Source organism: Nyctereutes procyonoides, unplaced genomic scaffold, assembly GCF_905146905.1.
Source record: "Nyctereutes procyonoides isolate TBG_1078 unplaced genomic scaffold, NYPRO_anot_genome, whole genome shotgun sequence".
In the NCBI taxonomy this organism is placed as follows: domain Eukaryota; kingdom Metazoa; phylum Chordata; class Mammalia; order Carnivora; family Canidae; genus Nyctereutes; species Nyctereutes procyonoides.
In genome coordinates this window covers 8972560-9260917 of record NW_026575151.1, presented here as the reverse complement: position 1 = coordinate 9260917, position 288358 = coordinate 8972560, and the positions used below count along the sequence as shown (strand labels likewise).

General features: G+C 36.8%; 1 protein-coding gene and 1 non-coding gene across 2 annotated transcripts; one reads left to right on the top strand and one right to left on the bottom strand.

The window, feature by feature from the left end:
* Positions 1-124799: 124799 nt before the first annotated feature.
* Positions 124800-281535, bottom strand: ANTXR2 (ANTXR cell adhesion molecule 2). The gene is made up of 17 exons (XM_055313078.1): positions 281064-281535; positions 280346-280417; positions 278134-278205; positions 264269-264350; positions 263633-263740; positions 263451-263519; positions 262592-262672; positions 237407-237467; positions 235423-235521; positions 233287-233356; positions 221696-221774; positions 210719-210814; positions 192605-192649; positions 191457-191549; positions 185616-185783; positions 185013-185093; positions 124800-129821 (listed from the first exon to the last, which is right to left on the bottom strand). Exons 1-17 carry the CDS (start codon positions 281255-281257, stop codon positions 129783-129785), a joined length of 1509 nt encoding a protein of 502 aa, XP_055169053.1. The 5' UTR covers positions 281258-281535; the 3' UTR covers positions 124800-129782.
* LOC129501901 (U6 spliceosomal RNA) lies at positions 260277-260384 on the top strand. The gene has a single exon (XR_008662842.1). It is a non-coding gene; the product is annotated as a U6 spliceosomal RNA (small nuclear RNA).
* Positions 281536-288358: the final 6823 nt, after the last annotated feature.

Here is a 288358-nt window from a genome sequence, read left to right as displayed (position 1 = left end):
AGGTGTGTGAACATTAATTTTGGTTTTTATATACTTGTTTCAGACATACTTAAACTGGAATAGTTTGATTACTACACAAAGTATAAGGTACTAAATCATAATGCTTCTCCATTTAGTAAAATTGGATTTTACTAATCTTTTGCTTTAAATTTTATTTGCTGGACTGTAATATCTTCAAATATTTCCATATATCATTAGATTCCTTCTCATGAGTCCTGAATCCCAGTGTAAGTTGTTGTGCGTGGGGAGATAGCCTAATATGATTAGGAAAATGATTACTTCAAACAGCTGGAAGAGAAGACCCAAAGAATGAGTTCCTGATGAAAAATAACTAGTTAGATTCTCTTCTGGTCTAAAACTGAGTCTAAATTTTCAGGAGATGCAGGTAGTTTCTTAGAATTGAAGCTTACAGTGACTCAGGGAATAATATTTTCTATAAATGTTCCTCTGGGAATTTAAGCATATTAATGCAAGAAGCTGTAGGGGCATCTAACTTCCCTGTTTACCTGTAATGTGCATACACACACACACACACACACACACACACACACACACTAAATGAATTGGGTGCTACTGAGATAGACATATGTTTGAAACCCACTACCCAACACAGGATATGTATTCTAGACCTAATAAGTATAAAGTTCTGCTGATTAAAAAGTGTTTCTAAGTGTATCCCTCCAGTGATACCTGTAAAATATTGTCTAAAAATCTCTACTTAGTTTAGGACCATGCTGGAACATTTATATCTTTACCAGGTAAGCTTTTCATTAATTCATTTGTTCACTCATTTAACGTATCATATATTGAACGCCTGTCATATATTATGTGCTCCACTGAGTACTGTAAAGAATTGAACTGTGCCAAAGATAAATGTCTTAGCACCTTGGAAACTTACATATGATGAGTATGATTCCAAACAATATGGGTTATATATGGCCAGGGAGCTTTCCATCTGTAAAAGTCAGGGAAGACTTCTTCAACCAAGTGACCCTTGAGATGAGACCGGATTTGTGTATCCAGGACGGGGTGAGGAAGGGCAGAGAGAATCCAAAAGATTGGATAGTGGGACGCCTGGGTGGCTCAGTGGTTGAGTGTCTCTGCCTTCAGCTTAGGGAGTGATCCCAGAGTCCTGGGATCGAGTCCTACATCAGGCTCCCTGCATGGAGCCTGCTTCTCCCTCTGCCTATGTCTCTGCCTCTCTCTGTGTGTCTCTCTCTCTTTAAAAAAAAATTGGATAGTAACTTCTTGAAAAAATTAGCTCTGTGTTTAGTTTTTATTTTTAACCTGTTCATATATCTGCATTCACAGTGGTTCAAAATAAACTAAGATATAAAACACAAAGCATGAGGGTAAGGTGCAATTTGGCATCCTCTATGGTCTTTTTGCTATTTGAAGGACCTTCATGTGGGTTTGACTTGAAAACAGATGGCGTGTAGTGCTGACAATGAGATAAATGTCCCTCCCCATTAGGATCTGTAGTTGGGTCTTTCTCTTAGTAAAGTATTTACTAAAGAATAAAGTGACCTGCTTATATATTAGTACTTATATATTAATCTGGTAATATTTTATATTCCTATAGCCAATGTTAGAATTTATGATCTGGGATATGGTAATGTTATCAATGCAGCCAGTACTTTTACTTCTCATGGTTTATCTTAAACAGAACTACTGTATAATTGCTTTTGTGCTTTCCCATTTGTTTTCTCTTGTAAAAGAAAAAAGACGAGAATATTAACAAGCCAGCTGTTAGTACTTCTTTGATATTTCCCTGTGGTCTGTTCCATTAGAGGGGGCAAAGTTCTTAATATCAGTTGGATTTGTTAATTATTGGTAAACAGGGTTCTATAAGTATTAGATAATGGATTCATTTTGTGCATTTATTTTTATCATGGTAATCCTACATGGGTGTTCTCTTGGCTTTAACTGCTTTGCTTAAAAAATACTTAAAAGTATAATCCAGAATTCCAAGTCTTCCACCAAATTAAAGAAAGCAATGCTTTCCTTTATTTATATGACCAAAGCAAATATAATTTCCAGCTTTTTTTTCAAGTATTTACTTCAGATGTTGAATCGAATTTTCTATGCCTAACATTGTGGGGAAAAGAATATATAAAGGCCACTGGATTCATGATTTGACTGAACATTTAATTCATTTACTCAGGGTCAACTTTATACCAGGTTTTGTGTAAGGCTTTGGAGATGAAAGCAATGATAATGATGGGGAAAATGTCACCCTAGAGACTCCAAAATAGTTGATCCTTTCAAATAAAGTTCAAGGGCATCTGGTATGTCATTTGCTGTTTTTTTTGTAGACAAAGACAAGCTCTAGTAAATTATGCCACAAGACAGCCAACAAATGCCTAATTCCAGTGTCCTTGGTGGTAGCTCAAGTCTTGGATTGATCAGTTCAAGTCTTTATAGCGCATCACAAGAGATATCCATGGGGAAACCAAGAGACATAGATCTAGATGTTTAGCCCTAAGGCAGAGAGATGATAGGAATAATTTATTTGACTAGGAGTATTTTAAAAAGAAAAAGGTACTCTGCTCAGTGAGTTCCTGTAGAGAACATCTCTAAGATGAACCACTACTATCAGATGTGGTGGCACCTGCTGCATAGTTCTAAAGTAAGACATCTAGGAGACCTTGCCCTCTCCCGTGAGGGTATCTTCAGAAAGTATGTGTCTGCTGGAAACACAGAGTAAAAAATATTGATGGAACTTAAGCCAGATGTGCTTTAAGAATCCTCGACACCAAGTTTCTAATTTTCCTAGGACAGGGTTGAATTTTATTTATACTTTTCACTGAGGCAGAAGCATAAATGATATGCAAACTGCTTCACAATTTGCTTAGCTGGTGATTGTTTCCCAGAACTGACTCCTAAAAGCCTACTCAGGCCCAAGAACATCCTAAAGAAGTTGACCACTTCCTTGATTGGAAGATTTACAAGGCAGTAGATTCCCCTCCACCTCCCTGTATGTATAGGTCCATGGAGAACAACAAACTGAAATGATCCTCCTTTCCTGGAACCAATACGGAGGCAAGTGAAGTGCAGGCAAATCCCCTGAGTCTTAAATGGCCTTTAACAGACATGTCCTAATGAAGCAAAGTTAAAAATTGGTAATAAATTAATGACAATGTGCCTCTTAGTGGCAATCATCCATCTATTCCTTCTTAGAGCACCTTTTAATTATTGTTACTAATGACAGAGTTTGGGGGTCACTGATTTCAGAAAAGAAGAAAACTTTTTTGCTTTCAAGGAAGTAATGTGCAGCCTCTGCATTCTGCATGTTTGGAATAACCAATGTTTATTACTTGTGGTTGTTACTTTGTTAAATGCTGGGCAATGCCATTGCTTAACTGGGCTGAAAAGACACTTTCTAAATTTGCCCTTTGTGCTACCAGTGTCCAAGGACATTGTCATTTGGGGCTGAACATTTATAAATAGTAACAATAAGAATAATATGCCCCATACCTTTTCTGTCTTCACAGGGTACCTCAATAATCCCTAAGAAGTCATGGAGCTAGAGAAAATAATCCCTGTTTTATCTACTTCCCACTTTTCCATTATCTGGGCTTATGCCCAATTTAAACAGAGAATTATTCATCTGCTCACTGATGATCTTCACAGAGGCTGGCTAATTCAGCCTCTTAAACATCTCTAAGAAGCTCCAAAATCTGCTTGGGAATTTGTCAGAATAACACACATTGGCAGCAATTTAACTTCACAAAGAAATCATGGAGTGAATGCACTGCCCACCATTTCTCTCCCCCTTTTCTTCCTTCCACCATACTACATGACACATTCCAAATGGATGACTTTCTGGGGTTACCTCTTATAGAATATAATTCACAAATTGGGGAAGTAGAAGAGCAATCAACATGAGTCAACATTTTGACATCCTGGTTTTATAGCAACTGGGCTATAATTTGGTAAGAGAGGGTAAGGGCATGACACTGGACACAACAGAGCATGAAAGAGAAGCCAGTGTTCCAGAGCTCCTGCTTGGCCATCCATGGTAAGCTTATGCCCGCTGCTGTCCTGTCTTTTTACTTCAGCCACCAAATGCATCTGATCTCTTCTCTGTCCTCAGACTTCCAGATTCAGAACTGGTGGTGAGCGCAGAAAAGCCATCAAGGAAAAATGAATGGGTGTATGTTCTAGCGTTACCTTGCTCCTTCCTGCTTAACAAAGTAAGAAGATATTATAGGTAGTGCTAGAAAACTCACGATTAAGAAAATAAAAAGGATAACTACAGATTTATATTTTCAAGGAATTTGTTGAGCTTATGTTTTCAAAGTTTCTCCCACAATAACACTTTTTTCCACCTCCAAGATTGCTAATACAGAAACTATCCTTCAAAAGAAAATAATGTCATGAGAGTTTTTAAAAGCAATCGTGAGTGGAGGGAGATTGTAGGATTAATATTTTTAAATGAATTACGGGCTCTGTATGCATCAGTCTTTTGTGTTCATTCCTGGAAGAACAAAACATTGATTCCTGTCCACTGTGAAAATGCCCCAACAGAATGAAAGTTAGAATTTAATATAAGTATCAAACTTGTGATTGATTATGCTGTTCACTGAGAGATTTACATCACTAAAAGATAGCAGTTGTCAGCAGATTTTGTGCACCTTCCGGTCCTCACAATACCAGCAAGGCTTAGCCCCATCTTATCATTTTCACTAATTCCCGTCTTTGGATGAAAATTGAACCCTGAAAAATCCAAGTTCCCCAGAGGCTTTTGCAAGAAATGAACCCTCCCAGAATTAGCATCACTGTACAATTTTTCTAACAGGCTAATAGAGCCCCCTTTGAGGGGCAAAAGAAAATGCAATAAAGCACATCCAATCTCAAAGGCATCACTGAGAGTGAAGTAAGTTCAGCAGAATTTCTTTCAACTGGTTAAACTCTGATATATCATCCACACAGACAGCAAACCCGAAGTTACTCTTCTGCCTTTGTAGGACCAGAACATCTTCTTTCCATCAGTGATGAGGCTATGAGCCCATGAGACTGGTGGAAGATGCCTTCATTTATTTACATATTTATATATTTTAAAGACTTTTCCCATTAAAAATTTATTATTCAGTTTTCCAGAAGTCCTAGAGATCTTCAGAAGAAAACCACAAATTTAAGTCATTGTTGTTTGAATGTTTAAATTAATAGCAACTATGAGAAAGGCTGCCTGAGTTAATTATATGAAGTTTACCTGCCCTGTAGATGTGTGAGTTAGATTTTGCAGCCATTTCATCATTATTTTCACAACTCAGAGAAACAAATCTTCCATTTTTATGGTCTGTTTTATTTTAATGCAACATTTATCTCTTTGCCAGTGGATAGAAAGTCATACTTTATTGGTGTGATCCAGAATTAAGAAGCAAAACCATGAAGAGGTATAGTTCATATATGAATTTTCTTATTCCAGTTTCTGTGATTAAAATAAGTTGAAGCCTCCTTGTCCTCAAAAGAGACTGGCATTTCTTCCCCTAATTCAAATCCCAATGATGTATTGCTCTTTAATATTAACAGTTATAGCTGGCCTGCCTCTTGCAGCACAAGCAACTTCAGCTCCAAATCTCAAGGTCTAGAGACCATCATCATTTATTTAATGAGCCCCAGGAGGACCCAGTATAGCTCAGCCCATTAAGCAAGCTGGATCTCAAGCAAGGGCTATTGAAAGTTGACCTGAAACTGCCACAATTCTCCTTTGTGGGGTTTTGTTATGAGTCATAAAATTCACTTCCTCCATGGCAAATCCAACAGTATTTGTTTTTTTTTTTTTTTTTTTTTTTTAAATTTTTTTTTTTTTTTTTTTTTTTTTTTTTTTTTTATTTATGATAGTCACACACAGAGAGAGAGAGAGAGGTAGAGACATAGGCAGAGGGAGAAGCAGGCTCCATGCACCGGGAGCCTGACGTGGGATTCGATCCCGGGTCTCCAGGATCGCGCCCTGGGCCAAAGGCAGGCGCCAAACCGCTGCGCCACCCAGGGATCCCCCAACAGTATTTGTTAATTGTGTCTCTGCTCGTGCCATAAGCTTTACCTCACCAGAGCATCTGCTTGGGCTTCATCCTATTGCTAATGATAATTTTCTACTTTCCAGTCACTAATTTTGAAGAAGCACCAGTGAGATATTGTGAAAATACACCCTTCAAGAGGGATCATGAGACTTAATTTCTATCCTCATTTCTGCCAATAGCTATCTAAAGTGACCTTGAGGGAGACTTGACCTCTCTGAACTTTGGTTTCCTCATCTGCAAAACTACGTGACATACAAGGTCCTCCTGGCTTTAAGGTCCTAGTTATATTCACATATAAAGAAAGGACTTTATTCTTACTAGTTTATTATAACTTTTGGCTAAAGTGGGCAATTTCGCATGATGTTTAAAAATTCACTAAATATTCAGTTACCAAATTCTGGGGACAACTCATTACACTTGGAGAAACTTACAACAATTTAAAAAAGAAAAAAAAAACACAACTCTGAGTTTCACAGCACACTAGCCCCATATGATTCTCTAAGGGTGCAAATGATAATTTAAATCTTTATTTTTCCCTTCTTAAAAATCTGGATTTGTTAGAAGTAATGCTTGGTGTTTATTACTGTGTGGTTTCATTTTGTTTTGCAAATCTTAACTATATTTTCTAAATACGGAAATTAAAACACAACAACTTTGGAATCTTTGGTCTTTTTTCATTCCTCATAACCATCAATCTCTTTGTAAAATTTGACAATTGTTCACTCCCTTAATATATTCCTCTCATTCAACTTCCATGACACTGGATTTCTGGATTTTCTTTCCCTCTTTGTCTGCTCCTTTTTTTCCCCCTCAAATTTTTATTTAAACTCTGGTTAGTAAACATACAGTGCAACATTGGTTTCCAGAGTAGAATTCAGGCAGGCATTAATCACTTACACAATGCCCAGTTTCATCACAAGTGCCCTCCTTAATACCCATCACCCATTTAGTCCTCCACCCACCTCCCTCTATCAATCCTCAGTTTGTTCTCTGGTTAAGGGTCTTTTATGGTTTGCTTCCCTTTCTCTTTTTTCCCTCCTCCCATATGTTCATTTGTTTTGTTTCTTAAAGTCTATGTATGAAATCATATGGCATTTATCTTTTCCTGACTGACTTATTTTGCTTAGCATAATACACTCTAGCTCCATCCATGTCATTGCAAATGGTAAGATTTCATTCTTTTTGATGGCTGGGTATTATTCCATTATATATATATATATATCATCTATTCTTTATTCATTCACCATTTTTTATTCATTCACCATGGACATTTGGGCTCTTTCCATAATTGGCTATGGAAATACTCCACTATTATTGATAGTGTGATCATGTATCCCTTCAAATCTGTATTTTTGTATCCTTTGGGTGGATACCTAGTAGTACAATTGCTGAATCATAAGGCATTTCTATTTTTAGCTTCCACCCTACTGTTTTCTAGAGTGGCTGCACTAGCTGTGCATTCCCACCAATAGTGCAAGAGTATACCCCCTTCTCCACATCCTTGCCAACATCTCGTTTCCTGTTTTGTTAAAGTTAGCCACTCTGACAGGTGTGAAGTGGTATCTTATGGTTTTGACTTGTATTTCCTTGATGATGAGTGATGTTGAGCAACTTTTCATGTTTCTTCTTGACTTCCACTGGATCCTCTTCTTCTACTTCCCTTACACATGAGTATTTTCCCAGGTTCCATTCTAAGTTTTCCCATTGCCTCCATACATGCCCCATTAGTAATTTATTTTATTATGTTGATAAGGGATTAATATTCAAAATATATAAAAGACTTAAACAACTCAACATCAAAAATCCCCACAAATAATCTGATTAAAAAATGAACAGAGGACCTGAATAGACATTTTTCCAAAGAACATATGCAAATGACCAACAAAAACAAGAAAAGATGCTATTATTATATTATTATCACTAATAATTAGGGAAATGCAAATCCAAACCACACTGAAATATTACTTTGCACCTGTCAGAATGGCTAGTATCAAAAAGACAAGAAATAACAAGTGTTGGTGAAGAAGTGGAGAAAAAGTAACCCTTGTGCACTGTTGGTAGGAATGTAAATTGATGCAATCACTGTGGAAAACAGTATGGAGTTTCCTCAAAAAGTTAAAAGTAGAAAAACCATACAATCTAGTAATTCTGATCCTGGGTATTTACCCAGAAACAATGAAAACACTAATTCAAAAAGATATGCACCCCTATGTTTATTGCTACATTATTTAGATATGGAAGTAACTCAAGTGTTCATTGACAGATGAATGGATAAAGATATATATCAGATATATATATATATATCTGTGTGATATCTATATAGATACATAGATATCTATATCACACAGAAGAGATGAATGGATAAAGATGTGTTACACACACACATACACACACAGTGGAATATTGGTCAGCCATAAAAATATTGCCATTTGCAGTAAGTGGATGGACCTTGAGAGTATTATGCTAGATGAAATAAGCCAGACACAGAAAAACCCATACCATGTGATTTCACTTTTGTGTAGAATCTAAACAAAACAAAATAAATGAACAAACAAACAGAAAAAGAATCATAAATAGAGAGAACAAACTGGTGGTTGCCAGAGTGGAGAGAGTTGAGAAGATGGGCAAAATAAATGAAAAGGATTAGGAGGTATAAAATTCCAGTTATAAAATAAACAAGCCACAGCGATGAAAAGTACAGCATAGGGAATATCATCAGTAATTGCATGTCAACTAACTTCAATAAACAAAACTTAGTTCAGTATTTTCCATATTAATTAATATTACTCCATCCGTCTAGTTACTCATTCCCAAATTAAGTCATTCTTAACTTCTTACCCTCTCATTCTCTTTGGTCAGTCCTTTAGCACATCCTCTCAATTCTTATCCCAAACCATAATTCATGTTCATTCCCCTTATTTCTTCTCCTTGGCTATCATTCTAAGGCAAATCACTTACATCTGTCACCTGAATTACTTGGGAGCCTGATATTTGATGTTCTTGCTTCCACTCTTTGCCTTTTATAATAAATTTTCTATATTCCAGAAATACATTTTTAAACTTTTTTTTTAATTTTTTTTATTTATTTATGATAGTCACAGAGAGAGAGAGAGGCAGAGACACAGGCAGAGGGAGAAGCAGGCTCCATGCACCGGGAGCCCGATGTGGGATTCGATCCGGGGTCTCCAGGATCGGGCCCTGGGCCAAAGGCAGGCGCCAAACCGCTGCGCCACCCAGGGATCCCCCAGAAATACATTTTTAAATGTAAATCTCAGTCTGTTGCTCACATCACTTCCCTGCTTAATGACTTTCAATGACTAGCCACTACATTTAGAATAAAACCCAGCTTTGACCATAACCTCCAAGACTCTATGTGGTCTCAATCTTGCTTATTTGTCTGATTTCATTGTCTTTCACTCTCCTCTCTACTAACTACATTCCAGCCATAAAATTTGGGTTTTAGCTTCTTAAACAAGTCAGGCATCCTTTACCTTAACCCCAAAAATATATTACTGAAGATTGGGACTTTAAAAAATATAGAGAAAGAGAGTTATTGGTGTACCAGGTATTTTCCCAATCACCCCTTAAGAAAGGGGTTCCTTCTCCATCATCCAAGCCAAATAGTTTCAGAAACCTACTCAGAGTGATCAACATGATTGCAGGAGAGGGTGAAGAACATAGGAGGTGCTCCATAACTTTCACCTGAAGGTGTCTGACAGATGCTGACCTGATAGTAGAGGAGTGGAGAACATTACAGAAGGAGAGACCAGGTTTCCAGTGATGGATGGATAATGTGATTTTTTTTTTCCAGGAGGATAAGTGATCCCTTGGAAAAGGGCAGAACTTGAAATTGATCCCTGTCTGGAGAGCTAGGTATCCTCAATAGACAGTCCCTGTTTATCTGATGGACTGCTGAAAGCCAGAGGCTGAAGGGCTGTCATGAACACTCAGCTAGAAAGAACATTTCTTAGACCAGGAAATCTTTAGTGAATGGTTAACAGCTGGAATGGTGCTATGGACTGGACTAAATCATGTTCTTCCAAAATTCATCTATTGAAGCTCTAACCCTAAATGTAACAGTATTTGGAGATGGAATCTTTGAGATATAATTAGGTTTAGGTGAGATGATAAAGGTAGTTCTAACGATGGGATTAATGGCCTTATAAAGAGAAACACCAGAAAACCACTTTCCCTCTCTCTTTGTTTTTAAATGAAAGAAATGACTTTGAAAATTATGTATATATCATTTATGAATATCTTCTCTCATTCAGGAGATTGCTTTTTGTTTTTGTTGATGTTTCCCTTCATGGTGCAGAAGTTTTCTATTTCAATGAACGCTCTAGTTTATTTTGCTTTTGTTTCCCTAAGAGAAGTTTTCTTTTTCTTTTTGTTTTGGGATCTGAGTTTGAGGGCAGAATAGATTACAGAGTTTTATCTCAGCTATATTAAATTTGAGATAGTAATTCAAGTGGAGATGATAAAAGGCAAATCAACAAATATTTAAATTTGGAACTCAGTGGCCATGGCTAAAGAAACTTAATTGTCATGTGCATATACATGGATTCAGCCCAATGACAGAATGGAAACATCAAGTGAGAGAATGTAAGGGAAAAGTGGCTCAAGGACCTAGCTCTGAGGCAACTGACATTGTGAGGAGAAGGAGCCAGCAAAGAGACCAAGAAGAATCAGAGTACATCTTATCCAATAATTTCTCAACATTTTAAATATAGAAGTAATGAAACAGAATCTTGTCCTTCAACCATTTCTCATTTCAGCACTAGTGAGAATCTAAAGCAGCAAGACCTAAGAAGATATTGTGTGAATTTATAATTCAATAGGAAATTATTTGAAAATATTTTTAAAATTCTGAGAAATTTCTAAATAATGATGATACTATAAAATTGGACTAGCGTGTATCACTTAACCACAATAGGCTTTATTATATGTAAACATTCATATGCAGAGGTTAGGAGCATAGTCTTTTAATCAAAGACCTTCACTTTCTAGATGTGGGACTTTGGGCAGTTTACTTAACCTCTCTGAATTCCAGTGTTTTCATCTGTGGAATGGAAGTGATAATGATAGGACATTCCTCATAGGACTAATAGAACAGTATTTAGTATTTACCCAGAACATAAAAGTACTAAAATAAATATCAGCTAAATACATCATATATAGTTATGTTCTGGGAGCTTGAGCCTGCTCAATCTGCAATATATCCAGATTGATATAAAAATAAGTGATAGTTTTTCAGATTCAAGCATGAATTAAAAGTTTAGTTCATTATATCCTGGAGATAACTGGCTATGAACCAGATAGAAAACAAGTGTGTCCTATAATTCTGGCACTTAACCAGAGTTACGGCTCTGAGAAAGTCATTTAAATCATAGAGCTCCATTTGTCCTATTTAAAGAGTGAAGAAGTGGAGAGATGAAAAGTTCATAATGGTTTTCTCTAAATTTTATGAATTTTAAGTTTTCCTTTATTCCTTATTTCACATGATTTTCTTTGTTTTAACTCTACCCATTGATGGAATCCACTGCAAAATGGATTAAGATCTTCACTTAAATGAAGTGTGTGCATAATTCTCCTCATACCCAGCTTTTAAGGATCTTGAAATCATAAGGAATAATAGTTACTTTTTTGTTATTTTTGTAGATAGATACCAAAGCTCCAATATAATTCTTACTGTAAATCTGTCTGAATAGCATGCTGGCAAGCTAGAGTGCAAGTTATTTAGGAAAATGTTTACTTCAGTTGAGTCTGAGATAACTTACTTTGTCGAACACACATTTGTAAGGTATCTTTAAGAAAATATACAGTTTCAATATATTTACTTTAAAATGGATCATTTTCAAACTATTTATTAGAAACTGCACATTCAGGAAATATTTCTTTGGATCTTAAGTTTGAACATGAATTTCAACTTGGCTGAAGACATATACAAAGTGTAATTTAATGTGACTATCATACGATCAGAATGCTGTAAAATATTACACATTTCTTTTCCCTTTTCAAACACGTCAAAGATAAATTTCACTTAGGAAAATAAACAACATCACTTGGTTATAAGACATTTTGGGAACTGAGATCCCAGTTTTCTGAAGACCTTACTTCTAACTAACTACAGGCGGCGAAACTGTTTCCCTCCTTCTGATTAGCAATGGGATCTTTTACCTAGAGATTTCAGAACAAAAGGTAAGACAGTTAATTATAGCCCAGGCCTCACATGCAGAGTTAATGAATTTTAATGCACATCAATTAATAACTAATTGGGTTTTTGCCTGACTCTAGATAGAGGTATTGGGTGATGGGAAGAAAAGAGGCCCCATTTTAATTGAAATACAACAGTCATTCTGCTATGGCTTTGTGTCCCTGGCTCTCCTTGTCTTTAAATCAAAATCAAAAACAACAACAAAAATATCTGAATATTCTAAGGAGGTGCACAGGACATTTCCCACAGCATAAATACAAAACACTTTATAACTCTATATAGAGCAATGATGTTTCAAAGCATTTTTACGTGATGTGTAGGCATGGCGGATATTATACTTTTAATTTTAAATAAGTAAAAGGTAAAAAAGAAAATAAATAAAAGATAGAAAAAGAGAAAGTAGAAGAGCTTAGAAGGTTTAAAAGTCTTGACTTCATTTCTTAGCTAGTGAAACTGAAACAGATGTAAGACTCTGAGTCTTATGAATTCAACTCTAGTACCTTCTCAGCACAATGTAAAGCACCATCCAACTTCAATACACCATTAAGGAAAAACAAAGACATACAATACAATCAAGCTATAGCAATCACGTTTGTTAATAGTGGCTTAAGGATGGACAAATGTATTAATGGAAAGAATAACAGAGTAGAGCAGTAGGAACACATACGTGTGGCCAACTGATTTTCAACAAGGGATCAACATAATTCAGTGGGGAAAGGAATAGACTTTTCAGCCAATGGTTCTAGAAATAACTACATAAATATTTAGGGGAAAAAGGTGAACCTTGACTCCTACATTGTACCACACACAAAAATTAATTTGAGTTGGATTACAGGCTTGAAAACATGAAATCTAAAATCGTAAAGCTTCTACAAAAAAAAAAAAGAGAGAATTTTTTGTTATTGGAGTAGGCAATGAGATCTTTTAAAGAAAGGGAAAACAGGAATCATACAAAATTTACAAATGGAATTTCACATAAATAAACTTTTATCAAAAGACAATTAAAAAATTAAAAGGCCACATCCAAGGAAAAAATATTTTCAGTGAATCTATATGACAAAAGGGCTTGTATCCAAAACATGTAACAAGCTCTTAAAAATCAATAATAAATAGTCCAATTAAGCAATATGTAAAAAAAAACTTGAACATAATTAGTCTTTAGACTACACTACAAGTATGCAAGTGGGTGATGACCACATAAAAAGATGTTCAATATCAACTTCATTCATGATCAGAAAAATGCACCTGAAAAAAAAGGAAAAATGCAACTGAAAAATGAGATACCACTACATCACCACTAGAATTGATAAATTTAAAACATTGATAAATTTCCTGTTTCATTCCAGTGATATAGAGAGCAGTAAAGATCATTAATCTCACCCTTATAATTAAAAAAAATACCAAATTGGAAATTAATGACTTTTTCCTGACTCTATCAGAAAACATTCACTTTGGGGCAGAAATTTTATGGATAAAAGAGAACCAAGCATTTTGATACCTGGGCCAAATGCCACCAGATACCACATAAGCCAGTAATAAGGCTCAGCTAAATTTTTTAATGAATTACACAGGGCCAAATATATATTGATGGAAGAGTACTGAGTCATTTGTGGCTGTATATATAGATGGTTATGCACCCTCTAATATATTTTTCCTCCATGAATCACACAGGTACTCACAGACAAGATTGTGCAGAATTCTGAGACAGTTTCCCTCATGAAACTTTTTGTGGGAGAGGAGAACAGCAGCCACGTCAAAACTCCACTCAAATCCATCTCCCCTAACTTCTCTATTAGGAGATAGTCTGCAGGGATAAGAGCCATGAAACTCTTCTTAGGGCACTGTCGGAAATCCATCCATATTATAGAAAAGAAATGGGGAAAATAAAGCTCTACCACTGGGGAAGGGGCAGGAATATGCACTTAGCAAAGCCCTTTAGCTGGAGCAAGGAAGGGCAGGAGTACCTGTGAAGGTCATACCACTCTGAGACCCAGGGTCACCCTGCCTAAGGATAAGACTTAATCAGAAAATCAGAAAACATTTCCTCCTCTCCACCTCCCACCACTGTGCCAATAGCATCTGGTAATTATGACAAATGGGATGCAGCTGGAGAGCTATATTCTCTCTGGGGAGAAAATGTTGAGAGAAAGAGCTCTGGGATATTCCACACCTTTTAAGTGGAGGAATTCGAAGCCTGTGCAACAAATCGCAAACCCAGCCTAACTCCTGAGCATATTACAATCCTCCACACTAAAAGTCTAGCATAAGGATAGGCATACTCATATCCATGTACAAAAAATTACTTACCTCAATATATGCTATTCTATACAATATGTCCGGTTTTTAACAAAAACAAACAAACAAAAAACAAAGAAGCAAATGATGATGTGAAAAAGAAAAATTTTGAAAAGACAATGCAATCATGAGAACCACACTCAGATATGACATGGATATTGGAAATACCAAAGAATTTAAACTAACTATAATTAATATGTTAAAGGCTCTCAGTGAAAAGGTAGACCACTTAAAGATTGGTAAGATAGTTTCATGAGAAAAATAAAAACTATAAAAATCAAATGGAAATGCTAGCAATATAACACATAAGAACAGAGGGGCACCTGGGTGACTCACTCGGTCCAGATCAGCTCATGATCTCAGATCTTGGGATCTAGTGAACATCAGGCTCTGCACTCAGAGGGGAGTCTGCTTGTCCCTCTGCCCCTTCCCCTGTTTGGCTCTCCCTCTAACTCTCTCAAATAAATAAATAAAATCGTTTAAAAAAACAAACATAAGAACAGAGATGAAAACTACCTTCAACAGATGCCACACACTTTACACAATCAAGAAAAGGACCTATGAACTCACAGATAAATCAATAAAAAGTACCCAACTTGAAACACAAAGAGAAAAAGTGAAAAAAAGAAGGAGCATCCATGAGCCGTGGGACAATATCAAACAATCTAACAGATGAATAATTAGAATCCTGGAAAGAGAAGAGAGCAAACAGGCTCAAGTATTACCTAAAAAAAACAATAACTGAGATTTTCCAAAATCAATGACAAGACACCAAACTACAAAGTTAAGAAGCATAGAGAAGGATAGAACTGAGGGGAGGGGGAGGGAACAACTATTTATAACATAATCAAACTGCTAAAATCCAAAGATGAAGACAATCTTGAGACCAGGGAAAAGAGACACACGGCTTACAGAAAAACAACAATAAGAATCACAGTAGATTTTTCATCAGATACCATGCAAGGTGTACAGTAGAATGATATCTATCAAGTACTGGAAGAAAAAAGAAAGATTGTCAGTCTAAAATTCTGGGTATAGAATACACTATACCCAGTAAAGTGTCATCCACAGATTAAGGAAAAATAAATATTTTCTCAAACAAACAACAAATGAGTAAATTTATTGCTAGTAGACTATCTGGAAAGGAAATGTTCAAGGAAGTTCTTCAGGCAGAAAGAATGAAAGAAATTTAGATTTACACAATATATGAAAAGCATTGGAAAAGGAATAAATTAAGGTAAGTTAAATTTATGTTTTTATTTATTTTATCTTTTTTAAAAGATTCTATTTATGTATTTGAGAGAGAGAGAGAGTGCCCACATGAGTGGGGACAGGAGGTGGGGGGTAGCGCAGAGGGAGAAGCTGACTCTGCTGACAGCCTGACAGCAGGCTGGATCCCAGAATCCTGGGATCATGACCTGAGCTAAAGGCAGACCCTTAACTGACTGAGCCATTCAGGTGCCCCTTTTTTCTTAATTTTAACTTTTTAATGATAACTGACCAGAGCAAAAGATGGTAACAGTGTATTGTGTGTTTACAGCATTTGTAAAAGTTAAAATACATAACACAATATGACAAAAGATGAGGGGAAGGAATCGGAAATACACTGGTATAAGATCCTAATTACACATGAGATGCTGTAGTATTATTTGAACATACCCTCCCCCCCCCCACACACGGACATAAACATACACATCTCTATAGAAGAAATCCTAAGACAACTACAAATTTTCATAAGTTTATAAGTAACGAGGTAGTAAATAAGATAAAGTGGAATCATAAAAAAACTCAACAGAGAAAAGCCAAAAAATTAAAGAGAATTTGAAATAAGGCATAAATGGAACTAATATAAAAAGAGCTATCTATAGAGTAAATTTTAATCAAACCATATCAATTATCACTTTGAATGTATAGGAAAGAAGGAAGATATACATAAATATATTCAGAATCTATTAAAAATTGAATGTTTTTGATGGTTGCCAACATTTATTGTTATAGCATATTTTGTTTCTTCATATGATTGGTTTTTAACAGGGTACTGTGTGATGAATCTTAATTGTGATTTTAGAATTTCTTTTTACTTTTGGCTGTTCATTTGATCACATGAAATTTCATAACTTTCTCTTTTTTAAATATTATATCTATTTATTCATTAGAGACAGAGAGAGAGAGAGAGAGAGGCAGAGACATAGGCAGAGGGAGAAGCAAGCTCTCCACAAGGAGCTGATGCGGGACTCGATTCCAGGACCCTGGGATCACAACTTGAGCCAAAGGCAAATGCTCAACCACTGAGCCACCTAGGCATCCCTGATAACTTTCTTTCTGTAGTACTGATAGGGCATTGCTTCATGTATTAAAAATGGATGACTTCCCCAAGTGCAGTATGTCTTATTTCTTGGCTAGCTTCCTATGTGGAAAAATAAGTGTTCATAATTATCTGAAGAAGAATGTTTGCATATTATTCCTTAAGCATATAATTATCTCTTATATTCTGGGAAGCATTTTATGTGTAGGCCTACAGCATACTGTATGTTTTCTTTAAAAGGCAAAGTAGCTAAAAATGAATGTGTGGAAAATGTGACAGTCATACCATGCTAGCTGTATTTGTTACTATGCCACTATATGATTTAAAAGCCACTAATGCAAAAGGAAAGTGCGTGGTACTTGCTGTGTGTTTCTAATTGGCACAATTTGCTAATACAGTCCTTGACGCCAGAATTCTGTTGTTCACATATTTGATTTAATATAATTAAATGACAGGCATTTTTTCCTTGCAATTTTGGAACATCGGAACAAACAGAAAGAAAGGCTATGCCCATGAATACTAATTAATAGCAGTTCTTGCTAAATATAAATTGCCTTCCTCAAAGGCAAATATGATAAAGATACTATTTAAAATGAATGTATGAAAAAATCCATTTCACAGAATTAGAATTGTATCAAGATTTTCTCTGGTTCTCTCCATCAGCCCTTGATTATGGCAGCTTGAGCTCAGGAAATGTGGTTAAACAAAACCTTTTCTCATCCTTCACCAAATTCTACTCCTAAGAATCCATCTCCATGATGACTTTTAATGCCTGGGAAGCTGCTCAAGGAAGCAGGTGAAATCTGAGTTCTGAGGTTGAGACACACCAGCCTCCTCTTCATAGAATTTAGTCTTTTCCTCCATCACTTCTCCTCACTCCTCTGCCTCACCCCAAACCCATTGGTAATAAGACTCCCAGCATAGCTCTAAATTCACTCATTCATCCTTTCACCTATCCTCCAGAGATTTATTAAACACCTACTTGGTGTCAAAGACCATATTAGATACTGTAATAAAATATTAACTACACTATCTCATGCCTTCAGGAAGTGTATGGTCTACTGGGGAGAAGTAAATCAACTATGACAACAGAGTGAAAAGTGCCATACTGGGGTGCTATGAACAAGCTTAGATGCTTAAGGAAAGCTTCCATTCAGAAATAAAATCTGGGAGTTCCTTAAATGTAGCAGAGAAGGAGAGCATTTGAGGCAGACACCTAGAAGTGTGTGAGATGTCACCCACACTACTGTTCGTGCTGTAATGTAATAAGCTTGTGAATGGATGTGAAAAGTCAGTAGTCACGGGAAACAATAATACTCCATCCTTCTCTCAAAAACGTCTAGGAAATATCTATATAATTGCACACATCCATCTATAACCTGTATCTTAAGGCTTCTTCAGAAAAAAAAAGAAGAAAGAAAGAAAGAAAGAAAGAAAGAAAGAAAGAAAGAAAGAAAGAAAGAAAGAAAGAAAGAAAGAAAGAAAGAAAGAAAGAAAGAAAGAAGAAAAAAGAAGAAAGAAAGAAAGGAAGAAAGAAAGAGAAAGAAAGAAAGAAAGAAAGAAAGAAAGAAAGAAAGAAAAGAAAAAAAAGAAAAATCAAAGAATTGACTTCTTTCTAGCAGAATTATTTACCATATTATTTGCATAGTGATACTCTACCTTTTCTTGTCGGATGATTTGGTATGTTTTCTTTTGTCATTTAAGGGAAAATATACTCTTATTTGACTTGGCAATCTGGAAGCCCAGAGCTGTATTTAAATCTAAAATTGTAGTGTCTTGTCATATGTTTCTGTTATAATTTTTTTCGTCAACCACATTTTGTTGAAGAATATGTTTTCTGACCTTTCTAACTTTATTTATAACCATCCTGCTACTCTGTGTGTCACCTTGGATCATTTTTTACAAGTATGTAAACATTGTGAACAGTTATTTCTGTGGCAAATTCTTATGAGATATTTTCACATGGGTTTTGATACAATATTAATGAGAATTTAAATTACTTAAATATACTTAAAATCAAATGCATATTCTCCTAATCACTCATTACTCATTTCTAAGACTCACAAAGATAGTTTGTGGACAGCAATGTAACATTCATAGAATAGATAAAGTCATTATTCTTTACTTATATATATAAAAAAACCCCTGATAGTCTTTTATTTAAAAATCTGCAGTACTGCATTCATAATGAATCTTGCATAAGGAAAGGTAAAAAAGAAAAGATACATAGAGATATAGATAGATAGGTGATAGATAGATAGATACATAAAGTACTCAGAATTATGTTTCTACAACTGAATTCGTCTCCGTTCACATATTTATATTATTAAAGCATGTCAGAATGAGTTGTCTGTCTCAAGCTACCTTCCATTATATATTCTCATATTCAATTAAAAATAGAAATATTCAATATGAATTTAAAAATGTATCTCAGTTTTGATCATTCCCCACTCTTTACTATTCAATAGACAAAATATTTTAAAATCTGGAGAAGTTAAAGGAACATCTTTAAAATGAAGAGTCAGCCTGTGTCACATCTTTTCGAGAATAAAATGTTCTAGGAGATCATAATGGAACAAAACGCTCACTAGAAAATAGCAATTATAGGACAAACAGTACACTCATCAGAGTGCTGCCACAAATAAATTGAAGGTACAAATGGCATACATAATCCAAAATTAGAGTAAAGCCTTTTCAAAATCATAGTCTAAGGGGAGGAAGGATAATACTTCTATTGAAAGGATAGATGTGATATTTTGTTGTAAACACTGAGAAAAAAATACAGCTAGAATTGTGCTAAAGCAGCAGCACAGGACTTCAAGCCCATTTGTATTTGATTCAGTTATCATCACACACTCACCAGTAATCATTCGCCTTCCTCCTTTTTTGTCCCTCCTCATCTTTTCCCAACCTTCCTCTTCTTTCTACCTGCCATCCCTCATTCCTGCCTTCCTGCCTTCGTTCCTATGTATACCGGACTCAAATATTCAACAGTCCTATTCCATTATAACTTCCCATTTTGTACCGACTCTCAGTGTGTCTGCTCTCTATTTTTTCCTCGTGAAATAAGAGTCAGATTCTTTTAGTTTTCCTAATTTTCTGAGTCTGTATCGAAGACTTCACCAGCACACACAAATCAATAAATACAGAGACTTAAGACTTTCAAAAAAGAAGTGAGAAAAAATGTACCTTCCCCTTATTGAATGTATTCTCATTAATTCTACAAAAAAATATTTGGGATGATTTTTTATTTTTTCAAACCCTCATAGAATGAAATATTTACCTTTATTCCATATGCATTTGTCTTAACATCTTTTCCTATTAATTTTCAAAGTTGCAGTTTGAAATAGGTTTATTTTGTTTTGTTGATGTGTAATTTTCTTTATCTTGATATCATAAAAAAAATAACACTGGAAAATATGTTCAGTTGAAATGGATGCCTATGGTCTTTCTGGTAATTGAAGAGAAAATTTATATGCAGACTTTTCTTCCCCATGCAATCTCTAAAAATATATTTATCAGCAATTTTGCTGATCAACAGCCAAAGGTTTGTAAACCCACATGCTATTAATTTTTAAGCACCGGAGGCTAGAACAGTGGTATTACAAAAAAGAAAGAACTTATTACTTTTTAATAGAGCATTGCCAGGCACTGATCTTGCCATCCAACTATTTATCCAGGGCTTCTCACCACGCTCTTCCAAACTGCTGTACAATAAATAATAAAAGATTAAAACCTTAAACCTGGAAAACTTAGAAAAAAATATTAGGACATTTTATTTGAGATTATAAAAATCCTCAAATGATTTACTTTAAGAGACACCTTCATTGCTTCCATGTGCAAGGACTAATGATGGCCCCGGGTTTAGGACTGGTGAGAGTGCTGCCTGGGAAACAGTCAGAGAGAGGTGATAAAGCAGACCTTCCACATGACTCTCTCACTGTCACCAGCATAGCTTTTTACCATTTGTTACAAGAAAATGATAGTCCATATACATATTTATATATCTGGCCTGTTATAACCCTGATTTTCTCTTTCTAGGACAAATCTTTTTGTTCTAAGCAACTCAGTTTCAAGGCAGGGTGACTTGCAGTGAGTGTGTCTGGAGCTTAGACAAAATAAAAGAATATTCTAATTAAAAGACAGGCTTTTGGGATATCAACGTTTGTAGAGACAAGATTTCACAATCACTTTTGCTCTGTCTATACGCTCTCTGGCATTCGACACAGGACTCCTTTAATTAGGATGTCATGTCTTTAGTAATTTGACACTCATTTCTTACCTCTCCTTCTAACGGCAATGTATTTTTGATAGTTGCTCAGATGACTATTGAAATGAGGTTGGATGTGTCTTTTCTGATGAACAAAACCTGAAGGTATACTTGCTATGATCTCAACCAGGAGACAAAGACAAGGCTGGAATTTAATTTACTCACTTATCCCTGGAATAGGAAAAAGTAAATAAACTAAAATAATTGTATTATAATCTGGAAAATCTATGAAACCAGCAGGCAGCACATATTCCTTATAAAGCTAAGTTGTTCACTAAATATTTCATATATTGTCATTAGATTTTAGAAACAAATATAAGGAAATGAGAGGAACAAGGCAGAGACATGGAAGAGTCTGTCTCCCAGAGCTTGACACGTGCTGTGAGACTACAGAATGTAATGTTATAGTTCTAAATGCCTTGAATTATTTGGAAACCACTAATGAATGTGGTGTTCCCCCAGGAACTGAAAGTATCCATCCTAGGACCTACAGAGCAGTGACAAGGTGATGTGCAAGTGCTACTATAGATTCAGGAGCCTCACCACTGCTTCTTACCAGCCCTGTCATCGTCATCTCTCTGTCAGTGTCCTCCTTTGAAAATGGGGGTAATGATAAGGCTTAGTCCATATACTTGTAATAAAAATAAAAAAAGAAAGCACTTAACATAATGCCTGGCACCCAGTAAGCACACAAGAACTATGAGTATCACAGGTTATTGATCTTATCAAATTTATTTTGCAGGTGCCAAAATATTCACTATATGTCTATTATGGCAAAGATACCAAAGAATTTAATGTTGGGGGGAAGAAAAAATAATATAAATATGTCCTTAGCATCTTCCAAAAGATAGCAATATTAGAAAACTAGGAAAAAGAAAAGAAACAACTGTTATTTGGAAAGAGAAATAGAGGGAAGGGTGACAAGAGGGAGCTGGGGAGGGAAGAAATCAATATTTGTCAACAGGAATTATTTTCGAAACAATGTTTTTCTGAAGCACAAAAAAATTGTACATATTTCAATTCAATATTTTGAGAGGGATGCATTGGGTTAGAAGACTGGTTTCATGTGAAAGTGCTGATTCTGTTTAATAACAATGTTATTGACAGATATTCAAAGTTTTAAAAACATATTTGGTTTATTGCCTGTGAGGAATTCACAAAACCTTTTTGACACAAATTGTGGAAGAAAGTTAAATCCTAATTTGTGGTGCCACTAAAATTGTCTGTGATGCCTTGTCTACCACTCATGCTTCTCAGTCCATAGATCTGGCTAATAATAGCAGCAATGTATGAGACACATTCAGTCACTTTCTTTGACAGCACCTGAAAACCTTCCCACTTCGCTATGATTTATATATTGTATTTCAGGGGGATCTGTGTCACAATCTTTTCTGCCTCCATCATTGGAGATCTACACAATGTACAACACGCTCTGGAGCATTTACCCATATAACTCTCAAGTCTGTGTTTCAGGCAATATGCTGCAGTGTTTGTTTGGTGTGTTTTGTTTTGCTTGTTTTACTTTGGTAGACATGGACTCTCTGCTTCTCAAGATGCAGTATTCTACATTTATCTGCATTGATTCCTGGCATTGGCCCTCTTTTAGCCCAGGTATGGAAGTGATTCAACTTCTGTATCCGGCTGCATAGTTGCACATTACTTACTGTTCTTCTGGCTTTATTATCATGTGCAATATCAGGTATCACTGCTATGGAGTTCTTCCTGTGGCTCACAGTTTAAAGTCAATCCAGTGTGTAACACAAATCTTTCTGGTAATTTTGTACATTTTTAAAAGATAAGCTCAAGTATCTTATGTTGATTATTTAAGTTATAGCTCTGAAAGTGAAGATTAACTTCTTTAGAAGATCGTTATCCGTGAATTTTAATTCTAATTTTAAATGTAGCTCTCTCCAGAATGTTGCATCATCAGTCATTAGAAGCTTTCTGCCTCCTCTGTCTATAAAACAGGATCAATAATATTTGCATCATTCACTTATGCAAATGCAGTCACCTTAGAATGTGTAAGACTTCTCTCACTTTTGTGTATGTTTTAAAAAATTAATTTCTAGCTGATAGTAGTGGTTGTAATCAACTTCCAATTATAATTGGAAGGTCTACAAATTTTGGATAAAGAAGAAATTTTAGGGAAGAGCATATTTTGTGGAGTACTGAATTCTCTAGTCATGAGTTAAGACAAGAAACTAAAAGAAATATGTGGGGTAGGGAAGTGGTTAGAATTTTGACTACTTAATTTTTGACACCTGTCCCGGTGGTATCTTAATGAAGGACAGACAGTAATGCTCAGGTAACATTTTGCATATAAAAGCATTTTGTGAGGTGCCTCTGTCAGTTGGGCCTCCAACTTTTGGTTTCTGTTCAGGTCATGATGTCAGGATCCTGAGATAGAACCCCGAATGGAGCCCCACACTCAGCAGGGAGTCTGCTTGAGATTCTCTAGCTCCCTTTCCCTCTGCCCTTCCCCCAACTCTCTCCCTCCAAAATAAAAGAATAAATCTTAAAATAAAAGCACTTTGTGTGTTAGGAATGACCCATTATCCAAGTGTTAGAAACATTTTTATTATTATTTTTTTATTATAGAGTTATTTTTTATTGGTGTTCAATTTGCCAACATACAGAATAACACCCAGTGCTCATCCCGTCAAGTGCCCCCCTCAGTGCCCGTCACCCAGTCACCCCCACCCCCTGCCCACCTCCCCTTCCACCACCCCTGTTTCGTTTCCCAGAGTTAGGAGTCTTTCATGTTCTGTCTCCCTTTCTGATATTTCCCAGACATTTTTTCTCCTTTCCCTTTTATTCCCTTTCACTATTTTTTATATTCCCCAAATGATAGAAACATTTTTAATCGTATTATTTGCCTTTCGATTCTGTAAGAGATGATTGATCAGTGGGGACGGAGAGAGTGTGTGTGTTCTGGTTTTAGCAGATGGAATGAAAGAGAGAAGAGTGGGGTAGGAGTAATAATAGAGTTAAGGACAGAGACAAAGATAGACATAGGTAGGGATATGTAATCCTGAGACAATTTTTGCATGTCATTTTAATAAGCAGTTTAACTATGGCTGGAACCATTTATTTACTTACCTACTCTAATGCCACTGTCATTCGTTCTGTCTCCAGCTTTATAACAAGTTTCATTAACTGATGACGAAGTCCTTCCCTAATATCTTTCTTTTTCAAAATGTCTTGGCAATTTTTCTTATGATCTATTTTCCCCCATATTATTTCTTTTGATCAGCTAAAACAAGATACCTTGGAGTTCCAATTGTAATTTTATTAGATGTTATATATTGGGATTGTTTTACAATCTTGTAGTGTTAAGTCTTTTCAGTCAGAAACATAGTATGTCTTCCTGGATTTTAAAAATTATTACTTTCAAATTCTACCTCTTACCTGTTACTTAATATTATCACTTTTGTCTTCTTAACATCAACATTCTCAACTCCATTTGGCCTAAAAATAGTCTCTTACAGAATTATTAAGGATTCTGAGAAGAAAACATGTGAAGTAGTTTTAGAAAGCAAACTTAATGCCAAAGCATAGCACTCAGCCCATACCTTCCTTTCAATCTTAGCCCTAGTTGTAGTGAAAGAACACAAGTGAGGAAATGCATATAGAAAGCATAATTTTCAACATATATGAGTCATTTTCTTCCTCATCAATACTCTATTAATACAATGTTCACAAATTGTATCACTTGGATCAACCTTTAAAATACATCACTGTATTTTTTTACTTTTTCTTACAAACAATCTCTAATCTCTGTAGAAGATAAAATAGTACTTGGAGTGATTGTGACCACTGAACACTGAAACATTTTCAGTTTGTCTGGCGGTGACTGAAATCTACATGCAACATAACCGGAAGGGATGGGGCTTTTGAGTTCTTTTTTTTTTTTTTTTTTTTTTTTGATCTTTATTTTTTCATGAGAGACACACACAGAGAGAGAGGCAGAGACATATGCAGGCTCTTTGCGGGAGCCTGATGCAGGACTCAATCCGAGGACCCCAGGATCACGCGCTGAGCCAAAGGCAGATGCTCAATCACTTAGCCACACAGGTGCCCCAGCTTCTGAGTTCTTAAAACAAAACAGATAATAGCAACAAAATCCTTTTCTTTGACCTTTAGCATAATAATAGGCTGAAGGATAAAGTCCAGTGTTTGGGTTTCCCCTGAACTCTTACTGAAAGTCATTTACTTACTCATTTTAATTCCCTCCTTACAAGATGAGTGCATGGCAGGTTTGTTGTCTTCACTCTCTCCCTTGGGTCTTGGCCAGAATAACACATATATCTCAAGCATCAGGGCTATGTCAATAATGAGAGCAAGACCCTCCTTTCAACCAGACCACTCCTGTCCTCTAGGGGCTATTCTAATCCTCATCCTGTAACCTCAGCTACTACAACAGAACTTCCCACCTCAGTCCTATCATCAAGAGAGATTATGCGTAAATGGAGCTTTGTTACTGGGGGAATTGTCACTATTATTAATTAATAAGTAGTATCAGCAAATGAGACTTAATTCATTCCTATGAAATGTTTAGGACTGTACCAAATACTATACATATTTTTAAAAATACTTTGTTAAAAGAAATTTATAATGAATTATTCTCATTGTTGAGGTAAAAAGATTTTAAACCCAGAAAGGTTAAATCTTGCCTAAATTCATAACATAAGTAAGTATTAAACTCAAGGCTTTTAGTTAAATTGTTGCTACATTTCAGTTAAATTATTAGAGATACGTTCATTGATTTAGGTAAAGATATTTCATGACACTAAACCTGAGAGAAGAGGATATAAGCAAATGTCCACTTCTTCATCTTTACTTTTACCTTGGCTGTTTCCTTATACCCTTCCTTATCAAGACATCACACATATCATACAAGAAATACACATAAGATCAAGGTCTCCATAATTTACAAATTAATTATGAGGCAGCTAAAGATTTGAAGTTACAAAGATGGATTCATTTATAATCTTTGAAGAGCCCCCATTTTCCTGAATAAAGTTACTTTATAAAACTTTCATTTGGGATACTTTATACATTGCTAGACTTCATCTTCATTTCCTACTCAAGGAACTCAGGATTTAGAAAAATATTTTCACTATTGTATTTTTGCTACATTTTTCATGTATTTAATCTCTAGCTGATACACATAGATCTGATTCTGCCTCTTTAAATATATGGCTCAGTTAACTTAGAAGTGTTTACCAGTTTATGGGGGTGTTTATCTCTCAGTCAGTCAGCTAGTGTTTATTGAGGGCCCACAGAGTATGTGCGTGTTTGTGAACATGAAGTTTGTAGATTATTTAATTTTGAGAAATCACTTGTAAATTCTGGCAGACTAATCTGTAATGAGAATACTGTTTTCCAAAATCTATTCTGTGTAAATACTATTGTAACCAAGGCTGTTGGCCTCCAATGCATTAATCACATGCACTTGGTATGACTCCCATGAGAGTGACCCAATACATGATTGAGTTTTTGTTGTTAATACTCCTAATGTTTGGGTCTGTAACAGGATCACTCCCCTGGCTAGATTTGTGTTGTGAGCTCATGAATTGCTTGCTGTAGACATACTCACACTCTGGATATTGGAATGAGAATGAGATCTAACTTAGAAACAGCTATCTGTGATTCTTTATAGCTGTAACATTGGAATAATCATTTAGCCCCACCAGACTTCAGAGTCTCCTTCTGACAGAAATATTAACAGTGATCTTTATATCATATTGATATTGACAATGACCATGGTTATTTGTTAAATATCTGGAACTATGTTACATTCTCTTTGCTAAGAGTATTAGGTAGATTATTTTAAAATAATTTTTACAATAAATCTCAATTACAACACCACCATTATCTCCATACTCTATCCCACCCACATTCCCAACTTAAAACATTCCAGTGCCTTTTCATTGCTTTAGGATAAAAACTAAAAGCCTTTACACAGCCTACGTGTTTCTCTATCTCTCACAGCTTTTTGCTTGCACGCCCTTTAATCTCTGTGCATCAGCCACAACAGGCTTGCTTTTCTTCAATTCCTTGAATATACCATGTTTCTTCTCTATTGATGATACATCTCCAATAGAGCATTTCCTTAAATCAGCTGGGAAAAGAATATTACCTAAGTAGAAAAAAATATAGGCAAACCACTATAATAGATAATCCATAAAATAGGAAACACAAATGGAAATAAATTTTAAAATATTCAATTTCACTAATTTTTAAGGCAATGCAAATTGAAACAATGAGGTGGGATATTTGCCTCTGGAAGCATCCTAGCTCCTGACAGAGACAGGCAGGGTAAGAATATTCTAGTATCTTTCTCATCCGCTTTTATACATGTATACTAATATACCAGCGATATGTCTTCTAGCATTGTTTATGCATTATAAGAAAGATCTACACCGTTCACTTAAGTATAATATATATGAACACAGGAAAGAATCTGTGAATAACAAAATATTGATATATTGTTTTAAGTTATACTTGACATCACAGGGAAAGTATAAAACAGGAAAACTCCAGTATTTCACACTTTTTAATTGTACTAGGAAATATATAAAACCATATTTGCAATAAAGGTGGAAACGAGCAAGTGTCATAATAGTGTTTCAACCAAAACACTTGAGAAATTCTGCCCTCTAAAGAAAAATATCAGATTGAATGCCATGTGTTCATCACTGAAAAACAAGAGAACACGATGCATTTGATGAGTTGATATGCCACCTGCAACTGTTTGTCAAAAGCCCAAGTATGTACAGCTTGTAAGTAGCACCATTCAAACTAGAACTGTAGAAAACATATAAATATAAGTGGTGAGGAAAATAACCCATAATTATTACGCGAGTCAAGATTAACTCTGCTCAGTCATTTTTGTATACTTTTACTTTGAAATGATTATAGATTCACAAAAAGTTGCAAAAATAGTGAAGTCCTATATATGTTCACCTAGTTCCTCCCAATGATTATTTGTGTAACATAGACAATATCAAGATCAGAAAATTGATACTGATACATGTGCCATTTTATTCCTGCCATTTACAACATGTGTGTCACATGTGTAGATTCTTACCACTACCACCACAATCAAGATACAGAACTAATCCATCACCACAATGGTATCCTTCTTGCTGCCTCTTGGAGTCACAGCCCTCACCCTCTCTTCTCTTATCTCTACCCCCTAGCAACCACTAATCTCTTCTCTATTGCTATAATTTGGTCAGTTCAATTTATTACATCACTTCTACCTTTAGTTTTATATGCATTTGTAATTGTGAATTTTTAAAGTAATAATACTTTTAAAAACATTTCAAAAGTAAGCTTGAGAGTTTTCAAACCTTGTAAGAGGTTTAGACAATGCTAAATAATGTTGTCTTAGCTAATTCTGATAATTCTAAACCAATGGGCTCATTCTGTATATGAGATGACGTTAACAAAGGCAACTGCAATACTAACTCGTATATATCCTCTTAGTCAGTGAACCTATTTTTGTCAACATGACACTAATAATCACTGCAATCTTTTATACCTCATCTACTAATCTGTTTCCTCCATTTATACCTACAAATAAATCATGTATTTAGCAATTACTATGCACGTAATATCGCATTAATATTGTATGAAGAGAGATGGCCTTGAAGAACCTAAAATACAGATGAGAACTTACATTATTTTAAAATTCTCTATTGTTACATTTTAGTTTTCTAGTCTCATTTATTGAGCACAAAGTGGTTGTGGTATAATTACTATTACATAACTATTCATTTTAAATATTGCTATAGCATGTTTTTTGAAGGACTGATACAGTCAAAGGATGCCATGAATGTAAGCAGAAATCTCCATTTGCTTCTGTTCATTAACTAAAGCTTAGAATATTTGTGTCCTGTTTTGGACTGGAGTTCTATTCCAATTATCATTGGATTTGTAGTTCAATTAAACCTTGATAGGCTCATCCAAGGATGCATTCAATCATCCAACGCAGAAAGCTAAACTCATTTTTGCACATTCAGTACCAGATAATCCAGATTTTCTCCATGTTAATAGATGTTTGGGCATGGAAAGAAAACTGCATCAGTCTGCATTGGCTATATTAGTGTAAAGTAACCAGTGCCAGCATTTCATTTACTGTGTAGATATGTTGTATAAAGAAATAAAACTCTATGAAACAGACCACTCAGAGTAGAGGCAAGATGTTGCCTTTGTAAGTGAAGAATTATTTATAATAGTGATGACGATGATGTGGTTTGAGGTAGTGGGATTCAGATATGATAGCCAAGAAAGAATTCCTGAGATGTCTTTGGTGTAAAATGGTGGTTTTATTAAAACACAGACACAGGACCCATGGGCAGAAAGGGCTGCACTGGGGTTGTGAGGACTGGCTGATTATTTACTTTCAAGATGGGAGGGGGGTTAGGGATAGCACAAGCCTTCAAGGTATTTTGGAAAAAAAAAGATGTCCAGGATCCTGAGAGGACTAGCTATTGTTAGGAAAAGGTCATTTATTACTGTTCAGTAAACCCTCAGTCATGAGACCCTTCAGATGTATATTGATGGGCTATATGCTTGGAGGATGATTGCTAACATGTATCTAGAGGGGTAGAGACAAAGGAAGTCTCCAAAGGAACTTCTTTATGTTAAAGAAGACTTGCAGAATCCTGGAGGTCTGGCTAATATTGCCTTTTGCCCTTTGCAAAGTGTCAACATCGAGGCAACTGAACTCCCAGAGGAAGGTCACTCTGTTTCAAGGACTTGTCAACGGGCTATAGACAGTAAGGAGTTTAATTTTTTTCTTTTGCCTTTGTTTCCGACATCAATGATATAGATGTGTTTCTTTTACAAGAAGGTTTTTTTTCTTTACAACCTTTACAAGAAGGTTTCTTTTACAAGAACCTTCGTAATATGAATTAACATATATTGCAATGGTGTTATTGGAAATAGAATAATCAGTAGAGAAAATAGTATTATAAAATATTAAGATGTATCTTGTAGTTTCTTTTGTATTAATTTCTTTGTTTAATTTTCTTTTATTCCAAAGATAATCTCTAACATACACAACATAGTGGTTGTGAATAATTTAGATAGGTAGACCTGTGTTTAATATCAAGATCTAATATTTATCATTTGGTTGGCTTTGAATAAGTATTTTCCTTTGTAAAACTAATACTGTTATCTCTGTTTTAGAGTGGTTCTACATGGTTTTCCATGTGGATTTTCAGCACAATCCCTGGCATAGACTAAGAGTTCAAAATAGATATTGGTGGCTCTTATTTTAACTATTATTATATTTAGCATGAACACATATTTTGAGAAAGCTCTTAACATTTATCAATATGTAATCTCCATTAATATCCACCGTCCTCTCTTTAGAACCTCCATAATATTCATAATAATGAATAACTTAATCTGTAATTAAAGATAATGGCCAAATAAAGGCACTTCACCCCACTCTTGTGGCCAATTAAAATAAATAAATAAATAAAAACAGAGGGGAAAACTCCATCTAACATAAAATCAGGAAAGCACAACAAAACCACAGACTAGGACTGAGAGCTGCTAAGTCCAATGGAATTTATACCAAGAGAAGAAAGTTTTCTGAGAGGACATCAGCATCTGCCAATCTTTTACATCATTCAGTCTTCCAATTATTGACCAGGCCTGAAGGGCTCCAGCAATGACTGTGCTTGCACTAAAAATGAGAGCATGGAAAATGTGGGCACCATCATAGCCCTTCTGTACAACAGAGGAGCAGCGGGAGAGGCAGAATGAGCAATCAGCGAAACAAGACAGCCTTAAGCAGAGCAGATCCCTGGTGAAATAGAGGCCATGAATGGCAGCCAACCCTTACTGCTAATCAAAGACAGGGAGATAAACAAATGCTGTTATGAGCTGGATTTCTATGTTGAAGTCCTAACCCCCAATTGGACTGTATTTGGAGATAGGACCTTTAAGGAGGTAATTAAGGTTGAATTACATCATAAGGGTGGGGCCCTATAACTGGTGTCCTTGTAAAAAGAGACACAACAGAACTGTGTTTATAGAGAAAAGGCCATGTGAGGACAGCCATCTGCAAACCAGAGAGAGGTCTTAGGGAGAAATCAAACCTACCTGCACTTTGTATTAGAATTCAGCCTCCAGAATTGTGAGAAATTGATTTCTGTTGTTTAAGCCACCCAGTCTGGGTATTTTGTTATATTTCCAATGGTCAAACTGGAACAATTTGAGCAAGAAAATAAATAAGGATAGTGATATAGGAAAGGTGTTAGGGTTCAAAGCCAACAGCCAAGAATTCTTGAGACATCTTTGGTGGTTTTATTAAAGCACAGGGATAGGATCCATGGGCAGAAGGAGCTGCCCCAAGGTCTTAAGGAGTGGCTTTAAGATTAAGGTCACTTTAAATTATATACTTTCAAGTTGGGAGGGGATTAGGGATGACATAAGTCACTAAGGAATTTTGAAAGCAAGGTTTCAAGGACTGTGAAGGGGCTAGCTATTTTTGGGAAAAGGTCATTCATTACTGTCTAATAAAACCTGAGTTGTGAGACCTTTCAGATGTATATAAGTAAGTCATATGCTTGGAGGATGATTGCTAGCATATGTCTTGGGGAGTAGAGATAAAAGAAATCTCCAAAGGAATTTTTATATGTTAAAGTAGACTTACAGGGTTCTTGGAGGCTGGGCTATGATTTCCTTTTGCCTTAGCAAAGTATCAACATCGAGGCAGTTGAGTCCTTAGAGGAAGGTCACTTTGCCTGTTTAAAGGGCTTGTCAATGGGCTGCAGGTATAAGGAAATTTAATAATTTTTCTTCTGCTTTTGTTTCCCACATCAGATAGTATTTAATTATAACTGTAGAATGAAATAAATACCCATGAGTCCATATTTATATAGACAGGTAATTGAGTAAATAAATAAGGGGAATAGCAGCTCCTTTTTATAAAAGAAATCCTACTAATAAATGTAGGACTGAGAGAAATATAAAACTATTATTAGGTAAACACCACTATCATAACTGCTGCAAGCAAGATCCATCGGATCGAGACCAGCTTTGGGCTCTGCACTAGACAAGGAGCCTGCTTAAGATTCTATCCCTCTCCCCCAACACCTTCTCTAAAAAAAAAAAAAATCCTATGCAAAGTCTCACACATGCATGTAAACATATCAGAATTTGTCCAATAGAATACTGGACAACTAATAAAAAGAAAGAGGTTGATCTGTACATTTTCACAGGGAATGAAGAATCAGTTGTAAAATAAAAAAAGTAAGCCAGAATAGTGTATATTTTATATGCCAACTAGTAACTAAAAATCTATATAATTTTTATCAGTAGGTATAAGTTTTTAGGTGAGAATTTTCTCAAAAATTCTGTAAGAAAATTTTGATAGTGGTGACTTCTGAAGAGTAGAGCTACCAGGATGGAATAAGGAACAGGCACTTTTAATTTTATATCCTTCTTTATTATTTGAATTGCTATTATAACACTTGTAGTTTTCACAATAGAAATATTAAAAAGGAAATTGTTTTGGTGATTGGAATAAAAATTTTCAGTATATTTCAGAATATAAATGAATCCAACCTCAGAAAAATATTTAATCACTCAACATCTTTTTTTGTTTACAATCAAAATTGTCCAAAGATAGAATTTACTAACTCAAAATATCATATCAGTTCAATTAATAGAGTTGTTAAGGCACAGACTCACAAGCAATAACATGGGAGAAATCTACACTGAAGAGTAGTTGGGCTAGATGATTTTGAGATCCCTTACATCCCTCAACTTTTAACAGTTAGTATGCATTCGTAAAGCACACAGAATGGATTCATGCTTCAATAATAAAGTACATTTACAAAGGGATGACACTTTCCTATCTTTTCAGAATGCTTGTAGATTCCTGAATAATAAAAAAACTATTAATATTACTTGAGTAGTTAAATGTTTAAATATTTTAAATTGCCCATGCTGAGACACCATAGTATTTTGTTTTGTCTCACACAGGAGGGAAATGATTAGAACAACTCAAATAAGAGTGAGTCATCTATTTGACCCAATGATGTCAATATTCTTTTCCTAGAAAATGAGTAAAATATAGATGAATCCCTCAAATTCAGATACAGAACTATATGGAAGAACAAATAGGAGATTCAGGCATTTGAAATAAAAGAAACCACTTTCTGTTTACCTGAAAAGCAGAGCACAGATGATCTAGAGATGAGCACCATGACTTAATGTAATGCTGGCTTAAATCCTAGCTTAAAACAAAAAATGTTGGAATCAATAAATTTGCTAAAGTTTACATCTTTCTTCTTACTCAGATGAGTTATATATATATATATATATATATATATATATATATATATATATATATATATATAATGATTGGACTTGGGGAAAATAGGACATAGGATCTGGGAGTCTTTGATGGAACTGGCAGATCTGTTAGTAAGATGAACTATAAGAGTAGAATAGGTTATGCTTTGATTATAGTTCTCTTCTTGAAAGGGTGTTTGTTATAAACTGGAGTATATAAGAAATTTATGTGTCAATAAGGCTCTAGATACATCCTTCTAAAAGCTGAATATTTGAAAAATATCCTAGGAGAAGTAACAATGTGAGTGTAGCATTTGCCAACTTAAATCTTACCATTGGACAAACAGATGGAGAGAAAAACTATTGAACAGTATAAATGTCACCTTCACTTTTTCAATACAAGCAAAGAATTGTGTCCTACTTGCTTAGAAGATTTTTGCTGGACAGATGTATGCTTGGATCCAGCCTATTTATTAGAGAACAGTCTCGGATCTCATTTTCAATTTTAATCACTGTGTCAATTTTAAAAGGGCAGTTCTCATTACATAAACATTTGGAAGTTATAAAGCTGAAAGGTCAGAGTATAGACAAGACAAAGGATAACATGCCAGCAGCTGGCATACACTTCCATAAGCAAAATTTTTCTCCCAGTAAACTCAACCCTTAGATACTGAGGTCCTAGGACATAGTCATCATTAACCATTTTTCTGTTTCTCCAGCAAAATAATTTTACTTGTATGGGGAGAGTTATATATATCTTTCTACCTAAGGATTATAGGAGGTGAGATAAAACTTTGTGACAATTAATGATTCAAGAAAATATTGTAATCTAGAATAATAAGCATAATTACTACTGTTTATTCAGCACTATGTATCAATTGTTTTATCAGTGCTATCTCACTTAACCCATATCACATCTCTGTGAGGTATGTGTTTCCATCACCAACATATAGAAATCGAATTAGGATTTGGGGAAATTAAGTAATTTTTTTCAATTATCATACAATGGGCATGGGTACATGTAACACTTTAACCCAGGCCTATGAAACTTTGAAACCATGATATTAACCTCTATATTCTATATCTTTTAATGAGTATTGCTTGGGCTGAAGATATTATTCAAGGTGCAGGAAAGTTGGTGCTGTAGGATTCAAGAAATTTTAATGCACCTGATACAAAGGAAGTATCATAAATCACTGACACCACTTTATCCACTTTATCTAAAGGGTGCAAAATAAACAATGCATCGAAGGGTCCTGTCTAGACTTCCAGTTAAATATGACAAGTTTTTTTCTCACCCCTCTCTTTGAAGCAAGTAGAAACCAGTAAATACTAAAAATAAAGAAAAACTTGGGATGCCTCGGTAGCTCAGCGGTTGAGCGTCTGCCTTTGGCTCAGGGCATGATCTCGGGGTCCCGAGATCGAGTCCCACATCAGGCTCCCTGCATGGAGCTTGCTTCTCCCTCTGTCTGTGTCTCTGCCTCTCTCTCTCTCCCTGTGTCTCTCATGAATAAATAAAATCTTAAAAAAAAGAACTTAAACCCAAAGCATACTTGCAAAATAATATAAAATCTGAAACAAAAAACAGGAGAAAGATGAGATTTGACCTATTTTTTTCAGACTTTTATTAAAAGTAAGGAGCATCATCTCAATGGCCCACATCAAGGTAACCTTGGTGAGAAAGACTGAAAGCAAGGGTATATGTGCATCTCAGGAAAGAATGGATAAGATGCTGTTAGAGACTCTGTGGGTCAGACCACAGAATATAAAGGGAGGTGGAACTGAAAGAACAAGTGTAGATCAAGTACTCGTATGTTCTCGTGCCAGCCTAGGGAGCCACTAGGGGGTAAAACAGGATGAGGGAGAAAAGGTATAAGGTGATTGTATGGTAGCACCGACAGAGAGTTATGACCTAAAGACTTCAAGAAATCTCTTGGGCATGACAACTACAAGTGAATTGTGCCCAGGGCAAAGGAAGTAACACAGTTATTGAGAGTCATTGCAACAGTAATTCCAAAAAAAAAAAAAAAAGAAGCTGACTGGCTCCATTGATGGTTATCCCCACATGATTCTTTAAAAAATAATTAGTTTCATTCAGACTATTAATAACAATGGAATCCGTGTAGAACTTTTAGGTGGGAAAGGGGATCAATAAAGAACTGTAATGCAGGTAAAATGCAGATGAAAGCCACATATCCCAGGAGTAAATAGCCAGGGAAAAGAAAAGGAAATCATAAAACTAATTCTTCATAGACATCATTGTATTTCATAAAGACAAAAAAAATACTACTAAACTTTCAAAGATAAAATTATCAAAAAAAAATTGTGAGATGTGGTTGGACCTCCAAACTTTTAAAAGACATTGTAAGGGGAAAAAGTACATGTAGAGAAGAAATGTATATGAAAAGTAATGGCAAAATATAACATATGTAATTAAAAACAGAATATGTCACACCAAATGACAGAGAGATCATAGAAAGATCCCACTCTTTAAAGAACGCTCTACTGAATTAAGTCTACACAGATAATGGTGATGAAGAAATTCAAAAACAATCAACCATTTCCACCAATGGAGAGTGACCAGTAGCAGACAGCGACTAGGGGAAAGCAAACCTTTTAAGAAAAAGGAAACTGCACTATGTGATATGTGTGTTGACATCACTTTTCAACTGAGGGCACTTTGCAGTCCCAGCAACATAGCAAAAGGCTGTGTAGTCTTACTGGCTTGAGAGGTACCAAAACAGAGTCAATGCTGCCAGAACCTGAAGACAGAGGTGTGTGTTGGGGAGAGCCACAGAAGACTAATAAAAATTAGTGTATGAAGAGCTCAAAGAGCTCATATCTTTGATCCAAATCTACAAATAAGTGGACTGACTGTAAAGGAAGCCCCCGAAAACAATAGCTAGCAAGATGATCGAACCAAGTAGAAATTCCAGTTGGCTTTCTATAGGAGAAACAGAGCCGAGTTTGAGTAAGCCAACTTAACTGCCTACTAGAACTAAAACAGCACTCTTTATGAGAATATACAGAATTAGTTTCTCTACAATGGATTACCCAAAATGTACAGTATAAAGTTAAAAATTATGAGACACTCAAAGAAATAGGAAGGTGTTACTTGTAATAAAGATAAAAAGTAGTCAACTAAACTGAACAGATGTCAGAATTAGCTTATAGGAATTCAAAATGGCTATGAATATTTTCTAAGACCAAAGAGGGTCACAATATACTAATAGATGGACCATCCCAAAAGAGAAATTGAGACTGTTTTTTTTAAAAGCAAATTAAAATTTAGAACCTAAAATAAAGTATCTGAAATAATAAACTCACTGAATAAGCTTAACAGCTACTTAAAAATGACATCAGAAAACTTAATAATGGATTAAGAGAAAATATTCAATCTAAAAAATAGGAGATAAAAAAGTAAGCCTCAATAGACTGTGGAACAATATCAAGGAATCTCTCATAAATATAATGTAATCTCAGAAGTGGATGAAAGAGAATAGATTACCCCCCCCCACCCAAAAAATACTAACAACATTTTGCTAAGACATTGTAAAAAACATAAGCTTATAGATTCAGGAAGTTCAATGAAACCAAGCAGCCTGCTAAAAACCAACGAGAAAGAAAAATATTTAAAGTAGCCAGAGAAAAACAACAACAAATTCTATACAGGGAAAAAAATGATACAAATGATGGTAGACTTATTAGGAATAATAGAAGCCAGAAGATAATGATATAATACCTTTAAAGTGCTGAAAGAATTCTATATTAAATGACAATATTTTTTTAAAAAATTAAAGCAAAATACAAACATTCTGGGAAAAATGAAAACATGGAGAATTTTAGCAAGACACTCTAAAAGTTCTTTTGGCTGAAAGTATACGGCAAATGAAAATTCAGACTTACCGAAACAAATAAGGAACACTGGAGATAATGGCTATATGTATTTTTCTTCTATTAATTTATTCAAAAGGATGCAAAGGTATAATAAAAACCCAATAAAAAATTAGAATGTAATACTAAAAAATGTTTGATTACCTCAAAAGAAGGCAAAAGAGAAATAGAGAAATAAAAATCTGAGGGAACAAATAAAAAGAAAACAGCAAATGTTAAACATAAATCTAATTAAATAAACTAATTGGATTGTACATAAGATGAACATCCCATTTAAAAATCAGAGATTGCCAGACTATATAAAAAAGTAAGATTCAACTATTGTTTTCTATAAATGATTCACTTTAGAGATAAGCTGGAAAAAATAAATATAAAAATATATATTATGAAGACAGTAAGCATAAGAAAATTGTCATGACTGAATTAATATCTGAAAAAGTTGGGCAGCCTGTGTGGCTCAGCAGCTTGGTGCTGCCTTCAGCCCAGGGTGTGATCCTGGAGACCCGGGATGGAGTCCCACATCAGGCTCCCCGTATGGAGCCTGCTTCTCCCTCTACCTCTCTCTCTCTCTCTCTCTCTCTCTCTCTCTCTCTCTCTCTCTCTGTCTCTCATGACTAAATAAATAAAATATTTTTTAAAAATATCTGAAAAAGTGAGAGGCTATACCATCTTCATGGTTTGGAAAGATTCAGTATTGTAAAAATATAAATTGTCATCCAATTAATCTATTAAATAAATTAAATTGAACTGTATGAACTGTATGACAAGATTATTATAAAATTTATATGAAAATGTAAGGGCCTAAGAATATCCCAGGCATTCCTGGAGAAGAACAAAGCTGGAAATTACAATGTTAGATATCAGATGTATTACAAAGCTCTAATAATTAGGAATATATGGTAATTGTGCAAGGGAAAAGAAATAAACCAATGGAACACAACCAAGAGGAGAGAAATCATCATCTCTTTTATAATATGGGTGACTATTCAATGCATTGCAGAAAGGATGGCCTTTTCAATAAATGGTGCTGGGCAAATTGAATATTCTTAAAAAATAAAATATCACCACTACCTCACTTAACATACAAAAATAAAGTCAAAATCTAAACATCAAATTTAAAATAATAAAACTTTTAGAAGAAAACATAAGAGTGTTATCTTCATGACTTTGGAGTAGGAAAATATTTTCTAAACAGGATACAAAAAGTGTTAACCAAAAAAAACTAATAGATCAGACCACATCATAATTAAGAACTTCTTTTCCTCAAAAGACACCATTAGAAGAGTAAAAATAGCAGAACATATTTTAAGTATGTATATAGTCAACAAAGGATTCCGATCCTTAATATATAAAGAACATAAAGGGATCCTTGGGTGGCTCAGCGGTTTAGTGCCTGCCCAGGGTGTGATCCTGGAGTCCCGGGATTGGGTCCCACATCGGGCTCCCTGCATGGAGCCTGCTTCTCCCTCTGCCTGTGTCTCTGCCTCTCTCTCTCTCTCTCTCTCTCTCTCATGAATAAATAAATCTTAAAAAAAGAACATAAAAATATTAATATGAAAAATGCACACAATGACATACAACAGAATGGAAAGTGTGCAAAATACCTGAAGACAAAGGACAACATCCCAATAGAAAAAAAAACCACACGCAAAAAGTACTCTGCTTCATTGGCTTTTCAGTGACGTTCAATGAAAACTATAATGTGATATATCTTTACCCCCCAACAGAATGGCTTTAAAAAAAAAAAAGACTCTTTCATGGAGCACTTTCACACACTGCTGGTGAACTGTAAGTTTTTAAAGAACGTGGAAATTTATTTGGCAAAATCTCCTGAAATTGAGCACATGAATCAAATGTTCACCAAAAGTCTTGTATAGCAATGCTCGAGGAAACTTTATTTATAATAACTTGAAACTAGAAACAACCTAATGTCCATCTACCATAGTGTGGCTAAATAAATCATGCTATATTCACACAACAGAAAACTAGAGAACAAGAAAGAACAATCGACAACTGTAGGAATAAGAAAGAAGAATCTCACGAACAAAATATTGAGTAAATAAGCCAGTTACGAAAGACTACATAGTGTAGGTTCCCATGATAGCAAGTTCAATCCGGGAACCGACCTCGGTGTTAGAAGTTACTGTGGTGGTTCTGCTTGATAAGGTGGAGGAGCAGATGGAAGGGGACAGGTGTCATTTTGAGTCCTCCAGGAGAGAGGAACTGAGAGGGATTAGGGGTGCAATAGGATTACTGAGAAATAACAACTGAGCTGTAGAAGTGAGATGGAAACCTGACTGGGAAGGGGAAGCCATTATACTCTGCGTTGTTCTGACACCTGAGTAAGAAAACAAACTTGAGCAAGAGCCTCAGAGTGTCATGCAGATTTGAGAAAGCCTCAGCCAACCCAACTGGAAACTCTCCAAAGAGCCAGCCAGTTGGAGGAGTTCTACCCGGGGCAGAAATGGTCAGGCCATAGCAACCTTCCTTGTGCTCACGATTGGCTAGCGGCTGCAGCCGAAGAGGGGCAGTCAGCTCGTTGCACTCCAGGCAGATAAAGAGGAGACTTTTCTCATAGAGAGAGGACAACCAACACTTCCTTGGCCACCATGGGCAGAACGGGGACCTCTGTGCTGCTAATAATGTGACTTTCTTTACGCCAGTTCAGCTTATCTCTCAAGTAGTTCCCTCTGGGAACATTTTTGAGCTCTATGCTCACGACTGATGTATTTTCTGTAGCATATTATACCCTAATAAAATAATTTACTAAAAAATCTCTTAATGTTTGGCATAATATTTTATTCTTACTTGAGCCAATTCTGGTTCTTGGCCTGTTTTTGTTCAGTTGTGGGGCTGAGATTGGTTTTTGGATTTGTAAAAGGTTGTAAAATACACTCCTCCTCCCCCTACACACACAGAGATCATGGGTGGCCCACAGCCTGAGACATTTGCTATCTGACCTTCTACAGAAAAAGTTTTCCCACTTCTGCTCCCAGAGTAGTTCTTTAGAATTAACATGTCATGTGGTAAGGAATTTTTTTTCTGGATGGGGAGGTGCAGCAAGGGACGCTGCCCATTCCACACACCTGACGTTGACCTATGCACCTGGTGACCTAGTGAGACAGGTGGAGTTGCCAAGAAGACATCCCAGCACAGAGTGGGGCTGGCATCTGGGCCTAACAGAGGCAGCAGATAAATCTAAAGTCCAGGATACTTTTAATTTTTTGTATCAAGTAAAATTCTATTTTTTAAAAGATTATATTCATTTATTTGACAGAGAGATAGCACAAGTAGGCAGAGCATCAGGCAGAGGGTGAGGGAGAAGCTGGCTCCCCGCTGAGCATGGCTCTATCCCAGGACCTTGGGATCATGACCTTAGTTGAAGGCAAATGTTTAACCTACTCATTCACTCAGGCACCTGAAAATTCTATTTTATTTAATATTAAAAATAGTATAGTCATTTATGTTTTATTCTTTTCATTTGCACAGATACATAAAACTATGTCTGTAATAAAAGTAATAAAAACAGTAAGATTATTTCTAAGTTTGGGGATTATGAATAACTTAAAATTTTCTTAGGACTTTTCTTAGTTATGTGATTTATTCTAAAATATGACCATCACAAACTGAAAACAATAAAATCTATTTATTTTTAAAAATAAAATACGTGGCTCAGCAGTTTAGCGCCACCTTCAGCCCTGGACATGATCCTGGAGACCCGGGATAGAGTCCCAGGTCGGGCTCCCTGCATGGAGCCTGCTTCTCTCTCTGCCTGTGTCTCTGCCTTTCTCTCTCTCTCTATGTGTCTCTCATGAATAAAATAAAATCGTGTAAAAAATAAATAAATAAAATACAATTCTATGAAGATTGCATAGTTTGAGAAATCAAATGATATCACCCCCAACACACACACACGCACACACTATTCCTTTTTTATAAAATGAAGTGAAATAGTATTTGCATTAGTTTTCTATTGCCATGTAACCAATTACCTACCCCAAACATGAGGACTTGAACACAAGTAATATTTCTCAGTTTCTGTGGATCACACAGGCCTGGACTTGCTGCTCAGGATCTACCAGGCTGAAACTCAGCTGTCAGCGGGGTCTCCGGTTTTCATCTGTGGCACAGGGTCCTTTTCTGAGTCCAAGAGCTGTTGGCAGAATTCCTGTCCTTGCTGTTGTTGAACTGTTGTCCTCATCCTCCTACTAGCTGTAGTTGTCGGGCTACTCTTACCACCTGGAAGCTACCCACTTTCCCTGCCACATGGTCCCTCCATCTGCAAACTCAGCAATAGAGAAACCTATCACACCAAATCTATTGTTTCTAATCTCTGACCTCTTCTGTGTCTGACCTCCAAACCCAAATTTTAAAGGGTTCATGTGATTAGATCAGACCCACCCCAATAGTCTCTATTTCTTAAAGTCAATGGAGTCTTGTAACATAATGTAATTATGGAAGTATCATAGTCCCAGGGGTAATGCCCAAAAACCTACACCAAGTGTGGGGATCTTAGAAGCCATTTTGCTTACCACAGGGTTTATTTGTTTTTTTTTTTAAGAGTTAAATAAAATAATATGCAAAAACACTTATCTGAATACTTGGTTCTTAATAGTGACCTACCAAATTGAGATTTATTCTGATTATATTTGGGAGGAGGAAAGACAAGTGAACTACAACTAGTCACCTACTCAGTTGAATCACAAGAAATGACCATTCCATAGATCAAAAATAATAATGTCTCAACAATTTCATATGGTTCTATTTACCATAACTGTTTGATATTATATTTCACAAAACATTGAAGAAACTCCTCTATATTGATTTGTAGTCAGTAATTCATTCTCTTCTTTCATTCATTCATTGGTTTACAAGTCTAGGCTAGTATATAATTTCTAGCATGTGCTAGCCATGGAGCAGGGCATTTCAGAACACACAGAAAGAAGCAAGACAGCATCTCTAACCCTCAAAACTTTAGGATCTAATGATTCTCAGTCCTCATAGATTCTAACAGTGCAGTTGATATTAAACAAAGCTGCTTCTGACAGAGCTAAAAGAAGCAACACATATAGCTCTTTCATGTGTCTAACCTCACATTGTTTATAATTCTATGACAAAAACAAATGGAGAAGATAAATTTAGAAGAAACTCTGTACTACACAGGCTCTGTGACAAATGGAGTTTACAGTGTTGGCAAGCAGCCCCCAAGGTTTTTCAGTGTTCGCTGGCATCCTACTTTGGAAATACCTTTCTTAGTTTCCCAGCAACAGTTCAGATATGACAAACAATTCCAGTGTCTCCTTTTTTGGCTTCAAATAAAATAGCATAAGCATATTTAAACATCTATCTTCTTCTGGCTTCTAAAGCCCTCTTTTGGAGGAGCACTTAATTCACGGCTCTGTGTACCTTACTAGAGTCCCTCACGAGAGTTCTCCAAACTTTCCTGGAAACTGAAAAGCTTCCTTTGTAATGTGACTCAGAATTCTGTCCTTTTCCATTTGTTTTTGGTGATTTCATTGGTCAGAATGCAGGCAATTTCTGGTACAGATAGTCTCCCTTTGTTTCCTACTAACTGACGGCTTCTTGGTTGAGTTATTCTGTGATAGAAAGACAATTCCCAAGTCATTATTAACCCCATTGTGTTGATATGACAAAGATGATAAAACACACAATACAATACGTCTTTGACACAATCTAGTTTAATCCCCATTATTCTCTGAAATCTTACTGCAATGTCCATAAGCAGTTGACACTCGGTGTCTTCTCGAACAGTGGGATTGGAAGGGAATTTACTAGCAGAGAAGTACTGCTCATACTTTCATTCTTAATTTCCAAGTAGAAACAACAGAGCATTACAACTTTATCATTGCTGAATTTCTGGTATCTGGACTGGCGAGAAGAGACTCCCCATTCTCCTCATATAAACACAGATTAGATTAAATTCTAGATTTAATTAGCCATGTACACAAATAATTAACAGAAGCAATATGGACCACACAAGTTAGACACAGATGTAATTTATCTTGACATGACTTTTCCTGGGCCTCTAGTTCACTAAAAAGGCAGAAAAGGATAGTATTTTGAATGTTGTAGGATAATGCCTGATCTGAGAAAACAGTCTAATTTTTGTTACCAGGAGCCTTTATCCATAGAGTTCAGCAATATGCTATATTGTAATAGAAAATGATGGCACCCCCTCTCCACCCCTAGAACATGAAACTATGTTAAATTTCCTGGGAAAAACTGGAATTAAGGTTGCTAATCAGCTGACTTTAACATAAGGAGATTATCCTGCACCAGATGGGCCCAGTGTAATCATGAGGGTCTTTTAAAGTGGAAGAGAAGACAGAAGAGGAAGTCAGAGTGATATAATGTGAGAAGAAACCAGCCAGCCTTTGCTGGCTTTGAAGATGGAGAAAGGAGATCGTCAGCCAGGGAATGTAGGTGCCCTTTCAAACTGTGAGTAGATTCTTCCCTAGAGCCTTGAGAAAGGAATGCAGCCCTACAGCATCTTGGTTTTAGTCCAGTGATTTTTGTCCGATTTTTTTAATAGTGACTTGATTCTTTTTTTGAACTTCCGAACTTCAGAGCTTTAGGATATGTTCTTGTAAGCCACTGATTTGGTGGTCATTTATTACAGCAGCAAATAGAAAACTAATACTCTTTAGTAAGGTTGGTTTTAGGCTTTAGAATAAGGACTGATACAAAAGTGGCATTTTAAAAATTCATCATTCAGACATTAGAAAGAGCTAAGGCATTTATTTGTCCAATTAAAAAATTTGCATTTTGTTTAAGGTTAAAAGATGACATTATTTATTCAAGAAATTTTTGGAACCTGTTTTTTGACAAAAATAGTTTCCCATTTAAATTTATGAGCTTACCTCACTGACATGCTGTATTCATCTAGAATAAATCTTTAAAGTTTGGCTCTAGATCCATTTCCATTGTAGCTGATTGCATTTTGTAATTTTATTATTACTTAGTATGATAATAATGACATCTTGTACCTTTTGTGATAGGTGTTTTGTTTGCATTGCTTTTGTAAAATTGTTTTTATCTCTTTGTATAAAAATATCAAACACAGAATGATTATATTGTACATATACAGTTTAAAGAACAATAAACACACCTGTACCCAACACCCAAAAAGCACTTATTAGGAAGTGCTTCCTCTCCTCAAAAAAAAAAAAAATCTATTAAGGGTAGTAGGGTAGTGAAATCAGAAAGGAGTAGAAGGCCATGCAAGGGAATTATCCCAAGTTGAGTCCCTGGGATTTCAGCTCAATTCCATTGGGGAGCTCTGGAGACAGTGTGGGTCATTTCTCAAAATCATCCTAAATTAAATGCCAAAAGGACTGAGTTGTTAATTCTTTTCTGCCCAGACATTGCTTGCCCATAGTGATGAAGCTATAGGATTAAACTCCCAGGCATTTTTTTTTTTAATCTCAATGCAGGTAGGAAAGCAGGATCTGAAGGTTTGAAGGCACCCTCCTATCAAGGGACACAGGTCCTGGCTCTTAGAAATAACAGAAAGCTCATGTATATCAAGTAGTAGAGACCGGACAGAGATGGGTTGAGTGACAACCATGTCTGCCATAGCTGTCTGTGTCATAGAGATTGTTCTGTTCTATGCATTTCTGCTTAAATGAATGGTAACACAAATTAGATTTTTCCTTGTTTTCGTATCATATTCATCATATACAAGGCCACGTATAATTGGGGAAAGAAAGCAGAATCACTGTTCAAATGATTTGGAAACATATCTTTGCCTTCTCAAAGATCTGCATCATTCTAATAATCTAGTCATCATTAAATAGCTTGAGTACCTACTGTGCACCAGGAACAATCTTTGAGAATCTAATATATATAACACGTTTCCTAGACTTCAGTGGGTATGCAAATTTAATATAGATAAATAGATTTTCATACCAGGGTGAGATAATCCCATCTTATTTGTCACTGCCCTGAAAGTATGCCATTACGTAACTCCAAATTTTTAAGAACATGCCCTGAAGGTCCCCACAGCCTCAACTTCTCTTTATTAACTATTGATAAATGGACCAATTCCCAGGAGAACTAGCTGTATACTTTTCTAAGTCACCAGTTATCTCCTATATTGAGTCCAGCCTGCAATGAATCCTTTTCCACAGTATCAGGAAATATGCTTGAAATATTGTTTAATGCTTTCCACGTGAGGGGTCAAAGAGCCCTTTTCTACCTCTATTTACTAAACATCTTTCTATTTGATGTCACCCTTTTGTGCCCTTTACAGCCTTTCCACAACTTGAAATTTTATATATATATATATATGTATATACACACATATATAAAATTTATATTTATTTATTTTCTTTCTTAAATTTAATTAAACTGTAAGTTTCCCAATGGCAAGAGCTAGAACTTTATGTTCTCAGTATATCTTGTACCTACTATAGGCTACTGTGGGTACCAGACAAATAGAAGGTACTCAATAAATACTTGATGTGATGAAGAAAGGAATAAGGATGGAAGCAGCAAAGGGGGGAGAATTATTCTCCTGATTTCCTCACTGACCACATCACCCACTTCCTTCCTACTCCACCCCCACCTCACACACAAACTTCAGGATAATTATCTTTGCTTTTCTTTTGTTCTACCTCTTCCTTCAAATGTCTCCCTGCTTTCCTCCAACTCATCAAGTCACAGGACAAGTCTTGTCTCATCTCAGTGTTTCCTGATTTCCATACCCATGTTCCAACCAACAGAGGCATTTCTTCTATTTAACTTCCCTGATAGTTTCCTGGTATCCAATTTTGAGCTCTTGGTTACATATTTCCTTACATTGTCATGTAATCATTTTAGCATTTGGTAGTGTTTCTGTGAAGAGACAATATCCTCCAGGCTTTGGCCTCTACCTGTCGGCTCTCAGATTCTCGCTCTACTCTTTCTCTGCTTTGCTCTGCATTGTTTGTCTACTTTGACCAGATTCCCTGTTCTCTAGCTCCCCAGTAAATTTAGTAATGGGAGGGATTCACAGAAGATGAGGGAAGAGAGGAAAATTCCTAGGACATTCCTGTTTCCAGCAACTGTTCTTGCAAGTGCTGAATTTATCCAGGGCTCCGCTCCTGCCAGGCAGCCTGTGATATGTTTCTCCCTCACCTGATGCTCCAGTTCCTGGATTCCAGTAACATCATGCCTTCCTGTTGGCACTCTATCCATTAGGAAGGTAAGGGTTTCCTGCTGGCTAATCTCTGGGTTACCCCAACCTAACATGGTTTGGCTTCTCAGTTCTTCCATTTCAGGTAGCAGCAACTCACTGCATTGAATTTCTTCATTTGAAAGACCTAAAATGGTTTCTTTTTTACCCAGCAAGGTACTGACTGATATACCTTCTTAAACTGCAGATAAATTTTAAATCCTATGTTATAGGATATAAAATAGTCCTATATTCTTCCACAGCTGGCCATAGAAAAGTTTCTTACGCATACTGATTATTCTTTTACGAGCTCTACGTGTTTATATCAGAAATAATCACCTGGAAAATGCTCCACTGTTCCTTATGAACAAGATTTTTTTTGTATATTTTTATTGGAGTTCGATTTGCCAACATATAGCATATCACCCAGTGCTCATCCTGTCAAGTGCTCCCCTCAGTGCCCGTCACCCAGTCACCCCAATCCCTCGCCCACCTCCCCTTCCATCACCCCTTATTGGTTTCTCAGAGTTAGGAGTCTCTCATGTTCTGTCTCCCTCACTGATATTTCCCACTCCTTTCCTCTCCTTTCCCTTTTAATCACTTTGACTATTTTTTATATTCCCCAAATGAAAGAGACCATATGTTTGTACTTCTCAGACTGGCTTACTCCACTCAGCATAATACCCTCCAGTTCCATCCACGTTGAAGCAAATGGTGGGTATTTGTCGTTTCTAATGGCTGAGGAATATTCCATTGTATACATAAACCACATCTTCTTTATCCATTCATCTTTCGATGGGCACCGAGGCTCCTTCCACAGTTTGGCTATTGTGGACATTGCTGCTAGAAACATCGGGGTGCAGGTGTCCCGGCGTTTCATTGCATCTGTATCTTTGGGGTAAATCCCCAACAGTGCAATTGCTGGGTCGTAGGGCAGGTCTATTTTTAACTCTTTGAGGAACCTCCACTCAGTTTTCCAGAGTGGCTGCACCAGTTCACATTCCCACCCACAGTGTAAGAGGGTTCCCTTTTCTCCGCATCCTCTCCAACATTTGTGGTTTCCTGCCTTGTTAATTTTCCCCATTCTCACTGGTGTGAGGTGGTATCTCATTGTGGTTTTGATCTGTATTTCCCTGATGGCAAGGGATGTGGAGCATTGTCTCATGTGTTTGTTGGCCATGTCTGTCTTCCTCTGTGAAATTTCTGTTCATGTCTTCTGCTCATATCATGATTGTATTGTTTGTTTCTTGGGTGTTGAGTTTCATAAGTTCTTTATAGATCTTGGATACTAGCCCTTTATCCGACAGGCCATTTGCAAATATCTTCTCCCATTCTGTAGGTTGTCTTTGAGTTTTGTTGACTGTATCCTTTGCTGTGCAAAAGCTTTTTATCCTGATTAAGTCCCAAGAGTTTTTTTGTTTGTTTGTTTGTTTGTTTGTTTTGCTTTTCTTTCCTTTGCCTTAATAGATGTGTCTTGCAAGAAGTTGCTGGGGCCAAGTTCAAAAAGGGTGTTTCTTGTGTTCTCCTCTAGGATTTGGATGGATTCTTGTCTCACATTTAGATCTGTCATCCATTTTGAGTTTATCTTTGTGTATGGTGTAAGAGAATGCTCTAGTTTCATTCTTCTGCACATGGCTGTCCAAATTTCCCAGCACATTTATTGAAGAGACTGTCCTTTTTCCAGTGGATAATCTTTCCGGCTTTGTCAAATATTAGTTGACCATAGAGTTGAGGGCCCATTTCTGGATTCTCTATTCTGTTTCATTTATCCATGTGTCTGTTTTTGTGCCAGTACCACCTGTCTTGATGATCACAGCTTTGTAGTACAACTTGAAATCCAGCACTGTGATGCCCCTGGCTCTGTTTTTGTCTTTGTTTTTGTTTTCAATATTCCCCTGGGTATTCGGGGTCTTTTCTGATTTCACAAAAATCTTAAGATTATTTGTTCCAACTCTCTGAAGAAAGTCCTTGGTATTTTGAGAGGGATTGCATTAAATGTGTAAATTGCCCTGGGTAACATTGACATTTTCACAATATTAATTCTTCCAATCCATGAGCACAGAATATTTTTCCATCTCTTTGTGTCTTCCTCAATTTCTTTGAGAAGTGTTCTGTAGGTTTTAGGGTATAGATCCTCTGTGGTTAGGTTTATTCCTAGGTATCTTATGCTTTTGGGTGCAATTGTAAATGGGACTGACTCCTTAGTTTTTCTCTTTCTTCGGTCTCATTGTTAGTGCATAGAAATGCCACTGACTTCTGGGCATTGATTTTGTATCCTGTCACATTGCTGAATTGCTGGATGAGTTCTAGCAATCTTGAGGTGAGGTCTTTGGGGCTTCCTATGTACAGTATCATGTCATCTGCGAAGAGGGAGAGTTTGACTTCTTCTTTGCCAATTTGAATGCCTTAAATGTCTTTTTGTTGTCTGATTGCTGAGGCTAGGACTTCTAGTACTATGTTGAATAGCAGTGGTGAGAGTGGACATCCCTGTCGTGTTCCTGATCTTAGGGGAAAGGCTCTCAGTGTTTCCCCACTGAGAATGATATTTGCTGTGGGCTTTTCATAGATGACTTTTAAGATCTTGAGGAATGTTCCCTCTATACCTACACTCTGAAGAGTTTGATCAGGAATGGATGCTGTCTTTTGTCAAATGCTTTCTCTGCATCTATTGAGAGGATCATGTAGTTCTTGATTTTTCTCTTGTTGATGTGATCTGCCACCTTGATTGTTTATGAGTGTTGAACCAGCCTTGCATCCCAGGATAAATCCCACTTGGTCATGGTGAATAATCTTCTTAATGTACTATTGGATCCTATTGGCTAGTATCTTGGTGAGAATTTTTACATCTGTGTTCATCAGGGATATTGGTTTCTAATTCTCCTTTTTGGTGGGGTCTTTGTCTGGTTTTGGAATCAAGGTTGTGCTGGCCTCATAAAATGAGTTTGGAAGTATTCTGTCCCTTTATATCCTTCGGAATAGCTTTAGTAGACTAGGTATTGTTTCTTTAAACGTTTGATAGAATTCCCCTGGGAAGCCATCTGGCCCTGGACTTTTGTGTCTTGGGAAGTTTTTGACGACTGCTTCAATTTCCTCCCTTGTTATTGGCCTGTTCAGGTTTTCTATATCTTCCTGTTCCAGTTTTGGTAGTTTGTGGTTTTCCAGAAATGCGTCCATTTCTTCTAGTTTGCCTAATTTATTGGCATATAGCTGCTCATAATATGTTTTAAAATCTTTTGTACTTCCTTGGTATTGGTGGTGATCTCTCCTTTTTCATTCATGATTTTATTGAATTGAGTCTTTTTTCTTTTTAATAATGGTGGCTAATGGTTTATCTATCTTATTAATTCTTTCAAAGAACCAATTCATGGTTTTGTTGATCTGTTCACAGCTCTTCTGGTGTCTATTTCATTAAGTTCTGCTCGAATCTTTTTTAACTCTCTTCTTCTGCTTGGTGTAGGTTTTATTTGCTGTTCATTCTTCAGTTCCTTTAGTTGCGAGGTTAGCATGTGTATTTGAGTTTTTTTCCATTTTTTTGAGGGATGCTTGTATTGTGATGTATTTCCCTCTCAGTACTGCTTTTGCTGCATCCCAAAGATTTTGAACGGTTGTATCTTCAATTTCATTAGTTTTCATGAATCTTTTTATTTCTTCTCTAAATTCCTGGTTGACCCTTTCATCTTTTAGCAGGATGCTCTTTAACCTCCACGTGTTTGAATTTCTTCCAAATTTCTTCTTGTGATTGAGTTCTAGTTTTAAAGCATAATGGTCTGAAAATATGTAGGGGACAATCACAATCTTTTGGTATCAATTGAGATCTGATCTGTGACCCAGTATGTGGTCTATTCTGGAGAAAGTTCCAGGTGCACTTGAGAAGAATGTGTATTCAGTTGCATTCGGATGCAAAGTTCTGTATATATCTGTGAAATCCATCTGGTGCAGTGTATCATTTACAGCTCTTGTCTTTCTTTTCTTTTCTTTTCTTCTTTTTTTTTTTTACAGCTCTTGTTTCTTTGGAGATGTTGTGCTTAGAAGATCTGTCATTTGCAGAAAGCGTCCTGTTGAGGTCTCCCAGTATAAGTGTATTATTTTCTAAGTATGTCTTTACTTTGGTTAATTGATTGATGTACTTGGCAACTCCCACATTACGGGCATAAATATTCATGATTGTTAGGTCCTCTTGTTGGATAGACCCTTTGCATATGAAATAGTGTCCCTCTTCATCTCTTACTACAGTCTTTGAAATAAACTTTAATTTATCTGATATGAGGATTGCTATCCCAGCTTTCTTTTGAGGACCATTTGAGTGGTAAATGGTTCTCCAGCCTTTCATTTTCAGGCTGGAGATGTCCTCAGATCTAAAATGAGTCTCTTATAGACAGCAAATAGGTGGGTCTTGCTTTTATATCCAGTCTGAAACTCTTCATGTTTTGATGGGATCATTTAGCCCGTTCACGTTCAGAGTAACTATTGAAAGATATGAATTAAGTGTCATCGTAATACGTATTCAGTCCCTGTTTTTGTGGATTATTTCTTTGGGCTTCCTCTTTCTTATACAGGGTCCCCCTTAATATTTCTTGCAGAGCTTATTTGGTGGTCACATATTCTTTCAGTTTCTGCCTATCTTGGAAGCGGTGTACAGTGCGCTCTCTCCAGGGTGCACTTCCTCTGTTAGTGACCCCGGGAACCTGGAGGTGTCCCTGCCCTTCCTGCAGTTCTGCCGGGTTTCCCTGCTGAGCACCTTTCTGTCCGGGAAGAATCCTGTGTGGATTTTTAAAGTTCCTGTTCTCTGGGGCTGGGCTCTCCTGTCCCCGGAGGCTTTCACCACCCCGCCTTTGCCCGGCTCCTCGTGGGGGGGGGGGGCGGGGAAGGGGCTTCCCCACTGGATTCTTTTTTATTTTATTTTTCTCTGCCTTCCTACCTTGTTAGAAGTGAAAACCCGTCTCTCTGTAGCGTTCCAGCTGCTCTCTCTTTAAATCTCAGGTAGGGGATCCCTGGGGTGGCGCAGCGGTTTGGCGCCTGCCTTTGGCCCAGGGCGCGATCCTGGAGACCCGGGATCGAATCCCACGTCGGGCTCCAGGTGCATGGAGCCTGCTTCTCCCTCTGCCTATGTCTCTGCCTCTCTCTCTCTCTCTCTCTCTCTATCATAAATAAAATTTAAAAAAAATAAATCTCAGGTAGGATTCGTAGGTTTTCAGGATGGTTTGAAAGTAATCTAGGTAAGTTGGTGGGGCCCGGTGTTGAGGACCCTACTCCTCTGCCAGCTTTCCTTCCACATCTATGAACAAGATTCAAGATTCTTTATGTATCCCTAACTCATTGGAGAAAGTGGTTTTGTTTTCTGTAGAACTCCCCTAAACTGGCTAGATTTTACCTGGGATAAATAAAGGTCCTTAAACTTTAAGGTGATTTTTGACTATGTCAGACATCCAGGAAAGTAAAAGTGTACTCTCTGCATTTAACATTATACATAAATTAGCCTTCTTTCCCTCCTTAATTTGTATACTGAGTCACATCCTAAGCATCTGTAAGAAGTATTAGTTAAGACTCGAAAGATAAGAATTAGAGTTAAATTGTAACTAAATTTGCAGTCTTTATCTGCTTCAACCATGGTATGTGTAATCTGTGTGTCAGCTAATAGACATGAATATTAAAATTATTCTATTCTCTTCACCGGAAATGAAACAATTTCAAAGCTTACTAGCACATGGCCTTTTAAATGATAGTTTTTTCTTACCTCATCCCTCACAGACTGAATCACATTATCACATTTTCCATTGTCTTCTACTTTTTTCAACTGATAGTATTGTTCATGACTATCTGAGTATAAAACATAACTGTAAAATCTCAGCAGAGAGCAGAACAAAGCTCTAGAAAGACTGGAAAGAGTAGAGGGATGTTACTAACCCCAAGGCTATTCAAGATAGAAAATGCATTTTTTTGGTGTTTTTTTTTTTATTTATTTATTCATGAGAGGCACAGAGAGAGAGGGAGAGGCAGAGACATAGGCAGAGGTTGAGAAGCAATCTCCCTATGGGGAGTCTGATGTGGAACTCGATCCCAGGACCCCCGGGATAACTCCTTGAGCTGGAGGCAGATGCTCAACTACTGGGCCACCCAGGGGCCCTGGTGAAGTAGTTTAATTGAGTCAGTGAAATGGTTAATTTCCTTCAGTTTCCTCCTCTTCCACATTCAGAGCAGGACTGAATGATCTATTATGACTTTTCAGCTGAAGAAGGAATAGATACACACAAACAACAACAACAACAAAAACAGAATTGGGTGATACTTCTTTTTTGATCTCAGTATAAGAGCAATCACAAATCCTTTATGAATTGAAGGACTGCAGAGGTCGAAACTCATGCCAGGAGACTCCAACAAGTCTGTTTGTGATTTTGTAATGAGTTGCTTTACGGACAACTGAGCATTGAACAAACTGAGAAATAATCTTCTTTTTTTATGGCAAGAAGTAAGCCAGTTTATAATACATAAGACTGAAAATATGTGTTTAGCTAATGGTATTATATAATTTTAAAGCTATAAGAGAACTTGGAACACTCAATACAGTTTTCTATCCCTTTGAAGGAAATCATTTTCCCATTGGGAAATCACTTGAAAACTATACAATCTTCTGATATAAACCAAACATATGTACTGAGAAAATTGTGCATGCAATTTTTGGATATTTATAGACCCACCAAACGAAGTTCTATGTGACCCATGATCCAGCCATCTCTGTCATTTAACAGGTAAGAAATTTGAACTCAAAGAATTTAAACAGATAGTCCAGAGACAACAGGATACTCATGGTGAAATCTACAAAAATACATAACCCTTACTCAGTTACTCGCTCAAACTACTTATTTGGCTAAGAAATGTCAATCATTAATGTTATTAATAAAATAATAGTTATTTTTCCAATAAACATTACTGATTTTAAAAGGAAATGAAAGTACTATTTGAGCCAAGTGGGGAAATGTACAAGATACAGGATTAAAAAAACACTAATGAGCTTGGGATAACTGGGTGATGGGCACTGGAGAGGGCACTTGATGGGATGAGTACCAGGTGTTATTCTACATGTTGGCAAACCAAACTTCAATAAAAACAATTAAAAAAAAAAACACTAATGAAAAACTTGAAGTAGGTGTGAGAAAAGCTGGTAGAGAACATATCTGACACTTTTCCCCTGAGGATAGTACAGCTCAGAGAAGTATCTATCAGAAGAGCAGATCAGAAAATAAAAGTAAATCTCAAAATAAGTTCTCAAATCTTTTGCTTAAATTGATTGAATATCATGACAAGACTCTACAACCAATGCTTCTTTAGTTTCTCTTGCCTCACATATAACTTCTAACTCTCCCTGGCTTTGATTCCCCCATGGAAATGAGGTGGAGAGACGGCTTGTTGATTGTTGGGTCATGCCTCTTGTCCTCCTCTCCCTCTTCTTTTCTTCCTGCATCACAAAAGCATGCCAGAGCAGGAGGTACCTGGGATTCCAGAAGAGGGTGAGAAACAACATATAAAGTCAGTATCACATTTAACAAGGAAGGGTTATGGGAAAGGCCAAGAGTATTCATTATTTGTCATTTCATTTGTTTTTCTGGACCTGAGCTACCATCTGGAGTCATTTCCTTAGTGCACTTGAGCTGTGTTCTCTCCTACTTCCTTTCACTGTTAATGGCAAATATATTACATTTCTCTAGGTCATAGCTCAACAATTCGTTATATGCATATTGTTTTGTTTTATACAATAGATTCTTTTTAAAGATTTTATTTATTTATTCGTGAGAAACAGAGACAGAGGCAGAGGCATAGGCAGAGGGAGAAGCAGGCTCCATGCAGGGAGCCCGATGTGGGACTCAATCCCAGAACCCCAGAAACATGACCTGAGCCAAAGGCAGATGCTCAACCACTGAGCCACCCCGACACCCCTATACAATTGGTTTTTAACACAATAAAGAAAAGAGAAGAAATACACATTTATACTCTTTCATAATTACATATTAACTTTTGTAGATGTTCTTTGTTTTTTTGTGTGGATTTTAAAAAATAGGATTGCTTGCTTTTAGCCTGAAAAACTTATTTTAATCTGTCTAAAAGGTAGATCTGTGAATATGTTCTTTCACTTTTAGCTTATCTTTTAATGTCTTTTTTCTATTTTCATTTTTGAAAGGCAGCTTTTCTAAATATAGGATTCTTGGTTAACAGTTTCTTCATTGAGCACATTGATTTGTTATCCCACTGCCTTCTGGCTTCCCTTGCTTCTAATGAGAATTTACCTGTTAATCTTATCGAATTTCCCTTGCAATGATGAGTCATTTTTCTCTTCCTGCTTTCAAGATTTTCTCCTTGCCTTTGGCTTTCAGCATTTTTACCTTGACTTGCCTATGGATCTCTTTGCATTTATCCTATGAAGTTTGTTGATGTGGAGATTCATGTTTTTGTGATTTTTGTTCCTGGATGCATAGATTAATGTTTTCTAAGAAATTTGGCACGTTTTCAACTATTATTTCTTCCATTTTTTTCCTCTTTCTTCTCCCTCGTCGCAGGTGTTCACATTATTGTATATTTAGTAGCATTTCATATTTCTGAGTGTTTATTTTTCTTCACTTTTTTCTCTCTGTTCTTCAGATTGCATAATCTCTATCAACCTACCTTTGAGTTTGCTAATGATTTCAGTTACTGAAAATGTTCAACTCCAGAAGATTCATTTGGTTCTTTTGTTAAATAATTTCTCTCTCCTTATTGATATTGTCTATTTGTTGCAACATTGTCATAATAATCAGTCTTTATTTCTTTAATTGTGGTTTCCTCTAGTTGCTTGAAAGTATTTGTAACTGACATCTAGTCATTTGCACAGTCTACTTTTTTCCAAAGTATGGATCATATGTTCTCAATTCTTTGCATGTCTCACACATTTTTTATGGTAATGACATTATAGTTAATATATTGCAGCAACTCTAGTACCGGTCCCTCCCCTCGTCATTGTTATTGTTTTTTTTTTTGTTTTTTTTTTTTGTTGTTGTTTAGTGACTGGCTGGACTATTTTAGTGAAGTAGATTGCCCCCTACCCCACCCCCACCCACTTCTCTGTGAAGCCTCTGATGCTGTTCAAGGCACACAGTCTTGAATAGCCCACATTCTCCCTGGTATGACAGTGGTGTGGCAGGACTCTCTTTGACAATCTCTTTCTCTGCAGGCATCTAACTGTTAAACAACAGTAATTGCCAGCTAATTGCTTTATTGTTTTCAGCAGTGTCCTGGGGCACAAATTGTTCAACAGACTGATCCAGTCAAATTTGGTCTCCTTTCAAGGGATAGCTCCTAAGGCCAGTGTTTGAGATTTGGTCTAGCCCATAGAATGCTCCTTCCAACTGTCTCTTGCCCTGGCTCTCTTTGGCAAACCAGCTATCCAACACTTTTGCCCATATCCCCAATGAATCTACCAATCTTTTATCAATTATTTGTCACCACAACTTTCACTGATTTTGAAAGCAACCTTTAGGTTTAGAGGTTTCCACACACTGTTACAAATGAAGTCAGCTCCTTTGGGAAGAGATTCAAAGTTCTATAATGTATACCCGGATTCTCCCTCTAGGAAAAATATATTTGTGATGACTCTGGAGCTATGTGTGTGGACAATCGTCAAGTTTCTCTCACAGACATATGCTTTAGTATCTGAGTGCTGAGTGGAAAGGGGCAGATAATAGCCTCACATGTTCTCAGGTGTTCTCAGCTTGCCTTTCTCAGCGTGAAACCAGGAAAATGAAAGCTTCGGGATTCTCAGTGGTGCTGCACTCAAGATAGAGTCTCTGTTCCATGAAGAAGACCAGAGTGGAAGAAACGAGCCCCACCTTGTCAGCCATACTGACCCAGAACTTAGCTGGGAACAGATTGAGAAATGCTCCTGCCCCTTCTGGAAAATAGCCCTCTGACTTGGAGCTAGGGTGAGAGGGAGCCCTGTGTTCTTAACTATATAAGTCCAGAGTGGAATTTCCATATGGCTGAGAGGGGAGAGCAAAGGGCAGAGTGGGTCTTGGTTCAAATACCACTGACTCACTGTTCTTCCCAAGTTGTAGTAGATTTTCTTGAAAAAATATTTCTTTGTTTGCTATACACTCTTACATCCAACTTCAGAGACTTTAAATGGTTGTTTTAAATATTTTCATCGGTTCACAGAACTAAAACTGTCCATAGAACTCATACTATCACACTGGAGGTGCAGCTTCCATATTATCTTATTTTATCTGAGAATTTTTAAATATTTTTTAAAATTCTGCAAATTAAGTATTATTATCCTGATTTTATAAAGAAATTGTTCTTATTTCCCATCATGATTCATTGGTGTGAAAAGATTTGAGTAGAGTCCTTAAAAATACAGATTTCAAAGCTCCTTCTCTTCATATATAATACTAACTAGCATACTAGCAAGGAAGAGATAATAGAAGAGAAATAATTACTTCAGAATAATATTGAGATATCTTGTGATTTTTAAGTCCAGAGGCCTATTAGAACAGGTACCTTAAAGAACAGTTCCCCTGTGTTATTTTATATTCTGAGGACTGAGGGAATGTCTGGCAATCGAGATTATTTGGTAGTTTATTGCTGAATTAATACAAATGTGAATTATGGTGGAGGAAATTTTAATGGTTTTCTTTCCATTTTTAATTTCAATTGATCATTTTGAGATAAGATATGACAATTTTGTAGATCATGAGGAAAAATTCTATGTAGAAACACTGGAGGTAAATAGCCTGAAGGACAAGAGTATATTGGTAAAGATAAATCAAGTATAAGAGCAATTAAATCATTAGGAGCATTCATAGACTTTATATCAACTGCAACACTTAGAGACAAAAGAGTACACAAATAAATAAGCAACCAGTTCATGATCACTATGCAACCTCTATGTAACCATTTCAACATTGGCTACTTATTATTATTTGCAAATTCTCATAGAAACTTTAAGCTAGATAGTAAAATTAAATTAAACAATGATTATTTTACTTAATAATTATAAATATTAATGGTTTTAGATAATTATAATATCTAAATGTAATAGTAAATATAATAGTACATATAGTATATAATTATATATCAGTATTATAAATATTCCATACTGTTTGTTGTATACCTTTAAATTATGATAAAGCTATATTATAAGCAATAATTCCAATTAAACATTCTTGTTTCTGGGGACCCCTGGGTGGCACAGCGGTTTAGCGCCTGCCTTTGGCCCAGGGCGCGATCCTGGAGACCCGGGATCGAATCCCACGTCGGGCTCCCGGTGCATGGAGCCTGCTTCTCCCTCTGCCTATGTCTCTGCCTCTCTCTCTCTCTCTGTGTGTGTCTCTCTCTCTCTGTGTGTGACTATCATTAAATAAAATAAATAAATAAATAAATAAATAAATAAATAAATAAATAAATAAAACATTCTTGTTTCTACATTAAGGGTTTAATTTTTTATTTATCTTGAATAATATTTTCAAAGTATGGAAGGTTTTCATTTCCTCATTTTTAAAAACTATATGGATGAGACCTATATATTTAGCAGGATGGTAAGTGGCATTCTATAATCTGAATGCAGTTACCAAAATTATTGCCATAATATCTAGGCAATAATCCAAAGAGGATACTCAGACTATCTGCAAAAGAAATTTCTAGAGTCCTCCTTACAAACGTGGATCCCTTGGCCCTACCACATAGCCTTCCAATCAGAATCTCTGGCAATGTGGCCTACGAATCTACCATTCTTTTTATCATTCATTCCCCAGGTGATTCTTTTTTTTTTCTTTTAAAGATTTATTTATTTATTCATGAGAGACACAGATTGAGAGGAGAGGCAGAGACACAGGCAGAGGGAGAAACAGGCTCCTTGCAGGGAGCCCGATGCGGGACTCGATTCCGGATCCGGGGATCACGACCTGAGCCAAAGGCAGGCGCCCAACCTCTGAGCCACCCAGGCGTCTCCCCCAGGTGATTCTTAAACACACAAATATTTGAAAACCACGGATCAAACAACTCAGATTCTACAACCTAGTCCCCAAATATCAAATACTAAGCAGAGTTAAATTAGCAAAGAACCTTTGAGGAAGACACTAAACCAATCGAAGAGGTGAAGGGATGAAGGGACCGTTTGGTGGTGAAAAGTTTCTTTACCAATATTTAGAGTTAATATGTAAAAATTGTAAGTCCAACAGAATAGAAATGGAAAATATTTATTTGGCACAGATAAATTATAAGTCACATACAATCAGAACAAATTTAAAAATATGTTTAGTGTTGTGAATGAACAAGCATAATTATAGTCCCTCAGTCTTGGCGTATGACATAGCAGTTTAAGTTTGATATTTTCATTTGATGGTAGATCCATAAAAGGATGAAAAGTAAAGAAAATGATTTCTCCTTTTTTATGTTAGGTTAAATGGGTAATGGTATACTGAAGAATTAGAATTTCATCAAAGGTCATTTAAAACAAAGCACTGTAATTATTCACTTTTTATGGATACTAATTATGTTTTCAGTCATGCTTTTCAGTATTTCCAAATGAAACTGCCGTACATTTTCATGCCAAAACATCTTTACAAAAGTTGTTACAGATTATTTCCAATACCTTTTGCTCAGCCATTTGGCATCATACAATTCAGGCAACAATGTTCATATGGTAATAGTTAAATTTGTTTTTCACCAGGGCCCTCTCATCCAAATTTTTCATTTCCAGCCTGCACATGCTGAACTCTAGAAAGTGTTTTAATTATTTTATTTGAATGTGGGTATTTCTAATTCAATTGATCTCAAATATGTTGCCAATTTTTTTCTCTGCTTGAAGAGTAGGACTTACCCTACAAATTTAAGTAAGATTCTTACGAACTTACTTTTCAGATTTCAGTAAGTCACACAGACTTGAGTTTGAATTCCACCTCTACTTCTAGCTATGTGACATTATAAGAATGTTATCCTCTCTGAAAATCACTTTCTTCATCTCTAAAATGCAGTAAAACTCACTTTGCAATATAAACAAAATTAAGGGAGTTGATGGAGATAATGCATGGAGCTAAGTATGTAGCACACATTAATCAGTTGTTATTGCTGCCTAACAAATCACTCCCAAATTATGGGAGCAGACGTTTTACTTTGTTCTTCAGGTATTGGTTAGATATTTGAGGAAAACTTGGCTGGGCCCTTCACTGTAAAGGTCTCTGATACCACTGCACTAAGATGTTGACTAAGGTGAGGCTATGGTCATCTGAAAGTCTAAATGGGCTGGATGTCAAAGATGGCTTGCTCAAATGCTGTCACTTGGAGTTGATTGTAGGATGGTAGCTTAGCTGGGCTATTGCTAGAGTCTATTTGCATCTTCCCCAGCAGAGAGACTTACTACATGGTTTCTGACTTGGAAGGCCATGGAAGCCAGCTCTTTTGTCCCAAAGCCTTTCCTTCAAACCATACCTTCTAGAAGTTGACCACTCTGGCATATGCTGAGATTTCTACCCAGATCTCCCTTCAGGAACAAAGGACTCATTAACCCTACACACTGTAACAGCCAGCCTTCAGTTGTCAGCCCTTTTTCGCAGATTGCCTCAGCTGAACAGAGGTTCCTTGCCCCAGATCACTTCCTTTCTTGGGTAGCCTATATTCTGTGACTATTGATAAAGGTATATAAAGGTCTGCTCCTTTTGTCCCAGCTCAGGACAACTCACAAGGGTCCTCTGGCCTTCAGCCTTTTCTTCAGGGCTAAGGCATTCCATAGACATGGTGTCACAGCTCAATTCTCTTTCTGCCTAATCCTGCCCCCTCCCTTTCTCTTCCACAGATATTGTTCTCAAGAGCACACTCTAATAAACCTCTTGCATGTTAAACAGAGTCTGCTTCCTGGGAAACCCAACCTGAAATAATTAAGACCAACTGACAGAGGAGGAAAAGCTCAGGTCTGTTTCACAGAGGGCAATACGTAATACTTTGTGACTAGCCAGAAATTTACCACTGCCACACCACAGCCTCACTCAGAGGTGGCCCCAAAAGACTGTGGTTAAGGAGTCTTTTAAAAACTGTGAGCAATAGAGTTTATTATTTACCCTTTGTTGACAGGATAGTGGTTGAGTTATGAGTATACATTGACTCCTGTGCCTGAAGGAACAATAATCAAAGGTCAAAGGCAAGGAAGTCTGTAGAGTAGATGGAACCATGGAAGTGCAAATATTCATGGCTCACAGTAATACCTACTGAAGGGCATTCAACACAAAAGAGGCAACCAACAAACAACTAGACAAGATGATCCATCTTGAAATTGTCAATTATCTAATATACTCAGCCCAGTGGTGATAATACAATGAGTTATGAATGGTATGGTCAATGTGCCAAAGAAAAAAGGCTGTATATGGACTGTGTAGCATGGCCCCTCTCTCATCCAGAATGAGCTAGCCATAGCTACTACCACTACTGAATGCTGTATCAGCAGCAGCAATGTGGCATCATCATTGAGGAGAATAGCCAACCACTTAATTTCAATTCCACTACATTGGCCTTCTTCCATCCTGCATCATCTTTACCAGAACTGATACCTGAGCTTTTCTTTTATATCTACAGAGATCCTCTAGTACTACTATTCAAGTATTTACCTAATAAACGAACCATTGGCATGGTTTCACATACCACTGCCTCACACTAACAGGTATTGTTTTTATATTTAAAATATATCATACATGTTTATTACAATTCACAGGATGAAATACAGCACATACTCTTTGGCATTGAGGTCTGGCTCCACTCAATGAGCCGTCACAGTCTTGAGACCCCACTGGGGCTAGAGTTAAGTCAGACTCCTCTTTTGAGTACTCTATAGAAAAAGCCTCTGTCTGGTCTGGAAACTGAATGACATGTTTCTCTTATAGATTTAATGCCATATTTTCCTCATTTTCACTTTCACTAATGCTGTTGAAATGTTCAGTTCCATCCTCTCATTTTGCCCCAGGGATAGAGACATACCCTGTTACAAACTGAGCATAGAAGGTATCATCTGTGGTGCCCAGGTAAGTTCCTTTCACTGTGGAGAACTGCTCAAAACCCAGACATCTTCATAGTAAACTGCATAGTTTTCAAGACCGAAAGGGGGAATCAAACATACTTGCCTCTAGCCTCTTGAAGCTCAAGTTCTTTTTTTTTAAGATTTTATTTATTTATTTATTCATGAGAGACACACAGAGAGGCAGAGACATAGGAAGAAGAAGAAGCAGGCTCCCTGCAGAGAACTCAATGTGGGATTTGATCCCAGGATGAAAGAAATGCTCAACCATTGAGCCACCCAGGCATCCTGAAGCTCATGTTCTTAAACACAAGATGTTATTTCCTCCAGCTGTTCCATGGCCCTTATAGACCAGGTGTTGCTTCGGATTCTTGGTGAGTAACAACAGCCCTCATATCCAGCAGCAGCACAGACCTATTTCTGATTCTCCTGACTCCTCACACTTGCTGTGCTGTGCCTGCCCCAGGGTCTGTGCACACACCTTGACTTCTTTTTTTTTTTAAGTTTATTTTTCATTCAAGGTTAAAAAATGCACTATACTGCATTTTTGCAAAAATTCACTGGTACAGAACATTTTGCAGCTAAAGAGAAGGCAATAAAAGTTGATTTTTAAACCCATTACTATAAATCATTCCTATAATACTTTGCAAATTTAGAATTCCAAATTGCATTTTCTTTTTCAAAATTGCCTGCAGTACCTGAGGTACCTGAAGCTAAGGCCAAGACTTCAACTAAGTTCCAGAAAGGAGGAGGGTTTGAGGAGGGAGTAGCAGACATCAAGGGATTTCTCTTTCTCTTTCTGTGCCACATACTTCAAGGCATCAGCTTGACTGTATCTATAACCAAATAAACAGCTCCTCACTAGTGTGAATGGCTATCTTGACAAAATTCCCTCTCCTGTGATCACTGTAAACAACCATGACTTTTGCATAGCGTTTTGGATTTACTAAGTAATTTGCAGAACGAATTTTGTTATCCTTACAGTTGCATCCACCACAAAATCATTTCAGTTGAAAAGAAAGGTGCACATGTATTTGTCATATACTTTCCCTGTTTTATCCGTTTCATCTTGAGAAGATAGACCAACTTTATAGCAAAAGAGATAAAAGAATAGATACATATCCACAGAACCCTTTAGACTTACCGTGTAAGCTATCAGCTAGAGTAGAATGGCTAATTAGAGAATAGACTAGTAGAAAGGTTTGGGAAAGGCACCAGCTCAGGTACAGCATCCTGTGGGGTGCAGTCTTCCAGAAGGTGGTTCATATTCTGAACCAATGGCTTATTCCTGGTTCTGTGTCCCCAGTACATTGGTTATACAGGTCTGGGAACCAGAGGTGAAAGTAGGGTTGCTAGTTCTCATCATCACTCCTGGTGACACATGTTCAGAATGCATGCTTCTTATCACTACCACTTTAGGTTACATTATAATTAATCCTATTTCCCATGGCACACTGTGAGCATTCTGGTATACTTGAACATACAACTACCATGTTGGGCTTATCATGCCAGAGAATTAATAAGGAAAGAGCTACTCCTCAAGAGATAGTAACTGACCTTATTTGCCATGGGGGAGTTAGATTTGCTGCTATACGTTAAGGGGGAGGAGGACTACATCTGAAAAAGAGGAGACTCCCTGGGATGTCTTTTAGAACCTCAACACTTATTGGTAACTAAGAATCAGCAGGTACGCAACCCTAGCCCAACACGCCAGGCAACAAAGGCTACAAGGATAAAGACTGGAGTCACTCCACTGGGCACACAATTAGACCATCCTATTAGTCAAATATAATGGAAATTCAAAATAGACAGTGGAGGAAAGAAAATATTGATTATGGCCTTGTGACATAGGTCCAAGCAGTGAGGACTATAATAGCTCATTCAACTAACCTTCTTTCATTAAGTCCTTGAAAGGAACTCCTGTCTGCCATTTTGATACCCAGTTGGTCAACTCTGCAACACCTACCATAAGGATCTTTAGAAAAAACAGCACAGAATTGAGCACCACTGGTATGGTCAACCTTGTAATCCAACCCCACATTGGTTTTTCCTCCTTCCTGTTCAGTCCTCCACATCTTGCTTTCCAATATCATTTGCTTCTTGCTTTCCAGCAATTCATGAGTATACTACCTAAACAAAAGCCTTTGCCTAGAATCCACCTTCAGAGAATGTCTAAGACAAGTGACTATTAGGAGACCTAATGTCATGTTAAGCCAGAATGGAAGAACTTCTGAAGCATTATAGTGTTACCTGATTCGAGGCATTATATTTCTACCCAGGATCCTGGGGAACTACTTGTTTATTACATCAGGACCTACCTCAATTAAGTTATATTTGAAGCTTTTAGAAAACTAATTTTAGGGGGTATTACATCTGATTCTAAGCCTGGAAGCCTGGAAACTGTTCTTACAGCTGTATCTAAAAAAAATCTCCAGGACATGATGTAGCCAAGTCTGGAGGCATCTCAAACTGACACTCCCAGTTTTGTTACTGGGATACAAACATGAAGATCCAAAGACAATGCTTGGCTGGCCTTTAGACAAAGGGCCGTCTCCATGCTGTGGCAGCTAGGCACTGACACACATCTTCTTTTCTGATTTCAAAACACTTTCCACTCATCTCTGAACATTTCTTGGTAAAGCTTGGGAATCTGGTGCCCTAAAATACAGCAAACAAGATGAGTTTGAAGTTCACAAACATGGCTTCCAACTTCCTCCGCGTGGCACTTTCTTTAAGCATTCCACATTGGTATATGAATGTTTCCATGTTTTCTTAGAATAAACAAATTCTAAAACATCACAGACTCTATGCTGGCATATTAGGTATAAAGATTAGACAAAATAGGGATCCCTGGGTGGCGCAGCGGTTTGGCGCCTGCCTTTGGCCCAGGGCGCGATCCTGGAGACCCGGGATCGAATCCCACGTCGGGCTCCTGGTGCATGGAGCCTGCTTCTCCCTCTGCCTGTGTCTCTGCCTCTCTCTCTCTCTCTCACTGTGTGCCTATCATAAATAAATAAAAATTAAAAAAAAAAGATTAGACAAAATATATAATGCAAATGATTGTCAACAAATTTTAATCATTCAGATTTTCATATTTGTCACATTTCAGCATTATCATGCCTGAAAATTAAATCTGGATATTTTTAGAGTTAGAAAAATTCTTTAAAAATTTTCCTATGTATATATGACACCCTTACCAAGCAAATTTGGAGGGTGCTAAAATTTTTTTGTACATTTTCAAATTAGACAGTAGAGATAATTAGGTAAAGTTAATAATCAGAAGTTATATGTTATCTTCAAACATAAAATGTATCATTTTAAAATTACTATATTCTGGACTAACCTGAATTTAAATGAATAATGATGGTGATGATAAAGATGATTATAGCTTTCACTTACTGAGCATTTTCTGTTCCAGCATTTTGCTAAGCACTTTACATATATTATTCAATTCTCAAATAACTGTATCCAGTAGATTTTGATGTTACTTCCATTTTGTAGCTGCAATTCCACAGGCACAGAGAGATTAAAAAGCTCCACAATAATATCCAGCCCGTAAATCATGGAGCAGCAATGAAAAGCATTGAAGAAAACAAAATAGAGGGGGAAATTGCTTCCTATCTCCCTGAGATTTGCATTAGTAATAATGTCTTTCAATTTAGAGGAAGGAGATAAGATTGAATGATAACAACTGATACTCCCTTAAAATAATTTTAGTTTATGTTATGGATTGATCAATAGTACTGAAGAGTCATTTTAAAAACAGACTTTTTAAAAAAATGAGTCACAATGTGAGCAGTGACACTGAACAATTGAATGGAACTTTAAAATATGTATTTCAATTATGAAGATACAGTGGGACTTTATGCATTTGCTCTGGGATTTTATGCCCTATTGTTGTATCATAAGCATCTGTTCTTAGGCTTTAGTAAACACGCCTGTCGTCATATTACCAAATGCTGAAAAACATACAAAACTTTGAATCTCGTTACAAATGTCAGTTGCCCTGCAATGTGGATCACACACTCAACTTGCATTTTGCTTCTCCCTTCTCACACTGTCCTTGTGCTTGATCAAAATGCCCTCAGGGTCCTCAAGTTTACTTAATGAAAGGGTTTCGGGACCCTCTTTAGAATCCGTGGGGCTTTTCATCCTTTCCCAGTTGTTCCGCCTCCACCTGGCCAGCTTCCGAGTAGATGATGCAAGACTGTGAAATGGGAATGTGCTTGGGATGCAGCTGAGGGGATAGCATGCCAGAGAGGTCACAGAAACTTCCACATAAACAGAGCTGTGACTGGCTTGGCTCTGTGTTAACAGGGTTAGAGGTTGTCTGTCCTTCAGAGGAACCCACACAGACAAACAGTGCTCAACATGTTCTGTGCCAGAAACGATTCCCTGTCAGTTACACAACATCGGGGGGTGTCTTGGACAATTCTTTTTCCTTTCTTGTGAATATGATTCAATGTCTCATTATAAATCATTTCACTAAATTATGAATCTTATTGTATTATACCCAGAACAGGCCTTAAACACAATCATGAAGCAAGCTAGACCCATCTACTGTCCCTCCCACGTTGGCATCTTCAATCATCATCTTCCCTTTTTCTGTTGGATTTTTACATTGCACTCATCTGATATTAAGGTGCTGCAGCTAAGCGTGATCTCCCTAAAGGTTTGGTGTTCTAAACTTCATCACAACCCAGATTTATGGGATGCCAGCTCCTTCTCATTCTATTGCCTCTTTAAATGCCATATAGTTCTCAATAACAGTTAAGGTGTTCATTGGGTTTACATTTTTGAAAGCCTTTCTAGCAATAAACTATTATGCCCCAAAGCAAAGTTCCCAGGAAGAACTGGGAAGCCACACATGACACTGGAGAGGACTTCATTTGTGAAAATGTTATTTTCTCCTCCCCTTCAGCCACCAGTACCTTCTCCACTTGGTGTCACTAATTTGTAATTGCTAATGTGTAATTCTCTTGCTGATGCCCACTTTGTCTATTGCTTGAATTTTTGTCTTGGAGGAATTCATCCCCCAATAAGCCTCCCTCCAGCTTTCTCGTCACTGAAATGAAAACCAGAGTAAGGGTAGGTAGGAGTGAAAGATCACTAACACATACAAATAAGGCCTGTACCCTCCAAAATGCTTGGCCTAAAGAAAATTACTAAATAAAAATGTGTAATAAGAAGAATGGTTTTCGTTAATAATCTGACTCTATGGGAATATTCTACATTCACCAGAAATGATCCATTATCCTTTAAAAAAATTTTTTTGGCTCAGTATCTTAAGCCAGAGGAAGAAGAATAGAAGCTGCAGTTAGAAAAAGAGTGCTCAGTTCCCAGCTGTGTGGGCTTGAGCAAATTAGTTACCTCCTTGGATCTCAGTGTTTTTGTGAGTGAAATAAATAAAATAAAATCTATCCAGCAGGACTGCTACAAAATTAAATACCATGGGAAGATATGCATGGGGATCCTTGTTTAGTAGCATATACTTTGCACACAAAAAAGAAAGAGAAAAATCAGCAATAAACAACCAGCCAGAAGCAAGCAAATACGGGTCCTTCAGTGTTCTGTGATCAATGCCATGTCCAATGACGTGTGTCCCCCTTAGGGATGTACAATCCCCCAAGGGAAAGAGGTAAGCCTACTGGTGTGAGCCAAGCTGTACTGTAGTTTCTTCTCAAGCTCTTCTCCCAAGGCCTCAGTCTTCCTCCCTCAGGATGTGTCATCCCAAACTGCCTTGACTCTCTCAATTCCCCTGCCACATCATGTTTCATTACTTTTTGCATAAACCAATCCTCCCACCTAGAAAATGTTTCTGTCTTAATTTCCTGAAGAAAAGAAGACATATGTACATGTATACACATGCACATGCATACACATGCATGCACACACACACACAAATGCAGATTTGTGCACGCACATGCACACATATATGCAGGCACACACACACATGTGCAAGCACATGCACATGTTGGCTCTTTCTTTCAGTTGTGCTTGTGCTATGCCACAAAGATTCTGAAAACTGGGTTAACCTCCAAATGCACTTTTATAAATGACCTTCAGGAAATAAAATAACCTCTTGAAATTATATGTAACATTTTGTTTATATGTGTCTTGGCACAAAAAGGGATTTGTAGCTTTGATCACATTCTCATAAGGGTCTGTGATCCAAAACAAGTAAGAACTATTGTTGCAGTTCTGGGTGCAAATCTCCACTGTCCTACAATATTGCCGTGTATACAAAACTATACTAAGCCCTCAAAGGGCATTTGATGAATGATTAGTTGCATTTGCAAGGGAGCATTCTCAGGGTACGAGAAATCATGGTCACAAAATCGCACAAGGAAAAGTGACATTCACGAAACAGAAAAGTCCATCCTTGCCCAGCTGCTATGAGCAAAAGTGTGGTTGGTGAAGTTTACAATTTGCTAATAATTAGTGCTTTTCTATATACAAAAGTAATTATAGCATAATAAAATCCAATAGCATTTGTTCTTAATTCTCCTCTGATCTGCATTCTGTTGTTTATTCTCATTTGTTCTGATAAGGTCCATTGTCTCTAATGTTGCTTCATAAAGGGTAAGAAATAAATCAATGGTATTTAGCTTTTCTAACCATCTGGTCTGGCAAACATCCCAAAATTAATGTTTAAATCTGGGTGCAGTTCATGTATTTTGTCTTGTCTTAGGGAATATCTCTGGAGAGAGGAAATGAGGGGCAGGAATTTCCCTCTAACCTCACTGAGAAATTTGATCTTTTTTAGATAGTGCTTTAAAATTTTGTAGGTTTTCATTACATGTTACAAGGTTCAGTCCTATGGCAAAGGCCATAACTCATCAGTTTGAGAGCTCCCTCTTAGGACACTTTCTTTGAGGTTTTAGAGAAAGGGGTTAGCACTTTTTCAACTAAGTGGCTAGATAGTAAACATTTTAGGCTGTGCTGACTGTACAGTTTCTGTTGCAATCATTCTGCTCTGCTGTTGGTGCAAAAACACCCATAGACAAGATGCAAAGAAATGGATGTGGCTGCGTTCCAATAAAATTTATTTACAGAAAGAGGTTACTTTTTAGGTCAGATTACTGAGATTAGTTCACAAAGGACAATGAAGCTTCCTCTTGATTCTTCTGGGATGCTCACTCTGAGGAAGCCTGCCTAATTAAGAATAGTATTTAACTAAGCCTTCCAGAACCTCCATATTCTGACACTAGACTGCCTTTCCTGCCTTGCCCTGCTCCTTGTATGGTCCACTCCTTCACTCAGCATCTACGACAGTGACCCTGGTAGGAACTATACCACAGCTGCTGCCTGGTAAAGATTTGGTTGGTGTTACTGGATAGTGAGAGGAAAGAAAATACAAAATGATTCTGGAATTCCAAAGCTGGATGAAGAAGAGGTGGTACCCTTAGTGGAATGGCTGAGGTAATAGGAGAGAATTCATTTGAGAGAAAATATGAATCTTTCTAGCATAAAACCATTGCTATCATGAAAATCATCCCTCATGTACACTCTTGGTACCATGGCACCTCTCCTAATTTAGCATATCGGGCTGACAAAACCCCATCCCAGTTAAGTTCAACTCTGATTGCTCTATTCCTCCACCTGGCTGAACAAGGCTGGGGAAAACATGCAACCTTAAAAATCTGTGCACCATTGCTAACCAGGTCCCCAATCTTTCTCAGAAACCACATCCATTACCTTAATCCACCCACTCCGCCACACCTAGAGGACCATTTAGAACCCCCTTCTTGATCCTCATATGCCTAACACCTCCACCCCCACCTTTACTTCAGGTGTTGACCTTGCTTCCTACTTAACAAAAAAAAAAGAAACTATGAAAAAAGCAACCCCTACAGCTTGCATCGCCACATCTAGCCACCTCTCTACCTCCACGAGCATACAGTCTTCTGAGCTTCCTGTCATCCTGTCATCTTGCACTAAATGTGTTGCTCTCTGAGGTCCCATGTGACCTCTAGCCTACTCAAGAAGAGAACTCCAGGGGTCCCTGGGTGGCTCAGTGGTTGAGCGTCTGCCTTTGGCTCAGGGTGTGATCCTGGGGTCCTGGGATCGAGTCCCACATCAGGCTCCCCTCAGGGAGTCTGCTTGTGTGTGTCTCTCTCTCTCTGTGTCTCTCATGAATAAGTAAATAAAATCTTCGAAAAAAAAAAAGAGAGAGAACTCCAGCAATTTTTTCTCTCCCCCAATTTTCCTCTCCACCACATAGTTTATAACAGCTTATCTGCCCGCTGTCATCTCTACTGCAGAAACAAAAGATCCTTCTCTTGACCTCACAGACCTCCTCCACGTTCAAGTCCACTCTGGTCTCCTTTTAGAAGTTGTTTGCATTCACGGTATTCACAGTTCTTAAGTGTCTTCTTCCTTACTCTTGAGTTCTCTCTGATTTTTGCCCCCACCACTGTACTGAACCAGGTCTGCAGGGTCCCCAGTGACCTCTGCATTGCTAAATCCCACACTTAATTCTCGATCCTCACCCCATACACCTCCCTTCAGGGTTTGACACTGTTCAAACTCTTTCTCCATCTGGCTGCCAAGATTTCATCCTCTCTCAGTTGCCCTGTACCTCAATGTTCCTGCTTCCTTGGCTCCTCTGCAAGTTTCTCATTAGCTCCCCAACATCTATGCATTAGAGTGACCCTGAGCTCAGTCCTCAAGCTTCCTCTCATTTCTCCCTGCGCACTACTTCGGTGATTCATTCAGTTTTGTGACTTGAAATAGCATCTATATGATGATGCCTCCTGAATGTATAACTCATCCCAGGCATCCTGTACTGCACACACGTATGCCCATCCTCCTGCCTAATTTATATTTCCATATGGATGTCTCATAGGCATTTCAAACTCATTGTATCCAAAACCTGACCCACTCCCCAAACCTCACAACTGCCAAAGTCTTCCCAACCTCAGCTAAAAGCAATGTTTCTCCTCCTGTTTCTCAGTTAAAACTTTGAAATAATCCTTCATTTTTCTCCACATATCTCATATCTTGCCTATTAGCAAAGTCTTTTGGTTCTACCTTCTAAATATATCCAGAACATTACCTCATCTTCCACATCTATTGCTCCACCTTTTACAAAGCTATTATCTCTTGACTCAATTATTACAATAGTTTCCTAACAGATGTCTCTGCTTCCACACTTGCCCACACATTCTGCAGTCTAGTCTCAACACCAGCCATGTGGGTCCTTGTCCTAAAACTTTCCATTCATTTCCCAGCTCATCAGAGAGCACACCATCATCTTTAGAGAGGTCTATGAGGCTTTCTATACCCTGGCATAATTATATTTCACCTCTTTTCCTGCTTTTCTGCCTCTCTGGCTTCTGTCCAAGAACACTGGCTTCCTTGGTCCTGGTCAACATTTCGCCAGGCAGCTGCCTTGAGCTTTTTTTTTTAAGATTTTATTCATTTATTCATTCACGAGAGACACAGAGAGAGACAGAGACACAGCCAGAGGGAGAAGCAGACTTCCTGCAGGGAGCCTGATGTGGGATTCCATCGTAGGACCCAGGGATCATGCCCTGAGCCAAAGGCAGATGCTCAACCACTGAGCCACCCAGGTGTCCCTGCCTTAGAGCTTCTGTATCTGTTTTCTGTGTCCACTCTCTCACTCCATTCAAGCGTTTGTTGCAATACTATCCTCCCCATGAGGTCTTCATTGACCACCTCATTAAAAATTGCAACCTGCCCTTGGCATCCTGCTTCCTTGTTTCACTTGTCCCCATAGCACTAGCTCCAGGTGACTTAATTTCAGCCTCCCCCTACTCCGTGGAGGCCTGGATATGGCTTACAGCTGGGGCAAGCCAATCAGGTTATAGCTACACCACTGCTTGCTGCTACACCAATGACCAGGGTAAAAAGTGGCCCAAGAAGCTATAAGGCAGGACGTGTGAGGCACACAATACAAATGCCAATTGGCATAATCAAACTGAAAGAACAGTCTGGATTTTCTGATCTATCTGTTTGAAATCCTGCCTTCCATGCCTTTAAAATAATTGCATGTAAATAGAGTTAGAAACAGATTTCCATTTCTCTAGCTGCTTAAATATTAATCAGTATATTGATCATCCACTCATTTTTTTCTTTTTAATAATTAAAAAAATTTATGCTTTCCCTACTGTACCTCTAGAACACAAGTGAAAAATATACTTGACTTTTTTGGTGTTTTTCTATATCTCAATGCACCAGTTTGTTATGCCCCTAGAAAGGTGACCTTTTCTGTGAAGGAACAAGGATATAGAATTTTGGTAGTATGCTTAGTTATGCTTTTGCTGGAATATCTTACCAAATGGATTTTTTTCAATTTGTAGTTTAACAACTTGATATAACTAAATATGAAAGATATATCCCTCAATATGTGCATTTGTATGTTTACATGTTTTCAAAAATAAAGGGAAAATACATAATATTTGGGAATAAAATATGAAAATCATTTTCACAAGTTACAGATGTCCTGATAACTCATAAGTGGTGAGACTATATAAGGTCATCTCTAATGAGTGAAAACATTTTTGATTTCACACTTCCCACATCTTGTACTCTGTTTATAAGAATTACTTAAGATGTTTTAAGATTTTAAAGATTTTTTAAATGGTTGTTTATTTTAGCTATCAGAACCTAATAAATACATCTCTAAGCAGTGTATTATTACTGAGCTTTCTTTGACAAAAAGGAGACTTTGAAATCTTTTAAGAGCTGAAAGACATTTCAAATAACCCAGAGCACTTGTCATAAATTCTGTTGTTTTGTTTTCCAGTCATTATAAATAAATCTACCTTACATATTTTCCATGAAGCAGAGATTTTTGTGTGGGGGTTTAATGATATAACTGGTCTCAGAATAAAAAAAAATATTTTCAGAAATGTATTCATTTTTTTAAAGCCATTTCAGAGACAGAGTTTAGCAGCAGAAGCATAATAATTTAAAAAAATATGATTCCCTAGCTTGCAGAATTCCAAAAACCACTAGGAAAATTCAAATCTGAAGCTCATGGCATTCACATTAACTATGGGCACATTTTTCCATACCACCTTGCCTTCCATATCAATGGGGAAAAGGCAGGGAGAGGCCAAATAATAACCCATCGACTGGAACCTAGGTACAAAATGAGGCATGTGACTCTGGTCTGACTACTTATGATACCAATCCAATGGTCATGATCACCAGCCCAGGTATATATACACGGCCCCACAATCTAGATTTTTTCGTGTAGACACTTATGGGAACTTTTTCATTCCTGTGAGGTCCATGAATTGGGATGATACGAACTCAAAGCTTTGCAGAAATATATCACTAACCACATGGAAAAAGTTAATGTAGAGCAGAAGAGGATGAAACCAACAAAGACCAGTATGAAATAATAAGAAATATAAATAGTTCTTCCCTCGATGGTGTTGCTTCTCTCTCTATGTTACAGCCTCTTCCATAACTGGGAAAGATGGAAACATAACAGATAAAGTGATAATTTGCAAACATGAGAAACCTAAATTCCCTGCAGTCTATACACATCAGATAAATGAGAAAAGCTCGCATTGAAATGGGTAGGAGAGGAGCACCTGGGGGGTTCAGCTGGGTAAGTGTTCAACTCTTGATTTCACCTCAGGGTTGTGAGATCGAGCCCCAAGTTGGGCTCTGTGCTGAGCACAGAGTCTGCTTGAGATTCTCTCACTTCCTCTCTCTCTGCCCCCACCCTTGCTCAGGCACTCTCTCTCAGAAAAAAAAAAAATTAACCATCTGATCCTGATTTCAAGAGTCATAGAGGTTCTGAAATGAAATCATAAAGGTTCACTTTAATATAAGCAGAAAAACTTGATCACTCAAACATTGATGACAGAGAAAATCACCATTCACTGTGCCGAATAGAAAATAGAAGCCAAATAAGAGAAAGATGCTTTATGTCACTCATCAATTTAGAATGTTTACCCCACCCCCAACCATCCCAAAGCCAAAACTGGGCAAACATTTCTTACTTTTGCACATAATGATTTCTATCTCATTGCATGCATGATCTGTGTCTCTGAAATTTGGTTTCTGTCTAAGTGTACAGAAAGCCTCATTCCAGTGAAATACACTTTTGCAGGCATTGATGTGATCTCTAGTTCTGGGGTTACCAATGACTTGAAGGAAGAGAATCCAGGTAATGCAAGGAAGAGGAAAGAGAAGAGAGCTGTAGCTGCCCTACTGCCGTTGTTCTGTTCACAGCGAGGATTGAGCCATTCTAATCCCCTCGGATTTTTTATCTACCAAAACAGCTTGGGCCCATCAGCAAATTGAAGTGGCATATGGTTCAGGTTTACGAGTAATCTGGCACATGATTAAGGCAAGGGGGATGTCATCCTTCAGCAAATACTGAAAATATTGTAGGAGAATTTGGTGGGGTTTTAAAAAATCAAACTGATAAAATTATACTTATTAAATTCTTCCCAAAATTAACAATTTGCAATTTATCAAATTAAAGTTTTCTTTAGATGTAGGAAGTTACCTGGGGCGGGAGGGGAACAATTGCCCGAAGTGTTTAAAATAAGTAGTTCTTTTTCTCTGCAGTAAAATCAGTGGCTTATATGCTTATCCTCAGGATCCCATTGGGCTATACACTAGATATGGGTTTCACTGTAAACTGAGTTTCCACTTCCCTGCAATCAGTTCACTATTGTATTTAACAGCTATTTTAGGGTCCTGGTAATGAGGGAAACAAGTTCAAAGAGAGGTATGGTGTGAAGACGGGTATAACAATAGATAGTATCTGATATAATATCATCCATGGTCTTCAAATTACAGTAAGTTTCTAGCTACCACAGTGGTTCTCACCCCTAGGTACATGCTAGACTCACCTAGAGAGATTTTTAAAAACATCAATACTAAGAATCTTTCCCAGAGATGCAGATTTAATTGGACTTTAGTGTGACATAGGCACTGGCATTTTTAAAAGGTACTCTAGTGATTTCCCTGTTTAGCCAGCTCCCTGACCCTTTGAATTAGGGCAACATTCCAGTGTGCCCAGTGGTACACAAAACTCTAGGATAAGAACTGAACATACCTTTCTGGAAAATTCATGTTACTCAAAGATTTGGGAAAGAAAAACTGGCATTGTTTTTTCTTCCTCTTAAAAGGTTATTTTAAGTATAAGGCATTATGGGGGACCTGGATGGCTTAGTCAGTTAAGTGGCCACCTCTTGATTTTGGCTCATGTCATGATCTCAGGGTCCTGGGATTGAGCCCTGCATTGGGCTCCATATTCAGTGGGGAATCTTCTTAAGGCTTCTTTCCATCTCCTTCTGCACCTCCACCTCCTGTTCTCTCTCTCCATCTCTCTCAAGTAAATAAATGTCTTTATTTATTTAATAAATTTCTTCAACGAAAAGGACATTGTACTTTTAATAAGGCCAAAACAGATATAAACACACAATAAAGTATAAAATTCACATAAGCTTTTCAGGTAAAACTGTGCCCTAATACCCTAAGATGAGTATGCTTCTCCATCTTTCCCTTCCTTTATGAGATATTTTTGAAGAAATAATATATATAAAATAGTATGCTTTCACTGAAACTATTTCAGTGCTTTATATTTCTATTTTTCTATTTTTTGCTCATACACAACAATCAATAATTATATGCCTAAATATTTATCTAATCATCAATTTAGGAATATATATGTGTGTCTTTTGTGTGTGTCTTTTGTGTCTTTTTTTTCTTTAAAGATTTTATCTATTCATTCATGAGAGACACAGAGAGAGAGAGAGGCAGAAGCACAGGCAGAGGGAGAAGCAGGTTCCATGCAGGGAGCCCAATGAGGGATTCCTCATCTTGAGGATACTGAGACTCCCGGATCATGCCCTGGGCTGAAGGCAGGCACCAAATTGCTCAGCCACACAGGAATCCCCCAGAGGTTATCTTTTAATCAGGAAAAGTATTTTTTAAAAATGAGCCCATAATGCTCAATTACATCTAGTTTCAAATAAGTTTAGCACTTAGAGATACAGTTACATAAGTCTGAATTAGATTCTAATTCCCTCCCATATTATTCAGCATTTATGACTGAGAGGATGCTAAGGAGCAAATTGAGCAGCAGAAAGAAAAGAGGTAAAAAAATTTTCTCATTCTACTTAATACTGCAGTGTTCTTTAAAATCACAACATAACATGAATTTTTTTTTCAGGTTTTCTGGTTGTTCCAGGCATATTATTTCTCTATCAGGTTATTTCTCATTGGATTAAAGCTAGTTAGTATTTGCATAAATTCATGACTACATAACTCAATCTGTGTATAAAAGAGATTAAACTTCCCTGAATCTCTACTCTCAGCACATGCCATAGGAGAGATAAGCCAAGTTTAACTTTACTGTCTTTTAGTCCTTGCCCATGAAAATAATATTGGCATTTGCTTCAGTAGGATTTCGACAACTTCCCCTATGAATAAGCTTACATTTTTCCCCTGTTATCTTTAGGATTAATCAAAATTAATTAAAATAATCAAAATTATTTATTGATCCATTTTTACTACAGCTTCCAGGGGAGGGGAAAAATAGGAGTTTTAATTTACTCTCATCAAAGTAATTTTTGCAAAAACTCCTGCTGGGTAAACCAACCAGTGACCGTTTGACAAGCTTCAGCCTCCAAGCAACGTTGTCGTGTCATCATATCAAGACCCCTGCACTGTTTGGGCTTTCAGGAGGGCTCCATATCCAGTAGCACACTGACCCAGAAAAGGAGACGTGGAAGATTCACAGCTATAGCTCTATTGAAAAAAAAAAAGTCTCGAGTTTTCATTTAAAATATTCATGTTGAGGGACGCCTGGGTGGCTCAGCAGTTAAGCATCTGCCTTCGGCTCAGGGCGTGATCCTAGAGTCCCGGGATCGAGTCCCACATCAGGCTCCCTGCATGGAGCCTGCTTCTCCCTCTACCTGTGTTTCTGCCTCTCTCTCTCTCTGTCTCTCATGAATAAACAAATAAAATCTTTAAAAAAATAACATATTCATCGTTGAATACTTAAATTATTTGGAAAACCCCACAGCTTAAATCAAGGATCTTCCACAGGAGATTGGACTTGATCTTTAGCATTGGAGAAAAATCCTGAAAAGGTTCAAAAGCTCACTTGTGGGTGGGGGAAATGAAAGAACTTCTAACACTAAGGTGGTTTCGTCACCTCCACCAACTGGGAAGATCAGAGTGGATTTTGATGACTTGCAAGGAAAGTTGTTTCAGTGAGTCGGAGCTATTTCCAGTCGGTGGATTTTTATTTTTTTTTATTTTTTTTTATAAATTAATTTTTATTGGTATTCAATTTACCAACATACAGAATAACACCCAGTGCTCATCCCGTCAAGTGTCCCCCTCCGTGCCCGTCACCCATTCACCCCCACCCCCCGCCCTCCTCCCCTTCCACCACCCCTAGTTCATTTCCCAGAGTTAGAAGTCTTTATGTTCTGTGTCCCTTTCTGATATCTCCCACACATTTCTTCTCCCTTCCCTTATATTCCCCTTCACTATTATTCATATTCCCCAAATGAGTGAGAACATACACTGTTTGTCCTTCTCCGATTGACTTACTTCACTCAGCATAATACCCTCCAGTTCCATCCACGTTGAAGCAAATGGTGGGTATTTGTCGTTTCTAATGGCTGAGTAATATTCCATTGTATACATAAACCACATCTTCTTTATCCATTCATCTTTCGATGGACACCGAGGCTCCTTCCACAGTTTGGCTATTGAGTCGGTGGATTTTTAAAGCAAAAGAAGCATAGCATGAAGAGACTGTAGGTTGGGCCAGAATCAGTGTAAAAGTATTGGGAGTGATTTTCCCAGCTTTCTCATGTTCATGTACATTCTAAGGGTATTAGACTGAGTTTTGGAGAAGAAATGTGCTACTTACCTCCAACAAAGATGTTTTTAGGGCTGATAGAGAAGGACTTTTAGTCAACTGGAAAAAAACAACAACAACAACAAAAGTCAAGATACAACTAAAACACAAGATCCCAATGCAAACCCAGAGAAATGAAATGGCAGATTAGGCAAGATAAGTGGATTTGCTCACAGAGTTCACATTCAAATTTTTCATGGGTACATATGATACATAATAATAGTTTCTATTAATTAAATAACTTAAAATAATTTTGCATTAAGATTTTTTATTCATAATTCATGTATACTTTTCTGGTAAAAGTGAATATTGTAGACAATAATTGTCATCAGATCTAAGAATCTACAAAGTCAAAGAAAATTCAGGAAAAGTGCAAACTAACTAGAAATCACAGCTACACACTTCTGCAATATTTTTCCTTTTTCCAGGGTAAGAGTAGATTTGAAAGACATAAAATATTTGTACTATTCATAGAATAAAAAGAGCATCCTTGTAGTTCTTCTCAGTGTGTCCAAGGTTTACCAAAAAAAATTGATGACAAAAAAACCTTGTTTAAAGTAACTGGGTAGAAATGTTGTAATTTTTATTTAAAAACAAGGAAGGCATTCTCTCCTTCTAAGGAGTTAACTAATTCTGAGACTAGAGTACTGTTTCTAGGACATCTAACCACTATTCTGCTTGAAAACAGAATAAAAAAAAAATCTCAAAGCTCTAGCTACAAATTATTGTCATACCAGATTTTCTCCCAGCAAATAAAACAGTTAAAAGCAATAGTGGCAGTGAGAGTTGCCATTTACTAGGTCTTGACCAGGTGCTTGGTGCTTCCAGAAACTCTGAAGTGTGGTTACTAACATAACCTATAATTTATAGATGAGGAAGTTGCAATTTAAAGAAGTTAAACAACGTGTCCAAGATTCCCCAGGCAGGATACTCAGAGCTCTATGATTTAAAAGCTCATGCCCTTAACCATTTCCCTGTACTGTATCCCTCCCAGGGTTCACTCATTCTTTCCTTTAATACAAAACACTATGAGTTTCTGCCATCTTGGAGTTTACAGCCCATGCTCTAAACACACATTTCCAGTGCTAGGAAGGATAGAACAAGGTAGAATCTTGATAAATGAATGCCTCTTATCCTTGCCCATCCCCCAAATGCAGACTAACCTCTCAGTTATACTTTTTTCTTTGTTATTGTTATGCCCAGCTGGTGCTGATCTTCCTTTCTCATGACAAGTTCTCGTATTCTTGCAAACCCTTCCACTCTCCTCTTCACACAATGTTTCCTTTCATCTCGAAGTCTGGGTGAAAATCTATCTAATGATACTACACACCTAGGAGCCTACTTAAGAATTACAGTGAAAGGCAGTACCCACAGTTTCAACTCCATTTGGCCACACCAAACCCTCACTTCTCAAAATTCTTGCGCAAGTGTCCAGGTTACATCATCTCCATATTTTTGTTTACTTTGGTCATCTCACTGACATTTGGTTTAAGATTTTCCTGTCTGCTCTAAGTTTTATCATAGTTCTTAGTGATTTTTCCATCCATGTGGCTTAATTATCCAACATCAACTCCAAAACATGTCTCATCTCCTCTACAGACATTCACCCATGGCCATAGTCAGAACTTCACCATCAACCAGAGCTAACACACCTCTGATATCTTGAAGTTCTATGTCCACTCTCTCCACACAGTTTCCTATTCTTCTAGCTATTGTGTTTCTTCTACTAACATCTTTGTTTCCTAACTTCAGTGAGACCTGAAGTTTATTGACTTCTCCATTCTTTCTCATGAATCAGCCTCTTCCTGGTCCCATTTTCCATGGGGACAATAATCAAGAACTTAAATCACTCCTTTGTGCATTAATTTGTTGTACCAATACCACAATCTTCACTACTTGAAATGGATGAGGGATAATAAAGGTGATGGGGGATAATAAAACATGAAATTGTAGGTTCATGTCACTGCAAGTTGTGTCCAGCTGGCACATAGTATTGCCTGAAAATCCTGTAGTGATCCTAATCAGCTTGTCTCTCACTCTCCAGAATAACCATACAGCCTTACCTGTTTCTCCTGAGCAAACCATTCTATAATCCTATACACCTCTCTCAGCACTAGACCTCCTATCATGCTTTACAGAGAAAACAGAGACCATCAGGTGGAAATCTAGCCAACCTCACACTCACTCACCCACACATTTGCTATATTTGCATTCTATTCACTTTTTTCTCCTGTCTTTCTAGAAAAGATATTCTATCCTCCTTTTGAAAGCTAATCCTGCCATATCCTCTAGCTCCCATACAACAGTGGATCAATCACTTATTCTCTCTTATGGTAAATTCTCTGACTTCTCCCTCTTTGTTGGCATGTTCTTTTTTGCATACGAGGTTGCTCAAGCCTCTGCTAGGCAAAATGTTCTCCATTAAACACCTACCTGCCTCTAGCTCTCGCTCAGTCTCTTCCCTATAAATAAAAGCTAGTTCAAAAAAAATAGTCTGTTCACAGGTATTTTAATTTCTTATCATTCACTTCACTCTTTTACTTTTATCATGTACAGCCACCACTCTTACTACTTCATTGAAATAATTCTTTCAAATGTGGCATGACCATGTATTTGTGTTTGCTTGGAGAACTTCTAGTTTATATTTGTTGTCCTATCATAATTATCAATAACAACCCTTGTGTTAGTCGGGGTTCTCCAGAGAAACAGAACCAGCAGAATGTGTAGAATGAATGATAGATAGATGGATGACATAGAGATATGTAGACATGATATAGATGTAGAGATAAATGATATAGAAAAGGATTTATTATAAGGACTCACATGAGTTAATAGGGCCTGAAAATATCTGCTGTCTGCAAGATGGAGACCTAGGAAAGCTGGCTGTGTGGCACCAGTCCAAGTTCAAAGGCCTGAGGACCAGGAGAATTGATGGTGTACATTCCAATCCAAGTCTGAAGGCCTGAGAACAAGGAGTGCCAATGATGTAAATCTCAGTCTGACAGATGGAGAAACCAATATTCCCACTCAAGTAGTCAGGCGGAGAAACACTGAATTCTCCTTTCCACATAAAACAACTATCATAGTCCCTTCACTCTCAGACTTACTCTATTTGGGATGATAATTTATATCTTTCAAATTTTCAGTCCTTAATTTAGTTGACTACACAGCAGCAATTACCTCTGTAACCCAGGCTCTTTCATTGACTCGTCTCAGTCCAGGGGACCACTCTCATATGGTTATAATCTGACTTCACCAGCTAGTCCTTCTCAATTACTTTTATAATCTACTCTTTCTATCTTCTTCTTAAGAGTCAACATATTTCAACACATGCAGGTTAAAGAGCATCCTACTAGAAGATGAATGGGTCAACCAGAAAATTAGAGAAGAATTGAAAAGATTCATGGAAACTAATGAAAATGAAAATACAATGGTTCAAAATCTTTGGGATACAGTAAAAGCGGTCCTAGGAGGGAAATGCATTGCAACAAGCCTCCCTCAAAAAATTGGGGAAAAAAATACACAAGCTAACCTTGCACCTAAAGGACTGGAGAAAGAATAGCAAGTAAAAGCTACACCAAGCAGAAAAGAGATAATAAAGATTCGAGCAGAACTCAATGAAATAGAGACCAGAAGAACTGTGGAACACATCAGCAAAACCAGGAGTTGGTTCTCTGAAAGAAATAATAAGATAGATAAACTCCTAGCCAGCCTTATTAAAAAGAAAAAAGGCTCAAATTAATAAAATTATGAAAAAAAGAGGAGATCACAATCAATACCAAGGAAATACAAACAATTTTTTAAAATTATTATGAGTAGCTATATGTCAACAAATTAGGCAATCTAGAAGATATGGATGCATTTCTGAAAAACCACAAATTACCAAAACTGGGACAGGAAGAAATAGAAAACCCGAACAGGCCAATAACCAGGGAGGAAATTGAAGCAGTCATCAAAAACCTCCCAAGACACAAAAGTCCAGGGCCAGATGGCTTCCCAGGGGAATTCCATCAAACGTTTAAAGAAGAAATAATACCTATTCTACTAAAGCTGTTCCGAAGGATAGAAAGGGAGGGAATACTTCTAAACTCATTTTACAAGACCAGCATCACCTTGATTCCAAAACCAGACAAAGACCCCACCAAAGAGGAGAATTAGAGACCAATATCCCTGATGAACACGAATGCAAAAATTTTCAACCAAATACTAGCCAATGGGATCCAATAGTACATTAAGAAGATTGTTCACCATGACCAAGTGGGATTTATTCTGGGATGCAAGGCTGGTTCAACACTCAGAAAACAATCAACGTGATAGATCACATCAATAAGAGAAAAAACAAGAACTACATGACCCTCTCAATAGGTACAGAGAAAGCATTTGACAAAATACAGCATCCATCCATTCCTGATCAAAACTCTTCAGAGTGTAGGGATAGAGGGAACATTCCTTATCATCTTAAAAGCCATCTACAAATAGCCCAGAGCAAATATCATTCTCAGTGAGGAAACACTGAGAGCCTTTCCCCTAAGATCAGGAACACGACAGGGATGTCCACTCTCACCACTGCCATTCAACATAGTACTAGAAGTCCTAGCCCCAGCAATCAGATAACAAAAAGAAATAACAGGCATTCAAATTGGCAAAGAAATAGTCAAACTCTCCCTCTTCGCAGATGACATGATACTATACGTAGAAAACCCAAAAGACTCCACCCCAAGATTGCTAGAACTCATACAGCAATTCAGCAATGTGGCAGGATACAAAATCAATGCCCAGAAATCAGTGGCATTTCTATGCACTAACAATGAGACTGAAGAAAGAAATTAAGGAATCAATCCCATTTACAATTGCACCCAAAAGCATAAGATACCTAGGAATAAACCTAACCAAAGAGGCAAAGGATCTGTACCCTAAAAACTATAGAACGCTTCTGAAAGAAACTGAGGAAGACACAGAGATGGAAAAATGGAAAAACGTTCCATGCTCATGGATTGGAAGAATTAATATTGTGAAAATGTCTATGCTACCCAGGGAAATTTACACATTTAATGCAATCCATGTCAAAATACCAAGGACTTTCTTCAGAGAGTTGGCACAAATCATCTAAGATTTGTATGGAATCAGAAAAGACCCCAAATAGCCAGAGGAATATTGAAAAAGAAAACCAGAGCCAGGGTTATCACAATGCCGGATTTCAAGGTGTATTACAAAGCTGTGATCATCAAGACAGTGTGTACTGGCAAGGAAAAAGACACAGAGATCTATGTAATAGAATTGAGAACCCAGAAATGTGCCCTCAACTCTATGGTCAACTAATATTCAACAAAGCAGGAAAGACGATCCACTGAAAAAAAGACAGTCTCTTCAATCAATGGTGCTGGGAAAATTGGTCATCCACATGCAGAAGAATGAAACTAGACCACTCTCTTGCACCATACACAAAGATAAACTCAAAATGGATGAAAGATCTAAATGTGAGACAAGATTCCATCAAAATCCTAGAGGAGAACACAGGCAACACCCTTTTTGAACTCAGCCACAGTAACTTCTTGCAAGATACCATCCACGAAGGCAAAAGAAACAAAAGCAAAAATGAACTATTGGGACCTCATCAAGATAAGAAGCTTTTGCACAGCAAAGGATACAGTCAACAAAACTCAAAGACAACCTACAGAATGGGAGAAGAGATTTGCAAATGACGTATCAGATAAAGGGCTAGTTTCCAAAATCTATAAAGAACTCATCAAACTCAGCACCCATGGAACAAGCAATCAGTCATGAAATGGGCAGAGGACATGAACATAAATTTCTCCAAAGAAGACCTACACATGGCCAACAAGCACATGAGAAAATGGCCCCACGTCACTTGCCATCAGGGAAATCAAAATCAAAATCATCTTGAGATACCACCTCACACCAGTGAGAATGGGGAAAATTAACAAGACAGGAAACAACAAATGTTGGAGAGGATGTGGAGAAAGGGGAGCCCTCTGTACTGTTGGTCAGAATGCAAGCTGGTGAAGCCACTCTGGAAAACTGTGTAGAGGTTCCTCAAGAAGTTAAAAATAGAGCTACCCTACGACCCAACAATTGCACTACTGGGGATTTACCCTAAAGATACAGATGTAGTGAAATGCTGGGACACCTGCACCCCAATGTTTCTAGCAGCAATGTCCACTAAAGCCAAACTGTGGAAGGAGCCTCGGTGTCCATCAAAAGATGAATGGATAGAAGATGTGGTCTATATATTCAATGGAATATTGCTCATCCATCAGATAGGACCAATATCCACCATTTGCTTTGACGTGGATGGACCTGAAGGGTATTATGCTGAGTGAAGTAAGTCAATCAGAGAAGGTCAAACATCATATGGTTTCACTCATATGGGGAATATAAGAAATAGTAAAAGGGACCATAAAGGAAAGGAGGGGAACTGAGTGGGAAAAATTAGAGAGGGAGACAAACCATGAGAGTCTCTTAATTCTGGGAAAAGAACAAAGGGTTTCAGAAGGGGAGGTAGGCAAAGGTTGGGGTAACTGGGTGATGAGCACTGAGGGGGGCAATTGATGGGATGAGCACTGGGTGTTATACTATATGTTGGCAAATCGAACTTCAATAAAAAAATAAAATAAATAAAAATCATTTTTTGATTATAAATAAAAAATAAAATAAAATAAAGCCACTTAGATCTTAAAAAAAGAATCAACAAAAATAAATAATAAAATAAAATAAAATAAAAATAAAATAAAATAAAGCCACTTAGATCTTAAAAAAAAAAAAAAAGAATCAACATGTGTCTGGGTTTATCCCTTGGCCAATCTTGTTGGCTAATACACCCATACTAATGATAACAACTACTATCACTGTTCAATAACTCTATTTTATATGTATAAACCCAGATATCCCTCCTGATCTCTAGCTTTTTATATAAAACCACTAATGGGAATTTCCACTTGGATGCCGGAAAAGACACCATAAAGAGTACCCACCTCAAAGTGAACTCTTTAATTTCCCTCCAGATCTGCTTTTCTCAGACTCTCCTAACTACATCAATGGCAGCACCCATACCCATTGCTCAAATCAGACACAGACATCTTTGACTCATCATCTCCCATACCCCCCTAGTCCACATCAAACTGGTCATCAGTTTTAGTTAATTCTATTTTAGAAATATTTCTTAAATTTTTGGAATCTGTTCATTTCGACTGTGATTACCTTGGTTTGAGACTTTATTCGTTCTCCCATTGTTAGTTATTAAAACAGCCTTCTGGGATGCCTGGGTGGCTTAGTGGTTGAGCTTCTGCCTTCAGCTCAGAGCATGATCCTGCAGTCCCAGGATGGAGACCCTTATCAGGCTCCGCTCAAGAGGCCTGCTTCCCCCTCTGCTTATGTCTCTGCCTCTCTCTGTGTCTCTCATGAATAAATAAATAAATTCTTTAAAAAAAAAGAAACAAACAAGAGCCTTCTATATGGTCTCCTGATCTCCACTTGTAATTAATATACATGCCACACTGCCACCAGTTTGATCTTTCTAAATCCTGCAAAGGCTTCATGGAGACTTCAGGCAATGCTTTTCAGAATCTTATCTAAGCCTACTTGCCTAGTCTTTGTACTGTATATACCAATATACTCAACTCAAAATTGCTAATTTGAGCCAAGTCTCTCATGCTTTCGCATATGTTTCTTCCCTTCCCTAGAGGAACCCTCCTAACCTTCATTCTCATGTGGCCTTAGTATCAGCTCCCTCTGGAAGTCTTCTAGGCTGAGTTAGGTGGCCCTCTTTACATAGCATCGTTTGCTTTCCTTCACCAAGAACTCATCATCCTGTCATGCTCATTGGAGAGGTGCTGTTTGTCTCTTCTACTAGACTGTGAACTTTGGGATAACTCTGTGTCCACTGTGCCTAGATTAAGACCTGGCACAGAACAGGCACTCAATTAAGGCTTTAAAGTAAATCATTGAATGGATGATAATCATCAAACTAGAAATAATTTCTGCGACAATAGAGTACATATGAATAAAACATATTAAAAATATATATGCATAATTTCTTTTCTTAAAAGCTTTTAGTTCAATCCAGAGACTTTATAGTCCTGCAGAAGTGCTAAAGTTAGTTGGCTAAGTTCTGCTGCATAGTTCAGGACTTCCGTTTCACACTTCGCCATGTAACACCTGTAGCTTAATTTTTTTTGTCATTAATTACTTGATCATTAAGTCATACCCTACTGTCTGTTATGGTTATATTAAGGCTGTGTTTGTGCAGTATTTCTGGCTTCCAGAAATGCAGACCAGCCATTATAGAGATTCTTTTCTTGTATAGCCACCTGCTTGCTGAGAATTTTGTTTCCTCTTTTCTAATACTGTATCTCTGAAGTACTTTTAAACTAGACACAACTCTAATGACTCTCAATACATACTCTCAATACACTATTCTCAATACTCTCAGTATTAGATTATTACTGTTCTTTTACACTCAAAGGATGAAGGATAATTTCTCTTTTTCCTGGCTAATTTGCAAAATGATATATTTTAAATTTTGTTTAAAAGAAAAACAGTGTGGGACACCTGAGTGGCTCAGTGGTTGAGCATCTACCTTCAGCTCAGGTCGTGATCCTGGGGTCCTGGAATTGAGTCCCACATGGAGCTCCCTGCAGGGAGCCTGCTTCTCCATCTGCCTGTGTCTCTGCCTCTTTCTGTGTGTCTCTTATGAATAAATAAATAAAATCTTAAAAAAAAGAAAAACAATGAAAGGGAAATGAAATAAGGGCCTATGATTAAAATGAAGAAAGAAAATCTTCCTGCTTTAGTCATGCTATCCCAATTGAAAAGTATGAAATATTCAGTTTCTAAGAAAGGTCTGAATAAGTGTCAAATAGGAGATTTGATATTACATTCCATAAAGAAATATCTTACAACAACAAAACAAAAATCCATATTGAAACATGAAGTATTCAAGTTGGAAAATGAAAGAAGCTGCATGTACAGAAAACTTTGCTCAATTTACCCCTAAGAAAGTTTTGGGTGGAAGGAAAGTAAAAGAAATATTTTTCATTCCACCAGTGAAAATGGGGAAAATTAACAAGGCAGGAAACTACAAATGTTGGAGAGGATGCGGGGAAAAGGGAACCCTCCTGCACTGTTGGTGGGAATGTGAACTGGTGCAGCCACTCTGGAAAACTGTGTGGAGGTTCCTCAAAGAGTTAAAAATAGACCTGCCCTACGACCCAGCAATTGCACTGCTGGGGATTTACCCCAAAGATGCACATGCAATGAAACGTCAGGACACCTGCACCCCGATGTTTCTAGCAGCGATGTCCACAATAGCCAAACTGTGGAAGGAGCCTCGGTGCCCATCGGAAGATGAATGGATAAAGAAGATGTGGTCTATGTATACAATGGAATATTCCTCAGCCATTAGAAACGACAAATACCCACCATTTGCTTCGACGTGGATGGAACTGGAGGGTATTATGCTGAGTGAAGTAAGTCAATCGGAGAAGGACAAACATCGTATGTTCTCACTCATTTGGGGAATATGAATAATAGTGAAGGGGAATATAAGGGAAGGGAGAAGAAATGTGTGAGAAATATCAGAAAGGGAGACAGAACATAAAGACTCCTAACACTGGGAAACGAACTAGGGGTGGTGGAAGGGGAGGAGGGCAGGGGGTGGGGGTGACTGGGTGACGGGCACTGAGGGGGGCACTTGACGGGATGAGCACTGGGTGTTATTCTGTATGTTGGCAAATTGAACACCAATAAAAAATAAATTTATTATTAAAAAAAGAGAATGATAGAGAAAGGTAACACATACACCTGAGTGAGGGGTGCAGGAGGAATGGTTGAAAATATTTATTGTCTGTATTAGGAAATCAAGTCATAAAGTTTAAAATTTTCCAATCAAGAAATGATGCTATTATTCTGCCATTTAGATAAATGGAGAGAAATACTAGATGAAACAGCTAAAAGGGTTCATGTGGAGAAGTGGAACTCAGGGATGGAGAATGGGTCTATTAGGCAAACACTTGTTCTGATTCAGACCTCTGTACATAGTTTAATTCAAATAAAGTTTAAATGCATAGTTTAATGTATATAAAAAGAAATATAAAAACTAAAACTCTATTAACCTTCAAAGACTTCTGGCCTCTTCATGTGATTGTGACTCTTCCATCAATGGCATACTTCCTGCCAGTACTACCAGAGAAAACAAAATCTTGCAGTCCTTTACCTGGAACCACTACCTGCTATTCTCCTGGTGGTAATTAGCAGGTTTGACTCTTGGAAAAACAGGTCATTCATTTACACAGTGATGATACATTAAATTTACAATTCCAGATATTTACTGTGCCTTTCACCCCTTTTCACAATAGACTTCATCAGCTCAGAGTCGCTGATGTAAAACCCAAATCATTAGCGCTGGGTGCCTCAGTCTGAGAGAGTTGTCCTACTCTACCTAAGGAGGTACAGGTCCCCAAGACTACTCTCAACAGGAGAATCTTTGGAATTTACTCTCACTGAAAAGGAGGGCTTCGCTTCCAGCTAGCAAGTTGTAATACTCATCAGTATGTCTTTCAGTCCCTTCCAGTATCCATACACTATACAGAGAACAATTCACTCTGGCCAAGAAGAACCAAACCCAGGATCCCCCCCACCCCAATCACTACTACATAAAAATCCTGTGAACACAAGATCAGTTTGACAATCCTTTGAAATAATCATGCTGTAGTACTTACAGGAATGTAGGACAAAAATATATTTCACAATATTGCAACAAACTATTTTTAATTTTAACTCAGTGAGCTCTTGAGAAGTTTTTGCACCTGTGGTAATTTGCCTCTATAAACATGTCTGAATGGTAGCAAGTCTTGGCTTTCGTTTAGATAATCTCTTAGAGTATGGGTCCCAACCAGAACTAAAAATGCCTTAATAATCTCATAATAAAGTTTGTTTTCAGGAAGTTTCAAAGTGAATTACAATTGTTTAAGCAGCTTTTAAGAACCTTAGTGACAGCAAGATGAAAACCTTTCCCAAGTGTGACTCCAGATGTAATTTCAACAATTGGTCTTATGTCCCCAAACCCACCGTTACCCATTTAGTCCTTGCAGAGTCAAGACCTAAGCCATATAGTACATTTCTTTCTAACTACAAGCATCAGCTGTCCATTTGTGGAGGTAAAATGTCAGTCAACACAGAAGCCACAAGGAGGCCAAAGTCACCACTTGTTTTCTGAAGTCTGGTACCATCTGGTGAATTTTCAGGAATTTGGGAACATTCTATCTCTGCTCAAGAAGACTAGACCACAGTGACCATTCATGGGGGCTCAAAAGGAAAGCAAATCTATGCGCAAGGAGGGAAAGTGCCAAGAACTCAAATAGCTTACTCCTCCCAAAGCAAGCTATTCTTATGCCTGAGGAGAGGTTCCAAGCTCATTATCTATTTAAAAGATGCAAACAACTTAGCTTGATATAAAAGTGAATTGTTACCCAATTAACTGTCATAGAAGGTTGCTCTCCTTGTCAAACAAGCTCTCAGTGCTGCTGATATGGATGACATTATAACTAGATCATAGGTAAGAAAACACCTACGCATGCTAAGGAGTGGCTCATCTCACCAATCAGAAAATGGGTGCAAAGTAGAAACCAAGAAGAAAAGCAAATAGTGTCTGATCAAATTGATGATGTTTTGCAAAAGGATTTTCATAGGAATCAGTGGCCAGAAGAAAATTCTCAAGCTGAATATTAACTTTCCATGACTCATGGCAAAAGAAATAGGGAGTACAATTAGCCAAGAAGCTGAATTTTTTCCCCATAAGATATCAAGAAAAACACAGCCAAGCACTTGATTTTTAACCCTATTTTTGTACTGATTTATATTTTTTGAGTTTAAGACATGGCAAGATAATTTGTTCAAAAGAAAGAAATTATTCTTAGAAAATATTCCATAGGTTATGTAATGTCAACTGAAGCCCCAACATAACAATGACAACAAAAAAAAAGAATATTGGGTCTCTAATAAACCATGTCATAATGAAGGTTGAGCTCACAAACTTTTCTAGCTATTCCTGTACCCTCAGCTAGTACATGTTTACTGAATTGATGAGTGAATAGATAAGTCTATTATGGTGTTGATAGCAATGAGTACAACATTAATACTCTCCCGTCTTCATTTTAACATTTCAGCCCTACGAGGTTAGATTTAGGATAGATGGCAGATAGCAATCCCAGCCACGTTAGATCAGGGACCAGTCTAAGCACATTCTCACCTTGATCACCTCTGAAGAAGAGTGCACCTAAGGTGAAAGGAAACTCAGGAAGATGACTAATTTTCTAAAATCTATGAGAGATTTCTCATCCTGATTTATAAATTCACTGGCACCTGTGACTAACAGTTTGCTCTAAAGCAAAATTCAGCATAAGGCAGGTCCATCTTGAACTCTATCCAAAGGGGTTTAATTACTGAATCACACACAAAAAATCTTGTTATAAAATGGATTTACCCAAAAGGCAGCCAGATGGCCTCCTTCCAATGCATTAGTGAGGATAAAAAGAATGACAAACATGTTGTTTCCCCTCTAAGATGTTTGTTGTGTTGCTTAGAGGAGTCAAAACCCAGGTAATAAGAGGAAGTTGATGCCTGAGCAAGGAGATGAAATCAGCTTTATGACATCCTGCAGCAGCAACGGAACAGAATCTTTGACTGGGGTCTCAGCAGACAGATATTGGGGGAAGACCATTCCTCTAGGCCAAGATCACTGTTTTCAGAAAATGTGGGTGCTACTTGCCTCCATAAGCAACTGTATCTTAGGAACAGAAATTTTAATTGACTGAAACCCACTGTGTGAAACTTGGAATGGAAATTGGGTTCTCCACCTCCGCAGCACCTTTATTTTGGGCTATGAAGCTTTAGAAGGAGAGCAGGGAGTATAAACTGGCTATTGGTTGTCTCCTGTATTATTCATTTATGGTTTAAAAAAAATGGAAGAAGAAAAAGAAGAAAAAAACCATTCCTGGTTCTGAGGAAGTTACACAAAGGATAAGCGATAGAGGGGTGTGTGCTATTATTGGCTTGTGAAGTAAATGGACCTTTTGTACATTTCGTGATGAAAAAAAGAGCCGTTGTCATCTGTCATTTCTGAGAAGAATGTTACCCATGAGAATGATACCAGCCTTCTCTGTACTGTATAGCTTTATCCAACTGTATGCAATGATCTATCTCTCCGAGGGTGGGCACTGTGCTTTATTTATCTTTGCTACACCTGAGTCAACAGAGTGACTGGCACTTTGTAGGTTCTCAATAAATATTTGTGGAATGGAAAGAGAGATGAGCAAATGAAATAATGAGTCCATCCTATTTCCCATCCTATTAAGAAACACAAAAATATATAGGCATAATATATTACAGAATAGAAAAGGAAATGTTTTGTAGGAAAAGATCTTAAAAATCAACAGGTTCAATGCCTTGATTTTAAAGATAGGGAAAATAAGACGGAAATTTCACATTTTATATTGACTAGAAGAGTAATGAAGTCTCAAGATTTTGAAATACACTATATAGCATGTGTGAATGCCACACTGTTGCAATCATATCCACACTGCCTAGTTGTCTAATGACCTCCAACTCATTTCTAGTCCCCTTCATGTCTCTTTGCCTAAAGAATGCAAACTATTTTAAGATTAGCTTCAGTTAAACCTAGTTTGGTAAGCCATATGCTAAAATGATTTCCAAAAACACACAGAAACTTCCTTCTTTGTGCTGCTCTCTGAAGGCCGATCACATTGCAGCCCGTGAGCCACCTTTTTTGAACTGGCCAGGTTAGATGGGAGGAATAACCAAATTTAGAGGCTTTCCAAATGGATTGGTAGCCTCCAATCCTCCATTGCTTAGGCTCCACATGCACAGCACAAGCCTTACAAGACTGGAAACAACTGGTCACCATGTAGGTCATATGAGGAGTCACCACCCCAAACTGTCTTCACAAATAGCTTCTTCAGATGCCTGTAATTTCAGTTTGTGGATTAGCAATCTATCTAAACACAAATAGGCCTGGAACAAATTCTCTGTTTAAAGTGTGTCTTTTAGGTAGAAAAACTCACAGCTCTGCAGGTAAATAGATAAGGGGTCAAATGCAAGTGTCATCAACACTTTCTAGCCATGCAAATTTGGGCAAGTTAATCTTTTGAAATGTGGAGTTTTGTTTTTTTGATCAGTAAAGATTTGACACCCCACATTTCAAAGTTATTACAAGAATTATATTAAATATTATATGCAAAAGTGCATTGGTGCTTGAGGAAGAGGGAGAAAGGAGCAAGGAGGAGAGGATGGTTGGTTTCCCTTGTGCAGAGTTCATCTTTATTTTCCAGCATCTTTCTAAAAAAGCTGAAAATATTTTAACCTGATATCTTGGAATTTTTTATTTTAATTTGTCTCATTTTGATTTTGAACTTAAAGCTAGTATTCATCCACTGGGCCTCACGCATGTACATAAAATTGACAAGGGAACACATAAAAAATACATCCCCACCCTTCCCAAAGTGACTACAGCTGAAGAGCCCGTCCTGTCCTTAATAATAAGACTGCACAGCTGAGACTTGCCCTGTGCCCTGGAGCTTAGCACTCTCAGGCTGCAACAGAACGACATAAATGAGTTCCAAAATGGAAAATTCTCCACCCTTCTAGCAGAGCTCAAACTCAGGACCTGACAAAGTCAATGGATGCTACTGATGTGAGCATTCATATCTCATCACAAGTTTTCATCTACCTTGTTCTTAAGACCAGAACCTCCTGGTAGTTAATGGAGTATCTGTTTGTACTTAACAGATGGGAAGAAAAGGCAGAACTACCTAGCCATTGCACCTGGCCCATGTCCCTGGTACAGTGAAATATAATTGTCAAATCAGTCCAGTCCTGTATCTGGGCCCAACATGGGTTCCCGAATGAGTTGGATTCAGTTGTATACTTCACTCCTGATTCCTTTTCATTTCAATCAGATACTGAGGCATCATTATTCCCTTCTGCGCATTTCCCTCTTATTACTCATCACATGTTACTAGGAAGTTTATTTTTAAATTTTATATATTTTATACACAGTAGAGTGTGCAGAGCTTATGTGTGGAATTGGATGACTTTTGACAAATGACATGCTTACGTAACCATCAGCCACTCAAGATGTAGATTTCTCTTACCTCCTGAAGATTTCCTTTCTAGTCGATCATCCTCACCCCTCCCTGGAACCATACTCACCCCCCTGCCCCGGAACTTTGTTTCACAGTTTTTATCACTACAAATTAATTTTTCTTGAATTTGTGCATATAAACACAATCACACTGTATGTACTCTTTCATGCTGTTTTCTTCTACTCAGCATGATATTTTTGTGATTCATCCATGATGTTGAATGTTTTAGTATTTTTGTTACTATTTTTCCATCAAATGAACATAACATAGGTTGTGGAATATAACACATTCTTCCGTGGATGGACACTTGATTATTTCCAGTTATTGGCTGTTATGAACAAAGATACTACAAGCATGAATGTACAAGTGTTTGTTGAATACATGTTTTTATATATGTTGGGTAAATACAAAGGAGTAGAATTGCTAGGTTATACAGTAAGTGTATATTTAACTGTATCAGGATCTACTAAATTGGTTGTACTATTTTACAATCCCACTGGAAATGTCAGAGTTGTCCTGTTCTAAAACACCACCAACATTTAGTATTGCCTATCTCTTTTGTTTTAGCGATTCTAGTGAGTACAGGGAAATTGCATTGTCCCAATGACTAATGATGAACATCTTCTTATGCATTTATTGACCATTCATATATCTTTTTTATTGTGTCTGTTTGCCCAGCCTTTATGGCCTAGTTGTAAGACTTTTTTTATATATGGTGAATACAATCCTTTATCAGATTAATGCATTGTAAATATTTTCTTCGAGTATATTGCTTTCCTTTTCATTTTTAAGTGTCTTTTCATAAGCAAAGTTTTTATTAATTTTGATGAAGCCCAATTTTCAATTATTATATTATGTTGTATATTTTCTATTGTATTTAATTGTAATAATATTGTATTATATTGTATATTATAACTCATTAGCAATTGATGCCTTATATGTATTTGTCCTAAGAACCCTTTGCCTATCCCAAAGGTCATGAAGATATGCTCATGTTACTTCTATAAGCTTTGTAGCTTTAGCTTCTATATTAATGTCTATAGTCCACCTCCAATTAATTTTTCTGTATATTGTGAGATAGAAGTCAAAGTTGTTCCCAAACCCTTTGTTAGAAAGACTTTGCTTTCCCATGAGTTGATTTTTTACCTGTGTGCTTTCTCAGTTGTGAGCTCCTCTGTGGTAATCTATAACAAGATTGATCCTTGCCATCTTAGAGCTTGGCATACTGTCTCTTATATAGAAACTTATAAATGTCCATTGGATGAATACACTTTTCAGAAGCTGAAAGAAAGCTGAATTAATACTAAAGATTTTCCCATGTTTATATGTCATTCCTTTACTCTCTAAATAAAATCCAACTTCAATAAATAAATAAATAAATAAATAAATAAATAAATAAATAAATAAATAAAATTAAAAAAATAAAATCCAAATTCCTTACCAGGCACTACATAACAGAAGTCCACTTTTCTTTCTAATCTCATTTTATAATATGGCCCTGCTATGGACACTATTGTATACCAAAACTGTATTGTAAACCAAAATTGATGTATTGAAGATATCTCCCTCCCTCTCTCTCTCTCCTTCTCTGTTTTCATGAACATGTACCAAGGAAGACCCATGTGAAAAAAGATCTGCAAGGCAAGAAAAGAGTTCTCACCAGAACTTGACCCTCCTGGCACCCTGATCTCAGACCTCCAGCCTCCAAAACTGTGAGAAAATAAGTTTCTACTGTCAAAGCCACCCCATCTGTGTATTGTGTTATGGCAGCCTGAGCAGACTAAGATAGCCTCTGCCCCATTCACCATGCTGTAGCCACATTAGCCTCCTCTCAAGTTCATCAAGTCCTTCTCAGCCTCAGGATTTGCTGTTCCCTCTCCTAGAATTAGTTTCCAGCTCTTTCCATCCTTTAGATCTCAATTCACATCTTCTGTTCTCTGAGAACTCTCTAGTAACCTTACCTGAAAGAGACTTCCCCAGTTACTCTTCACCTCACCACCCAATTTATATTATTCAGAGCATCTTTTGCCATCAGCATTCGTTTACTTACTTACTTATTTGCTTACTCACTGTCATTCACCACCACTCCCTGAACCACACACAGTCAGCCCCTTCTGAGCAAGGATTCACAAATTCACCACTTTGTTGTGGTGTTTGTAACATACTTGACTCATTGCCGAGGTCCAATAGATATTTTTTGAATGTCAAAATAAGTGACCAGTTAATGAAGATTCTGTCATCTGAATAAATTATTTTAATAATTCTATTTATCAATATACTTTGAGTGTCAATAGAACATTAAAAAGGATTATTTTTTTTAAGGGGGAAATTCGAATCTGCCAGTGGTTTCCATAGGGGCTTGTTAAGTCAATTACCCTCGGTTACCAAATTTCAAAAATGGGTTTAATAATATCTATCTTACCTACACCAAAGAGTAATTCTGAAAGTTCAGTAGACTTCTGTGCTTCATTGTATTGTATATATTTATTATAAAATACTTTATAAACATGAGGCATTGCTTCCTGTTAGGTACCAGACTCATTAGGGAAGAGTAATTATTTAAAATATTCTCTCTTTGGCATTGAAAACTGCATTGCCCAATGTTGTAGCCTCTAGCTACATGTTGTTATTTATATTTAAATTAATTAAAATTAAATAAAACTGAAATTTTAGTTCCTTAGTTACACTAGCCACTTTTCAAGTACTCAATAGCTGTATATGGCTAGTGAATATTCTGCTGCATAGCACAGAGACAGACTATGTCCATTATAACAGAGACTCCTATTGGAAAGCTTCTGTCTAGGACTTAGCAGCTGTTTTAGGAGACAAAATAAATATCTTTGAAATAACCTAAAAATAAGCAACATGATATGTTAACATCCACAAAGTAATATGCAATAAAATAAAGAAATATACTATAACAATATAATATATGATATAATATAATAAAATACAATATAAAATACTAAAGAAGCATATAGGAAAAGGAGAGTGGGGAAGAAGTCAGAATGTGGTAGGGGAGTTCATGAAAGCTTCCCTGGAGGATATATTTGAAATGTCTCTTTAAGGAGGTAAACCAGGAATAGGACAAATGGGTTTCAGAGGGGGGGAGTGGGGGGGTGGGGGCGGAGAAAGCATACCAGGAAGAGAAACACCAAGACAGAGATTAGAATACCTGACATGTGAATTTCTAAAACTGGAGATTAGTATAAATAAATGCATTTATTTATACATCAAACATTTATTTCATGGTACTGGTGTTAAGAGGTAGGAATTAAGAATACACAGATGCATAATATATAGTCTTTCCCTATGTGCTATAAGAAAGAGAAGACTATTAAAAATGCATCCAACATACAAGTCCAGTTAAATGTTACCTAGTTGTTACAAAGGCTCCAAGGAGTTCTGCAGTTTGTAACCAGGGAAGTGTTCGGACAGGGTGGCAAATGAGCAAATCTTAGAAGAACAAGTGAGATTTGGGGAAATATAGGTGATTTCAAGGGAAAGTAATGGAGAGAGAAGGAATAATAAGGGTGAGTTCACCAAGCTCTGGATGGTGCAGCTGGATGGAGCCAATGTGTATAGGGGAACTGAGAGAGATCTGGAAAATATAAACCTGAGGATACAATGGTTAAAAAGACAAAATTCCTGGTTTAATACCGTACAAGTAGTTAGGAATCTCAATGCAGTATGCAAGGCCCTCTGGTGAAGAAAGCACACATGCTTTCGAAGCATATGGGAAAGGGTATCCAACCAGGCCTTTAGGGCCAGTGAAGGCTACATTTAGAAAATGGTCTGAGAGAAGGGATCCCTGGGTGGCGCAGCGGTTTGGCGCCTGCCTTTGGCCCAGGGCGCGATCCTGGAGGCACGGGATCGAATCCCACGTCCGGCTCCCGGTGCATGGAGCCTGCTTCTCCCTCTGCCTGTGTCTCTGTCTCTGTCTCTCTCTCTCTCTGTGACTATCATAAAGAAATAAAAATTAAAAAAAAAAAAAAAGAAAATTCTTTAAAAAAAAAAAAGAAAAGAAAATGGTCTGAGAGAGGCACATTGATGGCTCAGTCAGTCAATTGTCCAACTCTTGATTTGGCGCAGGTCATCACGATCCCAAAGTCCTGGGATTGAGCCACATGTTGAGCTCTGCCTTCAGTGGGGAGTTCACTTGAGGGTTCTCTCCCTCCCCTCCCACACCACGCAGGCACACTCACTCTCTCTCTAAAATAAATAGATACATATTTTTTTAAAAAAGTGATCAGAGGGATAATATCAGAAATATGAGTAGGAATTAGCTAGGGAAAGAGTAGAACATAATGTTCAACAAAGGCAAAATGTTCATAGATTCGAGAAGGGAGTGACATGTTACATTGAAGTATATTTCAGTGACTTTAAGGCAAGAGGTTTAGGCTCGGGCAGCGCCTCTGCGTGGAGGGGGCTGCGCGGCTCCAGGAGCAGCTCGGCTGGGCTCGGGCGGCGGCTCCGTGGAGGGGGCTGCGGGGCGGGAGCGCGAATCCACCAGCGCAGGCCCCGGAGCACAGGGCGCCGGGACACAGCCCAGGATCCGGCCTCCCCCGGGACAGGCAGAGGCCGGGAGGGCCCAGGACAGCAAGGACGCTCCAGCCCCAGCTGAGCAGATCAGCGGCCCCGCCCCGGAGCCTCCAGGCCCTGCAGACGGAGAGCTCCGTGGTTACTGCGGAGGCTGACTCCAGGGCTGCAGAGCTGGCCTCGCCACTGCGGCTGTTCCTCCTGGGGCCTCACGGGGTAAACAACCCCCACTGAGCCCTGCAGTAGGCAGGGGCAGAGCAGCTCCCCCAAGTGCTAACACCTGAAAATCAGCACAGCAGTCCCGTCCCCCAGAAGACCAGCTGGACGGACCAGTTCCAGGGGAAGTCAAGGGACTTAAAGTATACAGAATCAGAAGATACTCCCCCGTGTTTCTTTTCTTTCTTTTTTTTTCTTTTTTTTTTTTTTTTTTTTGCTTTTTGATTTCTGTTTGCTTCCCCCACCCTTTTTTTCTTTCTCTTTTTCTTCTCTTTTTTCTTTTTTCTTCCTTTTTTCTTTTTCTCTTTTCTTTCCTTCTCTCTCTCTCTCTCTCTCTCTTTTTCTCCTTTTCCCAATACAACTTGTTTTTGGCCACTCTGCACTGAGCAAAATGACTAGAAGGAAAACCTCACCTCAAAAGAAAGAATCAGAAATAGTCCTCTCTCCCACAGAGTTACAAAATCTGGATTACAATTCAGTGTCAGAAAGACAATTCAGAAGCACTATTATACAGCTACTGGTGGCTCTAGAAAAAAGCATAAAGGACTCAAGATTCTTCATGACTGTAGAATTTAGATCCAATCAGGCAGAAATTAAAAATCAATTGAATGAGATGCAATCCAAACTAGAAGTCCTTACAACGAGGGATACCGAGGTGGAAGAACAAGTGAGTGACATAGAAGACAAGTTGATGGCAAAGAGGGAAACTGAGGAAAAAAGAGACAAACAATTAAAAGATCATGAGGATAGATTAAGGGAAATAAGTGACAACCTGAGGAAGAAAAAGCTACATTTAATTGGGGTTCCCGAGGTTGCCGAAAGGGCCTGAGGGCCAGAATATGTATTTGAACAAATCATAGCTGAAAACTTTCCTAATCTAGGAATGGAAACAGGCCTCCAGATCCAGGAGATAGAGAGATCCCCCTCTAAAATCAATAAAAACCGTTCAACACCTCGAGAATTAATAGTTAAGCTTGCAAATTCCAAAGATAAAGAGAAGATCCTTAAAGCAGCAAGAGAGAAGAAATCCCTGATTTTATGGGGAGGAGTATTAGGGTAACAGCAGACCTCTCCACAGAGACCTGGCAGGCCAGAAAGGGCTGGCAGGATATATTCAGGGTCCTAAATGAGAAGAACATGCAACCAAGAATACTTTATCCAGCAAGGCTCTCATTCAGAATGGAAGGAGAGATAAAGAGCTTCCAAGACAGGCAGGAACTAAAAGAATATGTGACCTCCAAACCAGCTCTGCAAGAAATTTTAAGGGGGACTCTCAAAATTCCCCTTTAAGAAGAAGTCCAGTGGAACAACCCACAAAAACAAGAACTGAATAGGTATCATGATGACGCTAAGCTCATATCTTTCAATAGTAACTCTGAACGTGAACGGGCTTAATGACCCCATCAAAAGGCGCAGGGTTTCAGACTGGATAAAAAAGCAGGACCCATCTATTTGCTGTCTACAAGAGACTCATTTTAGACAGAAGGACACCTACAACCTGACAATAAAAGGTTGGAGAACCATTTACCATTCAAATGCTCCTCAAAATAAAGCAGGGGTAGCCATGCTTATATCAGATAAACTAAAATTTACCCCGAAGACTGTAGTGAGAGATGAAGAGGGACACTATATCATACTTAAAGGATCTATCCAACAAGAGGACTTAACAATCCTCAATATATATGCCCCGAATGTGGGAGTTGCCAAATATATCAATCAATTAATAACCAAAGTTAAGACATACTTAGATAATAATACACTTATACTTGGTGACTTCAATCTAGTGCTTTCTATACTCAATAGGTCTTCTAAACACAACATCTCCAAAGAAACGAGAGCTTTAAATGATACACTGGACCAGATAGATTTCACAGATATCTACAGAACTTTACATCCAAACTCAACTGAATACACATTCTTCTCAAGTGCACATGGAACTTTTTCCAGAATAGACCACATACTGGGTCACAAATCGGGTCTGAACCGATACCAAAAGATTGGGATCGTCCCCTGCATATTCTCAGACCATAACGCCTTGAAATTAGAACTCAATCACAAGAAGAAGTTTGGAAGGACCTCAAACACGTGGAGGTTAAGGACCATCCTGCTAAAAGATAAAAGGGTCAACCAGGAAATTAAGGAAGAATTAAAAAGATTCATGGAAACTAATGAGAATGAAGATACAACTGTTCAAAATCTTTGGGATGCAGCAAAAGCAGTCCTGAGGGGGAAATACATCGCAATACAAGCATCCATTCAAAAACTGGAAAGAACTCAAATACAAAAGCTAACCTTACACATAAAGGAGCTAGAGAAGAAGCAGCAAATCAACCCGACGCCCAGCAGAAGAAGAGAGTTAATTAAAATTCGAGCAGAACTCAACGAAATTGAGACCAGAAGAACTGTGGAACAGATCAATAGAACCAGGAGTTGGTTCTTTGAAAGAATTAATAAGATAGATAAACCATTAGCCAGCCTTATTAAAAAGAAGAGAGAGAAGACTCAAATTAATAAAATCATGAATGAGAAAGGAGAGATCACTACCAACACCAAGGAAATACAAACGATTTTAAAAACATATTATGAACAGCTCTACGCCAATAAATTAGGCAATCTAGAAGAAATGGACGCATTCCTGGAAAGCCACAAACTACCAAAACTGGAGCAGGAAGAAATAGAAAACCTGAACAGGCCAATAACCAGGGAGGAAATTGAAGCAGTCATCAAAAACCTCCCAAGACACAAAAGTCCAGGGCCAGATGGCTTCCCAGGGGAATTCTATCAAACGTTTAAAGAAGAAACCATACCTATTCTACTAAAGCTGTTTGGAAAGATAGAAAGAGATGGAGTACTTCCAATTTCGTTCTATGAGGCCAGCATCACCTTAATTCCAAAACCAGACAAAGACCCCACCAAAAAGGAGAATTACAGACCAATATCCCTGATGAACATGGATGCAAAAATCCTCAAGAAGATACTAGCCAACAGGATCCAACAACACATTAAGAAAATTATTCACCATGATCAAGTGGGATTTATCCCTGGGACACAAGGCTGGTTCAACACTCATAAAACAATCAATGTGATTCATCATATCAGCAAGAGAAAAACGAAGAACCATGTGATCTCTCATTAGATGCAGAGAAAGCATTTGATAAAATACAGCATCCATTCCTGATCAAAACTCTTCAGAGTGTAGGGATAGAGGGAACATTCCTCAACATCTTAAAAGCCATCTACAAAAAGCCCACAGCAACTATAATTCTCAATGGGGGAGCACTGGGAGCCTTTCCCCTAAGATCAGGAACAAGACAGGGATGTCTACTCTCACCACTGCTAGTCAACATAGTACTGGAAGTCCTAGCCTCAGCAATCAGACAACAAAAAGACATGAAAGGCATTCAAATTGGCAAAGAAGAAGTCAAACTCTCCCTCTTCGCCGATGACATGATACTCTACATAGAAAACCCAAAAGCCTCCACCCCAAGATTGCTAGAACTCATACAGCAATTTGGCAGCATGGCAGGATACAAGATCAATGCCCAGAAGCCAGTGGCATTTCTATACACTAACAATGAGACTGAAGAAAGAGAAATTAAGGAGTCAATCCCATTTACAATTGCACCCAAAAGCATAAGATACCTAGGAATAAACCCAGCCAAAGAGGTAGAGGATCTATACCCTAAAAACTATAGAACACTTCTGAAAGAAATTGAGGAAGACACAAAGAGATGGAAAAATATGCCATGCTCTTGGATTGGCAGAATTAATATTGTGAAAATGTCAATGTTACCCAGGGCAATTTACACGTTTAATGCAATCCCTATCAAAATACCATGGACTTTCTTCAGAGAGTTAGAACAAATTATTTTAAGATTTGTGTGGAATCAGAAAAGACCCCGAATAACAGGAATTTTTAAAAAGAAAACCGTAGCTGGGGGCATCACAATCCCAGATTTCAGGTTGGACTACAAAGCTGTGGTCATCAAGACAGTGTGGTACTGGCACAAAAACAGACACATAGATCAATGGAACAAAATAGAGAACCCAGAAGTGGACCCTGAACTTTATGGTCAGCTACTATTCGATAAAGGAGGAAAGACTATCCACTGGAAGAAAGACAGTCTCTTCAAATAAATGGTGCTGGGAAAATTGGACATCCACATGCAGAAGAATGAAACTAGACCACTCCTTTGCACCATACACAAAGATAAACTCAAAATGGATGAAAGATCCAAATATGAGACAAGAATCCATCAAAATCCTAGAGGAGAACACAGGCAACACCCTTTTTGAACTTGGCCACAGCAACTTCTTGCAAGATACATCCACGAAGGCAAAAGAAACAAAAGCAAAAATGAACTATTGGGACTTCATCAAGATAAGAAGCTTTTGCACAGCAAAGGATACAGTCAACAAAACTCAAAGACAACCTACAGAATGGGAGAAGATATTTGCAAATGACGTATCAGATAAAGGGCTAGTTTCCAAGATCTATAAAGAACTTATTAAACTCAACACCAAAGAAACAAACAATCCAATCATGAAATGGGCAAAAGACATGAAGAGAAATCTCACAGAGGAAGACATAGACATGGCCAACATGCACATAAGAAAATGCTCTGCATCACTTGCCATCAGGGAAATACAAATCAAAACCACAATGAGATACCACCTCACACCAGTGAAATGGGGAAAATTAACAAGGCAGGAAACAACAAATGTTGGAGAGGATGAGGAGAAAAGGGAACCCTCTTACACTGTTAGTGGGAATGTGAACTGGTGCAGCCACTCTGGAAAACTGTGTGGAGGTTCCTCAAAGAGTTCAAAATAGACCTGCCCTACAACCCAGCAATTGCACTGTTGGGGATTTACCCCAAAGATACAGATGCAATGAAACGCCGGGACACCTGCACCCCGATGTTTCTAGCAGCAATGTCCACAGTAGCCAAACTGGGGAAGGAGCCTCGGTGTCCATCGAAAGATGAATGGATAAAGAAGATGTGGTCTATGTATACAATGGAGTATTACTCAGCCATTAGAAACGACAAATACGCACCATTTGCTTCAATGTGGATGGAACTGGAGGGTATTATGCTGAGTGAAGTAAGTCAGTCGGAGAAGGACAAACATTATATGTTCTCATTCATTTGGGGAATATAAATAATAGTGAAAGGGAATATAAGGGAAGGGAGAAGAAATGTGTGGGAAATATCAGAAAGGGAGACAGAACATAAAGACTCCTAACACTGGGAAACGAACTAGGGGTGATGGAAGGGGAGGAGGGCGGGGGGTGGGGTGAATGGGTGACGGGCACTGAGGGGGGCACTTGACGGGATGAACACTGGGTTTTATTCTGTAAGTTGGCAAATTGAACACCAATAAAAAAATAAATTTATTATTAAAAAAAGGCAAGAGTTTTAGTGGTGTGCCATAGAAGAAAGCAGGAACCAGGTCGTAAGAGCCACCACAATCCACTTTCAATTGTTTATATTCAGAAAATATTTAAAGATTTTGTCAAGGGTGAGTCTAAATCAGAGTTTCACTTACTTTCCTCCTCTTCACCAACCTCCCTGCTGTCTCTCTCCCTCACTGAAATGTGGATTGGAGGGAAAGGAAACCAGGAAGCCAGCTAGGAGGCTATTGTAGCATATTTGCATGAAAGGCAATGATGGTCTGAAGGCAGGCCGTCATGGGGTAGGAAAAAGTGAAACAGAGGCAAAGGATATTTAAATAGTACCATGACAGGACTTGACTATGGATTGAATTCGGGGTTTGAAGGGCAGAGAATTTCCCCCTTTGTTTTCTGGCTTGGATAAAATATGCAAGTTTCCATTTTGGACATGCTGAGTAGAAATTGATTCTGAATTATCCAAATGGTTGGTATCTGTCACTGAGTCCACAAGTCTGGAGTGAGAAGAGAGACCTCACTGGAGATAAAGATTTAAAACTCTTCAGCACATCAATGATAGTGTAAAAGCTTCCAGGAAGAAAGTGGCTCAAGTATTTTAGCCACTTATTTTAGTAAGTTCTCTGTACTTTCTAATTAGATTAGCTTTTTAAAGCTGGATCAATTTTAACTTTTAAAGATGGATCAGCTCAATTTTGTTGCCATTCCTTGAAGCAGTTGCTTTCATTTCTCCTCATCTAACTCTCTATATAGAAAAAAATCTGAAATAATCTACATGAAAATCTCAAAATGCCTGTAATAGTAATAATCTCAGTCTTCCCACTTAACTATTTATTTTTCTTGGGATATTCCTAGAAACCTGTTGATATTTAAACATTGAAATATCAAACTTGATCTTAGTTTTGTAAAGTAACCAAGTTTATAGCGGAGGAGGAGAGAGATTGTCAAAGGCCTGCTCTATGAAATAACCTTTTAAAATATTCTTTTCTGTGATTCAAATTATTTTCATGTGTTCCAAAAGAGTTTCTTCATCATGCAAAATGTTTTTGCTTCATTATACATTAGGATTCCACAGACATCCTAATTTGTAAATTTGCATCCAATACTAAGTAGTATATGAAGAGAAAAAAAAGTGGAAGTAAAAGTTCTAAAAGTTCTAAAATCACATTAATCCCTCTAAAATCATGATGGACTTTTTCCTTCTTTAATTTTTTTATGTTTGTTTGATTTGTAAGCATTATTTTACATCATAAAAATAAATAATATCGATACAATAGTTCTAATATCATACTGCATTGTATTTGTACAAAATATTAGTATTGGTATTGTTTTTAGTGCTTTGAATTGTGTTATCCTGCACTTCTTTAAATATCTTCATTACCCATAGACTCATTTTAATTTTATTGTAAGCAAAATGTAGTCCAGGTACAGATGGTATAAGATGACTTAATAAGCAGTGAACAAATCTTCAGCAATCTGGTTCTATATCCATCAAGAGATTGTAGCATTGAAAACGGTCTTTTTCATATAGATAATGCTGAGAGAATCCGTGGCTTTACAAGTTGCCAGTTAGTGGCAGAAATCTTTGCACTAAGGGCTAGGAATAATTATTAACATTTCATATATTTTAAAAAGTCAATTCAATTGACCTGTTTTCAGACTCAGTATAACTGGCAAATCAATGTTATCAACAGTAATTAAAACTGCCATCAATATGAAAGTGATCAATCTGATAAATTGTATACAATTAAATTCTTATTTAAGCGGTTTTCTAAAATTACCACAAATTAAGGAATGAAGGATGGGAACCACATTTTCTAAAAGTATAGCACATACTGTACACTAGCAAGAAAACAAATTCTGAGGGCTCTTCTCTTTGTCTCTCTGCAATAAAATGCTGTCATATTTGTCTTGAGAACTAACACTAAATATCCCCTACACACTTTGGACTTTATGGAAATTTTTTTAAAAACAAGAAAATAAAGTAAAGAAAGAAAGAAATGTTCTATGCACTTGCCAGTTGTGTCAGCAAGAATGTGTTCAATGAAGTATATCTCGCAAAATTACTTTACACATAGAACAAAAATCTCTCATAAGAGTTATTTAATAACAATTACAAGAGGACAAATGACAAATCAGATATTAAAAGGGAATATTACTCATTTACTTTTGCAGAAATTCTATAGTAACACTTCTATCTATTCACTAAGACAATGGGAAGAAATGGAGTCCTTATAGTATGTGATACCTAAAACAATCTCATTTATTTCATTTCATTCATATTAGCCTAATTTTTTGCTTGGTTTGCTCTCTAATATAATATAGTGTCAAGTAAAACAATTTCCTGTATATTAGTCATAGTCCTCCTTTTTTTTTTCCAAATAAAAGATTGATGGCCAGATACATAACCTACCAGGGTCATGTTAATGTAATGTCTTCCCCTAGAACATTTCAGACAGATGTGCTGGCTGGTTTGTGGTTAAGTTTAGTAGTTCCTTAAGGAGAAAATGATGTGTTTTAAAAATGAATTAGAAGCAGTCTATCAAAAAAAAAAAAAGAAGCAGTCTATCACAAGGGCAAAATACAAATCATTTTATCTCAAATCCATCTCCAACTTCAAGCGATTCTAAACATGGAAGATTTTTTTCATATGCAAATGAATCTATTGTCCTTTTAATTTTATCACCATCTTTAGAAAGTGTGGCTGATAAATATAATATTTTTCTCATGAGTATATTATTCTTTGTATATTTTGTTGGTCTTGACATTGCCTAAAAAGGAGTACAAGGTAGTTTGGAGCCTAGAAACCTAGAGAGAGGAGTGTAGACACCCAGAGGGGAAAGGGCAACGTTAAAGCCTTTTGCGAAGATGTCCTTTCTGACAAGAGCCCCAACAAAACACTCTTGAACTGCTACTTCCTCTAAAGCAAGTGATTAATGTTGTTAGCAGAAAGACATGATCACAACATATAGCTCAGCAACTCAGTCTCCTGTACCAGATTTATGAAGCCTGGGTCAATATAAATTGTTGTAGGAGAGCTCACAACCTTGTAATTCACTAGAGAACAATGATTGAAAGGAAAACATGGCCTTGACGTTGTCTTTGTTCACCATTTTCATTGGCAGTTGTATAATTGAATAAAAAACTATCTTGGCATTTAATGAGCAGGTAAAATATGAAGAATAGCCCCCTTTGGTTCCTGTCTTTAATCTTCAGTGATGGCTCAGGCATTAGAGACAAAGTTGAGTTTTAAAGGGGCATAGGTGACTCTTTATTCTGTTAGAGGACTCATCAACCAATTTCCTTGGTTGACTTAAGGTGTTCATTTTTATATTTTTACATTTCAAGTGAAAGAATTCTTTTAAAACATGTACATGTTGGGAAGATATTTTGCATATGATAACCATGCCTTTCAAAAATACATAATTCAACAATCCAACCTAATAAAAAAAGTTCCTGACTTTGAAGTTTATTTTAAAGTCAAATGGAAACAATCATCTACACTATTATCTCCATGTAATATATATCCACCTAGATGATTTTTAAAGGACCTTTCAGGCCATTAGACTAAAATAACAAAATAAGTCATAAGCACAGCATCAAGTGCTTATTATCACCCCATTGTCACCTAAAGAGCTCATTCCTTTTATTACATCTATTTCTCACATTATCCTCTTTTAAATAAGCTTTCACACTTAAGCAAAATTGTTTCCATCAATAAAAGCATTGTCTGAATTATATAGTTCTTCAAATGTGATGTTCACTCTTTAAAGTTGCTCTATGGAACCAACTAAGAAAGAGCAGACATTCATTCATTTTTTTGAATGGCACATCCTGGACCCTGAATGAAATGAACAGTATTTAATTTCAGTAGCAGCTATGCAGGGGAAAGGAGGAAATGGGTGAGTCTCCAATAAGATGTCCAAGTGAAAAACAAACTGGAAATTCGATAGATGATTGTGGTCATATCAATTTACATTGGTTTGCAACATGTCATGTGATTTTTAATGTACTGTTCTTTAATGTACTGTTCTTTAATGTACTGTTCTGTTTTTAATGTACCAAATGTACTTCTGAAAGGTGGTTTAAATTTTATTAAGCCTATGTCTGTACAACCTAAAAGTAAGGTAAACTAATGCAAAATTGGGCAGCCTGGTAGCTCAGCAGTTTAGCTTGGCCTTCCGCCCAGAACCTGATCCTGGAGACCCGGGATTGGGTCCCACGTCGGGCTCCCTGCATGGAGCCTGTTTCTCCCTCTGCCTGTGTCTCTGCCTCTGTGTGTGTGTGTGTGTGTGTGTGTGTGTCTCATGAGTAAATAAATAAAATCTTAAAAAAAATTTTAATAATAATAATGCAATCAATCAACACATTGTTTCATTTGTTTGATGAAAATGCTAGATATCCGAGAACTGACAATAGGGTAAATTTACTTTTCACTTGCCCTCTAAGTTGTGTAGCAAGAATATGTACATATGTGGGGCTGGTGTGGCTTAGTCAGTTAAGCATCTGCCTTTGGCTCAGGTCATGATCCCAGGGGCCTGGGACTGAGCCCCACATTGGGCTCTCTGCTCAGTGGGATGTCTGCTTCTCCCTTTCCCCCCTGCCTGTGCTCTCTCCCTCTCTCTCAAATAAATAAATAATAATTAATTAATTAAAAAAAAGGTAGTATATAGGGACACCTGGGTGGCTCAGTGGTTAAGTGTCTGCCTTCGGTCCAGGGCGTGATCCTGTAGTCTTGGGATCGAGTCCCACATCAGGCTCCCTGCATGGAGCTTGTTTCTCCCTCTGCCTATGTCTCTGCCTCTCTCTCTGTGTCTCTCATGAATAAATAAATAAAATCTTTAAAAATATATTTTAAAAAGTGTATGCACATATGATCTACTTACTATCAAAGGATCCCTGTTGAACTGTATGTCCAACACAGCATGCCTGGACAGTATCTGTCTGGAGTTCATACTGTCAATCACTTTTACAAAAGAAAGTATCAATGGTACTCATTAAAGTAAGAAAATTATTCTTTGAGTTACTAATACCTTCATTACAAATTAGTTTATAAAACTAAGTAGTAATCTGGTAGTAGTAATATTTGCTACCACCTGTGATAGTTGAGGACATGGCACATAGAAGATTGGTGGCACAAACAGGCCACCATAGCGTCACTGGCATTACTAAGTGGAGAAGATTCTTCCCACATTCACGCTCACAAAGATCAATGTAATGGCTCACAAACTTACCATGAATTGGTGATAAAAATGGATTGAGACGGAAACAATGTGTTTGTTCCAGTACAAATATATATACACACGTATATAGGGATATGCATATGCACATATATGTACACGCACATGCATAACACAGGTTTATATAAATGCACGAGAAGACAGCTGAGACATTAGTGGTAACACAAACTAAAAGAACAAGAGCCTCCTAAAATGTAAGGCACAGAAAAACCTACGTGAAATTCACAGGGCTCCAGTTCTAAGTTTATCTTCACAAAAATCACATTTAATTAGGTTCAAACAGGTACATCTCATTTATAACTTTTTTCAAGTTTTGCCATTCTTTGCAGTCATTTCATTATTGTTAATTATTATTTATTGAATAAATGCATGATTGTTTATTAAGGGACTAAAGTAATTATTATTTATTGAGTGCTCCCAATATGCCAGGGATGGCTGGCTGGCAGAGCATAAAGGGACACCATCCTGCCCTTGAAGAATTCATCAAATAAGGAGAAAAGACAAATGCACATTGCCTTAGCCTTTAAATGAGGTTATCGGTGCTCATGTTACACCAAGAGGAGGTTCATGTGTGTGTGCATGGGTATATTCGAACAGTATGTGACCGACTTGACTATTCCACTTAATCACCAATTCATAGAGGCGTGGCCCTCAGGAAATTGAGAGTAAAGTCACATATCATGTTGGAAATCAGTATTATGATTTGCCTTGTCTAATTAGGAAAGGGTCCCTGATGGTGCTTTTTTCTTTAAAATCATTAAGTATGAATGCTTTTAAACATAATAACAATAAAGCAAAATAATATAACAGATGCCTGTGTATACACCAGTAAGAATAAACATATGTTAACAGGTTTTATTATTATATTAGTTACCACCTATAGTGTTTAATGTGTATCAAGCATGAGGCTTGATATACTTGCCTCACAGACAGAACCTCCCCTTCCTTTCTATTTTATGTGGACCAGAGGTAACTAAATTGATGGGTACAGGTGGCAGGTTGAATTTAAATAAAATATTTTTTAAAATTAATTAATTAATTAATGGGTACCTTTTCCACAGATGTTCTTGTATTTTCATCCTCTTTTCATTTATCCATAACATAACAGATACTATTAGTTTATTTGTTTTAAGAATTGACACAAATTCTATCATATGGCAGGTTGCCTTTTTTCACTCAGTATTCTATTCTTGGGATTTCTCCATATTAATACATTTACTTTCACTATATGAATGATCCATGGCTATTCACCCAGTGGCCCACAAACACGCATTAGATGATTTCCATTCTTTCATGGGCATTGATCCCCAATAAACATTTGCTCACAAACTCCATCTCACCATCTGCTTCTGAGAAACCAGCGTATGTAACTCAGGCGAGTACTCGCAGGCACTGGAATAGTTTTGTGATGGGTTAGTTTCTGATTCCTGAAACAGATATCCAGACTTTTATGACACTTAGCAAGCCCTACACATGCTCCTCCATCTCTATCTCAGTGAATCCCTTAATTTCCCACTGTGACAAGAACCTCTGCATTCACCTTCTCACCTTTTTTCCCCACCACACAAGAAGACAAAGAAAGGCCCATGTCCCTTGTATGACAAGGCTTGTATCTGCATTCTGGATCTTGTTTTGCTCTTTGGGGGTTTTGGTCTGATATTACATGGCTTCCTTCTTTATTAGCTTCCTCCCACCCCAGTCAATAAATAAATTAAAGTCACCTTAGAGGGGAACAGTCACAAAAATATAACTTCTTTTGTTCTCTAAAGTCCTATTTCTGATCTTTCCAGTCAACCTCCCTATTAACTTCTAATCCCACTGAACTCTGGCTGCTATGGCCACCAATTCACTGAAATTATTTTTATTAAGGTCCCTGGTGACCACTTTGTTACCAAATCCAATGAATAGCTTTTAGTCCTTGCCCTTAACTTTCTTCAAGATTTTACAAAGTTAATTAGGTTTTTTTTTGAATTTTATTAATATCACAGGCACTTCAAATATGCAAGTGTTTCAAATATAAAAATATATACATATAATAAGTATAACAGACACTCATTACCCTTCAGATTAAACAAATACAGATATTCTGCCGTACTTTCTTGTACTCGCTGTTATTAAAAAAATAAAAAAGTAAGAGATACCTAAAAATCCCCATATCCTTTCTCTGTCTCTTCCTCTCTGGGAGTAACTTATAACCTGAAGTCAGTGTGCATTATATCCACTGCTTCCTTTTCAAAATACTATGATGCATCAACTTCTATATATCACTCTTTTTTGATCACTATTAGTTTTGAGAATTATTTTTGGGCTCCACTTCCATCAATATACTCCTACTGCAGGTGTTCCCTGACAGTCTACTGAAAATTGCCATTTATGTATTTCACAAAGCTAAGTGAGTAGGACCAGAACTAAGTTCACAGGTCCCCTATAATAGTTGGAGCAAAGCCAACTGCTATAATAAATAAGCTTGTATTTCCCCTATATTAGTATGATAGTTTTTAAAATACACCCACAAATTCTTTGACACTCCTCCCTTTAAAAGATGGAGCTTAATTCCCTCCCATTGAGTGTGAGGCAGGGCTTAGTGACTCTGTTCTAACAAATAGAACAAGATAGAACCAGTGGTGCACAGCTTCCAAAACTATGTCTTAAAAAGCATCGTGTTCTCCCTATCTGTCTCTGTCTCTTCCCTCACCACTTGCTCTGGGGGATGAAACCTATGTCATAGGGTCACTACTCAAGGAACTCTATCAAGAAGTCCAAATGTCTAGGAACTGACATCTTCTGTCAACAGCCATGTTACTGAGTTGTCTTAGAAATAAATTTTAGCCCCAGGTCAAACCCTCCCACATTAATGAATGACATCACCAGTTCCTTGCTAGTCAAATGGGCCAGAGTCAGAAATTTGTGGTGTTTGTTGATTCCCCAACTCCCTTCATGTCATGCGGGTCATCAGTCACATACCTTGCTGATTCTAAGCTCATAATATTTTTTCCCATTATATTTTACTTTCCCTATCATTACCTGCTTAGACCATGGCAACAATCTCCCAACTGATGTCCCCACAAATTTTGCACCCTCCAATCCATTCTCCATCCTGTATAACTTGTCTAACTCCGTATCTAATTATGCCTCTCTTCTGCTTAAAAATAAACAAATTTTAAAAACCAAAATAACCTTGATTAGTCATTACCTAATAATTATCCTCTAAGCACTTTAAAATAGGGGAAAGAAATGGTTAGACATGACACTGGGGTCTTTGATTAACTTTCTAAGCTCCTCTCATGACACTTTCCTCACTGCAAATTTCAGGTTTCAGCCAGGCTGAACATCTATAATTTCCCCCACATGAACCATGTTCTCTTTTGCTTCATTGATATTATACATGCCTCTATATCTGCTCTTCCCTCATCTTTACTCTTTATCCATTGAGTCTCATTTCAATACCAACTTCTTCAAGAAGTTTTTTCTCAGCACCTAATTGGTATTTGTCCCCTCACCTATAACCCCCTGTGCACACACCTCTACCACTTTCTTTTCTTTGCCACTAGATTGTTTAGGAATTTGAAACTTCACTATGGCTGGGTATATTGCAGGTTTCCCCCAAAAGGTATTTTTAAGTGACCAGATACCACTATGGATTAAGCAAGTTTATTAAGCCAATGATGTGTGCTGTTCAATATAATAAGCACTAGTCATAACTAAACTTAAATTAATTGAAATTAAATAAATTTGAAAATTTAGTTTCTCAGTCTTTCTCACTATATTTCAAGTGCTCACATATGGCTAGTAGCTACCATATTGGACTGTGTAGATTTATAGAAGTTTTCCATTATCTCAGGGAGTTCTATTGGACAGTATGATTAAATTAATTGGAATAGGAATAGCAAAGAAAAGAAAGGGAAAACCAGTGCTAGTAAGAAATAGGAGAATAAAAAAGGAAGGAAATTGATTATGATTTCTAGATGTCATGATTGGTTGATGAGTTGATGGATATAGGAAATGCCAAGCTATGAAGGGGTCAAGATGAGAGATTAGTGTTGTTGCTATTGTAGTTGTTGAGTGTGAGATGGCATTGGTACATTCTAATGGATAATTCCTATGTCACTGCCTGTTGTTACTATAAGAAACTCTCTTCTATACCTTGCCTTTATATCAGGAAACACTTCATTAAAAATTTTCTTCCTGTTTCTCCAACTGTTTAATTTAACAAACTACTCCAAACAGTGCTGGATTGTCACTGTCCTTATGATGTGTTATATTTAGAATAAATGAGCTTTGTGAAAATCAGTTGTTTCCATTAGTTTGTTTCTCCATTCAGAGGTAAATGTTTTTTCCTGTGGATTACATTTAACATGAAGAAAACTTAATAATGGTATCATATGGGGAAATGAAATGTATCAAGAAATTTTTCAAGCATTTGAACTTTTTGAAAAAGAGACAGACATCAAAGGATTTTAAAATTTCCTTCTAGAATGACACGACTCTAACTCCCACTATAACAGCACGGACACACTGCTCCTTAAATGCCTCAATAAACTACTTTGAGACTACTACATTTTATCCTATAAAAAGGCATTCAGGGACTTGTACAAATATATATTAAGTATGATGGATTGATTACCTTAGAATTCATATTTTGTTTATAATGGAACACAGCTGTTAGCACTTGCCCAGTAATTGACTGGTTAGTTGTCTGAATATAGACTTTCTCTGTTCCACACAACTAAACCTTGTTTTTAAGCCAAATCTCTGAGCAAGATATTGAAGAAATCTCTGTCTTAAGAGATCTTTGCTATCACATGTTTTCTAAAGGAGCATTAAAAATTATACAAAATTCTGTCCAATTAATTAAATAAAATTGACTTGCATTTGTCTTTTTGCATATTAACCTTATATTACATTGTAATCAATAGATATTTTTGAAATAAGCCACTTAACTGGGATCCCTGGGTGGCGCAGCTGTTTGGCGCCTGCCTTTGGCCCAGGGTGCGATCCTGGAGACCCGGGATCGAATCCCACATCGGGCTCCCGGTGCATGGAGCCTGCTTCTCACTCTGCCTGTGTCTCTGCCTCTCTCTCTCTCTCTCTGTGACTATCATAAAATAAAAATTAAAAAAAAAAATTAAAAAAAAAATAAGCCACTTAACTTTTCTTCTGGTTTGAATATTTAAACCAGTCATGAGGCATCACATTCCTTTAAATTCAGGTGCCTCTGGCAATCTGCTTCTCTATTTCCATTTGTGCTTTCCTTATAAAATTTTATTCATTGGTAATTTTTCTATGTTCTCTGGCATTTACATTGTTTGGTGGGGTTTATTTTTATGTTATTTTTATTTTCATTCCAAAACATAAGCCTTTTCTTTCTTTTTTGGGGGGCTGGGTAGGGAGTTAGTCTTTATATTTGCCTTTAAAAAGGATTATAATTTACATAAAATAAAAGTTTCTAAACATTTAGCTCTGTTGATCATTTATTATATCTACATAAGTATCACCCAAAACAAAGTGTTGATTCTCAAAGTTTTGCATATATTTAAAATCTGTGAGAGGACTTAAGATAAAGATTGCTGGGTCCCACCTTCTGGATTCCTGTTTCTGTTTCAGTAGGTCTGGTGTGGGGGCCAGAATTTGCATGTTCATCAAGTTCCCAGGTAATACTTATGCTGCTGTTCTGGACCATCCTCTGAGAGCCACTGATTACAGAGCATGTTCATTATATTCAACACTTTCCTTTGTTCTCTTTTCCAGTAAATCCAACACTGCAAGCCCCCCATCTAACAACTTCCTTATTTCTTTCATTAGAGTTTAGTTTTGCCTGTCCTTGGACATAATATAAGAGGAATGATTATTTTGTGTCTTCTTTCACTCACCATGAGCCATTGAATGTTTTTAAAAGTTTGAATTATTCCATTAGCAGTTGTAATGTGTGTCTGATCTTCAGAGATTTTGAATTTTTGATTTCTGTATTTTATCTTTTATTAACCGATCAACTTTTTTATTCAATTTGATATGTTAAATTTTATTTTGATTTATGTTTTGCTTTACTTATTTTATCTGTTGTGCTTTTGTATCATTTAATTAGACTTGTAAACTTTCACTTTTATTTCTATTTTAATCTTTGATAAAATGCAAACCACTGAATTTTACAAAAGAATTTAAATCATTTTTATTTGCAATTGTAAACTATATATTTGGTCTTACTTCTGTCATTCTGATATTTTGGTTTCTGTTGTTTGTCTTTATGTTTATTTTATCACTCCTTTTTATGATCTTCTTATGATCAATTTGTTTCATTTAGCTTTGTTTTTATCATCCTCAGTGACTTGGAAATAAACAATTTACATTTAACTCTATAAATGTCTACTTTTGAAATTACTTTAAAAAATTCTTATCCTCCCATATGCAAAATCTAGGATAATGTGCTATCTGACTGGACTCCAGTTCTGCCTTTGCTCCATGTAAGGAAAGTATGCTTTAACCAATCAGCAAATACCCAGTGTAATTTCTTTATTTCTGCTCATCAGTCTTTCTCCTGTACAGCTCCTAAGAGCTCCTTTCTACCTGCTGACTGGATGCTCCCTGATTCATGAATCACTGAATAAAAGCCTATTTGATCAGTAAATTATATTAGTTAGTAGTTTAGGAAGGTGAGTGAGTAAGGGTAAGGTCTTTCAAGTTCATCATCATGGTTGTTATCTTTTGTTTCTTTTTTTTCCTCAATTTTAAAAGAGCTTCTCTGTGTTTTTCATGTGGCTAAGTATTCTGTAGCATCTCTTCTGATACTGTTGATTTTTGTTGATCTAGCTATTCAAATTTCACTTTCTTTCTAATTTTTACCTTAACTCATTCAACTCCATCTTCATCTCACTATTATATTCTTGGTATCTCACATTATTGTGTCTCACACCTTCACTTTGTATCTCACACTACATTTTATAACCTAGTATTTTTAAATAAGTATATACAAATATATATATGATACACATATATATACATATATACATATATGTACGTATGATATATATATAATATATATGATACATATATACACTCTTACATATATATGATACACATTTCCCATGTAATCAAGTATTCTTCATATGTCATATGTACTAGAATTTATAACTGCCCTATTGTTATTTAGATGGGTTCCAATATTTTATTATTATTGATTATACTGCAATATTTAATCATATGGTTATATTTTTGTTTATGTCCATTTTTTTTTCTTTTTTAGGAAACATGAAGTGAACCCATTTGACTCTAGAGAATGCACATGTTGATTGTCTTCCAGAAGAGTTATTTATTCTCAACAGCAGTAGAGCTGTGTATGATACCAGAAAACTACTCGCATACACACACACATATTCTTTTTTTTTAATGGTGCCAATTGGTAACTGACTCAAAGTCCTCTAGCTGTGTTCCCTAGCTTTGTAACAGGAAAACTGAAAGCAGTAATTCAGAATTAGGAGCTGTATGGTGGATGTGGCCAATGGCTGTAGACCAAGAACCTGAGAATGTTGAGCCTTTCAAAATTACTAGAAAAGAGGCCTTGTTTTAGCATAAAGAAAACCAGAATTTTTCCACCTGAGTTTAAATAAATCGGATTTATCTGCAATTAAAACAAATATAAATTTTCAAATGCCATTCATTATGAATCTGAGTAATTTTTAATTGCCATTCTCAAAAGCACATGATATGAATTTAAACTGTTACTTGAAATAAATCTATTTCAAGAAAATATGTTCAGAGGCCAAATTCTTAAATTCATTCTCTATGCAGTAGACTGAATAATGCTCCCCTCACCCAAAGATGTCCAGACCCTGTGAATATGTTACCTTACATGTCAAAGAGAACTTTGCAGATGTGATTAAGATGAAGGTCCTTGAAATGAGCAGTTTATCCTGAGTTATCTACCCAATATAATCATTTCTTAAAAGTGGAAGAGAAAGGCAAAAGACTGAGTCCAAGAGATGCAAAGTGAGGAAGGTCTAACTTGCCTTTGCTGGCTTTGAAGGTAGAGGAAGACAGTCATGAGCAACAGAATGGGGTACTTTCTGGTTATTGGAGTGGCAGTTGCTGACAGCCAAGGTTAAAACCAGACACCTTAACCCTAAAACCTCAAAGAAACATATTCTCCCTTGGGCAGCCCGGGTGGCTCAGCGGTTTAGCGCTGCCTTTAGCCCGGGGTATGATCCTGGAGACTCAGGATCGAGTCCCACGTCGGGCTCCCTGCATGGAGCCTGCTTCGCCCTCTGCTTGTGTCTCTGCCTCTGTGTGTGTGTGTGCCCGCGTCTCTCATAAATAAATAAGATCTTAAAAAAAAAAAAGAAACATGTTTTCTCTTAGACCTTCCATAAAAAAATGTTGACAGACTTCTGATCTACAGAACTGGAAAATAATACATTTGTGTTGCTTGACAACATAAGAGTTATGGTAGTTTGTTATATCGCAACAAAAAAACTATTAAAACTAGAGATAAGATGCTTCCTCACAGTCAAGGATCATGTGTCCTAGTATGTTGCCAGTAATCAATAAATATCTATTGACTTAATTAATTAAGGGTTGGAATTATTTTCATTATTTTGGCTTTACTTAGTAGGGGAAATGGTCTCACTAGAGTTTGATGAAGAATAGAAAACAGTGATTGAATTGACTTCTTTTTTTTTGTTGTTTTTTTTGAATTGACTTCTAACTAGCTTAAAAAATATAAACAAAACCCTGGGAAAAGAGTAATTTCTTCTATGATTAGCTAAATATAACTTTGTATGAATGGGGAGGTTGGACCTTTCCAATGTAATGCTTGATCTCAGTTTATTTGATTAGGCAAATTATGGAACAACAGCATGAAATGCATTCCCATAGTAATGTTGCCTCCAAAATGTGAATCTCATTACAGCTGTGGTCTTGAGGACTTTTAATGTCGAATGGGAACAAACAAGTTATGTTAGTTCAAAAGAATGTTCACACACAAATGTATTAATTATACTTTCTCACAAAGGAAAGCTTAACTCATGCTACAATTAAAAAAAAAGAAATGGCACATTGGCTTATTTGTAAATATGACAAAAGTAATCAAACATGATGCATGTTAAACAATTCCAAAAATGGAATTTTGGCATATGGAGGTCCAACTGGACCTTACTGATGCTCGCACGGGATGGGGGCAAAGCGTAGTGGTGACTGGTCCAGCCTTGCGACCCCGAGTTAAGTCTTATGGCTTCTAGTTAAGAGTAACCCCTCAACTCACTGTCACTCATTTCCACTAGAGATGGGAGATGAATCTAGCAGGCAAATGAGAGCTCACTGCCTGCTTCCATGTTGTTGTGAGGGGTTGAGTGGTGGAGGCATGGGGGCTTGGAACAGCAAATTCCCACTCAGCTCTGCTCAAAACACCAGGGGTGGGTGAGGTTTTTTTGTTTTGTTTTGTTTTGTTTCTGTAGTCATTTGGTTGGATTAGTCATTTTTGGGCGGTTGAAAGGGGCTTTCCTTGGGGCTTTCTCTGTCTGGCTGGTGGAGGTTTCTGTGGCACCCTTTCCAAGGTAAGGCAATAAGGAAAGCCAGGGATTCACCGATGAGTTCTAGGGCCTCTACCTTCTTTCCACCTTTCACGGCCTTCCTATGTTTTTGTTGTGTGATGTGCAGGAATTTGGGGCTGTAATAGGGAGGACAAAGAAGGAACTGGGACTTCCAGTCGTGGAGGAACTGGAAATCTGAATAATCATTTTCTAACTCACTAACAAATATTCATTGAGAGCCTATTGTGTGCCAGGCAGTTGGCTGTCCTGTTATATTTATGTTGCAAAGTGAGTAGGACCAAAGAAAGGAGGGAAGGAAGGAAACACTACGCACCCTGCCCCCAGTCTCAGTGACAACTTCACTGCATTCCCTAATTACTCAGATGAGGTTAGCCCCCTCCCATTACATGCCCCTGTAGCACTTCACATTTCCCCTTTAGAGAACTCATGACTTCACATTGTCTTGTTCAGTGTCCATCCCCACTTGCTAGTAAGACTGCCGAGACCTCTATCTTTCTCACTGCACTGCCTAGTGCAGAGATGAGCCCAAGGTAGGCACCCACTGATATTCACTAGGTAAGCCAAAGAATACGCAAATTCAAGGCAGCGTCCTCTCTTTCTGACTTTGTTCTTACCTTTGCTTTTCATCACTTGTAAAACTGGGCATTGGCTTCTGACCTTCTTGGTTTGTTTTTTGGCAGCAGAAACAACTCCCTGAATTTAGTTAGGCATGGTTTGCATTAATCTGGGGTCTTTCTGGCTACTAAGCTCCGCTAATCTCTTCTACCCACAGGACTCCACCTCAGACACATCATGCCATCTCCAGGGGCATTCAGAAAATTAGGGTGCTGTGGAGGCAGAAAGATTTTGGTGCCTGTGTCCTCTGCAACATTGTTCTTCACCTGCTTTGTGTAGGTCAGTTGGTAAAATGTAGAGGAAACACTGATGTCAAAATACAATAAATACCTGGAAGAGTTAAACATCACAAGGTAAAAAAGCAAAATATAAATCTAGTTCAGTTTTCTATTATGAAGGGTCACTTCACCATATGATCCTTGGAAATTAAAACCAAGACTGAATTAATTATCCTTTCACTGTCTTGGGTTTTCTTTCCTTTCTTGTTCAACATTAACTGCCTCTGAAATTATGTTAAAGCAATGATCTTTATCATAATGTCCTTCAGCTGGCCCTGAAAACAATTTCTTACAGAAACCTTTTTTCTAGGAATCATGTCAACCTTCTTAACCTCATCATTTTTATGGTATTTTGTTTTGTTTTGTTTACCCTTGGGGGATATTAAATTTTTATGTGGCTTAACTTATCTGTGAGTTAGACCAAAGTAATGTTTTAAAGTACATTAAATGATTTAAAAGTATTTTGCTTCCTCAGGAAGGCTGTTAATATACACAGAAAATTGTGTGGCAGCAAAATGAGATACTCTCAGCGGTCCAGAGTTTATCTAGGGTTGCCCATATAAAGCAGGCCTCATTTAGCATTAAATCTCGTTTTATGTGATCAGGGTTTATTTTTAAATGGGCCACTCAGGATTCATACTGCAAGACTCCTTTTACTGAGCATCATGGGAAAGCCATTTTTTTCCACCTTCCACCCATACCTTGCACCATAATTTCACACAAAATTTGCATAGTTTTTCACCAAATTTGCACAGTATACATAGTATATAGCCAGTACATATTTATTAAATAAAAACAATAAAAAATAAATGTGGAAATACTTTGGAAAATTACAAAAGGATATATAAATGCAAGTTATTAATGTTAAATGATTTACCTTGTTTTCTTTAAACATGCTAAGAAATGATTATTTTCAGATCTAATAATGCTTCACATAATAATCAGGGATATCCTTAGAATTGTGAAGTACACAAAGGTTCATATTTTGAGTCATTTATAGCATTTTTAAATACAAATGTGTTTTCTAAAAAGGAGTGTGTGTGTATGCAGCTATATAAAATAAAAAATATGGATGTAAATGCTATCCTTTTTGCTGTATAGAATCTAATAATTTGTTCCTGAGAACTCAAGGTTCATTGGCACATGATGTAATATTTTAGGGGGAATTTGGAGACTCTGATCCCTTTTAAGTCTATCATTTTGGAGTTTATCAATTTTATGGTTGTCTTGTTCAAGATTGCTACTTGAACAATATTTGAAATATATGTTAGTTTGACTTTAAAATCACTCCTTTCTTATTGTATATATAAATAATATATATATTCATATATATATATATATAATCTAGAAAAACAGTTAATGGGTGGGGGCAACTTGCTGTTTAAAATTAATATAATATTACCTTAAACCCATTCATCAGTTTTGGAATGGCCAATTCTCAATATTTTTGCACATTTTCAGAGGGTTCATTTTTAGATTAATCTTAAGGATCATTTTATCACCCCTTGAAAGCTTTTCCCGAACTCAAGCAACTCCCTTAAGTAACACAAAAACAGAGTTAGCAGAGGAAATTATGAGACAGTAGGCTTTGCATGCGGGTATGCATGCTGTGGAAAACAGAGCACCAGGCAACCCCATTCTTAAAAACCCAAAATTCTCTCTGTCATTTTCTCATTTATGCTCTCACCTCCTATAATTTGCTCAGCCCTTCTCTCTCCTCTCTTTTCTCCATTTTATTTCCCTTCTATTTCAGGGGAGGGAGAAATGCCTCCAAGGTTTGTTTTATGCAGAGAAATTCAGTTTTATTCAGCCACTATTGCAGAGCTTCAGGTGGGAGAACTCAGCTGAAGCTTCCAAGGGATGACTTACAAGAGTCCTTCTTCACTGAGGTAAGTTCTTAGACAAAGCCTGTCATGCTCCTTTATTCACTACAAAGGGGGGGGGCATCTGGGTGGCTCAGTAGTTGAGCATCTGCCTTGAGCTCAGGTCATGACCCTGGGGTCCTGGGATAGAGTCCCACATCGGGCTCCCCATGGGGAACCTGCTTCTCCCTCTGCCTATGTCTCTGTCTCTCTCCCTGTGTCTCTCATGAGTAAATAAATAAAATCCTTTAAAAAAAGAAAGAGGGGAAAGGCAGTTTATTATTCCAGGTACCCAAACACACAAACAACTGGAGTACAAGATATTTTTACCTCTCTGGTATTACTTTTCATAATATCAACTTAAAATATGAAATACAGTTCTTCTATATTGATCACTGTTGTTTGGAAAACACATATATGAACTATACATGCACAGGATTTTAAAGAAAAGATCTCTCAATGCTTCATACACATCTGCTTCCCTTTTGGCCTCCGAAGGCTTATTCTCCACCCAGAAGTTAGTCTTTTTTTTTTTTTCCTAGTATAAAGAAGAATGTATCACTTTCCTGCTCAACTCCTCCAAAAGCTGGCTTCCTACCACAGTGGGAGTATCATCTCTTTTCCCTACAAGTTCTTAGGAGCTCTCCAAGCTCTGCTTCTTGCCACCTCACCTTCTTCTCCTATCACAGACTCTCTCAACCCTTTTCTGCCCTTCACCATTCAACAGCTTGTTCTCACCAAGCTCATTTCTCAGCCCCTGGGAATGTGCTCTTCCCTCTACCTGGAATTCTCATACCTTCTGAGACACCTTCCCTTACCACCTCAACTGTAAATCCTTTTCTACATACTCAAGTTTGTAGCTCGTCCTCCTTTATTTCCTTCACAACATATGTGAAAAAAGTATTATATATTTGACACCTTATGAGAACATCTCTGGAAGTCTCCTTGTTTATTTTCTAGTTCCCCACTTGAATGTAAAATCCACAATGGCAGAGACTGGTCTTTTTTCACTACTGTTTCCCCAGCACCAAGAATGGTGACTTTTTAGTAAATTATAACATTAAAATGGGATGTTTTGTCTCAGTTGCAGCAGAAGCCCCAAAAGTGAAGGATAATTTAATAGGAGTGACATCCTAATGAATATTTCACTAGGTCTTCTGGGCAGGACAGACTGTGATCATGGAAGTTGTTGCACTAGTGTCACAGGTCACCTTTAGCTAATGTGAGGGGAAGGCTGAGGAATTTAGAGTGGCAACAAGAGACCTAGTGGAGGCTAGACCCCCAGGGATCTATCTAGGCCCAGGGCTGAGAGGTCCCATAGAGATGGGGTGTGGGGGGGAGGTAGTACTGTGGGCCAAATTGTTCAAAACAATAGTACTCTTTTTGAATCTTTAAAAGTAATGGAGAAAAATACAAGAGTGAAGCAAGAATGACTAGTTCTAACTTTAAACACATGGCATCCGTTTAAAACTGAGGGGTAGGCTTTAATTGAGGCAGTAGAAAACAAATGCTCCATAATTGAAGGAGGTATGACAAGCTCAGAAATATAATATCCAGACAGTGCACAGTGATGTAGAGTTTGAGGGATGTTGGAAGTTTCTGTGTTGCACCCTTTCCTCCCTACTCTATGCTTCAAAATGGCAACATGCTTTCCTGCTTTAGACCTCCGACATCTGCTCAATGACTTCTTTCCATCCTGAAGATATAGTAAAAAAATTAAAAATTTTAATTTTTAAATTAAAATGGCCCTACATCTTCTATTCCCTTCCTAAACCACCATGCCCCATCTTTCTCCACTCTTTTTGGCTCTCTTTTCTGTATTTCATATCTCTTGGTCCTCACAGATAGCCTGTTTCTATTAACTCTAGGGCATGCTTTTCCACGGTCCATAGCATTCTTTCCTTCCTCTTTTGTGTCCTTATCCTTCAAAGTTCTAGTTTTTCCCTGGCTTCTAGTTTTTCCCAGAAACCTGCAACCCTATTAAATCATCAGTGTTTGCAACCACAGCACTCACACATTTAAAATACTCATCCCATTTGTTACCTATGCACTGAAGGTCTTTTCTTTTCCACTAGAATAAGCTAAGCTTATTCATTATACTACTTCCCTAGTGATCCACACATTGTCTGGCCCTCAGTAGGAATTCAGTAGTTATCTGTTGAATTTTGGTTGTGGAATATATGTTCTGGAGTGACATCATACTTGGTCCTATACATATAGTGACCTATACATATACATATGTATTATATATATGCACCCCTACAAATACGTTTACACACACACACACATATACATACAATGCATGAGAGGATTGTGACCAATGACCTATATAAACACATGGTGTGCCACATGTGAATGCCACATGATTTAGAACTAAATAGTTAAAATACAATAATTTAAGAAATGTTTAACGAGTTCATTTTATATGTGTATTACTGATGTTAGCAACATCAACTTATTTTTTGTCCTTTGTCTCTAGTGGTATTTCCATTATCTTCTAAATAGATTTTCAGTAGGACAGCAGAAAGTATCACAGAGACTAAATCTAGGTTAACTTCTGGGCTTGTTCAGAAAGGCCAGGTAAATTCTCCAGAGGCAACAAAAAAACTGCCCATATGCTTCTCAGCCTTGTGCAAGGTTTATTATCTGGCAAAAAAAATCTTCGAAGAATTTATTCTCTGGCATTTTTCCTTTTCTGAGAAAAATTTCGAGCAAAATATGAAGTAGAATGGGGACAAACGGAACTCCTCCGAAAACAAAATCACTTGTGTGATGACAAGATCTATAGAACAGGGACAGGCAAGGATTTAATGGAGACAGTTGAATTCAACTTGTATTTTCTCAGGGTGTTAGATACAAGGGAAAATTTTAATGAAAGGTAGATCAGTCTAATCTTTGTGGCAGGCTGAATAATGCCCCACAAGACATCCACATTCTACTCTCCAGAACCTGTGACTGTTACTGCTCATGGCAAAGGGACTCTGCAGATGGGATGATGGGAAGGGTTTTGAGGAAAGAAATCAGGAAAACAAAAGGTGATGTGATGATTGTAGCAGAGGTTGGACTGATGGGTTCTGAAGATGGAAGAAGGGGCCACAAGCCAACAGGTGGCCACTAGAGGCTGAAAAAGACAAGAAAACAAGTTCTCTTCTCAGAGCCTCCAGAAGGAACTAATGCTGCTGAAATTTTTTTAGTACATCGAAATGGATTTTGGATTTCTGACCTCCCGATGTTAAAAGAAGACGTTTGTGTTGTTTTAAGAAACTGAGTTTGTGGTAATTTGTGATAGAAGCAATAGAAAAGTAATACAAACCCTCTCTTCTCAGTGTAATTGATACTAAGAACATTTTTTCAAAGTTGGAAATTATAAACACATGCATAATGACCTTGGGTTGAGACTAGTGGACTGATTTTTGGAAAGTTGAGGGAAATCTTTTCTAAAGCACAGTAATCCCTTCCATTTTATACAAATGTACTTAATTAGAAAAATTAGAAAAAATAACTTGGTGATCATACTAATCACCAAGATTAGAAAAAATAACTTGGTGATTATACTATTTTTACCCTATCAGCTCAATAGATTTAATAATTTTGAAACCACTTGTGAACTGGTCTTTATCATTTGAATTAAATGTCTTTAAATCATTGATATAAATAAATCATTTCAGTGCTTTCTGGATGGTGGCAGGAATAGAGAGATACTGAACAAACATTAATGCCACTGTGATTTTCTTCTGTTTCTAGTGTTGTGCCATATTTAATCATGCCAATATCCTTTAAAATGAGATAAAACACACCAAATATTGAGTAATATAGTCTTTGATATCCTCTTTAAGAAACATATTTAAAATCTTTTCAACCTATCTGAAATATTCAGCTCCTTATGAAGAATCCCAAGATGTTAATTTAAAAAGTCCTGGAACTTTTGCCCATTTTTTTTTAAACATTAAGAATTTGTTGAAGATTTTTTACACTTGAACATATTGTTTAAAATATAATCTTTCTTTCCAGGTGACAGGCTCACACAAACAAAGTATTTAAAGAAGATGAAGGTCTGTCATTACTCTAATTATCAGAGACTTTTAGGATTATAGGATGTTAAAAAAAGATCTCAAAAGAATACTTGAGTGTGATAATGATAATCATCTCGTTCACATCAGAATTTCAACAGGTAAAAATTCTGTTTACAGGTGTCATCTGGTAGAACTTATAATAAGTCTTATTTTATGAGTTTTTCGTTCCCCAGTTACTTCCACAAATCAGATGGTGGAGTACAAAAGCATGGCTAGAAAACAAAAACAAAAACAAAACAAAAGCATGGCTAGAGATTTACATTCGCTTCTAATTTAGCACATGATGTAACAATTTCCTTTTTCTATTATCTAAGACTTTGGAAGCTCTCCATTCCTTTGTTTTGCATCTAAATTGTTCAATCACCTTGCCTTTTGGGCATTATCTTTTGGATAATATATATATTCTACAAGATTAACTAATGTTCCTAACCAAATTGAGATCTACTAAAGTGTACATATTAATAACGTTTACAATTTATTTTGGATTAACCACTGACATTTACAATCTTGCAAATACAATTCACCTAAAACATAACTTTATAGCAATTAAGGAGACAACGTTAAGTATCCTTTTAAAATTCTTACTTCCATAGTTTTCTCCTACAACAAAACAGTGGTAATTTTGTCAAAGTTTAGCAATTCTAATATACTGCATATCCTAAGTATTATTCAAATTAGTGAGTAAAATGTTTTCCATTTAATACTTCCTATGGGGAACATAGCACAGTTATTGTCAATTAAGATTGTTTTCCAATTTTGACTAAGGAAAGAAAAGCTTAATAATGTAACTTTCTGCAGTGTAAAAAGTACATCATTAAAATCGGTAGCATAAATATATTGTAACAATGTCTATACATATTTAAATATGCCTTTGAGAACTTGGTATGACTGTAAAGTCAGAGTAAAATACACAGATATACTTCCCAATATTTTTTACTCGTTTCAAAGATTTCATCAAATATAAATTTTATTATCAGTTGCCTCTTTGACAAATTCTAATTGTAATAAATTAACTGAGAAATTACTCTATTATGGACAATTATAAAATTATGTACTACGGTTCAATGTCTTTTTGGTAACTAAATGGCAGTTTACGGAGTTAATATTGCTGTGCTCTCCAAATGAGGCCAGTCATTAAAAATATGAAATACATAAATACTAAAACCTCCAATATGACTATATTCACAGAAATGCTGTCCATGCTGGAAGGACCTTGAGACATCTCCTGTCCATCTCTAGTCTATGGTTGAGAAGCTCATCAGTTCAATTTCAGCAAGTTAGTTGTGGCGAGCTCTATGGGCTAAGCCATTCATCACCTGTTTCCTAAGCGAAGATGATGTGTAGCATGTCATACTGACTCTCTCTCAAACACATACATTACCTTAATATAGGTCTTGTAAAGTAATCTTAATAAGCACATTTTAATATAAACTTGCATGTTCTACTGTGTAGTTTTTTTTTTTACCATCGTTTTCTTTTGGCAGAACAGCACAAAAATATATTTTACAAAAAAACAGCCCAGGGTTTGCTGCATTATGAGTTCTCACGATTATTTTCCTTTGCTTAATTTGACTGAATTATACCCTAGAAAGTGTAGGAATATACCAAAATTGAAGTGTTCTTAGAAATATGCCATAGAAATTCTCCAAGAAAAATATTAATCTAACCCCAAAACTAGAATACATGGCTGTACTCAACTTCATTATCAGCGAATAGACATTGTCTAGCCTCATCTGTCCTTCTTTTCTTAAATATATTACAGATACACCACTTATTCTGATTCTAGATTATATATTTCCTTTCATATTTAAAGAATGTATATATTTTTCTCCTGAATTACATACCCAAATTTTTTTTAGTAATACAACACTAATAAACTTCCTAAAGTAATGCTGTCCAAACCTAGTAAAAGTGACAGACAGGCTTTGCATAGAAGAGGGTTACAGTGCTTTACAGTACTTATAAATGTGACCTAATTATATTTTCTTCTCTTAAATTCAAAGAGGATGTATAGAAACTGATGAATCAAAACATGTTTTAGATACTTTTTGGCCATAATATAGACAGTGTTTTTAGAAATAAATTAATAAATTGCTTCTGAGCAGTAAACAATGGTCAGTGATATTTAGATAATAAAGTTATTAACTTCAGAGACACCCAGATCTTATATCCAGTAAGGATTTATTAGAAAAACAAATATTAAATAATTTATGATTTAAAATGGTTCAAATAAAGTTCTGAGGGAGAATATAATCAAATCATTTCTCAAACAATTTGAAATATAGAAGGCTTAAGCCTTCTGTATTTCTGCCAAAATAAGAATTATCTATAGGTGACAGATGCTGCTCCCTACTTAATGGAGGGTCTCAATTTTTACTCTGCATCTCATTGGGAAGGAAATATAAATTTTTAAAATAGAATTAACTTGGGGAAAGGCATCAGTGCTGCAACTCTTAGCACCAAATGTTTTTTCTTGGAGCACCAAATGCTTTAAGGAAAACATTCCAAGTATCAAAGTTTTCAGATAGATAAATATTTATGGATCAAATCCATAAAGAACAGACATTGTTATGAAATATATATAGATGCCTTCAAAACTTTCTTTCCAGGCGGAGTAGACACATAAGTTAGGAATCATTTCCCACTTAATTGTTGTTGCAACCTTATGCAACACAAATGGATTATGGATAAAGACTTACTTGTTTATACATAGAAAGTAGATCTTGACTGACATTAGGTCCAAAAAATTAAATAGGAACTATTTCTATCTATACAATATTAAAAATGTTATTAAACTTATAGAAATGGCTTTTATTCTAACCTTCTATTTTCCTGTTTAGGAGCTATAGAGGTTTTTTATTTAGTTCTTTGGTGAGTAAACAGCTCCCTTTCAAAGAAAATTCTTCTACATGCTAGATGGCAAAATGAGAGAAAAGAGCATAGATCTGGTTTCATGTCCTTAAGTGCAATGAAATTCCGTCTATCTTTGAACTTTATGAATGGTACTTTTTTAGTGTACATATAAACCGTTGCCTCTCCCTCTTCACTGAGAACTCTTCATAGTGGTATTAGAACTGGAAACCTATTTATGTTACAATCTACAGAAAGCTATTTTGTCCTCTAAAGACAGAAGTCTACTTTCATTGTTCATGTAGCAAAATACAAATGCCATACAAATGCCATGATAGTAGACAAATTCCAAGTGACTACCAAAGAAACAGCCTTAGCTTCTGTAGAATCTTTGGTGCCCTTAAATATCATTTATGGGTGTGCACAGACCAGAAAAGAAGCACCAAAATTTAAGAAGACAACAATAAGTGCTGTGCCAGATGCAAAGCTAGAACAAAGGTCTATGAGAAGAACTCATTGGGCGTATATCAGGCTTCCAAGTCACACTTGTAGACATGGATTTTTAATGCCAATAGTATCATTTGTGAACATTAAGCGACATCTTAGAACTGGGTATCATTCCGTCCTGAAACTAATCAGGACAATTATATATTTAGCCAAACAAACTTGAGCGTATGTGGGCTTACAATAAAATGGTAGCAGAGGCACAGGTAAAATTTTATTTCTGAGTATGCAGACACATGACTTTGGATCCAGCCAGCCAGTGACATAAATAAACTTGTGCAAAAGATTCAAGCTAGACAATATGCATATATATATATACACAAATATATATATTTGTGTGTGTGAGTAAGGCTTCTTGGCTCAGTGTCACAAATCTGGACACCAACCAACAGAATCACTCCCGTCCTCTGAAATTTCCATTAAGAGCACAATGGGGGTAATTACACTGGGATGTTCCAAATCGCTCTTTCCATCCTGTGCACTTACATGCCCGCCAAACATGAAACGTTCGCCTTCTCCCTTCCAATGTGATGGTTGTTGAACTTATTTTTAGTGTCATTTGATAAGCCTTTGTGCTCGCAGAGAGACATCCCACTGACCCAGCCACTGGTCATTGTCTATCCCAGTTCACATCAAAGCAGGCGCGCTTTGTCAGGTTTCGAGTCGAATATCCATTTCGCATCTGAAGTACAGTATCGAAAGTGACTAGATCATTTGAGCTTTTTTCTTCAGCTGCTGCCTCCTCCCTCCCCCATAGTGTTTCCACTCATGCTAACATAATTTGGCATCGTCGATGTGACACAATGGTGGGTTTTCTAAAAAATTATAATACATACATTTCGATGTTTTGAGGTGGGGACCCTCCTGAAAATTTAATTTATAAATTGATGAGAGGAGGTCTTTTTCTTTCTCTACTGAATCATCACCAAGGTAAGAGTGCCCCTCAAAATCCAAGTAATGCGCATACAGTAATAGGTCATTCAATGTCAAAAGACATAAAAAAGATGAGCAAAATCTTCACAGGCTGCTGCTTGCTGTTGCCTTTAATTATATTAATTAAACTTTGAAATTTTCATGCAAAGAGAGTTGCTGGCTTGTGACGCTGAAGAGCCCTTGGAGACTTGGAGGAAGGAAAAACCCTGAGCAGAAGCTTTGTGGTTACTGCTTCCTTTAAATTAAAAGCAAAACTAACTCCCGGTATGTTTACAGATATTAATGCTTTATGCACTACTACACCCTAAACATTGAGAGTGGGGATAAATCTACCATCCCAGGGATAAGTTTCAAAGCACAAGTCCCTTAAACTCCACTTAAGATCCCTGGTTAGAGGCCGTCTTCCCATGGAATAATGCTCTATTAATTTTCTTCTTTTCCCAAGTGCATAGTGAAAGAAAGGTGTTTTCAAACACTAAAGGGCAAAATCTTGCTTGCTACCAATACCTTGAGGCGTCCTGTCTACATTTTGTCATGCGTGTGCACTTTTCAGTGTTAGAATGACAAGATTGCCCAGTCAGAGGCTTCCTGTAAGGCACATTGTGATAGGGACTTGGGAGGATTTTGTAATCTGACATAGTTATAAGGCAATGGACCTGTATCTGCTTGGCCTGGTGGGAAATTTCATACCCTGCCTGTAGCTAACAATCTTGTGATGTGAAAACACAAGTGCCATGTCTCCATGTAAAACACTCCTCTCTCCATTACAGATCCATCACGGCCAGTTGTTCTATGGTCCCCGTTTTGATATCATCTTCATGCTGCTGCTTTTTCCTCCTCTCCACATTCCAACAAACTTGCTTATATAAAACATAGCATGTAGATTAACATTAGTCTTTATTTTCAATGTCATGAATCATGAGTTACCACTGGGTTTCATCAATTCTTGTGTAGATGGCAGACAAGTATTTAAAAATGTTTGGTGCAAGCAAAGCAGAAGGCAGAGAAAACATTTCCTGACTGAGAAGAATAAAGCTGTTCTTCCAAAATCTTCTGAAATGTACTTATTACTATTTTTTTTTCATTTGATTGGAAATCAGCAGTGTGAAGATGTATCTTCATACCTCCTTGGTCTTCCTGCTTTCCTTTTACTGAGATGGAACTCGGGAGAAGTTTATGCACCGGCCCTAGAAAAGAAAAAAAAATCAATATTGAAATATTAAAGCAATTATAAAAGCATAAGAATACCTAGTTTTACTACCACAATAATAAACAATTACTCATGAACAGGTCAATGTTAAGCTAAAACATGAAGTCATATTTATCCTCCTCAGATCAAAGCATGGTGGTTCATTCAGATCTTTTCCATACCAAGTTCATCTACACAATGGTATGGTAAAATTAGAGTGCAAAAAAAGCTATGTAAAATAGAACTATGTTACTGCTATTTAAAGTACAGCATTACTATCTTAGCAATAAAAATATCAAAGCCAAACCCTATGTTTCCTTCTATAATGGATTTAAATGAAAGCACTCCTTTATGCAATCTGGTGCTTTTAAAACTGATATAAAACTGGTGCTTCTAAAATGCATACATGAGAAATGTACTTGAGAAGTATTAAGAGGCTGAGGATAAGGAGTCAGGGAGAAAGGGAAGAGATGCCATCTCTTTGTGATTCCATTTTATAATAGGCTTTTGTAAAAGACTTAGAAAAATAGTCCTCTGTTGTTGACCATTTATTTCCCTGTGCACAACTACACATCATCATTACGTGTCTTCTCCAAATTGTAACTATTTATTTTCATTCCATATTTTCAAAGAGACTTTGGCATTCTAATTCCTTAGCACTTCAAGAAAAGCTAGGGAGACACATTGTTTCATATGTAATTGTAAATAATCCAAGAATTATTTGAAAACAAAGTTTTCAATTATTGGTAAAGGATCCCCTCTTTCCCTCTCCTTAGTATGACCCTGCTGATACCCTATACCACACAAATCACATTCAGATTTCTCAACAGGCCAAAAGCTCACATACCACTTTCTAGTTTAGGGTAAGGATTATCATCTTATTGAGACTTTCCTATTTGTCATAATATGTGCTCTCTAACTTCAGATTTTAGAACTTCTCTTTATTTCTCTCTAAATGTGAATAATATGTTTGTTTCAAATATCAAATACAGGATAATATTCAAAAAGAACAACAAATATTGTTGGAGAAGAAAGACTGGAACATCAAAACAGGATTTTGGTCCATCTTCCTCCAAAAATGTCTGCTCAATAAAAGTAGATATTTCAGAAATTAATGAAGAAGGAGAAAAGCCAAAAAGCAAACTAGTTTCCATTAACTTTTGGCTAAAGGCAGACACATTCACCAAATTATGTATCTTCTAAATAATTCTGGAGGCAACATTATTATTACAATTGTCGATTTTATTACTTACTTCATACCTGATATCTACAAATAATATCTGTGCAAAAGGGAGTTTGAGAAAAGCAGAGAGAAGATATGAGAATGAGGTTGAAATTCCATGGTAATGCAATGGTCTCAGGTCATGCACTCAGACTATATTTTTGTATTGTCTTGAACTCTCAAACAAGATCTTTAAAATGACTATTAATTCTGTATGTTGGTAAATTGAACACCAATAAAAATTAATCTATAAAAAAAATAAAATGACTATTAAGTAAAAAGATGCTTTTCTCCAGATTAGCTAAGTATGACACCAAAAGTCATAGAAACATTAAAAATGTTATTTTTATTTCATATCCCCTTTCTAATTTTTCAAGGGGGAACAGGTAGGAAAAATGACATGATTAATAAATATTTGAACAAAGCAATAAAACAATGCTTCTAAGCCACAATAGTGTAACTATATATACAATAAGAAATAGATCTGACTAGAATAGAATGAACATCAAAAATACTATCTTCTGAAGTCTTTTGAGAATCCAACAAATACATGAAGAATTTTATTATGGCAACAAGGATATGAATTAATTGCACCTCTTTGTTGTGTATTTAATGGACCAAAAAAGTAATTTTGAAAAAAGTTATCATGAATCTCTACTTTTACTTGAGTGTCATCGCTAAGTAACTAGATCTGGATAGAGGGCCTCTTCTCTGATCACTTTTGTTCTACACATCAGATTAATCTTAGTGACTCTGATTCATATACTTTAAGCAATTAGATAGTTTAAAAAAATGAGATTCATAGTTCACCTGAATTCTTAAAATCACTTCAATGCCTAAATTATGCCAGACCTAATTATTTTTCATTTCATTTGGTGTCATTTAATTATAGACATAGAAACTCAAATGAAGAAGACCCTACTGATTTTAACTCGGAGGTCCTTATTTCCACTTTTCCAAAGTTTGGGATTAAGTACTGATCATCAGCTGTCAAATGTCTAAAAAAAACTGTTATATCAACATATCATCCTGTGTTTTAACACACACTAACAAAAAAATAAAAATAAAAACAAATAACCTTTCCCCCTCCTAATCAAGGACTCGATATTTTTCACTTTTTATCAAGAGTTGATCATGTGGGGGTGTATTTTTATTTTATAGAACATCTAACAGATGGTAACCTGGAGGAGTTATGTTCAAGAGTTACTTTCTCTGCTAAACATTACCCTGTTCTCCCAGTCAAGGGGCTCTTTCCCTCAAAATTCCCATAGCATCTCCACTATAGCCAAACCACATTATGTAGTAATCGTCTGCTTGAATATCTAAAAAGAAAGGTAACAGTGATTAAGTCTAAGGTTTCCACAGCCCAAGGTATGTATTGCAGCTTTGCCACTTGTTAACTGTGTGACTGTGGGCAACTCATTTATATCCTGTGTGCCTCAGTTTCTTGATCAGTACAATAAGAAATAAAAATTGGACCCGTTCTTAGGACTGCTATAAAGATTGTATCAATTAATATGCAGAGAGCACTTAGAATACTACCTTGCACTTAGTAAACTCTAAATAAAAAATAGGTACCCATTATCCATACCTCCTCTACAATGTCATCGCAGTGTCTAACAGAGCAAACTGATAATAAATACTCACTTAGAAACAAATGGATGGATGATGAACATATAAATAAATAAATACATAATGACTAGACCTCAAAAATAGGAAGACAGAAGTGTAAGTTTGAAAGAGAAAAAGGATTACCAAGGAGAAAAATATAGCCATGGGAAAGGTTAGAAGAAAATAGAAACTGGAAGAGAACAGCCCTAAAGAGGAAAGGATAAAAATGGAGTAATTAAGAAAAAAAGAAAACTATTGGCTAGAAGGGAATTTTTATTCAGTACTCCACCAGGGATCTTATTCCTAGAGGAATCTGCCAATTACTCTTAATTCTTAGGGTAACCTCCAACAACCACTGGGCCAAAGTGTTTCAGCATTCCATGTTTCCATAGTTGAATTTGTTTACTTGTCTCTGGATTATATTCATTTAACATCCTGGTTGAGCCCATCCGAAGGAATTCTACTCAAGAGTACATGGGTATGACACAAACCAATGACCAAAATATCTTACAACCTAGTTAGCATTTTCATTCTTATGATACACAGCTCTAAGAGTTTCCATGAAATGCCTGTTCAAGCACTTGTTCAGGTCACAAACAGCAACGTAACTTTTAAAAATGCATGTGTGTGTGCTCACGTGTACACACAGCCCATCTCAAGTGCTATGCATAACTGGGATTGACTTACATAAAAATATAGGGAGCTCTTCAATTTTCATACCACATCAATCTAACCATTTCCCTAGTAGCTAGGACATATATTTCTCCATTCAATGTAACAGATTCATACCTCAGGCACTAATAATGGTAACTTTGGAATCATTTCTCTCCAGGTCAGTTGGCAAAACTATCTTGAAGAGGTAAGTTCTAAGTGAAATGCTAGCCATCTAGTTCTCTAGGTTGAGTTCTCCATACAATGAAGTCCCTGAAGACCCCTGGGTTCTACAAGGTGCCTCGGGGGGTTACCGTGGCTGGTAAGGTACACAGGATGGGAATGAGCAGGCACAATGCAGCCTCTCAATGCTCATTTGGCTCAAAGAACACAATCTCACCTACCTTTAAAACTGTAATTCACTAAAAGATTTTGTTTATGTTTGCATTAAAAATGTATTTTGATAACTATTATTCAAAATATTCCCGCCTATGTTAAGGGCAGGTCACCAGTAAACTATTTACATACCTGAACTTGGTTTCTTTACATACCTGAACTTAGAAGTGCCTTCCTAGATCTAGATCTACAGCACCATTTCCTCAACTTTTGGTCATATGAAGAGCCCAGATGACTTCTGGTCATACAAAGAATTTTTTATTTTGGAAAATTGCTACTGAGGACACAGATATTAAAGGATCAATTCTTAAAATTAAGTGCCAGCTAGAAAAAAGCTTGTCACTTCTGTTAAGTTTATGCACTTCCTTTATATTATATAATGGTAACCATGACTCAGCCCTTCTCTTTGTGATCTGGCTTTCAAAAAGCTCAGGCATATGATGTACTAGAAGTTTTGCTGCCCTTAGTGTTCACTTTCTGATATAGCCCTATCTTGACTTCAGCCCATAATTATTTATTTTTTATTCTGAAATTTTATGATAGGTTTTTTTCTTTAGAAGTAGACCAGCTATAAGTAAATGTAAACTAATACATACTTCTTTCTTAAATCTCAACTTTCTTATTTATGAAGGCTCCATATTCAGCTAAACCTTCAAAACCCCCCAACAAATAAATTATCTCAACTTCTACCTTATACAAAAAAGATAATCTCAGGTCTACTTCCCTTCTTTGTTGCTTTTTCTTATTCTGATAGGACTTAATGAAGTACTCTGCAGACAGCTGATGTCAAATGATGATTAATATGACTTAATCTGAGGTAACTTACATAATTAATATGAACTTGAAGTTTATACATGCAGGCATATTAAAACTATAATATTCTTCATAAAATCCCAGAAGTTCTCCTATAAGTAAATACCCTAAGTCTAAAAACTGCAAAACTTTACTTTGTTTTGGCTTCTAAAAAAAAAATAAGTACAATACAATTCATTCTTTATAAACTTGAAATGTATTAACATATCAACTCATCTCTTAGAGCAGAGCTCTGTGCAGAAGTTTTACTCCATTACCCACTTTCTCTCCACCTGAGAAGGAACAAAATGTACCCAAGATAAAACACAAATAAAATTTTGGTCATAACAAAGTCTAAATTCACAATTGGAATCTGTCAGCTTTAGCTTCACTGAGGGACTTTCAGGCATTTAACAAGTATCTATTGGAGTAAGAAGTTCACTGACATTTCTCCAGAAATCCTTGTTGGCAATACCTTCTCTTGGGTCTCATCATTAAGTAGAAATGGGAAATTGATGCTCAAAATAAAATTGCCTGGTGCTGTTACTACTTTGCACTTAACAAAATGAGAGATGAAAACAAGATAACAGTAGAAACTGATATATTTGCTGTTGGTTACGTATATAGACCACCAACTCTGCTGCAATCTTTGAAAACTGATTTCACCCATTCATTTTCATTGTAGCCAGGAACAGTAGTGTTAGCCAGAGCAAGTGCCATGTTTCCCATCTCTTGAGCATTAAAATTCTGCTGGCATTAACGTTAGTGAACTCCTTTACTAGCTATCTGCACAGGATATATTTCACTGCTATAACTGTTACAGCATTATGCTCACCTCATAAATATCCATTGACAAGCTGAAGCATACAACTGCACTTTAGTTTAGACTTTTCAAACACAGATAGCTGATTTATTTGTATCTCCGTTTCTAAAAAGAATTTACTAAACCTTCATGTTTTGTGCAACTTTAAACAGTGATTCAAATTTCAAATTGTATACAAAGCACCCATGCATATAGAAACAGACACAAAACAATTCTAGAGGTCCAAGAAATCCTGCTTATCAGGTAAGAATGTCAACTCGAGGAAACAACAGGCTCTCTGGATGGAGATTTTCTGCAGCAACTGAAGATGCAAGACTGAAGAGAGGGCACAAACTATTATCTTTCTCTCTCATATATATGTGACAGAGATCTATCTATATATGAGATATAGAATATATATACGAGGTAATATATATGAGATTATACACACACACACACACACACACACACACACATATATATGAAATAATCTGTAGTATACTCTGCTCAAACTAAAAGTGCAAGATTCTGAGCTGAAATATAAATTCCACATACTCTTTTGTAATGAAAGCTCAACCTATATATGCCCCATTTTATAGGAAAGACCACATACCACATGGATATTCAATAGATGTCATGAAGTGAAGTGCTGAGTTTACTTGAGAAATTTACTTTCAAATGGCTTTTTTCCCCTTTTTATTCTATTATAGCATCTGCAAAATTTTAATGACTCTACACATACTGTTAACATTTACTTTGTAAATATTCAGTTCTCCCACTAGTATTTCTTGAGATTTGGGGATACAGTTGGAAGCTAATAAAATATGCAATCCATACCTCATAATAATAATATATGAAATTGACCTTTCAATTTTCAAATAACCTTTCAAGGTTATTACTTGTAAGATCGACAGACAGACATACAATTTTGGTAGTTTTCCAAAAACATTGTTGGCAGTTCCTTCTTGAGCCTCATCATGGATTGTAATGGGGAAAAGGTGCCCAAAAGAATCATATATGTAAAATCAAAACTCTGTACATTCTTTTAGTTGGGAACATCATAAGTAGTGTAGAAATAATTTCCCTTTTCCTAATCTCGATTAGAGTACGAATTGTATCTTAAGTCTTAAATCAACAGTAAAAAAAAAAAAAGAAAAATCTACTTAAAAATATAACTTAAAGCTACAGAAAAACAGTATATAAATTCCATACATGCACAGTGTAGCATTATGGGTATATAACAAAAGACTGAAACAATCCAAATATCCATTAGTAATGGACAAGATGAGTAAACTATTAGATACAGATAGATAATGGAATACTTATATTTTCAAATGGAAATCAAAAGCTAGTATTTGCCTTGAAAATAAAAATAGTTATTAACAGGTGCAAGGCGGGAATGGAAAAGGATGTAAATAAGATCTTTGAATAGATCTTGTTATGTGCTATCAAATGCAATAATAACTATTTTACATTTAAAAAAATATTTAATAGAAAAGAAACTCCTACAAACTAAAACAGCCTTCACTAAGAGCAAGTCAGAATGCTGCCCAAAACTGAGGACATGGCAAAAAAGCTGAGAGAGACCCCTCATTATACAAGAGGTTTTCCCTGAGAACAAAGAGATAGTCAACTGAAAGCTGGGAAGAAGTCAGGAAGGAAGAGAATTATTTCCCTCTCCAAAAGGACTTTCCCCAAGGGAAAGTAAACAGTTTGCTTTAGGTTTGGAGAATAAGAGAAATGAGAAAAATAATCCTGAGAGACCCAGGTCCTTTTACAATGATAAAGCAGCAGACTGATGAAACTTGGAAATAGGAGAACTGAGAAAAATCCCTCCAAGGTTCATGAGGCCTCTGACAATGCAAGGCATTGGTCAAAGGCTGGCAGCAGGAATTAAGATGGAAGCTTGTCTCTCAAGCTACAGAAGTGGCAGAAGGTGTGAGTGAGGAGATGGGATCCTAGCAGCTGGAGAAGAAAACCCCCATGCAATCCAAAAATCTCATAGGTGGGCTGTATAGCAGAGAGAGAGAGAGAGAGAGAGAGAGAGAGAGAGAGAGAGAGAGCTTTGATGAAAAGAAATCCCTGACACTGCCCTCAAATGTTTAAAGCCAGTAGTGAAATAAAAATAACTAAGAAGGCAACAAACTGTGATCCAGCTCAGCTACAGACTGGCAACATGCCAGAGGTAGTGATAAATATGTTTCTACAGGTAAATATTATCTAGTCTCTATTTTTATGTACAATTCCCAGCACAAAATAACAAATTGTGGTACACACACAGAAGCAGGAAAATATGGCCCATAATCAATGGGAAACAGTCAGTTTGGGTAAATCTGTAGTTAATAGATACAAACTTTAAAATAACTATGATAAAAATATTAGAAAGTCTAGTGAGAAAGATATAGGTAGCATGCATAAAAATATAGTAAATTTCAGTAGAAACTATAAATAATGAAATGGAAAAACTAGAGAGGAAAATGTAGTATCAGAATAATGTATTTTGGGACACCTGGGTGGTGCAGTCAGTTGAGAATCTGAACTCTTGATTTCAGCTCAGGTCATGATCTCAGTGTTGTGAGATCAAGCCCTGCATCAGTCTCTGCACTCAGCACAGTCTTAAGCTGTTTGTGGAGCCTGTTTGAGGTTTTATCTCCCTCTTACATCTGCCCCTTCCTCCCTCTGTGCATGCACTCTCTCTCAAATAAAACTTTTAAAAAATGTTTTAGATTAATGTAAAAATAGATGACATAGTAGAAGAAAATCTCATTGAACTTGAAGGTAGGGGAATAGAAATTGTTCAAACTGAAAAACAAAAACAAAAAAATAATTAAAGAGAATCTAAGACTTGCAGGACCATATCTAACAGCTTAATGAAAAACTGGTGTTCCAGAAGGAAAGGAGAAATAATGTAGAAGAAAAACTTGAAAAAGTAATGGCTGAGAACATCCTTAAATTGATGAAAGTTGTAAACCTACAGATCAAAGAAACTTAGTAACCCTCAAGCAGGATAAGTACACAGAAAACTGCATCAAGGAAGATCTAATAAAAGTTATGAAAACCAAAGGATATCATAAAAACATACCTCTCTGTTCCTCCTACCTTCCCCAGAGATTATATATAGAAAAAACACAAGCAGGACAGCCAACTTTCCATCCGCAACAGTGAAGGACACAACACAATGGAACTCCCGTCAAAATTCTAACTGGGGTTGAGGAATGGAAGTCAACTTAAATTTCCATATCCAGAGAAAATATCCATTAAGAATGTAGGTAAAATAATCTGCAAAATGTGGAAGGGGCTAAAGTGTATTATGCTAAGTGAAATAAGACAGAGAAAGGCAAATACCGTATGATTTCATTCATATGTGGAATTTAAGAAACAAAACAGATGAACACAGAGGAAGGGGTGGGGGGGGGGAAGAGAAGGAGGCCAACCATAAGAGACCCTGAACTAGAGACAACAAACTGAGGGTTGATGGAGGGAAGGTGGTAGGCTAAATGGGTAATCTGTATTAAGGAGGGTACTTGTGATGAGGATCAGGTGTTGTATGTAAGTAATGAATCATTAAATTCTACACTTGAGACCAACCTTACTACATATATTAACTAACTAGATTTTAAAAATTAAAATAAAAAGATGTAGGCAAAGTAAAACCATTTAAGATACGCAAAACTTCACATAATTTTATCTGCAATAGACCTCAACAATAACAAGTCCAAAAACTCTTGAAACCAAAGGAAAAGACATTAGATGGAAGCCTAGAGTTGTAGGAAGAAATAAGGAAACAGAGGAGTAAATATGTGATTAAACAGGAAGTACAAAAATACAAAAGAAATTAAATTTCTTTATTACACTACGATTACTTAAAGCAAAAATATGTTATTGAATTCCTAACATATGTAGGATTAAAATATATGACAATATAAGCATACAAAGTTAGAGGAAATGGGGATCAGGTACTATAATGTTTATATATTGTTCTTAAACTACTATATTACTTGATAGCAAATTGTGAAAAGTTAAAAAAGTATATTTATCTCTAGAGCAATCACAAAAAATAGAAAAATATAGTGAAGAAAGAGAGATCATGAAATGGATTACAAAAAAATTACTGTTAACCCAAAAGAGGGCAGAGGAGAAACAGAATAAAGAATGGACAGAACAAATAGAAACAAAATATATAGATGTAATAACTGGAAAGAAACCAAAACAAATGAATTGGATACACAACTACACTCAGAAAAAAATATTATTTCAAGTGACTAAACCAGCATTTGGCCTGTATGTCAATAATAGAATATAATCCAGGATAAATAGAGCAGCAAAGAAATGTTTTATTTCATTCGTTAAACTTCATTTTACTATTTTATTATTATTTTGTAGCTATTTATATAATAGATTAGAGCAAATAAGTACTTTAGTATTGTTAAGGCCAAGACTTCTCATGTAAGAGAAAGGTGATGCAAGTATAAATTTAAATATTCAGGAAAATCTCTTAATGCTAAGTTAGAATTGAAAATATACCATAAACTCATGATTTTTTCAAAACTATTGAATTTTCTAGCCTTATGTGCTGAAATGCTTAGAAGTAATGACAGCCCAATAATAATTAGCACCCCTAATATCCAAAATGTGTTCTCTAAATACCATTATCTAGTAAAAACATCTAGTGTCCTTTGGAGTTGAATAGTTTAATCCAGTTTTAAAACAGAAAATGTAAAAGATGAGTCAGGGACATATTCTGCCAAAATAAAACAAATTTATGAAACATTAACATGAGCCATGTCAAAAATATATAATAACTAACATGACGGATCAGGCATTTGCCACCTGCTTTTCTCTGATCTAAATTGACATACCTGATGGTAGAACAATTGATGTGATGCACTATAAAGTGCACAACACCACTTATGAATAATCCACGCTAAAAGAAAAAAGGCAAATCTGAATCAGAGTAAGGGGGTACAAAGTATCAGTATATATGAGTGTGTGTTGGGGACCAGTGCTGGAGGAGTTTAACTGTATAAAAAAAAAGTGTTCAAGGTAGCTCTTGAGCAGAGATTCAAAGGCAGTAGATGAAACAGTGACTACCCGGGGAAGGATAATCCTGTTAGAGAAACCAAGCGCAAAGACCCTGGGACGAAAGCGTCTTTGGAATATCTATAGAGAAGCAATATAGGTGGCAGGTACAGACTGAGCAACAGAGAAACTGTTAGATGAGGTCAGAGATGAAGCAGAGACCCTATCATGCAAAGCCTTGTAGAGGGAACTATTACAAATCCTCCTTTTTAAAAGCAAAGTTACTAATTATACAAAGTTAACATCTGGATCCCTCTCATCTCTTTTACGGTAGATTGAGTTAAACTGTTAAATGAGTCACTATTCAAAGTTCTTAAGAACTTTGTCCCAAAATACCCTCCCTCCCCTTCTTTCCCGCCCTCCCTCTCTTACATACCTACAATTAACAGACAATATATATATCACAATAAAGAGCTCAAATTCTCACTATTATATCAAACAATGGCTAAGTGAAAACTCAATCCATATTTGAATTACACATTTAGGAATTTTTTTTTTAAAAATCCAAATGAAAGCTATACTACATCACTATTATTTAATTACATGAGAAAGAGAATAAATTAATTTATTCAGTGTGGAAGAATGCTGCATGAAAATACTAATTTTCACTAGAGTATTTCTAGAGTTAAAATTTTATGTTACTACGTATTATATACATTAGCACTGAAAAATATTCACTGAGAGATTTTCCTAATGTATATGACTCTAGGGATGCAGTGATGTGTCTCTAGGTACGTTAAATTTCTAAGAATTAAATCCTCACTTTTGTGACCCTGAAACAGTATATGTTGTCCCACTTGAAAATTAATAACTAAAAATATGTTGATGATTTCAGCTTGCACTTGATTCAAACAAATTTTTATTAGCTCTATTTAGAAGAATTCACAGTTCTTTGGGTCATTTGTCAGATGGTTAAATTCTCAGCTAACATGAAACTAAGGATTTTTCAAAGAAAACCAATTACTAAAAACTTCACTTTAGGTTTTTAAATTGATAGTGTATGGATAATGTCAATTAAAGATACTTTATAGAAATGTACAGTTTTCAAAGCTTCACTGTGAAGGGCAATTACAGACTACTCTCTTGAAGATTATAAACAAAAAAATTTTATGAAAAAATCTGCTTATCACTTTATCTGGAAAATCAGTTACTGTGAAACATTCTTCTTTTGCATGGCAAGTATTAAGTGAACTCATTCCTGGCATTCCGTCTTAATAAAAGACATATGTATATATTAAACTTTTGAGCAACAAATCTATGCTTTATTTATTTTTATCACATTTTGGAAAAACAATTTTAAACAACTGAAGTTTTATATCTAATGAGAAGACATCCAAATCCCCAGAGTCAGGATTTAATTTTGCTTCTTAGAGACTAATATTTAGATGTATGATATGAAATGATATATGCCTTTCTATAACACATAAGTAATGTGGATTAAAATTCTTGACATTATACCTCTACATTCTAGACTGCCAGCACAGCAGCCAAATGACTACATTTATTGCTAAATTTATACCACGGAGAACAAAACTTCAAGTGGCACCTTAAATTGTATATATTGAAATTAGGCTGATAAGAGCATGAAGTCTCCCTGCTTCTATGTGCAGACACTTTTCAAATATAGCCACAGGGATTTATATTGCAAAGGTAGATAGCACTGTAACCCGTGATGTCAATTTACAGATTAGTTACAATACAATGCATTTAATGGGAATCCCTTACTCATAGTTTGAAAAGAAGCTAAATAGGAATTAATTCTGCCTCTTACTCAATACAAGCATTCCTAGTCTAAATAACATACTGACTAACAAGTTAGACTGACTCTTGAAAGAACTGTAGAAATATTAAACCATCTCAGAGATATATATCCAACATAATTTATATATAATATTAAATATTATATATATTATATTATTATATTGTTATTGGTTATAATATATATTATATATAATATATCCAACATAATCCAACATAATTTCCCAAAACAGAAAGAATAAACTAACAAAGTTTAAACATTTACACCCATTAAAAGCATATAGATCCATTCAAGTAAGTAAGCAAATATGACTTGATGTCATAGTGTTTCCAACTACTAATAACTTACTTGTGTGTAATAAATTACTTCTACATACAAAGGACAGTTTGCTTCTTGGTCCAGAGAATTCAAAAAAGCTGAAGATATGTACATTAAAGAGTCAAATAACAAAAAGTAATTGGTTTTGATTTTTAATCTCCATTTGACTGTCTATATGTAATTATTCAACATAAATCCCAGGACTAGAACCTGGAGTTTAGTCTATTTACAAATATTGGATCTAGTGTTTGCGCAAAACAAATGATAGATGATAGATGGATTGATAGCTAAACAGATAGATAAGATATATAGATATACTGAAGTGAATATAGAGTCAATTTTCAGTTAGCTTAGAAAAATAAATTCTGATATTCTATGCCAAAATGACTTTCTAAGCCAAAAATAATATTAGCCCAATATCTTATTCTACTACGCAAAATAAAGACTCTGGATGATAGCAAAGTTTGTTCAGCACTACAACAGCCCTGCTAATTTATTTTTAATAAATAAATCTAAGTATTTTTTTAAGCTTCATGGTCTTTCCTTTTTTAAAAAAAAGATAAATGAATTAATTCATGAGAGACACATACAGAGGCAGAGACATAGGCAGAGGGAGAAGCAGCCTCCCCTTGGGGAGCCTGATGTTGGACTTGAACCAAGGACCCCACGATCATACCCTGAGCCAAAGGTGCACTGAGCCATCCAGGCGATGCCCCATTCATCTTCTTTCCTCGGACTGCAAGTTCCATGATGTTGTTTCCAATCATTTTGCAAATGCCTAGAACAGTGTTCACCCTACAGTTTAAGTGCTTAACAATATTTGCTGACTTAATATCTACCAGATTTGAAATATTAAATTTGATCTACGCAGCCACTATCTTTCTGAAATATATAACTGATATCGAGAACCATACAAACATTGAGATAGTTCAATCTAACAATAGAATGATTAGCAAGCTAGCTATAAAATAGGATGGTTCACTTATCTAAACATAGGAACACAAAACTTTAAAACTGTACTTCAATTTTTGCTAACCGACTTGTAATTAAACAATAGTGGCCATCACTCCATGGACAAAAGTCTTCCTGGCTTATTTTGAGACATGAACATTCAAGTCATCATAGTTGCCCCATTTTCTGTATGCCAACCCAATGGGTAGGCCTAACAGGGAGATGGCTGAACTACAGGATAGAATTGTTCTAAGCTGGGAAACGAGTAGGCATCAGAGAAGAACTGAACTTGATGTCAATTTTAAATGGAGAGCAGATGGTAGAAAGTGAGGTCTGTTTCATGCCCAAAACCACCAACAGAGAAGATAGAGATAAAAGCATATATTCTAAGTCCATTATGATTCTTAGATCTAAATCATCACATGTTTGACAAGCAGGAAGTAGTCATTTCGAGCAACCTAACCACCTGTAAACATATCATGAAGTAGTGAAACATTAAATCAATGCCTGGTTATTTCACTGATTTGCTGGGCATTTATTTTCCTTTATCTCTCAGTTATATCCTGTCAAAGAAATCAATATTTGAAGACACATGATATTTCTTCACACAAGTGGCACACTACTTGCTATCTCTACATGTGTTAATAAAATTACAGAAGCTAAGTTATTCATCAAGGAGGGATTATTCTGCATTTTTTAGTTATTAACATCATTGAATTTGAAAACAATATAACCCAATTCATGCAGATTTTCCAAAACACATATTTTAAAACAATCTCAGTATCACTGGCATTTGCTGACAAATATGAAAAGTTAGGATTTAATTAATACTGGGCTATCAACAAGTAAAGATTTGGGCTTAAAAAGACTGGAAATATTCTTTAAAAGAATAAATACATCTTGATAAATCAATTTCAACTAATACATCTTATTTAAAATCAATGAGAATGTCTTTAATCTCCAATTCATTGTTGGAGTTGTTCTTCCTTTGGTCAGAAGGTATTAGAAAGTTATTCATTCCATGTTAGGACTGAAGCACAGAACATTCTTTAGAGTCAGAAAACATGAAAGGAAAAGACAAGAAACTGTCTCTTGCAATTGCAAAAAATCTAGTGTTCATTAAACTTGCTTTCTTTAAATTCAGCCTCTGGTACACTTTTTAAACACGACAATGAAAATTCACTTTCAAGACCGTGCCCCTTTAAAATATCTCTTTGACTGAAACAAAAGAGAGGTAGTCATGCATCAGTACAATGCCATAATAAAAGCTGTGCCAAGCTGTCATACTTTAACCTGGCATCCCATCATCACAGATAGAAAGGCTATGTGAGATGACAATGTAATGTGTTGCTTGAATGGCATCCCTGAGAAAAATCCAACTGCAGCAGCACATTTTTAGATTTAAATGTGAAAGATTGGTCATTCTAAATATATATCATTGTATTTTTTCATCAAAGTCAACACCTATCTTTGTAACTTAGAGAAGATTGAATGAATAAAATATTCTTGTATTGGCAAACCCCAACATGGACAACTGTATGAGCATTTTTATCCTCTTCTGACAACATCAATGCACCTTGCAAAAAGGAAACCAGATGTTCATTCTATTTAGTGCTATTATAAGTCTGTTTTACAGACTTAAATTATATTCACTGGGTTTTTTTTTTCTCTCAAATGACGATGGCACTGAAGCTTTTGATAATGAAGAAAACATATTTTTATGTGGATTTTTTGGTACTTCTAGCTTTAAATATACAATTTAACATACTTTTAAAATAGAGCATATGGAAATGCTATAATCTGAATTCCAGGCTTAAATAATGTTTCAAAAGCTACCTTATAGTAATTGCGAATCATGCAGGTTACTGAGACTGAGAACTAACAGAAACATAAATCTCTTTGCTGTAATCATACTAACTTTCAGGACTTAAAATTTCCACAGTTAATAGCCCGTTGTTCAAGTTCTACAAAATTTATTCACATATTTTTAAAAGGATTATATCATGAGAATCCTTCTTTTTGTGTGACTTGAGGTCATTTTGTATTGAGCACTATTAAAAATAACACCTGTCAAGTCAGCCAGTGAATAAAAATTAGCAGCAACCAATGAGTTCTCTTAGTGTAGCAATTTCTGTCTATCCACTTAACTGCATTATCACAGAGGTGATGTCTATGAAAAAGTAAGCACTAAGCAACTAAAGTCTGACCAAAACAATTTAACATCATTCAGCTGTTCTCAAGACAAGAAGAAATTCTAAAGCATTTTTTCTTTGTTGCTGCTTTTCACTTTTATGGGGAGAAGACAAATTATACCTAAAAAAAAAAATATGACCTTAGAAACAATCTTCCACCAATCAGTGTGTTCTTAAACAATCACTTCAATTCCACTTCTGAGTGTATACCCCAAAGAACTGAAAGGTTCTTTATGTTGGGAGAACAGCATACTAAAAATTTATTCAAAATGATGGCTTTGGAAAACTTTCAAGATTGCGAAGGATGTGCTGAATTAATAGTGATTAATATGCATCGAATGAATCAGCCAATATTTGTGAATGAGATTCTGAATCCAATTTCTGTAAGAATTAATAATTCATTTAAGATTCGTATGTTCTTTGGCATGTTTTTGAGAAAATTCAGTTAACCAAAATATTTAACTTACCAAAACACAGCAATCCCAATCATGTCTATGAAAAGAGTTTATTGGACCATGTTGTTGATGAGACGAGAAATGTGTCTAACTTGATGTTAGAAGTAAGGTTTGAGTTCTAACCTTATTATTTTACAAACCACATGTCAGCTTCCTGTCTTGAAGGTTGTGTTAGCTTATGTGAGCTGAACAAGAAGTGAGATGGTTGCCATATTGAAGCAAATTAAGAGATTTGATTTCAAGCTTAGAAAGGAAAATGAGAATTTATAAAGATCTGTAAAGACTTGCATGTGAAAGTAACTATTTTATTTTAAAAACAAATCAATTTCATCAAATGTGGAGACAGCTGAACATAATATGTCTGTAGATATTTTTAAATGAACTAAGAAATCCAACTATGTTTCTTATATGGGAAAGCTGCTATGAGGTTACCATAATTTATCATATAAGTCTTTTATCTTTGTATTCCAATGCCAAGCAAAATGCTGAGCTGGAAGTACATACTACCTGTTTACAAATGGAAAAATAATAAGAAAAGTAGACACTAAAAAAAAGCTTTTCATTATCCCACTTTACATCCATTAGTATAGCTATTGTCAAAAAATAGATCAATAAATGAATACAAAATAACAAGTGTTGGAGAAGATGTAGAGAATTGGAATCCTCACACATTGCTAGGGGATAGGTAAAACCGTGCACTGTGGAAGACAGAATGGTGATTTCTCAAAAAATTAAACAGGATTATCAGATGACCCAGCAATTCCACTTCTGAGTGTATACCCCAAAGAACTGAAAGGAGGGACTCAAACAGGTACTGACTGTACAGTCTTATCCTACACTTGTGTTGATAGTGGCATTTTTCACAATAACCAAATGCAACACCCAAAAAGTCCATTGACAGATGAATGGATAAAGAGAATATGGCATTTGCATGTAATGAAATATTATTCAGGCTTAAAAACAATGAAATTCTGATACATGCTACAATATGAATGAACTTTGAAAACATTATGTTAGGTAAAATAAGCACAAATGTTATATGATTCGTCTTTTATGTTTTACCTAAGATAGTCAAATTCACAGAGACAGAACATAAAATGATGGTTACCAGGGGCTAGGGAAATGAGAAAGGGGGTAGTTATTATTTGATAGGATGATGAAAAAGTTCTAGTGATGACTGCACAACAATGCCAATGTAATTAAAGCTACTGAGTTGTGTACTTAAAAATGGCTAAAGTTGTAAATCTATGTTATACGTGTTTTACCACAATAGACAATTATTATTTATAGGATTTTAAAATCAGCTGAAATATCATAATTTGTAGAATTCAGTGATAAGGTAAATTTAAGATAAACAAAAATTGAAAATTCCCATATACCCCAGTAATAATTAAGTTAGGAATATTATGGAAGATTTATGTTTAAATAAACATTTATTAATTTATTTTGAAAATATAAAAAAATTACTATAAATTTTTAATATGTGGTTATATTTCTATATATACTTATGATGATTATTATATTTATCAACCTAGTCAGTTCATTTTAATGCTATAATGATGGCATGTACAAAAGAAATGGCTATTGGTTAATATATATTTTTATACGACATGTAGCCAAGAAAATATTTGACATTTCAAAAATTAACTCAAAATTCTATTTCAGATATATTGCTGTCCTAACCCAAATAGATTCTAACAGAATCCAACAAAATCTTAACTGTATGTAGTAGTTGAGAAATAAATAATTCAGAGTGAATTAAGTAAGTACCCTTTTAATTGAGAGTAGGAGGCAAAGGAGCTACTGGTTTCCCCAGCCTCTATTCTGTTCCTGCCATTTTGGTTGACCCTAATAGGGGATCTTCTCCCCTATTGCCTATCACTGGTAAACATAGGTAACCACCACTGGGCTAGCAGATGTGGTCATCAAAGATAAAAATGTAAAGACCCTAGCTACTCCACATGCACATAATTTATAATTTCCTGACAACAGCAGCAATAATTCTAACCATTACACAATTTAGTCCTTACTATGTATACCAAGTGCTTTTCTGAGGACTTAATAAGTACAGGTATTATTTAATCATCACAATGGTCGGATGTGGCAGGTATTAATATTCTGATTTTATTGATGAGGAAATTGATGTTTGGAGAAGGCAAATCACTGACTCAAAATTCCATTCCAAGTAAATGGCAGCTCCTGGATTTGGAACTATTGGAGTCAGCTTCCAACATTCATAATCATAAACACTATCGCACTAATATAACTTAATATCTTAATATAACTTAAATATCTTTTAAACTACATTAGAGATAGGGATGTCTGGGTGTCTCAGTTAAATATTCAACTCTTGGTTTCAGCTCAGGTCATGATTAAGCCCGTTTGGCTCTGCTTGTCCCTCTCCCTCTGCTCCTCCAACTCAGGCTCCCTCTCTCTCAAGTAAATAAAGTCTTAAAAAACATAAACTACATTAGAGATAATAAAATATTACAGAATTAAAATGAAGGAAAAAAAAGCCCACTTTCATGAAACTTAAATCCACTGGAAACACAGAAATTAAATACATTATAAATTAAGTCTCAAGAACATTATGAAAAGGAACATAAAATATATTAGGGGAACTTATATGAGACTTTCCTATTTGAGACCACAGAAAGTGTCTCAGATCTCTAGAACTGAAAACACAATACAAGGCAGTATGTGAGAGTGTAGACTAACTACAGTAAGTTCTAAAACTTTATAGATTTTCCATTTTGGATGGAACTCTCTTTGAGAATGTATATTCACACTTTCACCTTCCTAAGTGGAGTTGTCAGCACACATTCTCAAGATAAAACTCTGTAATAATGAATATTGGTTATTATACCAGGATGTAGTCAGTAATGTCCTCAGGGTATAATGGGGAACATGAAGCTCTTTCTTCCTTTATAGGACACCCCTTCCCCCAATGGCGTGTTGGTCTAAGTCTTGGGTCTATCAGTCCTCTCATTCTCTTCCTTGCAATGCTGACGTCTCATTACTGTGTTGTATCCCTTTTGTAGCCTCTCTGTCCCAATTCTACTGTCCTGTTTGTAATGTATCACTGGTAAGGAAACCCGATAATCAAGCCCACTAAAAAGAGGCATAAGATAAAAATGGATAATAGTATAAGCTGGAACTCTCTGAACATTTATTTTACTGATTAGAGAGTTATTTACTTCCACTAACACTTCCAGATTATGTTTTAGGTATGGGAGTTGCTGATCTATTCTGTAATACCACATATAGTTGACTCTCACTGGAAGAACACAGAGGTTAGGGGCGTTGCCATGCACTGCCCCCCATGGTTGAAAATCCACGTATAACTTTCAACTCTCCAAAAGCTTAACTACTAACAACGTACTACTGACTGGAAGCCTCACAGATAGCATAGTCAACACATATCTTGTATGCTATATGTATTATATGTTGTATTCTTACAATAAAGTAAGCTAGGGTAATGAAAATGTTATTAATAAGAGGACCATGCAGTTCAAATTCATATTGTTTGAAGGTCAACTGTAGTTGATAACATAATCTCATGAAGATTCTACAGAATAAATTCTATCTCCTGATTATATGTTGAATATAGAGCCATACTTTTCCTACATGATTGTAATATTCTTAAGTCTACATTTCAACACATTTACCAAAATAGAGTCCAATTCAAGCAGTCTACCAAATCTAAACAACAAAACCAAACTCACATTATGTATATTCACTGTCATATAAGTGCACACATATTCAAATTGTACATAATTTTTCTCAACTTGAAAATTTTGCAAATGTGCTTTGTTATATTTCCTTATTTAAATGCTTGGTTTTTAACTTCTTTTGCATATCCAGGCTAAAAGTAAATAACTATTATATTTTATTTTTTAAGAGAAAGCAGATGAATAGTTAGCTTTATAAGGGCTGAAGTCAGGGGACACCAGCTGCAAATATTTTATGCTCACTGATGTGTCTCCTTTCCAAAACTCCACTTGTGCCAACAGAGTAAAATAAATGCCCTTGGATCTTTCCCTCTCACTCCCTTCCCCCCACCATCTTTCCTTTTTCTCTTCCCTTCTCTCTCCTTCCCTCCCTCTCTCTCCTTCTCTCCTTCCAGATAAATGCCAGTCATTTGGCCAGGGCTAACTCACAGAAGGTACAGCAGGCACAGATGGTACTAATGCATAAATGTAATCTAGTAAAAGAATGCCAACGCCAACCCAGAAAAGATTCCAAATAACTGCAGTGCACTTACAGGAAGTCTGTGATTGGCAAGGTTAAAGCTGCAACTGCGAGAGCTCACTATTTGTTCCCAGATCAACAATAGAAATTTTTGAGCAAGTAAGCATATTTAATTCATCTTATTTGCCACAAATGTATTAACTTAGATGGTATTTAGATGAATGAGATATCCTTAGAAAGAATACAAAAAGGGGATAATGTCTTTAGTGCACCTGCCTGAACACAGTCACATATTCATATGTATCTGGGTATCTAGAGACTCTTCCCACCCATTCTCTATTCCCTAACTTCATTTTGTTTTCTTTATAGTTCTTGTTACCTGAAATTACTGTTGGCTGCCTATTAATATACCAAATATGCTTCCCCTAGTTCCTCTTATTATATCATTCTTCACAGGACTTCACATTCCATTGTTAAATATTTGTTTTCTGTCTCCTGAGCTACAGGTAAACTCCCCAAGAGGAGAGACTTGATCTGTCTTCTTTACTGCTGTCTCTTAGTACACAGTAATAAACTGTTGGTTGAATGATTATCAAAGAAAAATAAAGGTACTCAGATATAACATATGCTTACATGTTAAAACTCTTCTGACACACATTCAAATTTATTGTAAATTGCTAATATAACATTCCTTGAAGATTGTCTTAAAAAATATTAAGTCAAATCACCATAATCTGGAATGTCCACCAAATATCCATTATAAAGGCATATTCCTTAAATATTCATCAGTTGATTCTAAATACAAACAAAACATTAATAAAATTACCTTTGCTTAGTAATCCTACCTGTGTCTATCTCATAGTTAAGTTTGTTTCATGAAGACTGCCACCAAGAGGTGAAAAGGGTTAAACATTTAATGTGTGATTCAGTTAGCAAGAGCAGAAAGATGAGTGAAGGAGATATTCCAGGAGGTAGAACAGAGGTGCAGAAAGAATTTCCTTGTGTAATTATTTAAATGGCTCACAACAACTCTTAATGGCATAAAGGAGGGGTGCATTTTCCTTGGGAAAAGACATTCCTTCCTAATTTTTCATTATAAACTATTTATATTCTCCTCAAATATACTGACCTTGCAATAGAAGTCATCACTGCTGCATTAGTTATAATGGTGTCCTTCCCATCATTGAAAAAATGATTAAATTATCCAAACACAGAGGTTCCTAAACTGATTACAGTAAAATGCTTGGTAAAATGTTGCATGATTGTTATCATAAAAACCATGTAACAATATAAAGAATGATAATCACATAATTTTAAAGAAGGCTAGAAATCAGTATATGATTTCATTTGTTCTTTAAAAACAGGTTGAGAAAAAGTTTGAAGTAATACTTTAATAGTTTTGGTTTGTATGATATGAGACAGTACTTTCTTATCTCTGCCAAAAAACTTTTGCAAATTTTTCTTAATGAGTACATATTTGTTCTGTAACAAGAGACATTTAAAAGAAAACTTGCTACCTTATTTATTATACCCACCTTCCACACACACACAAAAATGGAGTTACTTTTTCTCAGTCTTCCCACCAAATCAAATTATTGGAAGAAACTAAATAGCTGCTGATAATTTTAATTTTTTCTCAGATATAAGAGGCATGTTAAAAAAAAGTATATGGAAAAAGCAACAGAAAAGTGCTTCTGGGACAAGAGTATCAGCAAATGACTGTCAATACTTTTCAGTAAGATGAAAGAGTGGAAAGAATGGAGGCTTTTTGGGGGCACCTGGGTGGCTCAGTTGGTTAAGCAGTGGACTCGTTCAGCTCAGGTCATGATCTTGGGGTCCTCGCATCAAGCTCCATGTTGGGCTCTGCATTCAGTGGGGAGTCTGCTTGAGGATTTCTCTCTCTCTGCCCCTCCCCCTGCTTGCATGTGCATGCTCTCTCTAAAAAAATAAATAAATCTTTAAAATAAATAAATAAATAAATAAATAAATAAATAAATAAATAAATAATAATCTTTAAAAAAAAGAATGGAGGCTTTTTTTGTCTTTGAAAACGAAATCTGCCATTTGAGAGTCATCTGACCTGGAACAACTTATCTCTTTCACCCTATTTTACTTATTTATAAAATGTGGGAAGTTGTAGTACTGCCTCATAGAGTGAGTGGGTGAACTGCAGGCCTGCACATGAAGCTCCATGTTGGATACGTGATAAACACTAATAAACACCATTCCTACTGCTGCTACTACTCCTACTACTATTTCTATCTAACAAAGATGAACTGGCAAGTAGTTTGATGCATGGAATTATTTTATGTATAACTTCAAAGGAGATAATAGAGAAAAAAGAACCTTCATTAGTCAGGCTCCAAACCAAATAAATGCCTATCTACTGAGAACTTCTTTCATGCACATAGTTGTTGGAGAGAGATCCTGCATGAGTTCCGAGGACTAACTCTGAGCATTCTAAGAAAACAATAAAATAGCACTGGCCATTGCTAAAAAGAGACAGGTCTAGGGGCACCTGGGTGGTGCAGTTGGTTGAGTGTCAGCCTCTTGGGGTTGTGATCTCAGGATCGTGAGATCAAGCCTCCTGCTGGGCTTGTGCAGCATGGAGTCTGCTGACGATTCTCACTGTCTCTCCCTCTGCCCCTTCCCCCCTCTCTAAAATAAATAAATAAATCTTAAAAAAATAAAAATAGATAGGTTTATAACATGCTCCTAACATTAAAACGCATGCCCTCCCTTGGGAAGGATTAAGATTTTAAAAATCATATGTTCCTGTTTTTTTTTTTTTTTTTTTTTTTAGGCACCACCTTGGCCAATTATGACAAGCACCCTTTCTTCCAGGTTGACTCAGTAGCTTGACCAGCACAAGGTGGGCTGGATTTCAATGCCCCTCCGTTACTTCCTCGGTTTCCACCTTTATGTGAAACACACTTTGCTCAACCAGAAACAGCATTCCTGAAATTATATGGACTAGAAAGGAGTATGCTGTGTCCACTTGTGTCTACACAAGTGGCCACTTGGTTTTGGAAGGAACACTGGCCATTTCACATCACTGCAATTATATGTAGTGCATTTCTGTCATGGTCTAGCTGGTGTATAGCCATTTTAAAGGGTGACACTTCAGTCAGTATACTCTCAAGAGATGACTCAGTTTCCAATAGGATCTCTCTTCTTAAACTACAAGTGTATTTCTCCCACCCCAAAAAAGGACCAAGAGCTATGATCCCATTCTAGGGTTGCAAGAAAATGTGATTTACTGGGATTTGCCATATTACCACCTAATTACAGATCACATGTTCTAATATTGAGATAGCATTCAGTTCAAAATTTAGGAAGTAACTAGACATTATTGCCAGTATTATTATGATGTTACTTTTTAAAGGGGTTCAGTGGTTTTCAAATACTACAAATGATAAAATTGAGTCCATTATAATTATGATGATATAATTATTGAGGTGTATATGTATATATTTATTTTTGCTGGATTTAATCTCTAATCAGATCAATTTTGAAATGATATAATGCTATTTAATTGTGCTATTTTCAGATCTTCTGTCATCTGAACCTGGCTACTCTCTTTCAAAACTATTACAATTCTTTTTTCCTAAGTCAGCACTATAATTGGTAGCACTACATTAGTACTTTGAGACATCCTGTTACAAGTAGCTTTCTCAATCTCACATCCAAAACCCAAATGAACAGTTCAAATGTTCTCACATTTTTCTAATTCTATTAAAGCTTCTTTTCCTTTTAAGATAATTTATTTCCTCATAAAAGTTCAGGTATAATTGCTGATGGAAAAAAATAGTGAGATATTTCAACAGTATTCAAGTTGGTCTCAGAGACTGGACGATGATACAAAGGAAATAAAAATCCTTTATCAAACCTGAAGATAGTAAAGAAGGAAAAAAAACTAACACATGAAATAATTGGAGAGCAATTAACTTTAAAATGATTGCACAATATTGAAAATAATTCACTTTAAGCTCCAGTTATTTATTGCACTGCAGATTATAATGACCTTTGCACTTAAAATCAAGGTACAATAGTACTATCCGTGGTTTGGATACTACTTATCTATAAGCATGCTTATATACACAAGGGGACTATCTAACAGTAAAAATTATACTTTTATTTTCTTTTTGCTATCTTTTATAGACTTCAAGGAACAAAGTCAGCAAGTAATGAATAATTTGATTATGTGTTCACTCAATCATTCGAAGGCATTTCTCATTTTAATCTTTGTTTCAAAGAAGAAAAATGTACTGATGATCTCTTTACTCTTAAGAAATAAATGAATTGGCCCTAATTTTATGCAGTTTAAAAACACCCATAAACTTAATTAAGCTTTTAACTCAGTTATAGAGAATAGGAATCAATCACTATAGTCTCAAAAGTAGCATTAAGAAAACAAGGTGCCCATCTCAGTTTCTTAATGAGCCAATTATCAGTAATAGGAAAACCTCAAAAGATTCGGATTTGGCTCAATTAAGTTCCTTGAAAACTAATCTCTTATAACTATCTAAAACAGAACAGAATAGAGCAGAAGAGGAAATTCTCTGGAACACTGCAGTATCCATAAAGGTTTAGGTGTTTCTGATTATCAACATTTGGACATATTTTCATCAAAGTTCTCACTGTAGCACATCCACAAAAATTATCCATTTGCAAGTGACTTTTTTTTTTTTTTGCCACTTACTTGGGCTACTTCTTCCCAACTCTGACGTTGTGACTTATCTACCCTGATGGAGCTGTTGCCTAGATTGTGCAATTCTCAAAAAATACATCGCTGTTTCATTCTCCAAACTAAAAATAGAGAAATCATCAAATGTTGTGTGTCACTAACAAAGTACAACTTGAGGAGTTAAGTATCTATAGAGCCATTTGTTTATACTGAGCACTAACTGTATACCTAGCCCTGTGCCGGTATTCTTTAAGACCCCCTAATACTACTGAGTAATTCATTGCTTTTCAATAAAAACAAGAAATAATATTTTGACAGCTGGTTACTATTTCATTCTCGTTTTTATTCATATGACTGTCTTACCTAGTCCTTATTTTTAGGAATTTGTTGTTTCAGCTTTTTTGCAAAACCTTCCATGAAGCTGATTATAAACATCACTATTGTCCATTTAGACAAGAGATTGGTCACGAGGAAAGAACACTGAGCAAAATGGCAAGTAATCTCGCTGAGTCTGAAGGCAAAATGTCATTCATTTCTGAGTTTGAATCAAGCTAATTAAAACCTGCCAGAGGCTTTGCAAAGCCTAACATCATTGGTAGTGCTACTCATACAAATTAACAAAATATTTTACTCTCGAGGATTATCTTTGTGAAATGCAGAACAGTGATGGAAAAGCAGGGAAAAGAAGGGAGCTCTAGAATTCAAACCCATTAAATGTATCCAAAATGCTTCTGTATTTTCATGGCAACCTCTCTATAACCAACTCAGTCCCTACAGAACAATTTAAATAATGCTGAGAAAGTAGTACATTACCTTAAGTCTTGCTACTTTGTTATCCGTGGTGGTTAATATATTGTATTATATATAGGAATAATTACTACTGTTATACTCATTAAAAGCCACTAAATCACAAGACCATTTTAAACTGCTGCAATAGGAGAAAAATGTTCCGATTTTTACAGTATCATAGTCTAGCACCACCCCAAAAGAATGATGTACTGCACTGCTTGGGGGGAAAATGTGAACATGAGTTCTTGTACTTAAGTGTATATTTCTAATTTGTGTGACAAATAAAAGGTTGGGTTTTTTTTTTGAGCCTTCACACACACACACACACACACACACACACACACACAGCCTACTCTGCCTATCACAATATTAAAGCAAGCCACTGGCCTAAGCTGTAGCCCATATGGTTGTTATACATACCTTTGTGTGTTTGGGATAACATGCTTTGTGTTGGCAATTTTCATTTCAATGGCCTATTAATCTTTTAAATACATTAAGCATGTCCACCACTGCTGCCAGACTCCCTGCCCCTTGGATTCTCTTTCCTTTTAAGGTAAGCCAGAATGACTCTTGCCAATGGGACGATAAAGAAATTCAGTTAAAATTACAAAGTTGTTTTGTAATTGCCTGAAGACATGACAATTTTCTATGCTTAAGCTTTCTAAAATTAAGCGTAAGTGCTTTTCAAACAGGTCATTCTTGGTTTTTTAAAACATTATGTGACTTATTTAACTCCTGAATCTAGACGTGGTTTCCAGCAGCTTTACTGGAGACAGACTCATCCATCGCAGAGCTGCTTCGGGGAGAGTGGGTCTTCTTTCTGCCACATGCCTTCTGCAGGGCACCACCCACCGAAGGGAGGGATGAGAGAGCAGGCACGTGGAGATCTCTTGCCCAATGAGAAGTCAACTTAGTACGTTAAGCAATGTGTGCAGAAGTTCAATATGGAGATCTCTTAGAGGTATGCCTCAGAGTTTCTTTATATAGCAGTAGTTAACCTAAATATGGAATAATCTTATTCCTCAAAATTCCCATTATAATTTCAGCTTCCAGATCTTCATGTCATACAATACTCATCTTATATAATCTTATCAGAAGAAACGCACTGATTTCCTATCTCAACCATTACCCATCTTATTTCATTGGAAGAAATGCACTGGTTTCCTATGTACTGCAATTAATGGCTAAAATAGTTGGTAATATTTATTGAGTGTTTACTCCATCACAGGCAACGAAATGAAGTAGGGTATTTATATGACATAACATAAAGCCAGGGAGGCAGTTTTATGTTTTCTGCCTTAAGAAAATTACTATCTGTTGATGTGAGATCCTCAATACAAGTTAAACTGAAATACTCAGTTTTTAGTAGGTACCTTTGTATCAGAGCGTTCAGACTCATTTTGTGGTGTTCCTCTGGCACTCCTCCAGAGGATTTAGCCATCCTGCCTCTGGTATAATGAGAATGAAGGAAGGACCCCCATGTGGTCAAGAAGGTCTGAATTACAAAAACTAGAACCCAAAATACATTTATTCTGGCCATCATAAATAGGCCTTACTTTAATGTATTTGTTCTTATACAAAAATACATATCCCAGATTTTGTCACTACATAATGACCTAAAATTAAAAAAAAATAAAAACAAAAAAAGCTGAAGAGGGGGGAAAGTAAGCTCTTCTAAAGCAGAATACGTAAAGTGGGAAAATGCAGTTAGAATGAGATTAAGAAACAGAGGGTGCCAATTTGGGAAATATAATAATCATGGTAAAAATAATAACAGCAAATATTTATTAAGAACTTTCTGGATTTCAGTTCCGGGGCTATGTGCTTTACTATCTCATTAAATCTCCAAACAACCCCTACGTGGTAAAGTGCTATTATATAACAATTTCTACTTTAAATATTGAAAAAAGGGAAATGAGTTTTAGAGTACCTCAGAATGTGTTTCAGGGACACCTTATGCAGTTAAAGTGAGACTAAAAGTAAGGTCATGTCCCCCTGTAAACAGACTCTAAGGGAACTATCTGTCTGCAAAATGTTCACTGGGAGTGCTTTTAGAAACAGCCCTGCTTCTGCGAAGGATGTAGGACTGGGCAAAGCGAGAATCTATGTTGTGTTCCAGTTTCAAGAGACCTCACCCACATCACCAGGGAGTGGGAAGTGGGACTGGCCCTTCAAATTGCTCTGAACTGAGGACCCCCACATCAATCAGTCCCTGAATGTGGGTGCCCTCCTCTGTTCCTGTTGAACCATTAGAGGAAATAGTTTTCCTATAATTTTCATGAACTGCTCAATGGATGGAAGGAAGGAAGGAAGGAAGGAAGGAAGGAAGGAAGGAAGGAAGGAAGGAAGGAAGGAAGGAAACAGAATGAGCATAGGGGACGAGAGAAAACCCAATTTTCGTTTTTTAACTGAAGGCATTTATTTTTCAGGATGGTTAATGCCACCTAAAGGTATACATACCAGATAGTTTATATCCTACTCCTAAAACTTTAGACAGCAGGTACCATATAAAATAGAAAAGGGCACAATGCTCTATCTCTTTTCTTACTAAAGTGAAGATTCATATACTCACACAGACAATATTTCAAATTGCTATGGATCTCTACTATGTGTGGGATGCTTGCTTCTTCTGGCCACAGAAGCAAATAGGGACGAACTATAATAACTGAATGGTAATCCCTATTTCTTAGCCAGATGGGGCTATGTTGAGACCGTTGAGAAGAGGTACCCAGGACAGAAGTTCTTCCCATTGGAATCATCCTCCTTCCTCCAAATTTGGGGCTCAGTGGATCATTCACATCTTTCACATCTAGTCTTATTTTAGACTAGCCGATGTAAACAGGGAAGAAAGTTCACAGAAGCAAAACATGACACTAGAAAAAAAAAGATAATTATGCAGCTCTGCACTGCTACCTCCTCTTAAAGCTGAATTTGTTCTTATATACTGTTTCAATCAGGTATACCTGATTATTTGGGCAGCAAGGTCCTATTTACAACAAAGATTGGTTTGGCATGACCATCATTCACGTTTTAAGCACTACAAAGAATAAACAGCAAGATAAGCTCATAATACAAACAATATAAAATTGTTTATTTTGTTCCAGTAAAACATTTTCTAACCTAGGGCTTCTAAACACCCTTACTATGGGTGATGTCGAAAACACTTCCTGCACAAGCAGAGATCTGTGTTTCCTTTGCCACAGACAATAAATCTTTAGTGTCTTCTCCTGATACGCATCACTCCACTTGCTCTCAAGAGACAGTGTGTGTCTCTCTTGCCTTCCCCCTCACCTAACAAGGTCACTGTTGAGTGATGATACAACTTACTGCAAAAACGTACACACGTGCACAATAATTACCTACTATAAAGTATCTTGTCAGTATATCACAAAACTCTTATAAAAGGTTGCTTTCCAAACAATATATAAACTTAATATCACAAATATAAATTTGAATACGTCTATCTAAAAACAGACTTCTGTCCTCTCTATTCATTACCATTATAAAATTATACTTTATCCAGAAGGCACATAACTGAGAAATTAATTTTAGCTTCAGAGAAATTGACCTACTTTTCCTTGAGTGATAACCTGGGAAGTAAAAAATAAATAAATTACTAGTCAACTGCATTCACTTCTAGCTTGCAAAACCAAAGCCTTTATCAGTTACTGAGAAAAACAATGGCAAAAATGTGTAAGGTGGAAAATTTTGATAGCCTCACTAGCTTTTTTTCAACCAGAGTTCCATGAGTGCCTTAAGATCTCTGGAGGCATTTATTTGTATATGATAGACTAACTTCTCACCCAAGCCTTATGCTCACTGTATGGCATCCTTGTGAGAATGAAAAATCGTCCCTTAAAATATTTCCTGTTCTGTGATTCAGATAAGAAGACTCAACTGAAAATTTCAGTTTAAAAAAAAGAAAAGGTTCAGAGAGGTTATATAACTTGCTCAAGGCCAAACAGCTGGTAAATTCAAAAGCTGATATTTGAATCTGGACTTTTGACAATAAAGCTGGGGTAAATCACATAATGAACACAAGGCATGCATTATTACAAATTTCAAGCATGACTTATTTTGTTTTCTTAAGCTGTCAAATTAAGATACACAGAAATTCAGAAGCACATTTTAGACTAACTCTCTTAAGTAAAATAAACCATAACAGATGCCTATGAGTAAGGTCTTAAGCAACACAAAGATAATACAAGTCTTTTTTAAAAAGTCACAATCTTCAATCTCTGGAACAAAGCAATTTCTAAACACATTCAATAAATATTGTAACAATATTATAATGACTTAAAATCATGATGGAAGTCCTTTCCATTTCAGTAACAAAGGAAGGAAGGAAGGAAGGAAGGAAGGAAGGAAGGAAGGAAGGAAGGCAGGAAGGCAGAAAAAAGAAAAGAGAAGACAGCAAAGCAAGGAAGCAAGGGAGGGAACAAGGGAGGGAAGGTGGGAGAAAGAAAAGAAAATTGTCCTTGGAACAATTATTCAGATCTTTAAATTAAACAAGTTTTAATATCAGCATCATAATACCCTCCGTACATGACTTATACCCTTTGGACTTAGTCATCATCTTTCCTTTGAGTCCTCTTTCATTCTCTGATTTCTACTTTAGATCTCCAGTATCTTTAGCAGGACAAAGAGAGCTTCTACATCCTTTGGCCATGCTTGATGTTCAGAAAATATTATCCCTGAATGTCTTGCTATTATTTAAAGACAAAGGAAATTAGCTTCCAATATGGATGACAAAATGAAAATGCTTCAATTAAAGTATAAAGTGTGTCTGAACATCATGAGAAGAACGGAAAGGCAGAAGACACAGGAACCCACAAACAGGATGAAAGCACAAGCGCTAACGTGGGTTTGGTACGTTGTCACCTGATATTCACATGTCTGGGATGACTAAGAGCTGTCTGTTAAATAGAGGATGACAGGTAGTAATTATTTTAATGCAATACATTGTGCACTAAACCAAGATGGCTGGGATAAAGTGTCACATGCAGGTCATTAATGATGACAAGGGCTGGATTCTGCTGCAGCAGCTGTCACTGTACCAGGTGGGCAGCCCTACTGCCATACTCCTTATCTCTATGGAGGTCCTTCCTGGGAAAGTGCAAGCTGATACAGCAGGTTAGGAAACATATGTAATCACAGATACAGAAACAGCCACATAAAACCTCAGCGTGCACTGTGTGCCCCAAGAATTTACTACTTGGCGGAGTATGTCTTCATAAAGCACTAACTGCAGGGTACTTTAAGTGCAAATGCTGACGTCATCAAACTCAGAGTTTAAACTGTGAGTTTAAACAAACCACTGCTTGATCTTTGTTAAATTCTTTTGTGCATAGCAGAGAACCTACTTTTTATAAGGGTTAAATTAAAAATGGAATGCAACATAGCTGGCACATAGAAGGTATGGGATAAAGTTTAGTTATCTGCTTAGCCACGGAGTATTTTGGTTAAGTCTAGATTAAGACTTTCTGTTAGGGAACATATGTCACTCTTAAAAGTTTTGCTGAAAATACATCAACTTACAAGTAGTATAACTTATGAATTATAGACCTATATTTTAAAAATAAGGCATGCAAGTGATGACTATATTTAAATGCTTAGGAAAGGAAAAGAATGGCTATCATATCAGTATTGTCCTTTTTAAATATGCATGGTTATAACTAAGTCTATAAAATCACTAACAAATTTCTTTAAAAATTCCCACTCAATATTCATTATCTTACTCACTATGTTACATTCTTTTTTAACTGAACAGTCATCCTAAGATTCTTTGTTGGATCATCAATCTTAGAAACGGTTGTAGAATATGAATATGGTTTAATATGGTTGTAGAATATATGCCCCCAATTCCTTTATCATATCTTCATTCATTACTCTTTCCCCCAATTTATTTAAGACTTCAGTAGTTACTATTTATACCATTCCTATCAACACATCAAATACCATTATTAGCATGAGTCTGTAACACTGTTTTCATATCCAACAGTTCACAAGAACCTACAGACCCTCATCTTTCAATTATTAGCCATGTTCATTTATGAAACTCTCATTGCTTTAGAAGCACAGCTACATCTCCAGTAGCAACATATCCCCACCTCTTAATTTCTAAAAAACAAAACAAAAGTAGGAAGTATGTTTAAATGCTCATGTTTTCAACACAATGAAAAAGAAAAATTCTGGCATTAACAATTTTAAAAATCAAATAGTCACCTGTATGGCATTAACAATTATAGCTAGATCAAAGGATAATTTTGACAAATGGAATCAGTTGCTACATAGATCAAAATGAGAGCTGAAGCAAGAGAGGATGATCAAGAAAATAAACAGTAGATTTAATGTAAATTTAACTGCAGTCTAAAACGATGATGATGAATTCTGAAAAAAAAAATTTAAACCTATATAAAAAGGTAGGTTTTAAGAGGGACTATGAATAATAAATTACAAGACTGTGCCAACAGTCCCCAAAACTAAAAATTATGGGTTTTCTATAGTGAATATGAATTTTGATACCAAGCATACTTGGAAAATTTAATTGGGGACTGTGTCATAATCTAAGTGTCTGGGTAGAACTCTCCTTTTTAGTTTGATTTTATAGATCAGAAAGAATGATTTTAAAAGTTTAATATTATGAGTAACCTGTTAAATTGACCATAGCTACATCTTTCCAAATATGTCTCCTGAGGCAAGGTAAGCAACAGCAAAAAAATAAATGATTGGGACTACATCAAAATAAAAAGGACAGCAAAGGAAACAACCAACATAACTAAATGACAACCTATGGAATGGGCAAAGATTCTGCAAATGACATAGCTGATAAAGGGTTAGTATCCAAAATATACAAAAAAAAAAAACTTATACAACTCAACACCAAAAACCCCCCAAATGATCCAATTAAAAAATGGGCAGAAGGCGGGGCAATATGGTGGAAGAGTAGGATCCCCACGTCATCTGTCCCCAAAATTACCTAGATAACTTTCAAGTCACCCTGAAAACCTACGAATTTGGCCTGAGATTTAAAGAGATAACACCTGGAATACTACAGAGACAAGAGTTTGTGCTTCTAACAAGTACAACTCGTTTTCAGCCAATCTGCACTGAGCAAAATGACTGGAAAGAAATCACCACAAATGAAAGAATCAGAAGCAGTACTCTCTGCCACAGAGTTACAGAATTTGGATTACAATTCGATGTCAGAGAGCCAATTCAAAAGCACAATTATAAAGCTATTGGTGGCTCTGGAAAAAAAGCATAAAGGATTCAAGAGACTTCATGACTACAGAATTTAGATCTAATCAGGCTGAAATTAAAAATCCATTAAATGAGATGCAATCCATACTCGAGGTCCTTACAATGAGGGTTAATGAGGTAGAAGAAAGAGTGAACAACACAGAAGACAAGTTGATGGCAAGGAAGGAAGCTGAGGAAAAAAGAGAAAAACAATTAAAAGATCATGAATAAAGGTTAAGGAAAAATAAATGCCAGCCTCAGAAGGAAAAAAAAACTATGTTTAATTGGGGTTCCAGAGGGTGCCGAAAGGGGCAGAGGACCAGAAAGTGTGTTTGAACAAATCATGGCTGAGAACTTCCATAACTTGGGGAGGGAAATAGGCATTCAGATCCAGAAGATAGAGAGATCTTGCCCTAAAATCAATAAAAACCTTTCAAAACCTCGACATTTAATAGTGAAACTTGCAAATTCCAAAGATAAAGAGAAAACCCTTAAAGCAGCAAGACACAAGAGATCCCTAAATTATATGGGACGAAGTATAAGATTAACAGCAGACCTCCAGACACCAGGATCACACCCTGGGCCGAAGGGAGGCACCAAACTACTGAGCCACCCAGGGATCCCCCCATGCATATTTTCAAACCATACTGCCTTGATACTAGAACTCAATCATAAGAGGAATTTGGAAGAAACTCAAACACATGTAGGTTAAAGAGCATCCTCTTAAAAGATGAATGGGTCAACCAGGAAGTTAGAGAAGAGAATGAGAATGAGAATGAAGATAGAACCATTCAAAATCTTTGGGATACAGCAAAAGCAGTCCTGAGAGGGAAATACATCGCAATACAACCATGCCTCAAAAAACTGGATAAAACGGAAATAAATAACCTAACCTTGCACCTAAAGGAACTGGAGAAAGAACAGCAAATAAAATCTACACCAAGCAGAAGAAGAGAGTTAATAAAGATTCGAGAGAACTCAATGAAATAGAGACCAGAAGAGCTGTGCAACAAATCAACAAAACCAGGAGTTGATTCTTTGAAAGAATTAATAAGATAAACCATTAGCCAGCCTTATTAAAAACAAAAGAGAAAAAGACTCTAATTAATAAAATCTCAAATGAAAAAGGAGAGATCACCACCACTACCAAGGAAATACCAACGATTTTAAAAACATATTATGAGCAGCTATGCACCAATAAATTAGGTGATCTAGAAGAAATGGACGCATTCCTGGAATGCCACAATCTACCAAAACTGGAACAGGAAGAAATAGAAAACCTGAACAGGCAAATAAATAACCAGGGAGGAAATTGAAGCAGTCATCAAAAACCTACCAAGACACAAAAGTCCAGGGCCAGATGACTTCCCAGGGGAATTCTATCAAACGTTTTTAGAAGAAACAATACCTATTCTACTAAAGCTGTTCCAATGGGATCCCTGGGTGGCGCAGCGGTTTGGCGCCTGCCTTTGGCCCAGGGCGCGATCCTGGAGACCCGGGATCGAGTCCCACGTCGGGCTCCCGGTGCATGGAGCCTGCTTCTCCCTCTGCCTGTGTCTCTGCCTCTCTCTCTCTCTGTGACTATCATAAATAAATAAAAATTTTAAAAAATTAAAAAAAAAATAAAGCTGTTCCAAAAGACAGAAAGGGATGGAGTACTTCCAAACTTGTTCTATGAGGCCAGCATCACCTTAATTCCAAAACCAAAGACCCTATCAAAAAGTAGAATTATACGCCACTAATCCCTGATGAACACAGATGCAAATATTCTCACCAAATACTAGCCAATAGGATCCAACAGCACATTAAGAAGATTATTCATCATGACCAAGCAGGATTTATCCCCGAGATGCAAGGCTGGTTCAACACTCATAAAGCAATCAAGGAGATAGATCATATCAACAAGAGAAAAAACGAGAACCATATGATCCTCTCAATAGATGCAGAGAAAACATTTGACAAAATATAGGATCCATTCTTGATCAAAACTCTTCAGAGTGTAGGGATAGAGGGAACATTCCTCAACATCTTTAAAGTCATCTACAAAAAACCCACAGCAAATATCATTTTCAGTGGGGAAACACTGGGAGCCTTTCCCCTAAGATCAGGAACATGACAGAAAGTCCACTCACACCACTGCTATTCAACATAGTACTAGAAGTCCTAGCCTCAGCAATCAGAAAACAAAAAGAAATAAAAGGCACTCAAATTGGCAAAGAAGTCAAACTCTCCCTCTTTGCAGATGACATGATACTCTACATAGAAAACCCAAGAGTCCACCCCAAGATTGCTAGAATTCATACAGCAGTTCAGCAGTGTCGCAGGATACAAAACAATGCCCAGTAATCAGTGGCATTTTTATACACTAACAATGAGACTGAAAAAAGAGAAACTAAGGAGTCAGTCCCATTTACAATTGCACCCAAAAGCATAAGATACCTAGGAATAAACCTAACCAAAGAGGTAAAGGATCTATACCCTAAAAACTATAGAACACTTCTGAAAGAAATTGAGGAAGACACAAAGATGGAAAAATATTCCATGCTCATGGATTGGAAGAATTAACATTGTGAAAATGTCAATGACCCAGAGCAATTTACACATTCAGTTCAATCCCTATCAAAATACCATGGACTTTCTTCAGAGAGTTGGAACAAATCATCTTTAAAATATTTTTTTAATTATTTATTTATTCATGACAGACAGAGAAAGACAGAAAGAGAAAGAGAGAGACAGAGGCAGAGGGAAAACCAGGCTACGTGCTGGGAGCCTGACGTGGGACTTCATCCTGGGTCTCCAGGATCACACCCGGGGCTGAAGGCGGCACTAAACCACTGGGCCACCAGGGCTACCCAGAACAACTCATCTTAAGATGAGTGTATGGAATCAGAAAAGACCCCAAATAGCCAGGGGAAAATTAAAAAAGAAAACGAGAGCCGGGGACATCACAATGCCAGATTTCAGGTTGTACTACAAAGCTGTGGACATCAAGACAGTGTGGTAGTGGCACAAAAACAGACAGAGAGATCAATGGAACAGAATAGAAAATCCAGAAATGGCCCCTCAACTCTATGGTCAATTAATATTCAACAAAGCAGGAAAGACTATCCACTGGAAAAAGGACAGTCTCTTCAATAAATGGTGTTGGGAAAGTTGGATAGCCGTATGCAGAAGAATGAAACTAGACCATTCTCTTACACCATACACAAAGATAAACTCAAAATGGATGAAAGATCCAAATATGAGACAAGAATCCATCAAAATCCTAGAGGAGAACACAAGGCAACACCCTTTTTGAACTTGGCCACAGCAACTTCTTGCAAGATACATCTATGAAGGCAAGGGAAACAAAAGCAAAAAATGAACTCTTGGGACTTAATCAGGATAAAAATCTTCTGCACAGCCAAAGAAACAGTCAACAAAACTAAAAGACAACCTACAGAATGGGAGAAGATATTTGCAAATGACACATCAGATAAAGGGCTAGTATCCAAGATCCAAGATCTTTAAACTCAACACGAAAGAAACAAACAATCCAATCATGAAATGGGCAAAAGACATGTACAGAAATTTCACAGGGGAAGACATAGACATGGCCAAAAAACACATGAGAAAATGCTCCGCATCCCTTGCTATCAGGGAAACACAAATCAAAACCACAATGAGATACCACCTCACACCAGTGAGAAAGGCGAAAATTAACAAGACAGAAAACAACAAATGTTGTAAAGGATGTGGAAAAAGGGGAACCCTCTTGCACTGTTGGTGGGAATGTGAACTGGTACAGCCACTCTGGAAAACTGTGTGGAGGTTCCTCAAAGAGTTAAAAATAGATCTGCCCTACGACCCAGCAATTGCACTGCTGGGGATTTACCTCAAAGATACAGATGCAGTGAAACGCCAGGACAACTGTACCCCAATGTTTCTAGCAGCAATGTCCACAATAGCCAAGCTGTGGAAGGAGCCTCGGTGTCCATCGAAAGACGAATGGATAAAGAAGATGTGGTCTATGTATACAATGGAATATTACACAGCCATTAGAAACGACAAATACCCACCATTTGCTTCCACGTGGCTGGAACTGGAGGGTATAATGCTGAGTGAAGTAAGTCAATCGGAGAAGGACAAACATTATATGGTCTCATTCATTTGGGGAATATAAAAAATAGTGGAAGGAAATAAAGGGGAAAGGAGAGAAAATGAGTGGGAAATATCAGTGAGGGTGACAGAACATGAGAGACTCCTATCTCTGGGAAACGAACAAGGGGTGGTAGAAAGGGAGGTGGGCCGGGGTTGGTGGTGACTGGGTGATGGGCACTGAGGGGGGCACTTGATGGGATGAGCACTGGGTGATATGCTATATGTTGGCAAATTGAACTCCAATAATAAATATTTTAAAAAATGGGCGAAAGGCATGAATAGACATTTCTCCAAAGAAGACAGAATTGGCCAACAGACACATGGAAAGATAATCAACATCACTCATTATCAGGAAAATGCAAAAACCACAAAGAGATATCACCTCAAATCTGTCAGAATGGCTAAAATCAAAAAGAAAAGAAACAGCAAGTATTGGCAAGGATGTGGAGAAAAAGGAACCCTCTAGCACTACTGGTGGGAACGCAAATGGTTACAGCTACAGTGGAGGAAAGTATGGACACTACATTAAAAATTTAAAAATGAGGGCACCTAGATGGCTCAGTGGACAAGTGTCTGCCTTTGGCTCAGATTGTGATCCTGGGGTCCTAGGATGTAGGGCCGCATCAGGCTCCCTCCGGGGAGCCTACTTCTCCCTCTGCCTAGGTCTCTGCCTCTCTCTGTGTCTCTCATGAATAAATATATAAAATCTTAAAAAAATATAGATATAACTACCCTGTGATCCAGTCATTGCACTACTGGGTATTTACTCAAAGAATAAAAAGACGCTAATTTAAAGGAATATATGCACCCCTACATTCATCGCATCATTATTTACAATAACTAGCCAAACTAGATAGCAGCCCAAGTGTCTATCGATAGATGAATAAAGAAGATGTACATACAGAGAATGGAATATTATTCGGTCATAAAACAGAATGAAATCTTGCCACTTGCAACAACATGGATAGATCTAGAGAATAATACTAAGTGAAATAAGTCAGTTAAAGGAAGACAAATACCACATGATTTCACTCATATGTGGAATTTAGAAAGAAAAACAAAGGAAGAAAGAGACAAACCAAGAAAATAACTCTTAACAAAAGAGAACAAACTGAGGGGAGGTGGTGGAGGCATGGGTGAAATAGATGAAGGGGATTAAGAGTACACTTACTGTGATGAGCACTAAATAATGTACAGAATTGTTGAATCACTATATTTTACATCTAAGACTAATAACACACTGGAATTATAATTTTCTAAGAAATAAATGAGTAACCTACTGATTTAATCATTACCACTACTTATATTTTTTTAAGAGAAAAATGTTTCATAATTATTCCTTAGCCTTGGTCCCTGCACAGTATCTGTAGATGCTCAAAAATCAATCCACAAATGACTCTCTGACCCCAATATTTCCAAAACTGTGGTTAATCAAAATCACTAACGATTCTAGGTTATTTAAATAGTTTACTAGTATTTCCCATTACTATATTGGTCTCTTCAATTTAATTTCACTGGCATAATTTTCTCAATTCAATGTATGTGCCTATAAATTACAACTAAAACACTGAATTTTAAGCTGTGGTGCATTTTCTATATAATTGGCCAATTAAATCTGAAACATAAAGTAGAATTTAATTAGCAAACTTAATTTTCCAATCAAAGAAAGTTAATATCACTTACTCACTATCTACTTGTGTGACTCTGGCAAATTACATGACCTTTCTGAGTCTGTTTCCTTCTATAAAAGAGAGATAAATGTACTTTGCAGTGAGTTACTTTGAAAATTAGAGCAACATACATAAGGTCACTGGTATGCTGGCACATAGCTACTTTTCTATAGATTATGCTGGAGTTTGTTATTAATGATGATATCAATAATGATGGTGATGTGTTCTGTCTTCTATACAATTATATTCTCAAACAATTTTTTAAGTTAAATCTATCTACAAATTTTGACTTTCTATGCTGGCCATAACAGTTTGGGATCCTAACACTGTTCCAACATCACTATAATTACCTTAGGTATATGTTGCATTAGAGTCTTTCCTGACTCTTTATATCTGCCTGTTTTAAAGTCATAGGGATAGAAGGCACAAGATAGGGAACATAGTCAATGGTATTGAAATAGCATCGTATGGTGGCAGATAGTTACACTTGTAAGAAGAGCATCTCCTTGTTGAATCACTATACTATACACCTGAAACTAATGTAACATTGTGTCTCAACTGTATTTCAATTTAAAAATAAGTAAATAAAATAAATTTTTAAAATAAGCAATTAAAAAATAATAAATAAATAGGTACAGCCTATGGGAAGTAGTACAGAGATTCCTCCAAAAATTAAGAATTAGAACCACCATATGATCCATCAAAAAAAAAGGATTAGAAGAAGAAAAAGAGAAGCTAAAGGCTGCTGTGCTTCCATGTCTTGCTTGATCTTTATAATTCCCTTTATTTTGCTGTTTCTATTCATACCGTATTCTTAATGAAATATTTCTGATATACATTTGAAATATTAAAGATCAAAAAATTTGAGTTAAAATAACATTAATCCTGTACTTTTATTTATGAATAATATCTAAAATATATTTTTATTTAACTGATCAAGAGTCAGGTAATTCTACTATAAGAATAAAATCATAATCAAACCATTGTCCTTAGAAGTTTATCTTAAAAGCATTCAAAACCTAGAGATCGCCAAAAGTGTTGTCATCTAGTTAGGGGAAAAGACCACTTAATAAAAGTAGTGCTTTTGGTTAATTTAAATCAAAATGGTTGATTTTTTTTAGCATTTGTCCACTGATAACTCAAGTTGGAAAATCAATTTCAGAGTGACCCAATAGGAAAAAGGTTCCATGCAGCTATATATATTTAATGACAGAAACATATTAGTACTTCACCACTTATAAGAGCATCAAATAAAAGAAAATCTGTGTTTAAATTACTTTGCAGTTGTGACACAAGGCAGCAAATTGCAACATATCAAAATGACAATGGAGATAATCCAGTATCACACATTAATATCTTCTCTTTTTCTGGAAGAAGAAAAGCAGTAAGAAATTGACTAGTCTTATAAAGACAGAAAACTGGCATAAAATTTAAATATATTGCTCTCTTCAATCTGTATTCTTTCTACTTTCTTCCATGTGCAGTTATTTTTAATTTATTTAAAGCATAATAGCAAAATATCCAGTATGGATTTAGAATCATAGTATTGTTATAGTTTTTTAAACACGTTTCAGAATACTGCGAGGAATATGTGCAATTTTTTAACTCTTAAAGTAACTTGTAAAATGTTTATATGTATTACTATTTTTATTTTAATTCCAGTGAAGTTAACATACAATGTCATACTAGTTTCAAGTTGTTTTTATGTATTATTCAATTATTGATGGGCTTAAAATATGTCTAATAACTACAAAAGTATGAATTAGCTTAAACAGGTTTGTAAAAAATAGACCCGCCTTTTTACATACACAAATTTTTTTCATTCATCAGAGTTTATTAAAGCCTGAGAGGCAATGCACAATGTCCTGAGGATACCCCTGTGAACATTACAGGAAAAGTCCTGTCTTCATAGAGCTGGCCTGGTTTGAAATTAGAAAAAAAAGACAAGATTGCTAGAATTCAATGGTTATCTTTGTTATCACTTATTTCTCTATATCCAAATGAGAAAACTGAGGACCAGAGAGAAGAGGAAATTGGGGCTCGGTTTCAAGTTAATCAATGACAGAATAGAGATCCAAGTCTCCAGACTATCAGTGTAGTAATTTTACCAATATGTCACCAGGGGCTTTAGGACTCCTCCAATCCTGCTTTCTTCTCATAACTTACTTCCCTAATTCCCAAGTTCATGCCCCAACCTAGAACTAGTCTTCCTGGAATCCACAGCTATTTCATCCCTCTTGTGCCTTTGAAAATAAATGCTCTTCCTTCTGGAGCATAGAATTGAACTGAAGGGGAAGTTTCTGTACAAAAAGGGGAGGACTTAGACAATTTCTAAGGTCCTTTATGATGCAAAAGATCCTTATTAACTTTCTGGGAACTTTATTGCCAATTCTAAACATTATCTTTTATTTATAGATGCAGCTTATTAACCTTTTATGGAGTTCATTGCCATTTCTAAATGTGATCTTCTATTTATAGGTGCATGCAAAATTAAATGGGCATTACATATAGAATGAGATAATATGCATGCATTCTGTCTATATTTCCAGTTTACTGATACAGACACTGATTCAAAATCATTAATTTCTATACCAGAAGAATCAGATTCAAAATTGAAATTTTATTTTTTTTTCAAAATTGAAATTTTAAAAGTACTTTCCTACCAGTACAATTGTCTTAATTCATTTAGTTATTGACTGAATAGGGAGAAAAAATAAAGCGATGCACTGTAAAATGACAGCATGGCATAATGGAGTGCTCACGCACCAGAAATCAGAACACTTGGGTTTGAATCTAAGTTCTGTTACCTTCCAGCAATATAACCTTGGGAAATTCACTAAATATCTCTGTGTCTCAAATTCTTCATCTGTAATATGGGAATATAGACAGCTGACTCTTAGCACTACAAAGAGTTGAGTATACCTAACAGAACACACCTCAGACACAGTAGGTAGTCACTGACTGTTAGCTACGTTTGAGTTCTAAATCTCTCCCATGAAAGATTTCCTCTTTCCTGAAATTAGACACATAAACACCTCCGCATGCACATGCATTTGTACACATGAACACACACGCATTTATGTACATTGATATTACAAGCCTGAGCTTATCTATCGATATATTCCTAAGAAGCAAGAAGACTCCTGAAAAATCAAGAAAAATATCTGAAACCATGGATCTCTTTTTTTGTAACTAATAAACCTAAGTTGATATTCACCCTCTAGCAAAAAAGGGGGGGAAAGGATAGGATTCCTATTGGAAAAAGTGTTACTTGACCACCTGACCATCCACCAGATTTGCTATATCAAAATTTTCATGATTCTTTTTTATGGCTCACGATGAAGAGACTACATACAAAGACAAAAAACACTGGTAACAGGTCTAAGCTATACAGGAAAACACAAATTTCTCCACTTTTATCACAAACTTATTTGAGAACCTTTCAAGCATCTAATTCTAATTTTATTTGACATGTTACTGGCCAGCTCCAATCCTTTACTGGTTTGTCTATTAACTATAAATTAAAATCTAAACCCTTGACGAATGCAGATTTTTGCTTATATCTCCAATAATTAGTTACTATGTACAAAAATAAACAGGTGAATAAATAAAATGATTTCACTTTCATGTTTTTTTCCTAATCACATTTAAAGCTAATGTAAAATGAAGAAAACATTGCTGCAAAGAATAAAATCCATGTGTCACAGCCAAATCTGTGATTTCAAATGTGTAGACAATATATATCTAAGCTGCATAACTTGCTACTGAAATTTAGTTCATAGTTGTCAGAAGTAAGGTATACATGTAAAAACTAATTTACTGTGTTGCGTATTTTCATTTTAGACCTTCTTGTTTTTTATTTTGTCTAAAGTGCATGGAGAACCTAAAATATAATCCTAAAACCGTAATGCTTAAATTTCCAGTCTTATGTGCTTTTAAAGATTTTCTTCTGGAAGAATTACAAGTCATTTTTCTATAGCCAAAATACTCATAATTAATATTTTTGTGATTTTTTACATTGAAAAATATCACAGAATAATATCATAGATCTAATAGCGAAGGGAGATTAACCTGACAAACATGAATGGAACAGCTAGAGGGGGAGGGGAAAAAAGAGAGATTTTAAGAAGATGGCTTAGTCATTTCAAGGGTCAATTTCATTCCAAATGATTAATGCTGTATTAGAGTGAAGTAGGAACTTTACAAACATAAATTTGCAGCTTATTATTTCAATAAGCACTTGAATCTCCTATTGCCTACGTGTGTTTTCAGAGGAATAATCTTTCTTCCGTTTTTCATTTCTTTCTCCTCTTTTTCCCCTCTTTTCCTCTTTCTGCTCTTGATCGTCCCTCCTTCTATTTTAGCCCATAATCTGACATTTCCTCTTCAGTGAAGTATTTTGTATGCTGGTAACCATGAAAGTAATATTATCCAGATTTACTGCTGATGCTATACCTAGGGATTTTATTTGGATTTATTGTTACTTGTCCATAATTCCTAACTGCCCTACAGTAACTGTCAAAAGGTGAAGGCCTGAATATTAACCCAGGGAAATGTTTGAAAGATGTAAATGAAAATATTTATGTAAGTCTCTCTTTCTCCTTCTCTCTCACCCTTCTTTCCCCGCCAAACCTCTTATCTCATAAGAGAGCATCTGATGCCAAAGCATGAACAGTGTATTAAGGGCTTAACTTCAGTATTAATTACTCAGGTTTAAAACTCTTGGTAATTAATTAAGAATAACAACAGAAGTCATCCCTTTTTCTTCACTGTAACACGTCTTCCTCTCTCTTCAATTTCTCATTCCTGTGACCATTCCATGCTCATTTCAGGCTGTGAAAACCTTAGGCTCTAAAAGTTTGTTCCTGTTATCTGTTGCCTTTTGTATGAGATTAACCAAGTAGACATTAACAAATTTACAACCAACAGCTCAGACAGCTGCCCTGCTTTAAGCAGTTAATGGAATAGGAACTAATCTAGTTAAGAGCATAGGACTAGTTCATAAATCTGGATTCAGAGGACAGATAAAGCCGTCACACCTCTTCTGGACAGTATGAACTGAATTCAATCACCAGCCCTCTTCTGTTTGCTGAGAAGAGCTAGCATTTCCATAAACTGGACCAAGAAGGCACTCAGGATTAGCATAAGCCACATATAGCCCTGCACAGAGATGATTAATTGATATGAATGCATGATTTCACTGGGACAAATACAGATCTCACAAGAATTCCAATCACCGAAAACTCTTCTTGGATCAAATATGAAACAAGATTAAATGTAATTTAGAAAAAAATGAGAACAATGCAATTGCAAGCAACAAACTAATAAACATATCTTGATATAAAGAACTAATAAAAATGGTAAGCCTTTATCTGTTCAGAATTCCACCTAAAAGAAAATGGTGTCATGTTTTTATAACTCAGAAAATGTTTAATAGAGTTAATTATAACTTAAAAGTTAATTATTATGCAAAAGGATAAATCTTAGCTCCACACAAATAACATTTTTATGTATCAGCGTCCTCAGCCATATCTTAATAAGAAATAATTCAAATTTATCAAATTTCAGAACTGTTCTGTCTTGATTTTCTTAGTAGCTTAGTCTCAGGGGAAGAATCATGAACCTAAAACCATAAGCCATGATAAAAACTTTTAGTATATGTGCTGCCGAAGCGAGCACAATGATAAAAACTTTTAAAGTGTACAAAGTCAAAATGCTGTATCTTTTAGGAATCACTGGAGTCTAATGCATATTTTCTTCAATAGCTCATTTTTATCTTTAATCAATTATGAAACTAAGAGAAACTATAATGCATAAAGATACTGAATGGGAACACCTGGATGGCTCAGCGGTTAAGCTCTGCTTTTGGCTTAGGGCCTGATCTTGGAGTTTCAGGATCGAGCCTTGCATCAGGCTTCTCCATCTGCCTGTGAGAGACATACTCTGCCTCTCTCTCTGTCTCTCATGAATAAATAAATGAATCTTTTTTTAAAAGAAAAGACACTGAACCGAATTGTGTGTGTATATTAATTCAGCATCTTATACGCATTATAGTGAAATATTTTGATTTGTGGGCATAAGATTTCATACCCAGAATAAGAAAGCTAAAGTCTCGAACCTGCTCATTGAGTTGTACAACCCATGAAATCAGCTGGGCATTAACTCAGATACACCAGGTGAAGAGCAGAGAGACTGACAGGAAAGTCATATAGTAACTACAGCTTGAAAGCCATACATAGAAAACACCATTTAAGTCCAGTTGAACACAGATGATGTGGTGACAACAGGACATCCAAAAGGAAATTCATACAAGCTCTCAGAGACATTTAAGTAAAATTTAGAAGAGAGGAAGGGATTGTCTAAAAATTATGTAATTAATGATGATAGCAAAGTAGTTCAAGTCCATATGCTCTCTATAGAGAAGAGTGAGATGTGAAAATAACAAGAGACCAAGGGTTAAACCTTAGGAATCAACCAAAGTTAGCCTGAGGGAGAAGAGAGAGAAATGAACAATGTAGAGAAAGAAATCAGAGAGTAAACACTCTTAACTCTATAGAGCTTTTATCTGTACACTACACACACACACACACACACACACGTAAATAATATAAATGTGCTGTTTCGATTCTTTATTGAAATATGTTTTACAGATTTACTTTGTTAGGCAAGTAAGATATGACCTGATATATGACATCTCAGTGTGGATAATTGCAAAACCATATAATCCTGTGTGTGTATAGCCCATTCTCATTAGTGTAGACCTTAATAAAAGTAAATAAATAAAATTTACTGAATTCATAATAAACTCTTTGTTAAGATACCATTACTGTCAGGAAATGGCTCTAAAAAGAATTACTGTTAGAAGGAAACAGAGCTTGATTTAAGAAAAAACCATTTGAAGTCTCTAATTTTGATTCAAAACAAAAATGTGCTTAATACTGGAGAAGATTCTAAAATATAGATAAAATAGATATTATTTTTAGTGCACTAACCTCCTGCTAAAAAACATTATGGGAATCCAAAAGTTTAAGAAATCAAATCTATCTTCCGCATTCTCAAAGTGAAAAGAACTCTCTGATAAATAGGAGGCATATCAGAGAGTAAAATGGTTTTGAAATGGGAACAAATTAGTAATAACTAACCCAACTTTATTAATTTTTAAAAGCAAAAAGGAGGCACCTGGGTGACTCAGTCAGTTAAGCATGGCCTAAGTCATGATCCCAAGGTCCTGAGATCCAGCCCCACTTCTGGCTCCCTGCTCAGCCAGGAGTCTGCTTCTCCTTCTGCTTCTGATCCTCCCCCAGCTGTGCTCTCTCTCAAATAAATAAAGAAAATCTTTAAAAAAAGAAAAAGAAAACAAGAAACTTCTCATAACCCTTTGAAATAAGAGTTCATTATATATATATATATATATATATATATATATATATATATTTTATGATAGTCACAGAGAGAGAGAGAGAGGCAGAGACACAGGCAGAGGGAGAAGCAGGCTCCATGCACCGGGAGCCCAATGTGGGATTCGATCCCGGGTTTCCAGGATCGCGCCCTGGGCCAAAGGCAGGCGCCAAACCGCTGCACCACCCAGGGATCCCAAGAATTAATTTTTTACTCCAACCATATAATGATACACAAGTGAATGTCTACTGGTATTCTTAAAAACAATTTCCTGCAAAGCTTGAAAAGTAAATCATTTTTAATTTTATACCTCAAAGTTATGCCAGTTTCAAATTTCTCAAGTGTTAAAGGTTGCAATTAGATTCAGTCCAGAATTAATGGAAAATATAAAGATTATGTGAAGTAATTTTAAAAAGGACTTCAGAGATTAAAAGTGGATATTATAAAAATCCTAGTGTTTTGTTTTATTTAGAAATAAAAATAAAAGATAATTAGCAAAAAAAAACATTTATTTCTCCTTAAAGTATATATTTATATAATGTATTGATATAAATTCATTTTGAAGAATAAGGAAGCAATAAAAGTTTCCTACTCAAGCCAATTTCCTTAACTGAGTTATGAAGCTTTCCTTAAAGGAAATTTATAAATGAGGGTCTGGTAGACATGTAGGCACCATCATAATGTACTTTGTTAAAATAATAAATTGTCTACAAAAATAATGCATGTTTCCCCCTTAGACTGGGTCCTTGGAGCTCTAAATTGAAAACCTAATATATGCTGAATAATATAGATTTTTATAAATTATTAGAAGTTATAAAGCGATGTACTTAAATATATTTAATCCTCTGTAATTAAAATTATGAAAAACTATACATATAATACTTGAAACAGTTAAAAAAGTCAAAAGCTTTATCTATGCCAACATTTCTGCTCCCAGTTAGATGATTTAACTGATATCCTCAAGATGGTCTACAGATATGCTGTATACTAAGGCTAAGAAAATAATGTGTTTAGGCCTGGACAAACAATATTAACTGTTGATATTTTAAAGTATTGTTTTAGTGTGCCAAAACTCACTGATGATTAAAAAAAAAGTTTATTTCTAAAACCAGCACACTAATCTGAGAAGAAGGTATCTACACTACTATAATAATTTTTGTCTCTTGAGTGTCAAAAGCTTGTTGGTCAATTTTAACCAAGAAATCTAACCAAGAAAATCTAAACTTAGAAGTTAATACATAAAATATGTACGAGGCCACTACACACAAATTATGCTGGCTTGGGGGGTTAAAAATCCAATTTAGTATCCATATTCTATTTTTACTTTCCTTGAAAACGTAAGTCTTTTGGGTAATTTAAATGATCACCTTTCATATATTCTATATTTCACTTTAGGGAACTGAACTGAATCAATACTTTTGCCAGTGGACATCCATAATTAAGAAATGGTGTCCTTTAACCTAAGAAATAGTATCAAAAAAGTACTCTATTTCATGAAATTATGATTCTCCACTGAAACAGGCATTAGTTGATAACATACACACTGACAAAATAAGTTCTTCAGGTATATACACAGATATTTATAGCAACACACACATATTACACAAACTCAGTGGGACTACAGAAATAATGGCATGCTTCTGTGTTATTCTAGTAAAAATTTATCTTTCAAATATATATAAACCAAAGTGAATTACTTCTACTCATTTAAGCAGGATATTTAAGGTAGTTTAAGGGTGCCCCAAAATATAAAGACAAGAGATAATCAGAATGAATACTAGTGATAACACAAAGGGTAGAAAAATCTGATGGTAGTCTTTCCCAGTTATGTCACATCATAATTAGTTTAAAGGGTCATATAAAAATTCAGATCTCACAAAAATAAAAGGTAAGCAATCACTGGAGCTTTTTTAAAATCTTGATATTTTCCTCCATTCTTTCATTTAAGAATTCAAAACAGAAAAGTTCTGAAAGTAACAGGGGCATTTTGTGTACCCTAGGACTGAATGACTCAGGCTAAAATAAAAGGTTTTCTCATAGCTTTTAAAACTTATGGCAAAGTCCAGACACAAAATATTAAGACAGAACCTAAAAACAAAGTGTGAGAATGTAGTTATTAGCAGCCTAATTCCCAGCACTGAAAGCATTTAAAATATCAAATCATTTGAGTGAAGGTTTCAAAACACCCACAAGTGGTTTACATTTTGCAAATGTGATGGAGAATTTAAAGGCAGTGTAGCACAAAATCTCTGTCAGGGCAATGGGATTCAGTGGGAAGATAAAGTGGTTTAACAGCACTGAGCACTGGGTGATTTGCAAGCTTGATGGACTTCACAGTGACCCTCCGGAGGGTTAGGATCAGTGAAGAAGCCGCCAGTGAAGACAGTGAGGCCAGTTATGTTTTGAGTATGAGAATTCGGATGCAGGACGGGCAGAAAAGTGAACACAGGCTAGAATTAGAAATTTAAGAAGGAGGTGCAGCCTTAATCATTTGACACTGAGGTTATCAGGTATCTCTGGAGCCTTTTTTTTTTTTTTTGAAGGTTTTATTTTTATTTATTGGATAGAACACAAGCAGGAGGATCAGCAGGCAGAGCCTGGATATGGGTCTCGATCCCAGAACCCTGGGACGGTAACCTGAGCTGAAGGCAGACGCTTGACTGACTGAACCACCCAGGTGCCCTCTCTCTGGAGCCTTTTAAATGAACCTGTGCTATCTTTGTTCTCAGATATTCTCCCCCATAGACTTTTTTTTTTTTTTTTATTAATCAGAGGACTGACACTGGATTCTGTCAAAATGGACTTCCATTTTTTAAAGCAGCTACCATCAATCATTTCCAAAAAAGTGACAATTATATCTGCACAATTAATAAAAGTCCCCTCAACCTAATAAATTTAGCTTAATTGGAAACTCACTATGCACTTCTGTTGCTTATTTCACCACCGACTGATGAAAACTTGGCCACCATCTAGCATCTGTTGCCCTCTCTCGCTCAAAGGATACCTTTGAGTTTAGCACCTTTGCTTCATCTCCCAGTAACCTTGCAGGTGCTCCCCCTCAAAGGGAGGGAGCCTACATTTTATTAATAATAACAGTTGAGCACACCACAGAATACCATGTTACCGCACCCTGGAGCTTTATTTGTCAGACTAGTATCCAAACGGATCCTAATTACGCTCTAGGAGGGCCTGCACAATTAGGAGCTTCTGCCGTCTTCCCACCGAAAAGTATACACATTCTTGATTTTTTTTTCTAGCTGAACCTAGGTGATAGGGTGGGAAAAGACCTCAAAAAGCGTTTCCTTGAACATGCAATTCTGGCTTTTCACTTAAAATCTTATTTTTTGTATCCAACTCCAGGCATAAGGCCTTTATACATAGGAAATTAAAGCTAATGGGATGTCCTAAATTTCATTTTCCTAACAGTTTCCATCCACCTGAAAATAATCGAATTTTCCTTTCACCTCCGTGTAAGCAGCCTCGTGATCCAAGCATAAAACAAACCGCGGAGGCACTTCGTGGGCGCCCCGCAGCAGATTGGCCCGTTGCAGCGTCCAGTCCTGTCTGCTCCCTGGGGAGCGAGGGGCTGCGGCCTGAAGGTCAGCGTCACCTCCGTTACAGCCACGCAGCTCCTCGGCGATTTAATTGGTTCGAGGAACAACTCCAGAACTAGCGCTTCGCTTTCTTCTTTCTTTGCCTTTTTGCTTCTCCAACTCTCACTTTTCAAACAGGGGAAAAAAAAAAAAAAGGTGCACGCGTGGTAATGCATGATTTATGAATTACCTTGTTATCGCAAAAACAAAACACTGCTTTGAAAACCAAACAAAGTCCTGGCGCGGACGGCGGCGTGTTTGATGGAGGCGTCGACGCGGGGCCTTCAACCCGTACCTGCTGTCCCCCGTCACTCCCTGGGAACCGGGCGGCAGATGCTGCAGCGCCAAGCTGTCTCTGAAGCGGCTCTCCGTCCCCGTCTCCCCACCGCCACGGAGTCAAGCCGCGTTAGATCTCTTTATTTGTGCCTAAGGCAAGTTTGGGAGCGCAGCTGTGTCCACCCCGCTCCTACCTTTGGTGTTGGAGGCCTCCAGGCAGCGGGCGGGAGACCAAGACGGTCCTGCCGCTCTCAGCGCCCCGCCGGCCGTCCGCCGCCCGCCTGCACCGGCCCCGCGGCCCGAACCTCCCGCGCCCGGCGCCCAGCAGTCGGGACTCGGGGAGCGGGGAGCGGGGAGCGGGGGCCGGAGCGCCCAGGGGCAGCGGCAGCGGGAGCGGGAGCGGGAGCCGGGGACCGAGCCGGAGCCTCCTCGCGCCGCTCTGATACTTTATGCCTGAACTTCAAGTACTGGATCAAGGGCTTGGACTCAGCGGCGGACTCCTGGACTCCGCTGCGCTGCCGATGAGCCGCGACAGGAGAGCCTCTGGCTGGAAACTCGGCGTCACGGGCCGTGCAGACTAAACGCGCTAGACTCCCGGTCTAGTTCCACGCGCGCTGCCTTGTTTATTGAACTAGACTCTCAAGAGGCAGAATCTGCAGTAAACAATTCATAAATAAAGACTAGACTGTTTTCCAAGGTAGAAAACGTGCCGTTGACTAGGCGTCGGTTCTGTTACCTCGGAACCATCAGCCACAACCGGAAAACAATGGTTTTATTGTCTCCCGAGCGCGCAGTTTTGCCTTTCTTTGCAGGAAAGAGAATGCGACTCCTTTAAAATTCACAAATGAGAAAACGTTGTTGCTTATTTCCTGAAAATATCAAACATTTCCAACGACTAGAAAATTCTTCCAAAAGCCCTTCCTTCATGTCTACAACGTACAAATTGCTTTATACTACACGCGCCTTGTACGCCATCACACAAACACTTCCAAGAAGTATAATCCAAAGTAAACACGCACAAGGTTTTACGAGCACAGGAAAATAAAATTATTTGCAAAACCTTTTCACCAGTTTATACGTTGATAAGAAATTTTCTTTTAAAAAGATTGTCCTTGAACAGCCAGTAACATTTTCCCATTGCATTATTTGATTTTGCATATCTGCAAAGACAAACGTCTTTTTCCGGGGTAATCAATGAATCTAATCTAAGCGAATACAATACTATTTACCAATTTCCTAATATTTAATGGAAAAATAGGTTCGCGAAATAAAAGTGATAAAGAGTTTGGAAGGACAACGATTATCCTAGGTACTATCTACAGGTATACACGCTTAGACACCTATACACACACATATATGGAACCCTTCACGAGTAGTCTGAGTCATCTAACTTAGCTTAATTAATTGGTTTCAGGGGAGTAAGGTTGAAGACAGGATTTTACCCTTCCCAGTGCTATGGTATCCAATCACAGATGAATATGGGCATCTAAAACTATCCAAAAAAAATTCCAAGCCCAGTTTTCTCATTCAATGATTCCACTCTGGCTTACCTGGAGTATTGAACACAAAGAATAGCCAGGAAAGTGGCAGACACCACACTTGGATATCTCAGTCCCCTAAATTTAAAATTTTGTCTACTCCATGTAATCCTAGAAGACAAACCACGTCTACATACACTGAATTGGTGAAAAGCATACAGTTCAGTCCATTGAATTTTTGAGGGCTTAACTAGCCACGGTAAGTAGGAGGTAATGGGGAACCACGGTCTTCTTCTCATGCATTAATAAAGCATTATCTAAGCAAATCGTTCCATTTTAATATCATACACCACATGTACATCAAAGTTAACAGTGCAAAATACCCTGATTCTCTTTCTACCTTTGGGTCCTCATTTTCTCACCACATAAGTCACTTTCTCAAATGAAAGATACTGTAAAGTATCTTGCATCTCTTTTATCTTGTAAAGTCTTTTAAAGTCGATCAGATTCTGTGTTTTATGATTGGTGCAGATTTTTGCAGGACACAAATATCACAGAGTTACACGGTTGGCCTTGTCAACAATATTTACTGTGTTCATGAGGATAAGAATAGAGCCCTTGAAATGGTAAACTGAGATTGTACCATTGGGTGAATTTCTAGCTTTACCATACTAAATGTCAATTAGCTGGATTGTCAGCCTATGGGGAAAGCTTTCACGGAGTGCCACCCTGAAGCTTTCACAGTGGGTTTGAAATAAGTAACAAAAACTTGCAGGTGACAAAATGTTGGAAGCAATAAAGGTATATTCAAGAATAAGTATTATGAAAAAGACTAAATCATACTGTGTCAGATACACATACAATCATAATATGTATTTGATGGAGCATATATAGGTATACGGTAGAAAAACTGGAGACTTAATCATACAGAGTAAAGATCTACTATCTTTTATCTACATCTTTGAAATACAAATCTTTGAAAACTCTAACCTTTGTGCTGAGTTTATCACTGAAATTCATTTGCAAGCCAAACCTGACTTGAACTTGAGATTATTAATAGTCTATATCTACTTGCAATAACTAATATTTATCAGAAAAATGTCTAAATAATGTAACCCAAGGTGCTGTTTCACATAAATATATGATATATGGACTATATCAGATTCCTAAAATCTGAAAAATTCTGAATTTTCTAACTTAAGAGTTAGAATAAAATCCTTTGGGCCTATAACATACAAATATGTGTCCAAATTACCAGAACGAAGGAAATCATGGTCAAAATAATGAGTAAATTACTCTTGAATCACGGAAGAATAAATAATAATTTAACCTGCTAGGACATGTACAATATTCTAACACTATAGTTTTTTTTTTCTTCTTTCTTTCTTTCTTTCTTTTTTTTTTTTTTTTAAGTAGGCTCCACACTAGGTATCCCAGTATGAGGCTTGAAACTCACAACCCTAAGATCAACACCTGAGCTGAGATCAAGTCACATGCTTAACAGACTGAGTCATACTGGTACCCCCCCTAAGCAGTATAATTTTTTAAGAATATTAAATTTATTTAGAATCTAACAAAGTGCTTGGCATATGTTAGACACTAGTTAAAACAATATATCCAGTATGGGCAAGAGTGCTAGAACTACTATCTGCTTTTGCCAGCTAATACATCTTTAGTGCTAGCACAATCCTCAACACATTTAAAGGTGAAAATTATTGAACAAATGAACTAATGTCTAATCTGGGGGAAAGAAAATTAGGGTGATACACAAAAACACTTTGAAAATACAAACAGTGAAAGCCTAGCACAAAAAGAGTAAATAGAGTTGCTGTATGGCGTCCCAGAAGCAGAACTCCAGATTATGTGTGATTTAAACAGAGGCACAAATTTCAATAAACCTAAGAACTTTCCATTAACCACAGTGGTCTGGTAATGAAAGAGGCTGGTTATCTCTGCCTATGGTCCAAGCAAAGGCTAAAAGGTCTGTGGAGAATTCTCAAACTGGATATCCTAAATGGTTGAATTCAGATGTTTTCAAAGTGACCTTCACTTCATAGAATTAAAATTTTAAAGATTTACATGTTTTTGTATGTGAAGCACCATGCTAAAATATATAACACTAAGCATAACTTAGTTTGGCACTATAGAATAAATACTAATTTCAGCAATCATTTCATACTTAAAAAAAATAGTCTGTCAAACCTGAATGAACTGAAAATCCTCTGAGGTTGAGGTAAATAAAGTTCACTCACTTCAGAATTGGTGATCACGATGATGATCATGTTGACACACAATGAAACAATTCTATTATTACTACTAATAGTGATGTGTCTGAACTATAGTGATGAAAATGTTTTCAATTTTTTTACATTGATACTATAGAAAATAGTGCTAATATATTAAAGAAATTATAATGCTAGAGTAATTCTAGCCAAATTTCCATAAACAAACAAAAAAAACTCAAATAAGCTTCCTTGGTAGGGAAAATGTATACACATATATGTGTGTATGTATGTATTTTTACAATGTGAGTATGTTCTAGAAATCACAGATTTCTATATTGCTTTACAGTCCCTTATCCACAGGTGATACGTTCCACGACCCCCAGTATATTGCGTGAAACCACAGATAGTACCAAATCATAAGAATCCTGTGTTTTTCCCTATACATACATACCAAAGATAAAGTTTAATTTATAAATTAAATGCTGTGAGAGAGATTAGCAAAAATGCCTAATAATAAAATAGAAAAATTGTAGTGATATACTGTAATAAAAATTATGTAAATGTGGTTCTCCTCTCAAAATAACTTATCATACTATACCCGCACTTCTTGTGATGACATGAGATGATAAAACGTCTGTGTAATGAGAGAAAGTGAGATGAACAATGTAGGCATTGCAATGTGGTGTTACGCTACGACTGACCTTCTGACCATATGTGGGAAGGATATTACCTGCTTCTGCGCCATGGTTGACTATAGATATCTGAAACTGTGGATAAGGCAGGACTACCAAAAGACACTTTCATCTATTTAAGAAATTAGTTTGCATTAACTGGTGAAGGCATAGAAATATATATTTATACCTGAAGAAATGGAGGCTCTGCATGTTCCCTGGGGCTTGCTGGTAGTAAATGGTAGAGAAAGACTCCAACTACAGATCCTCAGTCTGTCCTTCCCACTTGATAAAACCTCAGAATGTAATGTTGTCCAAGTCAAAGGCTGAAGTAATGAGTGTACATATGAAAGTATGTGTACACAGATCATGATTTTTCCAGATTACTTGAGAAGGGACTTGTGTTAAACCATAGCTATAAGATGTATTCTAACAACAGGTAACAATTTATTAAGTGCCCTATGTAATAGGAACTTGCACAAGACAATAATTCCTTCCCCAAGTGTAATGAGGGCTTTAAATTCTTTTTGATTATTATTTCACTTCCTTCAACATACTGATCCACGCACTGCTCTTTCCCAACATATCCCCACATACAAACCTCATCTCCTTCCTGAGGCCGCATCAAGGAAACACGGTCATACTGCCGCCGCAACAGAGCCCAGAGTGCATCAAGACGACCCTAAATGGAAACATGCTTTGTAAATCTCTAGGGAACAGATTCCACCTCTATTTACTTAATAAAGAGTTAAAATGAAGACAGTAGTTTTGTTCTCTACTCTCATTTCTTTCCTAAATTAAACAAATAAATAAATAACAAAAGCAGAGGTTCTCGCTGAGAAATAGTCATTAGAATGGATAATGAATGCCTGCTGCTTGATGGACCTCGGTCCTCATGCACACAGCTGGGAGCTGGGGGTAAGCTAAAGAAGTCAGAGTTTCTCTTGTTACAGGTTCTCAGTTAAATCACACAAAATTGGGGTGCCCAGGTGACTCAGCGGTTGAGCGTCTGCCTTTGCCTCAGGTCCTGAAACTGGGGTCCTGGGGTCAAGTCCTGCATCAGGCTCCCCAGAGGGAGCCTGCTTCTCCCTTTGCCTATGTCTCTACCTCTCTCTATATACCTCTCATGAATAAATAAATAAATAAAATATTTAAAAATAAATAAATAATAAATAAATAAAGCACACAAAATTTACACAATTACCTTAATTGGTGTGTACCACTTTGTCTGAGGAGGCTGGTATGTGGGTTTGGGCTGAGGTGGTCTAGGCCTGACAGGTTCCTCAACTTCTTCAGGAATCTTTACCACAGCATTTTTGGCTTTCTCTAGTCTTGCACCTTCCTCAGTAGATCCTTTATCACCCCAACGAACCTTTAAAACAAAGGGAAAATACTTGTATCCGACATCCAGGGTCCTAGAAGAACAAATTGAGGAGATAGTCCTTTGGTTCACCATCTTGAAGTAAAGAGAGGAGTCATATACTAACTATAAATTCCTCCTCTCCTGAGATTTAGTTAGGTACATTCCCCTTCTAGCTAAGTATGTACCCCTATGTACTGATGGCAGTGGAGGGAACAGATGGTGATGGTGACAATTACTATGTGCCAACTGCACTTAATCCATACAAAAAAAAATGCAATGAGATAGATAATATAGGTATTCAGTTTTTTTCCTTCCAGATGAGGAAACCAAGGCATGGAAAGATGAAGTAATGTGTCCAAAGCCACACAGCTAGCAAGTGACAGGGCAGGGATTTGAACCTTAAATAAGTTAGTAAGTTTCAAATAGGATTACAAATGTATTTTTACATGTATTTTACCAATGTATTTTATACAAAGGAGTAAATTGTTCCTCCCCAATTTATTTCATTGTTTGCCTAAGTCAAAAAGTATGACTTAAACATTTAGCATTGGAAGTAAAAGAGTTATATATGATTCTTCCTTACTTTTGTAAAATTCGACTTTGTAAAGTAGCTTTCAGTCTTTAGTTCTGATGTATATCGGAGAATGGTTATTCGATTATCAATTTTCCATTGAGGAAGGCAAATCTGAAAAGGCTCCACTTTGAAAAGAAAACTTCAGGGACACCAGAGAATCCTACAAATTTTAGGGTATATCCTTCTCTGAAAACTCTGGACACTGAAGAATCATAGGGTCAAATTACTGTTTTCTTTATTCTTCAATGAACAGGAGTTAAGAGCTAAATGTGATCTCTTTATGGGCATGGGGATAGAATGTGACCACTGGAGAAAGACTTTGTCCAGCCAGGAATGTGGAGAAGTCCTACAAAAACCACAGACTACATGAACAAAGATGACAAAGATAAGGCAAGTGAAGCTCTGCAAAGAAATACGAAGGCCTGTGCAGGACACACTGACTCACCAGAATTAAGTGATTTCCACAAAGGAAAAAAAATTAAATACTCTGTAAAGCATTTTAATGACCTGAGATAGTGAGTAGGTGTATGATTACTTTACATGGAAAGAACTATTCATGGCTTTTTGATAAGGCTTTCTTAGATGTTTTTACCTTTTTTACTACAATTTTAGAATAGGCTTTCCACTTCAAGCGGACCCTGTTGAGTCATTAAAATGTATCTGTATCCTTCAGTGTAATCAGCGGTACTAGAATGTTCTTTATAGGGTTGTTAAACTTGTTTTAAACACCATTAAACCTTTAGAGCTAGTAGTTGGCTTTCTTTCCAGAGAAATGACCGTCTTGTTCCAATCACAGTGTCTTCATCTAGATAAATGAAAACTTCTGAAATCTTTAGATATAGCTAAACTGAGCTTAAAAACTCTAAAACCAGGATATATATCCTGGCAGTTGTGAAGTCTCGATTTTGAGGGAAAACAACAACAATAACAACAAAAAGTTCAGTAAACAAGCAAATGTCGTAACTCAGAAAAATAACTCAGAATAAAAATATAAGTAGATAAGTGTTCAGAAATGGTGGATTTAATATACACACCTCCCCAGCCTACCCTTCATAGTTGATATCATAGAGATAATTATAATCATATTCATCCTCCAAGAATCACTGGCACCATTCTCAGATAAAGAACACAAAGTAACCAAACTGGAGTTTTGACTCAGTGTATTTCTAGAGACTCACACCTTAAAGAACTGTACTCTGAAATAGAGTTGCTAAGGTCTAAAGGAAATTCATTAATTAAATCCTCAGAGTTAGTTTCATGAAGTAGCTGTTCCATCATCATTATCACCATCATCACAAACAACACAACAAATAATTCTCACCCAATCCCAAAGTATAAATTACGAAATAATTTATAGATTTTTCCTAAAACTCTCAGAAGCAATTACAGGCATACGTCAGAGATACTGCAGGTTTGGTTCCAAACCACCACAATAAAGCAAATAGCATAATAAATTACTCAAATGAATGTTTTGGTTTCCCAGTGCATATAAATGTTATGTTTACAGTATGCTGTAGTCTAATAAGTGTGCAACAGTGTCAGGTCTAAAAAAGACAATGTACATACCTTATTTAAAAAAACACTTTATGGCTAAAAAATTCTAAGTGTCATCTGAGCTTTTAGTAAATGGTAGTCACTGATCACAGATCATCATAACAAATACAGTAACAATGAGTAAGTTTGAAATATTACAAGAATTACCAAGACATGACACAAAGACACGAAGTAAGCAAATGCTGTTGGAAAAATGATGCTGATAGACTTTGCTGCTCAGTGCAGGATTGCCAGAAACCTTCAATTTGTAAAACAAAAACAAAACAAAAACAAAAACCACAGTATGTGAAGTGCAATAAAGCAGAGTGCAATAAAACAAGGTATGTCTATAAATATACATACATGTATACATATGTTTTAATATTTTAGTTTAACCACATTGCAATAGTCAAAAAGGATTAAAAAGAAAAAAGAAAAAAACAAGAATAGGGTCACCGGGGTGGCTCAGTGGCTCAGGTCATGATTTTACGGTCCTGGGATCGAGTCCCACATCGGGCTCACTGCTGGGGAAGTCCCACATTTCCCCCTCTGCCTTTGTCTCTGCCTCTCTCTGTCTCTCAGGAATAAATAAATAAAATATTTTAAGAAAAAAAAAAAACAAGAATAAACTGCTAAAGAGAGCTTTAGCAGAATTAATATACCTGTCTTTTTTACTATGGAAAAAAAATAAGTGCAAACTTGATAGCTAAACTCTTCCAAGTCTACTTGGCTTCCATAATAAACAATAAAATTCCATAATTTCCAGAGTATATTTAGATGACTCGGAGGTTGTATCATAAAGGAGCAATTTTAGAATTGAGAAAAGAAACAAAAACAGTTTCACACTGAATTGGCAGAAACACACATTTGAAGTCATTAGGTATTGCGGATCAGTTGTGCTAACAGCTGTTATTAACATCAGCTCAGTTCCAGCTTTCTCCAAATTGCCATTACCATAGTATTTAAATATTTAATTTAAAGAAGGAGTAAGAAAAAAAAATCTACGTAAAATCCCTATCCTCGCTTAAAATAACATCAGTTACGAAGATTTATTCCGTAATTCAGATGTGCACATAATTTCTATGATTCCACTTATTTTTCCCAGTTAAAGGCATTTTTTTAAGGGAAATACTTTCTAGGTTTAAATAAGTATGTTTTTAAAACAGATGATGTTTTCTATTTTCCCTAAGTTTAAATAAGATCAGACTTGAGAGAACTTAATGATACTTAATTCTCAATTCAATTTTACAATCTCGATTGTCTTTTTATGTATTGTTTCCCCTTCGTAATGTTCACATTTACTTTCTCATTTTTTTCTCATTCCCATTCCACCATGTTGACCAAATACCACATGCAATGTAGCTAAAATGGTCCAAAGATAAAATGTACCCTAGTTTATTAAAAGTGGGTGAGTCCTTTTCACAGATTTTCTTAAACTGAAAAGGACAGGCAATGTATTTCACATATTAAGAATTAGTAACTCTTGAAACTTGAAATGTGAGTTATTCAAGAAGGTGCACAAGTCCTTGGCTTTCTTGACCATAAACCAATGTTATTCCTCTAGGAACTCATGGGTATGCTTTTTTTTTTTCCTTTGGAAAGAGATCTCAATCTTTAATACGCTGGAATATTGGACTAACAAAAATCTGGCATAACTCCTAGTGTTTTCAGCAGAAATATTATTCTTTAAGGCTCACTTACTAGCATATCATTATCTCATTGTCATGTGGTATTTTACATGTGAAGATTTCAAAATGGAATTAAATTTATTATTTTGAAATCAAAGTAGTGCATGCTCATTGTCAAATGAGTTAGGAAAAAGTAGGGAAATACACAGCACAGATTGAAAATCACTCCACCCAGAGAAAGCTACTAACATTTTGTAGTATATCTTGTCAAGCCTTTTTCCCCTTGCATACAGTTTTTACACATATATTTTGGAATGAGGTGAAATAAATTAAAAAATAAGTTGGGATAAACTATGTTTACATATCCATAGGTAACTATTTTATTTACAAGTTTATTTTTCATATATGTAAGATTATCCATCTGCTCTTTCCTCACCCCTCCAAGGGAAACAGAAGGAAAATGGCCTTCAGAATGAAGTTGTCTCAAGCAACTAAAGCTAGACTAGCCATGTTCTATTGGACTATTTAATATTCTCAATCATCCACATGTGAACACATATGCACTATCTTCTCCAAAAGACAAGTGCAATAGCTCCTAGCACCTGCCTTTTCCGTGGCTTACTAGCAGTGAGGTGTCTCAGGGGTTATTTCAGCAATAAAGTGGCATGCTTTTAAGGAAAGCATGCATTATTTTAAGATCTAATGTGGTCAAGAAAGTGAGAATCACTATCAGATGACTTGAATAACCACTTTGGCAATGACAACCATGTTAAGTAGGTCTGAGCTTCTTCAGAAGAATACTGAAATTTATTCTGAAAAGGGGAAACTCTCCATGGGAATCTGAATTTTATTGAAATGTAGAAAAAAGAGAAAATTTTAACAGTTGTGAGGTGGTTAATTAGCTTACTGATTTTTGCTGACAGTAATAGGACAAAGCCCATATGATAGTAGGAGACATGTGCGATGACTGCAGAACACATAAAAAAGTCCTTCTTATCAAGAAGTAAAGTTTGGGCAGCCCGGGTGGCTCAGGGGTTTAGCGCCGCCTTCAGCCCAGGGCGTGATCCTGGAGACTCGGGATGGAGTCCCATGTTGGGTTCCCTGCATGGAGCCTGCTTCTCCCTCTGCCTGTGTCTCTACCTCTCTCTGTGTGTCTCATGAATAAATAAATAAAATCTTTAAAAAAAAAAAAAAAAAAGAAGTGGGGCAGCCTGGGTGGCTCAGCAGTTTAGCGCCTGATCCTTCGGACCCGGGATCGAGTACCACATCAGATATAATATTAAAGTTCAATTTTAATCCACGCCTTGAGCTAGTCTCAAAGTTCAATATATTCTATAAATGATATTTAAAATTAATTATGATTGTTCATAAGTGGTAACTAAAAGCTGTAAAAAAATTTTTTTAAATGCGCTTCTTCTACATTTGTGATAAGATCATACCCATACTACTGAATATTTTAACATTTTTTTATCCCTAAATAGTACATAACTATTGGATCTTTTCAAAGACAAGCATTGTTGGTACTTTAAGTGACTGGCTTCTACAAAGTCGATGCTGTCTGCAGTAATTTTTTCCAAAATAGTGAGAAAAACCCTAACTTTGTTTTGCCCTTTAGAGTTCAAATGTCTTATCAATGCAGTTCTTTGACTAATGAAGTCAGTTCTTCTTGGACAGTTTTGAAATGGCCAGGATGATTCCATAGGACAAAAAGTTATCCAAAGAAAGACCCAGTGCTAAATAAAATTGGATGAAAAAAAATTAAAAATAAATAAATAAATAAATAAATAAATAAAATTGGATTGCATTCTGAAAAATAAAATAAATAAATAAATAAAATTGGATTACATTCTGAAAAGATCATGCTGAAAAGCACAATCTCCATGGCTTAACTGTTCTAGAATTACACATTCCAGATTAGCAATTTCTGTTTTTTTAAAAGATACCAACCTCCATTCTTTTAATTCCTCCAACCCCTCGACCACCATAATAGGAAGCATCCACAGTTGGCCATTTCTTGGTAGGCAGAGGTTCTTCTTCCTCCTATGTAGACACAAGTTTTTAAAAATGGGTTTAATTAATTTCTTAAAATACTGTTTAGTCAGAATTAGCTCACATTTAGGGGTGCCCAGGTGGCTCAGTCAGTTAAGCATCTGCCTTGGGTTCACGTAGTGAACCCAGGATCCTGGGAGTTGACTTCAGCCCAAGCTCAGTGGGGAGTCTGCTTCTCCCTCTCCCTCTCCCTCTGTGTACTCTCTCTCTCAAATAAATAAATAAAATATTTTAAAAAAAGAACTAACACACATTTAAACATTTTTTTTCTGAATAATGCTATTGATATGGAAGAAATGTAGTAACAACTATATACTGGGCATTTGGATGTACTTATGCTTATGTGCATATATTTCAAGTGGAATTCTACAGAATATAAGGACTCCTGCCTTTCCAATTTAAGAATCTCTCTCGTTTCACCAGGTTACCAGAAATTGCTCCTCAACTATGAGCAGCATCATTTGTTTTTTTTTTTCCAATTCTATTCATTATTTCATATTTAAAAGATAAGACATTAAATTTAGGACAGCATTTCAAAAATCATTTCAAGTATCAACATACATGTTAAGTTAAACTGCAAAAGTGGTACTAAAACAGATTGGCAGTTAAGAGGTTTAGAGAATGCACTACTTCTATAGTTCATGTTGCTAACACAATTCTGGCTAACATATAGAGTAATATAAGAGTAATAATCATTTTGAAGAGAGGATTAATATCATTACACTTCCAGCTTAGATCTTCTAACTTTTTATAAATAAAATAAGTAACATCAGGACTATTGGTATCTGGATAGCAAAAGTTAAGTAAATCTCTATGCAGTATTGAGCCTCATGGCCAGTGTATATTTATCAGTTTTTGAAGGTCCTATTCATTCCTCCAGCACATGAAAGAAATCATAAGATTAAAAATAACAATTAATTTTCATAAATTCAAAAGTCTAATACATAGGTATCAGAGTTATCTAATAACACGGTAATTGATCAAATTTGGGGATAGTATCTAAATACAGGAAAAAATATCCACATCACTTCTTAGGCACTATTTACCTGTTTTGGTGCAGGAGGTGGTGGTGGAGGAGGATCCTTGATAACCTGTCCAACAACAACAAAAAAAATCAAATGTAAAAATTTTGGTGGCATAGGAAGGTGACAGCAAAGATGCATAAAAATAACCAGATTAGTAGCATACTGTGGTAGTGCCAAAGACGTCTCCAGTGAACTTTGTCTCTCAATGGGCATGCCTCTCCCTTTAAATGCAGGTTTGCTTGTATTTTGACTAACTAGTATTGAGATAGAAGTAGTACCTGGTGACTTCTTCAGCTAAGTCAGAAAAAGCTTTTCCACTCTCCTAATATCCTTGGGATACTCACTCTGGAGGAAGCCTGCTGTCATGTCAGGACATGACATGAGACCACCAGGCCAGGAGGAGGAAGAAACCCAGGATAACGTTATGGAAAGGCTGGGTGATAAGAGAGGTGCCTGGTCAGCCCCCAGCTATGTCAGTCATCCCAGCTGACGTGACAAACATAGCTTTCTTGGCCCTGGAGGCCTGTCGAACTTTCAAATGATTCCACTACAGCTGCCCCCTGACTGCAAACATGTGAGAGAACCCCCAGAGAATCTTCTAGCTGAGCCAGTCTCCACAGAACCGTGAAGACACTAAATTGTTTGAAGACACTAGGTTGCAGAGTGGTTTGGTAGACACTGCTAGATAACAATTCACAAAACTCCTTCATTCATTTTATCTTTATGCCATAGACATATTACTACCTTTATTTTTCAGGTGAATAACAAGACCAAAATTGTCAAATAACTTGCACAAAGTTTCACTAAATTGTTCTTCTAATGTCCAAATGCAAACATTTTCCACTAGATTACCACGACCCTTCAAAAGGAGCAGGAATTTACTACTGAAATCTGCCTTCTAAGACTCATTGACTTTTTCATAAATTTTTTAAAAGATTTTATTTATACATGATAGACACAGAGGGAGAGAGAGAGAGGCAGAGACATAGGCAGAGGGAGAAGCAGGCTCCATGCCAGGAGCCTGATGCGGGACTTGATCCCGGAACTCCAGGATCACTCCCTGGGCCAAAGGCAGGCGCTAAACCGCTGAGCCACCCAGGCGTCCCGTCTTTTTCATAAATTTACAAGGCACAAGTTAACTTGCTTTGCAAGAGATGACAGGGAAACTAACTTATTTTCTTTCCTCACCCCTTAATCTAGAAGTAAAACAACTTTTTAACCAAGATCCTTTTCTATGAATCATTACTCAAAATATTCTTTCATGAAATTGTCTATGTGGCTGATTCTTTATGTGAGAAGAATGAAGCCTGAGATCTAATCTTAAAGACCTCTATCAGCACTGGGGTAGCTAACCCTTCACATCATCAAAATTAAAATTATTGACCAGGAGTACCTGCATGGCTTAAACATCCAACTTGATTTTTGCTCAGGTCATGATCTTAGGGTTATAAAATCAAGCCCTGTGTGAGGCTCTGTGTTAGGTGTGGAGCTGCTTAAGATTCTCTCTCCCTGGGGCACCTGGGTGGCTCAGTGGTTGAGCATCTGCCTTTGACTCAGGGCGTGATCCAGGAGTCCCGCATTGGGCTCCTTGCATGGAGACTACTCTCCTCCCTCTGCCTGTATCTCTGCCTCTTTCTATGTCTCTCATGAATAAATAAATAAAATCTAAAAAAAAAAAAACAAAAAACAAAAAAAAAAAACTCTTTTCCCCCTGCCCTCCCCCAAATTAAAAAAAAGTAAAAGAAAACTATTGATCAAGTGCCAATGGCTTCTAATAATTCAAGTATACATCCAAGTCTCTAGTTTAAAGAAAAAATTTTTGGAAATTTAACTGCTTCACTTTAATGTCAAATGATTCAATTATGTTTTAAAATTTTCAAAAGTTTAATAAAACAATAATTTTGAAAATGAATATTATCAAATAATTGTTATTACTATTTAGGTATGTTACTATAATCATGGATGTGTTTTTATTTTTTATTTATTTTTTAATAGTACTTTTTTAATTTTTAAGATTTATATTATTAAATTTAAGTTCAAGTTAGTTAACATATAGTGTAGTATCGGTTTCAGGGGTAGACTTTAGTGATTCATCACTTACATGTAACACCCAGTGCTCATCCCAATAAGTGTCCTCCTTAATGCCCATCACCTATTTAGCCTGCCCCCCTACCACCCTCCCGTCCAGCAAGTCTGTTTGTTCCTTATGTTTAAAAATCTCTTATGGCTTTCCTCCCTATCAGATGTTTTTATCTTTCTTTCCCTTCCTCTATGTTCATCCATTTTGTTTCTTAAATTCCATATATGAATGAAATCATATGATACTTGTTTTTCATGCACTGATTTATTTTGCTTAGCATAATACACTCCAGTTCCATCCATACTTACAAATGGTAAGATTTAATTCTTTTTTTTTAATTTTTTTTATTTATTTATGATAGTCATACAGTGAGAGAGAGAGAGGCAGAGACACAGGCAGAGGGAGAAGCAGGCTCCATGCACCGGGAGCCCGACGTGGGACTTGATCCCGGGTCTCCAGGATCGCGCCCTGGGCCAAAGGCAGGCGCCAAACCGCTGCGCCACCCAGGGATCCCAGATTTAATTCTTTTTGATTGCAGTGTGTGTGTGTGTGTGTGTGTGTGTGTATCCATTCATCAGTTGATGGACATCTGGGATCTTTCTGTAATTTAGCTCGTTGATAGTGCTGCATAAACATTGGGAACCATGTGCATATTTGAGTCAGCATTTTTGTATCCCTTGGATAAATATCCAATAGTGCAATTGCTGGTTCAGAGCATAGTTCTATTTTTAACTTTTTGAGAAACCTCCACACTGTTTTCCAGAGTGGCTGCACTAGTTTGCATTCCCACCAACAATGCAAAAGGGTTCCCCTTTCTCCACATCTTCACCAACATCTATTGTTTCCTATGTTGTTAATTTTAGCCATTCTGACTGGTATAAGTTGGTATCTCATTGTGGCTTTCATTTGTATTTTCCTAATGACGAGTGATGTTGAAAATCTTTTCATGTGTCTATTAGCCATTTGGATGTCTTCTTTGGAAAAGTGTCTATTCGTGTCTTCTGCCCATTTCTTAACCAGATTATTTGGGGTATTGAGTTTGATAAGTTCTCTATAGATTTTGGACATTAGATATGTCATTTGCAAATATCTTCTCCCATTCTGAAGGTTGCCTTTTTGTTTTGTTGATTGTTTGCTTTGCTGTGCAGAAGCTTTTTATTTTGATGAAGTCCCAATAGTTCATTTTTGCTTTTGTTTCTCTTCCCTCTGGAGATGTATCTATTAAGAAGTGCCTCCGGCACAGGTCAAAGAGGTTGCTGCCTGTTTTCTCCTCTGGGATTTTGATGGTTACTTATCTTACATTTAGGTCTTTCATCCATTTTGAATTTATTTTTGTGTGTGATGTAAGAAAGTGGTCCAGTTTGATTCTTCTGCATGCTGCTGTCCAGTTTTCCCAACACCAGTTGTTGAAGAGATTGGTTTTTTTTTTTTTTTCCATTTGATATTCTTTCCTGCTTTGTTGAAGATTAGTTAGCCATGTTTCTGTGGGTCCACCTCTGGGTTCTTTGTTCTGTTCTACTGATCTATGTGTCTGTTTTTTGCCAGTACCATACTATCTTAAAGTGAAGAATTATAATACCTCCTGCTTTGCTTTGCTTTTCCAATATGGCTTTGGCTATTCAGGATCTTTCTGGTTCCATACAAATTTTAGAATTATTTGTTCTAGCTTTGTGAAATGAGCTGGTGTTATTTTTATAGGGATTGCAGAGAATGTGTAGATTGCTTTGTGTACTATAGACATTTTAACAATATTTGTACTTCCAATCCCAGAGTATGGAATGTTTTTCCAGTTCTTTGTGTCATCTTCAATTTCTTTCATAAGTGTTCTATAGTTTCCAACACAGATCTTTTACCTCTTTGACTAGGTTTATTCCTAGGTATCTTATGATTTTTGGTGCAACTGCAAATGGGATAATTCCTTGATTTCTCTTTCTGCTGCTTCATTATTGACATATAGAAATACAACAGATTTCTGTACATTGATTTTATATCCTGTAACTTTGCTGAATTCGTGTATCAGTTCTAGTAATTTTTTGATAGAGTCTTTCAGGTTTTCTACATGAGTATCATGTCATCTGCAAATAGTGAAAGTTTGACTTCTTCCTTGCCAATTTGGGTGCCTTTTTTTTTTTATTACTTTTATTGTCTGATTGCTGAGGCTAGAACTTCCAGCATTATGTTGAACAACAGTGGTGATAATGGATGTCCCTGACCTTAATGGAAAAGCTCTCAGTTTTTCCTCATTGAGGATGATATTAGCTGTGGGTCTTTTGTATATGGCCTGTATGATGTTGAGATATTTTCCTTCTATCTCTACTTTCCAGAGGGTTTGCTACATCTATTGAGAAGATCAAACGGTTTTTTTTCCCTTTCTTTTATTAATGTAGTGTATCACATTGTTGATTTGTGGATGTTGAACCACCCCTGTAGCCCAGGAATAAATCCCACTTGATCATGGTGAATAATCCTTTATACTGTTGGATTCGATTAGCTAATATCTTGAGAACTTTTGTATCCATGTACATCAGGGATATTGGTCTATAATTCTTTTTAGTCAGGTCTTTGTCTAGTTTTGGAATTAAGGTACTGCTGGCCTTATAGAATGAGTCTGGAAGTTTTCCTTCCATTTCTATTTTTTTGGAACAGCTTCAGAAGAATAAGTATTAATTCTTCTTTAAGTGTTTGGTAGAATTCTTCTGGGAAGTCATCAGGCCCTAGATCCTTGTTTGTTAGGAGATTTTTGATTACTGCTTCAATTTCTTTGCTGGTTATGTGTCTATTCAAATTTTCTATTTCTTTCTCTTTCAGTTGTGGTAGTTTAAATGTTCCTAGGAATTTATCCATTTCTTCCAGATTGCCCAATTTGTTGGCATATAATTGCTCATGATATTATCTTATAATTGTTTGTATTTCTAAGGTGTTGGCTTTGATCTCTGCTCTTTCATTTGTGCTTTTATTTATTTGGGTCCTTTCTCTTTTCTTTTTGGTAAGTCTGGATAGGAGTTTATCGATTTTCTTAATTCTTTCAAAGAATTAGCTCCTAGTTTTGTTGATCTGTTCTGTTTATTTGATTTCTACATCATTTATTTCTGCTCTAATCTTAATTCTTTCCCTTCTTCTGCTGGTTTTATGCTTTATTTGCTGTTCTTTTTCCAGCTCCTTTAGGTGTAAGGTAAGGTTGTATATTTGAGACTTTTCTTGTTTCTTGAATAAGGCCTGTATTGCTATATACTTCCCTCTTAGGACCACATTTGCTGCATCCCAAAGGTTTTGGACTGTTGTGTTTTCATTTTCATTTGCTTTCATGTATTGTTTTATTTTTTCTTTAATTTCCTGGTTGATCCATTCATTCTTTGGTAGGATGTTCTTTAACCTCCATGGATTTGTGGTCTTTCCAAATTTTTTTTCTTGTGGTTGACTTCAAGTTTTATAGCATTGTGGTCTGAAAATATGCATGGTATGATCTCCATCATTTTGTACTGGTCAAGACCTGATTTGTGACCCAGTATATATGATCTATCTGGAGAATATTCCATGTGCACTCAAAAAGAATGTGTACTCTGCTGCTTTAGGATGAAATGCTCTGAAAATATCTGTTAAGTCTATCTAGTGCAGTGTGTCATTCAAAGTCAATGTTTCCTTGCTGATCTTCTTCTTAGATAATCTGTCCATTGCTGTGAGTGAGATGTTAAAGTTCCCTACTATTATTGGATTATTATCAAGGAGTTTCTTCGAGTTTGTTATTAATTTATTTATATATCTGGCTGCTCCCAAGTTGGAGCAGCCAGATATATACAATTGTTAGAACTTATTGGATAGACACCTTTATTATGATATAGTGCCCTTCTTCAGCTCTTATTACAGTCTTTGGTTTAAAATCTAGTTTGTCTGATATAAGTATGGCTACTCCAGCTTTCTTCTGATGCTCATTAGCATGACAGAAACGTTCTCCACCCTATCACGTTCAATCTGGAGGTGTGTTTGGGTCTAAAATGAGTCTCTTGTAAGCAGCTAATTGATGGGTCTTGTTTTTTTATCCATTCCAATACTCTATCTCTTTTGATTGGAGGATTCAGGCCACTTACATTAAGAGTAATTATTGATAGGTATGAACTTAGTGCCATTGTATTACCTATAAAGTCACTGTTCTGTAGATTATCTCTGTTCCTTTCTAGTCATTGTTGCTTTTCGTGTTTCTTTCCTGCTGAAAGGGTCCCTCTTAGTATTTCTTGCATTGGATATGTTTTTAAAAGACTGTCCTTCTTTTAAAGATATATGCTGAAAATCTTTCATATGAAATGATATGATTCTGATATTTCACCAAAATAATTTGGGGTGGGTAGGCGGAGGGGATTATAGATGAAATAAAATTAGCCATAAACTGAGAATCATTGAAGTTGAAACAGACAGGAGGGAATTCACTATTTTAGACTGTCTCTTTGTACATGTTTGAAATTTTCCATAATGAAAGGTTTTAAAAATATAATGCTATTGACAATGTTTAGAGAACTCTTAATTTTATGTATAATATTTCATTGTTCAAATTATACTTTGGATCTAAATCTCCGACAGATCCAATCTCCACAAAGATGTGACTACACATCTAGTCATTTAGTTAGACTACACATCAAGACATTTAGTTAGACTAAATTTCTAACTCATTCAAAAGTTTGAGTGCTACTAATAATGCCACTATTTCTATTCAGCCCTTTTATTTAATTCAATTTCATCAATAAACATAAAATGTCCGTTCTTTTTAGTCATTTTGAAAGATAAAAAAAAACTGAACTTTTATAATTAGCCCAGAAATAAATGCCAGTGGGGGATTAAGATGCTGTAGTAAAATAAAATAAAGATTATTAAGCTACAGGTGCATTTCCTTTATAGAAAGGAAGCACCTCACATCATTATCAAACTGCACATCCAAATTCCATCAGTGAAAACCAGATCTATCAATATTTCATACTCAAAGGGATCAAAAAGGTCAATTCTTCTTTCCTGTTTCTTTCAAGGAAATTATTCCTTCTAGTTGCAGTCTCAGAATGTTCACATCTATAATTTCTTCTTCATATCTAAAGGACTTTACCAAATTATTTACCATATCCAATAGATTCTTTGAAATATTTCTTTCTCTCTCTCTCTCTTTCTCCCTCACCTTCTTACCCCAGAACTCCCCTCAATCTTCCCAATGCACATAAGATTCCTTTCGTATGCATAAATGCCCCATTTGTTCCCTAGCATCTATCAGAGTTGATCATTTTTAACTAGCTCCACAAAAGTGTAATTTCCATGAGTAGGAAATTTACATCTGAATTGTTGCTCACTGTATTCCCAGGACTTAGTTAAGTGTCTGGCACAAAGTGGATTATCTATTTTGGAAAGAAGGAAGGAAGGAAGGAAGGAAGGAAGGAAGGAAGGAAGGAAGGAAGGAAGGAAGGAAGGAAAGGAAAGGAAAGGAAAGGAAGGAGTAGAGAGGAGAGAAAAAGGATGGAGGTGAAAAAGGGAGAAAAAAGAGAGAGGAGGCGACAAAGAGAGAGAGGGAAGAAGGAAGGAAGGAGAGGAAGAACAAGGGAAGAAGGAAGAATTCTTTGCATTCTATTCCCACTATTACCACTTAAAAGCATAAACTCATAATTCTTTGGACCTTAAAAATATCTAGTACAACATTTTTCAACTTCTCCAATTCATATTCAATCAAAACTTCAATATTCTGAAAACGTTCCACCAAGCTGTAGTCCAACTATGTTTTAATTCCTGTAATAAAGAGAAATTCACTACCTCACAAAGCAATTCATTCCATTGGCAAGGAATTCACATCATTGGAAAGATTTTCCCCCAAAAGAAGCCAAAGTTTCTGTAGTTTCCACTCTTTAGTCCTGATCCTAGGATGTGAACACACACACACACACACACACACACACACACACAAACTAATCTTTCTTCCAGAAGAGAGCAGTCTCTATTTTTGAATACTAGGATAATAACTGTGTAACTACTGAGCCCTACTCATCTGGAAACTAAACATCACAACTATTTCTCATGCAATGGTCCTAAGTTATTTGGTCATCTTAGTCCATTTCTTTAGTACACATTCATTTGATCAATATCTCTACAGGGGTTTAAGGAACTGATAATAGCATTTTATGTGTAGCCATGCCATTATAAGTAAATGTATGCTACTCAGACCAAACAGATGCACCCCCATTAGTCTTTACTTCTATTCTACACATTTTAAGTAATAACACACTGATAACATTGACCGATAGTCGATAATTATCAAAGCTTTTTTGGCACCAATGTCCACACACTCTACTTACTAAAACTAGACATTTATCTTATTTTTCTATCTCTAACCCATCCCTCATTCTAACCTGTGTAATCAGGTATATTTTCCTAACAGAGGCCTAATTGTTTTCTTATCAAAATGGGTCAATGGGTCCAATGACCACAATTGAAATCAATGAATTACTGATTTTTATTATAAGCTCCTTACAAATCATGTTTCTACTCTTAATTTTGCAGATTACCTTAAGTGCTCTTTGGAGTTCTTTCACTTGAAAAAGAACAAGGTACATCCTTCATTTCACTAAATCTGAGCACAATGTATCTGGACTCATTTTCATTTTCTTGTGAGGATTTCAAATTTACTCTGCTTATTACCTATACATTTTGTACCAGTTTGTACAAGTATGTATTAGTATGTATTTCTGAGAACATAAACAGTATATCCCCAATCTGGTTCTATATTATATCCTCCTGAAAATTACTGAACATCTTCCTCCATGACTCATCCTTTATGTCATACTTGTCATACTCATTATCCTGCATAGCATCTAGATTTAGCATTGATATAGGGAAATGAATTTCAATTTAAAATCCTCATATAATATGGGGTGCCTGGGTGGTGTAGTTTGTTAAGCATCTGACTCTTGATTTCAGCCCAGGTCTTGATCTCAGGGTTGCGAGTTCAAGCCCTGCGTTGGAGCCCACTTAAAAATAAAAAAAATAAAATAACCTAAGTCCTCATATGACCACTGACAAACTCACAACAGGATAATAAAAGACACCTTTGCATTTTTTCCCTTTACTAGAGACTCTTTATCTGGTAACATAAGCCACAACCTGGAAAACCAAAGCTCTTTTACAGCACATTTATATGACCAGTTCTTCTACACTCATTGTTCAAATGTCTCAGTATGATGTAGTTTTGCCATCATACCCTATCTAGAAACATCCCTTTATAAGTATCTCTACTCTAGAAAAAGTAAAGATCCTTTTGCTTGCCCCAAATAAAATGACCATTTCCATGTTAAGTCCCATCCAACCTTCAGAGAACAGTTCCCCCAACCTCCTACTGCTTTATCCAGAAGCTCAAAAACTTCTAAAATATAAATGTTGCTGCACTGTTGAATCATTCATGCTTCGTTAACTTGCACTTAGATGTGTATTTGGGAATTTCAATTATCCCTTAAGAATGTAGATTTCTTAAGGGCAATAATAATTTTTCCTTCTTTATAAGTATCACCAGTGCCTAATAAAGTGCTCTGAAAATAGCAGATACTAAAAAATATGATTGACAATGACCTGAAGGAACTAGCTGAGAATGTTCACAAAGACTCATAGCCAGCCTCTAAATTTAAAGAAAAATACTGAGAAAAAAATATATAAATGATAAACAGATATAGGTTCCCATGAAACTAAAATATTGTTAGTTTCAAAGAAAATGAAGCATCAAATTTCTCTTTCAACCAATAAAATCAGAGAATTAATCAACTCAATGGCAGATGGGAAGTCGTAGACCATCTTAAGTTTCTTCATCTAGGAAATAAATTTGATTAATTGTAGGTCATTTCTAACATAAAAATTCGGATAGAACATTAAAAAAATACATATCACAATTTTTCCTCCAGGTCTTTTGATTCTATGCCTTCTCATAATTACGCAGGCCATGTTATCAATATACATTTGTATTCACCTTATTCCAGAAAAGAATATTAGGGTCATTTTTTCCAATAATATCTAATTAATCTTATGTATGACTAAATGAATGACTTATTATGAGTTTAAATTGACTTTGAATTCTAGCAAGTATATTTTCTACATTGTTAACAATGGAAACACAGCCCTTAAAACCACATCTAAATCAAATTTTGATCAAGTAAATCAAAGGAAAAAGCCACCATCACAACAAACAGCTAAGGCTAAACCTTCAGAAACTGAACCAGAACCAAGGGTCATCTCTGTGCTGTAATTTATTACTATTAACAGTAATCATCATTTATTGTTGCTGCTCTATGTCACAAACATTTCTCTTATTCTCCTAATAGCCCTGTGAAGTTACTATACTTACCCCCATTTTAAATATTAAGAGGAGGGAGACTCTAATTTCAATAACTTGCCCAAGGATATACAAAGAGAAAACAGAATTAGGACGCAAATCCAGGACCCAGGTCCATCTATCTTCAAACTCTGAGTTTACCTTCTTCTGCTAAATGACATCCGTTTTTTTTTTTAAAGATTTTATTTATTTATTCATGAGAGACACAGGGAGAGAGAGAGAGGCAGAGACACAGGCAGAGGGAGAAGCAGGCTCCATGCAGGGAGCCCGATGCGGGACTCGATTCCAGGTCTCCAGGATCACGCCCTGGGCCAAAGGCGGCACCAAACCACCGAGCCACCTGGGCTGCCCAAATGACATCCTTTTAAAATAAGGTTTGGACTGCAAAGGGAAAGGATATAAAAGAAAAGGCCAAAGATGTATTGAGTAGTTAATAATTGCTAGGATGAAAAAAAATAATAATAATTGCTAGAATGCATGAATGGATGGATAGATGGATGAATGGGTGGATGGATGAATAAGTAGGTAGGTAGAAATAGGTAGGTAGGTAGGTAGGTAGGTAGGTAGACAGACAAATAGATATAGATATAGATAGAGTTTGATTTAAACCTTATAGTAACTATGAAAGATGGAGATTATCATTCCCACTTTATAGAGACATAACTTGTTAATTAATATGCCCAACATCACTGACCTAGAAATGTTGGAACAGGAAATAAAATGATTTTTATGTGATGTTTCAAAATGTTCCTTCTCTCCACTCTACTGCGGGCCTCATAAGTAACAAAAAAGGATGAAAATAATCTGAATCCATTTGGCTCAAAAGTCAAAATGGAAAAAATCTGTGTCCAACTGATATTCCTGCATTTCAGCAAAACCAGTGCAGGAAAAAAAGGAAACCTTACTGTCAGTGTAAATACATTAAAAATAACAGTCATGAGAATCCCATTCTTGTACTAAATAGTGCAAGAACACATCCATTTCAGAAAAGGATGTATTCATATGCACCATATTTTATGAGAATTTGCAGATTTTAAAAGGCATAATATTGCCTAGTTGCCAGGATTTTTTCCACTTAGCATCCTTTAGTTCTGTATTGAAGATTCTGGAAAACACTTTCACCACTTTATGAACCATATGTAGAGTTTGATTCTCCTCCAATTTTTTTTTTCATTTGTTATTATCATCATCAGGGAGGATTACATCTCATCTACTTAGCTGCTAGAATGAAGATTTCAGTTTGGAGGAGAGCCGATTTCTTAAAAAAAAAAAAGTTAGCTGCTTCAGGCAACAGTCCTTTTGATCTGCTCATTAACACTTTTCAAATGTTCGAGTGATGTGGGCATTCTTTGTGCTAGAAAATGTCAGCATTGCAGCCTGCAGCCAGCTTGATGCAATCATATGTTCCAATATTCAGAAAAGAGTGAAAAGAACTGTCAACAGTGAACTGCCTTGGATTAAAAAAAAAAAAAAGACACTGTACAATGCCTGTAGATCAAGTAGTGTTTCAGGACGGATTCTTGCCAGTGACAAAAACAAATGCCCAATTTATCAGCAATGTCATCTAAGTGACTAAGAGCCCACACAATAAAGAAGTCACTCTTAATGTTTAGAAAAATTTGTTTGAAATATGTGGGTCTTCTTTTCGGCTTCCCTTTTCTTTTTGATAAGATCAGAGAGCAAGTGTAGTGCCTTTCCTCTGAAGTGAGTAAACAAAGTTCTCTTACATTAGTATTTGGGAAGTTTTCTTCTGAATTTCACAAAGTTAGATGCTTTCATCATCTAGATCAAAATATGGTCTGAACTATCTCATCCTCCCTCTCCCTTCCTCCTTGACAGGCTCATCAGTGATCAAAGATTCCTACTTTGAACGAATAACTGGTGGGAGGTCTGGACAATAAATATAATTTAAAATGCCAAATGGGGACTGGGAAGAACAGTGTGAGCGTATATTCTGCCAAGAGTGAAGGAAAGGTCCTGCTGGCAAAGCAAATAAACTAAGACTCAGAAGAGTTCGATACCCTGTTTTGCAAATGGTGTTCTGTTGGAAAACATCACCATGGAAGCAGTAAGTACTAACAGCACACTCCATTTCAAGGAGGCAATCAAACATAAATCATTTTAATTAATGGTACAAGGAAGGCATATTAAAATTTAAATTACTTCTGTTTTATTGTGCATTCCCCCAAAAATCAGGCTACACTCAAAGTAACTCAATAAAGGCACCAAGAGCCCTCCTCAACAATAAAAAACAAGTGCAGTATAGAAGCATTATTACTATTTAGAAAGAACAGCACAGCTGTTGCTGGCTAAGAAAATGATTCCATGGAGTTCCAGTCAGATATATCCTCATCATGAAAGCTCAACTTACTTATAAGCAAATTGGGCTTTAAAAAGATAACTTTTTAAAATTGTTTTTTAAATTAAGATTTATGAGATCTTTATGTAATGTCTTAAATGCACCAAGGAAAAATGAGCTTGCAATTTTCCCTTGAGGTTGGAGAACTTTGGCCAAGGATGCTAGAGCAAAGTGAACATTTATCATTTCCAGCATATTCAGATATTTATCTGCAGCTGTATAACACACTCTAATTGACAACATTCCAGAAAGCCTTTGTTTGCCACCTCATTAGCCTTACATCTGTAATTCTGCAGAGTGTCTGGTTATGCCAAATGATACAGCTATAGGACTGTCATTTCTGCCATCCTGATAGTAAAACAAATCTGCCATAAACTCAACATACCTTCTAAGCTAAACAATGATGAAAACATCCATATTTTCTAATATTTCACTCATGATTCAGTACATGATAAGGTTTTTTTTTTTTAACCCCTCCTGCCCCCATTTTTAACTTAAGGAAAAAGGAAGGATGCAGCTGATGTCTTTGTTAACGAAAAGCAGCTGTAAAGGATGGATATGAGGATCCTCAATAAGCAGTATACAGACTCTTCAACAGATGGTGAGAAATAACTTCACACAAAAAATGAGAACTTTTCCCCTTATGGAATAGTTTGCAAACTCAACACACTCTATAATTCACTAATGATAGTGCCTAAAAATGTCTGCTTTGCATGAGGGCTCTTTTACTATGATTATTACTAGATCAAGTCTTCCAGCTATCATTGGTTTAGATTTCTTTTGTCAGTGAAAAGCCTGAGTACGCAGAGGACACTATTCTGCAAAATTTTAAATGACGTTGTCTTTCTCTTTTACCCTTGAAAATATGCAGTAAAATAAACTGAAAGATTTAAAATTTTAAAGTAATCTCATAATAAAAGCACCCTGTGTGGCCAGGTTTCCTATTGTAGGGGTTTTCCATAAGCTTTTTTATTCTATGCCCCTCTCTGGCAATCTGGTGAACCTCCGGATCCCTTCCCAGAATAATGAAGCTAAATTTAAATACAAAGGATTTTAGGGAATACAATTACATCGAGATATAATTATCATACCTGTAAAAAAAATCTGCAAAATTTATGATATAGATAGAAACCTATGCTACTTCATTAATGATTCATTAAATAATGAAACACAATAGTAGGTCTGGGAGCTACCCTAAGTTTTGAAGTTATACTTATAAAAGACATTTCAAAAGTATCTGAAGAAAAAAAAAGTATCTGAAGAACTACATGTGATATAGGGTATCTGTGATACTTATTTGTGACAAGTCTCTGGAGCTGCCAATACTTTTGTGGGTAGTGGCCTACATTTATAAGTGAAGGAAATGATAAATTTCAGTTGGAAGTAAAAAATAAAGGTTAGAAAAAATAAAGGTCAGAAAAATAAAAGTTAGAAATCCCTGTAGGGGACATCTAAAAGCAACTAGATAAAAGTTAAATTGCTTCTATTTCAGAATTTTATTACAATTAACAATTTTTATGTACTTGTATCTTTGTTCCCATTGTATAGAAGGGTGAAGGCCACATATCCTATTGTATACACATTATAAAGGATACCTTTTAAATAAAATCAGTGAAAACCACACAAAGAACTAAGATTGTACTATAAATCCACTCATGCAAAATGCTTCCCTGCAGTTGACAGAATTTTGATTAAAACTGGCAACAAGGTACTCTATATGGAAGAAGTCTTCCAGATAAAGAGATGTCAAGTGTTTCAATTTTAAGAATTAAAATAGTTCAAAGAAGGTAAGTGTTTACTGTGCAACATGGCTGGTTTACAATGATGAGTAAAACACACACAGTACTTGACTTCATGGAATTATTAGACTATAAAGTGGGAGAAGTATTCAACAAATAGTCACATAAATAATTGTGCAATCTTAATTTCATTTATGTATCACCAAAAAAGTACCATTTTCTAACCTGACAGGGGAACTTTGAGGATTTTGGTTAAAATTTTAATAGAAAATTTTATTTTCTGTTAAATAGAAAATAGAGGGATATTTATAACTTTGATATATTTCTTGTTCCTGAAACCAAATTCATACAAGTAAGGTATATGTCATAGTTTTAGAGACATGGTATTTAGTTAAACGTTCAAGTTCTTTGCTTTTCCCTGCAGAGTGAAAGGTCACTTTCTAGCTTTTAAGAGATTCAGTGGCTCAATATCTGAATATGAATGGGATGGTACTGGCCTCTTCTAGCAAATAACAAGCACCCGAGAAAGCTGTCCATGGATCCCTGTTGTCAGCGGTTCTAACAACATATATATCTCAAATACTTCTAATAATTAGAAACCTGTTTCTTCCAAAAATTCCTTGCCTCTCTGAAACAGTAAGTTAATTAATTCTACTCAATATATAAAACATTATGCACATTTATCTAATGGTTACTCAAAACAAAACAGAAAGGTAATTCTAATTTTAAAAACTGCATACTGACTTTTTTAATATCCTCGGAACCACTGCTAACATTTTGAAAAATATTTCATTGTCTTCCATTTTACAACCTCTTATACTCCCTCCGTGAGCAGTTTTTGTAATGATTGATCTGCAAACATATTACATAAGAATTGCTAAAATCAATAGCCCTAAACACTGATTGTCAACCCTGGGGAATATCAGAATCATTTAAGGACTTTGAGAGTTTCTTAATGCTGCTGTAACAAATTACCACAATTTCAATGGATTAAAACAACAAATTTATTTTCTCACAGCTATGGAAGTCAGAGTCTGAACTGAGTCTTATAAAGCTAAATAAAGTATTGGTAGAACCGGTTCCTTGATACAGGCTACAGGGTTGTGGCTGTTGCTTGCCTCTCTAGGCTTCCGGTGATCGTCAGCATTCCCTGGCTAGTAGCTGCACCCTCCAATCTCTGCCTCTGAGGTCACACTGCCTTTTCCCCTCCTGGAGGCTAATCTGACTCTTGGGTTCTTAATTTAATCATTGCTCAATGATCCTTAACTGAATCACATCTCAAAGTCCCTTTTGCCATAGAAGATACCATTCAGGGTTTCCAGAAATTAAGATCTGCATATCTTTAGGGACCATTCTTCAGCCTACTATGGGGGCTTTTCCAAATGGCACTGAATCCTGGAGAACCTCCCCTGCCCAGCCCTTTCCCTTCTGGGAGAATCACCAACATTGGAAATCTTACCACTACTGCTCTGGGAGTTTCCCGTTACTTAGGGCAGGAAAAAAAAAAAAAAAAAAGAGAACCACTGTCTGAAATGTAACACTGTCATTTTTGAGTTTTTCATTAGAGATCTGTGAAATTTTAATCTCTGAACAATGAACAAAGCATTTCATAAGATTTATATAAAATATGAAATGACTGAATAACAATGTGTGACAAACATTAGAGCCTCTGTGCAGGACTTTTATTTCCAGACTTTCTATCTTTAAAAGATCTCCTGAGCATATGATTTCAAGGAGGTAGACTGCTGACATAATCTAAATGTGCCTGAAAACAGACATTTTAAGCTGTTTTGTCATGTTTCAGTTGAAAGATTAGATTTACATGTTTGCCACTAGTACTTTAAAAACACTCGAGGATCCCTGGGTGGCTCAGCGGTTTAGCGCCTGCCTTCGGCCCAGGGCACAATCCTGGAGTCCTGGGATGGAGTCCCACATCAGGCTCCCTGCATGGAGCCTGCTTCTCCCTCTGTCTGTGTCTCTGTCTCGAATGAATGAGTGAATGAATGAATAAATAAATAAATAAATAATAAATAAATAAATAAATATATCGTTTAAAAAATCATATACTTTTACACTTTTGAGCCCTCTGATTAATAACAAATGAAATTGCAAAGTAATGAAGGAAGGAAATCCACCACTACAGAATTTAAATTAAAAAGCCAAGGAGCACAAATCATCTCAGGGCACGTTTTTGCTTTTTGAGACTCAAGAATGCTAGACACCCTAAAATAACCGTATCTAGGATAATCGAGAATACAACAGGAAACCGTTTTAGCATAAATTGCTATGGCAGAAAACTGATTAGCTCAGCAAAGAGACAGGATGCTTCTTGTCTCTACCGTTGTCTGAGTTAATTCTGTGCCTCCTCTGTGGGCCAACTGTTCTGAGATAAAGGATTGTAAAGTTGACTCATGAAAGCAGATTGAAGTACAATTAATAATAAATACAGGAGTAGTGCAGAGTAGTGCCTGAAGTTACAAGGAAGCTGAAATTAGTCAACAAAGGTGAAGGAGAAAAAAGCCAGTCTAGGAATACCATATACAATACCACTGTGATCTACAGAATATAAAGGTCTACATAATGTGATCATGATAAAAGGAATACTATCAAACTAAGTAGGAGGTTAAGTTTTCAATGAGTGCTTTGTCAGGATACTCTTTTCTATGAAACCTGAACAATCCAAATTGGATTGCTTGAAATGTGAACTCTACTAGTCAACATTCCACCATGTGGTAGACAGAACAATGCTCTCCCACCAAAGATGTTCCTGGAACAATGAATAATTTTCATTTCATAGCAAAAGGGACTTTGCACATATGTGAAAGTTAAGGATCTTGAGAGGATAGTCTCCTGGATTATCCAGGTGGGTCCAATTTCTCCCCATGGTTCCTTAACATTGGAGGTCCTTTCCTAGTTGGTGTGAGAGTCAGAGGGAGATTAACTATAGAAGAATGGTCAAGGAGATGCAATGTTGGTGGCTTTGAGGATGAAGGGAAGGGTGCATGAGGAAAGGGACATGTGTGTCCTCTAGAAGCTGGAAAAGCTTTGAGTGCTTTAAGTCACTAAACATCTAGCAATTTGTGACAGTAGCAATAGAAAACAAATATAAACCTGTATTCTTTCAAAGGTTTTACTCAAACATGAAAAATAACACAAACAAACCAACTGTCATAGCTTCAAAACTTCCTATGTGACACTCTAACATGTGCACATGACTTATTCCTAAAATGTTTTTCTGAGAGGCAAACAGAGAAGGTCCTGAAATAGATTTTTCAAAGAGGTAATAAAAGATTCAATAAGCACTGACAAGAAAATATCATTCAACTTACTTGAGACTCTTTTGTGCTGCAGTAGAAAACCCTTTATTCCTACCCATCTTCCTCTCCTCTTCTCCCTCCAAACTTGATTTTGAAATGTTTTAGATGAAATTTTACAGTCAACATTTACTGGCATACATGTTTTCTAGAATTTACTATCATAATAACAAGCTATTAAAATTCAGTTTGATAACTGAAACTTTGTCGTTGTTGGAACACTAGCATTGACTCACATTTAAGGCCTTACTTTACATCTATCTCACCGCTTGACAAGAGTAGAGTTGAAAATCCTCTTTACTCACCACTTTGCAGCAAAGAGGCCAAAACCACCACATCAAACCAATGCCCAGTAGTAGCAGCAACACCAAAATAGCAATGATGGCTGCAGTCCCGCTAGACTGGAAGAGGTAGAAGACAAAAACAAAGTGGTCAGTAAAGCATGGGGTTAAATCCCAAACACATATTTTTTTAAGGAAACACAAGATAATGATGCAGAAAGCATAATACTGTCAAATCAGATTTTCATTATATTCCTTTAAATTCTATAAATCCCCTTATATTCTATTTCATACCTGTTACCAAACATTTCAAACATGTTTAATAAACATGAAATCTTCCCAGGTGCTATAGACAGTTTTAAATTAAGCCTTAAAGGAATGTAGGAAAAATCACTATCTGGGGTTATACGAACAGGCTGAATGTTCCCTATCATTTGTCTCTGGGAAAGGGTTATTTTGATTACAAGCATGATTACTTCTAGGCAGAACTTATGTAGCGTTCTTCCCTTTTGATGACAGGACACTAGATGTATTATATATTTAAACTGTGGGTCAAGATAAATATCAAAAATCACCAAGCAAGTGACAAACCAAAAACAATAGTTCTTGTTGGCAAATGGTACATTCGCATCAATGCAAGAAAGCAACCTCATGCATTCACATATCAGATTTCTCACTGAAGCTTAAGGACTACCCACACATGGTTCTTGTGGGTAGTCCTCTGTTGTCCTCTTACTTCCTAATGTAAAGCTCCTCCTGCCCTAAGGAACCTGCTCTGGGCTCTGCCTCCAATCCCCTTCCTGTAGCGACCACCTAGTCATCTTGCACAGTTCAGCTCCAGCCATTTCCCTAGGAAGACTTTTTTGCACCCTCTGGCCAGAAAATGCCCCTTTACTATACAATTCATAACTGTCTATACTTGAATCTTGATCACTATCACAAGTTATCTATTTGTTCATTTCTGATAAACTATTTCTTTAATTTCTCTTTTCTGTCATTATTTATTGTGAGCTCTAGGAAAGCCATGAGGTTATGTTCAACCCACTTACTAATGTATGCTCCGTGCTTGGCATTTAAAATGACTTACTAAGAGAACGAACTCCAGAGAAATAAGACTGCAAAAGCCATAAATGCAAAGTCTAGTAGTATTCACTGAATTTTTAGTGTGGGGATAAAGTCCCCTGGGGGCCAAGATGTCTTGCCCAAACCCTACTCTCTGGTATCCTTAGTAATAATGTTCTGTTTGGTGTGTGTGTTTTTCTTTGTTTTTTTTTTTTCTTTTTTCTTTTTTTCTTTTTTTCTTGCTTGCTTTCTTTTAAGGGAAAGAGTACAGAGGGAAAAGATATAAATAAATCAATACACTCTCCAGGTGGAAATTTGAGATTTCATGGGCAGTTTTTCAGAGATACACCTCCTGTCATTCAAAACAAATAAAGGGCCCCTGAGGGGCTCAGTGATTGAGCACCTGCCCTTGACTCAGGTCATAATCCCAGAGTCCTGAGGTCAAGTCCTGCATCAGGCTTCCCACAGGGAGCCTGCTTCTCCCTCTCATAAATAAATAAAATCTTTAAAAAAAAAAAAAAAAAAAAAACGAAAAAAACAAATAAGAAGTACAAGCCTAGAGGTCAGAGTAAGAGCCACTTTTATCCTAGAGCTGATAGAGGGGTGGCAAGGTGTGGGGGGACCCCCTGTATCCATCTTAGAAGGGCACTGTATTAACAGGTTGCTTAATTTCTTGGAGCCTCTGTTTTCTAATCCATATGAAAAGAAAGCTAGTTGTTCCCAAAGCATGAAACTCTTTGTGTTAAAGTCATTACTATGATATCTCTCTTAGAAAATCATTTTGCGTATTAACATACTTATAAAGCTCTGACTGGTTTTGCAGTAAAGAAGCTCAACTTATATCAGCACAGAACCATCTTTTTTCTCATAACATTTTAAATATCCTGTAAATCTAGGGTTCTCTAGAATCCACATAGAGAAATGCTGGGATTGATCAAAGCTGAGAGACCTCCCGATGTTTAAGTGACAATGGTAGTGGCATTCAGTCAGAATATTTTATAATGGAATAATGGAATTTAAAGTGCAATACGAGGCACCCAGGCACAGCTGGTTAAGGGTCCAACTCAGGTCATGACCCCAGAGTGGTGAGATCGAGCCCTACATGGTGCTCTGTGCTCAGTGCGGAGTCTGCTTGAGACCCTCCCTCCCTCCCAATAAACAAATAAATCTGGTTAAAAAACATAAATAAAATGCAATACATAATGACGTATGCACAAAAAGATAATAAACTTTATGTAAACAGTTACATGTAAACAACTGAGAAAAGAGAAGAGAAGGCAGTTTTCAAAAGCAGTGGCAAGGAAGTGCCAGAAAAATATACTTGGTTCAGCTAATCAGAACAATCTTTACATGTGTATTCTTTCTCTGTATCATCTGTTATTATCACAATGGAAGAAAAAGAAAAAAGATTAGCATAGAGCAGCATGGAGACTATCCCAAAACAACTCCATTTTTATAGATATTGATTACTAGCAGCCTTTCAGTTTTAATAAACCTATTTTTAAAATGACTAATTCCCAGAGCAGCATAAACCATAAAACACTCATTACTTTTAGAAATGTTCAGAAGATTAATAATCAACTACACATGAACAATTAAAGCGATCCTTTGGTTTCTGATTTTGCATCTGAATAGAAGAAGGAACAAACATACAAGGCATTTATGTAGCTGATGGAAGGCTGTAAATTAACCACAACCGGCACCACCAAGTATCACTTAGAATCTTTGGTAATTTTATTTATCTTATCTTTCAGAAGACAGCAAGAATAACTATGGTAACTTCACATGCACACACTATCTTTGCTAAATTCTACTGTTCACTATCTGACCATTCTTAAGGCATAGAAGATGCTATTAGATGATATTCACCATAAAGAATTAACATAAAATAGAAGAAATAAAAAGACATGAATTCATTTAGCAACTTCTTGTTGTAGAGTTTGGTTGAAAATGCAAGCTCAACATTTCACTACCAATATATCTTAAATATCTAAATCAATGTCTGGCACATAGAAACTTCTGTGTGTATGTGTGTGTGCGTGTGTGTGTGTGTGTGTGTGTGTGTGTGTAACAGAGAGAGAAGGAAGTGGAGAGGGAGAGAAAGAGAAAGAGAATGTAAATACTTTACAGAAAATTTTCAGGCAAATATCTAAGTTCTATGTCCTTAAAGCCAAAGAAAACAATTCAGAACGTACATCAGGCCACTGAAGAAATACTCAGAGTGCATCTTTCTACATAGAATTCTAAACATTCATGAACAAATCGTGTGATTCTCCACAGCATTGACTACTCTAGTTCTAAACAGTAGGCAAACAGGAATATAACAGGAAAAGAATGTCAAAGAAATCCATAGAAAAAAAAATAATAAAAAAATAAAATAAAAAGAAATACATAGAAAAGTGTGATATCCTATGGGAGAAATGCTGCCAAATACATAAATTCATGTTCCCACCTCTTATGTGAGATACCCCCCCCAACCTGTTTATGTATAGAAATGAATACAGCATTCCCTACTAGCCCTTTCCCACATTAGGATCTAGTCATAGCACTCATGGAAATGGCTCACCATTGTCTGTGCTATACAGTTTTCAAAAAAGTTCTATGAATACTGGGTTTCCTCCTTTCTTAGAACTCAAACTCTGTGTTCAGAAATAGGAACTTGCAACTAAATGATATCAATCTGCTAAAAATTTAGTGGTTACTTTTTTTTTCTTCCTATGGATGTGTCATTAAGATCAGAAAATTGTATTGACAGAATGTAAAGTAGATGGGCTCGCCATGATAGGCAGTGAAAAGTCTTCTTTTTTTTTTAAGATTTTATTTATTTATTTATGAGAGACACAGAGAGAGAGGCAGACATAGGCAGAGGGAGAAGCAGGGTCCCTGTGGGGAGCCCGATGTGGGACTCGATCCTGGGACTCTGGGGATCATGACCTGAGCCAAAGGCAGATGCTCAACCGCTGAGCCACCCTCGCATCCCAGCAGTGAAAATTCTTGATTTTTCCTCCAATAAAGATGACTCTGTTAAGAACATTAATAAAATACTATACACATCCAGATGTAAATATACATTTATTATAGCAATATCATGTCAACTGACTCCAAATGTTCATCTTCAATAAAATTAAAAAGAAAATACACACTTTCTAAAGACCTGCAGACCTAATCTTTATCATATTTAAGCTGAGCATGATGGAAAACTGGTTCAGAGGAAGCAAGAATGTAACGCAACCCAACCTTGCCATTGTGTATGAGACACAGTCCCTGGATGCCTCAGTCCCAGACATGAGATCAGTTAACTGGATATATAAAATCAGGCTTTCCCATTTCCGTTGTTTTCATTTGCACAGAGTCTTTATCAGAGCATGAAAGACTTCAATCGTGAAAGGGAAATAATTTCATTGTTCACAGAGCTTTATAAACAAAATAAGGAAAGGTCAAACACATAGACTTCAGTCCTATGAGCAGATAGCAGGCCACAAGCTGCAGACTTCAGAGTCAAATGAAACTGGCCATGATTACACATAGATCTGTGTCATGGGCAGAAACTAAAAGTCACTTAATTTCTGATAAGTGTGCTTCCCTTTAAATCTGAGCCAGGGAAGTAGGTGCTAAAATTACAAAGTTCCACAAGTCTTCATGAAGCCCACAGGTTAGCTGGAGAGACAAACGGAACAAATAATCCCAAATGTGAGGAGATGGGAGGCAGGTACAAATAGAGACATGGAACAGTAGGGACTAACCTGGTCTGGGGTTCTGAGGAAGTAAGAAAGCCCAGGGAGAAAGTGGTGCAGAATTAGTGGCCTCTTGCAAAGACAAGACAAGGACAAAGGTGGCTGGAACACAGAGTTTGAGAGGACTTGGTAGCACCTAAAGAAGCTAAGGAGAAGGTTGGAAACACACATCTCTGAAAAGTGGTAGTCCTTTTTAATACAGAGAGATTTGGCCATCCGTTACATCAGATTAGTATCCGTTTGTTAGATGACCTTTCAACTGGCCATTTGTTGGATAGAATCTTTCTAACTATAGTTTTGAAAAAATGGCATTCTCAAATATCTACAAAGAATAGATTGCACAAATTAGCTGAGGAGTCCAGTTTGAGACTTACTACCCAGATGATGGTTCAACACATGGAGCCAAAACTCTTTTAAAGGTTAACTATGGACATACCAGAACCTTGAGCTTGAAATTAGGGTAGAAGGAATATATTCAGTAGTCATCCTGGACACATTGAGTTTTTGAACTTGGTTTGCACCTAATTTCTTCTTCTTCATCAAAAGCAAGCTTTCCAATGAAAAACTTCACTCTGCCTAATGTCACTGAAATTCTAGCTAAGAGGACCACAAAAGTATAAAAACAACCAGTCACTACTGTACTTGAAAAATAACTATGAGCAAGAGGAATCACTCAAACATTTCAAAACTCAAATAACTATTGGAAAGAAGACTCACTCAAAAATTTTCAAAGCTGTCACAATCTACCTAGAAAATAATCATAGCAACTGCAATCGAAAAAGAAGGAAGCAAAAAGGGGAAATGGATCTCCACAATTTTTTTTTCTATGGATTTAGAGTTAGGGGAAGAAAAAAAGAGTCAAAAAATGGGTGATAATTGCATGCTCTGGATTCTTCTGGAAGATTCGATATCAGGAATTATCAAACTATGTCCCAAAGGCCAAATCAGTGCATCTGTTTCCTAAGACCTCTGGCAAGCTATGATATTTTTTTTACATTATTATGTAGCTAAAAAAAAAATCAAAGAGTAATGTTACATAAAATTCAAATTTCAGTGTACATAGCTTTGCTGAACACAGCCTTACCCATTTGTTTACATAGTATGTTTATAGGTGCCTTTGTGCTACAACAGCAGTGTTGAGTAGTTGTGACGAAAACTGTGTAGTCCTCAAACCCTGAAATGTTTGTTATCTGATCTTTTACAGAAAAAAATGAAATTGCCAACCCCTGTTTTATATAAATCAAATTAGAACCTGGTTGCAAATAGCAGAATGCACAAGTGTTCAGGTCGGTGGGGGTGGGGGGGTAGACAGACTCGGATTCAATTCTCAATTCTAGCGTTTACTTGACTGTGAAACTGAGCAGGGAGGGAATCTAACCTCCAGAGTCCCCAGGCCCCAAGTACCCCCCTCTCAGGGACAGTGAGGGCTGAAATCAGCCCATGTTCATACTCATCAAGCCAGGTGCCCTGCTGAGGGCTGGGTCTACACAACAGAAGCAGCACTTTCTAATGTGTTTGCATAAATGTGCACTAGAAATTGGAGGTGGCTCTGTTCCTCATCAGTAAAATTAAGGTAATAGGAATAGCCTCCTCTTGAGTTGTGTGTGTTAAAGTCATTAAGTGCTTAGCACATGTACAGTGCTTAGCAGTGTCTGGCACTTAATACATGCTCAGAAAACACATTCTTGATACTGTTATGTCAAAAGAATCAGAAGAACAGATGTTCCAAGGGGAAAAAAGATATCTTTCACTATTTTTTTAAGCAGAGACACATTTAGGAGATCTTCTGAGATGGATGAAGAGAAATGACTGTCTAAATACAAATGCTTCTCAGGCTCTAATCTTAAATCTCTTAAATCTCATCCTTCATTTCCCTACTCTTAAACTAGGTGTACAGCTACTTTCACTCATTCATATAACAGATAATCTTGGAGCACAAGCTTTATATAAGGCCCAGACACTGGGAGGAAGGCAACGAGCAAGGCACAGGCCCTGCTGTCAACAACTCAAAACCGGCTAAGAAAACCCCAGAAGTAAACAGGAAATTGCAGCTCAGTGACATAAGTGCCTTTAACAGAACTGAGCCTGGATGCCCTTGGAGCACACAGAAGGGCTCCTTTATTTGTGGGATTTCCACAAGGATTAATCAATTCCCAAAGTAATGGTGTTTTATTTTGTTTGGCTTTCAAATGCCTGTGAAAGCCAAAGGCATCATCCTATAATGAGTAATACTACTAACTGCATCTCATCATCTCTGAATATGCCTGACAGACTGAATATCACTTAATGCAATGCCTGGGTATTTATCATATTACCCACTATCCTATTCTATTTTGAATAGAAATTTAATGGACACATCAGCAGATACATCTCAAGGCAACAGTCTCACTTTTCATATCTATAAATGATAACATTACTACCACACACTAGAGGTATTTGAGTTTGAATACAAAATAATGGCTAATTCTAATGGGAAAAATGAATTACACCATGTTTATTAGCAATACAATAAAGTGAATCATAGTATTTATTATTTTATAATAATTGATTTATAGAAGACTATAAATCATCACTGAGCTGAAGCATCACTTGACTTCACAGTGACTTCACTGTGACCCCTCTGACCCTTTCTCCTTCACCTCTCTGAAGCACTTAATGTTGCCTTCTTTTCATATGGAATTCCATTTTCCTTTGGCTCCTTTACCTGGTAAGTGTCCTGGTTTTCCCATCTCTTGAGCTATCTATCCCCTCTTATTCACTTCACTTATTCTGTTGACCAAGATGGACTTAAATTTTCTGTCAACTTGATTAAACTTTAGATAGATTTTTTTCCTGGCAATAGGCTCCTGGTCTCCCTTTGTGTAGAAAATCTGCTTTAGAAAAGTGCTAATTGTTGGGGATCCCTGGGTGGCTCAGCAGTTTAGTGCCTGCCTTTGGCCCAGGGTGTGATTCTGGAGTCCCAGGATCTAGTCCCAGGATCTAGTCCCAGGATCTAGTCCCAGGATCGAGTCCCACATCAGGCTCCCTGCACAGAGCCTGCTTCTCCCTTTGCCTCTGTCTCTGCCTCTCTCTGTGTGTCTCTCATGAATAAATAAAGTCTTTAAAATAAATAAATAAAATTAAAATGGCAGAAAGAAAACTTTCAGAATAAAATCTTTTTCAAGTTGAATAGATCTAGCATTATGAAAAATATAATCCATTTTCTTTCCTTTTTACATTTTAGCATTGACTTCTCTGTTTTAGGAACCACAGACCTGTAAGATGAACTTTAAACTCCACCTGGTAATTTTCTTTCTTTAGGCCACTGATTATCTCTTCTACATTTTCGATTTTCAAGCTTCCCTCCCAGTCTTTCTCACTCCAATCAAATAGATCAACTCTCAACTTCATTTTTCTATTAATCTATAATCTGCATTCCCCTCCTCTCTTCTTGCCTAAATCTTGCTTTCCTTTCAGGACCTGGTTTATCCAGACTCCTCCAAGAATACAAAACCTTTCCAAAACAAACTAGTGGTTGCCAGAGGGGAGACATGAGGGGCTATGGATGAAATTGGTGAAGGGGATGAAGAAGTAAAATCTTCCACTTGTAAAATAAATGAAGAGCACCTGGATGGCTCAGTGGTTGAGCCCCACATTGGGCTCCCTGCACGGAGCCTGCTTCTCCCTCTGCTCTCTGCCTCTCTCTGTGTTTCTCATAAATAAATAAAATCTTAATAAAATAAATGAAACACAGGGAAGTAATGTACAGCACAGGGAACATAGTCGATAATATTGTACAACTTTGTGTAGTGACAGATGATAACTACTTATATACATTTCAAAATGTATATAAATATCGAATCACTATGTTGTACACCATAAACTAATACAATTATGTCAACTATTCTCTAATTTAAAAAAAAAAAACCTTTATCTGTTATTCTTTCCTTTCTGCTTTAAGCTCCTGAAAGCCATTCTCTTTTTTTTTTCTTTTTCAGTAAAAATCATGTGGAATTTGTTGACTACTTCATTCTATACAACTCACAAATGTGTATCTCCAATCCAGACCTCTTTTTAGAATTCCAGACTTGTGTATTCAGCTGCTTTTATGATATTTCCACTGCGAATGGCTATATAGACATCTTTCACTCAACATTTCCAAAACAGAAGCTGCCACTTTTTCTAAACACTGCTCTACCTGACAACAATGCATCCTTCTAGTTGCGCAGGTGAAAAGTTTAGAATTATCTTTAATGTTCTTCTCTCATAACCACATATAATCTGTCTACGCATCCCACATGCTCCACATTTACTCAAATATATCCAAATCCAATCACTTCTTACCATTTCCACTGCTGTCTTTTTAGTGGGGCCATCCTCCCCTCTCTTAGATTACTGAAACAGCCAAGGACTTGGTCTCTGTATTTCCACACTTGCGCCCCCTGCAAGGTCTATTTTTACACAGTAGCCAGAATGATCTTTTCAAAGTATTAAGTCATATCATGTCACTATCCAATGGTTCTCCATTTCACTCTGAAGAAAAACTCAAATCCTTGCAAAACCCTACATAATATATTCCCCTCTGTCCACCAATCTTGAAACTCCTGCTCGCCCCAGCTATCTCCACTCTAGCCTTCCTTTAAACTTGTCAGATAGAGTGCTTCCTTAGGCTTTGTTCTAGCTGTTCCTGCTTCATAAAAAACATTCTTCCCTTGGGTGGTCTTCAGGGTTCACTCCCTCACCTTCCTCAAGTCTTTATTCTTTGACAGAATAATGAAAATTTCTTTGATCCCTTACTTAATATAACAACTTGCCCTCCACATTCTCACTGACACAACCAACGTCACTTTTTTAAAAATCACCTTACTCTTAAACTTGAGTCACAAATGTACTCTTCCTGAGAATCGGAAAGGCCTAGGAAGACTTTCAGAAAAGTACATGACTTGTAAGTTCCAAATGAGCCACTTAATCTCAACATCCCTGCACACCAAAACTGTGAGTGGTTATAAAATACAAAAACTTATTTTCCTGCTTGCATGGAAGAGAGGTGAAATAAGATGGCTTAGAGGCACAGAATAAGAGGAAGGATGGTGAAAGAACGCTGTTTCAGTGAGCTAAACACTGAGAAACTCTATTACCACAAATGTTTGTTATCTCAACCACATCCTGAGAGACAAGGAAATCTGCAAATTGCAACATGAATTACAAATAAAAAGAGAAAAAAAAAAAAACTAGGTATTTTCAAAACAGAGACAGGTGTTGCTAAAGACTTATCCAGAGAATTCAATAATGGCCCAAGGGTCCCTATAGATATTTGTTTTCCTTATGTTATCTTACAATGAGAAAGACCATTGTCTCTATACAGATAATATTGGATTATTTTGTTTTTGGAAGAAAGGATATCTCTCTGATTAAAAGATCAAAATATAAAACTGTGAGACCATGAGATGTGAGAAAATGTTTTGGTTTATAATTTTGGTCTTTTGAAGGGCAAGAATTTAGGGGTTTTTTTGTTGTTGTTGTTTTTGCTTTGGTTAATGCACTTTTTCAAAAGATACTATACTCATAAAAATAATAGCCATGTGATCAGTTCCTTTTAGTGCTGTTTTCATGTTCAACAATCAAATATCAAAAAAATGAACCCCAAAACTTTATAAAGAAAACACTGTCTTAACAATGAAGTTTACATTCTAAACTATTGCATCTTAGGTAATACAAATTAATCATCTCAATCAAAACAGAGTTCTAATCTAGATATATCAAGCTATCAAAGTCAAATTACTTACTCATATTAGAAAGCACCAACATTTAAAATAAACAAAATGTGAGGTCATCATTAAGATATACTAATAATTTCAAAAACATAATTAAGTCTTAGACACAACAATTCAAACTTCATGAGAGAAAAAACTGTATTCCATTTTGATATTTAATGTTTCAAGGAAAATGCTTCATTGGAAAATCATTCTCCTCTTATTTTTAATTTAAATATGACTTGAATTTCATAAATATCAAAATAAAATTTGTACTATCTTAAAATCTCTTTTTAATAAGGCTAAAGGTTAAAAAAAATCTAAAATAAATTCCATACAGAGTTTTTGTGGTAGTCTCCACTGTCATTGTTTACATCTTCCTTATTACAGCATGCAACAACACTGACAATCCATAAATTATTTCTGGATGGAATTATTTTTAAAAAGTTACTTTATGCAAACTTTTTACTTACACATTCTGTGGCTGTGACTATTAGTGAACTCGAGATGACAGATTTTCCTCCATTAAAGCTCACCGAAACATCGAGAGTTCTGAAAGAAAATGAAAAAAAAATCATTAAAAGCAAATTAAAAACCAGAGGATTATAGGAGGTTTTAATTTCCTTATGTAATTTAAAACTAGTAAGAAAGTCTATTTTTGATCAGTTATCCCAACTTTTTCCTTTCATCCTTTGGTCCAGTCCTTACTTAGTAGCCAGAAGCAAATCTCTTAAATGATCTAATTGTTCCAGAAGTATTAATGTAAATAGGAACATTAAAAAATTCCTTGAGAGAAATCCTAAGACTGTTTTCACCAAAGCCTAAAAAGAAGAAGAAAAACCCTTACTTGCATCCTATTTAGCTTATTTTTCCTATCTTCAGACATTACTATCATTGTAAGATTATTAAGAATAAAAAATTGGAAATAATAAACCATTCAAGGGTAAAACATAGAGAAAGTGATAATACAAGAAGAAATAAGCTGAATAAAAAAGAGAATGCAATTTCCTTGTGGGTATTTATTGTAGATGGTCCCAGGACATCAAAATATCTCAGCAAAGGTAGAAGAAAGAATTTTTTTTTTCATGACTAAGATACATCAAAGTTAGACTGCAGCTCTTATTTTGGAAACATGATTTCAAACTATAAGACAATTAGCAATAATTAAAATTGCATTAATTCAGATTCTAGTAATTAATTATTTGGGATCAGTCAGCCAGGAGTTGGTAACTTTTTAAATTTTTTTTTAAATTTTTTTAGAGAGAGAGAGCAAGGGCACACAAAACATCAGAGGAGGTGCTGAGGGAGGAGAGAGAAAGAATCTTAAGGAGGCTCCATGCCCACCGCAGAGCCCGATGCAGGGCCTGATCTCACGACCTTGAGATCATGACCTAAGCCAAAACCAAGAGTCCAGATGCTTAATTGACTGAGCCACCCAGGCCCCCCTGGTAACTTTTTTATTATTAAATAGCTCTAACAAGGGAAAAAAATAGCTCTAACAAGATATCAAAGGGCAAAAAAATGACAAGGAGATTTTTAAATATTAAGGAAACAGCCCTTTTCTAAAATAGTTTACACAGTATATTATCCTATAATGATCAGTAATGCCAACATTTCAAAGCTATCCACTCATTAAAGTAGAAAGTAGTAGGTAACATTTTGGTAATCTAGCTCCTATGCAGTGGCATACTCCCATTCTCACAAAATATTCTAAATTCCAAGAATTAATAGCTAAGATACTTTAGCTATTACTGAATTACTGAATTAGTAAATTACTGATTACTCTGAATTAGTAAATTTTGTTATATTTAGAAGATTTCCTCCCTATCTCTTGAATTAAAAGCCAAATACTACTAGATACAGAGAATTATGACAAAAGAGAAGCAATCTCAAACCACGGATAAAATTTTCAATTATGATGCCAGAAAGGGGAGGTAAAGTATATTATTTAGTCCCTGCTATGTGCCAGACACCACCCTCAGCATTTTATGGATGTTATCTCATTTAATCCACACAATAGCCCTTAAAGTAAGGAGCAGTTTCACAGTTGTGCAGATGGGGTACAGAATGCTCAGAAATGCTAAATACCTTGCCTAAACTGGTAAAGCTACATAGGGCTCTAACTAATTTTGAAGTCTTCCCATCAAACCATACAGGCTTGCTGAAATCAAAGTCTTTAATGTGTTTCTTTGCTCAACGTGATATGTAGTTTGGATTCATACAGGACAGAGCCACCACGAAAGATACTCCTAGCAAACTTGGAGTTGAACTCTTCTTCAAAACTCACAAATACTCCTATTAAAAATATTTCTTGTAAATTATTCCCTCCAAAATATTAAAAACAAGTTTAGCTATATCCAGAAACAAATGAGAACTTAAGATGTTTACATCAACTTGTTTGAAATTTTGAACTAGTTCACTACAGAATGCCAAGTGGTTTATTTAAGAAAGAAAATTTGAACCCAATTTGCTTATTCTGCAGAACTGAGTCCCTTGTTTTGTTTTATTTTTTTTGAAGACAAAGCATAGTTGAATCCAAAAATAATCTCTCCTGGTTTCCAATTCCTCTATTTTTAAAACATGTACCAGAAAGCATATGACATGGTAGGCATGGTTTTAGTTTGGGGGAAGATAATCTGATTCACAATAATGTATGATTGTTGCAAGTAATCTTACTGATTCAGCTTTCATGGGTTCAGTAGATATAGACTGAAGTTGTTTAAAATCTGGCACTTAGAATTCACCAGAAATAAACCTTTTCTCTAATTAATGAAGGAAACATTAAAAATATTAATGCTTCCAGACTGAAAAAAAAAAGAAAAAAAAAACAAATGCTTATCTAAGTGGAATAAGAACAGAAGATGTATCTTACAACAAATTCACTCTTTCCTGACAAGATCTTGCAGGCAACCAAAACAACTGTGCACTATCCCTAAATCTCAGCCCAGTATGATGTAGCTAATGTCACATAAAACTGAGTTGAATCTCCACAGATATGGAAAGTCATCTGATGATTCTTTGGACATGTGTCCTCAACTGAAACAATATTATCTTCACCTTCTTGAGAGCAGAACATGGGCATCAACAACAGCACTGACCGTGACCGCATTTATCAAGTCCCTACTATGAGCCAGGCACACTGCGTTCATCTTTTCATTTAACCTTCAAGTGACCCACTGTGCTGGACAGCAGCATTTTTTTCCACTTTCCAAGTGAAGAAACCCAAGCTTATGAAGGTAACTTGCCAAACATTGAACTTCTCTGACTCTGTAGTCAAAGTGCTTTTATTTCTACCCCATAATTCCTTAATCCTTGATAAATACATTAGAGTCTTACATTTAAATTTCTCTCATTGGCAAGAGCTGAGTGACGTTCCTCCAGATTTTTGTTATATTCATATATTGCTCATGGTTAACTAGGAGGGCATTCACCAAATGCTAAGTTAACATGAAAAATACACTATTAAAGTTACTTCTGCTTTTAAACTTTTTCATTTCTTTAGAAAAACATTTTTGAAATTATTGGTATGATACCGGCACTGCCATGAATGATACCATTTGCCCAAAGTTATGCTGCTCCTTTGCTGGCACACAGATTGATAAACCCACCCCACCCTCTAACCCAAACCTAATACCCTGATCTTTCATTACCCTAAAACTCCAACACATGTATGTAATGTTTTCCATCATATTTCATGTCAGTTTTGTTAGTATCTACAGATTTCTCATTCCTACATAACTTCTACTTCTGGTTAGTGTATTACTAACAGTAAAACCCACACTCTCAGTTATAGAGACTTTACTATGGATAAAAATGTATGAAAGTCATTGCTGGTTTTACTTAATTCCATACAGAAGTGAGAAGTGAGGGTAGAGTTCATTTTTATTTATCCTCAGAATCAATTAAAATTATAAAAGGGGAAAGATCTAGGCCAGGAGTTGAGGAATTAGGAATTCTGGGTTCGAAGCCTAGTCACTGCACTTTCAAACTTCCATTCCTCAATCTGTAAAATGGGAATAATTTTACCTATGTCAGAGTTATTTGGGGGAGGTGAGCTTGATAAAATAATAAGCATAAAATAGCCAACTTAGTGGCTAGAACACAGCAGGTATTCTCACATTATTGTAACACCTGACTATTTTTCTAACAGATTATTTAGAATAACAAGATACTTTTTATATAAAATCTCTTAGACCCAAGCTGAAAAAATAATACAGATAACACGGAAGAATATAAAGCAGCAATAAAATCATTACCTAATGCTTCTTGGCTTAACAAACTTCTACTCACTGTAATATAAAAATTATAGAGAGGGGGCACCTGGGTGGCTCAGTCAGTTAAGTGTCTGCTTTCAGCTCAGGTCATAGTTTCAGGGTCCTGGGATCCAGCCCCAAATGGGGCTCCCTGCTCAGCAGCGAGTCTACCTCTCCTTCTCCCTCTGCCACTCCCCTCCTGCTTAGGTGTGGCTGGTTCGGCTTTGCCAGAGGCACATCAACCAAGGTTTCCTTTCCTGCAGGAAGTCACTCAAAGATGAATGATGAGGAACTAATGAGGAACTGGGATTAGAAAGGTATCCAAGAGGAAGGAGTGCTATTTGACCGGCTGGGAGGTAAGAAAGGCACAAAGCAGTCAAGGAACTAAAAACCATTCAACATGGCAGTAACACAGAGTGTGAAACTGAGAATATGTGGCCTGAGGCTAGAAAGGAGAGTAGAGAAGGATCATGAAAAACCCAGGATGCCATCTTTTAAACATTTGGAAGTAGTCTTAAGAGTTCTTAAACTATGTGTTTTACAAATATTCTTTTTACAGGGCAGAGCATGGATTGGAAGAGTAAATTCTACAGTAGAAAGACCAAATATGAATATCTAGGTGTATTTCAAATAAGAACCAAAGTCAGACTGAACTGAAATAGTGGCAATAAGAGTGGTGTGAAAATGAAGACTGGGAGATATTAAGGAGTCAGAATAGGGATCCCTGGGTGGCGCAGTGGTTTAGCGCTTGCCTTTGGCCCAGGGCGCGATCCTGGAGACCAGGATCGAATCCCACATCGGGCTCCCGGTGCATGGGGCCTGCTTCTCCCTCTGCCTGTGTCTCTCCCTCTCTCTCTCTCTCTGTGTGTGACTATCATAAATAAAAATAAATCAATTAATTAATTAAAAAAAGGAGTCAGAATAAAAATGACCAGATATTTATTGGATATGTAAGAGGAGGAGGAAAGAAATCATTAAAGATGATCAAAATTCCTGTCTTATTGTGAGGTGGGTTGCATAGAAAACACAGGAGAAGGAGTATAAGTTGTACTTGGGAATTTCAGGTTGAATGTGCCCATTAAAAATCCCAGTGAGTCAGCAGACATGTGGATGGTGGACTTTTGTTGTTGTTGTTGTTGTTGTTGTTGTTTTTGGATGGTGTACTTTTGGATCATGGGTTGAGAGCTAAGGAAAAGATCCTGTCTGGAGATTTGGAGCTCATCATCATGAAAAGAAAGCCTTAGCGAAGATCCATAATGATAACTGAGTTAAGGGACTCTAAGAAGAGGAGCCTACAGTGACATCTGAGAAGCTGCAGCCAAGGAGGTGAAAGTATAAAGTCCTGAAAGACAAAGGGAGAACTTCTGAGACAGGACTGGCCCAGGGTGCATCATGCAGGGGTGATCAGGGTAAAGAAGGCTGAGAACTGACAACTTCCAACATCCTTTTCTGTAAATTGGTTCTACATTGCTTAGAATGGCTTACAAATATCTTAATCCACTCTTTGTTCCAAACTTAGAATATTTTCCAGAGTAGAAGGGTAGGCATGCCTGGCTAGCTCAGTTCATATTGCACTGACTCCTGATCTCAGAGTCATAAGTTCGAACCCCACATTGGGCCTAGAGTTCACTTAAGAAAAAAAAAAGTAGAGGGATAGAAAAAACTTAAACAAATTACCATAACAAAAAGATTGTTTGAAGTGCATTTTAATGTCAGTTGGTCCTCAACAGTGATAAAACTAAATTCGTTCCACATGAAAAATTATTAAATAGTATTGTGATATATAAGTAAGTAAATAAAATTCAGTAAGTCCTAATGGTCACAGTGAGTTTATTTAATATTTAAAGATGTAGCGGAGTTCCCAAATAAACTAGCTCAGGGCCATATGTCAGAGCTACTTTGAACTAAGAAATTTCATACACCATGAAATATGGCTGACTTTAGATCCATAGTAGCTTATTTGCAAGGTATTCATTTACTACTGACTTTATGTGTATCCGATAAAAGATTGCCATTTTATGATCCATTAAAAAGTTGAGAAAATTAAATAAAATTGTGAAAGACATTTGCTAGAAGTAATAAATAATTTACCTCCAATTTGCACATACTGAAAATTCAGCTGGCAACTACTTCTAAGTTATTAGAATTTCAGTGACTTACGGTATTTTGAAATTGAGTGCTACTATTAAATACTCTGCAGAGCTTTTTAAAAGTTACTTTTGTCCATAATAAAGATTATGAGTTGAAAAAATAGGTCTTTATATTTAAAAATAGTTTACAGATTTCACTTCTAGTGATGAGCATATATGTAAATTAATGTTTTGTCTAAGGATACTTTCTTTAAAGGATTCTTGAATTAAAATAACTTCTTTTTTAGATATTTCAATATATGTGTAAACTAATATATGTGAAGACTGCTAGATTTCAAAAGGGAAAAAAAGCCATCTTCAGAGATGTGCTACACATCAAATTTTTCAGTATTACACCAAAAATAACTCCCTTTAACTGTTTTTGCCTATTATAATAAAATAATAAAAATATACTTTGAAATGATCACTCAATTTTTAGTGCTTTTCATCAAAAATGTCAAATGCCTTAGTAATATCAAAAAAATTGATAATATAACACTTAGAAGCAGTATATAAGAGAATTTAAATACATATTTAAGGATATCCTCTGTCTCATCATATATCTATTCCTCTTTGAACACTTCTGGTTACCAAAACACTCTCTAAATAATTCTAGTTGTTAGAAAGTTCTTCTTTACATTGAGCTGAAATGTGCTTCCCTTTACCTTCCACTCTTTCCTTCTCCTTTCCTGGGAGCAATAAAGAATAAATCAAATCTGTCTTTCAGATGACAGAGCTGATGTTTGCAGACAGCTGATGTGTCACCCTTGAATCATATATTTTTCAGTATTTCAAATTATGCTCTATTTAATATTTCCATTCTAGGCAACATCTTGTGAGCCATCCTTTGATGTGCCCAAATTGACTGTTGTTTCTCTTAAAAGACAATTTCCAGAACCAAATCTAATACTTGGGATAGAGATGCAATACAGATTAGGTGAACTGATCACAATTATAGGTATAATTAGAAAGCAGTACATCGTGAAAGAAGAGACAAATGTTCTACCATTGGGGGGGGGGTGAGAAATAAAGAAACTCAGCCTTACAAAGGTTTAGATTAGATTAGATCTCTCACAAGATTTTGATGTTTATATTCAAAGTAAAGATATAACTAATCTCCTAGTATCCATGGTAAAAATAAATAAATCAAGTCTCATTCCTCATAAGGAACAGAAGAGAGAATAAGGGATTATTATATCATCTGCTACTAAAACAATGTTATTAGAGATTGTATATACATACATACATAGGTATATTTTTGAAAAGAAGTGTTCATTTGTGCTAACAGCAGAATTTGTCAAACCAAGAAAGAGAAGCAGAATGAATAGATTTCATTCCAGGCAAAATAGTTGTATTGAAAAAAAAATAACAACGTTGAAAAAGAAAATAAAAAGATTCTATTACCAAGTCAGGCTCTAACCCCAAGTCTGCCACACCATTCATTTGAATGACCCTTCAATATCACATGCTTAAAATTTTCCACATATACTAATGTCCCACCACTTCTTACTCAAAACACTCTGTCAAGTTCTTCCCACATTGCCTTTTAGGAAAACTAATACTATCAGTTTCATCTGATTTAGATATTTATTTCATATTTGCCAGAAGACTCTGGCCAATGTTTTTGAAAGCACATTTAACTATACCATATGCCTCCTTAAATCATCTCTATCAAACAAGCTGTAGGATAAGGCTCTGGTTCATTCTGTTCTGTTTTTCTTCCTTCACAATGTGTTTATGTATATTTACCCAATTTGCTCTGTTCTTCTTGCCAAATTACAGGTTTGAGATCTCAACTATTGCAGAGCAGCTGTGCTATTGTTGATGTCTCACTAAACAGGGGTCAGAGGATGAGCCTGTACTGCAAGCACTGGTGACACCTGCACATCACACCATGAGGTAAAAGCCCTGCCAAGGAAGGAGGTGAAGAACTTCACAGAGTCCTTCCTATTCAAACTTAAGACATGTCGGTACAAATGAGCCACTGGTGGAAATAAACTCCCAAACTATCTATAGATTTTTCTTGATAAGATAATATGTTTAATCATATGACATTTTAAAATTAAATTGCATCCAACGAAAGAAATACAAAAGAATGACTTCATTACTACCACCTTTGCATTCTTCCTGTTTAAGTACTAAGAATCCATCTACCTTAGTGGCGCCTGGATGGCTCAGTTGGTGAAACTTCTTCCTTTGGCTCAGGTCATGATCCAGGGTCCTGGGATGGAACCTTGACTCTGCCTCTGCCTCCACCTGTGCCCCCAGTTCAGCAGGGAGTCTGCTTATCACTCCCCCCTCTGCCCCTTCCTCTCCCTCTCCCCTGCTCATGCTCTCTCCCTCTCCCACTCTCTCTCCTGATCTCTCTCTCTCTCTCTCAAATAAATACATAAAATCCTAAAAAAAAAAAACAAAAACAAAACAAAACAAACAAAAAAACCCATCCATCTCAACCTGGAAATCTACATTAAATAAAGAAATTTGATAAACAGAGATCTCTCTTAAAGAAAGTACTTCAAAGACCCATTTCAACAATGCTAACCAATGATACACCTGGATAAGATCTACCCAGATAGCTTTAATCTTCGTTCACTCCACAAGATCAATTTCCAAATGCAAATCTATTGTCCTAGCTGCCCATCTCCAAGTAAAGCAATTTCACATTAACCTTCTTACAAATTAAAATTCAGGAACCTGGGACACCTGGGTGGCTCAGCGTTTGAGCGCCTGCCTTCAGCCCAGGGCATAATCCTGGAGTCCCGGGATCAAGTCTCACATCGGGCTCCCTGCATGGAGCCTGCTTCTCCCTTTGCCTGTCTCTCTCTCTCTCTCTCTCTCTCTCTCTCTCTCTCTCTCTCTGTGTGTGTGTGTGTGTGTGTGTGTGTGTGTCTCCCATGAATAAATAAAAATCTTAAAAAAAATTCAGGAACCTTTAGGTTTTTAAAAGAATAATCCTCAAACACAATGGAATTCAGGAAGTAACATAAAGAAGAGAAAGGAACTAATAGAGCAGGCTAATGAGATGAGGCATATGTCCACAGATCCAGCTCTGAGACTATGCATCTGGCTTTGAGGCTGTCTATCTAGGGTTACTTCACTGGGGTGTTGTTAATTATTTAAGTGAGAGAACAGGGGGAACCATCACCACATCTGTCACCCTCACACAGGAAAAACCTTCATTCATTGTTGGGCCAGATGTGTTTGTTTGAAACCTAGACTAACTAGCTACTTAATGGGCTTGAATTCTTAGCCAAAAGCTAATTAGGCAAACATATTAAGCATCAGTCACCTTACAAGGCTAAACTGTTTCCGTTGTGTTGATTTTAATCCAAGCTCATAAGAGAGCTCATCACCTACAAAAGTATCTGAATAAAAGTCAAGGCAAAGGAAAGGTCCAAATTACTCACAACATACTTAGAACAATAATGATGTCCCCAATCATTGTAATGCCCAATACATTAACAAATAAAACCTTCTCATGCTTTGCCTCAGTGGTATCATGTCCTTGATACCAAAAAGAAAGAAAGAAAATGAAAGGAAGGAAGGAAGGAAGGAAGGAAGGAAGGAAGGAAGGAAGGAAGGAAAGAAAGAAAGAAAGAAAGAAAGAAAGAAAGAAAGAAAGAAAGAAAGAAAGAAAGAAAAAGAAAGAAAGAAAGAAAGAAAGAGAAAGAAAGAAGAAAGAAAGAAAGAAAGAAGAAAGAAAGAAAGAAAGAAGAAAGAAAGAGAAAGAAAGAAAGAAGAAAGGAAAGAAAGAAGAAAGAAAGAAAGAAAGAAAGAAAGAAAGAAAGAAAGAAAGAAGAAAGGAAGGAAGAGCAAAAATTATTATTTTAGACAGATCTCCTTCCCTCAAAATCCTCAGCTTGCTTGTAGGTGAAATATTAATATCAAAAGCCAAACCAATGACAACTTCTCATGTCTCATATTTATTATGTTCTATATGATTTTTTAAAATCATGCCTCCTGCATATTTAGCCAATCTACAAATCACTGAAGAATATCAGTAGTTTCTAGAGTAGCCTCTTCAAAATAAGAGTGTCGAAAGGCAAAACAAATTCAGTGTCTGGGACAGAACAGGCATACTGCATTTTATAACTACTTTGGAGAAGAAAGTAAACTGTCTTCCTTAACCAATCACTATTATTAAAAAGCCAAGACAGTTTCCTGTTCTCTTAAGTGACATGCACCCCAGTAAGATTCTGGTCATTTATCTCCTACCTGATATAAGCCCCTGACCCCCCAGCAATCACAGGTAGTCTTTTTGCTTCTTATATAACTAGTAATTCAAAATATTTGAGAAAAATGCAGACATCTTCTCATCTAACAAACATTTATGAATCTGTTGTGTGTCAAGTATTGTGTTAGGTGTTACAGACAGAGCAAGAAACAAAACAAAATTTATCCTAGAAGGAAAAGAGATATAAGAACAAACAAATAAATGTTTGGGAGAAAAAAATTAACCATGAAAAGGGAAGAGGGAGTGCCAAACTTCAGAGGGAGAAGACTGTACCAATTAAATAGGGTGATCAGGAAGGGTTTCCCAAGGTGACATTTGAACAAGGCCTGAAGAAAGTGAGAGTGAATGAGGAGCAAAGCATTTCAAGCATAGGGAACAAGTGTAAAAGTGCCAAAGTTGTAAAGAACAGCAGAGAGATCAGTGTGACCATAACAGAAAGGGCAAAAGGAAGTTGTGAGGGGGGCCAGATCCTACAGAACCTCCTAGAACATTGCAATATTTAGATTTTCGCTCTGAGGGGAATAGGGAACCCATTATCAAGGATTTTAAGTGGAGGGGGTGACATAAATGAATTATCTTAACAAAACCATTCCTGCCAAGGACAGAAACTAGAAACTCCTAGAAAAACTAGGAGAAGCTAATAAACTCTGTATACTTTCTTTTCTTCTGCTGGATATGTGTGATCAATATAAAGTAATCCTGTAACTTATTTATTATCCTAAACATATTGTAATCACTACTGTTGGACTAGGGAACATCTGAACTGTCTGCAATCATTTCCCTCATAATAGGGTAAAATGAAAATCACAAATGGAAATACTAAATGACTAGTGAAATTATCGGTGTTTAGGTGATTTAAACAAAAGCTCTTCATCCAAACTAAACATCCCTTATTTTAACCAGCTATCATTATGGTTTATTGCCAGACTAACAAACATGAGAAAATAGACCTTAACAAGACCTGGATACAAATTAAAGCACAAATATTTCCTAGTCCAAGGTATGCCTTACTGAGCCATGTTCCTTTTCTTCTTTTATCTTGATATTTAACTACCATAGTAATTAGTCAAAATCTCACTTTGGAACTCGTGTGTGTGTGTGTAAATGTGTATGTGTAAATGTAATACTCTCAAGTTCAAAATAATGACTGTAGTTCTGAATATTTAAAGGCTCTAACAATAGTTCTCATACCCATCCAGATAAATATTTATAGGACCTTTTAATCAATATTTAAGAAACCAGATAAAGCAGACTTTAGCATTTTCAACCTACTAAAAGCATATTATAAATAAAGTACTAACCAGAGTGGTTTGCCTTGAGCTTTCTATTTTCATGTTCATTTTGTACATCAAAAAAAAAGAGGTAGTATATAATTAATGTATATTTGTCATCATTTCCTAATAATTTATACAGCTAACATGTTTTCAAAAAGTTAATGAAGTGCTTACTCTCCAACTTTATTCAGGGCAGGTGCAGGACAAAGCATAGAATTCAGCTCCACACTTACTGGATTCACACCTAGAAAATAAAACGCAACTGAATTAATATAGAACTTTACATATCTCACACAGTTTTATCAACAGTATGAAAAACATAATGGTAATCAGGGTTCAACAGTGGAACATTAGATATATTACCAAGAAGAACTAAATAGTCTTTCAACTAAAAAGAGAAGGAAAAGAAAATGAAAAAATAGAGATCATATGCCTCATTGATATGCAATATTGGTATGTTAGAAGTTATGATATTTTATTAGACTAAATTCATGGATATTTGTAGATACTATAAAATTATCATCTTTTCCACCTCCATTTTTCAAATATCTTAGTCTTTGAAGGATGAATGATATATTTTAAAAGCAGAATTTAAAAATAATGGAGAGGGCAGCCTGGGTGGCTCAGCGGTTTAGCACCTGCCATTGGCCCAGGGCGTGATCCTGGAGTCCTGGGATCGAGTCCCGCATCGGGCTCCCTGCATGGAGAGCCTGGTTCTCCCTTTGCCTGTGTCTCTGCCTCTCTTTCTCTCTCTCTGTCTCTCTCTCTCTCTCTGTCTCTCATGAATAAACAAAATTAAAAAAATAAAAAATAATGGAGAATAGATGAATATCCAAAGGAGAATGAATTTACTTCAAGAGTTTAATAAGATAGTGGTATAATAAATAAATAAATAAATAAATAAATAAATAAATAAATAAATAAATAAATAAAACTAAATGCTTAAATTATCCTATTTTAATAATAAATTAGAAAAAATTTGGACTATAAATATTCAGAAAAGTTCCATAATCAAATGGATAATCCTAGAATGTAAGGGATGAAAATACAATCTGACTCCACTTATTTGTTTGGGGATTTACTTTATTTTTTTGGGGGGGGGGATTTACTTTAATAAACTTAATCTTATGTAGTGAAGGAAAAAATATGTTCATACTATAATCAAATATGTACTCAGAAGGAGTCTCATAAAGCTAACTCTTAGATTCAGATGACTAGTGAATAAAAATAAAATTATTTTGTCCTCTTCAATTGTGGAATCTACTATGAAGAGTTTGTTACAAATATTATTGTCTTGCCTCACCAAAATGATGATCCTAACAGGAAAGAGAAGAAATAATTATGACATTTACCATGCTGAGATCCTTACCACGTTAATTCAACAAACACACACTGAACAGTTGCTGTGTACATAGGCAAAGCTGCGCTATTGGAGTATTTAGCACCATCAGGAAAACAGCAAAATTGTACATGAATCTTTCAAAAAATAATTCTACCAGAGTTCATAGAGTTATAGCATCTGCATTACAGATTAAAATTTTAGAAGCCACTACAATCATTGATGAAGAAAAATGTCTTAAAAGAGATCCAAAATGCTCAGAATATTAAGATCTGTTTAAGGAGTTTTTCTCAGAATGAAGATTAAAACATTATATTCATCTGCTTTTTTGAAAGACACATTAGGAAAAATAAAACATAATTACATAAATATGGTAACTATCAATAAACAGTGCTGAGCAGGCATTGAAGATCAAAATATGTGAAATATCTAAATATATAAAATATATAAAATATCTGTAAGACAAAAAGCTTATGTCCAGGAGCTGATTGGCAAGTTATTGGGAAATTAGATAAAGAAAATGAGTGAGAATAAAATAAAGCAACAAGCAGTAGAATAGTCCAAGAGAGTTAGATTTTTAGGCAAGAGTAATAATAAATAAATCTAGAGAAAGAAGCAATTAAATCAAGCAGTTGATGTGGTCCACACAGAGTATAGTCAGGAAAACTGGGTTCAACTTTCAGGTTGGCCCTTTCCTGGCTATATTGCCACGGACAAATTATTTTACTCTTACAGATCATTGGAACCATTATTTGTAAAATGAGGCTTCCTAGGATAGGGTTCAGCATTTCTTAAGTTATAATAAACAAAGGTTGTAATCATTACATAACAAAAATATTATTACTATTTGTACTACCACTGGACTTCATTTCTTTCTCCTTTGATTAAAAATATAGCATGGTCGATTTCAATTGAAAAAAAAAAGGAGGAAACACTTGAACACTTGGGGAGGAAACACTTGGGGAACCTACTCTTTGTGTAGGTTTCATTTACAGTGTAGGTACAGAGAACACTCCCATTTCGACTGCCCAAGTTGAATCCTCTTCCAGTCAAAACAATTTGAAATTCATCTAGAAGTAAAAAGAGAAATAACATTTTAATCCCTGCTGTAAAAAAAAGAGAGAGAGAGAGAGAGATAACTTGAAAGTGTCAAGGTGCACAGAATGAATTTCTTCATAGCATTCAGCCTACTAGTAACAATGAAGACATTGCTTTATTTCCAACTCTCTATCTTGGGCCCTCTAGGGAAATTCAGGGAAGATATCATCTATTGCCATGTAAAAAAGGCATTATTTTATTTTTTAAACAAAGTGTTTTCCGGTAGTAACCAAGATACTTGAACTGAAGCCTAACAGTCATTCCCACATACCACAGAAACTTACCCTCCCCTCATTTCTGTCCCCAGAAAAAGAAAGGAAGAAAAAGAAAGAAAGAGAAAGAAACTTCCCCAAATTCTATCCTTGGGAAAATATCAGCAGGAAAGAAGCTTCTTTGTTCTTCTCTACTCTCAGGTATTAAGGTATGGGAATGTAAAGAAAATTACTTACTCATTTCTTTCTTAGAACTGTCATGTGTTGTATTTTCTTTATTCTCTGAAACTCCCTATAGAGTTCTTTAACAGTTTCTTGACATTGCTAATCCCAGTTTCATTTTCTGTTGCATACATATTTATAACTCACCAGAAGTCATGCATTTGGGACTATTCATAGTCTATGGCCTGTCACTAAAGGAAGTGTATTCAACTTACTGCTCAGGACTCTATATAAAAGGAGCAGTCACTACATGTTAGAGAGTAAAATAAAATGCTAGGAAAACAAGCTAACTGATCAAATATCTTGATTGGCATTTAAATGTTTGCTATTTAGCTATAAGATGATATATTAACTATTTTGACAGTGATTAACTCTCAATCTTCTCAAACAATCGCTTATCTATCAGAATCTAACATATTTATAGTAATTTATTGTGGAAGAAAATATCATTTTGCCTCTCCTCATGAAGCAGGTTATAAAAGGAATTTTATTTAAAGTGCAGGTAAAACTTAAAATGTGACTCAGTGAAAAGAACATGGCTTTAGAGTCCACAGACAAGAGTCAAATGGGACAATTAGTAAAACAAGGACTGAACCTCTCTGCCCCAATTCTGTCATCTGTGAATCAGGGATTATAAAACTGTCAGATAGTGTTGTTATGAAGATGAGGTAAAATTAGGAAAGCAGAGGGATGCTCTGGGATGTCCAAATGCACTATTCCTCTTAAACATCTCAAAGCCCATTAAACAGGAAGTCTAAAAGATACAGAACTTCAGACCATACTCAGAGGTTGGGAAGCTCTGTGGGAAATTACCTCTTCCTCTTCCATTTCCTCTTCCACTAGACCCAATATTTTTCCTTTTCTAGATTAAAATGAACTCCAGGTCAGACTTGAACAAGAAACAGAATCGCACTCTCTTTGGGTAAGGATGGCTTCAAAGTGTTAAAACCTGAGTCTGTTCTTGCCACCTGCTAATGAAGCCACCTACTTCTTTCCTGCCATCCAACCATACATCACTTCTTCATGTGCCCCAGGCCAGAGGGACTGTACTTTGGCCGGGTCATCAAAGCACAGAGCTCAAAGTCTACAGATACACGACTGTTTATATAATTAGATAAAAGAAAAAATTTCATATTTTATTTTACTTGTCATAGGAAAGGTCTCAAACATGAACTAAATATACAGAAAATTCTAAAAGCCTGTCACACAATATGTTCATTATTTAAAATAACACTCCAATCTTAAAAAATTTGAATTTAAAATAGAAATATTTCAAGGAATTATTTAAAAATTCTTACAGAAAAGGATGCCAAAAAAGTTAATTTTGTTATTCTCTTTCCAACATGAGTTTCAAATCATATAATTTAACTAGGGGGAAAAAATACAATTTCTTACACGGTATTTTTAAATTCTAACCACTTACCCCCCACACAGACACTTGAAGGCCGCAATTCCAGGATTTCAGTGCATGACTGAGCTAGTATCTAAAAAGGAAATAAAAGAAGACCAAGATAGAGAATGAAATTCTAATATGTAAAGTGAGTTATAAGATTGCTAATAATCATAAGGTCCTTCCCTTAACTTCAATAGATGGCAGAGAAAATCTTTTAACTATCGTATATACAGCTACCAAGCTCTTAGGAAATTTCTATGTTGTCTTTCAGTATATATATCCCAAGACTATATTCTGTAGGAATCCTTGTTTGATTATTAAATACAGATAAGCACAGATAAAGGAGATGTTACCTCAAAGTCTGGTAGCCTTGAATGCAAAAATAACTGAACTTTCTTGGAAGCCGTAAAACCTAACGCTGACCTTCCCTATCAGGCAAAAGCAAGACAGCAAATTGGATCTCCTATTCAATTATGCGAACTTAATATGTTTTTTACAAAGAGGTTCAATACAATATCAATAAATAAACACTTCTTTATTTGACCGTGGCACTTCTATTCGATTTCTCAGCCTCAATTCCCACAGATGCTAATCCTCCTTGTAGGCACCAAACGTTACACTTGGGGAACACAGGCTCCTTGTATGAGCCAAATATTATCCTTAAAAACAGACCCCGTACTCCAGCATTCCAGAAACAGAATGGCTCTTCTTAGCTTGTTCCAAGAAACAGAAACCACCCTACAAGGCACAGGCTACAAGTGAAAAACAACAGTGATGAAATCAGCTGCTCCCAATGGACACAACAATCCCGTCTTTATTTTTAGAACTGCTCTGCACTACATTATCAAATTCAGACAAATTCCAGATGATCTCTGAACAGCACTCCTTTCTTGACAGAGTTGAAGACAGATGATGTACAGTGGGCTCTAGCATCTCCTGCTCAGAACTAGAACAGGAAGGAAGGAAACAGAAATGCTTTCTGTGCTTTCTTGAATAACAGTAGAAGGGTAAATTGTCAGCTGGGAATCTTTGTTGCTGAATATGCATCACTGAGGCAGGAAATCATTGGTACTTTTTAAGATCATTTCCCAGTGAATCCACTTTTCACAAAGCAATTGAAGCTATAGTGATAGGGAAACAGATACAGTAAAATTTTGTATCTGAGAAATTTAAATTCAGAAATGACCAAAGAGACAGACTCCACAGTCACCCAAAAAACTTTCAGTACCCAAAGACCTCCTCTTGGTCTACTATTTTATCTCCTATAATCAACACTCACTCCTCTGAGGAATGCGTACTGTGGTTCAATTAAGAATTCGGAAAAAGATGGACTCCTGGGCAGCTCAGTGGTGAGCGTCTGCCTTCGGCCCAGGGTGTGATCCCAGGGTCCCAGGATTGAGTCCCACATCGAGCACCCCGCATGGAGCCTACTTCTCCTCTATGTCTCTGCCTCTCTCTCTCTCTCTCATGAATAAATAAATAAAATCCTTTTTTTTAAAGTTGGGGAAAGAATTGAGGGCCACTGTGAAAGGGTAACACACGTCTAGGAAGGGAAGTATCTTAAATCAGTAATATCCTTAAATATTTTAACACTACACAGGTAACAAGACTCTGAAGGGAACAGAATGGAAAAGTTTTGCTAAAGGAATATGGAGCCAAAAGGTTCCAACGAACAAAAATGGAGCATTATAGCCTTGGCTTTGGCCAATGTGAGATAAAAGGAGAACAGTGGGCCACGCAAATGGAGGGTCAAAGGAAAACACAAAGCCTCCAAATCTATTTTACTTGCCAGCAAGTCTGAAGGAATTTACTTAAAAACAGATCCCATTAAGGATGCTCCTATGAAGAAACATTTTTCAGTTCACACTTTCTTTATTAGTTATTTTAGGCACACCTCTAGCAGCATTACAGAGAAATGTTTCAAGCATCAAGAAAAATTATGAGAGGTTTAAAGACTGAATCTGTTGGAAATTACAACTGTTCTTTAAAGATTCCTTAGAAGAAGGTAAACGAAGAAATTACAAGATTTTCCAAAGGCCATATCAAAGAACATACAACTCAGAATGATCTGTGTAAAACTTCTAAAATTGTGTTGTTTTTCTCAATTCTAGCAGTATTAACCATAATCAAATCAGATCTCAAAATATTTAAGACAAAAGTGTATATCTTGATTTCCTCTTTTAATTTGATGTAATCCATTGAATAGTTTTAAAATGATAGTGCCAGGGGTGCCTGCGTGGCTCAGTCAGTTAAGCATCCCATTCGTGATTTTGGTTCAGGTCATGCTCTCAGGCGGTGAGATTGAGCCCCACATTGGGCTCCACACTGGGCATGGAGCATGCTTAAGATTTTCTAGCACTCTCTGGCACTTTTCCCCTCCTAACCACCTCCCTAAAAATAAATAATTAATTAAAATCAAAAAATAAAATGATAGTTCCAACAGTAAGATCAAATGGTCAATCCTTACAGTGCTCTCCTTACAACTGGAGAATACACACTTTCAAGGACTGTTGTTGGTACCCATTTCTAAGCCAGACCTTATTTACTCCATGTAAGGGATTGTGATCTTAAAGATAAATTCAGGAGGGAGGGGCAAGACGGCGGGAGAGTAGGGTCCCCAAGTCACCTGTCCCCAGCTCATTACCTAGATAACCTTCAAATCATCCTGAAAATCTACGAATTCGGCCTAAGATTTAAAGAGAGACCAGCTGGAATGCTACAGTGAGAAGAGTTCGCACCTCTATCGAGGTAGGAAGACGGGGGAAAAAGAAATAAAGAAACAAAAGGCCTCCGAGGGGGAGGGGGCCCCGAGGAGCCGGGCTGAGACCGGGGCGAGTGTCCCCAGGACAGGAGAGCCCCGTCCCGTCCCGGAGGAGCAGGAGCTGCACCAACCTTCCCGGGCGGAAAGGGGCCCGCAGGGAGTTGGAGCAGGACCCAGGAGGGCGGGGATGCCCTCGGGCTCCCGGGGACACTAACAGGCACCTGCGCCCTGAGTGAGTGCGCCGAGCTCCCTAAGGGCTGCAGCGCGCACGGCGGGACCCGGAGCAGCTCGGAGGGGCTCGGGCGGCGGCTCCGCGGAGGGGGCTGCGGGGCGGGAGCGCGAATCCACCAGCGCAGGCCCCGGAGCACAGGGCGCCGGGACACAGCCCAGGATCCGGCCTCCCCCGGGACAGGCAGAGGCCGGGAGGGCCCAGGACAGCAAGGACGCTCCTGCCCCGAGCTGAGCAGATCAGCGGCCCCGCCCCGGAGCCTCCAGGCCCTGCAGACGGAGAGCTCTGGAGCTACTGCGGGAGCTGACTCCAGGGCTGCAGAGCTGGCCCCGCCACTGCGGTTGTTCCTCCTGGGGCCTCACGGGGTAAACAACCCCCACTGAGCCCTGCACCAGGCAGGGGCAGAACAGCTCCCCCAAGTGCTAACACCTGAAAATCAGCACAACAGGCCCCTCCCCCAGAAGACCAGCTGGACGGACCAGTTCCACGGGAAGTCAAGGGACTTACAGTATACAGAATCAGAGGACACTACCCCTAGTTTTTTTGTTTTTGTTTTCATTTTGTTTTCTTTTGTTTTGGTTTTTGGTTTATGGGTTTTTGGTTTTCTTTTGTTTTGTTTTGTTTTGTTTTTTTCTTTGCTTTTTGATTTCCGTTTCCTTCCCCCCTTTTTCTTTTTCTTTTCTCTTTTTCTTCTCTTTTTTTCTTTTTTTTTTTCTCTTCTTTTTCTTCCTATTTTCTTTTCCTTCTCCCCTTTCTCTTCTTTGTTTTTCTCCCTTTCCCAATACAACTTGTTTTTGGCCACTCTGCACTGAGCAAAATGACTAGAAGGAAAACCTCACCTCAAAAGAAAGAATCAGAAACAGCCCTCTCTCCCACAGAGTTACAAAATCTGGATTACACTTCAATGTCAGAAAGCCAATTCAGAAGCACTGTTATACAGCTACTGGTGGCTCTAGAAAAAAGCATAAAGGACTCAAGAGACTTCATGACTGCAGAATTTAGATCCAATCAGGCAGAAGTTAAAAATCAATTGAATGAGATGCAATCCAAACTAGAAGTCCTAACGATGAGGGTTAATGAGGTGGAAGAACGAGTGAGCGACATAGAAGACAAGTTGATGGCAAAGAGGGAAACTGAGGAAAAAAGAGACAATTAAAAGATCATGAGGATAGATTAAGGGAAGTAAGTGACAGCCTGAGGAAGAAAAAACTACGTTTAATTGGGGTTCCCGAGGATGCCGAAAGGGCCAGAGGGCCAGAATATGTATTTGAACAAATCATAGCTGAAAACATTCCTAATCTAGGAATGCAAACAGGCCTCCAGATCCAGGAGATAGAGAGATCCCCCTCTAAAATCAATAAAAACCGTTCAACACCTCGACATTTAATAGTTAAGTTTGCAAATTCCAAAGATAAAGAGAAGATCCTGTGGATCCCTGGGTGGCGCAGCAGTTTGGCACCTGCCTTTGGCCTAGGGCGCGATCCTGGAGACCCGGGATCGAATCCCACGTCAGGCTCCCGGTGCATGGGGCCTGCTTCTCCCTCTGCCTGTGTCTCTGCCTCTCTCTCTCTCTCTCTATCATAAATAAATAAAAATTAAAAAAAAAAAAGAGAAGATCCTTAAAGCAGCAAGAGACAAGAAATCCCTGATTTTATGGGGAGGACTATTAGGGTAACAGCAGACCTCTCCACAGAGACCTGGCAGGCCAGAAAGGGCTGGCAGGATATATTCAGGGTACTAAATAAGGAAAACATGCAACCAAGAATACTTTATCCAGCAAGGCTCTCATTCAGAATGGAAGGAGAGATAAAGAGCTTCCAAGACAGGCAGGAACCAAAAGAATATGTGACCTCCAAACTTGCTCTGCAACAAATTTTAAGGGGGACTCTCAAAATTCCCCTTTAAGAAGAAGTCCAGTGGAACAATCCACAAAAACAGGGACTGAATAGATATCATGATGACACTAAACTCATACCTTTCAATAGTAACTCTGAAAGTGAATGGGCTTAATGACCCCATCAAAAGGTGCAGGGTTTCAGACTGGATAAAAAAGGAGGACCCATCTATTTGCTGTCTACAAGAGACTCATTTTAGACAGAAGGACACCTACAACCTGAAAATAAAAGGTTGGAGAACCATTTACCATTCAAATGGTCCTCAAAAGAAAGCAGGGGTAGCCATCCTTATATCAGATAAACTAAAATTTACCCCAAAGACTGTACTGAGAGATGAAGAGGGACAATATATCATACTTAAAGGATCTACCCAACAAGAGGACTTAACGATCCTCAATATATATGCCCCGAATGTGGGAGCTGCCAAATATTTAAACCAATTAATAACCAAAGTGAAGAAATACTTAGATAATAATACACTTATACTTGGTGACTTCAATCTAGCTCTTTCTACCCTCGATAGGTCTTCGAAGCACACCATCTCCAAAGAAATGAGAGCTTTAAATGATACACTGGACCAGATGGATTTCACAGATATCTACAGAACTTTACATCCAAACTCAACTGAATACACATTCTTCTCAAGTGCACATGGAACTTTCTCCAGAATAGACCACATACTGGGTCACAAATCAGGTCTGCACCGATACCAAAAGATTGGGATCATCCCCTGTGTATTCTCAGACCATGATGCCTTGAAATTAGAACTAAATCACAACAAGATGTTTGGAAGGACCTCAAACATGTGGAGGTTAAGGGCCATCCTGCTAAAAGATGAAAGGGTCAACCAGGAAATTAAGGAAGAATTAAAAAGATTCATGGAAACTAATGAGAATGAAGATATAACCGTTCAAAATCTTTGGGATGCAGCAAAAGCAGTCCTGAGGGGGAAATACATCGCAATACAAGCATCCATTCAAAAACTGGAAAGAACTCAAATACAAAAGCTAACCTTACACATAAAGGAGCTAGAGAAAAAACAGCAAATAGATCCTACACCCAGCAGAAGAAGAGAGTTAATAAAAATTTGAGCAGAACTCAATGAAATCGAGACCAGAAGAACTGTGGAACAGATCAACAAAACCAGGAGTTGGTTCTTTGAAAGAATTAATAAGATAGATAAACCGTTAGCCAGCCTTATTAAAAGAAGAGAGAGAAGACTCAAAGTAATAAAATCATGAATGAGAAAGGAGAGATCACTACCAACACCAATGAAATACAAACAATTTTAAAAACATATTATGAACAGCTCTACGCCAATAAATTAGGCAATCTCCAGGGAGGAAATTGAAGCAGTCATCAAAAACCTCCCAAGACACAAGAGTCCAGGGCCAGATGGCTTCCCAGGGGAATTCTATCAAATGTTTAAAGAAGAAACCATACCTATTCTACTAAAGCTGTTAGGAAAGATAGAAAGAGATGGAGTACTTCCAAATTCATTCTATGAGGCCAGCATCACCTTAATTCCAAAACCAGACAAAGACCCCACCAAAAAGAGAATTACAGACCAATATCCCTGATGAACATGGATGCAAAAATTCTCAACAAGATACTAGCCAACAGGATCCAACAGTACATTAAGAAAATTATTCACCATGACCAAGTGGGATTTATCCCTGGGACACAAGGCTGGTTCAACACTCGTAAAACAATCAATGTGATTCATCATATCAGCAAGAGAAAAACAAAGAACCATGTTATCTCTCATTATATGCAGAGAAAGCATTTGATAAAATACAGCATCCATTCCTGATCAAAACTGTTCAGAGTGTAGGGATAGAGGGAACATTCCTCAACATCTTAAAAGCCATCTACAAAAAGCCCACAGCAAATATCATTCTCAATGGGGGAGCACTGGGAGCCTTTCCCCTAAGATCAGGAACAAGACAGGGATGTCCACTCTCACCACTGCTATTCAACATAGTACTGGAAGTCCTAGCCTCAGCAATCAGAGAACAAAAAGACATGAATGGCATTCAAATTGGCAAAGAAGAAGTCAAACTCTCCCTCTTCGCCGATGACATGATACTCTACATAGAAAACCCAAAAGCCTCCACCCCAGGATTGCTAGAACTCATACAGCAATTTGGTAGCATTGCAGGATACAAAATCAATGCCCAGAAGTCAGTGGCATTTCTATACACTAACAATGAGACTGAAGAAAGAGAAATTAAGGAGTCAATCCCATTTACAATTGCACCCAAAAGCATAAGATACCTAGAAATAAACCTAACCAAAGAGGTAAAGGATCTATACCCTAAAAACTATAGAACACTTCTGAAAGAAATTGAGAAAGACGCAAAGAGATGGAAAAATATGTCATGCTCATGGATTAGCAGAATTAATATTGTGAAAATGTCAATGTTACCCAGGGCAATTTACACGTTTATTGCAATCCCTATCAAAATACCATAGACTTTCTTCAGAGAGTTAGAACAAATTATTTTAAGATTTGTGTGGAATCAGAAAAGACCCCGAATAGCCAGGGGAATTTTAAAAAAGAAAACCATAGCTGGGGGCATCACAATGCCAGATTTCAGGTTGTACTACAAAGCTGTGGTCATCAAGACTGTGGAACTGGCACAAAAACAGACACATAGATCAATGGAACAGAATAGAGAACCCAGAAGTGGACCCTCAACTTTATGGTCAACTAATATTCGATAAAGGAGGAAAGACTATCCACTGGAAGAAAGAGTCTCTTCAATAAATGGTGCTGGGAAAATTGGACATCCACATGCAGAAGAATGAAACTAGACCACTCTCTTGCACCATACACAAAGATAAACTCAAAATGGATGAAATATCTAAATGCGAGACAAGATTCCATCAAAATCCTAGAGGAGAACACAGGCAACACCCTTTTTGAACTCGGCCACAGGAATTTCTTGCAAGATACATCCACGAAGGCAAAAGAAACAAAATCAAAAATGAGCTATTGGGACTTCATCAAGATAAGAAGCTTTTGCACAGCAAAAGATACAGTGAACAAAACTAAAAGACAACCTACAGAATGGGAGAAGATATTTGCAAATGACGTATCAGATAAAGGGCTAGTTTCCAAGATCTATAAAGAACTTTTTAAACTCAACAGCAAAGAAACAAACAATCCAATCATGAAATGGGCAAAAGACACGAACAGAAATCTCACAGAGGAAGACATAGACATGGCCAACATGCACCTGAGAAAATGCTCTGCATCACTTGCCGTCAGGGAAATACAAATCAAAACCACAATGAGATACCACCTCACACCAGTGAGAATGGGGAAAATTAACAAGGCAGGAAACCACAAATTTTGGAGAGGATGCGGAGAAAAGGGAACCCTCTTGCACTGTTGGTGGGAATGTGAACTGGTGCAGCCACTCTGGAAAACTGTGTGGTGGTTCCTCAAAGAGTTAAAAATAGACCTGCCCTACGACCCAGCAATTGCACTGTTGGGGATTTACCCCAAAGATACAGATGCAATGAAACGCCAGGACACCTGCACCCCGATGTTTCTAGCAGCAATGTCCACAATAGCCAAACTGTGGAAGGAGCCTCAGTGCCCATCGAAAGATGAATGGCTAAAGAAGATGTGGTCTCTGTATACAATGGAATATTACTCAGCCATTAGAAACGACAAATACCCACCATTTGCTTCAATGTGGATAGAACTGGAGGGTATTATACTGAGTGAAGTAAGTCAATCGGAGAAGGACAGTGTATGTTCTCATTCATTTGGGGAATATAAATAATAGTGAAAGGGAATATAAGGGAAGGGAGAAGAAATGTGTGGGAAATATCAGAATGGGAGACAGAACATGAAGACTCCTAACTCTGGGAAACGAACTAGGGGTGGTGGAAGGGCAGGAGGGTGGGGGATGAGGGTGAATGGGTGACGGGCACTGAGGGGGGCACTTGATGGGATGAGCACTGGGTGTGATTCTGTATGTTGGCAAATTGAACACCAATAAAAAATAAATTTATTATAAAAAATAATAATAAAGGGGAAAAAAGAAAAAATAAAGATAAATTCAAGATGACTTAAAAATGTATTTTCTACTCACGTCTAATATTAAAGAAATCAAGTTACATCAAGCAGAAACTAAGAATAGCTGAAGATTGGGGATATGTTGCAGTAAATTGTATAATATACTTTTATACCTAAGAATACACTTACACTAGTTTAATATATGTACTTATTTTTAAAAAATGAATCATATAGAAATGATATTACTGAATGGCAAAGTGACCCAAGGAACACATTCACGGAAAGACAAGCAGTTTAGACCATGAGTCCTAAAAGTGGCATCACCATTTGAAGGAATCCAGCTGAATTCCCCACAGGACATTACGTGCCCTTCTCTAAGGTTTATTCCGATTTTTTGAAAAATTTCTTTGGATCTTATGTTCTATTAGTTGGATATATGAATCACCTCTACTAGGAGACAAACTCTTTGAGCATAAAGATAGGACAGTGTATTGTACAATCCTTTCAGGACCAGCACACTGTTTTGCATATGAAGTACAACCAATAAATGCTTAGGGAATACAGATTGCATGAATTAATGAGAATATTAAAAAATATCTATCTAGCAAGCAAATCAACAACCATTTCATGACAAACATAAGGCAGAATAAAGTTAATTTATGTGAAAAGGCATCTAGCCCTCCAAGAAAATGTGAGTGCAGGAAACCCAGAAACCCATGATTTGAAATAAGAGGTTCACCCAAACCATTTCGAAATGAAAAACAATCAGAGAGGGAATGACAATGTGTTGGGGAGGAAAGAAAGAAAGCATGTGCATTTTTAAAAAATAAAATTTGTCCTAAACTTGTTTTTTCCATCTAGAGTTTATCATGTTCCTGTAGTAAAATAACTGAAAGTCAAATAATTCAATGTTTGTATGCAGATAGTTTATATCATTAAATTTTTTTAAAAAATCAGTTCTATAAACATGAAGCAGTTCATGTTTATGAACTAATCTAGTCTCAAGACAAGTAATTGCACAAGTTCAAATGTTCAAGATATCAAAATAGGTCCATTATATTAAAACTGTCATCACTAAATGACAACCGATAGAGGACAAATATTTTAAACACTCTAGTTAATTTTTACTAAATTAAATACTGTTATTGATTGATTGAACATTGGATCAGGTGTCCCATCTATGATAATTGACGCATTATCTTTCATACTCTGCACTTCCATCATTTGTACAACAGAGCATCTTGTAAGGATGTTTCTTCAAATATGTGTTGCCATCTGTCTTCATTATATCTCAATAGAAACAGAAAATAGTTTCCACTGAAGGTCAGCCTTGGTTGACATCAGAGAGAGCTAATAGCACCATAGACCAAATTTAAAGACAAGCCAAATGCTATTAATAAAACCAGGGCACATTAAGTCATGCACACCCTAGATGCAAAATTACATCATTTCAGATTTTGAAATATATATATATATATATATATATATATATATATATATATATATATAAATTGGCAAAGAACTTGATGCTCACCATGAAAAAAGTATACTAGTGAAGCATCTGTTCACTCACAAGCATCTGTTCACTCAAAAAGTGATATTAGTGTGAAGGAATATTTACAAATGAAAATAATAGGTAATAGGTACATTATTCTCTACTCCCTACTTTTAAGTCCTCAAATATTAATAGGTATAACAAGAGTCATATTTACTGAAAGTTAACTCCCTAAATTTAGTACAAATATCAGTAGCCAAAAATTCAAAAGAATTTCTAACAATGGTAATAATAATTATCATTTGTTGGGAATTATGTTCCAGGCAGTATGCTAAGCACTTTATATGATTTTCTTCAGTTAATCCTCCTAAATCTTATGAATATATACTATTTTTATCTCATTATAGTTGAGAAAACTGAGGTTTTTAGAGAGATATTTTTAATTTTATTTTTTAAATAAGAACAATTAGTTTTTAAAAAGTAGAGCCAGGGGATCCCTGGGTGGCGCAGCGGTTTGGCGCCTGCCTTTGGCCCGGGGCGCGATCCTGGAGACCCGGGATCGAATCCCACGTCGGGCTCCCGGTGCATGGAGCCTGCTTCTCCCTCTACCTATGTCTCTTTCTCTCTCTCTCTCTGTGTGACTATCATAAAATAAATAAAAATTAAAAAAAAAAGTAGAGCCAGATCTCCTCAGGTTTGATTGACTCTAAAGCCTGTTCTAACCAGTGCACTCTGACAATCTAACATTACAAAACTCTAATAGCTAACAAACTAGTGAAAATTTATCTGCCTGTCTTGACCAGATTCCTTTTATACTATCAAAACCATCTGAAATCTATCTTATTTTTTAATCTTCAAAAGTATGTCACTAAGCTTTCACCTACATTTGTTGGGATTTTTAATAAATTTGTTTTAAAATGTCCAATTCCAAGGCAACTGGGTGGCTCAGTTGGTGACGTGTCTGACTCTTGATCTCTGCTCAGGTCTTGATCTCAAGGTCGTGAGTTCAAGCCTTGCATCTGGCTCCACGCTGGGTGTGGAGCCTACTTAAAAGGAAAAAAAAAATTCCAATTCCATTGATTTGAATAAATCAAAAATTCAGACCATATTCTGAATTAGTAACATATAAGAAATACAAATGCTTAGGGCCTTCTCTCTTTTGATTTTTTTCTGTCGTCTTATTATTGCTTTCTATCTCAGTGTTTTTCTGTATAGATCAAACACTTATTCATAATCCAGAACCTAAAAGACAAGAGAGGCTATACTAGAACAAGAGGCCCTAACTGTGCTGTGGAGGCACAATAGCCACTTAAAAAAAGAAAATCAAACTGTTTAGAAATTGTTATCTGAACACATTTTTTTTTCAGTCATAAAAGCAATGATGTCAATGGCATTTTAGGGTGTAAGGTTTCATACATTTCTAGAGCTTGCCTGAGTGCTGGGAAGAGAAAGGATATTCTGAGCCAAGCAGCAGAAGGTTGGGGTATTTTGTTTTGTTTTCTTTTGGGTTTTTTTTTCCATTTTTTCTGAACATGGAACAAACTTTAGGTCAATTTTTGACACAGAATAAGTTAGTCTTTCCCTCATATACAATCATTGTCTCACCTAGGTTGCTAGACAAACACACACATTCCTTTTCTAAACACAATCGGTATCCGGGTTTTCTACTGTGCAAAAGATTCCATTTCAATGTAGCTGTTCTCATCTTATGAACTCATTCATATAATACATATGAGTGCAAATATATGAAATGATGACCTTTCAAACAACCTAGATGGGGTTATACCCCAAAGAGAAATTTTTTAAACCACAAAAATCCCTATGTATGGAAATTCTGACAGCATAGCCATTCAGTAAAGCAAGAAATGCAAGCAGCATGAGGGAAAATGTTTTCTAAAAAGGACAATGAGGTCTGCTTACATGTCTGCCTGACAGTGTACTGTTGCTCTGCTGTTCTTTTCTTGGTTTCTTTTCCTTCTATATATATTTGTGAACCACAGAGTCTTTAAAAACTTCTTAACCTACAGTTGCACCCATGGGACACAGGTTGGGTAGGAGATGAAGGTGTGAACTCCAAAACAGAGAGGTCTAGACAGAGTCGCTGTTGGTATACACAACACCATCTACAAGACTTGTGTTTATAAGCCAGTACAAATCTATAATAGAAAAGAAGTTAAAATACATAGAATCTGAATTCTGATACTCTGTATAAAAATTCTATATTCCAACATGTTGGCCCAAACTGTGAATTAAATCCTAAAGATGGTTTTATATATTTAATCTCTATAATCACAGTTACTGTCCTTTCTCATTAACAAAACATTCTGTCCTATTTAAAATGTATTTGTCTTGAGGCACCTGGGTGGCTCAGTCGGTTAAGGCTGGGACTTTTGGTTTTAGCTCAGGTCATGACCTCAGTGTCGTGGGACTGAGCCCTCGCCTGACCCCTGCATAGCACTGAGGCCACTTGGGATTCTCTCCCTTTCCTCTCTCTACCCTCGCACAACGCTGGCTCGCACACGCACACACATTTTCTCTCTCTCTCTCAAATAAATAAATATATAAAAATAAATAAATAAAAACCTTTTTAAAAATGTATTTGTCAGGACACCTGAGTGGCTCAGTGGTTGAGCATCTGCCTTTGGCTAAGGGTGTGATCCTGCAATCCCGGGATGGAGTCCCACATCAGGCTCCCTGCATGGAGCCTGCTTCTCCCTCTGCCTGAGTCTCTCTGCCTCTCGTGAATAAATAAGTAATATCTTTTTAAAAAACTGTATTTGTCTTGAATGCTCCCTTTAAACATATGATAAAAGGCCTGTCCTGCATTGTGATAACAAAGTCAAAACCCAAATATTTCCCCTCTTCCAAGTTGTTTGGGATAAAACTGTAAATGGAACAATAGTATTCACTCTTACAATTTATGATTATTTTCTGTTTCCTCTAACTGATTGTATATAATTTTAATTCCACTATTTGTGTAATTCTGATCATCAAAATACTCTCATTAGTTCGGCATACATGGCAAATACTAATTTCAGGAAATTTCTCTATTTGGCAAGGGAGGGGGATAGATTAAGATAAGGTTATTTGCCTCCCACTGGGTTAGTTTTTGGTCAGCAGTAAGACCAAATGCAGCCTTAAGAGTCAGCTCTGCCCTTGTGCCTGCTGGCCTGAGATTGTAGATGTTTGGCAGAAGATCAAAGTAGATCCCATTGCACTGTCCCTTCTCTGCAGAGTGATTTGAATGAAATATCAGAATGGTGTTTCACCCTAGCTACTCCAGGCATGTTCCAAATTAATTTGGATTGAGTCTATATCTAACATTATGTGATCAGGTCTCAGGATTTCACTCCAGGCCAAATTTACACACAAGGTAACAAGCGGCAGACGTGTACTCTGGAGCTAGAACTGGCAATACTTGCAGGAGCGGGACGTGAACCGTTGCAAAGTCAGACACAACTCTTTCAAGAATCCCACTGGTTACAAACCAATTTCTTACCTTTCTTGACAATAGAGTTACAATCAGATCTATATAACCACTGAATAATAATCAGGTAAAGTGACAGTATTATCAAGGAACCATCTACACCAGAAATAACCAGATAGCATCATATTTAATTTCTTATTTCTGAGATTTTTTTAAGATGCATATGAAACCATATATTGATTTGAGATCTTGTAAGTTCCTAAACATGTTTACATAATGAATACATGCTGTAATAGCAGATATGGGACATTGGAAGAAGTAATAAAAGCCATATTATGGCCTGAAAAAATACATACAATGTATATAGTTGTGGCCTATTTCTTCTGGCATTTAAGATAAAATGGGATTAATTGGCGGGAAACTGAGATATACCCAAGATAAAATTTAGCATGGAATTAGTTAAGATGGGGAAATGAAGACAACATATGATTTAGGACATGCAGTGTCTTTGAAGTTGATGTTGAACTTTGGAGAAGTAGCTAGGTTTTATGATTTGAAGATCAAGCATCAGTTAAAAAAAAAAACAACAACAACAAAACTTCCCACAACTAATATAAACCAAAACAGATTTCAAAATCTGTACTTTTTCCAATTTCTAACTGGCAATAGAAAGGTTATTATATTTGGAAAATAGGACAGAGCCCATTCCAGAAGAAACTAGGTAAATACTTTTTTAATGGATTATAATACCATATATTCCAAGCCAATCTAACATAAAAAGTAGATAATACAATATATTAAAAATAGCAGCTGCTCAATTAATGTTTATTGAATTAATTGAAAAGTAAATGTAAAACTTTCTAATAAAAGGCAAGACCATTTTGACTATAAGGCAAATAAATGAGGTGTGTAACACTGAACAGTTAAGCATGTAAAAAAATAAAGAGCTTAAAAAAAATACAGAGCTTAATTAGGCACTACTAGAATTAATCAAATCACATCTTCAGTTACATACAGTGAAGGGAAAACTTTTTGTATGGTACAAATTTTGGTAATCAATGGCATCAATAAGGCATTGAGCCAAATGGAAAAAAAAATTTAAGAAACAATAAAAACAACACGAAAAGATACATGAACTTAATACATGTGTCTTCTCAAGAAAAGAGGGCTAATTCTAGACACATGTGAAAAAAAGAAAAAAATTGAATCCCATCGACCAGTTTCCTTTGTGATCTCATTTGTAAAGGTCAATTCTAAATATTAAAGACTTTTCCTTAAAAATGGATTAGTTCACCACACTTATATTCAATGCACTACCTAGACATTTTTAAAAATTTTATTAAAAATTAAAAATATTCATTCTAGCAATAAATTTCTAAAACCGACTTTGGGTATATAATGTGATCTACAATACAACATTATAGATAATTTATAAGCACCCTAGGTATGTCCTTAACAGGTAGAAACTGCTAATTTTCATGACATACAGAATGTCAGAGAATATATCAGTAAGGATAATAATAAATCTAAAAAACAAGCATTTTTCTTCCTTACTCATTTGGCAGCTTTAAACACTACAGGAGTTCATCCTAATATGAAGGATTCCAAGTTTATACCTCATACGGAAGGTCATTATTCCCAAGGTCGCAACAAAATGAAGCCTTAGTAATTAGCCATAGGTACACATAAAATAAGCAGCTAAAACAATTGTAAGGATATTTTCACAACCTTTCCTTGTTTGCTTTTTAGATTTCAATATTCAGATGATCGTTATTTTCTTTCTGGCTGTCAAACACCCCTATCAAACGTCTTTTTTAAGTGGTAGTATTTAAATGAAAAACAAATATAATTTGTAATCATGGGGCACCTGGCTGGCTCAGTCCATAGAGCATGTGACACTAGGTCACAAACTTGAGGGTTCAAGCCCCATGTCAGTTATTACTTTAAAACTAATTAAATCTGGGGCACCTGGGTGGCTCAGTGGTTGAACCTCTGCCTTTGGCTCAGGTTGTGGTCCCAGAGTCCTGGGATCCAGCCCCCACATTGGGCTCTCTGCAGGGAGTGTGCTTCTCCCTCTGCCTGTGTCTCTCCCTCTCTGTGTGTCTTTCATGAATAAATAAATACAATCTTTAAAAAATAATAATAATAAAATCTTTTAAAACAAATTTTGTAATCACATGTTTTGGTTGAGTTCATTTTTTAAAAAATGCTTGGAGCTTCAAAATACCAGTTGCACAATACAGTGAGTGGGCTTTGCCCCAGCCCATTACGAAAAATAGATTCTCTCTTCCTTCTCAAGTGAGGGAGTTGTATAAGCACAAGTGACAAATATTTAAACAAACTTTTACTGTAAGAAGTCTAAGGAAGAGCATAAGTTATAATCATTGCCTTTTACTCTACTCAGCTCCAAACACAACAGAAGAATAGTTGTGATTATACTGTTGATGAAAATATGCCCATATCACAAATTGCGACACAAAAACCCCAAATAACATTTAAGTTCCTCTGCATCTCACAATTGCAATTTTCAAAACAAATCAAGTTAGAAGGGCTTCCTTTCCCACTACAACATAGAAATCTGCCAAAAATTGATTGTTATTTGAAACAGAAGTGTATCTGATTCCACCCTTTTTTTCTTTTTTTGGTTAGCACAAACTCCAAATAATCATTTAATGCTTCCTTAAAGGATGAATAGATTTCCATAAAAAGTACGTTGAAATTATGGATAAAGTTAAAACAAATATACTATTTGCTTTAGAATGTAAAGAAATTGAATCTCAACATAATTTTCACTCTGACACATATATTATTTCATATTGGTCTTACTTGACCACTCTTTTGTTTTATTAACTGAAACATGAAATCTATCTGTCAAGCATTCTAGATCTATCTTTGTTCTATTCGATTTCTCAAAATCCAGAGTGGCAAATAAAATATCTTCCTATGCCACAAGAACAGAAATACAAAGTCTTACCGAGTCTTCTATTAGTTTCATAATCAAACACCTATGCCTAAAAACAGTGAACTCCGAAAAGTCGAGGGCACCATGTTCATCTTTGTAACTCAACACCAGAAAAGTGCCTTAAAAACATTCAAAAAATGTTCAAAAACATTCAAAAAAATGCTTCCAAATAAATCGGGAACTGTTATATTTGAGGAAAAAATAAGATATAACTGAAAAATCATGCATTTTAATAATTTATACTGGTGGTAAATTTTAACTATTTTTTGCTCCTTTTCAATGTCCTTCTATTTGATTGAATTTGCTTTCAAGTAGAGGTGAGCCTCTAAGAGTCTTCTTTTATAGCCCAAACAAATTGATGCTAAGAAGTAAACAACTGGCACTTCATTTTGGCAATACAACCCAATGGCACCAGTTTAGTTTCATCTATATTCAGTATCAAAGATTCCTGGATAGTTTAATTTGGTTTAGTTCATGAAATATCACAAAGCTGTATTTATTAAAAGTAGATTTGATTTTCTTAGACTACAGACCCAACCAAATAAAGAAAAAGAATAACGTTATCATTAAGTAAAATTATCATGCAAATGCAAACAGAGCACTGGACTACGGACACAAGATTATAAAATTTCAGTACATAAAATGAATAACTTAAAACAAGCTCTCTACTTGCATTTTTTAGTTTATTCAAATTTGGAAGGAATGAATTGCCTTAGTAGAGTATGTGTCAAACATATTTTAAAGGTATTTGAATATATGGACTGTAATAGCTATTAAATTTTTGTCCTACCATGAACAGTTTTTCACCCTTAGATGTGTATGAACAGTGTTTCCTTTGTATTGACAAAACTGTTCTCCACTCTATGGGGTCCTAGTGAGGCTATGGATCATGATGCCTTCTCCCTCTTTCTTCCCCATGAAGCCAACCTCTTGTCACCGGGTAGGCATGTTACTCAGGCCAGCCTAAATGTTAACAGGACTGAGCACCTGACTCAATTGAGTCACTCAGAGTCCTCATCTGGGACAGACAGAGTATTCTGATGCTCCAAAAACGATAGCTCTCTCTTTCCAATGTGCTTCTAATTGAGGCTCATGAAAGCCTGAAACTTTTGATGAAGTTATCTTCATCTGACACTCATTTGAACAAGGAAAAAGAATGAAGCGAGTAAAATCATAGGTAAAATTTACAAAGAGAGATTTTAAGAACATAGATTGGTTCTCTGGATCCAAATGTACTTGAGGCAATTTCCTCCCTATAGACCACCTAGTCATATAGGACAATAGCTTTTTTCCTCTTAAGCTGGTATGAACTTGGGTTTTGTAACCAAAGTCATGATACAGTGGAATACAAATACGATGAAATCAAAGTTATACAGAATCATAAATCAATTCAAAATACAGGTTTTTTTAACGTGTAAATACACCATAACTGTATTTTAAAACGTTCAAAAAGCACAGATTTCATTTACTCATTCACTGATAAATATGAATTAAGCAATAACTACTTACCCAATGCTCTATTAGGGCACTGGACAAAAAAAAAAGGAAGAGGATGAATCACAGCCCCAACCATCCTATCATTAATGTGAATGATGTTATAATAAGACACTTCATCTATATTCAGTACCAAAGATTCCTGGATAAATAGAAGCCAAGAAGAAGCTGACTTATGGTGAGCCTCATGTTATAGCCAGTCTTTTTTTAAAGAGTCCTAGAAACTGATTTCCAATTTCGAAAAAGTCCTACCAGTTTGTTTGTTTTTTTCCTGTGAATGTATCTTTACAGTTAGCTCAGACTTCAGATTTTTTTTAATCAAACCATGACTTTATAAATAGAGATTTCCACAACTAAGTCAGCATTCATAGCAAAACCTGCTAAAATCACTTGAACTGATGATGTCTTAGCAGAATGTTCATTAGGTTCCTCTTCTATGAAAATGATTTCCTATAAAGAATATGATTTTGCAGTGTCTTCTCATTTCATTAAAACATAATGTAGACACCTTTCTTAGAAACTTTCCAAAAAAAAAAAAAAAAAAGGGAGAGAGAGAGAGAACACACAACAAAAATAGACATTACTGAGAAAAACAATTTGGTGCAAAGTTCAGATGAAGCTTACATTTCCAGCACTTAGAATGAAGTTCTTTTTTGAAATGTATATTGCACTTTTTTCCCTTTATAAACAATCTATTTCAGTTTTACTTAAATTTGCTACATGTATGAGTGATCGTCCCCTCCTATTTATGCTCCTCTATTTCCCCATTAGATATTTAAAAATTCTGGCACTGGCTGCCATCACCTAGGATATAGTGTTCTTAATTCTTTTGGATCAGAGTTATTTATAAAACCAGTTTCACAACAGATTCATCTCTTCTGCTTAATACTTCTGAGGTACTGTATCAAAAAACAATTGTGCAAGTAATTGCAGAGTACAACATCCCAAGGTCTTGATTTTAGGCGGAAAAAAGAGAGAGGGAGGTTTTCCACATAGTATTTTTATTTTTATTCTTTCCATGTTATTCACCAATCTGTGGTTTTGTTTTATTTTGAATGCTACCATCCACACAGCACTGCCTAATGAAACACTGAACCACATGGTATTCACATGTCAGTCTGACTAGTTCAAATAAAATTTCATTTTCTTTTTTTTTAAGATTTATTTATTTATTTATTTATGATAGACAGAGAGAGAGAGAGAGAGAGAGGCAGAGACACAGGAGGAGGGAGAAGCAGGCTCCATGCCGGGAGCCGGACGCAGGACTCGATCCTGGGACTCCAGGATCACGTCCTGGGCCAAAGGCAGGCGCTAAACCGCTGAGCCACCCAGGGATCCCCTAAAATTTCATTTTCAAACAAAAGCCTTGCAATCACCTTTCCAAGAAACCAAAAATAATTGTTTAGCATTTTAAGACATTAAAGATAATCTAACGTGGATAATAGAAGAATTATATCCTGTGTTTGCAGGCAATGGGACGGGAGAAAACACAAGAAGAGGAACAATGAGTCAATTCTGAAGTTTTCTGACTTGAACATTTCCCGGGACTTCACATCCCTAACGGACATTCCCCCCAGGGACTTCCCAGCCCCAATTCAATGTGTCCCTCAGCCCTTCTGCCGACCCCACCGAGTCCCCTAGCACTCCGGCACCCTCTGTAAAACAGATCGCCCCCTCCCTGCTTCCAGTAATTCAGAGGAGTCGGGGGCAAAATGCCCAAGTTCCATTTGACTCCCCGCTCCGTCCTTTTCATCTCATATCCAGTGATCTCTCAGGTTCTATGAACTTTTCAAGGTCTCCCAAATCCACCTTCTTATTTCCAGTTTCACCGCCATCACAATAATAACAACAGCAGCTAATATTTTCCAGAGCCGTCAGAGCCTGGCTCAGCAAGAGAAACGTTTTATCCCTGGAGGCTCTGCCCCACCCTGTTCCTAACATGATTCTGACCAGGGTAGAGAGTTTATTACGTTTTCCTTGTGGTCCTTAACCCAGTTTTACTGGGAATCTAGAACCTAGAATCCCAATACCTAAAATAAGCCCCAAGGAGCTATGGCCCATTAAGATGTGGTTTCCCCCTTAACAACTATGTCTCTATCCCAACAAGAACCGTAGCTCTTTTCTAAATGCAGGTTCCTGAAATTCTACATAGTGTTTGTCACGGTAATACTGAATCTGCTTTCCCAGTTGTTGGCTGGGCCCAAGCCCTAAGGCCTGAGGATTCGGAACTAGGGCACAGCCAAGTATTTGATTTTGGTTAGCTACACCATCTAGACATCCTTGTAGTTATGCTCCACTTGTTAGATCTGATCCTCCCGTGTATCCATGTCATGCCCTTTTAGACCTAAGTCATTGATTACTTAGAAATCCGGCCATCTCTCTCAGTGGACTGCCCTGCAGAAAGATCAAGAACCTCATCATACATGGTCCCAACTTCCTGACATTCGTAGCTTCCCAGCAAATGTTTTCAAGCCCAGCCCTTCTGAGTTAGACTGTTCTTAATCATGAACTCATTTATTTCACAAAACAATCCAATGAAATAGAACTGTCCCCATTTGACTCAATGAGAATCTTAAACTTGGAGAGATTACATGGTATAAAGTACAAACATCACAGAGCTAGGCAGGGGCAGAGTTGGAACTCACACTCAGCTCTTCCTATTCCCAAATTCATACCGTCGTTCACTGTATTAGGTTTCTTTTCACCATGTCTCTCACAAGGACTATTGCAAGAGACTTTTGACACACCTTTCCATCTTCCAAATTATCCTATGTATTCCCACAAGAATATTCTTCCTGAACATTCTCAGCTATCACATAAATCTCATCCCTCTGATGCTTTTCCATCCTTCTCTGAGTACTTAGGAAACACATGCCAATTCCCCCATTCAAACGTTTGAAAGTTTCCATAATCTGGATCCAGGCCACTTGTCAAGGTCTATCCCTCGTATTCCTCCATAATCCAAGCCAGGCCACACTCCCTCCTATGCCTCAGCCACTCAGCCCAGGCTCTTTCTGAAGTTCTATGTTCCTTGTTTCCAATTTACTCCAATTGTCAGAGCACAGTTCAAACTGCACCACCAAAAGTCTCCCATGACTTCATATATCCAAACTTATCCCATCCTTCTGTTAACTTGACTCTCACCATATTGGCATCTTCACACAAACTGCAAGGTAGGATTCCTCTCTGTCACCCAGAGTCACTTGTAACTCACTGAACTTCCTGGCTTCATTTTTATCCCCACAGTTTATAACTCTTGTAGTGACCACTATATTCCAACCCTCAAGTCATCACTATTTTCAAGCTCCTTTAGAACAGAGAATTTGTCTTATTTAAGTTTACATCCTCTCTTGCAAGCTTGACGCAGTGCCCTAAGCATGGTTAGAGCTCAATAAATGAGTGGATGAAAGAATAAGGTAGATAATGGATGTAGGGGGAAGGAAGGTGAAAAAGAGGAAAAGTTTTTCACCAGCACCTACTTGATCTAATAATGAATTTTAAACTTTCATATTCCAATTAAGACTGGAGATTAAACCAATATTCCCAAAAGTGTTACATATCATGTTTGCCTAGACAGAAATCCAAACATTTTGAAATGTCCCATTTCATTCCAAATCAAAATAAAATGTGAAAATGATTTTCTGAATCAAATAAATTTTACAGAAGGCATTAAATTGTTAACATGCAAAATGTTCATAACAAAGGCCTTTTTAGTCACTCACGTTTGAAGTTATAAAAGATAGAACTGCTATAGTGTTTTTTTTATTTTAATTACAATGAAGGAAGGTTCCAAAATGAAACTCCTAACCTTGCTGACTAAGAAGTTGATTCTGAAAAAAAATGTGATTTACAGTACGAGGACCAGACCATCTAGGTCACTGGATTTTGGTGCCCAGTGGAGGGAGAAAAAAAGAAAACGAGAGTATCGGCTTACATTTTTTTCTAATTAAAGATTAACTTCAAAGAAATTAATTCATTTGACAATAAGGTCAGATATATTTGAACAATCTCTAACAAAATAATAATAATAATAATAATATAATAATAAAACTCTCTCTCAATTTAGCAAATATTTGCCTTCAAAGTATCAGACATCTGAAAGACTTAAATTTTCTGATAATTTACATTTGCTTAGCATTGCATAAATCTATTCCACAGTACAATTTTCTCCACTAGTTTGTTAAATCAAAAATAAAGGGATAGTCTCTTCCTCTCTGCCCTTACCCTGAAAAACATAGAGGACATTTGTTTTAAATACCAAATATAATTTTTTAAGATAAGATGGTACTTTTGTAAGTATCAGGTGCAATTCAAATTTAAGGCAGAATTATAGCTTTTGTGTATTATCAGACATGGAGCAAACTCTGCCTTGAAGAGACATAAAGTGCTTGAATTGCCTTAAACTTCTATAAAGTAAGCAAAAATCCCAACCTACCATCACGTTGATAAAAATCTCAAACATTAGTGAAATCAACTTAGGTTGTAATGATTTCATTTGTCTACCTGTCAACTCTGCCATGTTACTACTTCCCGGTTTCCCTGAGGATAATTTACTCCTCCTTTTTTGACAGAAAAGCAGAAGTTTAACTATATTAGAATGAACAGAGCTCTCTTCGGCAGCACGTATACTAAAATTGGAACGATACAGAGAAGATTAGCATGGCCCCTGCACAAGGATGACACACAAATTAATGAAGCCGTTCCATATTTTTTATAAAACTCAAAACCCAAGAAACAAACAATCCAATCATGAAATAGGCAGGGGACATGAACAGACATTTCTCCAAAGAAGATCTCCACATGGCCAACAAGCACATGAGAAAATGCTCCGCATCCCTTGCCATCAGGGAAATACAAATCAAAACCACAATGAGAGACCATCTCACACCAGTGAGAATGGGGAAAATTAACAAGACGGGAAACAACAAATGTTGGAGAGGATTTGGAGAAAGGGGAACCTCTTGCACTGTCGGTGGGAATGCGAACTGGTACAGCCACTCTTCCTCAAAGGGTTAAAAATGGAGCTACCCTACTACCCAGCAATTGCACTACTGGGGATTTATCCCAAAGATACAGATGCAGTGAAAGATTGAGACACCTGCACCCCAGTGCTCATAGCAGCAATGTCACAATAGCCAAACTGTGGAAGGAGCCTCAGTGTCCATCGAAAGATGAATGGATAAAGAAGATGTGGTCTATGTATACAGTGGAATATTACTCAGTCATCAGAAAGGACCAATACCCACCATTTGCTTCAACGTGGATGGAACTGGAAGGTATTATGCTGAGTGACAGAAGTCAGAGAAGGACAATCATATAGTTTCACTCATACATGGAATATAACAAATCGTGAAAAGGTATTATAAGGGAAAGGAGAGAACTGAGTGGGGAAAAATTAGAGAGGGAGAAAAACCATGAGAGACTCCTAACTCTGGGAAATGAACAAAGGGTTGCCGAAGGGAGGTGGGAGGATGGGGTAACTGGATGACGGGCAATGAGGAGGGCACATGGTGGGTGAGCACTGGGTGTTATACTACATGTTGGCAAATTGAATTTAAATTTTAAAAATGTAAAAAAAGAAAAAAGAATGAACACTATACCCATTGGTATAGTATTCCAAAGGGAATAACCCAGAGAAGTCTCCTCTCCTCCCCACTATAATTATAAAAATAATTGCAAATCCCCAAAAACAATAAATTCTATTTAAAATACAATCCAATGGTTTGTTTATTTTCAGGATCAAATTATGCTCCCTTTTGCATTGTCCATCTGTTTTCCTGTATTTTAAACCAAATCACAGAGTACCTTGAATCCAAATATAAATCCATAGAAATATTCAGAGAAATATGAATACAAATATTTCCTATTTTTTACATTGCAATTTTTTCCAAATACTAAACATAATTAAACTCCTAAAATAATAAAATTTCTGTTCCATTCTGTATTTACATTCGGCCTGTCCACTAGAAGTACTGATATGTAATAGAACCAAATCATATTTTTTCTTCAAAAAGCTCCGTGAATTAGGGGGAAAAAACCTACATGCTACTTAAAAACAAAACGAACCAATCTCACTGTTTCTGAAAAACACAATCTTTAAAAAGAAATTTTAAATGTCCAAAGATATCGAGACTTATTTTTTCCTTCAGTTAATACCTAAAGATTAAAGGGAAAGCTTTGGCTTAGAGAATATATATTATTCACTTCCATTTTAGGATGGTGTTTACCAAAATATCATAAATACTTAATAGCAACTGTTCCTAGTGCTTCTAGAAAAAGGCAGTAAAATGAAACATAAACCTCAGCTTTGAAAGCCTAGGAGTTTTGCTTTGCATTTCATCATCATACTTCCCCTTACCCTCTTTAGGGGTGCCCCAATTCTAAAATCATCAGAGAGTGCAACTGAATTCCAAACAGAAATATTATGAGCTCCAGTGAAACTATTAATCATTAAAATGGAAAGAACAACAGCAGTCAAATACTCAGCCACTGTGCAAGGTGTCTGCTTGATAGCTAACAAACGCCATTTTTGGAAGAGGGAGAAATCACACATTCCAATCCAAATTTTTATTTTATACTTCTTCTCTAAAGCCTATTAAACTTTCAAGATATCAAGACAGGAACTCCACGCTCAAACGGTGGAAGTGTCAAAGACTGTTTATGAAGATCCTAAACTTGAAATCTCAAACCCAAGCTCACAGAGTTAAATTTATAAGAATTAATACCAACCATTAATACAAACAAAATCCAGACAAAATCCAGATGTTTAGAATTAAGCCATGTTCTCAATACCAAACAAACTACTTCTTAATCTCTTTCTTCAAGATAATGATCACCTGAAGGGATATCAAGATTACTTCTTGTGTTTTAAAATGTATCTAAAATCATAAGCCTTTCTTACTCCCAGAAAAATACTCACAGAATTAATTATTCCTTTAAGAGCTTGAAATCCACCCTTGACAGGAAAAACTTGTTCCTTGGAATCAGCAATTCTTTCCAGCTTTAGGAAAACGAGGAACATTCAATTAACGGGTAGTTGAGACATACATTTTATACATTTCATTATGTTTCAGTTATGTTCATCTGGAAAATTACACCACAGGATTAATTCACCAGTGTAGTCTGTCAGGAATTGAAGGAGATTACACTAGTGTTATTCTAAATGTATCACAATGAAATGAATCAGCCACAACCCCTTTACACTGGCCTCAAGTTTGAAACTCAAAACACTACAGAGCTCTACTAGCCAAAAATGTCATAAGACACAGAAATCTTAGTTATGTTCAACCAAAAATTTAAATGTAAGACCATCTAGTGAGCAGGGAAAAAATTAATATATAAACCTCCAAAACTTATGAAAAAATTGGGGTTTTGGAATGAAAACTATTAAAAATTTCCTCTAAACAGATTTCCCAAATCCCTGCACTCCTAAGTGTCAAGTTTTAAATCAAACTAAAACACCTAAATAAGAATAAGAATAATAATAATCTTGTCCGTTGAGTTCAAAAAGGAGTATTCATATTATTTCAGTCCAAATATGTGACCATAATATTACTTCCTCTGAACCAAATGAATATTCAGGAAATTTTAGAGTGTTGTTTTCAGCAATGAAACCTCTCAAAATCAGACATAATTGATGCAGAGTTCAAAATAATTTTATAAAAAATCTTTAGCAACAGATTAGTGTCACAGTAGGTCATCAGTGAAAAGAATTTGATAAAATACCCTTAAGATGATGATGTAATTTAGATTAAGGTTTGCAGATCCGCTGTACTCACCTGAGCTTGTTCAAAGTCAAGGACACCAACACAATAAACTCTAGCCCCAAATGACCTGGATATCTTTGCCTATGAGGGGGGCGCAGAGAGAGGGGTGCATTATTCCAATATCGGGCTATGAATACAGAGACACACAGCAAAGTACACCAGGGTATAATGAACAGTTTCAGTTCAACACTCACCTCTTTCTCTGCATATGATGGCACCAGACCGTCCAACTTACCATCTGTCAGAGCAATTATGATGCTGGAGGTTTTTAAGCCTCCTGCTTTCTGAATTTGTTCATTTGCCTGAAAATGAAGAATAATTATCTCACTAACAATTTCTTCTTAACTTTTAACCAGCATGTTTCATCAAGCTGAATGTATGAATCTGACAAAATCAAAATATTACAGACTGGCTTTGAAAACAGGGTATTTTGACTATATGTTGGCAAATTGAATTTAAATAAAATATTAAAAAATAAAAAATAAAAGAGTATTTTTTGTTAGCTATTTTATTTGAAATATGCATATATTCACATTATAAAGCAGTTACAATTGGGTGTAAAGAATATAAATTTTAAGCTTTGATTGACTAGTCTGAAAATAAGCACACAGAAAATGAAAAATTCCTTAAAAAGCCAAATGCTATCCAAATTTTTCTTATCACCATGGTAAATCAGTCTCCTCCTTAGAACAACTAAAAGCATTTTTAAAAAAAATTTTTAAAGATAAACCTGTAATGAGGTATTGGAGTTTTACTAGAGAGTTACAGTTTTTTGCATTCCAGAATAAGGAAACATTCTCTTCCATACTTACGAATATTAAAGAACTTACTAGCTTTAGTCCTTCGTGGATGTATGTCTCTCCTACTGGACTAACATGTTTTAAATCCTCTAAGCCTTTACTGATTTTGCTTCTGAAAAATAATGAAAATTAAATGAAAGAAAAATGAGCAAAGATTACAATAAGTATTTATCTAAAAACATGGCAGGGTTACAATTAAAGTTTCTTCAGGAAGAGGAAAGAACATGAGCTTTGAGGATAGATAACTTCTCATACTTTTTGCTATTTGAATAAATAAGAGCACTCATATTTTAAATACAACAAATAAGAGTATTGTTTTATTTGACAATATGAAATATCTTGGAAAAATCTAAGTATATGCTAGACATTTTGAGCTGAGAACAGATAACTTCTATCATATTTGTTTGACTAAATGCTAGGGAGTGAAACATTTTCCTTCATCCAAAACAAACAAGGGTTGCTTAGGTCAGCTTAAATGAAAAAGTATTTCTGAAGCACACACCCACTTCCCTATAAGTTGCAAATTTACTTTGTTATTTGTAAATTTCTAAAGCATATTACTTAACCCTAACTTATAGAAATTCAGTTTCTACTTTGTGTTTCCCAGAGTCACATGTCGCAGAAATTTAGTCACTTTTGTAGCATCTTCTCCTCCATGCAGACACCAACTCATTCTCTTGAATATTGTAACTACAATGTACTAGCACATTTTTGATGAACAAATGAAAGAATAAATGGATGGGTGGTCACGGATTCCTGAAACAGGCAATATGAATGAAAAACTTGAAAAACTATAGAATAATCTTTTTCATCATGACCAATTAGTGTCTCAATGCAGTATATCTAAATGAAGTATGAATACATTATTAAAAGCTATTTTGGGGACACCTGGGTGGCTCAGTTGGTTAAGCATCTGCCTTCAGCTCAGGTCATGATCCCAGAGTCCTGAGATCAAGTTCTGCATCAAGCTCCTTGCTTAGCGGGGAGCCTGCTTCTCACTCTACCCGCTGCTCCCCCTGTTTGTTGTCTGTCTTTCTCTAATAAGTAAATGAAATCTTTTAAAAAAAATCTATTTTGTGTGTATTAAATAAGACCTATTTTTCAAGTTTTTTTAAATATAGGTTCCAAAGAACCCTTGAAAAATAAAGAAACCATAAGAATAATATGAGATAAATACAATAATGTTGCAAAAACAATCCAAACTAAACTCAGAATTTCATTTTCAATTTTTAAATTTAAAGGATCAGAAGAGAGATCTTAATATAGTGTTTATAGAATTTTAATTTTTAAAAAGAAGCAAAGAAAAATACCTTTCTTTTTTTATTATTTTTTTATTTTTAGTGAGACAGAAAGAGCATGCTCCAGCAGAGAGAGAGGCAGAGAGAAAGAGAAACAGAAAGTGAGAGAGAATCTCAAGCAGGCTCCACACTCAGCGCATGTGGAGCCCGACATAGGGCTCAATCCCACAACCCTGAGATCACGACCCCCGCCAAAATCAAGAGTCAGACGCTGGACCAACTAAGCCACTCAGGCACCTCAAGAAAAATACCTTTCTAAATAAAAAAGTCCTGCAATGGTAAACTGAAATTTAATGTTTTAAATAAAACATGAAGAGCACCCACATTACTAACAATGATACATTGAAACATTAATCACAAAAGTAGATTATCTGATTATCAAGGAACTTACTAAAGTCATACTTAAAAGGTTATACACACACACACACATCATACACTATTAAAATAAAATTATATACATATAACATATACCACACACCATTAAAACGTATGTCCGAAAGAGTAAAAAAAAAAAAAAAAAAAAGTTTCATCGAGCTGCAATGTTGTATTTCGAACACTTGAAATAAATGAATCATCCACCAGAGCTTCACTCATGTTTTAAAAGTAACTTACTGATTATATGTTGATGCTGTAATGAAAATTAGTATCAGACAAGTTTTCCCAAATACATAAGACAACTTTCAAAGTATGACCTAATCCTCTTTCTTCCTGACTCAGTCATCTCTACCAATCCACACTGTTTCCTTTAATACTTGGGTCTAAAATCAGCCTATTCTGAACCTGTCTTTGACTTTATTATACTCTTTTTTCTAAGGTGTCCCAAACACATCCATGATCAACTTCTACTACAATGAATAATTTTGTCTCAAATTTATACCTTAAAATAATGTAACTGATTTAATTTATTGTTTCACTTCTCAACTACACTGGAAGTTTACAGTGGACTATCACCCTGTCTATAATTTATGATGTATCCTCCTACTCTGCGCTTATTACTTAAATAATGCCTTTAACAAAGTAAGTGTTCAATAAACTTTTCAATCTACCATAGGAAAGAGATTCACAGATGATGAACTAAATTACCTACTTTATAAGTTTATCTAAATATTTATATTTAGTATCTACAGACAAAACTTGAAACTGATTCTGTCTGAATGCAGACAAAAACCAAATATTTGGTACTTCTAAGAAATGAGTGGCAGCGTGTCCTCAAGCATTAATGTTTGCTGCCAAAAGGGAAATGAAAAGACAACTGAAATTCAAGTTCACACAACAAATCGATTTTGCATGGTAGAAGCTGCCTTCTCCATTCAGTTCAGATTCACCTCACCATTTAATTTCTTCTAAGACCCAGACAATAGGACTCTAAGCTACAAGAACTTGCCGGACGTGGAATTCAGAATTGTTTTTGGAAGGTAAGACTCAACTAGCTTATTTCATTGGGAGAAGTAACACTGTCCCTGGCTTTTCTATCCATGACAATACCTGACACCATAATATTCTAAGTAGCACTGAATTCCATCATTACTTTTGCAGCTGCATCATCACTGGAGGAAAAGTGTTTCTTGCCAACAGTCAATAACATCAGCACACATGAGCTCTGGTCTTATCTCCTTCCAGTATAACTACACAGTCTGTCAGCCTCCACCAAGTGTCATTTTAGGGGAAATGAAAGCCAAAACAAGACAGGGCAGATCTCAGGCCTTCAAAAGATCCCAAGCAACTAAAAGTAAGTTCTAAGTTTGTCTACTAGTAAACAGCTAATTGGGGGAAAGCAAAATGATGTCATAGGTTAAAAAGAGAACTCATCCATCTATACTATGACTTAAAGAAACCTCTAAAAAAAAAAAGCAAGTAGGGAATGACAAAAACAAAAGAAAAAATGCACATGTTATAAAGCTCAAATCCAACAACATCTTAGATCATCCTCACCAAGTTTGGTTTTAACGTTATGTCTTCAGCTACAGGAATAGTGATATTGAAACTACTTTGGTATTTGTTGTGAAGCTGTAGTCAAGGGTGCTGTTATCATAACACAAAATGTCCCCTCTCAGGTCTTGTGGCAGAAGTTTCTCGTCATCCCTGAGTAATCACTATACACTTCCTCCTTCCTGCTAGCTACAAGTATGTAAACCATTTCTTGCCCTAACTATTGGGAAGCCCACAGTAAATTTCTTACTCATTCACAAAATTCTAAGTTCCTATGGTTATCATATTGCTACATCCTCTTTTCTAAGATCTTAACTTTTCTTTTTATGTTATTATCTCCTGCAATGTTATTATGTTCAGCTTCAAATACTTTTTGGAAAGAGGCAAAATGAAACAAATAAAATGGGATAAACCTGATTCTTTTTGTTGAGAATCAGTGGGCTAAAATCTATCAACTCTTTCTTTTTTTATTTCATGATTATATTGATCAGAGAAAGGCAAAAACATACTGATTCTTAATAACAGAATCAGTTTCTGTTCTGTTAGTACCTGTCAAATTTCCCTGCTGAGTAGGGGAAGGAAGAGAGATAAAAGGGAAGGGAAGGGAAGAGAAGGGAGTGGAGGGGTGGGAAAGAGAAGATGAGAGGAGAGGAGAGGGGAGGGGAGGGGAGGGGAGGGGAGGGGAGGAGAAAGAAAGAGAAAGAGAAAGAAAGAAGAGAAGAGGAGAAGAGAAGAGGAGAGGAGAGGAGAGGAGAGGAGAGGAGAGGAGAGGAGAGGAGAGGAGAGGAGAGGAGAGGAGAGGAGAGAAGAGAAGAGAAGAGAAGAGAAGAGAAGAGAAGAGAAGAGAAGAGAAGAGAAGAGAAGAGAAAGAAGAGAAGAGAAGAGAAGAGAAGAGAAGAGAAGAGAAGAGAAGAGAAGAGAAAGAAGAGGAGAGAGGAGAGGAGAGGAGAGGAGAGGAGAGGAGAGGAGAGGAGAGGAGAGGAGAGGAGAGGAGAGGAGAGGAGAGGAGAGGAGAGGAAAGAGAAGAGAAGAGAAGAGAAGAGAAGAGAAGAGAAGAGAAGAGAAGAGAAGAGAAGAGAGAAGAGGGCAACTACACTACCACACACTGCACATCAATGGCTCTTCTCCATCCATTGAACACTTTGTATTTTGGAGGGTATTTATGATGTCATAACTAAAATAAGTATATATTGTAAATGGTAGCATAATAAAATGATTAGCAGAGAATTCTGACTTGCTCAACTAATACAATTAAGGCACAATTTTTTATTTTAAGTACCTTCTGCTTATAACTAAGAATATTATGTTTATAAACATAATTATATTATCTGTATAGCATTTAAACTTTCCAACAGACAACATCTTAACTAATCACATTTCTGTTTTAGCCATCTATTGCTGCCTAATAAACTACCCTAAAATTAGTGGTGCAAACACAACTTATTTTTTATGATACTGTGCATTGAATGGGCAGTTCTTAGGTTTCACACATTGTCAGCTGAGAAGTAGGAATGGCTAGAAAGGTTGAAATGACCTCACTCACATGGTTGGCAAGTTGGCACTGGTGCTGGCTACTGCAGAGGAGCACAGCTAGGACTGTTGACTGTAGTCTTCATTCTCTTCCAGATGGCTTTTCCACATGGCTGGGTTGGTTTCCCTCCTACCATGATGGTCTCAGGGTAATCAAAGTTTTTATATGCCAGCTGGCTACTGAGAGCACAAGAAAGAAAACTCCCATGCCTTATTAAGGCTTAGACCTGGAACTGGCACTCTTCTACGTTTATGTATGCTATATTCTATCAGTTAAAGTAAGCCATGGGCCCAGCCCAGAGTTTTTAAATTATATATTTAAATAAGTGTATAAGTTTAATTTATAGACTTAAATATATTTAAGTATATATACATATATTTTTATATGTAGTGTGTATATATATATCTGTCTATTCTGTATACATATATATAGAGAGAATATATATACACACATACATCTTTATATGTATTCTGCGCTTAACTGGAGGCCACAGAACAATCTACGACAAAATCTAAAAAACTGCATATTATCTATGCTACCAAATGCCAATTAATACAAGTACATTAGTGCATGAGCATAAATGTTCTAGAAACTTGTATCATAGGTCAATTCCATCCTTTGTCCTCAAGAGATTATTAATCAGGAACATTAGTTCTTGAAACAAACAGTAACTGCAAATAAAATGTAGCAATACACAGTAATTTTGTAATGATCAGCCAGTTACATAATTAAATGTTTTTAAGAAGGTAAAACTTAGTGCATTGAAATATGAAACAAAACAATGCTCTCAAGATGTTATTTTGCATCTATACAAATATACTAGTCATTTAAAATCTATTTAGCACTTTAGTACTTTACCGGAGCTACTGCTTACAAAGCATTTACCAAAGTGTCTGACACACAGTTAGTGCTCAATAAATTTCATCTGCCACTGTTATTATCTCCTTCCATTAATAAAACACAATATTAAGCAAATTGACAAAATTAGAAAAAAATTATATGAGGGGAAATCTGTTCATACATTCAAATATACCCACATTTCTATTTATTTATTTATTTATGTTATTATATACTACTATATTACATACTGTATAAAGGATAAATTGCAAAAAAGTAATTGCTCTCTACCAGCTCCTCAACTTAAAAAATGTTCGAAGTTTACAAGACAGTGAAGGAGTATCTTCTAAATGCAAACATTGCTAATACATTCTATTATCTTCAGAACTAACAGGTTTACCTATCTCTTATTATACTTGATATCAAAATGTACTTATTGTTTATTTAACACATCACTCTAAGGCCAACATTGCCAATGTCTCTGCGGTCCAGAGTCTAGACCAATGAATCCATGGTCAAAAATACGTGCTTACAAAATGCTCTGCACTATCTGGGTTTCTTGAAAAAATTCCCTCCAGTTTAGTCTATGCTTACAAAATGTGGTACATGGATCACACCTCAAGTCCAACTGGCTGCATTCTGTATATTTTTTCACCCCATTTCCCCCATTCAATACCTATTGAGTCATGAGAAATTGACCTCTGCATTTTAACACTTCAGCGTGCCAGGTTGTCTCTCAGGTATGAGTAACAATGTATTTAATTTCCTAGAATATAAAGCATATGTGGGACTGCATTGAAAGTTAACTATTAGCATATCCATGACTAGAATCTGAGCTGCTATCTTGCCCAGACCTCTCAGGATTAGCACAAATGCGTTGCCAAAACTGACTTTTCTCAACAGGAGTAATCATTTCTCTAACAACAAAAACAAAAAAAAAAAAAACAAAAAAAAAAACTACATTCACTTCCTCTCACCACATCACTGTTTGCAAGAGAACAGCATAAATTTAGAGGAAGAATATGTCTTTGAATATGACAAATTCTGACTAATTGTGAAAAGTAGAGAAGGGGGAAATACAGAAAGTCTGAGGCAATGCAGTAGTTAAGTGCTCACGCTCATGAGTCAATACCGTCTTAGTGAGATTCAGGATGGAATGGACCTTCATTTTTTAATTTCCACACACCTTGGCTATTCCAATTTTATTTCAACATTATTATTTGTGTCAGACACTTTGCTAAATGCTTTGTAAGCAATATATGTATAGATGCAAATAATATCTTGTGAATCCTGGCTCTAACTACTTAGCTGTGTGACTTCCAGCAAGTTTATTTGACCTCTCTAAACTACTGTTAGAATTCTGACACATGAGAATGAAAATAATGATGGTGGTGTACACTGATAACCCGCAAATCCCTTTTCAACCTTAGACTCCTCCCCACATCAATTAGGCCTTCTCATGCATCAGATGCATTTAACCATCCCAACATTGCAATATGGTAGGAATGATGAGCATTAACGGGCAAGAGAACTGGCCAGCAAGAAGTGAAATTACTTACACAAGGTCATAAAACTAGTATATAGCTTCCATGTCTACGTGACTCAACGTCCACTCCTGTGTTTTCATTTTAACAGGGAGCCTTCAGGATCCCCCGAGGTAACAACTGGAAATGTACTGAATACTTTCTCTTTTCAACCCCTAAATTCCATTCTGACTCCAACATAGCTATCTCTGGCTAAAGAAGCAGTAACTTTTTTTCAAGCATATTTTTTTTCTTTCTTTCTTTCTTTTTTTTACAAAGAATAATGTCGAAATAAAACTGGAATAGCCAAGGTGTATGGAAATTAAAAAATGAAGGTCCTCCCCATCCTGAATCTCACTGCTAAGACGGTATTGTCAGCAATTTGTTGCATATCTTTCAGACTTTTTTCCATACATTTATGATCACACACACACACACACACACAAACACTCACACACATACATCACAAAAACAGTTAAAGGTATTTTTTGTTTTTATTTTAGAAAAATAAAATCATACTTAGTGTTCTGCCACCTGTTTTTCTCGATTAATGTATCTGAGATATATTTTTATGTTAATATATACAGATTTTCCAATTTTTCTAATATCTACATAGTATCCCATTCTATATATTTTTTTCATTACATCAACTGAAATACATTTAGATTGAATATAATTTTCACTATTATGAACCATTACTGCAGTGTCCAATTTTGCATTTACCTATTTTTGCCCACCGGTGCTAGTATTTCAGTGGAACACAATTCTAAAAAGTAGAATCACTGATAGAAACCTTCCAAACTTTTACAGATCCTGCCAAGTTTCTGTGCAAAATTAATGAACCAATTTATAAGTTACCAGTTCTTATGAAGGGCTGTTTTATCACAAGTAAACTTTTAATTCAGATTTTAAGGAATAAGAAAACTTTTCGGGACACCCGGGTGGCTCAGTGGTTGAGCATCTGCCTTTGGCTCAGGGCATGATCCCGGATTCCCAGGATCGAGTCCCACATCGGGCTCCCTGCAGGGAGCCTGCTTCTCCCTCTGCCTGTGTCTCTGCCTTTCTCTCTGTGTCTCTCATGAATAAATAAATAAAATCTTAAGAAAAAAAAAACTTTTCAAATAATACAACTGTATATATTATCTAAATTTAATCAAATGACTTCTCTTTAATTTCCTATAATTATACCTAAGAAATATTTTTTCCTAAGTAATTGATTATTGTGCTCAGGTCAAACAATTATACGACTTTTTCAATTTGGGGACAAATACGTTAAAAAGAGAGTTGGAAATATTTACAACTGATCTATAAGAGTGGGAAAGAAACTTAGCAAACCTAAGTCATCACTTCTGAAAGAGAGAAAATATAAGATAGTAGTTAATAACTTAGATTCTAAATCTGTGGAAGGAGCCATGATGTCCTTTGACAGATGAACGGATAAAGATGTGGTCTGTATATACAACGCACTACTACTCAGCCGTCAGAAAGGATGAATACCCACCATTTACATTCACATAGATGGAACTGAAGGGTATTATGCTGAGTGAAATAAGTCAGTTGGAGAAAGACAATTATCATATGGTCTCACTCATATGTGAAATATAAGAAATAGTGAAAGGGACTAAAAAGGAAAGGAGGGAAACTGAATGGGGAAAAATTAGAGGAGGACAAACCATGAGAGACTCCTAACTCTGGGAAACAAACAGAGGGTTGCAGAAGAGGAGGAGAGTGGGGGGATAGGGTGAGTGGGTGACAGGCACTAAGGAGGGCACCTGATGGGATGAGTACTGGGTGTTATCGTATATGTTGGCAAACTGAATTTAAATAATATGTTTTTTTAAAATAAGTCAGGTTCTAGAGTCACATCAATTCTACCATTCATCTCAACAAGAAATTGTTGATAAAGAAGATGTGGTCTATGTATACAATGGAGTATTACTCAGTCATTAGAAATGACAAATACCCACCATTTGCTTCAACGTGGATAGAACTGGAGGGTACTATGCTGAATAAAGTAAGTCAATCAGAGAAGGACAAACATTATATGGTCTCATTCATTTGGGGAATATAAAAAATAGTAAGGGAATATAGGGGAAAGGAGAAAATGAGTGGGAAATATCAGTGACGGTGACAACACATGAGAGACACCTAACTCTGGGAAATGAACAAGGGGTGGTGGAAAGGGAGGTGGGCAGGGGGTTGGGGTGACTGGGAGACGGGCACTGAGGGGGGCACTTGGCGGGATGAGCACTGGGTGTTATGCTATATGTTGGCAAATCAAACTCCAAAAAAAAATACCAAAAAAATAAAAAATAAAATAAAATAAAAGAATTTGTTGAGCATCGGGATGTCTGGGTGGTTCAGCGGTTGAGCATCTGCCTTCAACAAAGGGCATGATCCTGGAGTCCCGGAATCGAGTCCCATATCAGGCTCCTTGTATGGAGCCTGCTTCTCTTATCTCTGCCTCTTTCTCTGCCTCTCTCTGTGTCTCTCATGAATGAGTAAATAAAATCTTTAAAAAAATAATAATAATTTGTTGAGTATCTACTATGTGCTAGACTCTGTTCTGGTATCAAATACACTGGTAAACAAGACAGAGAAGACCCCTCAGCTCTCATGCAATTTATGTTAGGGTGATGGAAATAAAAATAATATTAATTAACAGAATAATTTCAAAAAGTAGTAACCAAATAGACTATCCCGGCAGATTTCTAGGGAGGAAGGCCAGGGTTCCTGTAGACTTGATGGCCAGACTAAGGGTCTCAGAGGAGGGGACACATGGGATGACAACTAAGTAATAAGAATGAGCTAGCCAGGAGCAGTTCTGGGGCAGAGAAAGAACAAAATTCATAATGTGGAAACAAAGTTGGCCTGTTCAGGGAATGGAAAGACCAGTGGGCTAAACTGTGGCGCAAGTTGGAGAGGATGGGCAAGGCAATCAGGAAGGGCTCTTAGGCCATCAGGAGACATGTGCTTTCCATTCTAAGCCATTAGAACTGTCATAAGCACAAGAGTGGCATACTCTATAATTTCAAAGACGATTCTGCTCATCACATCTTAACTCTATGTCCTTGGATAAGCTACATTACCTTTCACAGCTCCCATTTCCTCATTTGTAAAGTTAAGATAATTGTAGTATGTAATACATGTATTAATATGAGGATTACATGAGGTAATGAATGGAAAGCATCTTGCACACTGCCTAGCACATAATAACTGTTCACTAAATGTTTTCAACTAAATCATTTTACATCATTAAGATCATATTGAATAGATGTGAGCATAATTCACTATCCCCAATTATGTAGCATAATAACTAAAAATATCCTTTAAAATTACTCGTGATTCAGATTCTTTAATATTGAGAGGCCAGATTTGTCCGTATTGAATCAACATGGCACTTTTCTTATCTGATCCTATAACACAACCCTGAGCTATTTCAATGTATGTGCACACTCCTCACTGTCACACACACTAAATTAGTCATGTTTGTATTGCCTCCAGAGCCCATAATGCTCAATATATCATATAAAAGGTAGGCAAGCAGGTAGGTAGAGGTAGGTAGGTGGGTAGGTGGATGAATGGGTGAACAGATACACAGAAGATAAAAATCATGGTGGGAAGAGGAGAGAAGAGAAGAAAGAAGAGAGAGAAGAGAAGAGAAGAGAAGAGAAGAGAAGAGAAGAGAAGAGAAAGAAGAGAAGAGGAGAAGAGAGTGGTTCAAACTGAAACACTTAAAAGAGTAGTTTTTATATTACAAGTATACAAAATGACTGATCATTTCTTGCCGAGTGTATTATTCTATTCATGTATTTACATAGTATTGGACTCCATGTTGAAATTCTATAAGAAGACACCGCTCTATCTTATGGACTTACTGCCTTCCAATCTTGCTTCATCTCTACTGAAAATATTTAGCAACACTCTGAAAACTTGAAAGAAGTACTTCTCATAACCAACGTAATGAAGAATTATGAGTAAGAAAACTAAAATTATGAAACCTGCTATGTTTCTCATTTACTCAGATCTCCTTGTAAGTGTGATCTATGACATCAAGAAAGTTTATATGTAGAATTCCAATGTCTAGGCTTTGAAACAAAGATCCACAATAGTTGGGGAAACATTTGTTCAGTGATTTTTGTATCTAAATATGTGACTGTTTCTACACACTTGAGAGCCGGTAATGGATGAAGACACCATATACCCAAATACCCAGGACAGAAAAGTTTGAGAAGTTACTGATGTAATAAAGTTAAATTAGTAAAAGAACAACGAGGAGCAGAAGATAATATCCTTTAATGGAGACTGTGATATACAAAGTACTTTTCCAAGCATTGTCTTATTTTCATCTTTACAACAACTCTCTTAAGAAAGCACATAAGAGTATCAATAAAGATTCAAAAAAGAAAGAAAGAAAACATGGCCAGTTATGTCTGCAGTTTACACACATAAAAACTGACACCTGAGTAGATGATTTGCCCCAAGTCTCTAAATCAGTAAGTAGCACAGCTGTAATCTACCTAGACCTTCTTAGTGTACTTTCGGCCACCTCACACTAATTCAGCATGCCACAAATAGTGCAATTCATTACAACTGAATGTATCTCTATTTCAAAAGAAAAAGAGTGAACCGTACAGAAATTGTAAGTAGCCTTAACAATATTTCTCCTAGAAAATTAAAAATTCTGTAAAGCAGGATAATTATCCCTTTAATTAATAATAATAATTCCTCACTAATCATGAAAATACTACATATTCCCTAGATCCAAACAATAATCGTAGTAGAAATAAATAATTACAAGAACGTTCTCTCTTGAATACATACACACCAGACTCTCCCACGTTCTCCATATTCACTGACTTCATTCTCACAATAGTCTTATGGGGTAGATATTGTTAGCACCATGATCATTGTCGTCATCACACAAGTGGACAAAACTGAGGCACAAAAAGGTTAAGTATCTTGTCCATGAGCATTTGGCTAGTAAATTGGTTCTGTGACTTAACTGCAACATGCTTGTTTTATGCTACATCTTCAAATGGAAGCCTCTTTATCCCACCTCTCTCCTCTATTAGATTCAACCAATGATAAAGGAAGAATCTCTAATTTAGATTAACATGTTAAACCCTTTCCATGCATTTCCATGCAATACCAGTTTTGCTGACCAATCACTACACTTCATCCTCAAAGTGCTGGAGGATCCATATGTGAAGTGCCTAACAGAGAACCTGGCACAGCATATGCAGGTGACAATCACTGAGAGTCTACTGTGTCTGGCGTTATGCTAAGTGCTTTTCCCTACATATACACTCTATAAATGTTAACAACATTCTTTCTTTTTCCTAATGAATAGACTTCATTAGGAAGATCTGTTTCTTTGAAAATTAAACTGGGCAATGAACAAAATTTCTTTTCATGGAGACAAAGAGTGTTATATCACTGGGTATAGAAAGCTATTCTATGTGGGGTATAAGAGACTACTATTGCTCTGACTCTTGATGACACCCAGATGTACACAAGAAAGTACGGAAGGAAACTATCAATGAGAACACTGAGGTCATCTACAGAGGTACTTCCTCTCCAGAAAAGTAAAACTTTAAAGCACAAGCAAATTAGAAGGATTTATATTTTTCTCCCAAATTAATTCTGACAAGTATAAATAAGTTCTCTCCCTGAGTCCTTTTAAATGTTATGTTTCCTTAACTAGAGTTCAAATAAAAAATTGAAACAAACAGAACACTAAATATATATTACGTTTTAACATTTTCAAAGAAAAAAATTCATTTATTAAAAAAGCTGCATTGAAGCATAGCTTTTCAGAAATCCACATATTATGCAAAACAAAGTACACCAGCTTCTTGTACCAAAATGACAGTTTGGAGAAATATGATTTCAAAATAATGCTAACCCATCCATTCTTTCAGCAAGAACTGAGCAAAAACTATGTTTTCATACTTTGTATTAAATAAAGTAAATTAAATAGATAAATAAGTAAAGTAGATATAAAAATGAAAAGGAAAATCTCCCTTCCCACTTTGGAACTCATAGTCTACTACACAAAGGTGATCCCATGGAAAGCAGCCATTCTTTAAAATATGTCAGTGACTACCTCTAACCTGACACATTATTTCAGATGACATTAAAATGGCCATATGAAATATCATAAGATTATATATATTTTCATTTATATGTATTTATGTACATAAAATATATGTACAATATATTTAAATATATAATATATATTATTTGTATATATTTACAAGTTTGTATATAATATTTTATATATACATATAAAATAAAAAATAGTAAGCAAGTTCCTTTACAAAGGCAAATATATTCAGCATCAGTAGATCTCAGAGTAAGACTGGAGATGGGGGATGTCGGCTGAATCTAGTAAATTATCCAGAGATCCATATCTTTCTCCTCCCTAATGTTCTGCAGACTCCTAGTTGATTAATGTATTACATTTAAACAAGAAAGATGTAGAAGTACTTATAGAAATAGAGGGGGAAACATGGGAAGTAGTAAATATACAACTAAGGCAGAGATCTGGGTTTCATTGTACATCCCACAGCCAACAAGAATGATACATATTTTCAGATTATGTGCTCTTTTATATCACTCATACCTCCTTTCCCTCTATTAGCAAACAGAGCTGAATTGTCTGTGCATTTGTTTGATTCCACTGGGAGGCCTGAATCACTACTTGGAAATATCCATCATCCCTTCAAGATTAGTCCCTACTAAAAGCCTACAGTGAAATGATAATGCACTAACCTGTCTCCAGTTAATGGCAAAATAATGGTTGCTTGAGAAGAAAACACAATGAAAGATAATCTCATTTGAGGGCTGCAAAATAAGAAAAGAGGCGGTTAAAATACAATATAAGAGACTTGTATCTTGTAGCTATGGAGTCTCAGTTAAAATCAGACTCTGAAAAAAAAAAAAATCAGACTCTGATGGTCCAGACTTCTTTTCAGTGGAACTCCCTAAGTATATATACTAATTCAGCTTAACCTTACCACATAAGCCGTTTTGGACTGAGTCAGTGCTTCTCAGCACTCAAACAATGCTCCATGAACCACAGGGCCATTTAGGGAAGAGACTACAACTAGAAAGATGAATTCTAGGCCAATGTAAAATCCTTTTGTAGAAAATACTTCTTCCCTTGGTATTCTATCTCATCTCCTTAAAGGAGGCCAGACCCTTCTGAGAGAGTGTCACTGACAATATTTAGCGCTGGAGAGCAGTCAGTTTGATTTAATTACCATAATTTGATTTAATTATCATAATTGATATGAGTTCAGAAAAAAGTGATCTGGAGGTAAGAATACATAGAGAGAGTATCATGGACAATCTGAAAGACACTAACGAATCAGTTCTGATTAGGCTGTCCAGGTCTCAAACATCCCACTTCCAACTGGCAACACCTGCCCCAGTTAGCCACCTCTTTTAAGCTTTAGGCACTGATCTCACAGAATGGTTCTTGTCTCCATGACACTCTACACAACTGTTACTAAGATCTGAAAGTAAAGATAGGAAACTAAGATCTATAAACTGAAGATCAGAATGATCTCAAAGTCCTATTCATATTGGAAGACATTCTCTTCAGTAGTCAACTTTGATTCACTTTCTACAATGTATTATGAGTTAATAACTAAGCAACTAAATTTGAGCCAGAGAACTATGTATTATAGAATTCCAGCTTGCAAGCCAGATCTAATAAATAAAAACCCCACCTCTTCAAAATGTTGTACTGAAGTGATCCATTGCTTTCAATCAAAATCTATGTGATACTCTCTGTACACTCTCAGATCAAATCAGAACATTTATAAAAAGCTATCTCTACTGCCTTTAACATTTAAAAATATAGGGCCTTATTTATTTTTCTTTCCTAGACAGTTTTACTTCAGACCCTGTCCAGAAATGAGAGTGTTATACTTGGCTTCTTAAGCAGGAGACTGATGATTGAACATGGACAAGCATACATTTTTATAGGGATAAGTTTACTGCTGCCAATAACTGAAAGCAAGGATTGCCTAGGCCTCTACAGATTGTTTGAAGTTACTTGCAACATGACTTTCAAAATGTTTTGATCATCCAAGCCTGTTTTACAGAAAACATTTGGGCTAACAAGACTGAAAGAAGCAATATTTAATGATACAGCTCCTTTTTGTGTCCTTTCCATTATCTTGATAAACTTGCATTTGCTCATTGCATTTTTTTTCTTTAAAGAGAGAGAAAGAGAGAAAGAGAGAGAGAGAGAGAGAGAGAGAGAGAGAGAGAAAGGCTCAAAAGTCTGGTGTCCTGGGGTTATTTTTAAATAGAGATGCCACTAATTCCTAGTTACCTCCAAATAAGAAAGTAAGCTGGATTTCGTAGCAGTTATTGCTTTTTATAGGAGGAAAAAAACCAGTCTTTCCTAGTAAGGCTTATTGCATATATAGAACAGTTAAATTTTAAACCAGCCACACACCCACACATTGGGTAAACACAAGTCTTTCTTTAAACACACACAGTGCCTTTTCTGGTAGTGGGTTATTAACACATGTTCATTTGAAGTTTACCCACACTTCTTTTTTTTTTAATGATGACCTCTACAATGCTAAGAATTATGTGGAAAGAAAAATATATTATGGATACTATTAGCATAAAATTTGTTTAATGTGATAAATTATGAGAAAGCGTAACTGAAATTCAAAACAGATGAAAATTCAGAAAGGAAAAGACATTTGTAATAGTATTTGAAGATGCTTCCCCAGAGCCTGAGCCAAGTTTCTGGGATCCAGATAAAATAAGCCCTGAACAACTGAAGGGCTGCCCTAATAACTACATGTGTGTTATAGTGATCTTGAGGCACTTAAAAAAAAAAAAATCAACATTTCTGGAGAAGCTTTCCCTACAAAAGGTTTCAAAAAAGGGATACCTTACACTTCAATCTACTTCCCTCCACCTCAGATTCCCCTGCCGAGTAAAGTGGGAGAAATACCTCACAAATCTCTCTGTAAGTTGCTGGACAAAATTGTAAATTTCAATCCAATTATTTGCCACACTCCCAGACCTGTAAAATGAAATTGAACCGATCAGAAACAAGCAAACAACACAAAACATTTACGTGGGGTAACCCGGCCTCCACTTCGAGCAAAGGAACAGTACAGACGGTAGAAACTGAGGCACTAAAAGAATCCAGGAAGCCAAGCCCCCGTCCTCGGGGCCACCTGACCCATCATTTGGAGTAGGTTCCCGGCTCCTCAAAACAAACACAACTCTCCTTCGCAGGACGGGCAAACCGCCTGAGTCTATGCTGACGCTAGGGTTTTCCAGGCTACAAGGAAAGCGCAGGGATCCGGGTGAGACCCGGCGGACTGCAGCCAGCGCGGCGGCGAGGCAGGCCGGTCCGGGGTCGAGCGCTGCAGCCGGCTACCCCAGACAGGCACGCTCGCGTTTCCGGAGGGACCCCAGGACTGGCAAACGGTGACGCCCGCACCCTCCCCGGAGAGCCCAGCCGCGGGGGCTCCTGCCATCACCGCCCAGCTGGCGCAGACACGGAAGCGCTCGCTCGCCCTTGGGTCGGTCGGGGAGGCCAGGACGCGCCCGTCGAGTTTCCCGGCAGCCCTCCCCAGGGCGCACGGGCGTCTCCGTCTCCCCAGCGCCAGCGCATCCAGGGCCACCCCGCACTAGCCCCTGGGCCTCCCTCGGGCACTCACTTGTCCAGGACGAAGTAGAGATCAAAGGCTCCTCTGCAGGAGGGCTGCTCCTGGGCGCCCACCGGCCCCGCGGGAGCGCTCAGCAGCAGCAGCAGCAGCAGCAGCGGCAGCGGCGGCGGCGGCGGCGGCGGCGGCCACAGCCCGGGGACCAGCCGGCTCCCGGGGCTGCGGGCCAGAGTCCGCCCCGCCAGCATCCTCCCCGCGGCGGCCGCGGCCTGCGACTGCGTCCCGCTCGCAGCCCCCTCGGCTCGACTCGGCGGGGCACTAAAGTGGCAGGAGTTCCCGGGGACGCCCCGGGGGTGGGCAACGGCGAGCCGCTGGGCGCCGGCGCCCGGGGCAGCGGGATCCACTGACGGGTGGAGGGAGGGGTGAAAGGGAGGGAAGGAGGCCCCAGGAAGACAAAGGGAGCAGCCGCCGCAGCTGCCGCCGCACTCCGGACGGATCCCAGGGCAGAGCGATCCCGCCCCCCGGCCCCCGCCCCCGCCCCCCTCGAGGGCGCCCGGCGGGAAGTGCCCTCCGGCTTCTGGCCGAGCCTCTCCGCCGGGAGGCCGAGGTCGCGGGGCTGCGGCGTTGGCCGCTCCGACTCCCAGGGGCGCTCCCCGCCCGGGCGCCCGGCCCCCGCGGCCCCCGCGGCCCCACCCCCGCCGCGCTCCCAACTTTGTCCCGGAGCCCGCGCGGCGCCGCGCTCGGGAGGAGGCGGAGCGGCCCTGGGCGGGCGGCCCGGAGCAGCCGCAGCAGTCGCGGCCGGAGCGCGACCAGGCCGGGCCGCGGCTTTCTCCGGGCGCCCGAGCGCGTCTGAGGGCGGGGCGGGGCCGGAGCCGAGGCCGCACACGCACACGCACACGCACACGCTCACTGGTGGGTCCGTGCCCGGGGGAACGGGACTAACGCTGGCCGGACCCCACAGAGCGGAGAAGGAGTCCGGAGAAACGACCGCGTCTAGAAGCGAACCCCTCCTACGGCCCGCGGGGTCAGCGGGGTCAGCGGGGTCAGCGGCAGGGCGCCCCGGCGCCCCGCGGGGGGAGCCCGGCCCCGCAGTCCCTGGGGAGGTGGCGGCCCCCCACCCCGCCCCTCCCCGCCGCGGCTCTGCGGGGCGGTCCCGGCCGGCCGCAGCGCTGCCCAAATTAGGCAACTTCCTCTGTTTGTGAATCTGCTGTGCAGCTGCATCTCCCGGAGCCGAAACTGGCCCGGGCGGAGCCGGGGGGTGGGGGAGGCGGGCGGGGGATGGCCCGAGGCCTGGCCCTTGGCAAAACTCTTTAGGAGTGGAAAGCTGTGCCTCAAAATCCTCCATCCAGCTGTCGTTTCTCCCAAATTCCAGATAATCAAGAATTTCATCTTGCAGCGAGTCGCGCCCTCCTTGCCACACTTGTGCTGGGCTGAAGTTCTCTGCTTACTCGTTTTGCGCGTTCGCATCCTCTCTCCTGCCCATCACCTCCACATGTGCCTTTTGCCTTCCCCTCGTGGAAACCGGCTTTTAGAACTTGCAGCCTCACTGACGGGAATATGAGGTGTCTGTCCTTCCTCTCTGATATTTTATCTGAGTTGATGCTCTATAATAAAAGGTTCATATAGTACTGAAATCACGTATTGCCTTTCAGCTTCTCTTCTGTTTGTTGTCATGTGTATTTAGATTTTCGTTTACATTATCTTTGACATACTGCCAAATTTGTAAGCTGGTTGCGAATAGAAACCAGTCACTTTAACAAAGATTCACAGGGTACCAATTACCTATTAGGCCCTGTTCTAGGACTCACCGTTAATGCACAGAACAAGATGACAAGCCCCTGCTTACATGAAGCTTGCAGTCTGGTGGAGGAGGAAAAACAGCAAAAATAAAGAAGTAAATGCCCATATTAGCAAATGGTTTGCAGAGACTTAAAATATAGTAATACGACAGAAAATGAGTGACTAGGTGACTCAAAAGGCAACCAGCTATTCCAAGAACCAAAAGAGAAGACATTCCTACTTTTTACAACTCACCATAGGGATTGGCTTAGCACGTTGAAGAAACACAGAAAGAAAAGCAGAATGACTAGAGCTTTGTGGGTAAGATGAAGTAAGAAAGGAAGGCAGGGACCAGATCATAGTGGTGCTTTGTTGATTGTGACAAACAATTCAGATATTTTATATTAAGTGTGACAGGAGCCCATTAAGAGGATTTTAACCCGGAGGTGGGATAGAGGATAAAGTATTAAGATCTTTGCTCTTCAAAGATCATTCTAGCTGATACGACACAGTGGATTTGGAGGCAGCAAGAATAAAAGCAAGGAGACCAGGCAGGAAGCTATTACAGTATCAGGGGCACAATAAAATGGTACCTTGGACCACCACCCCTGTAGCAGCTAAACTGAAGAATATGAATGGATGAAAGCTTTAATAAACTCAGACAGACCCCCAGTCTGGAAATATCGGCCACTTGGAGATAGAAATTCCCGTCCGTACCATCCGTTTCTTATCTGATGGGATGGAGAGGGTACTGATGGGACAAGTGGCTGGCTGACTGAATGGAAGATAACTTACACTTTTGTTAGGAATAAACATAAACCCTCCATTATTTTTGAATAATTGAGCTCTAGGAGAAAGTCTAAGGAAAGGGATAACTGGATTCAAAGCATCCGAATTAATTCTGTCCCCTTTGGCTTCATCTTTTCTAGAGATTCTGAAATTTTGATTCCTCTGTAGCCATCAGTTCTCTGGAGCTGTGCTACCATCTCTTAGCTCACCTTGGGGTCCAACTGTGGATACACTCATCTCGTTGCCTTTCCACAACAAAGCTTAAACAGGCTCATATCTTCAGCCAACTTGTATCAACAGCTTGTTAAAGTTTATCGTCAAGGCTTTTATTATTTACTGTTGGTTAAAACTGATCTCCATTTTCAGCTTTACTTTGAATCCAGACAGAATCAAAGATATAATATACACTTGGCAATTAATAACATGACTAATATAATCTGGGGGGAAAATCTGCCAGAAAGTAATAACAACTAGATTTAAAAGGGGACAGAAGATGAAGAAATAGGAGGCAGGATGTTTACTGTATACTCTATCCTCATGACAAATTATTTTAACCCCCACATTTAGTGGCTTTCTTTTCCCCTTTTTGTTGTTGTTGTTTCAGCATTTATTTAAATTCTAGTGAGTTCATATGTCGGGTCATATTGGTTTCAGGAGTAGAATTTAGTGATTCATCACATACATATAACATCCAGTGCTCATCACAGCAAGTACCCTCCTTAATACCCACCACCCATTTAGCCCATCCCCCACCCACGTCCCTCCATCAACCACCAGTTAGTTCTCTGTAGTTAAGAGATGGACATTTGGGCCCTTTCCCTAATTTGGCTATTGTTGATAATGCTACTATAAACACCAGAGTGGATGTGCCCCTTTGAATCAGTATTTTGTATCCTTTGGGTAAATACCTAACAGTACAATTGCTGGGTTGTAGGATAGTTGTATTTTTAATTTTTTAAGGTACTTCTCTATTGTTTTCCCAAGTGGCTTGCACCAGCAAGCCTGCCTCCCATAGCTGCTTGATTCATTGCCCGCTCATCTTCTGATCCAAGAACCTATCATGCCCTAGGCCTAAACTACACCAAAACTTGATCTTCTTCAAAATTCCCAGGCCCTCCTCATTCTTCTGTCCTGACTACAAGATTAGTAAAGGTGATTGACATACTAAAGCCTATCACATTCTTTTGTGTATTTGTTTGTCTGGGTAATTAATTGAGCCCACTTCTGGAAATTTTACTCATTTGCTCATGTAAGATCTACAATAAAGTAGGGAAGTGGCCTCACCTTGCAGAGATAAATAATTAATCAAATCTCTTTTATCTAATAAAAATTAGGGAAGGTCATTAATTATGGAGGCAACCAACCGTCCAGATTTGCCCCAGACTGAGGGGTGTCCAGGGAGACAGGGCTTTCAATGCTAAAACTAGAGCAGTCCCTGGGATGATCCATGGTAAAGGAGGCTGTTGGTCACCCTATTCCCAAGCAATAGTGAGAGACAGTGAAAGCAAGGGCAGGTTTGGGAGTTTCACCAAGGCATGAAGAAGGAAGGGTATTGACAACCCTTTCTGTTCCCCTCTCTCAGGTGAGAGGCCTTGGCCATTATGTCAGCTGTACACTAGCCAGGTAAGGTTTCAACTTTTGCACCTCGGTAGACATGTTGGAACTTTCCATTTTAAATCAAGAATGAGATAGGGAATGCAGATGTCTAAGCAGAGAGAGAAAGAGGTTAGAGTGAATCATCTAGATAAACAAATCTAAAATGATTTTCTTTAATCAAATTATCTGGACTTCTGCAGAAGTATTTTGCTTCACAATCCATGCAAGCCTCTATTCTCTGAAAATTACTCTTTGTACCAAACCAAACTTCTAATTCAATATTAGAATTTATCACAGTTACACAAAAATGCTAATAAATCCAAAAACATTTTAAACTCAGTTTCATGCAGTTAGAATTGCTTGAGATTGACACCTGATAATTCAAAGTGTTCACTATCATTGTCTACCTCTTTTACCTGCAGAGCTCCTATGGGATTCATGTTAGATTTTATTTATTTATTTATTTATTTATTTATTTACTTACTTACTTACTTACTTATTTTATTTATTTATTTATTTTTATTTTACTGACTCTCATTTAACTAATGTTTATTGGTTCCTACATGTATCTATTGATGTTCTAAGCACAAATCTTATTCCCTGCTCTCAGGAGTTCACCTTTCCAATACCTTATCACCAAGTTATTTCCATCTCCTCCCACCCTCACAACTAACAGAAGGGACAAATAAGCAACAACAATAAACATAGAAAAATAAAATAAACGTATCCTTTATGTGTTAAAAAAATCACAAAATCTATATTGTTTCCAGTAAATATCTTTGTATGACATCCACAATGACAAATATGACTCTCCTGGAAGTTAAGTGCCATGCTGGAAGTGATTCATATTCACATTACATGTGGAGTGATTCATTATATGATATCTACAGTGATTCAGAGGAAGAAAATAAATCTTCATAGCTGTATGTGACAAAGCTTGTTTAACTTGTATTGAATACAGTCATTACAGAAGACTTCTCCAGTACCTGAACTAGTTCCTGAGAGTGGAGGAAATGCTTTTGGAAGGTGGGATTACTACTAATTTACCATCTCTATGCATGACAACAGGATCTGCATTTGGAATTAAATGTGTTTTAAATTCAGTTTCCCAGAAACAGATCTGACACTCTTGAGATTTGCATGCAGGTGGTATCTTGGAGCATGCTCTCTCAGAAGCAAAACTTTGAAGACTGAGGGAAGCAGACAGGAAAGGTCAGAGGGAAAATTGAACCCTGACACAATTGCAAAGGAAGGCTCAGCCAACCCCAGTAGTAGCTCTGGGGCGTGGATGGTCTTTTACAGTCGTCCTGAATTGAGTGAGCGAAAGGGGCCAGTGATTTTTGTGTCCCCTCACAGACCAGTCATTAAATTTGGGCTGCCCCTACAGAGGAAGCATACTCTTGGGCAAAGCAGCTTCCTTTGGTTTAGGGTGATCAAAAGAAGGCACTCAGCTGGGAGCTGTCAGCAGTCAAGCTCCCAGCTGTGGGGATTGAGTGCCTCAATCCTGAAGGAGGAATCTAGGTGTTCCAGCCACAGCAGCCAGAACACCCATAAAAAGCCAGGATACCTGGCAGCCTGGTTGATAAAAAGTCTTATCTCATGTGCATTGTCAGACCTTCACAAACTAAGTCAGGCTCACACTGGTGTCCTGGAATGAAAGTCACATAGCTGCCTCCCTTCTCCCTCCAGGCCAGTTCCCTCAACGCTCAAAGGAATTATTCTAGTAGTCTTCCGTCTTCTCACACCAACCTGCTTCAATGTGATTTATTTTCAAAGTGAAAAGTTGATCACATTAATCACTTACCTAACAACTGCCAATGAAAAATCATTTCCTAATGATTGAAGGCCCTCCACCATAGCAGCACAGATTAGCTCTAGATCCTCACCTCTGACAAGACCCCCACATATTCCGTGCTCCAGGGAAATCATTATATAGTCCCTGTGTCCTCACATACACAACTCTACCTTGAGTCTTACCTCATTTGTACCCCCATTTCTCTGACACTGTGTTCCAGGTATCAAATTCCACTTCTTTCTCTTCCTTTCCATTCCCTTACAGATCAATTCAGGCCAAAAGCCATTAGATGGGTGCAAACAAATGGTGTCAGAGTGGACAGGAGCTCTAGTAGTCCAGAGCAGGGTGTCAGAGACCAAGCAGATTGAGGAGTATCCCTCTGGTGCAGAGAGGGTCTGCCTGGCAAGGGGTACTGGCACCCAAGAAAGGTGAGGGTAGTGATTGGACCTGAGGAGTTAAAGAATGGCCCAGGGGAAGAGGTTATCAGGGTGTGTATGCGTGTGTGTGAATAGAGGTGGCACAGACCAGTGTGAGGTTTCTGAGCATACTCGAAGGGAGAAGAACTTCTGTACACGGTGGGATGCTCATTGTGGAGTAGCTGGAGTTAAGCGTGGACTTCTATGCACCTTGTCACCCCAGTGCAGGATGTCAAAGCATGAACAGGGAGAGATGAGAGTCTACCCTGGAAGACAAGCTGTCCAGAATGTTGGAGCATGAGTGGGGCAAGAGGGCAGCTGGCAGCAAAGTGCAGGGTATAAGAACCAGCAGTGTAAAGAGGAATTCTGCACAAGGGTGCCAGCCTTGTGTGGGGCTGAACCCAAGCAGAGTAAGGAGAGTTTCAGAACAGGGAGCAGCCTGGCAGGAAATATGAAACCCAAGTAATCATATGGAGGACTTTTTTGCAAGGATCACCCTACCCATGGGATGTCAGAGCCCATATGGGTGTAAGAAGTGCCCAGGCAATGCAGCAGCCAGGTTCAGAGTGTCAGAGTCTGAGTATGGGGTGTAGAGTGATGACACTGTCGGAACTCCTACAGGATGAAGGAATTAGTGTTGGAGGGAAAGGAGCAATGGTGATAAGAAAGTGATTACATACAAAAGGATCGACAAATTAAGTGAATATAGAAAATGGAAGGTACATCTTTCACCATCACATAAGGGAGTTACCAAGAAGGAAATGGGAAAATAGTTATTCTAGTAGGTCCTTGAGGCATTGTGACACAACTTGATTCATAGTCCAAATGTCAAGTACTAGTCATTTTGCTGTTTATCAGCATCCCTGCTGGGGGAGAGGTAAGAATCAAAGAAAACAGAAGATAAAAGTTGCCTGAAACAGAAAACACTGTGAATGCACTCACCTAGCACTGATCTAACTCTGCTCTATCATGTC

What these genes read in the sequence shown, in the direction of transcription:
- ANTXR2 (XM_055313078.1), bottom strand. Translation starts at nt 281,257, where the DNA reads ATGCTGGCGGGGCGGACTCTGGCCCGCAGCCCCGGGAGCCGGCTGGTC. An exon ending in CTTACAGAGAGATTTGTGAG is followed by an intron (nt 278,206 to 280,345) that starts GTATTTCTCCCA and finishes CTTATTTTGCAG; the next exon opens with CCCTCAAATGAGATTATCTT. An exon ending in TTAAAGGAATAATTAATTCT is followed by an intron (nt 237,468 to 262,591) that starts GTGAGTATTTTT and finishes TTTCCTTTTTAG; the next exon opens with ATACTAGCTCAGTCATGCAC.